This window comes from Lissotriton vulgaris, chromosome 4_1 (genome assembly GCF_964263255.1).
Source record: "Lissotriton vulgaris chromosome 4_1, aLisVul1.2, whole genome shotgun sequence".
Taxonomy (NCBI): Eukaryota; Metazoa; Chordata; class Amphibia; order Caudata; family Salamandridae; genus Lissotriton; species Lissotriton vulgaris.
This window is the reverse complement of record NC_141691.1, coordinates 161,557,698-161,846,055: the sequence shown is the minus strand read 5'-3', so window position 1 is coordinate 161,846,055 and position 288,358 is coordinate 161,557,698.

Sequence of the window (288,358 nt, the reverse complement as noted above, 5' to 3'; positions counted from 1 at the left end):
ACAACGCATACCATTACATTGCATGTATGGTGAGTATTGGATAGTGGAGGGATAAAAATTACTATTCTAACTCCAGGGGGTGCAACAGTAGGGTAAGAGTTGGATAGTTTAGGGGTTACAATTACTATTCTAACTCCAGGGAGTGCAACAGTAGGGTAAGTATTGGATAGTGTAGGGGTACAAATTACTATTCTAACTCCAGGGGGTGCAACAGTAGGGTAAGTGTTGGATAGTGTACGTATGCGTTGTAATGACTGCGTTGTAAAGGTATGCGTTGTAGTGGTATGCATTGTAGTGACATGGGTTGTAATGGTTGCGTTGTAATGGCATGCGTTGTAATGGATGTTGCGGTGTAAATGTTTCGTTGTAAAGGTAGTGCGTTGTAAAAGTTGCGTTGTAAGTGTTGTTTCCCTGATTTGAGCATCAACAGTCAAGCTTTTACCTCTTTAATGTGAATACCTTTTGGGGAAATTTGATTCTGTGCTCTTTGTTATGGCTTCTAATTTTAGTTACATACTGTCTCGGATAATTGTATATTTTGTATCTTTGTAATGAACTTTGTTCACTGTAGAGCGCTCTAGCACTCTTGGGTAATGTTTGCGCTATATAAAAATGCATAGATAAGTAAATAAACAATATGGATGCCACCAGTGGGTATTACAGATTTACAGTTGTTCATCTTTAATTGCACCATGTGGCTGAGTGACCATGCCAACACAGTGAAACGCACAAAAACCAGACTCTCAGAGCAAAATGCACATAAGTTCACACGAGGATAGTTTGCAGGCACTCTGTATATTAAAGGAGTCAACCGAGAGGAAATGCTATTCTGAATTAGGACTACTTTTCCTCACAAGAACTGAAACTTTTCCATATAAGAAGCTCACTCAGGGGCAATCCGCAGAGCGCTCTGCAAAGTAAATAAGTGGCCCTGCAGGAAAACGTTCTCCTGAAGTGCACTATTTTGCCACATAACTCACACTGCCTGCAACTCCACATTCCTGCTTTCTGTTTGTGATGGTTTTGCCACCTTTTTCTTCCTCAAGCCTAAGGATCTGTGTACCATCTCTCGCCCTCATAAAATCTGATAGGGGGAAAATAAATGCCGCTCCCCAAAAACATAAGTGTCGGTGGCCCCTACTGACAACCAACGGCTCAAATTAAGCACTGCCAGTGGGTAGGTATCAAGTGCACATGACAGTAGCAGGAGAGCCAATGACTGAATAAAGCTGACCCATTGCTCCCCTATACATGTTGACTGTGGTCTGATCCAAAATGTGACTGTAACAACGTCATGACGCCACGGGCGCACTTAAAACCACTTTCTGTTTGTACTGTTCTATGTATGTGTACATAGAAATGTTTGCCGTGAATAGTGAATGCTCTATTAGACTCAAACCGAAAAAGAGGCTTTCAGTATTAACATGGCGGATTTTAAGATTACACAAGAGGTAAAATGCATGTACTTTTGGGAAAATAAGACAAAATTGCACATCGCAAGGCAACCCTGACCTGATCTGCCAAATGTTTATGCACTTTAAAAGAGGAGCACCTAGGAAGAATGAAGAGATACTTTGAGGTCTCTAGAACACCCCCAATAAAAAATCCAAGAGGGGACACATATTTTTCTCCTTCCTCCCAACCTATTCCATCTCACCAAAAAACATTAAAGGTCCTCGTCTTCCAATCACATGAAAGAGATGTTGTGCTGTGAACCAGAGACAACATATGCACAAGGAAATCTCTCTCAGGGTAAAAAAGACTGCGAGAAGCAGGATTTTAGCATGGGAAACCTTGCTCTGAGCAGGCCATTGGAGAGCCATCGGGTCTGGATGAATGTTAGTCCTTGCACTGTGGCATGTGCGAGGGAGAAGGAGGGATTCTAAGCAAACCCTAAAGAGGATGAGAAAGGCACGGACCTGAGTCGAGAGTGCTGCTCATCTCTGGTGAACCCTGCACTGGGAGCCCCTAGGCCCTTCTGACAGACCCAAATATAGCGCTGGTGGCGCCTGGTGCCACAATCTTTTGTGGAACCTCCAATGATCTCCTCCTCGGATTCCCTTACTATCACTGGTCAAAAGTGCCCCTCATCTCTCCATAGCCCGCCTCTCACATACATTTAATTTGTTTTAAAGAGCTGGTAAAGGCTGGCTTTACTAATCCACTCAGCTATCCACATAAAATACAGATCTGTTCTTTGCATCAGGCATATTAACTCTCTGTGCTACTTTATGGCGAATCAAAACTGCAAATAGACACATCTCCCATCTCTCTCTCTAGCAGCAACATTAGTCTCAAGAGTTATCTTGGCATTTTTATTGCTGTACGAAAGCTGCACGCACAGAGAACTCTGAAGTAGGCGCTTTTAAATGTAAGTTATTGCTAAACACAGCACTCCCCAACCCCCTGCCCTTCTGCCCCCTAGTAAAGTGTCCCACTTGAGCCAGTGTTTTCTGGTAATGAAGTGTCAACACCGGCGCTTGTGCAGTCTGACACAAGGTGGCGCTGTCTAGCTGATTTAGAGATGAAAGATGACCACAACAGCCAATTATTAATTCAGTATATATTAAAAATGACTGTTACCTGCCACCCAAACCATTCTTATATCTTTGGGGCCTGAAATAGTCCGAGTTGTCACACTTGGAGTGTGATGGTTAGTAGCTGTGTTGTTACTATCATTGGCATCATGACAGGGGCAATGTGTGGTGCAAGCTTCAGTAGTCTTATGAGAGCACTGGCCCTTATTTTTGTACAAATTAAGCACTACAGTGCCCCCTTCCAGGTCAGCACCCAGTGCAGCTGCACTGGCTGCACTGCCCTAAAGCTGGCTCTGCCTTCTGAGAATTGACTCCTCAGAAGGCACCCCTTAGATGCCCACTAACCCCCCTCCCCCACTCTGCTGGTATCCGATTTAACCAGAAATGAATAACAGTAGAAGTGTCTGAGCCATCCATTTGGGAGAAATATCTTAGATAAGCTGGATCATTTTGCTGGTGCCAAATAAATTTCCCTTAAGATTTCATGACGCTCTAGTTAAGGATCTTAACTATTGCTTAATGAATAAAACTGATTGAGATTATTTTAAGACTTTCATCTTTTTTTAGGATTGAATATATGTATGCTTTCCTTTAGAAAAGCTGCTATAAGGAAATTAGAATAGAATGGTAATAACAGGTTGACAACAGTGATTATGATGGTGATAGTAATACTAGCTATGATGCTGAATTATTTTCCAGTGCTTGTAATCCCTCACCACATACTCATGCTGAAAGACAGAACCTCCATTATTTGCCAGAGCACCCCTACATTGGCAATTAAGCCACTACATCCACTGAAATGCCACATTCAAGCTAGTGTGCAAACTACAGGGCAGAAATTGGAGTAAGATCTCCCCTGACAGCCTTGCTGCCCAACTTCAATCTATTGATCCCCTAGACACGACTTCTGACCTAGACACTCGTCTGACCGACTTTAACGGCTGGATTTCGTCTGCGATTGACCTCCTTGCCCCTATTAGGCCCATCAAAACCTACCGCTCTGCTCCATCGGCCCCGTGGTACTCCAACGATCTCCGTAATTTTAAATCAGAATGTAAACGCCTTGAGAGACGCTGGAGAATAACCTATTCACCCGACCGTAAATCCCTCTATAAATCTGCCTTAAAAGAATATAGGAAAAAGATCATTGAACATAAAAGAATTTTTCTTGAAGAAAAAATCAACCGTTCACATGGCTTATCCAGGGAAATATTTGACATAGTTAGATCCTTCACCGATCCCCTGGCTTTAAAACGTCCCCCTTTGGTGTCTCAGACTCTTTGCAATAGCCTCACTGATTTTTTTTAGAACAAAATAGCCACCATATACGATTCCTTTCCCAGTAACACTCACTCAGATAAAAGTACCACTAATATTGTCATCACTGGATCTGACTGTACGTTTTCCAACTTTAAAGAGATCACTCTGGACCAATCTCTCAAAGAACTCCTTAAAAGTAAATCCGGTTCTCCTCTTGATCCTTGGCCTGCCAAGCAATACAAATCCCTAGCACCCATTCTCAACCACACACTGAACGGGATTTGGAATGACTCACTACATACGGGAGTATTTCCAGACTCCTGGAAGCATGCGCGATTAGTCCCCATAATTAAGAAAGCCAATGCCGACCCGAGTGAACCTTCCAACTATAGACCAATCTCTCTTTTACCAGCCCCCGCCAAAGTGCTCGAAAGACTCGCTCAGCAACAACTGGCGGGTTTTTTAGAAACTTCTGGTGCTTACCACGACTCTCAGCACGGCTTTAGACCAGGGTATAGCACTGAGTCAGCACTAATCGAGATGGCAGATGCAGTCCGCTGGAGGATGGACGAGGGATCAAGAGCGGTGTTGGTGCTGCTTGACTTGTCAGCAGCATTCAACACTGTCTCCCACCCCCTCCTCCTAGACCGCTTACAATCCAAAGGTATCCAGGGTACGGCCTTAAAATGGATTGCATCCTTCTTGTCCAAACGAACGCAGGCAGTGTTCACCCCCCATACACCTCAGATAGCTGCCCTCTTCGGTGGGGAGTCCCTCAAGGCTCCTCACTGAGTCCCTTACTATTTAATGTTTATTTTTCACCCCTTTTCGACATCATCGCCCAAACTGGAATAAAGGTCACCTCCTATGCCGATGATATTCAATTATTGTTTTCATTCAACAGCACTACCCAAACAACCTTCGATCCCTTAAAAAACTGCCTTTGCACCATCGCCCAGTGGATGGACAATAATTTTCTAAGGCTAAACGCAGGAAAAACTGAGGTACTTTTTTTCCACCAGCCGTCCCCATTAGACCCTAACATCTGGTGGTCTCTTGATTTGAGTGCTCCACCTCTGCCCAAAGACTCAGTGAAAAACTTAGGGGTTAGATGGGATTCCAACCTCACACTACATCATCAAGTCCACACAGTTTCTGCAGCATGCTTCGCCAAGATCAGAATGGTTAAAAAGTTTATCAATTTCTTGCCCAATTACACCAGGAAGATTGTAGTCCAGGCGTTGTTTACTTCGCACCTGGACTACGCCAACAGCTTGTATACTGGTCTGTCTCGGGTCTCTGTCATCGTCTTCAGACATTCCAGAATGCTGCAGCGCGACTGGTTGGTGGTATTCCTTTACGTGAGCACATCTCGCCCCACCGTCGTATACTTCATTGGCTCCCGATACAGAAAAGGGCAGAATTCAAGGCACTGGTACTGGCTCACCGTGCATTGAGAGGCAAGGGTTCTGCCTATCTTTCCACCTGTCTTACCCCTTATAACAACACCAGGACTCTTCGTTCCTCCTCAAAAAATTCCTCACCATTCCCAGATTTAGGAAAACCCGCTCAGGCGGAAAAACTTTCCAAGTATTTACCTCTGCCCTCTGGAACAAATTTCCAAATTCCATCCGGTTGATCCAGGAAGAACAACCCTTCCGGAAAGCCCTAAAAACTCACCTGTTTTGTTGACTTTATCTTTTCTAAACAACACTTTAGCCAGCATCAGATCACACAGGAGCGCCGGGACACCCCGTTGGGGTATCTGTGCGCTATATCAAAATACAATAAATAAACAAATAAATAAATAAATAAGTGTGCGTAGGGCTTGTTTTAACTTCTATAGGGTTTGTATGTGTTTATGTAAGTGGCATTTGTATAGCGCAAATGTAGCCAAAAGTCAACGATTACTGTAAAGTGTCAGAGGCAAAGGCGCAATCAATGAATGATTGGAGAGGTAACTATATTCTGAAAGTAGACTTTTACTTCATGGTGATGTAGTGTTCTTCACAAAGGTGTGTCTTCAGCTCTTTCCTAAATTGTATCATGGTTGGGGTGGTCCTGACGGACGCAGGGATGTCATTCAAGATTCTAGGTGCGTAAATGGTGATGGTCTGTTCCCTCACACTTAGACTTCGATGTGATATTGCTACAAAGAAATACATAAACTCTGATTAAGTCCTTTCAGAGTCTTTGAAGAATAATAAAGAGAATTGTTTTTGTATTGTATTGTATTGTATCAAGCACTTATATAGCGCAAAACTGTCACCCTACGGGTATCCTGGTGCTTAGAACTTCAGAAGATATTACAGTGAACCCGACCCATCATTACAGTGGGGGAGCTAGAGATCACCCCTCGGGAATAGCCAGGTTTTCACCAGCTTTCTAAAGCCAATCAGCGTGTGGGACTGTCTGATGGACTGGGGAAGATCATTCCAGAGTTGAGCCACCACCACGCCAAAGGCTCTACAGCCCAACCTGGCTCTCTTAAAGCTGATGGTCTTTACCAAGTTTACATTGTCTTGGAGAAGAGTATATTGGGATCGACAAGGGAGTAGCCAGATTTCTTTTTAAAAACCACTTCCAACCAAAGCTTTTATGGCATCAAGTAAACGTAGCAAGTCATCATGACCCTCCTCAGATGAGCTCTCTTGTCTTTTGCATGCAAGCATCTATCCATTCATCCTTCCATCATCCTACTTATATCCACAATTTCACCTTTATATTCTGTCATCCATTAGTTCTTTCATCTATCATTCAGTCTTTCACTAGTCCGTCGGTCCACCCCCCCAGCCATATTCAAACCTATGCATGATTCTCCAAACCTATCCATCCATTTATCCCTCCATCCGCCCTTTAACTCATTTATCTCTACATCCACCCTTTCACTAATCCATCCATCCTTTCCTTCATTCATCCATCCATCCCCTCTTTCACTCCATCCATCCACCCTTTCACTCCTTCCACCCATCTATGCACTCCATCCATCCTCCCTTTCACTCATTTATCCATCCATGCTTTCACTCAGCCATCCAATTATCCATCCTTTCACTCATCCTTCCACCTAACCACTCATCTATCAATTTACCCTTTCACTCACGGATCCACCCACTCACTCATCCGTCCATGCTTTCACTCATCCATCTATCCTCCCTCCTTTTCACTCATTCCATCCATTCGTTCACTCATCCCCCATCTACACTTTCATTCATCCACCCTCCCTTGCACTCATTCCATCCATTCATTCACTCATCCGTCCATCTACACTTTCATTCATCCACCCTCCCTTTCACTCATCCAACCTCCAACCTCCCCTTCCCTCACCAATACATTCTTTCTCTCATTCATGCTTTCACTCCATCCATCTGTTCATCCTCCCTTTCACTCATCTTATCCATCAATTCATCCACCCCCTCTCACTCATCCATCCACTCTTTCACTCATCCATCCTTTCATCCATCAATCCACTCCTTCACTCATCCATCCATTCTTTCACTCATTCATACTTTAAAGTCATTCATCCATCCATCCATCAATTCAATTCAATCATTCATTCACCAATCCATCGACCTTTTCAGTCACACATCCAGCTATCCTTTCAGTTACTATCTTCCCTTTGTTTGCCAAGTTGCAGACAGAAGAGGTCCATCAAGAACTCCGCCCACTGTAGCTTCTAAAGTTGGGGGGATCACGACGTTCCAGCAACCATCCATTCATCCACCTATCCTTTTGTTCATCCAGCTACCCACTCTTTCATTTCAGGCATCTATCCACCCTTTCACTCCACTTATCTATCCCCCTTTCACTAATCCATGCATCCTTTCTAATCATCCATCCACCCTTTCACTCATCCACCCATTCTTTCCCTTATCAATTCAATCTTTCACTCATCCATCCTTACATCCATCTCTGCACTCTCCCATCCACCCACCCACCCTTTCAATCACCTACCTATCCATCAGTCCTTTCACTCACTCAACCAACCAACCACCCTCCTTTTACACTAGAGCCTTTGTCTGCCGAGCTGCAGACAGAAGAGGCCCATGATGAACTTCCACCCTGCTTAGGCTGCAAAAGTTTGGGGTTCCAGGCACGGCCCGTGCAGGGCGTTATACCGGGCGGTGACGTCAGGCAGGGGAGGGTCAGGGTGGGGGTTTGTAAAATGTGGGATATGGACCATTACAGGTAAGTACCGAAAAAAAGAAAAAAAAAGAATTTCGTTGCCCATGCTGCATCGCCAAATGTGATGCAGGGTGGGCAACGAAATTCGTTTTTTTTCCCGGTACTTACCTGTAATGGTCCATATCCCACATTTTACAAACCCCCACCCTGACCCTCGCCTGCCCGGCGTCACCGCCCCGGTATAACGCCCTGCACGGGCCGTGCCTATGGGGTTCACGACGCCCCAGGGGATCGACACCATAGAATTATGTGTTCTTCGTGAGATGAAGAGAAAAAAAGAGAGCAATATCTATAACACAATTGTTGGACTCTTGAGGCACTCTCGTTTGTGTGTTTTTGTCTGTTCAATCGTATTTATGGTTGTTGAGTAGTTTGACCATTAGAGGGTGAGTGCCTACAACTATTACCATGCATGACTAGCATTTATGTGGCTGTTTATAGATATAACTACTCTTACTTTGGGATTACTTTCATAGATGACCCCTTCATCTTTCATCACCCTACAGGTTGAGAGAAGGAACAATATCCATTACTTATTTGGACTGGGCTCACATTGATGTCCTTGGTTAGTCCAAGCATATTATTTGATTTATTTTTGTGCCCACTCTGAGATTGCACAGTATTGGTGCGTAAGAGTGTTAGACATGATACAATAGTATTTCATTATATGCTTGGGATATTCCTAATATGGAAAGTGTGAGGGAGGAATGTTCCATTCCATTTTCAGGATCATAAAAGAATTAAAAGAGGATGTCCTGTGCAGGTCATGTTTTCAAAATCATGCTTAGCATTTCCATATTTTTCCCAATGTCTATAATGGATGTAAAATGGGTGGCATTGCTCTGGAACGAAATAACCTTGGCAGTTTAATCAATCAGGAGTTCATAAAGCATGGCAACACACCAGTGAGGGTCTCAAGGTGCTGGGGGAGGTGGGGGCTGCTGATCTGTCTAGGCATGGAGGTTCAGTCAAAGAGCTAGGTTTTAAGGTCCTTCCTGAATTGGGTCAATGAATGGCATTGCCTGCCGTGGAGGGGCAAGATGTTTCAGGTCTTGGCGGCGAGGTAGAAGAAGGATCTTCCTCCGGTTCTGGTCTTGTGGATCCGTGGGATGGAGGCCATGGCAAGTTGGGCGGAGGAGAGTTGTCTGACAGGTATGTGGAATGCGAGGTGGTGGTTCAGATATTCTGATCCTGCCGCATAGGGAGCTTTGTAGGCATGTGAGGAGCTTGAAGGTAATTTCGCGTTGATTGGGAGCCAGAGGAGTTGTCAGAGGTGTGTGTTATGTGGCTGCAGCAGGGGATGTCGAGGACCAGTCTGACTGTGGCGTTTTGGACATTTTGTAGTTTCCTGAGCAGTTTCTGGGTGGTGGCAGCATACAGCGCGTTGCTGTAGTCAAGTCTGCTGGTGATGAGTGCATGGGTGACAGTCTTTAAGAAAGCACAACCACTGATACTGATACTTTAATAACCTATGTTATTGGAAATAGTTCAAATCTGGTTCAGCTGATTCTGAGTGCCAAGTAGTGACCTATTTACTCTATGGCAGACAGCAACTTGGCCAGGACAAAATGTAAAATGTCAGAAAAGATGGAGAGTATATTTCCCAACCTTATTACTACCAGAGGGGAACTACAATTGGGTAAGCAGATTCTATCACTGTCGCGAAAAGCATAAGTAACTAAGCATAACCATGCCTAAAGCCTCTTGTAAAGCAGTACATCTTTTTGCGTGACCCACTAGTTCCACTAGCTCTCTGGCTAGATCTGGTGGTATCCTAACCACTGAGAGGTGCTCTGAACTCTAAAACATGACAAGTAATTTGCTAACCCCTAATTGGCTCCTTAATGTGTAAGGCAACAGCAAACATTTAAAAACTGCATGAATGACATATAAGCCGAATATTGTAAGGCCAAGGTCTACAATGCATAGAAGTGAGATATGCCAAATATGAGGTGGGCATTGTTAGAAATGGGTGTCTCTAATTGGCAAAGGTAGGTATCTTTGTCCAATTAGGGACCCTTCTTCCTAGTCACTAAAATAACCCCTGTTCAACCCCTTGGTAGCTTGGCACGAGCAGACAGGCTTATCTCAGAGGCAGTGTTTAAAGCCTTTGTGAACACATACAGTAATACAGTGAAAACACTACAAATGGACACCACAATAGTTTGGAAAAATATGTAATCTTTATCTAAACCAAACTAGACCAAAACGACAAAAATCCACAATACAGTAATAGAAATATGACTTTCAAATGGTAGAAATAGTTCAGTTCAAAGCAAATTGCAGATGCAACTCTTTTCACACAAAGTACCACCGATGCGTCACGCACATAAACAAAAAAAAGGGCCGCAGGGAAGGTGATGCGCTGTTTCCTTACACTCAGTGAAGGTGATGTGTTTCTTGCTCCGGGGGAGGTGATGTGTCGGTTTCTTACTGCTGCGCAGGGGAGATGATGTGTCAGTTCCTTACCAGAGAGGGGGTGATGCGTCGGTTTCTTACTGTGTGGGGAGGTGATGCGTCGGTTTCTTACTGCATCCCACAGCGATGCGACAGACTTGGCGTCGCAATGCGACTATCCAGGATGATTCCTGGGTTCTTGCAGCTGCACTGCAGGGCTTACGTCACAATCGGTGCAGTGATCTCGGACTTCGGGGACCAGAGCACTCGATGGGGCATGCAGCAATTCCTCGAGCAGTGGGCAGGCGTTGCAACAGTTTCTTTGGCGATTCGTCAGAAACAGGTGCAGATGCGTCATGTTTCTCGTTGGTGCGTTTCTTTTCCAACTCCCAACAGTCAGCTACATGCACCTCTTGGCAGGTCAGAAATCCCAGAAAGGAAGTTCATGGGAGCTGGGGGTGAAGTCTTTGTGTCCGTGAAACTTCAGAACAGGAAGCAAGCTCTTCTTCAAGCCTTGGAGATCTTCCTCAAGCAGGGGATACAGCTAAAAGCAAAGTCCTTTCCCCTCTCCTTGCCAGAAAGAAGCCACTGCAAGCCAACCCCAAATAGCAAACAGCACAGGGGCAGTATTCCTCCTCAGTTTCTCCAGCTCTTATCCTTGGCAAAGGTTCCTCTTTATTTCCCAAAAGGGATCTAAAAGTCTGGGGTCTGGGCACCTCTTTTTATACAGCAAAATCCTTTGTTCGCTGTCGGCAGAGACGTTCTGTGCTCAGTCAGAACCAGTCTGTCCTCTCTGGTACAGCTTCTTGGCAGATGGTGGAGCCAGCATTGTGAAGGCAGACCAGGCCCATTCAGGTGAAAGGAAATCTCCTCCCCCAACTCTAAATGCACCCCAGGTCTATTCAGCCCAGCCTGACTCATCCAGACTCTCTGGAGCCACTGCACCTCCCCAGCCCGTCACTCCAAAGCCACAGTCAATACACATCCTAGCAGAGGCACGCTGGATGGCTAAGCAAGAAAATACCTACTTTCTAAAAGTGGTATTTTCTAACACAGAATGCAGAAATCACCCTCACTAAAAGATGCATTTTAACATTCTGAGTTCAGGCATACTAAACTTTATTTTTCTACCTTGTTCCCAGGGGAAGTTATATTTATAATATGTTATAAGCAAGCTCCCCATTTTATCTTTAGGGAACAGAATGCCTTACAATACTGAAAAACAAATTTGACAGCATTTCATTATCAGGACACGCCACACACATCAGGGCATGTCCTACCTTTCACATTCACTGCACCCTGCCCACAGGGGTACCTTGGGCCTACCTGAGGGGTGCCTAACATGTAAGAAAAGAAAGGTTAGGGCCTGGCAAGTGGGTGCACTTGCCAAGTCGACATGGCAGTTTCAGACTGCACAAAAGCTCTGCAATGGCAGGTCTAAGTTACATTTACAGGCTGCTTATGTGGGAGGCACAATTAATGCTGCAGGCCCACTAGTAGCATTTGATTTACAGGCCCTGGGAATCACACAGAGCACTGTACTAGGGACTGATTAGTAAATCAAATATGCCAATCATGTAATCACCAATCCATAACAATAATTTACACAGGGAGCACATGCACCTTGGCACTGAACAGCAGTGGCAAAGTGCCCAAACCAACTAGACCATCAAAATGAAGTCCAAGACAGCAAAAACATAGGAGGTCAAGGCAAAAATACAGGGGAAACCCATGCCAATGATGCCAGGTCTGACAGGCATATTTTGGAAGTAACAGGATTGCAAAGTGATTTAATACTGCATAGGCTGAAAAGGACATATCAAAATCCTATTTACCAAACTCAAATCACGAAAAATGTAAAACAGAATCGTTATCTGTGGCATTCTGATAATTATTAGGAATATAATTCATCAACAATTTTTTTAAATAACCATCACAAAGATAATTTCTAGAAAGTATTCATGCAATGGGAGGGGAGAGAATAGAAGATAAATAAACAAAGCATAAGCAAAAACTTTGGACATGGCATTGTTTTTCACAAAACCATTTCGGCTAGTAAATCAGATAAGGAGTTTTTTATATATATAGCGTGAACTTTACACGGTATCAGGTATCAGAGCGCTTTACATAGCACCAGTTGCGTTACATGAGGACACATTAATTTTTTTTTGTTAGGCACGGGGAGACTAAGTGATTTGCCCAGAATTACAGGATGTTCAGCGTCATTGCCGAGACTCAAACCTGGTTCCCCAGATTCGATGTCCACTGCCCTAGCAGGCCAATTCCTCAGATATCCATGTGCGATTGGCAGGATTTACAGCTGCTATCCATTCACAAAATGTGGCCCAACAGCCACATGCACATGTACTCCTGCGTAATTTTACTTGATTGCCAAATACTAATACCAAGGACTAAGTCACACACAAGGGCTGGAAATGCCAAGAGCAATGTTTGGTTTGTCTTGTGAGTCTATGAACTCCCCCCAACGTGTGAGCTTGAGAGTGTATTACACTGGGTTGTCATGATGGGGAAAAGTATATCACTACTGTTGATTACTAGCTCCTGGTTAGGTAAACATGTTTTCTTTGAGATCACTTAGTCTACCTCTTAGTAGGATTGGTACATGACCAAAGGATGCCTTCAGAGGATGTACATTCAGAATCACCAGTACTGAAATAGCACCTAAATCAAGAAACCATAAAAGAAAACTCCCAAACACATTTAGTAAAATGTGAAGAGTTTTCTAATTAAAATATGACCAAAGTGAAAGTTCCTGCACACTAATTACAAGTGGCCACTTAATACTTCCTCCCTCTCAGGAGCACATCCTAACTTGCAGCTCCAGGCTGCCTCTTGTCTTCAGGCAAGCTACAGGGGTGTGTCAGAGTCAAGTATCTGGTGGTGACTGGCACAGCTCAGGGCTCTAATCGTCATTGAATTCCTGTGTAGTTGTCCATGGCTTACATCTCCAAATCCGGCAGTCCTTCTGAATTTCTGAAAGCCAATAGACAGTACCACACCTTTCTTGTGCAAGATCACTTTGTTATTCACATTTGTAGGTGCCGGTTCAGTCTTTGGTGCTGACACCAAAGTCCCCACCATCCACTGGTCTATTCTCGTTTAGGGTACCAGCTTGAAGTGAGTGAACTTGGCTTCCTCACTCAATTACAAGTTCCAACAAAGGTTTTTTAGAAAGACCAGTGCAAAACTGGTTGACCTGGCATCCTTAGGATGATCTCCCCCTGGACTTTTTACCTCCAAGGTTTGCTGATTCTTTTGGTTTGCCTTAGGATGCAGCACTTTACCGCTGCTAACCAGTACTAACTTGCATGTACTTCTCTCCTAAACATGATGACATTGGTGTATACCTGATTGGCATATTTGATGTACTGGTAAGTCCCTTGTAAAGTGGTATACCCAGGGCCTGTACTTCAAATGCTACTAGTGGGCTGCGGCACTGTTTGTACCTCCCACAGTAGTAGACTTTCAAACCTGTCACAGTCATGCCACTGCAATGCCTGTGCGTGCATTTTACTGCTATTTCAACTTGGCATTTAAAACTACTTGACAAGCCTTAAACTCCCATTTTATTACATATAAATCATACCTATGGTAGGCCCTAAGAAAGCATAAGGGCAGAGTGCTTTGTAAGTAAAAGGTAGGACATGTACCTTTATGTTTTGCATGTCCTGGTAGGGACAAACAGCCTATTTTGTGTTTCACTACTGTGAGGCCTACCCCTTTTATAAGCCACCTTTGAGCAATCCTCAATACACATTAAAGACACAATTTCTTATCAGACAAGAGTAGCTTTTTCAAGTTTCATATATTTGGAATGGTAATGATACATCCCCCTTCCTAGTGAAGTTGGATTTAACATTCCTGTTTTGGAAATGCCACTTTTAGAAAGTACTCATTACTCAGAGCTCTTTGTGCCTGACAGCCTGTCTCCAATACACATCTGGGTTGGGTGACAGCAACACTTTGAGCATTCCCTCTTGACAGTCACAAACACAGGCTCATCTGCATTCTGAGCACTCATCTGCATTATGATGGGTCTTCCTAGGCAGGAAGGAATGGGAGGGGCTCGCTCTTACACTTCAATAGGTAGTGTTCTGTACATACACAACACACTGATTTACTCTCCACAGGTAGCCTGACAGATAGGACTGAGTTGAAAGGGATTCTTTTGCACTTTAGAGATGTGCTTTGAAGTCAACCCCTACATCAAAGGCACTTTTGAGTGTAAGATCTGAGTCTCTAACCCCCTGAAATCAGACACTTCTTGTCATAAGCCACCTACCTGAATCCCAGCTGATTCCAATAGGGTGGCGACGCTAGTTCCTGAATCCTCCAGAGACTTGCATGTGGTTTACAGGAAGGGACACTGCTCCGGTGGCAAATCCCAGGGAGAGGGGGGTTGGGATGGAGAGAGCGTGTAGTGCCAAAGATGCTGTGGCTCGTCTACTCAACAAAAACTATGCAGCAGGCATTCTCACCAGTTTGATGAATGGCACCGGCAGATGTGGTACTTATAAACAAATAATAAGGCTTTAGTCTAGTAATAACTCTATCTCTTCAGGTACCACCTCACAAAAGCTTTTCAAATCTCAACCAACCTTTAGTTTTGTTTTCATTTAGATTGTCTGTAGAGACCCCTTCATCAAAGTTCTAGAAATTGTAGAGAATATTATTTCAGCATCATCCCCACAAGCAAATATGGACGTGGTTAGCTTCACCGGAGTCCTCTCTGGCAGAGCCCTGCCAACAGTATATTAAAGTTGAACAAAAACACTGGTTACCTTTGTTTGCTGCACAATGTTGCGACTGAGCTCAGTGCGTAGTAAAATCAAGTCTGTTAATGTCTCACCTTTTCTTCTTGTTCTTTTTTCCATCCAGGTGCGAGACTAATGTGGGAGGTTCTTTGCAGTGAGCTCGAAGCGGGGGATCTAGGGAGCTGGCAGGACAGAGTCCTGGAACCTGGGAAACAGATAAGTGGCAGGCAAAGAGGCTAAGAGAAGGGGAGGAGTGTGGATGGTCTTTAAATAGGACTGCTTTAGAACATTCATAAAGGTCACATTCTAACATTCTAGCAAGGAACAGGTGCATAAAAATTAACTTTATGAGGCTGCCTTCTAGAAGGTGCCTCAGCATGTTCACAAAGGTAGTGTTCTAAATGCTTACAGCAAGGAACAGATGTAGGGAATTAATTTGATGAGGGATGTCTTCTGGAAGGTTCACGTTGAGGTCATCTAGGCCGATTGCTTGATGCGCATTGTGGTGGATTTTATGGCTGGACCTGACCTTGAATATGTATGGTAAAACATCTGTAAAAAGCTATTAAGCCTTTTCAAACAAACCAAGGAACACCAGCTGCAGCAAGCTATTACCAACAGCATGTAATATGGTCAAAAGTCAAGGTACAAGACGTTTGTTCATTCATAAGTGTTGGAGGAATGATATGAGTAATGCCGGTATATTGTGATAGTCAAGAGAGGTGAGCTGTGGCAGGAATCCTGACACTTCTGGATCTTGAATTGAACCTCTGTCAAAATGACTTCTGTGCTGCTTAAAGGATTCAACTGGACTGCTTTTCTGCTTGCTGCTCTGCAGCCTGATACTCTCTGACTCTGCTGAAGGAGAGCTGGACTCTGCCATCCCTCCAAGTGACCTCCAAGGGCTTGCCTTCTATTTCCTAAAATCTCAGGACTTCCTGCAACTCTGCTGCTGCTGCTGGACTCTGCCATCTGTGAGTCCTGTTTGAAGTGTCTGCTCCAAGTTCTGGGGTTCAGAAGTGGGTTCTGCAGCTATCTTCTACAAAACCGACGCATCATCACTACTGCACTAGTCGAAACTGAAGCATCGTCCTTCGATGCTGTTCGACGACAGTGGTTCCTCAGCCTGGGTGGCCCGAGAATGATGATCTGTGCAGCTTGATGAGGATGCGTTGCTGTTACAACTTCCATTACTTTCCATTTTAATTTCTGTCACTTTAAGTGTAGTGCATTTTTCATTACTTATTGAGTTCCACATAGAATTCTGCTTGCTGCTAGGCACCAGGTCAGTTGCACTGTTCCTACCTGCCAAGCTGCTGCAGTTTGTTGCTGTGCCGCATTTTTGGAAATAAACCCTTAAAATTCAACTGTTCCAGCTCAGATTATTACACAAATTGACGACGAGGAGAAAACAAGGAATTCAAGACACCCTACCAATGTTGAAGCGGCACAAAGAGTGGAGTGTTTGTTAATGTTCTTTTTGTAAAAAAGGGAGGTATGTTACAACTTCCATTACTTTCCATTTTAATTTCTCTGTCACTTTAAGTGTAGTGCATGTTTCATTACTTCTTGCGTTAGAATTCTGCTTGCTGCTAGGCCAAGCAGATGCAGTTTTTTGCTGTGCCGCATTTTTTGAAATAAACCCTTAAAATTCAACTGTTCCAGCTCAGATTATTACAGTTTCCTTCACTTCAGTGAAGTTCGTCAACACAGTGACCGGACTGTGTGGCAAAAATAAATGCAAGTTGCCCCCAGCGTCGAAGCTTTGCTCCATCCAAAGCACTTTCTCAGCAGGCCCTGCGTGGGTCCTGTAGCTGGCCTGCCCTCCATTGTGGTCAGCCTGAACTTTGGATTTGCACCGGTCCCTCGTGACTGCAAGTAACCATTTGATTGCTAGTGACTTCTAAGTACTATTTTTGCATTTAATCTTTAGAAAGTTCTTATCTGTACATGCAACCACTGGCAGAGATAGTACAATAATTTGAACTATCTATAGTATCGTATGCTGACGACACGCAGCTGGTACTATCAGTTACAGAAGGCCCACATTCCACACACAACAACTTGGGACCATGCATGACACAGGTAGCAGATTGGATGTGTAAGGGCTATCTTAAATTGAATGGGGACAAAACGGAGCTTTTGTTCCTGGGAAATAAGGCAGTCACAAAAAACAGAACTAGCAGGCCAACCGAATTAGGAGAAACCCCAACCCCTAAGAATGCAATTAAAAACTTGGGAATCTGGCTAGACGAAAGCTTAAATACGGAAACACAAGCTCGGAGACTCTCGGGCAAATGCTTCGGACCATTGCATATGCTTCTTCCCTATCATACCTGAACACTCCTGCAGGACTGTGGTCCAGGCTCTAGTTATGTCACAGTTGAACTACTGCAACTCTCTGTACCTTGGCACACCCAAATACATCATAAACAGGTTGCAAGTGGTTCAGAATGCTGCAGCAGGGATACTGCTCCAAATCCCTTGACAACAGTCTGCCAGGGCGGCCCTGAGGACGTTGCATTGGCTCCCAGTCAGGCCAGGATTGAATTTAAGGGAATCAACAAAGAGATGCCAGTACTGCACTACAATTCAATATTTTAGACAATTGAGTAACAATCCTCAATTCAGAAAGACCAATCTTTTAGTCTGAAATCTTATGAATAAATCTTTTTATTTTATATTTTCATTTGTATTTTTTCTTTTGACGTTATAGCAATATATTTATATGAGCCTTTGTTTTCAAAAGAAGAGACTTGTAAGGTATATACAGAACATCCAATATGTACAAGAACACCAAAATAGACAATATATCATAACTCAAAAACAATATGTATCATTTTGCAAAACGTTTTCTGAACACATGAAACATTCAAAAGACTACACTCAGTACACTTAGGGACATAGACATACAAGACAAGACAGATTGACAAAAATGTGCCCAAAATTCACTATTCTGAAGTGAATGTACACGCCCTGTTTTTATTAAAGTTCTTTTGAAGCAACAGGTGCGGGTAATAGTGCTTAGTACAAGATTTGTTCAAGCATATTTTATGCAATAGACCATCCAGTAGTTAATTTTTGAATTCCAATCATGGGGGGATTGGCCTATTAAGGGAACGGAGGTTCGTGCGAACAGGGGTCGACGCGTTTCGAATCCCTTATGTGAAAGGGATTCTCATCAGGACCATGTGGAATCAATCTACAAAATAAATAAATAAACATTCAGTCAGTCATGCTACGCAACACCCAACTTCGAAACAGTCCCGCACTCACTCAGATCATACCTGTATTTTAATTTTCAGTGGTAGATGTCCCAGAGTCTGGTTTGATGATGTAGCTGTAATATTTAGAATTGAATGGGCGTCATTAAAAGTGGTATGCCTAATAGGCAAATCTAAATTATAGCTTGCATCAATTCAAAAACTTACATGTATCGGCGGTATGGCCGCGTGGTCAGATTATTCACTTTCTTCAGAGTCTATAAGGAAGGGAAAGGGATATGTTATATCCTTTTGCGCTTGTTTGCTCTATGTTGGCTCACATTTAAAACCCGGGCTTGCAGCGGGTGCCTGAATCTCGGGGGACGGGTGGACGGCGTGCGAGTGCAACCATGCTCCTGTGGTGGAGAGGAGGGGTGATAATCGGTGACAAATGGCGCTGCAGCGCTCCGTGAATAGGCATGTGTGTCAGCGGGCATGCGAAACCCCGAGTGCAGCCTGAGATAGTAGGCAGTACCGTGGGATTCGGCGTTTCAGAGCTCCATGAATTCACGTGTACTTTAACGGGCATGCGAGTCCCCGAGTGAATCCTAGAATTCGGCGTTACAATGATCCATGAGTTATCATGTATTTAACGGGCATGCGAGTCCCCGAGTGTGACCTGGGTTTGTAATGCAGTTGCGCGGGGTGGAAATCTTACCGGTATCAATTCTGCAAGTCTCCCTCTTACGCGTCCGCGTCCATTGCTGAGGCGCGTTGGTGTTTGACCTGGGTGACCCGGTTGTAAAAAATGGTTGGAAAACGCTGCTCGGGTTTCTGGGAATTGTAGTTTATTGTGGTAATGGTAGTGTTGTGAACATTGTTGTTTGGTCCTTCCAAGTGGCGCAATTCCGTGAGTCAAATTAATTAAGAGCATGTGGGTTTATTATAGATCGTGTGTTGGAGAAAGTGGTCCAAAGGTCTGTAAATTTATAGTGGTTGTGGGGGACAATACATTTCTGTTTATAAGTTGTAGAGTTCCGACATTTCATTCAAGCCACGAGTGGCTGAGTTGAATTTCAGGATCAACATTGCTTCACGTTGTTTAAGTTTGGCCTCTAGATCTCCGCCCCTCTGGTCATGCTCTAATTTAGAGATGACAGTCCATCGAAAATCCAAGTCTCCATGTGACGCATCAATCCAATGTTGTACAAGAGGTGCTGTAATGATTTTTTTCTTTATCCTTGATTTATGTTGGGATATTCTCTGTCTGATTTCCTGATTTGTTTTTCCTATGTACAATTTGGTACATGGGCATAGGATGGCGTAAATCAAGTTCTTTGATTTGCAATTTGTGAAAGTGTTATGCTTCCATGAGATTCCTTCATGTTGGAATACATTCCCTTCAATTGTGGAGTTGCAGCACAGACATGTGCCGCACTTTTTGTGTCCTGTGACTGGAGGTAAGTTGACAAACTTGCGTATAGTAGGGACCTTTTTGTCGGGAACAGCTGCCCTGATGACTTGGTTCGCAATGCTCTTGTCCTTTTTAAAGGCGAAAAGTGGTTTGGCATTCAACTGAGTGTCCACATCCTTAATCAGATGCCAGTTCTGGTGGATGACCTTTTTGAGAAAATTAGATGAGGCCCCAAATGTGATTACACACACTGTGCGCTCGAGTTTATTCTTTTCCTTCTTTTTCAAGAGTTCTTCTCGTGGTGTCCACCACGCGCGCTTTATTGCTTGTTTTATCAATTTAGAGGGATAGCCCCGATCTACAAGTCTCTCCATGAGTAAATTCGCATGGTACATATACTCGTCTTTGAATGAACAATTCCGACGTATACGGAGAAATTGGCCTATTGGTAAATTTTCTTTAAGACTGCGCGGGTGGTTGCTTGAAAAGTGCAGAGATTTATTGCGGTCAGTCTCTTTTCTAAAGAGGGTAGTCACCAACTGTCCGTCTGTACAATAAACTTCCACGTCTAAAAAAGAAAGTCTTGTGGGGGATGATTGAATGCTGAATTTAATGTCCCTTGTGCGATTGTTTAGCCATCCATGAAATTCAGCTAGCTGTTCCGTTGTTCCAGACCATGTGAAAAAGATGTCGTCTATGTAGCGGACCCATCCCCCTATCCATTGTGAAAAGGGGTTGTTGTTGTGTACGTGTCTGTCTTCATACTCACTCATGAAGAGTATGGCAAGCTCCGGGGCAAAGGGGCAGCCCATGGCTACTCCCTTTATTTGTAGAAAGAAGTCTTCATGGAATTTAAAGTAATTTTTAGTCAAAGCCATTCTAGCCAGTTTCAAAATGAAGTCCGTAGGGACTCTTGCTGGACGATCTCTTTTGTCCAAGAATAATTCCACCACTTCCAAAGCCTGGTCCTGAGGGATTTGGGTATATAGTGAAACTATATCCATGCTGACTAATAAATCCCGGCCTTCGGTGAATGGTAGTTGTTGCAATTTACACAGAAAATCAGAAGTGTCTCTCAAAAAGGATTGTACCGTCAATGTGAATGGCTTAAGGAAGAAGTCGATGAACTTGGAAATGGGTTCAAAAAGAGAATCGCACCCAGATATTATGGGGCGTCCCGGTGGTGATTTGGCATTTTTGTGTACCTTTGGGAGTACATAGAACAAGGGAGTTCTTGGGTGTTTGTTGACCAAATAATTGAATTCCTGTTTGCCCAGAAATCCTTGGTCGAAACCATTCTGTAGTATTTTCTCAAGTTCTCTCTGAAATTCAGTCCTAGGGTCTGATCGTATTTTCCGATAACATTCTATGTCAAGTAGCTGTCGATTGGCTTCCGCTATATATTCCTTGGTGCCCCAAATGACAATCGAACCGCCTTTATCGGCTTGTTTGACTATAATATTCTCATCATTTCTGAGAGAACAAAGTGCTTCTTTTTCTTTTTTAGACAAATTTTGTTTGATGAAAGGTTTTTTCTTTTTTTCTTCTGATGCAATAGCTGACAATACAGTTTTTTCAAAATATATCACTTCTTTAGGTGTTTTAAAAGCTGGTGGACAAAAGGTGGACTTCCTCTTTAGACCCGTGGTTTCTGTTTGCGACATAATGTCTTTGCCTGAAAAAAATGCGATCAGACGGATCTTCCTGCAAAACTCAATAAATTCCAGCTTGAGTCTAACAAAGTCAGGAGGTTTTGTAGGAACAAAAGTGAGACCCTTTTCCAATACACTTATTTCCGAAGAAGACAGGACTCTGTTAGAAAGATTGATGACTGATGATCTCTCTAGTTCTTGTAATTTTGTCGCCTCGTGGACATTTCCCATGGCTGATTGTATCTTGTTTTGCCGCGCGGTTTCGGTTGGCCTTGATCTAAAAAAGGCTGTTGTTGTTGTTTATTTTGTTGAAAGTTTTGTTGGTATTGCTGCTGTTGGTAGCCTCCACGTCTATTGAATTGGGGTCTATATGTCCCTGGATTGAATTTAAGGCACTATGTATTGTCCACAGAGCCATGAAAGATAAAGGTCCTGCCTTAATCAAAAAGTGTGTCTCTCACTATAACCCAAGCAGAAACTAAAGATCCTCATCAGAGTTACTATTCCAGCATCGGCCAAAGACATACAAGTCCTCCTAGGGTTCGCCAACTTTTACAGGCGCTTTATCTCCCATTTCTCCGATATTGTTGCTCCCATGACTAGGTTGTTGAGGAAGGGGGTTCCTTTTGTCTGGTCCTCTGAGGCACAAAACGCCTTTCAGCTGTTACTTGAGAAATTTACAACAGCACCTGTATTGGTGCATCCTGATCCTGCCCTGCCGTATTTTGTTGAAACCGATGCCTCGTTGTGCGCTGTGGGAGGGGTCCTGTCACAAAGGAACAGTGAAAGTCCATCCAGTGTTTCACTAGTCTTTATTGAAACCATATGTACCATCGGCTCAGGTGTTACCACCACCTTCTCCTTTGTTGGTTGATGGCCAGGAGGAGTTTGCAGTCCAGGGTTCATGCACCCCATTGCCTTCTTCTCGAAAACATTATTGCCCGCAGAACGCAATTACACCGTGGCCGAAAGGGAGTTGTTGGCTATTAAACTCTCTTTTGAGGAATGGAGGCATTATTTGTGGGGCGCGAGCCGGTAGAGGAGGCACAGACCATGATCAAGAGCGACCGCATTGTAGGGGTGGCCTCGACTGAGGAGTTTACTTCTACGGTGAAGGATCGCATGAGACAGGTTGATTTGGCCCCTTGGGTGTCATTGTCCCAGATCAAGATCCAGGAAGGGTTTTTATATCTTGATGGTGGATTGTTTGTGCCTCCTGTATTGAGGGAGTCGGTACTGCAGTGGTGTCACTCGTCCGCATTGGTAGCTCATCCAGGAGTGCAGAAAACCAAGGAAATGTGTTTGAGGTGGTTTTGGTGGGAAACACTGGTTCAGGACATTCAGGGTTATGTAGCTGCGTGCCCGATTTGTGCCACCAGTAAGCCTATGCATTGTAAACCATCCGGGCTGTTGCAACCCTTGGCAGTACCTCCGGCTCCATGGCATATTGTTAGTATGGATTTCGTGACTGACCTTCCATCTGTTTCTGGGTTTACGGCCATTTTTGTGGTGGTGGATCTATTTATGAAAATGGCGCATTTCATTCCTCTTCCCAAGATCCCCACTGCCAGGGAAATGGCTTTGGTCTTCATGAATTCTGTGGTAAAGATGCATGGGCTGCCATTGGCGGTAGTCATGGATAGAGGGGCTCAGTTTGTGTCCCACTTTTGGACGGAGCTGTGTTCTGTGCTGAAGGTGGAGATAAGGTTGTCCTCGGCGTATCACCTGTAGTCCGATGGGCAGACAGAGCGAACGAACCAAACAATGGAACAATATCTCCGGTGCCTTATATCCTCCCTTTCCTGTGATTGGGTAACTGCTCTCCCTTTAGCAGAGTTTTCATATAACAACAGCTTGCACTCTGCTTTGGGAATGACTCCCTTCTTTTGTTCTATGGGGTATCATCCTAGGGCATTAGCTATCCAGCCTACGGGACATGTGCCAGCCATAGATGATGTGTGTACGGCTCTGAATAACATCTGGAGTATTGCACGGGTTAATTTGCAGGAGGCTAAGGCTAGTATGAAAGCACAGGCTGACAAACATAGGGCTCCCGCTCCTTTGTATAAAGTGGGTGATCGGGTCTGGTTGGCTACATGCAATCTTCGGTTACAGGGGTCCCGTAAATTACAGCCTAGGTATGTGGGCCCTTTCTCTATAGTGAAGGTGATCAACCCAGTGGCAGTGAAGCTTGAGCTACCAGATGAGTATAAAGTCCATCCAGTGTTTCACTAGTCTTTATTGAAACCATATGTACCATCGGCTCAGGTGTTACCACCACCTTCTCCTTTGTTGGTTGATGGCCAGGAGGAGTTTGCAGTCCATGCTATACTGGACTCGAGACGGAGGAGGGGTCTTTGTTTTATCTGGTGGATTGGAAGAGCTACACCCCTGAGGATCGGACCTGGGAACCGGCAGGGGGGGTGCATGCTCCCAGGTTGGTCAGTTTGTTTCACAGGCGGCATCCCTCTAAACCCCGTCCTGTAGGGAGGGTTGTTGGGGGGAGGCACTGTTAGGATCTGTTTCAGTCCCCTTTCTATGACCATGCATTACCCATCATCTGACATGCCTGACAGGGGGATTTAAGCAATGCACGCCCCTTTCCTCTTGCTTGGTATCTTTCCTAAGTTTAGGTTCCAGGTGTTGGGCGTCTTCCAGTGTGGTTCTGAGACTCTAGTGCTAATGGGCTCATAGCACTCTTGCTTATTCCTTTCCTGCTCCTTATTCCCCCGTGATTTGTGTATCGTACATTCCTCCCCTCCTCCCCTGTCTTCCTCGTGTACCTCATTGGCTACCTGCTCCTTCCCGTGTGAAGAGTTCGGAACTGTGTTTGCTTCTGGGCCGTTGCCTGGTATCGGTTGGGGGTTCTGGGGCTCCAGTACCCTCGTTCTTCATCAGGAATCGACGGAAAGCCTAGCTCCGTCTACTGTCGGATTAACGCACGGCTGTGCGTTGGAACTGAGGGTCCAGCTTCCGCATCTTTTGGAGTCGCTTATCGTCGTTGTGCTGATTTGGGTGCTTTCGGCGTCCGTGGAACAGAACGGAGCTGAGAAGTTGCTTTGGTGTTCCGCTCTTCTTTGTTTGGACTTCCTTTCCTAATTCCCTGTTTCTCGTGGTGATCCACGTTTCCTGTAATTGACACAGGGTTTTTTTTTCTGTCTTCATTTGACTTTTTCCCCCTCGTGAAACCCAAGTGAAGGGCTGGGACCAATATTTAGTTTTCCCTTATTTGGAGCTGATACAGAGAGCAAGCCTTGCCGTTGAAAGGACCACGACCCCCCACAGGACATCACAGGCATTCCACGCTGGTAAGGAAGTCATTGGTGTTGTATTGGGTATGGCATGGTCATGGCCAAAGGCGGGTGGGGTTTAGTGTGTGACAGTGTAGAGTGGTAATGTTGTGCCTTGTTTTGTAGGTGCAGACACGTGGAGCATCCTATAAAAGTAGAAGTGGTTCCCTTGTCTCTCTTCCTTGTTTTTCTTGTTTCCCTTTCCCACCCTCTCCTGGTGTTCATCTGCTTTCTCATTGTGTATTGTCCAGTGAGTGGCATATGGGCAGAGGTAGCGGATTGGGCCATACATCGCTCTTGCAGAGTTGTGGGCTTCTTTGGATTGGAATCTAACACTGGGAAGCCCATAGGCAGCTATGCGCTCTACAAATCCATAAACATAAACATCTTGACTTCTACGGATTTAATTTTTGTCGTTTTGGTATTATTTTGGTTGGATATTCCATATTCTTCTAAATCAGTGTGGAGTCTTTTTGTGGTGTATTTATTGTGTATGTGTTGTACAAATACTTTACACATCGCCTCTTTAAATAAGCCTGACTGCTCTGTGCCAAGCTACCTGAGGTTAAACACAAGTTACCTTTTAGTGTGTATCTAGCTTACCCAGACTAGAGTAGTGGTTCCTACCTGGCCACGGTGCATACCTCATTCAACCAGGAATCCCATTTCTAACAAAAAACACTTGGACAACAGGTCTTTTCCAAAAGAAGGCTTCTTCCTGATCAGGCGCGGTGCGTCCATTGGGGCGTGGGGGCGTAGCCCCCCCGCCTGTGCAGCTCCCTTGGCGTCTTTGAACTTAAGTAAACTGATTCAGTTTACTTAAGTTCAAAGACCCGAGGGAGACCTGACAATCATGTCAGTCAGCATGACGTCAGACCGCCCACCCAAGGGGGTGGGCGGTCTGGCATCATGTTGACTGACATGATTGTCAGACAGTAGGGGCAACAGGCAGCAGCACAACACAAGTGGGCATGAGTGGGGACGGAGGGCGAATTTTCGCACCATGCCTACTCATGCGCACTTGTGTTTTGACCCGTTTCCCATGCCCTTTAGGAGCCCTTCAGGGCAATCTGCGGGCGAAGAATAGCCGTGCCCTGAGACCATTGGCTGAGAGGGGCTGTAGGCGCCAATGGAACAGACTCGGGCGGCGCGGACCTGCTTAGGACCTCAGGTAGGATTTTAAAAATGTATTTTAATTCCCCCCCTCCCCCCGTGCGACACCCCCCCACCCCTGCAACCCCACTCCCACCCCTGCGACCCCACTCCCACCCTGCGACACCACCCCACCCCCGCAACCCCCCACCCGAGAGCCACGACTGAGAGCCCACATACTTAGTCACAGGTGCTGCACCAGCAAGTTTATTATTTTGTACTGTGATTTTGGAGTGATAGGCTGACAGGCAAGTTTATTATTTTGCACCGTGATTTTGGAGTGATAGGCTGACAGGCAAGTTTAATATTTTGCACCTTGATTTTGGAGTGATAGGCTGACAGGCAAGTTTATTATTTTTCATTGATCTTCACTTGGCCATGTCGATCTTCTTCATGAGCCTCTGAGGGTGACTTTGGACGACAGCTTGACTTTGGCATCAGCAGTCTCCAAATAACTTTGTCGATTGGGTAGGCTATCAGTTTTGCAGAGGTGCCAATTCAATATGCAGAATAATATATAAATGATGTTAGCTACTTCCAGGAATTGTTTCTGTACTTTTTCATGTAGCACATTATGCTTGCACAGTGCATACTTTGAACTGAATGGCACCACTTGTTTACACACTTGAGAGCTCTGGGGCAGTGGTTGAAGGCATTGAGAGTTTCCCACAGGGTTTGTCAGTGGGTCAAAAATATGTTCAGAATACATGGACATCCAATCATTGGCCTCTCTGCAGAGAGCACAGGACAGTGGTCACATATTTCATTTGTAATTGTGATTTTATGCCAATAGGTGCGATGGCACCCCCTATCAAGGGAGTGCACAGTTTTTAAAATGATGACAAGGCGAAAGAAAACGAAAATGTAGTGGTTGCTTGCTACTTAAAACGTATTCCTAACTTTTACGCCTCACCAATTCCAAATGTCACCAGCCACCACTGTTCCTGATGCCTTCTGAAATGCATACAGGTCTCCAGGTCTGTAAACTGTGTTGGCATCTTTCTTTGTTTGTAGTACAGTCGTCTTCCTGCTCCACGCCAACTCGGGGTAGCAATTTCATCAATATGTGCACAGCCCAGATGTGTTCCGCTTTTTGAGAAGCATGCACAAGTCTTGGCTTTGATGGCAGCAGGCCACACACAAAGTCCAACTGCTTTGTTCTGTTGGGGATCTGTGTCGAGTCCTTGTTCTGCATCTGCATTCAGGCAAGGTCAGAGTCTACACGGCATGTGAAGATTGCAGACATCTTCTGATGGGCCCTTGCCAAATGCTTTTAGTTATAGTAACTTAAGCAGAGGTGAGAGGTTGTCTTATGATTTGCCACCTTCGCTCCTCTGAAAAGATTCAGAACAGAGCTAGGACTCAACGGGTAACTTTCACTTAAGTTCTAACAGGGGTGATATGTTCCCAATTCCTCTTACCTAACTCCTTCTATCTCAGTATGGTTTGTCATAGAGTTGATTTTTTGGGTTTGTAAATGTAGGAGGCTGGCTCAGTATATGGTGTACATCTATTGGTGACACACCCTGCCCTGAGTTGAGACAACCCTTAGTAATAATAGCCAAAGCTCTCAAGTGGTAGCTGTGGAGAGCACTGAAGGCTTATTCAGGAGGGTTTAAAGCAGGTACATTTACCACACAGTCAGTGAAGGCTACACAAGAAAGATCCACACCAGTTTTTTTTACACACCAACACTAAAACTACTTTGGTATAACTCTTACCCAGAGATATCAATACACAATAAAATATACTTCAAAACAGGTATGTAAAGCACATAAAACACATGGGCCCCTATGAGTGCCCAAACCATATACAAAAAAATGCAATGTGAGGGGAGTACCCAAGGATTCAGAGGCCAGGGAAAGCATGGAACCACCACAGGTAAGTAACTAGGAGTCCCTAGGCGCCCGTGTGCAGAGGTGATAGCCCGGGTCAGAATCCATAGGATAATATAGGGAAGTCGCGGTTGGTGTTTTACGGATTCAGGATCCTTTCCAGAGGACCCAAAGAAAACCTTTTTGAACAAGGAAGGTTTGAGAGCACCCCCACCCTTGGATACCCAGAAAAGCAGGATACCTACACCAAGGAGCCCTGATGCATAGATGTGAAGTAGTGCCGGAACTGCCCATTGAAGTCAGTGGAGAACCTCACCTATCCAACTGTTACAGAGACCCGTGGATCATGTCGGTGGAACCCAGGCATGGGTTATGCATGAGGAGTATCTGTGAAGAGAAGAGACAGAGTCCAGACCACCCAGAGGTATCCAGGAGGAGCAGGAGCACAATGCCAGCCCTTGTTGAGGGTACTTTCCTGTAGGACTCCTTTGCAAACTCCAGACCATCCAGAACGCCGCCGCCAGACTGGTCCTCAGCATCCCACGATAAGACCACATCACCCAGCACCTGTGCAACCTCCCCTGGCTCCCCGTAGAAAAACTAATAACCTTCAAACTGCTCACACATGCCTACAAAGCCCTCCATAACACCAGACTCTAATACCTCAACGTAATTATCTCCTTCCACGCCCCCAAAAGAAACCTCTGCTCCACCGACCTAGCCCTTGCCACGGTCCCCTGCATCCACAGGGCCAGAACGGGTAGCAGTTCCTTCTTCTACATCTCAGCCAAGACCTGGAATGAACTCCCCTCGGCATCAGACAAAGCTCGACACTGCACCTATTCAGAAAGTGTAGTGTAGTTCCTATTTTCCGAATAGGCTCTGCGCATTGGAGTAACATAAACAGCAGTGTAGACGTAGGTCTGAGGTCTTCTAGGTCTCTACTGACTATGTTAGACTTAATTTAGGTTTGCGCCAGCTAGCTCAGAGGTCACTGGAAACTTTCTTGAATGAATAGGGAGAGATCAGGTTCCCTGGCTCAGACAAGAAGGGATTCAGCTTCCGACAACCGCATAAACATGACAACTTTGCTCCCTCAGAATAAGAGTAAATCTCTAGCGTCGTGTGAAAACAATAGACAGCTATTTCACTCAGTCAGATGTGCGTTCTTAGTTTCACCAGATTGCAGAGAATAGAGAGACGGGCGTTTTCAATAAAAGGTATTATTTATTGAGCAGTCTTCCTTCTCATGCAAGAGAAATGAATTGCCACAATTGCAATACTTAATGTAAAGTACAGTACGTACAGTAAAATGAGTATTATGAAATAATACTCTAAAAGCATTGATATGGTTTCTTAGCCATAAGACACTTTAAAATGGATAAAATATATACATACATATATACATTGGCTAATGTGCTCAACTGGTGCTTCTAAAATACACCTACCCCGGTGTACCTGACCTAAGCCTAATACGTGGGAAGGAGTAAGTAAGTAGCAGTTTAAGTTAAGTTGGTTTTGCCAAGAATCTGATTCAAGAATTCTCTCTAAGGGTTTAGTCAGCACTGTACCTTGGGAATAGAATGTAGAAGGTCTGGTATCTCTCTCTCAGGAATCGATATCCCAGTTACCCGCAAGGGTAGGCTGGCAACGCCGGAGCTGGATTTTCTCGGCAGGAGAAAAGACAGCGTCTTTCTCAGCACGTCAAAGAGGAGGGGCAGCGTCCGTGGGCTTTTCGCATCAGCTGGGCTCTCGGAAAGTAGATAGCTGCTCTGCTCCAAAATCACCACCGTGTGTTTGCTTAAGGCAACGTTGGTATATTTATACCTGAAAGGTGCCGAGTTTGACGTAAGGTTTGGACATAAGACGTCAATAAAGATGTCACTAAGAACTGGCCTTTTTTACAATGCTCGCAGGAGTTCTATTACAAATCAAAACAAAGCAAGTGGGGGTTTCCCAGGTTGCTGGAGGTTCTGTGTGTTGAAAGAACTTGTTGTGCTTTCTAGGAATCTAAGAAAGTAGCTTTTGCCGTGCCTTGGACTGCAAGGGCGATTTACTGAAATATGGATCTGATTCTTATGCCATTATAGGGATATTATTGATTATAGCCGTACAAGGGCATACAATGGTAATATTGATTCAGGTTCCTAGATAAAAACACAATACCCACTGCACGATCCAATGTCCATCATTACTAAAAACTAAGCAATAGTAAACATGTAAAGGTGCATGTGTATTCCAACCCACCCCAAAATAAATTTTTGCATTCGAAATGGTGTATGCGAAATGCACGAAAGATTATTGGTACTGTACGTTTTTTAAGCAGTGTAATCATTCAGTAAAAAAAAGGATGCATATATATTTACCTGAACGATTTGCGAAAATTACACATGAAATGTCTCTTAATACAGAAAAGAAGGTCGAGACCTATTCATCACATATAAATGCAATTGCTTGCGCTTGTGCTAGAGGCTGAGGTAATATTTTGTCTCTAGATCTACTAAAAATAGAAGCTCTGTTCTTTATGAATAGTTCTACTTTAAGCAGAGTACATGTGCCAGAAAAAGGTAAATATTTTGGAATTTGGAGAAAAATAATTTCGTTTTCAGGGGACAAAATAGTTCCAAATGTTTTCAGTGGCTTTTGTTTATCAAAGCTGAAGGCCGAATTCAGAGTTCTGGGGAACGCTGTGTGCCGGTTTGCTTAAAAAGTTATTCTTTCTGTTCAGGGGAGAACATTACTTCAGACAGATGTGCAAAAAAACAGTCTACAGCTTCAGGTGAAAGTTCGACCATGGTTGAAAATGCTGTAACCGGGCAGTCGTGAGAATGATTGCTATCATCGATGTCAGGATCAGCAATGCTCACAGAAGGTCGTACCTGGGTGATGTTGCTCTCATCTCTTGCTTCACTGCCACCTAATCGTAGTGGTGAAGTTTCAACGAATGCCGTCATCAGGATTGGTAACCGCTGGGGACAACACAATGCATGAGCCGTTACAGGACTTAGCAAAGTATTGATATCCATTGGTACTGCTGATTGTAGTGTAAGACAGGTGTCCAACACGCATTCTTCTCCGCATAGCATACATCGAAGCACAGGTATGATGCAGGTCTGCCATATAGGTCTGAAGGAAAGAAACCAGGTCATATTCAGATCTCTTAGCCGGGCTAATCCAAGGACTTTAGTTATGTGGTCCCGATAGCGTATAGCTAGGATCGTTTCTTCCATTGTTGCTGAAGTCTTGTCTGCGTTTTGGCTTGCCATATCGGAGCAGAAGGGTCAAAAATAAAATTCCTGCTACGAGTCCCAAAAGTAGTGGTAGGCCGCCAAAGATCGAATGGACAAAATTGGGAAAGATGCCCAGGACTGCTTCGAAGGGTGTTAGCAGTCCCGAAAACATTGTCTTAAATACATGTGCGATACCACTGGCATCAGACATATTTAGGATTTGGCTTAGCATTTCTACGAAATGTACGGGGCAATTAGTTGATAAAAGTGTATGCATCTCTGCTGTTGTCCTTGCAACTTGAAGATCATACGTTTCTTTTGATGACGTTATAGGCACTGTTGTCTGTAAAAGAACAGACTTTATTCTGCTTAAAGTATCAATTTGTATAGAAGAGATATTCAAGGAAGGCCAAATTGTCGCCTCGGTATCAGGAGGGCCGTTTGGATACAATACTTGCATACAGCAAGTGACCATGGAACTAAGGCTTACGAGATATGCTTTCCCTGGCACCATGCCACAACAGCCCTGGTCCGTTATTAGAATGTAACTCCCGTTAGAAAGTTGTCTAAAGAATGGCTCTATCTGTGTTGCAGGTGTGCCGTGCTGGTGGCATAAAAGGTTATTTGAAGTCCCCTCACAGGCCCTATGTAAATTAATACCTTGGCACAGAAGTATACCGCTTAGTGCTCGTTTACAATTATTACCACTAAGAAATACATTCTGGTTTTTGTCACTATAACATGTGTGTGTATAAGGTAATTTCCATGATGACTTAATGTACCCTTTACCCAACCTTTCATACTGGTCTGCTGATATATACTCTTGGCAATTTTTAAATTGCAAAGTTGTTATCAGAATTGTCAGTATTCCGTGTATTATCCATTCAATGACAGGTCTTTCTGACATTGTCAATGGTAATCTCTCAAGTTTTTCAATGCTCAGAATTGTATAGTCTGCTCCTTTTTGTGCCAAACTGATTTGTTTATCAGTAAGGTTAAAGATAGAGAACAATGACGTTGTGTTGATTAAACGCCATGGCACATAGCCTGAACGCAGGTTTTGCAACGTCCAGCCTAGCTGTACAATAGAACGTAATTGGGACTGACCATGTTGTAACATTAGCAAGTCCTGATCTATTATATCGATAGCAGATAATACAATACTGTCCAGTGAATATATTCTGGAGGACAGAGTCATTAACCCATTGTCCACAACAGAAAATGATTTTCCAAATTAATACGATCAATTTCTCGTATTTTCTCTGCTGTCTCAATTTGAGTTAATTTCCAAGCTTCGTTGTACGCAGCGTATATACTGGCCGCTATGAAACATTTTTGACGCTGTTTGCGTGGTCCCATTATGAAATCGCGCAACTCAGCACCGTCTTTAAGTAAAGTCAAATGTTGCTTAATTTCTGCCACTGTGGATGTCTGTAGCCATTCAAGGCATAGTTTCCCTACACTGTATGTAAATGTAAATGTATTTATATAGCGCAATTCACCGACCCGGTATCTAAGCGCTTGCTTAGGGAACCCGTCCTGGTATTCCCCTGTGAGATAACCCCGGCAGGGTATCCACAAGGTGAAAGCCAGGCATCCCACCGCGAGGGGTCGTTGTGGAGATTAAGCAAGCTATTTCCCAGAGTCGCAGAGTGTGAACCCGTGAATCGAGTAGGCACTGGAGCGAGAAGAGTCCGTGGAATTTTTGAGCCCAAGACCCGCCGAGGCGGGGAATTGAACCCTGGTCCCGAGCTGACCTCTGCTTCCAGGTCTGCCTCCTCTATCCAGTGAGCCACACTTCTCCACTGTATGTTGTTACTATCCCTGGATGTTGTCTCTGGGAGTATCTAGGGTCTGGTCTGGTCATTTTTAACCCCTGTATTTTGTTCAGGAATCTATCTTGACAGTTATTTGTGTCTGTTGGCCAGATTAACCACTTTTTCCAATCAGGATGTGTTCTGTTTTGATGTAAAATTTGGGATACGTCTATCTCAAAATCTGTGGTTGTATTATCAGGTATTGGCTTTGGAATAGACGGTCTGTTTAAGTCTTTAATCTTGACTAGGCCAAGACAAGTAGTCTGTTGAATGGTGTCATTCAAGAACATTATTTGTTCTGGGATCATGCAGGCTCGAAATAATGCTTCTAAACCTTGGACCTGCCATTCTTTTGTACCCCAGATGGTTTTTGTTTCAATGTTGTTTTTCCAGAAATCAAAACCAAATGTAATCATTTTTTCATAAAATGTTTCAGAATAAATCAATTTAGTATTTGTCAGCATAGTTTTTCCCTGTTTTATCTAACAGTTTATAATAGAATGTTTCTGCATCACTTGTGTTAAACCCTGAAAAGTATGGGAATTTCTCAAAAAAGGTTTTCGAACTGCTTTTAGGTGGAGTTGCACAATGTTCCCATTGATTATATTTAAAAACATTTCTAGGTTGAGCAGACTTATGCAAATAGTGATGTGCATAGTGTTTATAGTAATACATCTGTTCATAGTTCGATGAACCCTGTAAATAATCATGTTCTGTAAATTTTGCTGACATTACTAAATCTGACATCATATTATTTATGCTTTCAAAGTCCCAATCATCAGAGAATGTACTTGGTTTTACAAAGTCACTTAATGAAACCTTAAACTGGTGAGGATATTTCAAGAGTTCGACCGGGCCATAGATTTCGTAATCCATTTTGTCCCAAACTACCCCGCCAGGTATTGGAATGGCTTTGACATTCACTGATGATAGATCTCTTTTCTCAATGTGAGATGACTTGTGTGGCTTTAGGACCAAGTTGATGTTCTGACTTGCTGTGTCCATTGTACTGTATTTTCCCTCAATGAATTTAGCCACAAAAAGTACCATGATGAGCCAAAGCAGGAGGAAAAGTACACCTAACACAATCCAATCCAAAATTCAATCCATGGAGAAATCAGATAGGTTTCTTTGAGTTGATGAAAGAGTTCTGTTGCTTTGTCTGTAAAAGTTTTTGTTGCTGGCGTTTCTTCAGGTTTGCTTGGATCTTCAGAAAAGTTATCGAAATTGATGAAGTAGCCAGATGCAGTTCTGTCAATTGTTGAATGCTTTTTCAAGTTTTCTTTTATTAGCATAGTCTGAGACTACGTCGTTGTAGACTGGTGTTTCTTGACAAACTGTTTCAATTTTGGTTTCAAGAGGCACAAGTTCCATGGCATTGTTGCATAGTCCTTTTTATTCACCGCAGGTTTATCAAATGTGATTAGTCTCTTAGTTTGAACCTCTTGGATTGTAGCAAATTTTGGTATTCTGCTATTTCTTGGGAGTCCACTGGGCCTACTACTTATTATTGGCCACAGGATTGTGGTTTTACCAGGTCGATGGATACAACTCGGTTCTCCTTTTTACCAGCAAGGGGCGGTAGTACAACTGATCTTGTTCCGCTGACAGCTAAGACAGGTACTGCTTTTCTGTAAGAAGGCCCAAATTCCTTCTTTGCCGCGATCTTCTCTCTGACCAGAACCCCAATCTTTGGAATCCAGACAGGTCTTGCTGGGACAGGTGGTGTATCTTCAGTGGTTGTTGGCTGTTGTTTTAACTTTATGTTGCTCAGGGCTTTTCTTGTTTCATTTAAGTCCTATAAAATAGCCAAACGATCTTTGATGTCAAAGCATTTTTTCTTATCTTCTACCACTGAAGTTTGACTATCTAAATCCTGAATATACATTCTAGTTCCGAACAATAGTTCGTACGGGCTGAAACCTTTTAGAGAATTTCTTGGCAGATTGTTAAGACTACGTTGGACACTTGTTAAATGTTGGACCCACCCATCACCTGAACCTAATACCTTTGCCGTTATAGATTGCTTTATGTCTCGTTTTTTTCTTTCCACAATCCCATTTACCTCAGGATGGAAGGGACAAGAGTACCGCAACGCTGTAGTCAAGAGTACCCTGATCAGAATGTAGCATGCCAATTGCGTATGTGCCGATAAAGTCTCGCAAATCTTTTATAACAGTTCTGGCGTCAGCCGAGCGCCGGGGCCACATTTTTAAGTGAATCTAGTATTAAAAGAAATTAACGGGACGCTGGATTTTACATATAGATAGCCTTATGCTAACTACAGAAATGGCCATGGCAATACTCCGGTTGGCTCGTTACTGCGATCTCTGTTGCAGTTTGGACAGCTCTTTGCAAATTTATAATGTTGCAGGCTCATCCCCGGCCACCAGTATTCTGATTGTAATTCTGTCTGAGATTCCTTGATCTGTTTGTGCCTCGGACCTTCACCCATGTGTGCTTCTGCTATTAATAAGACTCTCCTGTTCGTGTTTGGAATTACTCTATCCCCCACTCCAGGAATTCGAGCAAAAGGAACGGAGTTTGCGTCAATTACATATGTATAATTGAGTGGATAGTTCACGGGTAGAGCTGCACAGTCGCCTTTTGAAGACGTTTTTACCACCAGCATGGTTTCCCCGTCTATGTATTTTTCTGAACGCTTTTTTGTGGCTACGGAAGCCCATTGAGTTGCTTCCGCTGTGGCTGTATTAGCCAATGAATTCTGCAGCAAGAGAATTTTCCCACTGTATACATTTTGGATCTAGTGCCACTGTTTTTAGATTAACTGGACTGAATAACGCCTCAAAGGCTGATTCTGCTGTAAAAACAGTTATTCTTTTGCCTTGGGCTTGGGCTCTTTTGCTACAGCAGTCTGAACCGCCTTTACAGTATTTTCTGTAAGACTGAAAGTTTTTTCAGCTTGTGTGTACAAATGTGATTTGCAAGCTTTTGGTACCGTTTCTCCCTCATTAGAGGTCAGGTACGTGAGTCCGCATCTTCCTAGGATGACTCAGATTACAAGGTTGCGTGTATTGTCACAAGTTTCTAATTTTGTTTTAGCTAACATGTCTGTTTGCAATGATCTCAAAATTTCTGTGTGTTTCTGAGTCCAGTTGATTGGTTTAAAATCAGGTTTTATTAGTTCGTAAAGAGATTTAACCCTCTCTGCATAATTTAGATTGTAAGTTCTTCCGAAATTCAGGAAGCCTAGTATCGATTGTAAATTCTTCTACGTTTTTGGTGCTTGGAGTAAAGCACACTTCTCTAAGAAGTTGTCTGCTAGGCTTTTGCCTTCACTTGATAATTCATATCCTAAAAATAGGACAGTTAGATGGGCAATTCTTGACTTTTTAAAGTTGAATTTGTAACCCTCTGCTGCGAACCCAAGTATTATGGTGTTCACTCTTTTCAAGTGAGTATCCAGGTCATCATCTGTGACATAGATGTCATCGACATAAGATAATGCCTCATCATCATATATTTGTAGTAACTCTGTTACTCTTGCAGAGAATAATCCTGGGCTATTCTTGAATCCCTGTGGGAGTCGACAGAAATTTTTTTGTGACCCCATTATTGAGAAAGCGGTTAAATACCTGCTTTCCGGTGCAATGTTTTGACAAAAGAATCCATGAGAAATGTCTAATGTTGTTTTGCATTTTTCGCGAACTATGTTATTCATTAGTGCCGCACTGTGCGAATTTTGTACCGCAAATGTCTTGCAACATGAGTTAGGGTGTCTATAGTCCAAGACTAGACGATATGAATCGTCTGGTTTGGAGACAGGAAACAAAGGATTGTTCATTTGAGAGGTGCATGTTTCAATCACCCCCTGGTATTCAAGTTGATCTAAGATCTCCCGGACATGTTTTTTAGCTTCTTGCTTAATTGGGTACTGTCTTTGTGCAGTTGGTTGACTTTTTAACTGGTTTTTGTGAGGAGGAGAGTACTCATCCCATCCTACATGATTCTTATATAATGCAGGTGCTTGGGTTACTGCCCATTTTCTTGCATATATGTATTTTCTATGTATTGGAATATGATTTGAGAAGGCAGGCATATGCATTTCTTCGCCATGAGGGCACTCCCTGACAAACTCTGGTGGCCAGTCTTTCTCAGCTAATAGGATGTCATAGCCTTTTGAGAGGTTATCCCAAAACAGACCCCTTACCTTCCTAGTCTTATCTCCCTCTATACGCAATGTTATTTCGTATATTTTATGAGGTTCACTAACTCTGGTATCTGCAGTTTCCACCTGAATGTATTCATTTGTGTCCACTGTCTCCAGATGATTCATCAGGATCTTGCGAGCTATGGTCACTTCTGCTGCGCTGTCTATCTGTAAAAGGTGAGCCCAAATCAGTATCGATGCCCGGGCTGCTGGCGCAAGTCGCCTCTTAGTTCTCAATCTGAATAGTTACCAAATAAAGAGACGGGCGCTGGGAGCAGGAATCACAAGAACATAGTTTTATTTCTCATGAGGAGAGCCTGTCATTTCGGACACGAAACACGGTGTCTTTCGGGAGGTGCTCTAACAAGTGAGCTTGAGACTTCGTCTTTTATACTTTACAAAACACTTGGTATTACAATCAGGACATTGTGACACAAAGAAAGACATCCCTATAATCCTCGTGTCAATCCTACCCCACATATGTTATCAATAGAGACCCTTGAACTGTAGATAAGAGAGGGGGCACTGACGCAGCTGAGTGTTCCGCTGATTGTTAGGAGATGTGCGCCTGATCGTATCCCAAAGGGGTGGGGAAGCCAGGATCAATAATGGGTCCTTTGAAGAGGAGTGACTCCATACAATAAGGGGCAATAAACAGTATCTTCCGGCTTAGGCGATGGCCTCGGACATGTGTGGACAGTCAATCGCGGAGGGAGGGTTTACTAACAGAGGGGTTATTCATGAAAGGAAAGGAGGTGCTGGTCAGGCGCGGCCGTGACTCCCAAGGACAGGGTCTTGCAGGAGAAGAAGGTTTATGACTTGCTCGTGTGAGGGAGAAGGGGAGGGGGGAAGCCAGGGTGTGCACAGGGACAGAGTCGCACAGAGAGAGATCTTATGACCCGTACATGAGAGAACGGGGGCAGTCAGGTGCAGCTGGGGAGGACTATGTCAGCTGAGGCGAAGGATGCCTCTTCAAGAGGAGATGGGGGGTTTGCGCGGGTCAAGCAGAAGGGTTGCCTTTCATAGCAGGGTCGCGCAGAGGGAGAGGGTCTCATGGTCTATGCATGAGAGAGGGGGTTTAAGATACGCGCAGGAGGGAAGCCGGGGATTCCAATGGGTAAAAGGCCATGGTGCCTAGAATGACTGTCATGTACATATAGGTACGGGCTTTTACTGGCGGAGTGATGCGGTCAATATTTTATGGTATTCATGGTGCTTACAGGGAGAGGAGTGGGAAAAGGGAAATGAACGCTGTTGATGTACATCAATTTCTCTAATTTTCCACAGTCGCCCCTTTTTACATTACAGAGTTCATTTTTGTACCTGATAGGGGTACAGATAAACAGGCGTAGTTGAAGAATTAGCAGTTGTCAATACTAACATTTGGCATATAATCATGGACAGTTGATGTGATGGGCAGAATGCAGCACATAGGAAATTGCATTTGTCGAGTTCCTATCATTTCAAAAGCACTACATAGCATAAATGTTTTCTGACTTAAAAATGTGACCAATGAACAGTTTGACCAAGTAGTTGAGGGCGGAATTCAGTTCAATGCACAAGATCTCTTCGTCACAGTGTCTTTTTAGCAGTGAGCCATCACTGGTAGGCTCTAGTCTGTGTCCTTTCGTTGGCGCTGTTGAGCACCGGCGGTGGAGCTATAGGTCCAGCTCGGGTCCATCCTTACGCGTTGCAGGGTGCAGTCAGTCCTCTGCTGTTAGACCACAGTCCTGTTCCTTAACCAATCCGTTTAGTGGCGCCTTATGCTCGGCACCCATATTCCTGCGGCGCACCCCATTTCCACCTGGATGCTGTTCTTCCTTTCGACAAGAAGTCATGTGGAAAAGAGGGTGTGTGGTTTTGATAGTCGATGGGAGTGAGAGGGCGGAGTGGGGGCAGATTTTCCTGGGACACACCAAAGGGACCAAGGGAGCAAATGATAACACGCAAGCAAGCCCATCAACCGGGCTTGAAGAGGGGGACGGACGCTTCAGGCACGTGTGGGTAGGCGGACAAAAGGCTTCAGGACAGCCCTTCATCCTTTCTTTTTACCACATTGGAGAGTGCTGTCTCGTCCCGTAGTCCTGTCGTGCTGGGGCTCCACCTTTGGTCGAGGTTGCATGTGTCCCATGATCTGCGGCCAGGCTGTGTGTCACGTCCGACCCTTCTCCTCCGGTGATCGTATATCTTTGAAATAGGTACAAAACAAGCTTTAGAGAACTGGTCAGGGGAAGACATTTATGCACGTGAATTCCTCCCTCAATCCTACGCACTTGGGAGATACGCTCATCGGTCACAGTCAGAGGTTCATTCACCAAGCAGTGCATATGTCAGCATTCCTACTGAGTTCATGCCAAGTTTTATTCATCGTCTACACATGTCACATATGGAGAAAAGTCTGGCTCTTATCAACTGTGCATTTCATCAAACTCAACATTTCGGAACCTCCAGGGAGACTCGTCTTTCTAACCTGAGCCTTAACAGTCTAACGTTTCCCTTCAAGGCTGGCTAACCTTTTCAAACTGGGCGGGGGCGCTATCATCGAGAGTCAGGGTAAAACAGTTTTTTTCTCGAGGGACGACAGTTACTCATGGTCATCATGTTTATATCCGGGACAGCAGCTGGGGTCAATCAAGTGGGGCGGGGACGCTTCGGGCATTCGCGCTTGGGTGCAAAGGGGTGGGGCAATCTGGTCATTGGAGGTCAACCTAGACGTTGGCGTTCGTCTCTGATGAACAAAAAAATAAGGTGCCATTGACATTCAGTTCCCCTATAAAAGGCCAAATTGGGGGACTTTAGTCGTCTTACCTGTCCTTTCCTTCTCAGCCAATTCGAGTTCATTCATTTTGCAGAAAGGAGAGGTAGTAATATGGCGAGATACAATCATTTTAGTTTCGGTCAATTTCGCTGAACACCTTCGCGTTCAATACGTATCCAATCAGACTGGTGCCAGCGAGGCACTATTTTACCATAAAAAGGAAGAGGAAATAGGGATATTCTCATAGAGAGTGAGAGTCGTCCGCAATCTAAACGAGCCATTTGGTACACGTATGACATGTAGAGAGAGGGAGAGAGAGAGAGAGAGAGAGAGAGAGAGAGAGAGAGAAAGAGAGAGATAAGGGGGTGGAGAGAGAGAGAGAGAGAGAGAGAGAGAGAGAGAGAAAGACGTGTACGGTAATAGGTCATTTAGTGCGCTCACAACACCGAACAACAGGGGTCAGGTAACACGCGAACACAGACAGAGGGAAGACATAAATCCGTACATTACATACACACAAACTCAGACAAGGGAAGACAGTACATGTGTTACATACAAAAGCGTTCACGACAAAACATAAAACAGTTGTTGGCCAAACAAAAAAATCTCCTTGCGCATGTTGCGCCTTTTTAATATCCTATTTATTCATGGGCTGAGTTCTTTTTACCTTTCCTCCTTCTCTTCTCGTTGGCTATTTTTGCGAGCGCTCCCAATTGCCAATACTTACACTTCGGTCAGCCGGTCAGAAATTAACCTGGTCGGGCTATTGCCCATAGGTGGATCTTAAACCACTTTTGATTTTCTTCCTTTGGTTGGATGTTCTCCAGGCTGAGGCAACAGAGGGTATTGATCAGGAGAACAGTCAGGCAGCTTGGTTATATCTATAAGAGGGTGAGAAGGAGGTGGTACACTTCGAACATCAACAATATTTCTAACTTCCCAGACGGGTGGTGCCTGGGTACCCTTACCTCAGGACTTTTCCTAGTCCCTTCCCTATCTAATTAAACGTCATAATCGCGTTATCTAGCGTGCTAATGTCGAGCCAATTTCCGTCATACAGTACCCGTCAAGTTTCTATGTCAGTCCATCCTCCCAGTCGTTACGTTCTAGGGAGGAACAGTCATATCTACGTCTACGTCTGTCAAAGCTTGTTAGCATAAGCACTATGCTCAGATACCCTTTTTTCTCCTTTTTGTCGGTCGCTCGATCGTCGCTTTTCCATACTTCAGCCGACGTTCCGACGGGACCTGCAGAAGGGAGGAGAAGAAGGGGGGTGGGGGCAGCATTCAAAACACATCAGCGCGCATAAATCCGAAAATGTTTTTACCTACCACATACTCGATCTATCTCCCCGGGGTGCATTCTCTACCATCTCGGCGTTTAAGCCCAGAGGGACCAGTAGCGTCAGATAGATGATCATCGATGGTCTGCGGATCTACATGCATCACACGATCGTGGCCTTATAGGTCGTGTGCAAGGGTGGCGGTCAGGTGGTATTTCTGTGGTATCGCTCAAGGGCGTCTAAAAACACCTTTCCGGCTGCCTGCGATACATAGTGTAGCTGCTAAATACCGGGCCTTTTTACCCTTCAACCTTAATCATACTGCATGTATTTTGCCTATGTCGATGACAGTAGCCATACATTTCAACAACATTCATAAATATAAACGCTACGATAATATTTGCGTGTTCAAAGATTTTAATGAAAAAAGGATGGCGCACAAATACGGGCCTACAAACCAGTGGGCCGGCTACGGAGAATAAAGTCGGTGGTCATTCATTTCGTAAAGAGCAGCAGTGAAATAAAATCATATCGAACCTTCCTACACTGCAAGTATGATGCTTGCCAATAATTCAATTTTTCAATAATTTTATCTCACTGTCCAACTATTACTCAAGATCTAATATTTACCAATTCATTGTCCAAATGCTCAATCCGTTCCTATTTCATACCAATTCATTGCTTCCAACACATAATTAGTACCCATTCTAAATCAGCTCATTGTCCCAGCACATAATCAATATCCATCTTATATCGCTTTCTTTTCCAAGCACATACTCAATATCCTTCATATCTTCTTTCATTGTCCAAAAACTGCATACATATCTCGGGGCATCAAAGCTGCGCAATCAGGGTGCAACAGGGTTTATTTAAAAAGTCTCATTTTGTGTCGGCGCCATTTTGGGCGAGGTCAGGCAAGTCCCTGCATAGTCAGATTGCCTCCACTGACCCGTAGTAGGACCAGAACCTTCCGTTGGTGGTTTCAAAAGTTTTTCGCAATGGGTTAACAGTTTAGCAATATGGACCATCAGTCAAAGAGTGGGGAGGGCGGTAACAGTTTTTCCTACCGGGTCATTCTGGTGTTCCTCCGGAACTGAACAAGTCTGTGCCTTGGCCGTATTTTAGCCATTTCCAAACTGAGGCTGGCGCAGGCAGGAGTGCGCCGATGTCGCGGTTCCCAGTGAGGGGGACGGGGGCGCCCATGCGGAGGGATCGGGGTGCCCCCCGGCTCTCATAGAATCTTCAAAGTTGAGGAGAGAAGGCATGGGGCGTGTGCCCGTCCTGGGCAAAAGACCGCTTTTCGATGTTGACCCTCTTTAAGCAAGAGCATTGGGGCGTCGCTGGAAGCCTCCACCTGGAGGGAGGTGGGGGAGGGCCGTTCGCGCCGCCTCCCCCTTCCAGCGACCCCGCGCCGTTCTTCGGCTCCAGCGCTTCGGTATTGGCCGTGCCAGCCATTGAAGATGGGGGGGGGGGGGTCGGTGGCTGAGGCAAGACATCCCCCCCCCTTTTGACATGTGGCGGGACTACCTGCAACTCTCAGGCGTTGACATGTGGCGGGACTACCTGTAATCTTCAGGCGTGGTCATGTGGCGGGACTACCTGCAACTTTCAGGGTTGTCCAACCTCGCCTTGGCTCCGGTCCTCGTCGATGGCCAGATCAGGCAAGAGAGGGGGGTGGGGGGCGGTCGGTGGCCGAGGCAAGACAGCCCCCTCTCCCCCCGTGGCCTGCAGGGCAGCAGAAGAGGAAAAGGGGAGACCTCCATGATTCCTCGGGCCGTCCGCCCTACAGCCTCCCCCTTCGACTGCGGCCAGCCGAGCCCTGCACGCATCGAGGCCTCGCCTTCCGGATGGGCGTAACCGCGGACCTGTTGCACTTCGTAAGCTTCTGGAATGGGGGTAGGTACCTATTGAATTGTTTCTATTTCATGTGACCGTTATTTGGGCGTGGTGGGCAATGAGGCAGACATGTTGGAAGCAGGAATAGGCAGTGGAGCCTAGCTACCTCGTGGCTGTCTTGCTGTCGATTTTTCGCCATTTTATATTTCTTATTACTAACTGTTTCTAATGTTTCTTATTTTTAGTGAAGTCGAAAGCTCATCAGGGGGTTACTGACTTAGCCCGAATTCTTTTTATTTTTCCTTCTTTTCCTTAGCGTGTTTCGAGCTAAAGTTTTCTGTTAGTAGGGTACGGTGATCACTTCATTTTTATATGTCCTTTCACTAGGAGTACTCTTGGACGGACCAGGTGAGTTACCTCCAATAAATGGTCCGGGTGGAACTAGATTATCAATCAAAAGGGGAACATATATTCCTTCATTAGGGTATCATCCTGGACAGACCAAAGGATGTACTTCCACTTACTAGGGTAGCCTCCTGGACGGACCAGATGATCTACTTCCACTAAATGGCCCGTGAGTGGGGAGCATATGTCCTCCATAAGGGTAGCCTCCTGGACGGACCATGCGAGCTACCCCCCAGAGGTAATTTAGATACGTCGGTGGCCCAACATTGTTTGTCCTCTGTCTTTCATTGGTTAGCACATGCCCAGCTGAAATGCAACGAAAGTAAATCTGAGATCTTGTTGTACGGCTCTTTCCCTGAGGACTTTAATGAGCGTCTCTGGCCTGCTGATCTACCCCCCCCAAAAGCCACATCTGGCCCAGTAAAAAACCTAGGAGTCTGGTTCAGTAAGAACCTTAAGTTTGAGGACCACATTAAGAAACTCACGGGGGTTTGTTTTGCCACCCTAAAAACTCTACGTAGGTTCTTCCCTCTCCTGCCGAAAGAAGCTAAAGAGACCGTTATTCGCGCCTTGATTCTCTCTAGGTTGGATTACGCGAATGGACTGTTTGGCGGATTACCAGCATACCTGATTCACCGCCTCCAGGTCATTCAGAACGCTGCTGCCAGACTCTTGTTCAATGTTCCTAGGCGTTCCAGTGCCCACCCCCTGCTATGTGCTCTCCATTGGCTTCCTGTTGCCCTCAGGATTCAGTTCAAAATCCTAGTGATGGCCTACCGAGCTATCCATCTAACTGGCCCTATCTACTTGTGGAAAAGGTTCCGTCTGTATGTCCCTAATCGCCTTTTGCGATCGGCCAATCTGTGCCAAATGTCCGTTCCCAAATTCAAATACTGCAGACTTGGTGGCCAATCTATTTCGGTAAGAGCAGCAAAATCCTGGAACACCCTTCCCCTTCACCTAAAAACTGCATCGACTCTCAATGTTTTTAAGAAAGGACTAAAAACTCACCTTTTTAATACAATAGTTTAAACTTTTTCTTATGTTCAGCTATTAGCCATTAGTCCTCTCCCAAACTGTTCTGCCTTCAGCGCGCCAGGATACTATTTTTTTAGTAATAGAGCGCGATATAAAAGCCTTTAATAATAATAATAATAATAATAAACAATCAGTGGGGAGTGGGTAGGACTGACGAATTCACAAAGGGGCATAACCTACCCTTTACTACTTGCAAAGACTAGATAGAATATTTCTATTCCACGTTGTTTGCAGGTAGAAAATACCTCAAACGAAACAATTCCTGGAACAACAATGTCCAGGCAACCAATCAATCAGTGGGGAGAAAAACAGGCATGACGGATTACAACGGGGACAAATGTCTGCATTACCTGCCCTTCGCTATCTGCAAAGGGAAACAGAATATTCCTATTCGTCTCTGTTTGTGGACAGGGAAGATCTCAAAGAGCAACAATCGATTATTAATCGATTTCAAACAATCAGTGGGGAGAAAAGTAGGCATGACGGATTACAACGGGGACAAAAGTCTGCATTACCTACCCTTCTCTATCTGCAAAGAGAGACAAACGTTCCTATTCGCCGCCGTTTGCAAACAGAGAATGTCTCGTTCTCAAGAAGAGAAATAATATTTCAAGTAGCATCCAAAGCTAAATGAACCAATAACAACAATATCAGTATTCAAATACCGATTCCAATACAATCAATCAAACAATCAGATGGATAAAACCATCCTACCAATCAGGCGTAAAACGCCCTACTTAATCTTACCCGGACCGGACCATATGGATAGTTCTTTATCTCCCTCCTCCAGCGCCCGATCATTCTCTTACTCCATGTAGCATTCCTGTGGGATTCCAGTCAGGACAATAGGTCACTCGAGAGAGGTCCATTCAGAATCGGTGAAGTTCTTTCGATCGGCAGCCGGACGAGGGCCCTCTCAAGGCAGGTATACTCCAATCATTTCGATGTTCACTTCTTCGTCTGGATCTCTCTTACTGGACCTTATGTCACTGATGGACCCCGCGTTGGGACGCCAATTGTAAAATGTGAGCCCATATCAGTATCGATGCCCGGGCTGCTGGCGCAAGTCGCCTCTTAGTTCTCATTCTGAATAGTTACCAAATAAAGAGACGGGCGCTGGGAGCTGGAATCACAAGAACATAGTTTTATTTCTCATGAGGAGAGCCTGTCATTTCGGACACGAAACACGGTGTCTTTCGGGAGGTGCTCTAACAAGTGAGCTTGAGACTTTGTCTTTTATACTTTACAAAACACTTGGTATTACAATCAGGACATTGTGACACAAAGAAAGACATCCCTATAATCCTCGTGTCAATCCTACCCCACATATGTTATCAATAGAGACCCTTGAACTGTAGATAAGAGAGGGGGCACTGACGCAGCTGAGTGTTCCGCTGATTGTTAGGAGATGTGCGCCTGATCGTATCCCAAGGGGGTGGGGAAGCCAGGATCAATAATGGGTCCTTTGAAGAGGAGTGACTCCATACAATAAGGGGCAATAAACAGTATCTTCCGGCTTAGGCGATGGCCTCGGACATGTGTGGACAGTCAATCGCGGAGGGAGGGTTTACTAACAGAGGGGTTATTCATGAAAGGAAAGGAGGTGCTGGTCAGGCGCGGCCGTGACTCCCAAGGACAGGGTCTTGCAGGAGAAGAAGGTTTATGACTTGCTCGTGTGAGGGAGAAGGGGAGGGGGGAAGCCAGGGTGTGCACAGGGACAGAGTCGCACAGAGAGAGATCTTATGACCCGTACATGAGAGAACGGGGGCAGTCAGGTGCAGCTGGGGAGGACTATGTCAGCTGAGGCGAAGGATGCCTCTTCAAGAGGAGATGGGGGGTTTGCGCGGGTCAAGCAGAAGGGTTGCCTTTCATAGCAGGGTCGCGCAGAGGGAGAGGGTCTCATGGTCTATGCATGAGAGAGGGGGTTTAAGATACGCGCAGGAGGGAAGCCGGGGATTCCAATGGGTAAAAGGCCATGGTGCCTAGAATGACTGTCATGTACATATAGGTACGGGCTTTTACTGGCGGAGTGATGCGGTCAATATTTTATGGTATTCATGGTGCTTACAGGGAGAGGAGTGGGAAAAGGGAAATGAACGCTGTTGATGTACATCAATTTCTCTAATTTTCCACATATCATTGTCTGTGCCCACTCTCCGTTTTTCAGCTGTGTCCTCAGTATCCTCGGCATGTTTGATTATTTTAATACTTGCTACCTTCTTTCTTGGAAATTGTAATTTTTTACTTTGAGCAGGTTCCTTGTCTTTGGACTTGACGTGCTCTTCCCTGTGTTCTGACCTTCCTCTTCTTTCCGATTTCTGCAAGGAAGTCTGAAAAGATCGAGAGGGACGTGTATCAATATCGTGATATCTATTAGGCTTTTTCAAATTATCCCTATTTCTAAGGTTGTATCTTTTTTCAGAGGGCTCCGTTTGGGGAGACTTGTGTTCTCGGGTCGGAGATCTTTCTCTCCGCCGAGTAGACCTTCCTCTGGACTGGAATCTTTTTTCTTTGGGAGTGGATTGTTTATTTCCATCCCAGCTCTTTTTTGGTGTGTTTAGATTATTTTTAATAAACATCTTTTCAGGATTTTCTAGTAGTTGGGGTTTTACCGGTTTCCCACCCAAACTATCTCTACCTAGTTCTTCATAGGATTTTTCTATGATTCTGGCAAGTTCAAATGGTTGGTCTGCTATAACTGTTTCTTTCAACTTTTGGCGGATCGCCACAGATGCTGCTTCTCCTTTTATGTTGCCTAATAATATAGCCGAGACCTGCTTGAAGTCTTTCAGTAATTTCATACCAAGAGTTAAAGCAGGTTCTGGACCGTATTCATTTTGAATCTGTCTTAGTACATCTGGTATCACCGCCAGAGACGGAACACCATGTGTTTTTGTGTAAATGGAAGCAAAGACTGTGCCCCAAGTGTCACAGTCCTCCACATGTGGTGTGACCCCCATTGGAAGGCAGATAGTCCGAATTCTGTGTTTCTCACTAGGGGTAGTATTTGGAAATACTGCCTCTATTTGAGTTATTTTTTGTGCTAGCCAGAATGGAATTTGTTCACGTTTTGCGGGTGTTTTACCAAGACATGATTGTATGTTCTGTGGTGTAATTTTATTTGTGTTTCCCTGATGAGGGTTCAGCTGTGGAATGTTAATAGCTGGTTGGACTGTTGCAGTCCGCATTACATATTGGACTAATTGTCTATGAATTTTATTTAGTACTTTTAGCTGGGCTAAAAGTTCCTTGTCTGACATTTTTTCGATGTCTGGATGTGGTGTGTAGCTGGCTAGAACCGGCCACGTTGCTCCTGGTCTACCTAGTGGACCGAGCCTGGTGATGTGATCATTATGTTTTAGGGCGCCTTTAAACCAGAGTAGGTGCTCTTGGTAATTTAGTGGGATTTCAACATCCTTGAAAGGAGTGTATTCTTCCGGAGGTTCCTCTTTTTTGTAATAGTGGAACTCGTGTGTTGTAGCGTTTGCTGCTGGAAAGTTTATCCATGAATAGAATACTTCTGTCTGCCGATATTCGTGTGCCTCTATCACGAAAATGACTGTACCACCTCGTGATGTCATAAGTTTTAGAGTTATAGTTTTTCCTATGTTGACCGGAATGAGGATAGCATTCCGGTCATTCTGTAGGAGACTCGTGTCATCCTCTATTAGTTGAGCTGCTATTCTAGCTGCCTCCCTCTTGTCTTCACTATCTGTCATTTTTACTGGCAGAAAGGTTTTTTTTCTTTTGTTGCAGATCAAGTTTCAAGGAAACAAAAGATTAGGTGCACAATATTTTGGAACACTGTATCCTTCAACGTTGACTAAACCAAAACTCTACATAGGAATCTCTTCCTCCTAAGTTCCGGCGGATTTTAACCTTTCACCCACTCCAGACGTCTATTGGAGTATTTACGGGAAAAAGGGTCTGTGTTAAAAAGCACGACTGAGTTACTCTAACGTCTTGCGTTAGTTTTATCGCCTTACTAAACGTTGGGCGCCATGTAGTGTAGTTCCTATTTTCCCAATAGGCTCTGCGCATTGGAATAACATAAACAGCAGTGTAGACGTAGGACTGAGGTCTTCTAGGTCTCTACTGACTATGTTAGACTTAATTTAGGTTTGCGCCAGCTAGCTCAGAGGTCACTGGAAACTTTCTTGAATGAATAGGGAGAGATCAGGTTCCCTGGCTCTGACAAGAAGGGATTCAGCTTCCGACAACCGCATAAACATGACACCTTTGCTCCCTCAGAATAAGAGTAAATCTCTAGAGTCGTGTGAAAACAATAGACAGCTATTTCACTCAGTCAGATGTGCGTTCTTAGTTTCACCAGATTGCAGAGAATAGAGAGACTGGCGTTTTCAATAAAAGGTATTATTTATTGAGCAGTCTTCCTTCTCATGCAAGAGAAATGAATTGCCACAATTGCAATACTTAATATAAAGTAAAGTACGTACAGTAAAAGGAGTATTATGAAATAATACTCTAAAAGCATTGATATGGTTTCTTAGCCATAAGACACTTTAAAATGTATAAAATATATACATACATATATACATTGGCTAACGTGCTCAACTGGAGCTTCTAAAATACGCCTACCCCGGTGTACCTGACCTAAGCCAAATACGAAGGAAGGAGTAAGTAAGTAGCAGTTTAAGTTAAGTTGGTTTTGCCAAGAATCTGATTCAAGAATTCTCTCTAAGGGTTTAGTCAGCACTGTACCTTGGGAATAGAATGTAGGAGGTCTGGTATCTCTCTCTCAGGACTCGATATCCCAGTCACCCGCAAGGGTAGGCTGGAAACGCTGGAGCTGGATTTTCTCGGCAGGAAAAAAGACAGCGCCTTTCTCAGCGCGTCAAAGAGGAGGGGCAGCGTCCGTGGGCTTTTCGCATCAGCTGGGCTCTCGGAAAGTAGATAGCTGCTCTGCTCCAAAATCACCACCGTGTGTTTGCTTAAGGCAACGTTGGTATATTTATACCTGAAAGGTGCCGAGTTTGACGTAAGGTTTGGACATAAGACGTCAATAAAGATGTCCCTAAGAACTGGCCGTTCTTACAGTGCTCGCAGGGGTTCTATTACAAATCAAAACAAAGCAAGCGGGGATTTCCCAAGTTGCTGGAGGTTTGGTGTGTTGAAAGAACTCGTTGTGCTTTCTAGGAATCTAAGGAAGTAGCTTTTGCCGTGCCTTGGACTGCAAGGGCGATTTACTGAAATATGGATCTGATTCTTATGCCATTATAGGGATTTTATTGATTATAGCCATACAAGGGCATACAATGGTAATATTGATTCAGGTTCCTAGATAAAAACACAATAAAAGGAATTCAAGACCTGGCTCTTCGGATGATCACAGTGCTGCCTATAGCCCTCCCACCCCCTTCAGCACCTTGAGACCATAACAGGTGAGTAGTGCGCTCTACAAATCCCTGATTGATTGATTGATTGATTGATTGATTGATTGATAGGACTGAGGCATTGAAGATGCAGCTGTGGAGTCCAGGCGGTGTTACCACAAGCCTTTTTACACAAGGCTTGGCAAATGGAACAGAAATGTTGCAGGAACAAATACTTTGATGGAGGAAGAAATGCTTACTTGCAGACAAGCAAGGTCTGAGGGACTCACCCACCACAGGTAAGTCAAGACCGGCCCTCAGCAAGCAGGCGAGCCAGCAGGAGGACCCTCTAGCAGCAGGAACAGGGAGTCCCAGGGAGGCCTCAGCAACACATAGAAGATGGAGCCATGTTGCAAGGGATACAGTGAGAATGTCGCTTTAGCAGCTGTGCAGTGCTTGAGGCTGGTGCTTCTTGGAGCCCGAAGATCTCAGGACTGGAGAGTCAACAAGCCTGGGCAACAGCCGACAGTCCTTGTGAATCTGGAGTATGCACGGCCATGAATGTTTTAGGATGGTGCAAAGCACGGAGACAAAGGTGCACTAGGAGTCTTCCCATCAGAAGCAGTCTTTTCTTGAGGCCGGCCAAGCCCAACAGCAGAGCCCAGTGGCCAGCAGCCGAAGAGTCATGTGGAGGATCCTGAAGATGAGTCTTGCAGTGGAATACTTGTCCAGACGAACCCAAGGACCCATCCTTAGGGGAGCCCTTAAGTAGCCCAGGAAGGGAGAGGGGGGGGGGGTCGGGGATGGTACTCTGGTGGACTGACCAGTCAGATACTCCCAGTGGCCTCTGCTTATCTTGCTTCAAGATGGAAGAACCAAGCAGCCAGCTGGTAGAATCTGGTGCTGGACAGGAGGGAGGTAGTCACTCTCCTGTCATTTTGTGTAGTTTCATGACAGAGTGAAAGCCAAGGGCTCCTGCACCGGGGTAAACTGGTTTATTCAAGGAGGGCACCAAATGTGCCCTTGAAAGCAATGTGGTGGTGCTCAGAAGCCCCCACCCTAGCCCAGAGACATCTAATTCTAATCCTCATCCTTCTATATCCTCAGAATGGCAAAGAAACTTTTTCCTTTCATCCCCATTGAAGCCAGGAAGATGATTGTAACGGTCTACTGATTAATGCTTGGCAATCAGTTCTAAACAAGCTGCAGCTAATCCAGAATGCTGCTGCCAGACTGCTGTCCAACACACCAAAGTTTCATACTGTGTCTGACGTGATCAGGCAACTGCTATGGATGCCTATCGGAAACAGAATAAAATTTAAAGTGCTGCGCATGGCCTATAAAGCCACGCATAGTATAGGGCCTGAATTTCTGAAGAAATTGTTAAAGATTTAAATCTCGAGCAGGGCACTGCACTTTCCCGGCGGAAATATACTGGTTGTTCCCAGAACATATAGATCCAACTAGTGTGACAGATGCTTTGTGGTGGCCATTGCTAAGCTCTGGAATTCTCTTCCCTGTCAGATTAGAGACATGCCTTCACTATTAATGTTCAGGAAAAAAATTAAAAACCTGGATTTTTATTAATTAAGTCCCCTCTAACTGTTTCTTCTCCCTCTGTCTTGTCTCAGGAGTAGCTAGTGCAGAGACACCTTTGTTGGTATTTTCCGCTCTATGAATTGTTATAACATAACATAACGTAACATAACATAAGGAAGAGGGGTTAACACCTCTCCTTTACAGGAAATCCTTTAGTTCTGCCGCCCCAGCCCAAGTACGGCTCATCAGCAGATGACCCCAGAGCAGTGTCTGGGGTCGGTGGCAGCGCTGGCTGGCACGCAGACACAGCAAGGTTAGACAGGTAGTCATGGGGGGCTCATCTATGGAGCCCCCAGTACATGGTATCATGCAACTAACACTGGAATCAGTGTGGTTGCATGATTCCAACATTTTGGATACCAAAGATGACTAGGTTCGGTGATGCCATTATGTAGTTGGACATCTTGAGTTTGCCAGTTTCCACTATATAACTGAGAATGGCGTACTCACACTTACAAAGCCCAGAGAATGGAGTCTGGGGTTTGCAGTGGTGCCTCTGCTTGTGCAGGGGTACCCTCAGACTTAGAACCATGCACCCTGCCCTTGGGCTGAAGGTCCTACCTTAGGGGTGACTTATAGGTCTAAAGTGCAGTAAACGGGATGTAAGGTAAACTTTATATCAGGGTGCATGCATCGTTTCACACAAGCTGCGTAGGCAGCCCTTCAGATGCAGTTAGCATGGATGTCCGTTGGTGGCATAATACATGCTGCAGCCCATTGGAGACTCTTGGTGTACCAATGCCCAGGGTATCTTAGTACCATCTACTAGTGACTTACAGAGGTACACCAGTATGCCAATTGTGGGTTGTACAAAGTACTTACCAGGCAACTTAAGGGGAGAAGGCACTGACACTGGGGTCTGGGTTAGCAGTATCCCTGTGTACTAGTCTAAACACACTGACACCCGGCACTAAGTGGGGCAACCATGTCCGAAAGATCCTACTTTCCTACAATAAATCTCCAAACAAGAACGCAAGCAATATTAGTACATAATCGTTTTCACAGCATAATGTTATTCATTTTCATGAGATGGTCAGTTCCAGTGTCTGCAATGACACTTATTTTTTGCACTATATCTGTCGCTTGGAGGTTTCCTAACGATTCGTTACGCAGCCTTGACAAATGCGGTCTGTGATCTCTTTAATGCAAAATGCCAAATAGAACAATGTTTTTATTCTACAAATAGCTCTTCTTTCCTAACTACGGTTTCTACATTTTCTAAGCAAAAATGTGGCTCTTTAAGCAAACTTTTAGTTTTCTCCTCTAGCTCTCTCAATGATATACTTTTCTGTCTTCTTATTTACCTCTAGATTCTCTGTGAAGGTGCAATCCAAAATCCTTGGAACAATTCACCAACCTTGACCTTAACCATCATGGATGCAAGGCTCTAATCTGTGCCCAAATTTCTTCTAAAGATTTTTCTCTGGGTTCTCGCAGCCTTGAATTCGAGGACATCCTTTCTTCTCAAGAGTGGCAGGAGCGCCGTGCCCCGTGGATGAGCATTTATAGACATTCCATGTTATGTGCACTGATCGCGGTTTTAATATCTAACCTCACCCAACATGGCCGCCAAGATGTTGTAACTCTCACAAGATCTTGTGGTGCTGTTTTCCCCTCATAGTACATTAAAAATCAAGGGTTGTGAGGTGAAAGGAAAAAGCCTCACATTTATACTAAAGAATTGGCACACCTTTTCCTAAAGTGGAAAAGGGACATGAGAAACATGTAAGCCGGATCCAATGATGGGCAGGGACGTAAGTGACAAGTCAGCTCCTAGGATGGAAAGGATTCAAGTGCAGGGCAGATGACATTCTCCTTTAGGTTACGACAGTTTACTCAAAAAGACACAACTCTAACAGGAAAGTCTATTTTGCATTTGGTCCCTCTAATAAAATAACACTTGCCTCACCTAAATAGCGCTGTTGAGCGATAATCCCAGATCCCCTAATAAATAAGGACCACACTACATCTACATTTAGAAGGTTACTCAAAAAGTGGCTCTTTGCGCAAGCCTACAACTGACTCCTCCGCAGGTAATGAAACCTTCCGGTGTATGTGCGCTCTATAAATTATTCTTAACATTAACATAACATTTCTTATATCCTCAACCATCTAATTCTGGGCATCCTTCGAAGTCTGCCAAGCGCTTACCTTGACCTGGCCAGTCACATTCCTAACGGCAACTCCTTAATAGCCCTTGGAAAAGAACCCTCAATTTTATGCTACAGTGCCCTGTGAGGTCATGCAAAGGCATATTTGTATTTAAAAGGCTAGCTCTGTCCTCTCAGCTACTAGGCTGTATAACCCGTGACTGCCTTTAAGAAGAAAAAGCAGAAATGTTATTCTCCATATAACAAGTCTACTAAGAGGAACAATGATGCCTGAAGCCATTAGCCATTCCTGACTTTTCAGCCAACATCATGTTACAACGTGGGCTTGTGGTTTATTCTTTTAACACTTTCATTATGGGTCATAACTTAAAGATGCAAAGTGTTGTTGGCTAAAATGCCATAAATGGCAGAAGGTTTTATTCTTGACATGGAGCCATGTCAGTTATGTTTTAGCATTTAGTAATTTAGTCCATATCAAAAACCGCTTGCTTTCACACATAAGCCCAAAAGTAAACTCTACTCATACTTTGTGAGGGGTCACTCAGTGGTAAGCTTTATGCCAAGCTTGAAGTAAGCAAGCCTCAGCTAGGCCTGCCAGTGCAAGAGGTTTTCCCTTCTCTGCACACAGCCCTCAGATCATAGGAAGAAGTTGGAACAGAAACTGGAAAATACAAAAGCAAAGTTTATTAAACCTTTAAAGGTGGCGCTACAGTCCACACAACACCCTTCAGTATTGTATAGAGTAGCACACCGAACTAAAGCACATGGCCCATTTTATACACAATGAGGGGGGCTCAAAAGAAGGCGGTACAAAATACAAGAGCAGTTTTATGTACATATAAGGACATATTGAAAAGCACAATCGATGAGTGGGCGGAGTTAACAGTCTTCAGAAACTAGTTAACACATTCCTATCTGGAACTAAGTAGTAACAGCCGCAGACCCTATTGGGCATGTCTGGGCATGCTGGAATTGGGGGATGCTAAATATATCCTGTTGCTGGGCAGAATTCAAGCACAGTTAACAAGGAGGTAGGACAAAGCACATGATGAGCACATGGCAATGTATGGCATACAAAATGGCCCCTACAAATACAAAATGGAGTCGGTTCATTTGCTACGATAATGGCCAAATACAGCATGTCTTCTGCTAATGCTTAACCTAATCGCCGTTGATTTACAACAAGCTTCACAACACAATAAAGCTATAGCAAGAGCAGCAGCAGTGTTTCCTTAACAACAAAATAAGTAAAGGACAAATGGCTGTGACGTGAGGAACACTGCATGGTCCTTACACACACTTAGAACACCTGCAACACAAGGAGCTAATACACTAATGAGATAGGGAGAAGAGTTAAAGGCCTGTTGTACGTTCTCCATAAAAAGATGTAAGAATACCAGAAATTAAACACTCCTGACAGAACCAGGCAAATCTCGTCTGGAATCCCCATACCTACCTGCACTACTTACATAGGATGATGAACCCTTACCTTCCTAGTGTAGTATGCGTCATCAATGGATTCCAGACCGAGCATTGGAAAGCATCCAAGAGTACTTTTGTTCGCTGGTTGGTTATATAGTCTGCTAGTTATGAATTCTCTAGTTTGTGAACTTTTATGTTCTCCGTTTATTAAACTCTTACATGCCAACATTTTAGAAGAGGAAAGCGGGAGATTTAAAATTAATTATCTGGAGAATTTATTTCTCCAGTTGACCTTTATTAAGGGTGAGGCCTTAATCATCTCTAATGTCATGTATGGGACTTGCAAGTGTGCTGCTACAAGGCCGGGTATCAGAAAAGCCACAATAAAATCATATTCTTACATGTCAGGAGCATGGAGAAGGGGCTGTAGCAGGCAGAAAGAGCATGACTAAAATGTTGTGAACTGGCCTGCGAGAGGTTACTGGCAGTGCATTATAAGAGGCACACAAGACCAGTCCCTGGACCCTGTCGGCAGATGCCGGTTAAAGAATCAGGTTTTTGCATGCAGGAATCAGGAGGTGGGAGACTAGCTTTGAAATTGGTAGTCTCCCACCTGAATCGTTGGGATGGTTGGCATGTATGTAAACTGTCAGACCTATATTAAAATTGTATGAGAGGGAGCTAAAATCACTGTTACATCCCTACCACAAGATTAAAAACTGGTGGGTTAAGCAAAGGTCCCTACTCCTCTTTTCCAATGACATGTTTACTCTCTCGAATTGCCAATTGCCTCTATTGCATCTTACACCAAATACTGTGAAACGGTCCCTGGTTCATAGAATATATTATGCAAGTGCAAAATAGCATTTGTTTTTCAATAGGCTGAGGCAACAGCAGTGGAAACAACCCTTCCTCATAGAACGAGCATACCATAGACAGAAACAGTGCAACCGTCCTTCAGAATTTGAGGAACTAGGACAGAGCAATGCATGGTTCCCCCTCCTCAGGACAGGTTCAAATCAGGCAGCAGCAGTGCAAGCTTTGGTTCCTCACAGAACAGGTACAGTATAATAGTAGCAAAGCACTTTTGCCTCTCTCACAGAAGACAGCAAGTACAAACATCCATTCCTTGTTGAACAGACTCAGCAGGATGATCTAGTACAAGCTTCCATGGCTCACAGAGCATGTAAAGTTAAGCCATGAGTGACATGTAGATTACAGAAATATCCAGGCGCGGGTATTTAAGTCACTGAGAAGAATGTGCAGGTGTATGAATGAGTGAATATCAAAGTTCTGACACCTTTCCCAAATAGGTGACATTTCATGCCGGTATCCTGAAAGTACTGCTGCTGTCACTTGTAGACCTGCTGTTTGTGTTGATTTTTTTTTGGCTTTCTGCCTATTAAGAAGAAGCAGTAAACTAGTGGTCATTGTTTTTTAGCTCAACCCAACCACAGCCTTCATCACTATGCTCTAGACAGGCACAAAGGTGCCAAGCTTTTAGAAAAGGTTTTGAATGCTCGTGCACCAGGCGCTATGGATTCTGACCCTCAGTGCTGCACCTGTTCAAAATGTTGCAGTCTGCCACTGCTCAGCTGAAAAGACAAACCAGGGTGTTATGTGAAGGGGTACTGAGACACAGTATTTTTGGAAGAGATTAGGCATCACACTGTGCAGCTTTGCTTTTTTTGAATCACACATATTTTTATATAGTTGTAGATATCAACAATGTGAAGCTAATGGAGCCAAAGTGATTAGTCCAGAATCAGTCAGGATTTTATTTTAGGCGGTAACTGCTCAGTGCTGGTGAGCCTAATGTGTAACTCATGAATTATTTAAAGCTCGTACATGCACACAGATACACCAACACATATACACACACGTGTCTCAGGTGAAACCCATTGTATAAGGCTCTCGAACACACATACAGACAGAGAAGCCTGAAGACAAACTCATGTGTTCTATGAAGCACAAACACACAGAAGTGTCAAGGCTGAAACTCAATTTGTATGAAGTTCATTTGTGTACACACCAGGGGCGGTGGGTGACATTTGAAAGTGGTGGGGCGCAAAGTGATTTGCATCCAGCACCGTAGCGAGCGAGCGAAGCGAGCGAGCCCGAACCCCAAAAGGGGGGTTTGGCAGCGTTACCCCCCCCAAGAAATTTTTGCAAAAAAAGAAGAAAAATCGTGCATTTTCAAGCAAATTTGAGAAAGCAGGAAGGTTAATAAAGCAATTGTGAAAGTGCAGTTATTACATTAATAGATGGCATAACATAGGTAGCTGCTTATTCAGTATAACCACAGAGCTTCATACATTCCGTCCTATTATGCTCAGGTGCTGAATTCAGACTATAAGACTTTCATGGAAATCTCAGCTCTAAGACCTTGCTGACTGCGATACGGACTCTCAGGTGCAGATGGCACATAGAATACCATTACATCCTTGTCCAATACTCTGCCATAGTGGTTGCTGGAGGCACTGAAAAAGACACTGCTTGAGGGCCTGGAGAGTGACCACATACATAGCCCTAACAGAAAAGACATTCATTGGGTCCATGCTGTCATCTGGGTTTAGCTGTTCAAATACTCGATGTTAAGGTAATATACTCTTGTGGTCCTGCTCCCACTGGAAACTGACAATTCTAGAATTTCAAACACCCTGATCACTCCCAGTAGAGAGCATTTTTAAGTGCTCTCTCCAAGTCGAATTGGCTTCCTTGACAGGAATGGGTGAGCATTTTTAGCTATACATGACAAGAGAACGTAGCTCCTTTTAAAGGCATAGCTACAATGTCACAGACATGCATCGACAAGCTGTGATAATATGCATAGATTACAGGACTGAGCTCATACTGAAATGTTAGGGGCGTGAGTTGTTTAGAGGAACTGCATGGTTTTGACACAGTAGGTCAGTAGACGTCCCTCCCATGATAAGTCAAGGGATTTTGCTCCCTGCAATGACAAGTTGGGAGCACTATGAGTAGAGTTGATGCCCTCCAATCCAGCAGAAGTGTAGGGCTATGCACTAGAGCAGTTAGAGCTGGCACTCGTGTGGCCACTGCGTGTATTAGGACACAGTCAAAAAGGAGACCTTACAGGGAAAGTGATGAAGCTCAACAGTGTACCAAAGTGTTTCTGTCCAGTGAAATTGGCATACTTTCCCATCACATGATTATGGCAGTGTGGACAGTCATCTTGGCGGCTATAAGCAGTTCCCCATTGACCCGCACTTATTGGGCCCATAGAAAATCTGTCTCCATCTGAAAACGGACGTGAGATGTGTGTGTGAGCTCACATACACGAGATTGGATCTTTCTTGTTAGTATGTAAGTAAATCTACAAAAGTATAATGCACCAAAAAACGTTTGATGCAGTCAGACCACATGCATCAAACCAAGTACTTTAAAACACGTTGAAAACCGTACAGCTTGTAAAACGGCACAATAAATAAAACCCCTTTGAGGTGCACAGGTTCGTTTTCCAACTGCACAAAAGCTGAATTTCCATAGAATAAATACGAATGAAAAAGCAATTGTAGCATATGTTTGGAGGACCTCCCTGACCTATGAGTGTCTGCTGCAGCTAACAGATCCTCATGTCACCTTAACCTGCTGAAATTCCGGGAAGAATAATAAAAGGACAAGAACATTCAAAGCCATTAAGAGCAAGTCTTTCCATGAAGTCCCAAACGCCTCAGAAATAAAGAGAAGGAACCGAAGATGCAAACAAATAAAGCCTTGTCGGCCTCTAAACTACACAGTGGAGGGATAATATTTCATGCCTTTAATAAAATCAGGATTATCCTCCACGAAATTGTGGGAAATGTGCATTTTATAAGAAAATTGGAGGCTCTAATTATGCTACAGTGGGAAGGGTAGGGTGCTACCTGGCAGGGGCAGTGATGCTTGCTCCTTTGTAAGGTAGTATGGGTCAGGATCCTTTCCGGTTTTATTACGTTTTCTGTTATAGCTGCCCCCTACACCCCACCCCCTCCCTTCCCTCGGCCCCTCAGTCGTTCTCCTAAATCATGCTGAAAGAACAAGTATTGCTGGGGACCCATCCGGAACGGGCAGTGTGAACGGGTCCACAGGCATATTCTGTTCCGCTCCGTCCAGTTATTGATTGACACCTCATCAAGATGCAAGTAAAACCCCCATGCCTGGTGCACACGGGATGCCACTGAATGTGTGTGGGTGGAGGGGGGGATGAAGCCGGGTGGCTGGTGTTCGTCCCCAGATACCCTCCGTCTCAAGGTTCCTTTGCAATGTCATTTTTTTGTGAGTCTTGGCTCTGAATTACAATGAACTGGGCAACCAAACCATGGCTTGTTGTCTGAATCAAGGTGCATCAGCAGATATGGTCGTGAACCCCAGTGCCTGAACTACAGAGTGCCAGGAAGGAGCAGTGTGCAATTGCAAAGCTGAGTGTTGTATCCTATATTAGAAAGAATGTCGCGGTTGCTGCAGGGCAGAATTGATTTGCATTGGTTCGGCCCGGGTTCAAAGTGCTGGACTGCTGGGGAAGGCCCAGACCAGGACTCGAGGCACTGACCGGTGTCTACAGTTCGCTTTAGTGGAACAGGAGATGGTGAGGACGGGACCTAGAGATTAGAGAATAAGGAAACAGAGGCTCCGCTAAGGTTGCGACAACAGGCAGCAATACAAAAATCCGCCGCAGGCCTGCAGAAATTAATTAAAACATTATATGAATCTAGCACGGCACCACGCGCACCCACCTAGGCTACTGTGTCTCACAGAGTCTCAGACAGTCATGTGTTAAATTAAATGTGTGCTCGACTCACTCGACTCATGTGTGGACCATCGGATGTCTGCTCGGTGGCTGCTGGGCTCAGGCTGCTGGCTCACTCGACTCGACGACGACGACAGAAGTTCTGTGAATAGAAACAGAAAGAACACTGCACGAGCGTGTCCCGAATCAAATGGCCAATCACTGTATGGCTTCATGCTGAAGTCACACAGTCCAGGGAAGGCATGGCTTGGCAGTTCGGGCTGGACTGTTCCCATGAGGCACAGGGTCAGACTGATTTGCATATGGCCATGTCTGAACTGGGGTGGTGTGGAGTGCAAATAAACGATGGATTTAGGCCCAGATCTCTGTACTGGGGTGAATGTATGACATTGTTCTGCATTCTGTCCATCAACAGTGGTTTTTGCATTTGTCACACAGTGATTGGCCATGATAATATGCTGTGCTGAGCACTGTCTGGACTCTGCCCCCACCCACGCGCGGCATCCAATAATGGATGTTGCGCGGTGGACCAGCCAATCCTTGCGCTTCATACAGCACCAGGATTGGCTAGGGGGGCAAACTGAGTCCTCGCCCTGGCGGCCTTCCTAAAACTCGGGCACGGCTGAAGGAGCACCCCCGGCCCCTTTGGACCCTCTCTCTGTCTCTAGGCTGAACTGACGGGCATCGGCGCATGCTCGGGCAAGTCACAGCCCAGAAAACTTCCTGCGCACAGTGGAGAGCTGCTGGCCTGCTGCAGATTGCCTGTCACTCAGCAGACCAGCAGCCCCGCCCCCACCCCCTGCGCACTCCGGACGAATGCTGCACACACATAATACAATATCGGCTGTCACGCTGAATGTTTATAAATATTAGCTGCTGCTGCTTGCAAGTTGCCACAGTGCGTCCACAGGCTTAGTGGGGCTACGCCCCTACGCCCCAATGGACGCACCGCGGCTGGTACACACACACACCACACAAGAACACCTGAGGTTAAACCCATCATATAAGGCTCACTAGCACCAAGCTACACAGGTCTGAAGCAAAACTAATGTGTCCAATGAGGCACAAAAACACAGGACTCTCTGAGATAAAACTCTCGTGATTTTATATGAGGCTCACACGCGCACAAACACACACGTCTGAGGTGAAACCCATCGTATTAAGCTCATGAATACACATACAGAGTCACAATTGTGAACAAAACTCATGTTTTATGAAGCACAAACACACAGGAATGTGTGAGGTAAAACTTATGATTTGTATGAGGATCACATGCAGAAACACACGAGAGTCTGAGGTGACACTTGCTTTTGCGCTTGCACATACACAAGAGTCTGAAGTGAAGTTCATGATTTATGAAAGGCTCGTATACACACAAGAGTCTGAGGTGAAACTCATGATTTGTATGAGGCTCGCGAATGCACATACACAAGAGTCTGAAGTAAAGCTCGTGATTAGTATGAGGCTCTTGAGCAGAGGGCTGAGGAGCGTCGTCCCACTGCTTTCTTGCAGTGCGAGAAGCTGAAACATAAAATGGTATAAATACCATTCTGCGAGAAAGCAGAAGGGTTTGGTTGGGGGCGGGCGGGTCGCGGAGGAGTGGCTAGCCCAATGTTGTAGGCGCTGACTGGTCGCCCCCAGGAGAAAATGACCTCCCCATAGACGCCTGTGCAGTCAACGTCCCAGCCAATCACACCGCTGCCATTGCAGAGTTGTGATTGGCTTAGGGGAGGGAGGCTGCCTGCAGCTGCTTCCTGTGAGGATGACGCGACATGTGACAGGACAGCCGAAGGTAAGTTTTTTATTTTATTTAAAATTACCCAGCCCCCACCCGTGAGTCATGCAAGCCGCTACTGTTCATGAGTACAGACACACGCGCGCACACACACACACACACACACACACACACACACACACACACACACACACACACACACACACACAAGTCTGAGGTAAAACTCCAGATTTGTATGAGGCTCGTACAAGCACATACACAATAGTCTGAGGTAAAGCTCATGATTTGTATGAGGCTCACAAGCACAAAGGAGTCTGAGGTGAAGTTCAAGACTTGTATGAGGCTCATTAGTACACACATGTCCGAAATGAAACTCATGATTTGTATGAGGCTCACACATACACATACACAAGCCTGAGGTGAAGCTCATGATTTGTATGAGGCTCACGCACCCACACACACATACACAGGAGTCAGAGGGAAAGCTTATCATTTGAATGAGGCTCATAAGTACACACACACACATTATTTAAAATTACCCCCAAACCCCTCCCAGTACGACCCCTACCCCTCCACCCTCATATCATGCAGGCCGAGACTGCTCATGAGTAGACACATGCGCACAGACACACACACACAAAAGTCTGAGGTGAAACACCTGATATGTACAAGGCTCGAGCATGCACGTGCACAAGAGTCTGAGGTAAAGGTCATGTTTTGTATGAGGCTCACGCACACACATTCACAGGAGTCTGAGGTGAAACTTATGATTTGTATGAGGCTCATGAGTACACACACAAGTCTGAGGTGAAACTCCTGATTTGTATGAGACTCACGCACACACATACACAAGAGTCTGAGGTGAAGCTTATGATTTGTATGATGCTCGAGTATACACACACACAATTCTGAGGTGAAACTCATGATTTCGCGCATGCACACACACAAGAGTCTGAAGTGAAGCTCATGGTTTCAATGAGGCTCGTGTACACACATACACAGGAGTCTGAGGTGAAGCTTCTGATATGTATGAGGCTCATGAGTACACACACAAACACACAAGAGTCTGATGTGAAACTCCTGATTTGTATGAGGCTCGCACACACACACATATGTAGGAGTCTGAGGCGAAGCTTATGATTTGTATGAGGCTCATGAGTACACACACATACAAGTCTGAGGTGAAACTCCTGATTTGTACGAGTCTCACACCTGCACAAACACAAGAGTCCGAGGTAAAGCTCATGAATTGTATGAGGCTTGCTTACTCACACACATTCACTGGAGTCTGAGGTGAAACTCCTGATTTGTATGAGGCTCACGAGCATACATATACACACACACATTAGGTGAAACCCATAATTTGTATGAGGCTCACGAGCATACATATGCACACACACATTAGGTGAAACCCATGATGTGTATGACTCTGAGATGAAACATTATGTTGTGAGGCTCACACAGATACGTACAAGAGAGTCCAAGGTGAAACTATTGCATTATATGCAGCTCACGCACAGCTTCCTCCTCCATCTCTCTCACATACAAACATTTACAGACCTAGGTCTGAGGTGAAACCCTAGATTGTATGAGACTGAAGTGTTGTTTGAGTGAAACAGGAGCATGATTTGCTGTGCCTCTGCCAGGGAACGCCACTAGCTCCCACTGCCAGCAGATTGCTGTAATAACTGTGCATCTTATCACTGTCTGAAGCACTCACAGTAAACAGCTGGGTTCAGCAGTCCGTGAAAATTACTTTTCGAGTTTTCAATAATTTAGGTTCGGTTTCCTGAGGCTTTTCTGAGGAAAACGTCATGTTGTACACAAACCGTTATTGGATTTCACACCCTACATTTTCAAAAGCAGACCCTTGAAATAAAGCGGAGTGATTTTGCCGAAATAGGCACAAAATCGCCCTGCAAACTTTCCTCAGTATTATAGAAATGTATGTATGTTAACACTTCCTTTGGGATTAATCACGTTTGTGACATTAAAACACCTTAAAACAACACATTCGCCATTCGATGAACGCTGTCACTATACATCTCAAGTTTCCAGAATGCTTCGTCATTCATTAAAGGGTCACTCCATAATAATGGGGTACATTTGAACCCCATATTCATGGTTAGGAACTCTGCATGCATTACCAACATGCTATAGAGTTACACTAAGACCAAAGCCACTAAAATCATTACACTTAAAGCATGAAATTGTTCTATATTGTACTTGGTGGTATTTTACACAATCTATAATGTATTTATTTATATATATATATATATATATATATATATATATATATATATATATATATATATATATATATATATATATATATATATATTTATATTTATTTATATATATATATATATATATATATATATATATATATATATATATATATATATATATATATATATATATATATATATATATATATATATATATATATATATATATATATAGTTATATAAAGCCCAAAACAGCTAATATTCAACTATACTGCAAAATTTCCAACTATCAAGAGCTTGTAGACACAATGCGAACACCATTTTGTAGTAATTGGTGATTAGTCCTTCCTTTGTCTTTATGTATTTGCCATTGATTTAAGGACGTTCTTTGAACATCACTTCCAGGCTGCCTCGAGGGAGGCACTTTGTTGAAACCCATTCATTTGATCCAATAAAGATAATTGTTGAATTAACTCTGAACGAGTGCTGACATTTGTGTTATACCTGCTGTTCGGCCAGTGTGAGTGTGGCGCGGATGTTTGGTCGCGGGGATGGATGGAATGTTGGATGTCTGAGAGGGCCAGGGTTGGAGTGTGGTCAGAGCAGCAGGAAGGCTGCTCCTGGTGGGGCTCGTCATTACAGCTCTTCATCTTAACTACTTAATAAATCATGTTACCTAATCTACACCTGGACTGCTGGACGTCATGGATACTACAGAAGAGAATGAGTACATTTCCCCCACAGTATATCCTTAAAATAAATACCACTAGCACACTACAAATAAAATAGGATTACATATGCCAGCATGAAACAAGGGGTTTTGTAGGTGAAGCGTGGCGTGGTAGAGTGTGTGATTCGTTTTGGTTGATGGAAAAGGAGATGATGAGTGAGGTATGTTTGATTTATTTATTGTTTTCTTTATTATGATTGTCATGCTTGGTCTTTTTATATTTAATATGGTACCTGCATGTTTCTGGCCTTTTACAGTTATCAAGTTACATGCATGTGTCTGACTACATTTAGCATAGTGATGTGTACCATATCTCTATATTTAAAATGGCAATATGTTTGCTTTCTGAGTTCTGCGGCATGTGTGCGACTTTTCCACCTGATATTTCAATGCTCGTTCGTTATGCGTTTCGTATATGCATGGGGTAGTCGCAAATGTTATTCTAGCTTTTGTAAAGAAGGGGGATATGTTCTGCCTGCTGCTCAGCCAGTGTGAGTGTGAAGTGAAATGATTGTGCGTGGTGATGGATGGAATGTTGGATGTCTGAGAGGGTCAGTTGGAGTATGGTCACAGCAGCTGGAAGGCTGCTCCTAGAGAGGCTCTTCATTACAGCTCTTGATCTTAACTACTTAATAAATCATCTTACTTAATCCACACCTGGACAACTGGACATCACTCATACTTCAACAATGTGTTCATGGGATTATGGCATAAAAAAACTGTTTAACATATATGTATATAAAATAACTGCGCCTCTATTTGTAAATGTAAATGTATTTGAGCTTATATAGCGCACAGCTACCCACAAAGGGTTTCCCGGCGCTTGCTTAGGGAACCCGTCCTGGTATTCCCCTGTGAGATAACCCCGGCAGGGTATCCACAAGGTGAAAGCCAGGCATCCCGCCGCGAGGGGCCATTGTGGAGATTAAGCAAGCTATTGCCCAGAGTCGCAGAGTGTGAACCCGTGAGTCGAGAAGGCACCGGAGCGAGAATTATCGAGTCTGTGGAATTTTTGAGCCCAAGACCCGCCGAGGCGGGGAATTGAACCCTGGTCCAGGGCTGATCTCGGCTTCCGGGTCTGCCGCCTCTAACCCCTGAGCCACACTTCTCCATTTGCACCCTCAGGCACGCAGGGTGGAGCCCTATGACAAGAGGAGCGTGCCAGTCTGACAATTCCTTAATTCTCAATTCAACAAGAAGTGCCAAAGCTCTCTCAGGGCAGAATATGGTTTGCAAAAACAAGTTTATTGGGCACAAAACTCCTGACGCATTTCGGCATGATTGGCCTTGTTCAGGAATCAGTACATCACCCACGTAAAGTGCACAAGTTACAAACTAAAGAAAGGACAGATGTGAAAATCAAGCAGCATATTGAATGTCAAAATATCTGATAGACTAATGCTGCAGTCTCCTCAGTAAGCTGTGGGAGTAAATAATAATAAAAGTTAATTCCTTTAAATCTTACCATCAGAAACAATAACCCTGTGCATACAATCAAACTGGTTCAAGTGTCATCATTTATTTTATTTATTTATTTATAAAGTTTTATATAGCGCAAACTTGATCCAGAGGGATATCAGAGCACTTTACAATTTGAGGGAGAGGATGGAAAACAGATCACAATAAGACTCAAATGGGGAATCTAATAGGCATTGAATCATATGGTGCACACATAACAGATCCTATATAAACCTGGGGTAACGAAGGGTGGGCTAGTCGATGATACATAATGACATAAGGGGAGTGCTGATACATAATGACGTAAGGGGGGCAAATACAATAGTAATAAACAGGATTATTAACCAATACTGTAGTTGACTTTAAGTCGCCATATGGTAATTGGTCCAACAATGTACTGGAATTTGAATACTAAATAATCAGGCCCCAATTGGCAGTGGAAAGAAAATTACCACAATCACTTTAGAAGAATTGGGGGTACATCTGGTGTATGAGTATTTTTTAATGTAAGAATATTTTGGCAATTAATTATGCCCTGTATTTGGATAGACAGCTTTAATTTGTAATATTTCCCCATTCACTCAGGAGGAAAGTGCGGAAATCTTAGGTGAGATGTTGCAAAGTCTTTGTCATTAAAACCCTCTACCCTTTTCCTCAGATGCATTTCAGGGAGCTGGGTCACTTTTTCAGATAAGAATTTTGATTTCGATATTTTTCGCAAGCACCTACTTTGATGCACATGCCTGTAACATGTTCTGTCACATATGAACTGTGTTTCACCCTATGATTCAGAATACAGTCCAAGTGGTTGTTAATAATTATTGAGTAACAGGTCATAACAATTCCAAATAGTGTTTGTTAAATGCTTACTTTAATTGGAACGCTAAATCTAAGGATATTCATGTTTGGAGGAAAGCTGGTGTAAGCATTAACAAAAACAAAACAAACTTGCATTTTTCGGGAAACGAGATTTTGGATGCGGCGGTCAACTTGGATTCAGATCGTATATATACAAGGATAGTGAAGTCAGATTCTCATCACTTCTCAAAGCAGTTCCTCTTTGGCAGTCAACGGAGGATCCTGTGGTAAGCCACCCGGCCACTACAATATTTTGTGTGCACGCAACTCCCTGGGCCGGGCGAGTGTTGTAATGTAGTTCCTATATTCCCAATAGGCTCTGCGCACTGGAATAATATACACTATATAATTGACATAGGACTGAGGTCAGTATGTCTCTATCATGTATACTAAACTTAATTGGGAGTGCCAGCTAGCTCAGAGGTCACTAGAAACTTTCTCGAATACACAAGAAGGGATTTGTTTCTGACAACTACATAAACATGACAAGTTTGTTTCCCTAGGGCTGGAACAAGTATCTTCAGAGTCATGGAAACTATAGATAACTATTTTACTCAGTCAATCGTGCATGCTTCGTTTCTACAGAGTTGCAGAGAAAATAGAGAGACGGGCATTTCAATAAAAGGGGTTTATTGAACAGTCTTCTTTCTCATGCAAGAGAGGTGAACTGCTACAATCGTTAGACAGAATGCAAAGTATAATGCGTACAGCGTAAACAGTAATACAAAATAATAATGTAATAGCATTGTCTAGTGCTATGACATAAAAATACATACATAAAAAACACGGGCTAAAATACTCAACTGGTGCTTCTAAAATACGCCTACCCCAATGTACCTAACCTAAGTCCAGTACGAGGGAAGAAGTAAGTATGGTCTTTAGCATAGGTTTAGTTTTTTGCTCAGAATTGCCAAAAGGTTTCTCTAGGTTCTAATTAGCTCTATTCCTTAGAATGAAGGAGGTTGGTATCTCTGTCTCGGACTCGATTTCTCAACAGCCCTCAAGGGGAGTCAGAAACACTGGAGCTGAATTCTCGGCAGAGAAGAACAACTTCTTGTCAGTGCGTCAGCTGGAGAGTTGGCTTCCTTCGGCACTTGCTGTAGCGAGCTGCGTCGTGCAAGTAGGTAGTCGAACTGCACCGAACCACACCGTGCTTTGCCAAAGCAAGTGAAGGTATATTTATACCTTGAAGGTGTTTATGGATGCCACCTTTGACGTAAAGTCGGACATATGAACGTCATGGATGAACCCCTAAGGAATAGTTGTTCATGCATAATAATGAGTTTCTTGGAGAAATCAATATCCAGGCTAGGGGAAGTCCCTTCTGCTTAAAGTCTGGTTTTTCAAGAAATCGTTGTGATGTTTGGTGAGCGGATAGCGGAAGTAGCCATGCCTGTATTTGGGTAACATGGGTTATGCCTAAATAAGGGTTTGATTTCGATGTCTATAAAAGGCAACACAAATTGTACCTATATAAGGGCATGAATCTGAAAAATTCATTTGGAATCTCAAATGCCATACAACAGGGCAACGTTGGGGCACGTTACCGACGGCACGAACGGAGTACAGATGTGGTCGTGCCTCTATTGCTCCTCCGATACTAACAGATATCCCCAGGCCTTCCGACCTACCTAGTAGGGCAGTAGTCACCAGGGGTGCTTCCAATACCCTACTGAACCGTGTGTACGCTTCAGGCAGAGGGGTACCACATTGGCAAGTAGGGCGGGATCGGACCCCGCGAGCGAACTTGTGGCCTGCGCATGGGTGGGTTTGCTCAGAGGTTGGGCGGCTGGAGCTCGCTTGGAGCAGCCTGGCTAGGCTGGAGGGGTGGCGGATCGTGGCCCAGCGGCTGTTTCTGTGGTGTGGCGTGTGTTAAGCGGAGGCCATGCCGGAATCGCCGGGAAGAGCGGCTGTCACTGGGGCAGCCGGAGTGAGGCAGAGTCGTGCAGCCGCGAAGAACCTTTCAGAATTCAGCCAGGGTAACAGATCCCGCGACGGAGGCGCCGCGCTGGAAGAAGTGGTTGGGGCAGCTGGAAAACTACTTTGTCGCCACCCGGGAGATGTAAGCCTGACAACATGGACAACACGGTCAAGAGGTCATTATTGCTGTTGATGGGTGGCGATGAACTCTATGATTTGTTCAAAGATCTGCCTGATACTGGGGACATTGGCGATTATGATAAAGAGGTACAGGCCCTGAATCGCTACTTTGATCAGCAATTTAACCCTGATTATGAACATTTCAAACTGCGACAAGCGAAACAACAGAGGGAGGAGTTGATTGATATGTACTATGCGAGGTTGCCGAAGCTAGCCAGTACCTGTACAGTGCCTGATCTGGCTTATGAGACCAGGGCCCAGCTGATTGCGGACTGTAAGTCCTCTGAGCTACGCAACTTAATACTTCACCAGCCGGGAAACACGTTGGACAAAACATTGATTCTATGGAGGTCGCATTAGCTGGCAGATGCACGTGCTGGTGAAATGGAGATGGTGCTAGCGAAGAAGTCAGAGGAAGGCCAACCAGTGTTTCCAACTCCCATCAAAGAGGAAAGGGTTGAGGCGATCAAGAAGTCATATGGCCGAGAAGCCGGAAACGGCACCAAGCAGGAAGACCGGCACCAGAGGTGGGAATGCCGGAACTGTGGCATGGAAGTGCATGCCCCGAGAGTGTGCCCAGCACAAGGGAGGGAGTGCACGAAATGTAATAAGTACAGACATTTTGCTAAGGTGTGCCAGAGTGGGGAGCAACAAGGCGGAAGCAAGCCCCCAGGACAGAAGCTCATGAAGACGGCCAAGACGGTGCAGGCTGAAGAAGTGGTGGAGGACAGGGGGCAAGAGTCCCCAGACACCACCGACGATGAGGATGACAACGTCTTTGAAATCTCCCACATCCAGGGGGTAAACACTACCCATAGGCCACCGCCGACCTGCCAAGTGTGGATAGAGGAGTCTTGCATAAGGGCCCTGATTGACACGGGGGCCTCCGTCAATATACTGGAAGCTGATAATACGGAAGGCTTAGCCCCAGGTCCCACCTGATGCCCACGGTGGGGAAAATTCCCACATACGGGGGGACAACTCCGATCCCACTACAGGGGGTCATCGATGCGGAAGTGAAGTACAAAGACAGAGTCATCTCAACCAGATTCTACGTTACATATGATCATGCGGGCTTGTTGCTCAGTTGTCACACGGCCGAAGACCTAGGATTGGTGATGTTCACGAAACATATACATCAGTCACAAGCAGACCGGATTCTTAAAGAATTTCCTCAGCTGTTTCATGGATTGGGGTGCTTGAAAGTGGACTTAAACTCCGGATACCATCAACTGAGGTTGGCAGAGGAAAGTAGGTACATTACCACGTTCTCCACCTATGTGGGGTTTCGCCATTTCAAAAGGCTCAGCTTTAGAGTATTCTCGGCGGTAGAGGTGTTTCAAGAGGCAGTGCGGGAGGCATTGCCTGGTGGGAGTCATCAGTGTCAGCGATTATTTTCTCATTTTCTCAAAGTCATTGGTTGAACACCATGTGAGGTTGAGGGCGGCACTCCAGCGGCTTGCGGAACAGGGTCTCACCTTGAATCAAACAAAATGTGAGTTCTATACCACAGAGGTCAGGACCTTCGGATACCGTTTCTCCGCGCAAGGCCTGCAGGTTGATCCAGCCAAGGTGGAGGCCATTAGAACAGCAGCGATCCCTGAAACACCATCTGAAGTGAGGAGATTCTTGGGAATGGCGAACTATTGTGGCTGATTCATCCCGAGGCTAGCCACCAAATCGGAACCCCTACGGTAGTTTACCAAAAAGGAAACCAGGTGGCAGTGGACGGATAAGGAGGCCCAAGCATTTGCGGACATCAAGAAGACGTTGCTGAAAGGGGCCACTGTGGCGTATTTTCAGCCGGGAGCAGCAACAGAACTGATCGTGGATGCTAGCCCGGTGGGGTTGGAAGCGGTACTACTGCAGAGGTCTGACCAGGATGAGTGGGTGCCCATTGCCTATGCCAGCCGGGCGCTCACAGCAGTGAAAACCTGATATGCAAGTGGAAGTGGTTTTTCAGCGGAAATAACCGCAGGTTCGTCGAAGACAAGGAGTACTGGGAAAGTGTATGGAGGTGCCGTGGGGAACTGAGCACGGAGGGGGATGGCATAATCCTGCGGGGATCAAGGACAGTGATACCTTCTACCCTCCATGACCGCACGATAGACTTGGCACACCAGGGACACCAAGGAATAGAGAAGACTAAAGCCCTCCTGCGATTGAAGGTAGGTTCCCGGGTGTGGACAGGCTGATGGGGGAGAAAATTAGAAGGTGCTAGGAGTGCATATTAACTGGAGCTGATCCCTTCAGAAGCACCCATTATCACGGATGGTCCCAGCATGTCACTGTGGGAGCGAGTACGTTTGGATTTTGGAAGTTTCCCTAATGGCAGACAAATGTCGGTGTTGGTAGACAGCCATTCGAAATTCCCATAGTGGAGCTAGTGTCGTCGACGGCGTTTGAACATTTGTAGCCAGCACTGGAAAAAACCTTTGCCCTGCTCGGACTGCCGATGGAACTCCGAACGGACAATGGACCACCGTTCCAAGGGCAAGAGTTTCACGAATTCCTTGAGCAGTATGGTATAAGGCATCGGAAAATAACGCCCTCAGTGGCCGCAGGCTAATGGTGACATGGAACGCTTCATGAGGACACTAAACAAAGCCCTGCAGATTGGAGTGGATTAGAGAGTCAATTTGGAGAATTGCCTGCACCAGTTCCTAAGGGCTTACTGTCAAACACCTCATTGCACAACCAAGTGTGCACCCCACGAACTGTTACTAAAACGAGCTGTGTGAGATGTCATACCCTCCAGTGATTCCTGGATCCCTGCAGTGCTGGACGTGAAGCAGTCGCAAGCCCGCCGACAAAAGAACAATGATCGGGCCAGCAAGAAAAGAGGGGACAGGCCGGCTGATATCCAGGTAGGAGATTATGTAGTGGGAAAGGACAGACCCCCTGGGTCCAAGTTTCGCATGCCGTATGAGCCTGATCCGTGGAAGGTTGTGAAAATCCAAGGGACTCTTGTGGTCGCTGAGGAAGGGAACCAGCGCATAGCTTGCAACATGTCCTGGTTTAAGAAGGGTCCCAGACCTAGGGAGACCACCCTGGAGCCCGAGGGGGGCTTTTGGGGAGAGGAGGAAGCAGATGTAGCTGGGGAAGGAAGTCAGACAGCGGAGGCGACCCCTGAAGACCAAAGACCTAGCGGGGTGGCCGGGCAAGGAGTGTCTGCCCTCAGCCGTACTAGCAACCATCCGGGTGCTGAGAGTGGAGAAGACAGAGGCCGACACCATCGCTATGAGCTCTGCGACAACCCGGCGCCCATAACTTGGCTGAGGGACTTTGTGCGATAAGACCCCCGAGGAGGCATCATCAGGGAAGTGCCGGACAGCAGGTACCCGAGCGGTTCTTGGAGGGGTTGGAGGACGTTTGACTGTGTGATCTTTGTTATTATTGCAAATTCCGAGGTTGGATAGGATGTGGTGACAAACACGGCCACTACAATATTTTGTGTGCACGGACCGGCGAGTATTTAATAAAGGGTGACGTCGGGGCACATGATCGACGGCATGAACGGAGTACAGGTGTGGTTGTGCCTCTATTGCTGCTCCGATACTAACAGATATTCCCAGGCCTTCCGACCTAGCTAGTAGGGTGCCGCCCTGGCAGTAGTCACCAGGGGTGCTTCCAATACCCTACTGAACCGTGTGTACGCCTCAGGCAGTGGGGTACCACAGATCCTTATGGGTGCAGTGTTTTGCGATTGGTGTTTCAGATTGGAACTTTTGACTTCCTACTTTTTGTACTCAGTTTTCACAAATGTAAGCATTATCAAGGCTTTGAATATTTGTGCCTATTCTGTGCATTTACTATTTACTCTCATGCTTATTTGTTTTATGCGCATTTTTAATTTGCACCTGGTATCTCTCTTAATTGTCGACATTGTACATATCTTACTTTTTCAATGGATTTACAAGACTGGCAGCAATTTGGAACTTATGTACACTGAACTGTTTAGTAAGTCCATAAGAGTCTTAAGCAAAGACCACACCGCAAGGATTTTCAAGAGAACATATATTAACCATTCTTTTCTTATATTTTCAGTGAGAAAAAGTAAGTTTTAGAGAAGAAATGGCTGAGTTAAAGGACTTGCTACTTGAGTTATATAGTAACCCTGGGTGGAGAACTACGCTCCGTTCGCGGAGTTTGCGAACTTTCGGCAACTTCGCACTTCGCTGCGAGCGCGAAGGTGTCGACTACTTCGCAATCTACAGCGTAGCGTAGTAGTTTTTCTTCCTCGCGCGCTCAATAGCATTCTCGCGGGCGCGGTAATGACTTACCGTGGTTCTGCGTTCGCTTTCTCGCTTTTCTCTCCCGTTCGAGTTCACTACGATGTTTGGAATCCGGCCGCAGAATCCCACCCGACTGTGAGAACGCGATAACGTCATTCGGGCGCGCGAACACGTCATTAGGACGCGCGATCTTCCTTGCAGCGCCATGTAGGTAAGATCGCGTTTCCGAATGCGCAGAAACTGCAATCTGGCACAGAATATCTCTCAAGCATGTTAAAACCTTCTCAAAAATGATCATTTTGATCAGGAAAACCCCTCAGATTGTGATTTGGCTGTATTTTTTTGGGCAAGGAGTCCTCTTTTTGTTTCTACTTTTTTTTTCAAGAGAAAGGAAGTGCCCCTGAGTCTCCAACTTCCTCTTCCTGTCCACCAGGCTCCTCCCAGTGCTTTGTCCATGTGCTGTTCACTTTCATTTGGATTTGGAGCTGGAAGGATCACTCTTTGTGTATGTCTGCTGCATCATAGCATTTGATTGGATTTATTGAGGAATTTTGGATTTGAACTTTTCTTTTACAAGTAAGCTTGAGAATTGGTGTACTGTAAATGTTTGTTTGGTTTGGGTTTTTTTTAACTACAGTTTTCTGTGCTTCTCAATCTTTCTTAAAAATTATTATTGAGTGTGGCCTGTACTTTCATGAGGGGCCAAGTTGTATGTCTTTGAAATTTCATCCAGTAGGCCTGGAAGTATCCACGGGTCCAACCATGTTTCTGTGGTGTCTGGAAAATTGGATTCAATTGCAAACTCTGTTGTAGTGGAATTTCATTTTTTTTTAGTAAAATTAGGTAACCCTAGTAGTTCATATAGTTAGTGTAGGCCTGCTTGAGTTCATTTACTTTCTGTGGGTGGCTTGTCCAGGTGGTGGCGGCCATTTTGTGTTTTAAGCCACTGTGTTTTTGCCATAGGCCTCCAAGCTTGTGGCCTACTCTGCCAGTAAGCCCAAGGTTACTACTAGAGTCATCATCTTGGGTGCATGAAAGTTGTTCAACTGCTATTGTGGTGTTTAAGTTGTAAGTGTAACATCATGTAGGTCATGGATGGCTTTGGATTGATTAGCAAAATGTGTGTTTGGTGTTGAATTGCAGGTTTTGGGTGTGTGTTGAATATTATGGCTTTTTCTGCTCACTAGGTAACCCCAGAATTCAGCTCGCGCAGTTTTGGTAACTTTGCACAGTGTGACAACGCGACCTTACAGTTTTTGTCTTCTTTGTGCGCTCAATGTGCGTGCTCGGGCACGCGATAACGACGTTTTGTACAATTCGTGCTGCCGAACACGCCGATTTTGCAATTTCACGAGCAATATGTCTCGAGTTGCATAAAACCTTCTCGAAAATGTTGATGCTGTTCATTTTGCTAAAGAAACTCACCAGGTTGTCATTTGGTTGTAGTTTTTGGAGCATGGACCACCTACTCTTTCCGTCCTCTATGTACTTTGTTGTTTGAGGGTGGCCTGACCATGTGGGTGGTGGGGTGGCCATTTTGTGAAGCCAAGCATTGTCCTTTTGCCGTAGGCATGTGTTGTCTGTCTTCTCTTTCTTTTCATGTTGTTGGGGATGGCCAGACCATGTGGGGGCGGCCATTTTGTGTGACCTTCCATCGTGCTTCAGTTTTGTCACAGGCCTACAAACTTGTGATTTCTTCTGCCAGTAGGCCTAGAGACCCAAAGGTAGTCAGCGCAGCGGGGGTGCCAGATGTAGCGCTTTCCATTTTGTCTGTTGAATTTAACATTATCTAGGGAGTGGATGGCAATACATTGAATTCCCAAATGTGGTGTTTGGGGTGTAGTTAACTGTTTGGGTATGTGTAAAAAACTGTAAATGCCTTTGTTGTTTGTGTTGTTGTTGTGTAACTTTCAAACCTTTTAGCCATGGGGATTTTCTTTTTTGTGCATTAAGCTGTGATGTGTAACAGACATCCTCCTTTTTCTGGCCATATAGGTATATAGGCCTGCTTGAGTTTATTGTTTTCTGGCCTTTACCCATGTACCTGTGACATGTGCCCATGTGGCTGGGAGCTGTGGTGGTAGTGTGCTGTTTTGTTTTTGACAAAGTGCCCTGTGTCTTGCCATTGTTCCTGTTGGCTTACTACTGTTCACATCCCCATTGCTATCAGCTGCAGGTCACTGATGCTGCATCCATCCTAAATGATGCACAAATTAAGGATAAACAAGTTCCACTTCCAATACATTTGCTTTTTAGTTATTTGCTATTCTTACTCTTACTGAGTGTACTAATACTTCTAGTAGTAATTAAAATTAAAGCTAAAAAAATCCACATTCAACTGATGTTATTCTGCCTTCTTTGCTTTTAGATACACAAAAGACTGAAGACTGAGAGGAGGTGTCCGTCATCATTCATTGCCTGTTCTACTGCCAGATGGACGTCCTTCTGTACTACGTCACGTGTGGTGTGACTCACCTGAACAGACATCATTCCCAGCAACTTGTGTAACTGAGTGGTGCTGCTGACATCTGAAGAAGATGGGCCCAAAGAAAGCAGGTACAAGGTCCTCCATGACCAAGAAAGTTGCTGAGAAGAAGGAAGAACAGAAGAAGGAAGTCACACTTAAGTCTGGTGTTGACCCGAAAACCTTTTTCGGAAAAAAAAGTACGCCTGCAGCAGCAGTGACCGGGGTCCAAGCTGGGGCCAGCACCTCCGCATTAGTGGGCCCAAGCCACCAACCCAGGCCCAAGCAGATGAGTGGGGAAGAGGTAGCCAGCCTAATGGTGGAAAGCAGTGATACTGAGCCTGACCTAAACTTAGCGCTATCTCAAAGTAGTACACAATCCATGCAAGAGGGAACACAGCAGAAAAGTGGTGAACAACAACCACCGCCCGCAATAGTAGATGTTCCAAAACAGCATCCACAACCACCGCCCGCAATAGTAGATGTTCACCCTGAGACACCACCTGCAATAGAGGTTGTTCAACAACCACCACCCGCAATAGTAGATGCTCAACGAAAAGAACAACCACAACCACCGCCTGCAATAGTAGCTGTTCCACAACCACCACCCTCAATAGTAGATGTTCCTCAAAAACAACAACCACAACCACCGCCTGCAATAGTTGTTGTTCAACAGCCACCATCCGCAATAGTAGTTGTTGTTTCTCCCGAAGTCGGGGCAGTTCAGGAAATTGAGCCTGATGCAGAGCAAGAAGAAGAGGAAGCACCTGATGCAGGCCATCTATTGTTTTCCAAATCCCCACTAAGGAAAAGGAGGGTTAGTCCATCGAGTTCTTTGCCAAGCAACCCTTCTGATGATCTTGATCTCAATTGGGAGCCACAACAATCTGAGCATGAGAGGGAGAGACATCCCAAGAAGACAAGGCTAGGGAAAAGGAAGGTTCCAGGAAGCCTTACACTTATGGAGTGCGATGATGAACAGCCGGATAATGATGGTGATGACGAATCAGACCCAGTCATCACAAGCATTACTCCTGGGCCTGAGAACATGGAGATTAACATTTTAACCCTAGCGAGAATGGCTGCCACTAGTAGGGATGTAGCACGGATACCTCCAACACAGGCCACAACAAAAGCAAAATTAACTCCAGCTTCCATTTTTACATTTGCACAGGGCCGGCAGCGTCCTACATCCAGCACAAGTTCCACCTCAGCAGAAGTAGGTCGTGGTACTACTGCGCAGCCACATAGTGAATTTCAACACACAACCTCCAGTTCATCCGGCATTGGAAGTGGCACCTCTATCAGGAGACAAAAGTTAAGCTCCCCAGTGTGGGACTTCTTTACAGTTAGCGCAAATGAGGAGAACATTGCTATATGCTCCATTTGTCATTCCTCTGTTAGTCGTGGTAAGCTTGGTACAAACTATGGTACCGGAGGCCAAATGACCCATTTGAAGAAACACCACGGAATCTAGTGGGAGGAACACCTACGTAGCATGAAAGCAGGAACCATTAATGTTGGTGGGGAAGTAGTGAAAGGTCCACTCACGGTCGAACAGGAAGAACAGGAAGAAGAGGGAGACATTCTATCTGGTAGTGGTACCAAAGTACCCCTGTCCCCAGCACAGCACTGCAGTGGTAGAGCCCACATCCTCCGCACCAGCAACATCTCAGTGGCACCAGAGTAAGAGTAACCCGGAGACACCAAGGATTACGGGTGCGAAGTCTGCGACGCGAAGTACTGCATTGAGCATAATTGAAGGAAATATCAAGCATGTTTAGGCAGGAGGGAAAGTACGAGCGCAACCACCCAATAGCACGTTTGTACAAAGCTAGCACTGGACCTTCTCCCTTTTTCTTTTGTTGAAGGGGTGGGTTTCCTGGAATTTGTGACAACCCTCTGCCCGAAATAGAATGTTCCCAGCCGCTACTATTTTGCCAGAGTTTCTGTTCCAGCACTACACCACAACGTGCTGGAATTGCTTGGAAAAGCCTTGCAGCAGAGTGCAGTTCATAGTATCCACCTGACAACAGACATGTGGACCAGTTGCCAAGCCACTGATTACATGAGCATCACTGCACACTGGATCTATTTTTTAGTTGTTAGAGACAAGCTTTCTGCACGCATTGACACTGCTGAGATTTTTAAAGATACTCGCAGACATGCAACTGTGGCCATGTTTGCTATGGAGAAATTGTATACTGCTGCAAACATTTTGGCTGAGTTTAACAGCAAGGTCTTTGAATGGCTGCGACCAAGAGGCCTTAACATTGGTTTTGTTGCCACCGACAATGGCTGTAATGTAGTTAAGGCCATGGAAGATGGTCGCTATTTCAGGGTCCCGTGTTTGGCACACTGCATTAACATTGTTGTTCAGGACTTTCTGAAAAATGAAAGCAAAGTCAGCAACTTACTGACCATTTGCAGAAGAATCTGCACGCATTTCAACCATTCTTTTAAAGCCCGGAAGCAGCTACGGGTCAATCAACGTGACCATAAAATGCCAGTCAAAGCACTCATCCAGGAGGTCCGAATACGTTGGAACTCTACTTATTACATGCTTGATCGGCTGTTTGAGCAGTACATACCAATTAATGCTTATGTCATGACAAGAAGGTCAGGGGATCCTACTGTTAAAGCCATGACCGTTGAGATGTGGCAATGGGACCACATTAAATGCCTGACAGAGATGCTACTTCCTTTTGAGGTCTTCACACGTGCAGTCAGCAGGGAGGACTGTACTATGGGCCAAGTTATCCCATTGTTGTGCATGCTAGAGCAAGAGCTGAAGGAGGTGTCTGAAACATACGAAGGTGTTGAAGGAAAACTTGAAGCATGTTATTTGGCGAAGGCCTTAGCCGGCCGCTTATCTGAGAATACAAGGATTCAAAATAAGATTGTGTCACATCAACATTACATTACTGCCACAATTTTGGATCCACGGTACAAATTATTTGTGAACAGTAATGCAGTAATTCCTTTTTCAGAAGGGGATGTTGTCAAGTACAAAACTGTTGGCTGAGGAAGCCACTGATTTAGAAAATGAACGGCTCTCAATTAGAGGCCTGCCAGTGCCAGCCCAGGACAGTGCAAGTACTACTGAGCATCCTACAGAGTCAAGTTCCTCTTCACAGCATGAGAGCAGTGCGTTTGCTTCCCAGCAGTCACCAACACTACCAATAACAACAACAGCACCAACAGGATCTGATTCATCAGACACAACCAAAAGAATAGCTGCTTGGTTTCTACAGAAAGGGATGGGTAAGTCCGTTGCTGTCACAAAGCAAAAAGAGGACAAGCAAACTGGAGCACCACTGAACATTGAGCGGATGGTCCAGGCCTATCTGGATGACACAACAGAGATGTTCATGGAGCAAAGCCCATTGGTGTATTGGTATAGGAAAAAAAGTGACTGGCCAGTGCTCAGCAGGCTGGCGATAAAGTATCTGGCTTGCCCTGTTGCAAGTGTCTCTTCTGAGAGTGTTTTCAGTGCTGCTGGTGCCATTGTAACTGTGAATAGGACCAGTCTCTTGCCCAAAAGCGTGGAGAGGTTAACCATGATCAAAATGAATCAGCACTTCATACCACCAGACTACAAAATACGTGAATCACAGCTGGAAGAAGAGAGCGAGTCGGAAGACATAACTATTGGGTTACATGACCTACTTCTGTCAGAAGAACCACCAGGGTTTCAGGGCGAGCTCCTCTTCCCTGACAACTAGGCTTTTAAATTGTTACATTCTCCCTTCCTTTATTTGTGTGTATCTGTCTTTCTGGTTCAAACTTCAAAACCAACACCATCCTTTCTTTTACTTTTTTAATTATCTATTGGAATTGCACATCTGTGCATTTAACTGTGCACTCCACTCTTCACAGTCCTGCTCAATCTTCCTGACTCACCCTAAATACATTTCCATCTTGCCATACATTGGATGGAGATGGAGAATAGTACAATAATGTAGCGTCTAACAGTCCCTCCATAACAAGTGAAACGTACGTGGCTATAGCCATCTTCTATTTTGTTTCCAATCTGAAACGTATCACTGTCTTAAGGCTACCACCTCTGTCTGCACTGGCATACACAACTGTTCAATGTCAGAACTTGAGCAGGGCTCCAAAATTAAAGTAAACTCGTCATCACTTTCAGAAGGCTCTGCTGCATCTGTGATCTGAAAGTCACAAAGAAGAGAAAGACAGGTATATGGAATGAATGATGCCATACATTGCATTGGATGCTTGCTGACTCAGAGCAAATGTGCATGAAGTAGAAGTATACTAGTAGTTTAATATAATATAACAAAGTACTTGTGTCTCAAGTGATGGTCAATGTTTCCATGTTGTTTAATAATATGTATGCAATTGTACTCCTACTACTGCAGGTGCAGTCTGGACTTAATCGTAGTCACTCACTACAGACTGAATTGCTGTTGGTGGTCTGTTGGAGAACACGTACATGTGCCACACCGGATGATGATGACCACCATACCATCTTTACACGCTGTCAGTCAGTTTGATCTGTGATGATTGATGGAATACGTTCAGGAAGTGGAATACAAGGTAAACACTTCCAATCACCAAGAACCACAGCAGACCTAGGCTATAGTGGTGGAATTGAATAGTGGTATGATTGACTGACAATGACGCATTGATTTATTCACTTGATTTGGCAAATGCTAGGTTGCTGTAAATGCCTTTTGTCTGGAACTGTGAAAATTTTAGGTAAATGGATTGTGGTCCACAGACTCACGGCCCGGTCTTGTGGTGTGGTCCTGTAACTGTTCTGTGCTGGCTCCTATCTTGTTGTTCTTTTCGATGACTGCTGTGCAACTACAAGAGTAGAGTTAATCAATGTATCCAAGCCGCCTCAGTCTGAAAATCTTCTTGCTCACGAGTCTTGTGACTGTCTTTTCTTTTTTGCACTACACCGTAATTGAATTTTTTTAATGTTTTCATCCAGTTAACTTATTTTGGAATACCCCATTTCTTTTTTCATCAACACTTAAATGTAAATGTAAATGTATGTGTCTTGTAAAGCGCACTGCTGCCCTGAGGTGTCGTGGTGCTGTAGACCACTTGGGAACCCGTCCTGGCTATCCCTGTGAGATGGTCCCTACTGGGTATCTCCAAGGTGAAACCAGGCATCCCCGGCGAATGTGGGGGTCCGTTGTAGAGATTAGGCAAGCTAATGCCCAGAGTTGCAGAGTGTGATACCTGGTTAGAGTAGGCACCGAGGCGAGAATTATCGAGTCCGCTGACCCTGGTCCACGACCCTGCTGCGTCGGGAATTGAACCCTGGTCCCGGGCCGTTCTCTCCTTCTGGGTCTGCCACCTCTAACCAGTGAGCCACACCACTCCACTCCACACCATATACAGGCCTGCTTTTTACCCAGTGCTATTATACTTGGAGCAACAACTCACACTTACCTTACCAATCCTCCTCATCATCCAGCAAGAGGCGCCCAAGAATGATATTCAGTCACAGTGTCCATGGAATGGAGGACAAAGATGAATGACGAGATACAACTTACTTTTCTTTGCTGGCTTTCAGCCCGCTACAGCAGGTATTATGGTTTCTCAGAGGGCATACAGCCTAGACAAAAGTCATATTCATATCATATATAAGAAATACTTCCTTTGAATTGTGTAGTAGTAGTTAAGTACCACTTTTTAGTAACCATCAAGTTATAACTTATCTTCATCATGCATGCATTTCGTTTTTTCGGAACTTTAGATTTATTGGGTAGTAGTGGATCGTCAATCATCGTCTTCATTGTTTTGCTTTTGTTGTCTCCATATGTACTGTTTTTCTTTGTCAAACCTTTCCCCAAACCCCCGTTCCCATCCATTCATCAAACCCTAACCCTCTTCCCCCGGGCTGTGTGGTTTTATATTGAGGTGTGATGTTACTATAAATCTATACCAACAATTGATCACACGGTTGCTGGGGCAGATGTGGTGAAAGCAACACTAATGAAATCAAATGTCAACGAGGCAGGGCGAGGATCTTCTTCTGCTTGCTCACCCAAGCTCACTTTATGTACTAGTGTACAAGGCAATTAATTTCCCAAAGTGACCCAACAAATAAATCTAAATAATTGCTGGCATTGTTTGAATTTAATTTTAGAGCATTTAAGTTTACGAATTGGATTATGTTTTACTGACTCCAACACAACTACAGTTATCTTCTTGTACTTGGCAGTCCCCGACACCATTGATTTCTTTGAGTTCGTTTAGCAGTTGCAATTTTGTTTGTATTTTTTTGTCAGTCTTATGTACTGTATTTTTCTACCTCTCCCACATTCTCTCTCAGGCAAAACACTGTCTCTTTGTTTTTGTTTGCCAATGTTAGTGCCAGTGTCTAGTCTACTACTACCATCACACAACCACAGCATATTCTCCGTTGTCTTGGGAAACCATGCAGCCCTTGCGGTGCCAAACTTAATCATCAATCACAGGCAAGAAGAGAAGTTTGCTGGGAGTTATAATGGAGGACTGGCTGGTAGTACAAATATAACTGAGTGAGGGGTACCGCATCTATCTGTTTGCATGTTACACATGTGGTCAATTAATAAAGTATTTCAATGAAACACTGGCCGCTGCCCTGCATCCAGAGTAAACCTTGTGATGTACAACAGTAACCCCACCACAAAACAACATCATATGTGTACGTTGAAAATAAATAACATTTACTCATGTAAAAAAATATCCTCGTCCTATCCCACCCCTATCCCCACCCTAACCCCAACCAATGTCCAAGTCCAAAGAATGTCCCACAAAAATAACCCCAATACCCAATTCCCACCCACCAACAAAAGTATTTTAAAAGGGGCAAATCAACAGGGTCCATTACAATTGGCGGGCTTTGAGTTGTTTGTCCACTAAAATCTTTACGCGCTCCTCTAATTGGTCCTCCAGTTTGGCCAATCGGAGGAGAAGTTGTTGCCGAAATGCACGACACCTACATTTGCATCCATGCTGTGAGGGGGTGGCAGATGTTAAATGCCGGCGGTGAGCGGCTGCCTGGCCGCGGCGCCGTGCTCCTGCAGGTGGGGCCTTGCTGGGGCCGGACGCATTGGAAGAGGCAGCAGCTGCTGCCGCCGCCTCTTCCTCCTCCTCCTCTGCCTCAGCCACCAGCCGGCGGTACTCCTCCACAATGGCCTGCCGTTTCCTTTGACGGGCCCTGGCTTCCAACACCTTCCTTGATGGTTTTTGGGAAGGAGTATCTTTAAAAAAAGAAACAGAATTATAACTGAAACTCTTCAAAATTAATTATAAAAGTACATTGTGGCATAGTAGCACTACCAAGCGCAGTACATACAATTGGTGTCAACTTTTAGTATCTATCTATCTAATCTATCCTCCTGCTTCCCCTACCTGTAGCATTTGTTGAAGTTTTTTCCGGCATTATACTTGCCCTAGTACTATGGGTGGACCTTAGTACACAGAAGATCACCAGTCTTTTTGGTATCTCCTTTAATATTTTCAAAGTAAGACTCCAGTGACAGTCTTCACCTATGATGAATACAATACATTTAGGGGGCATCCACCCATTAAAAGTAAATGTCTATCATTCTTTATTATCGCCTTAGCTGGTTTCACTTTCACCAGCAACCACCCACGCACCCACTCCTTCCTTGCCTTGGGTTTCATTGATACTAACTCCGCTCATGATTCTTGCTATCCACTATATCCATGCACCCATTTTGTTTTGCCCAACCAGGCCTGCATTTTCTTTCACCTTCCAGTTCTACCCATCCTTCAACAACCCATGCATCGGATTCATATCAGCCACGTGCATGAACCTTCCAAAGTATCCTACTATGGGATTCCTATTATTACATCTCTTTAGTCCTTCCTCCTTCCACCCTAGTTCACTTCTTTCCCTTTTTGTTCAACACATCCCTCAAGGTCATCCGATCTGACTTTTAGTCTTCTCCATAACTTTCACAGCTGAGTTGGAGTCTGATAGAAGAGGCCTTGTTTACTCAACTCACACTGGTAATGCTGCAAAGGGTGTCTTCTTCAACCATTGTATATTGTCGAGTACAACTTCAAATTCATACTTTCTAAATAAAACTCATAGCACAGTGAGGGAAATGTTCTCCTTCCACCTAGTAATGCAAATAAGTAATGAATATAACTTACCAGCGCCCACCGGTGAAGTTTCCTTCCCCACTGATGCTCCTGCAGGTGCCGCAGCCACTGTCCCCTCCTGGATGGCAATCGCATCGCCGCTGAGCCCGTCAGCACTGGTGGTTGGTAGTGATTGTGCACCTATAAAAGCAAGTACACCTTTTTAGATGCCTGCACACCTCCCCCTATTTTACAAGTTGTACTTTTTTCACCAGGAAGGAAGATTGAAAAAGCAGCATAAATCGTTGTAACTAGTCCAAATTGCGTCCTACTGTACAGCAGTCACATTAGACAGAGTTTAGTTTTAATTTATTAGATGGTCCCTAGGGTCATCTAATCTCTACTCCTACTCTAGTCTTTGGAAAGTTTGCCTGAGCCATATAACCATTTTAGATCCGGGTCTACTGCTTTGCCCATGTTACCTCGCAGCTTGTTGCACAGTAAGAAAGACACCTGTAAAAAGTGAGCCCATATTACTATCGATGCCCGGGCTGCTGGCGCAAGTCGCCTCTTAGTTCCCATTCTGAATAGTTACCAAATAAAGAGACGGGCGCTGGAGGCAGGAATCACAAGAACAGAGTTTTATTTCTCATGAGGAGAGCCTGTCATTTCGGACACGAAACACAGGGTCTTTCGGGAGGTGCTCTAACAAGTTCTCTGAGACATCGCCTTTTATACTTTACAAAACATTCCTTATTACAATAACGACATTGTGAAACAAGGGAAAGACATCCCCATAATCTTCGCGTCAATCCCACCCCACATACATCCACAATAGAGGCCCTTAGCCTGCCGATAAGAGGAGGGGGCAATCACGCAGCTGAGTGTTCCGCCGATTCTTTGGATGTGTGCGCCTGATCGTACCCCAGGGGGTGGGGAGGCCAGGATCAATAGTGGGTCCTTTGAAGAGGAGTGACTCCATACAATAAGGGGCAGTAAACAGTATCTCCCGGCTTAGGCGATGGCCTCGGACCTGTGTGGACAGTCAATTGCGGAGGGAGGGTTTACCAACAGAAGGGTTATTCATGAAAGGAAAGGAGGTGTTGGTCAGGCGCGGCCGTGACTCCCAAGGACAGGGTCATGCGGACTTGTGCATGTGAGAGAGGGGGGCAGCCGGGGTGCGCGGAGGAAGAGGGTCATTTGAGAGTGGGGGGGGGTGTTCAAAATGCGCGCAGGAGGGAAGCCGGGGATTTCAATGAGCGGGCAAAGAGGCCATGGTGCCTAAAATGGCTGTCAGGTACATGCGGGCATGGGCCTTTGCTGGTGGTGTGATGCGGTCAACGTCTCAAGACATTCATGGTGCGCACAGGGAGGGGAATGGGAAAAGACAAATGAACGCCGCTTATGTACATCAATTTCGTGAATTTCCACAGTCGCCGCTTTTTACATAACAAAGTTCATTTCCTAATTGATGGGTGTACATATAAACATGTGTGGTTGATGAAATAGCATTTGTCAATACTAACATATTGCATATAATCATGAACTGTTGATGTGATTGGCAGAATGCAGCACATAGGAAATTGCATTTGCAAACGTACTACATAGCATAAATGCTTCTGACTTTCTCAAAAAATGTGACCAATGAACATTTTGACCAAGTAGTTGAGGGAGGAATTCAGTCCAATAAGATCTCTTCGTCACAGTGTCTTTTTAGCAGTGAGCCATCACTGGTAGGCTCTAGTCCGTGTCCTTTTGTTGGCGCTGTTGAGCACCGGCGGTGGAGCTATAGGTCCAGCTCGGATTTTAACCTTTCGCGTTGCAAGGTGCGGTCTGTCCTCTGCTGTTAGACCACAGTCCTGTTCCCTAACCAATCCTTTTAGTGGCGCCTTATGCTCGGCACCTATATTTCCGTGGCATAACCCCATTTCCACCTAAATGCTGTTCTTCCTTTCGGCAAAAAGTCACGTGGAAAAGAGGGTGTGTGGTTCAATAGTCGATGGGAGAGAGAGCGGAGTGGGGTCAGATTTCCTGGGACACACCAAGGGGACCAAGGGAGCAAAGGATAACAAGCAAGCAGGCCCATCAATCGGGCTCGAAAAGGGGGCCGGAGGCTTCAGGCACACGTGGGTTAGCGGACAGAGAGCTTCAGGACAGCCCTTCATCCTTTCGTCTACCGCGTTTGAGTGTGCTGCCTCGTCCCGTATCTTGTTGCGCTGCGGCTCCACCTTTGGTCGAGGTCGCATGTGTCTCATGATCTGCAGCCAGGCTGTGCGCCACGTCCGACCCTTCTCCTCCGATGATCGTATATCTTTGAATGGGTAAAAACAAGTTTTAGAGAACTGGCAGGAGAAGAGATTTTTACATTTGAATTCCACTCGCAATCCTAGCACCTGAGGATTATGCTCATTGGTCATAGTCAGAAGTCTATTACCATGAAGTAAGTATGTGGGTATTTCTACTGTGTTCGCACCAAGTCTAATCGGCGTTCATTCATGACACATATGGACAGAGGTCAGACTCCTATCACTTGCGTATTTCATCAAAAACTCCAAAATTGGCAACATTCAGGGGAGACTCGTCCTTCCAACCCGAGCCTTAACAGTCTTACATTTCCCTTTAGAGCTGGCTAACTCTTTCAAGCAGAGCAGGGGTGCAATCATCGAAGGACAGTGTTAACAGGTTTTTCTCGAGAGGCAACAGTTGGTCATGGTCATTAGTTATACATCGGGGACAGCAGCTGGGGTCAATCAGGTGGGGCGGGGATGCTTCGGGCATTCGTGCTTGAGTGCAAAGGGGTGGGGCAATCTGGGCATTGGGGGTCAATCTGGACATTGGCGCTTGTCTCTAACGAACTGAAAATAGGGTGCCGTTGACATATAGTCCCCCTATAAAAGGCCATATTAGGGGACCTTAGTCGTCTTACCTGTCCTTTCTTTCTTAGCCAATTCGAGTTCATTCATTTTGCAGAAAGGAGAGGTAGCAATATGGCAAGTTACAATTGTTTTGGTTTCTGTCAATTTCGCTGAACACCTTCGCGTTCAATAAGTATCCAATCAGACTGGTGCCAGCGGGGCACAATTTTACCACAAAAAGGAAGATGGAACAGGGGGACTCTCATAGAGAGTGAGAGTCGTCCGCAACCTAAACGAGCCATTCGGTACACGTATGACATGTAGGGAGAGAGAGAGAAAGAGAGAGATAGATAGAGAAGGAGAGAGAGAGAGAGCAAGAGAGACGTGTACAGGAATAGGTCATTTAGTGCGCTCACAACACAGAACAGCAGGGGTCAGGTAACAAAGAGACGCGAACAGAGGGGAGACATAAACCCATACAGTATATGCACACAAACTCAGACGAAGGAAGACAGGACACGTATCACATACAAAAAAAATATTCCCAACAAAACATAAAACAGTTATTGGCCAAAAAAAAGATCTTTCTGCATGCTGCGCATCTCTAGTATCCTATTTGTCTACGTGCTGAGCTCTTTTTACCTCTTCCTCCTTTTCCTTTCGTTTGCTATCTTTGCGAGCGTTCTCGATCGCTAATACTTACACCTCGGTCGGCCGGTCAGAAATTAACCTGGTCGGGCTATTGCCCACGGTTGGATCTTAAACCACTTTGGAGTTTCTCCTTTTGGTGAGAAGATCTTCAGGCTGAGGCAACGGAGGGTATTGATCGGGAGAACAGTCGGACAGCTTGGCTATATCTATAAGAGTGCGAGAAGGAGGTGGTACATTTGGAACATCAACAACATTCCTACTTTCCCAGACGGGTGGTGCCTAGGTAACCCTTACCCCGGAATTATTCCTTGTCCTTTCCCTATCTAGTTAAACGTCATAGGTGCACTATCTGGCGTGCTGGTTCGAGTCAAATTCCGTCATACAGTACTAACCCGTCAAGTTTCTATGTCAGTCCATCCTCCCAGTCGCTATATTCTAAGGAGGAACAGTCATATCTAAGTCTATGTCTTTCAAAACTCATTAGCATAAGTACTATGCTCAGATCCCCTTTTTCTCCTTTTGTCGGTCGTTCGATCATCGCTCTTCCATGCTTCAGCCGATGTTCCGGCGCGACCTGCAGAAGGGAGGAGAAAGAAGGGGGTGGGGGCAGCATTCAAAACACATCAACGCGCATAAATCCGAAAATGTTTTTACCTACCACATACTCGACCTATCTCCACGGGGTGCATTCTCTACCATCTCGGCGTTTAAGCCCAGAGGGACCTGTAGTGTTTAGATAGATAATCGTTGATGGTCTGTGTATCTACATGAATCACTTGATCGTGGCCTTTTAGGTCATGTGCAAGGGTGGTGGTCAAGTGGCATTTCTTTGGTATCGCTTAAGGGCGTCTAAAACATTTTTCCGGCTGCCTGTGACACATAATGTAGCTGCTAAGTATCGGGCCCTTTTAACCTTCAACCTTAATCATGCTGCATGTATTTTACTTATATTGGTGATAGTAGCCATACATTTCGAAACTCATCAATCCAAACGCTACAATTATACTTTCTTTTTCAAAAAACCTTTAATTAAAAAAAATGTTGGCGCACAAATACGGGCCTTCAACCCAATGGGCCGGCTACGGAGCAGACTGGAACTGTGCATAAGAGGAACGAAGTCGGTGGCCATTCATTTCATAAAGTGCAGCGGTGCAATAAAATCGTATCGAACTTTCTTAAGGGGCGAGCATAATGCGTGTCAAGAATTCAAGCTTTCAATAATATCATATCATTGTCCAACTATTTACTCAATACCTAAAGTATATCAATTCATTGTCCAAATGCTCAATCAGTGCCTATTTCATACCAATTCATTGCTTCCAACACATAATTAGTACCCACCCTAGATCAGTTCACTGTCCCAACACATAATCAATATCCATCTTATATCGCTTTCTTTTCCAAGCACATAATCAATATCCATCTTATCTACTTTCATTGTCCAAAAACTGCATACATATCTTGGAGCATCAAGGCTGAGCAATCAGGGTGCAACAAGGAGTTTGAAAGTCTCATTTTGTATCAGCGCCATTTTGGGCGAGATCAGGCAGGTCCCAGTAGAGTCGGAATGCTTCCACTGACTCGTGGTTGGACCAGAACCTCTTTTGGTAGTTCAAAAAGTTTTTCGCAATGGGGTAACAGACTAGTAATATGGACCATCAGTCAAAAAGTGGGGAGGGCGGCAACAATCTTTCCTACCGGGTCATTCTGGTGTTCCACCGGAACTGAACAAATCTGTATCTTTGCAGGATTTTAGTCATTTCCACACTGAGGCTGGCGCCGGCAGGAGTGCGCCGACGTCTCGTGGCTCCATCGGAGGACGGGGCGGGGGGCGCCTCGTGGAGAGGTCGGCCCCCCCGGCTCTTTTAGAATCTTCAAGGTTGAGGAGCACAGGGCGTGTGCCCGTCCCGGGCAAGAAAACCCGCTTTTTGATATGGACCCTCTTCAAGCAGGAGCGTTGGGGTGTCGCTGGAAGCCTCCACCTGGAGGGAGGTGGGGGAGGCTCGTTCGCGCCGCCTCCCCCTTCCAGCGACCCCGCGCCGTTCCTCGGCTCCAGCGCTTTGGTATGGCCGTGCCAGGCAATGAAGATGGGGGGGGTCGGAGGCAGCAAGACATCCCCACCCCTTTTGTGGCGGGACTACCTGCAACTCTCAAGGGTTGCCGCTGTGGCGGGACTACCTGCAACTTTCCAGAGTTGTCCAAGACATAATTGAAAGGAAAGAAGTGTTGTTGCAGCCATTATAGCTGAAAGAAGCGCTGCCGACCTCGCCTTGGCTTCGGTCTTCGATGATGGCCGGATCAGGCAAGAGAGGGGGGGGGGGTCGGAGGCAGAGGCAAGACATCCCCCCCCGTGGCCTGCAGGGCAGCAGAAGAGGGGAAAAGGGGAGACCATTACGATTTTCGGGCCGTCCGCCCTACCGCCTCCCCTTCCGATGGCGGCCAGCCAGGCCCTGCTCTGCACGCGCTGAGGCCTCGCCTTCCGGATGGGCGTAACCGCGGACCTGTTGCACTTCGGGAGCTTCCGGAATGGGGGTAGGTGTTTATTGATTTGTATCTATTTCATGTTACCGTTATTTGGGCGTGGTGGGCAGTGAGGCAGACATGTTTGGAGCAGGAATAGGCAGTGGAGCCTAGCTACCTCGTGGCTGTCTTGCCGTCGAACTTTCGCCATTTTATATTTCTTATTACGAACTATTCCTAATGTTTCTTATTTTTAGTGAAGTCGAAAGCTCATCAGGGGGTTACTGACTTAGCCCGATTTCTTTTATTTTTCCTTCCTTTCCTTAGCGTGTTTCAAGCTAAAGTTTCTGTTAATAGGGTACGGTGATCACTTCATATTTTTATATGTCCTTTCATTAGGGGTACTCCTGGACGGACCAGATGAGTTACCTCCAATAAATGGTCCGGGTGGAACTAGATTATCAATCAGTGGGGAACACATGTCCCTTCATTAGGGTATCATCCTGGACGGACCAAATGATGTACCTCCAATTACTAGGGTAGCCTCCTGGACGGACCAGATGGCCTACCTCCAATAAATGGTCAATGAGTGGGGAGCATATGTCCCTTCATTAGGGTAGCCTCCTGGGCGGACCAGGTGAGCTACCCCCAATAAATAGTCAATCAGTGGGGAGTGGGTAGGCCTGACGAATCATAAAGGGGCATAACCTACCCTTTACTACTTGCAAAGACTAGACAGAATATTTCTATTCCACATTATTTGCAAACAGAAAATACCTCAAACGAACAATTCCTTGGACAACAATGTCCAGTCAATCAATCAATCAGTGGGGAGAAAAACAGGCATGACGGATTACAACGGGGACAAATGTCTGCATTACCTGCCCTTCGCTATCTGCAAAGGGAAACAGAATGTTCCTATTCGTCTCTGTTTGTGGACAGGGAAGATCTCAAAGAGCAACAATCGATATTTAATCGATATCAAACAATCAGTGGGGAGAAAGGTAGGCATGATGAATCATAAAGGGGCATTACCTACCCTTCTCTATCTGCAAAGAGAGACGAACGTTCCTATTCGCCGCTGTTTGCAAACAGAGAATGTCTCGTTCTCAAGAAGAGAACCAATATTTCAAGTAGCAACCAAAGCTAAATGAACCAATAAACAAACAATATCAGTATTTAAATACCGATTCCAATACAATCAATCAAACAATCAGATGGATAAAACCATCCTACCAATCAGGCGTAAAAACGCCCTACTTAATCTTACCTGGACCGGACCATGCGGACAGTTCTTCGTCTTCCCCCTCCAGCGCCCGATCGTTCTCTTACTCTATGCAGCATTCCTGTGGGATTCCAGTCAGGACAATAGGTCACTCGAGAGAGGTCCGTTCAGAATCGGTGAAGTTCATTCAATCGGCAGCCGGACGAGGGCCCTCTCAAGGCAGGTATACTCCAATCATTTAGATGTTCACCTCTTCGTCTGGATCTCTCTTACCGGACCTTATGTCACTGATGGACCCCGCGTTGGGACGCCAATTGTAAAAAGTGAGCCCATATTACTATCGATGCCCGGGCTGCTGGCGCAAGTCGCCTCTTAGTTCCCATTCTGAATAGTTACCAAATAAAGAGACGGGCGCTGGAAGCAGGAATCACAAGAACAGAGTTTTATTTCTCATGAGGAGAGCCTGTCATTTCGGACACGAAACACAGGGTCTTTCGGGAGGTGCTCTAACAAGTTCTCTGAGACATCGCCTTTTATACTTTACAAAACATTCCTTATTACAATAACGACATTGTGAAACAAGGGAAAGACATCCCCATAATCTTCGTGTCAATCCCACCCCACATACATCCACAATAGAGGCCCTTAGCCTGCCGATAAGAGGAGGGGGCAATCACGCAGCTGAGTGTTCCGCCGATTCTTTGGATGTGTGCGCCTGATCGTACCCCAGGGGGTGGGGAGGCCAGGATCAATAGTGAGTCCTTTGAAGAGGAGTGACTCCATACAATAAGGGGCAGTAAACAGTATCTCCCGGCTTAGGCGATGGCCTCGGACCTGTGTGGACAGTCAATTGCGGAGGGAGGGTTTACCAACAGAAGGGTTATTCATGAAAGGAAAGGAGGTGTTGGTCAGGCGCGGCCGTGACTCCCAAGGACAGGGTCATGCGGACTTGTGCATGTGAGAGAGGGGGGCAGCCGGGGTGCGCGGAGGAAGAGGGTCATTTGAGAGTGGGGAGGTGTTCAAAATGCGCGCAGGAGGGAAGCCGGGGATTTCAATGAGCGGGCAAAGAGGCCATGGTGCCTAAAATGGCTGTCAGGTACATGCGGGCATGGGCCTTTGCTGGTGGTGTGATGCGGTCAACGTCTCAAGACATTCATGGTGCGCACAGGGAGGGGAATGGGAAAAGACAAATGAACGCCGCTTATGTACATCAATTTTGTGAATTTCCACACACCTTTGAGGCCACATGAATGTTGCATACAACTAAAGAGGTTGACAAACCAGTATTGTTAGTCCCTTTTGCTTATCCATAATGTTGCACTTTTTTCCATGACTGCTAAAAACTGGCATAGTTGTATTCACTGTCTAGCGTGCAACATTTTTCTCATAGGCAGATGAGAAGATTGCCTTCTACAAACCAGAGATTTGCAGAGCTTTCGAAAGATGCATGTGTAACCAGTATACGTTCAACGGTGAGGGGTCTCCCATAATTCACACATTTCTCTATCGTGCACTAGATGTACAAAATGTATAGTATTTAATCTTCTTCATTTTGCATGGTGGAGCAGGATGTTTTTCATGGAAATACTTACAAGTTACAACAATACAAAGCTTGTTATCAAAAAAATAATGTTTTTGAACTTGCACATAGACTCTGTGGTATATTTTGAGTGTCTGGGGTGTTGTGGACTGAAACGAGTGAGTGAGCGAACGGGTGTTCTTCTGTTCTGGGTTGTGTAATAAAATCATTGGGTATATATCTAACTATCTTCGTGTGGGGGTCAGGAGTGGGACAAATGACTATGATTGAGACACTTAGGTAGGTAGACGGTCATTGGATTGTGGGTTCTTCTGACTGAGTTCTGTGACTAGGGTGTAAGGTGTAAGTAAGGTCCAACCTCCCTATCACCAACATCAATATCCTATTTTCTTGTGCATAGTTCTGTATATGCATGTGCAGAGAATAATAACCACAACAGTATTAGTAGTATACTAACCGAACAAAAATTAGTAGGCAAACATTTGGTTGCGCATTTTGTTGGTGGGAATTGACAAAGACTAGAGATTACAGAGGACAAAGCAAAAGACAGGAGTGGACCCAGGGGCTACAGCTATTCTATCACAGCTTTATTCAAAAGAATACCTCAACTAAAGAGTTGTCAACAGGGCAAGCTAAGCTACACACAGTCTAATAGTAGTAGCACAGAGAGTCATAGGGCAGAGGCAGTTTGAAGGAACTGAAAGTCAGGGATGGCATTGGATACCCAACATTTGGAAAACAAATTGAAGACCAAAGACACATGGAAATTTACTGCCTTGAAGGTGACAGTGTACCCTTTCTGAATTGTTGCTGGCTTGGGCCAAAAGAGCGGCTGCAGTGAGGTGCTCTGAAGTGTGCTCTCCAATGGCCCATCAGCTGGGCTCCTTTTCTCCCAGAGATCTCAGGGACATCAAAGATCTCCCACAAGTGATCTACACCATCTACCTGTGACATCTGGAGAGCTGTACCCTCTCAAGTGCCCACATCGGCTACTTAATTGCAGTGGTGAGATCGGTGTGAGCGTGGAACTAAGACTTGTGTCTGGAGACTGGATTGTCTAGTGCGGAGCCCCAGAAATCGTCCCCACATCTAAGGCGTGTGGCTTCTGTACCACAAGAAACCTGACACTCATAAGCATCTAATTGTTGGTGAGCAGATTCACCAGTTACGGGACCGCGCCTGGCCCATTTCATTGATTGTGCCGCATCTCTCTCATGGGTCATGCCGACTGTATGCTCATTCCTTGTGGTGTTCAATTCACAGGGTGTGACCCTCAGAGGTAGGGATGTATACGTAGTAGTGCCTCATTCCATCTCATGTGACTCTGCTAAATGTGCGCCTGCGTGTGTGTGACCGGATTTGCCTGGTGCAACCCATCTCAACATGCACCGGTCATTGTGCCTCATTTCCAGGGAGGTACGGATTTACAACTCGTCATGTGCGATAACTGAAGAGTTTAGTGGGATGGATTTACAACTCGTCGTGTGCGATAACTGAAGAGTTTGGTGGGAGTCTTACCAACGCGCAACAGACGCTAGGCTCAAGTTGCCTGTGCACAACCCTGATCATTGTGTACGGACTGTGGTGCCTCCTCCTACTGTCAGGCTCCCCTGTGTTACTCCCCATTTATTGGTTTTTCCCTATTAACCTTCATCGCAGCAGACCAACTGCCCTCTCCACACATGTCCCCTCTTGAAGATATCTAGGCACCAGGTAGTAGTGAGAGAGATTGACTGAGATGAAAGAATGCTCTTGAGACAGTTCAGAAGCAGGTCAAGAGACTGCGTGACTCCATTGTGTTTTGAGACCTGTGGGTGAACTTCCAGAGTGCCTGCTAAACTCCCCTTGTTTATGTCCACCCCCAATTAAAATTTGCTACATATCTCCACCATCTTCCCGAGGACCCAGACTAAGTGTAACTTTGGCCTCGTGCGGCCTGGTATCGGGGAGGTGGGGCTGGTTATCTTCCATCCAGGGGATATAAGACGGGGTGAACTAGAGAGTGGAGGGAGACGGGGTCAGAGTCTGTAGGGTGTTATCCATCGATCTATTGGATACCAGAAGCACCGCATTAGGGTGCTGTGTGCGTATGTGTACAAAAGCCATTCGTATGGACTAGGCTGATACCTGTCGCACCTTGTAGTGGTGTGTGAGTGATAGTCTGCAGACCGCCTGTGATTCATGACACTGGCCGGTGGTGCCACTTTATACATTGATTTCATACTAAACGCACAATCATTTTGACATTGGGTTTTCCTGCCGGGCTTCGGGCCGCGGTGTTGCTAAAATGTACATATTTTTTATATTGTTGTGACCCGGGGTGTACCCTATAACTGTGCAGAATTGTATTGTCAGAATTGCTAAGGTGGGCATGGAATGGACAGCGTTTCGCACCAAATAAGGGTGCTCTCTGTGGGGGGAAAGGGGACTTACAGTAGGAATTGTCCTCTGTGTGCCTACTATTGATATCATAACAAAATGAGTGGGGCTAGTACTGCTAGTAATATTTCCCAATGTGTTTTATTCCTATAAGTATATGCTGTTTACGTTATAATTGAATATGTGTGTTGAATATAAATGTTATTTGCATACATCCTGTGTGAAGTCGCTTTTGTGATGCTCACTGCATTTATTGCGAGTGACTGCTTTGCCTTTGCTTTACACATTGCCTCTGAGGAAAGCCTGATTACTCAGTGCCAAGCTAACCAAGGGTGAGCACAGGTTAATCACCCACTCTTGACAGGAGAGGTAGGTTCTGCCTGGCTAGGGTTATCCGTTCACCAAAACAAAAAGTGCTGGATCCAACATTTGGCGGTCAATCAGTTGGATAGAACTTGCACTTGCACAGCAGCACGTGGTGAACAATTGAGCGACACACCTTCACGAAGACAAAAATATTCCTCTATTTTCTAAGGTGTCCCTAGGTAGGACAGAGGAATTGTCGGGGACAATGAATACTTGTGTCCTCGTTGATCTCTCTGCTTCTACTAGTTCGCCAACATGTCTGAGCCTGAGGGACAACCTGAGGTAGAGACTGAGCTGGAAACCTATACAGTGGCACAGCTCAAGGAGGCCTGCAGGGTGAAAGGGAAAACTTGCAATGGTAAAGCCGTGAATGGCAGAGCTGCAGGAAGCCTTGAGGGCCTGGACATTGGCCCATTCTGAGGGGGAGGGGACTAGGGGAGGAGAAGTTGAGCTTGGGGAAAAGTTAGAGCCGGTCGATGATGTAAACCTTGTAAAGAGGGAGGACCTTCTTCCCCCAGAACCAGGGGACCACTCTAGAACTGGCAGCAGTATGTCTTCAAGTAGCTTGTCCTCCGAGGAACTGGAGGACAGGAAGGAAGAAACAAAACATTGAAGTTAGAACTTGCCAGGCAGGACAAGGAGCAGGTCCTGGTCCGGGCCAAATTAGACAAAGAGCAAACTCTGGCTGGGAAGAGGCTGGCCTTGGAAGAGAAAAAGATAGCCCATGAACTTAATTTAAAGGAGCTTGTAGAGCGCCTGGTGACGCCTCCCGGCGTGTCCCCGCGCTGTGGAGAGAGTGTAAGAAGGAGTAGAGGAAAAACCCATCACCAAGTAAAGAGGCAGGTTTTTAGTTTCTTCCTAAACAGGATTTCATTATTCTCCATCCTGATATCCGCAGGAAGAAGGTTCCATTTCCTGGCCGCCAAAGTCCGGAAGGATTTGCCTCCCATTCTGGCCTTTTTGGGACGTGTGGTTCTGAGCAGACCCATACCTTTAGATCTAAGCGACCTGCTCGGTTCATAGACAGTCGCCAAATCCGACATGTAGGCCGGAGCTCTGTGATGAATTATTTTATGGCACCACAGCATAGCTTTAAAATCAATCCTCTTCCTGATGGGCAGCCAATGGAGGGCTCCAAGAGAGGGGCGAGAAGGAGCTCGCCGAGGGAGCCTTAAGACCAGGCGAGCTGCCGAATTTTGTAACACCTGAAGCTTTTTAATATTTTTCTCAGATGTACCCATGAGCAGCACGTTTCCGTAATCAATACGGGACGTTATCAGTGCTTGCGTCATGGTACGCCTGGAATTAATAGGTAACAAGTCAAGGGTACGGTTCAGAGTTTTCATTACCCCAAAGCATTTGCCCACCGTTTTTCTTATGTGGCTGTCAAAGGACAGTTTATTGTCCACCCACACACCCAAGTTCTTCGCCTCTCGGGATGGGGAGGGCAGAGGACCAAGGCAGCTGGGCCACCACTCATTCGTCCATTTAGCCTCGTTGCCTCCCATGATGAGGACCTCCGTCTTAGTCCCGTTCAGTTTCAGACAGTGGTCGTTCATCCAAGTGGCAAGTTTAGTCATGCAGACATTGAAATTATCAGCTTCCTTGGAAGGGGCTTGAGTCAGAGAAATAAGGAGCTGCGTGTCGTCGGCGTAGGAGACAAGCTCCACGCCGAACGATTGCACTACCTCTGCCAATGGGGCCATATATAGATTAAACAGGGTAGGGCTCAGGGCAGAGCCCTGAGGCACCCCCTGCTCCAGCCTCACCCTATCGGAGAGAAAGCTCCCCCTTTGGACTTGAAAGCTTCTGTCAAGCAAAAAAGCCTTCAGCCATCCCAGTGCCTTATTGGTGACTCCAGCTTTATTTAGACACTGTAGCAGGATGGAGTGTGCTACAGTGTCAAAAGCGGCACTGAGATCAAGCATGATGAGGGCCATTGTCTTTCCCTCATCTGCTCCCTCACGTAGGGTTTCTGTGGCCCTCAGGAGGGCTGTCTCCGTTGAAAACCCTGATCTAAAACCCGACTGGGATTTATGGAAAACATTATGGGTCTCCAGATGTTCCATCAGTTGGGTGTTAGCGATTTTTTCTGCCAACTTGGCGACATACGGTAGAAGGGATATGGGACGTAGATTATCCATTACGTCCACACTGATGTTGGGCTTTTTCTTGATAGGTAGCACTATAGCCTGTTTCCATTCCTCCGGGAGACAAGCGGTTGAGAAGGAAGTTAGTAACAAGTGCCTCAAGTGAGGTTCCAGAACTGAGAAAGCTTCAGCTAATATTTTAGGAGGAGCCGGATCTCTGGGCGATCCCGACTTGATCTTGTTACACATCTTAGATAGCATTTCATAGGAAGGGACTTCAAAAGATTTGAGACAGGCCGGTGTGTTTACACTTTTCTCATTTTCAACGAAATCTGCGGCCGGGGCTCCCTGTTTAGAGAAACTGGTATAGATCTTACTTATTTTACCAGCAAAGTACTGAGCTATATTGTTACATGATTCCACTGAGTCATTTTGGATAGAGGAGGACGTCTCCACTATGGATATCTCCTTATATATTTGGAATAATTCCCTAGAGGAGTTGCCAGCTTCCGTAATACGGATGTGATAGTGCTCAGCTTTTGCCAGGCGGACGGCTTTGTTATATTCTTTCTGTGCAGTTTTATACTGTGTTTTTATGTCTGCACAGAATTTATAACGCCAGGCTCTCTCAAGTTTCTTGCAGGCCGTTTTCATGGTCTGTAGATCTTGTCCGAACCAAGGAGCACTTTTCTGAGACCTTCTAGCATTGGGCATGGTGCGACTAGGGGCTGTAATGTCCAGAGCCTTTGTGACAATATTGTTCAAGCTTTCATTGGCAGCCTCACAGTCAGCTCCTTTCGGAGGACCTTCATCCTTGACAATTTGAGTGAAGGAATCTAAGGAAAAACTTTTCCATTTCCTGCGTTTATACCGCAGAGACAGCTGCCGAAAGAGCTCAGTTTTTTCAAGTTGGACTGAGATGGGAATGATATAATGATCCGACCAGGGTATGGGTATGGGATCGGTAGTATACACTCCCAGCCAGTTACCAAAGACGGGGTCTAATAGATGCCCTAGTTGGTGTGAGGGTTCTTTATTTTTGAGGTCAACTTGAACCGATTGCAGTTCCATACATATGTCAGCTGCATCTTTATCTAGAGGGTCATCAAAGTGAGCATTAAGGTCACCCAGAACTAACAGTTTAGATTTCCTTAGAGCAAGATGGGTGACCACCTCCATGAGGGTGGAAGTGAAATCATATAATCTACCCGGTGGGCGATATATCAGAATGCCTGATATCGAGTGATTAGGACCAGTGTTGATACTAAAGATGCCAGCTTCACTATGATCAACCTGTGTGTGTGCAAGGGAGCAGACGAGAGGTGCTTTAGTGATAATGGCGATGCCACCACCTCTACCGTCCTTTCTATCTAACCTGGATATAGAGTATCCGTTAGGTAACGCCTGAATGATGTCCGGATCCGAATATTCATCCAGCCAGGTTTCCGTTAAGAAAAGGATGTCAAGATTCAGGTCGTCAATCAAGTGGTAGATTTCCAGCGCATGCTTACGCAGCGATCTGCAATTCAGTAGAGCTGCCTTAATGATAGGCCCAGAGCTAGTATCTGGGACTTGGGGGCGGGGATCGAAGCTACACCTCCCGCATTTTGTGAGTGACTGGGCCATCATGGTGTGCTTGCAGGTAGCATACGTGTCGGGTTGTAGTGCTAGTAAAGCATGTCTATCATACCTTATAGAGGTTAGTGTCAGACTGCCAGGGTCCGTGGCCCCGCGCCCCGTCCGGCCGCGGACGGGCGCAGACGGGCTGGACTTTGGCTCGACTTCGGCGCGCTTCCGGCGCGCCCGCTGCACGCGTCCGCTGCGCGGACGCTGTCCTAAGCACATTTATCCTAAAGGGGGGAGGGGTCGCTAGAGCGCTGAGCTCAACTCCCAGATCCCGGATGTACAAGGCTCCTCCTCGCCCTCCGCATCAATCGTCCATGATTGGACGCGGCGGACCGGGGCGGGAGAGGGAGAGTTAGTATGCAGGAAAGTGAATACACAAACAATTCACCGGACTGAGCGTTTTAAAAGTAAAGCCTAAGAGCTATTTTAAAAACATTCGCCGTTAGAACAGCGCGCACAGTGTGTCCCACAGAAACTGAAATTAATTGCGCAAAGTGAAGGGGGCTGCCTCTGCCACCGGCAACACACTCTCCACAGCGAGCGCGGTATCCCAGCTGATTTAAATACCCTCGTAAGTTACAGCGTCGCTAGAGCGCTGAGCTCAACTCCCAGATCCCGGATGTACAAGGCTCCTCCTCGCCCTCCGCATCAATCGTCCATGATTGGACGCGGCGGACCGGGGCGGGAGAGGGAGAGTTAGTATGCAGGAAAGTGAATACACAAACAATTCAGAAGACTGAGCGTTTTAAAAGTAAAGCCTAAGAGCTATTTTAAAAACATTCGCCGTTAGAACAGCGCGCACAGTGTGTCCCACAGAAACTGAAATTAATTGCGCAAAGTGAAGGGGGCTGCCTCTGCCACCGGCAACACACTCTCCACAGCGAGCGCGGTATCCCAGCTGATTTAAATACCCTCGTAAGTTACAGCGTCGCTAGAGCGCTGAGCTCAACTCCCAGATCCCGGATGTACAAGGCTCCTCCTCGCCCTCCGCATCAATCGTCCATGATTGGACGCGGCGGACCGGGGCGGGAGAGGGAGAGTTAGTATGCAGGAAAGTGAATACACAAACAATTCACCGGACTGAGCGTTTTAAAAGTAAAGCCTAAGAGCTATTTTAAAAACATTCGCCGTTAGAACAGCGCGCACAGTGTGTCCCACAGAAACTGAAATTAATTGCGCAAAGTGAAGGGGGCTGCCTCTGCCACCGGCAACACACTCTCCACTTAGCCTCAGAAAGTTGGAACTTAGAGCCCTACAACTGTAGTGTAGTTCCTATATTCCCAATAGGCTCTGCGCATTGGAATAATATATACTATGGATGTGACGTAGGACTTATGTTGACTAGGTCTCTATCGAATATATTAAACTTAATTGTGAGTGCCAGCTAGCTCAGAGGTCATTAGAAACTTTCTCGAATAAACAAGAAGGGATTTGTTTCGGACAACTGCATAAACATGACAACTTTGTTTCCCAAGAATAAGAAATGTATCTCTAGAGTTGTGGAAACAATAGATAAATATTTTACGTAGTCATTCGTGCATGCTTCGTTTCATCAGAGTTGCAGAGAAATAGATAGATGGGTGTTTTTAATAAAAGGATTTATTGAACAGTCTTCTTTCTCAAGCATAAGAAATGAACTGCTACAATCAGAAAACTGGTTGCAAAGTATAATGCGTACAGTAAAAAGAGTAGAATAAAATAATACTGTAAGAGCATGGTATGGTTCTTAAACCATAAATAAATACATATATAAATAACAGAGGCTAAAAAGTACTCAACTGGTGCTTCTAAAATACGCCTACCCCTTCTAACTAACCTAAGCTTAGTACGAGGGAAGAAGTAAGTGAGGTGTAGAATAAATATAATATTCTGTTGCCAAGAATCTGTCCAAGATTTCTCTTAGGGTCTAATCAGTTCCGTACCTTAATTTGGAATGAAGAAGGTCAGGTTCAGAACTCGATTTCCCAACAACCCGCAAGGGTAGCTTGGAAACACTAGAGATGGATTTCTCGGCAGGAGAAAAGACAGCGTCTCTCTCAGTGGTCTGCTGGAGGGCCGACTTCCTGCGGCACTTGCTGCAGCAGGATGTGTCGGGCAAGTAGATAGTCGAACTGCTCCAAATCACTGTGTGTTTGCTTGGGCAAGTTTGGGCATATTTATACTTTGAAGGTGCCGAGTTTGACGTACTGTTGGACATAATAACGTCATCAAAGAGTCTCAGCTCTTTGAAAACTCCATGAGTTCTTGGATAAATCAATATTCAAGCAAGGGGAAGTCCCTAGCTGCTGAAGCTGAGTTTTTCCATGAAATCTTTGTAGATTTTCGGAACTAGTGGAAGTAGCCCTGCCGTATTTGGACTGTATGAGCTATGTCTAAATATGGTTATGATTCCTATGCCTATAGAAGGATATGGTGATTTATGAATCGGGAAATTACAATAGGGTCCTAAAATGCTACACAACACCCACTCCACGTTATCATGTTCATCTAAGTTCAAGCACTAAAAACATATAATCTAGCGCATGTGTATGCAACCCCCAATAATTCATATAAAATACATTTGAAATGGTTGTACATGGAAACAAATGAGCATTTGTACAATACGCATTTAAAAGCAAATGAATTCATTGTAAGCATATGATATATTAGCAATGCTAACCGAATGAATCATGAAAATTACATTTATGAAATGGCTCTTAATTACAGAAGAAAAGGTCGAGTCCATCCCATAGCAGAATATATAAACTATTTCAGTGTCTAGATAAGGTCAATATTGTTCCTAGGAAGTACTAAAAGAATTCTTGTTCTCTAAGAATAGTTCTACTTTAAGCAGATTACTTTGTGCCAAAGTTCATTTTTGGAGAAAAAAAGTCAAATCAAATCGTAGAAAAATAGAGTTCAAAAGTTAGAACTTTTTGTTTTGAAAAAGCGAGGGTCGAATTCAAAGTTGATAAAATGCTGTGTGCCAAATTCAAAAGTTTATCTCGATGTCGGGAGAAAACATTAAATCATCAAGGCTGGCAAATAAATCGTCTACCACAGTAGATGAGAGTTCAACCACTTCATTAAGAAGGTCAATTGTACACAGATGTGAAGCATCGCCGTCAGCGTCAGCCGCATTAGCAATGTTCATAGCAGATGATACCTGTGTGACTGTAGGTCCGCGTATCTCACCTCCAGTTGGATTTGCCGGTGAGATCTCAATGAATGCCGTCATCAGAATTGGTAGCCGTTGGGGGCAACACAACACATGAGCCGTTACCAGACCCAGTAATGCGTCAGCATCCGTTGGCATAGCCGATGGTAGTGTTAGACAGACATGTAACACGCATTCCTCTCCACAAAGTAGGCATCGTAGAACAGGTAAGATGCAATCTTGCCAGATTGGTCTGAATGACAGGAACCATGTGGTATTCAGATCTCTCAAACGAGCCAAGCCAAGGATCTGTGTTATTCTGTCACGATACCTCATGGCCTGGAGCGCATTCTCCATGCTGACTTGGGTATCGCTGGTGGCCAGACGTGCCATAATGGAGCAGGAGAAATAAAAATAAGATCCCTGCTACGAGTCCCAAAATGAGAGGCAGGCCGCCGAACACAGAGTATACAAAATAAGGAAAAATGCCATGGACTGCTTCAAAGGGTGCTAACAGTCCCAAAAAAATTGTCTTAAATACATGTGCCATACCACTGGTATCAGACATGTTTACGATCCGACCTAACATTTCTGCGAAATGTATTGGGCAGTTAGTTGATAATAATGCATGTATCTCCGCAGAAGTCCTTGCAACTTGCAAATCATACATCTCTCTGGACGAGGTCAGTGGCACAGTTTTTTGTAAAAGAATGGCTTTCATTCTGCTTAAAGTATCAATTCGTATAGAAGAGATATTCAGTGAAAGCCATAGTTGCGACTCCCCGTCTTCCTTAGTTTTTGGAAACAATACTTGCATACAACAAGTGACCCTGGCTGACACACTTGCTAGATATGCAGTCCCTGGCATCATGCCACAACAGCTGTGATCGTTTAACATAATGTAGCTACCATTGGAAAGCTGCCTAAAAATTGGATCTATCACTGCTGCGGGCGAGCCCTGCAGGTGGCAAGAAAGGTTATTAGAAGAACCCTCGCAGGCTCTGTGTAAATTAATACTTTGACACAATTGTGTACCGTTTAGTGAGTTATTAAAATTTTTACCACTAAGAAATACTTCCTTTCCCCCACTTCAACATTTGTGTGTGTATGGTAAATCCCAGGTCGACTTAATGTATTCTTTACCCAACCTTTCATACAGGCCTGCTGGTATATGTTTTAAGCAATACTGAAACTGGAAAGTCGTCACTGGTATTGTGATGGTGCCATGTATTATCCATTCGACTGATGGTTTCTCAGTAACGGTCAAGGGTAATCTCTCCAGTTTTTCTATGCTCAGTACCGTATAGTCTGCTCCCCTTTGTGCCAAAGAGATTTATTTATCTGTAATGTTAAATACAGTAAATAATGACGTACTGTTGATTAGACGCCAAGGCACATAGCCAGAACGAAGGTTTTGTAAAGTCCAGCCTAACAGCATTATAGAACGTAATTGAGATTGGGTTGTTGTTACATTAACAAGTCCTGTTCCATTATGTCTATGGCAGAGGATACAATGCTGTCCAAAGAATAAATTCTGGACGACAGAGTTGTTAACCCATTGTCTACTACAGAGAGTGCTTTCTCTAAATTAATACGATCAACTTCTCGTATTCTATCAGCAATTTCCATTTGCGTGACTTTCCATGTTTCATTGTAAGCAGCGTATATACCGGCGTATATGAAACATTTATGACGTGGATTACGAGGTCCAAATAAAAAGTCTCGTAAATCAACATCATCTTTAAGTAAAGGTAAGTGTTGTTTTATATCCGGGAGTGTGGATCTTTGTAGCCATTCAAGGCACAGTTTTCCTGCACTGTAAGTTGTTATTAACCCTGGATGTTGTCTCTGGACATATCTTGGATCTTGCCTAGTTACAGTAAATCCTTGTGTTGTGTTCAGGAATCTATCTTGACAGTTATTTGTGTCTGTGGGCCAGATTAACTATTTTTTCCATTCAGGATTTGTTCTGTTTTGTTGTAAAATATAATTAACGTTTACCTCCTCATCTGAAGTTAAATTACTATCAGGTGTCGGTTTAGGTATGGACGGTTTGTTTAAATCTTTTATCTTAGCAATGCAAAGACAAGATGTCTGTTAAACAGTTTCATTTAAGAACAGTATTTGTTCTGGGATTATGCAGGCTTTGAATAATGCTTCTAAACCTTGTACCTGCCAATCTTTTGTGCCACAAACAGTTTTTGTTTTTCCAAAAGTTAAAGCGTAATGTGGACAATTTAGCATAAAAGGCCGCAGAATAAATTTGTTTAGTATTTGTCAACATGTTTTTCATACCTGTCTTATTCATATTTTTAAAGAAAAACATTTCTGGGTTTGTAACATTAAAACCTGTAAAATATGGGAATTTTTTAATAAATGTTTTAGAACTACCTTTTTGAGGTGTTGGACAATGTCCCCATTGATTTTAAGTAAAAACATTTCTAGGGTTTGCAGATTTGTGCAGATAATGATGACCAAAATGATTAAAACAATACATTTCTTCATATTTTGATGAACCTTCTAAGTATTCATGTTTTGCAAATTTTGCTGAAATTTTTAAGTCTGTCATCATGTTATTAACAGTCTCAAAGTCCCAATCATCAGAAAATGTGCTCTGTGAAACAAAGTCTCTTAAAGAAACCTTAAATTGGTGTGGAATCTTCAACAGCTCTACAGGGCTATAGATGTCATAATCAGTTCTGTCCCAAGCTATACCACCTGGTATAGGAACGGCTGTGATGTTCACTGATGACAGCTCTCTTTTTTCATGATGAGATGATTTGTGCGGTTTCAGGAGCAAGTTGATGTTCTTACTTGCTGTGTTCATTTGACTATATTTTCCATCTATCAGCTTTCCCAAACTTTAAACAAGAATGAGCCAAAGTAGGAGAAAAAGTACACCTAACACAATCCAAAATTCTACCCATGGTGAAACCAGATATGTTTTTTCAAGTTGATGAAAGAGTTCTGTTATTTTTTCTTTGAAAGTTTTATTAGCTGGCGTCGTTTCTAAGGGTGGGCGTAGTTCGCGAAGTAGCGCTACGCGAAGCTACGCGAAGTGCACTTCGCACTATGCGAACTTCACGTAGCACTACGTGAGCTGCGTAGTAGCATGTTCGCACTGTGCAAGATGTGTTTTCAATGATTGCACAGTGCGGACAAGCATCCGGCACTGTGCAATCATTGAAAATGGCATCTTGCACAGTGCGAGCTGTAGTTTTCTGCTCCTTGAGTAGATTATTACTCGAGCTGCAGCTTTCTCAACGCGAACTGGTAGTTTCTCATTGAGAGCAGTCGCGAGCATGCGCAACCACTCACAATGAGAAACCTTACCTCCCCGCGTTGAGAATCTCGCCGGGATGTCATTTTGCTTGCTTGCGGTCGCGAACATGACGTTCAGGACTGCGAACAAGCAAAAAATGAGCGCTGCACTACGCTACGCTGCACTACGCGTGTTTGCACTGTGCTACGTGCAGCTCACGTAGTGCGAAGTTGCGCAAACTTTGCAAACTCCACGAGCGTAGCGAAGTGCTTCGCCCAGGGTTAGTCGTTTCGGGTTCACTTGGATCCTCAGAAAACATATCAAAGTTGATGAAATAGCCAGAGACAGTTCTGTCAATTGTTGGTATTGCATCCGAATTAATTGAAATCTCTGGAGCTGCTTGTTCCATTGTCATATTAGTATAGTCCGATGCTATATCATTGTAGACAAGTGTTTCTTGACACACTGTTATATGGGTTTCAAGAGGCACAAGTTCCATGGCTTTGTTGCAAAGTCCTTCTTTTCGCACTGCAGATTCTTCAAATGTGATGAGTCTCTCAGTTTGAACCTCTTGGTTTGTAGCCAGATTTGGTTGTCGGCTACATCTTTGGAGTCCACTGGGCCTACTACTTATTATCAGCCACATGATGTGGTTTTACCAGGTCAATTGACACAGACCGGTTCTACTTTCTTCCAGCAAGGGGTGGCAGTAACACTGTTCTTGATCCGTGGACTGCTAGTACAGGTACTGGTTTTCTGTAAGAAGGCCCAAATTCCTTCTTAGCCGCTATTTTTTCTTCTGACCAGATCCCCAATCTTTGAAATCCTGACAGGTCTTGCTGGGACAGGTGGTTTTTCTTCAGTGGTCGCTGGCTTTTCGCTGGTGTTGCTCAGACTTCTTCTTGTCTCATTTAAGTCCTGTAAAACAGCCAAACGATCTTTGATATCAAAGGGTTTTGCTCCACCACTGAAGTGTAACGATCGAGGTCTTCAACCAAAATTCTAGTACCAAAAGGGATTTCATATGGAGTGATTCCCCCCAGAGAATTTCTTGGCAGATTATTAGGACTACGTTGGACACTTATTAGATGTTTGACCCACCCATCACCCGAACCTAATACCCAAGATGTTATAGATTGCTTTATGTCACAGTTTTTTCTCTCCTCAACAGAATTTCCCTCAGGAAGGAATGGACTCAAAAACCGCAACGCAACGCCCAAGCTGGCCATGGCCTCATTGTAAGTTCGAGAGCTAAAGGCAGGACCCTGGTCAGAATGTAGTGTGCCGATTGCGTATGTGCCGATAAAGACTCCCAAATCTTTTATAACAGTTCGGGCGTCAGCCGAGCACTGAGGCCACATCCAAATGAATCTTGAGCATGAATCTACTGCGACCATGATGTATGTATAGTTGCCATCCCTTTGTAAGGGACCACAGTGGTCCAGGTAAACACACGCTAGTGGTTTATCTGAAATCAGAAGAAGCGTCTGAGCTGGGTGTTTCACTGTTGAAACTTTCATTTTCTGGCAGATTTCATATTCCAAAACATAGTTTCTGGTTTGTTTCCTCAGCGGCGGCCACCAGTATTGCTGTTTTAATAATGAAACTGTGGCAGAAACACCTGCATGTGCAGAGGCAAGTCCTTCATGTGCTGCTGAGATTATTCCTAACCTGTGTTCCACGTTTGGGATTACTCTATCCCCCACTCCAGGGATTCGAGCAAAAGGAACATTATTTGCATAAGTTATATATGAGTATTTGAGTGGAAAGCCTTTTGGTAATGTTTTACCACTGTCTTTTATTGAAGCAGTGACAGTTTGCATTGTTTCACCGTCTATTTTCGTTTTCGAAGAGTGATTGCAGCTACGGAAGCCGTTTGCACAGCTGCCTTCGTGGCTTTATCTGACAATTAATTCCCTTCAACGTGAACGCCATCACGCTGATGACTTAGTTAATGGATCACGTGAGTCTTTTGTAGTTCTTTCTGTAAAAGAACTACTTGTTCCCAAAGCAACTTATGCTTGATTGTGCCACCTTTTGCATCTTTAAATCCATTTTGAACCCAGTTCTGCAGATATTCATTGTAGGATTGGACGCAGTAATACGAATCGCATACTATGAGTATGGGGAATTCGAGATCGGTATTTTCAAGCGCCATCTTGAAAGCCTGGAGTTCAGCTCGCTGAGCTGTACCGTCTCCTAGGGATTGACTTTTTGTGACCATAGGTCGGAATTTACCTTCGCGCCAGCGACCTTTAACAATTGCACGCGCTGCACTATAAGCTTGTTTACGACCAATCATGGGCTTTGCTGATCCGTCTATATATATTATACATCCATAATGTTCTAGAGGCAGAATTTCAGTGAGAAGAGAACATTCTTGTTCGTATTGGAGAAATTCTTGTGTCTTCAAGTAGGGGTCAAAAACGCATTCAACGTCTGTTGCAGCAAGAGAATTAACCCATTGTATCCATCTTAGATGTAGAGCTTTTGCATTCGGAATGCTTGCCTTCGTGACTGCCTCTAAGTCAGGTACAGGAGTAACAACTTTTATGCGTTTACACTGTGCGAGGGCTCTCTCCTTTGCTACCGCAGTTTAAACCCTGTCATAATTTTTTCTGTTGAAGTGAATTTCATTTCAGCTTGTGTGTACAAGTGTGATTTGTAAGCTATTGATACCTTTTCACCTTCATTAAAGGTTAGGTATGTGAATCCGCATCTCCCTGGGATGATTCGGATTACAAGGTTGCGTACATTGTCGCGTGTTTGTAAATGTGTTGTTGCTATTATGTCTGTTTGCACTGAACGCAAAGTTTCTGTGTTTTTTAGTCCAATTAGTTGATTTGAAATCAGGTTTGATTAGTTCGTAGAGAGGTTTTACCCTTTTTGCGTAATTCAGAATGTAAGTTCTTTCGAAGTTTAGGAATCCTAGAATTGACTGTAAGTTTTTCAGCGTTTTTGGAGGTTGGAGCAGCGCACATATTTCTAAAAAGTTTGCTGCCAGGCTTTTGCCTTCACTTGATAACTTGTATCCTAAGAATAGGACATTGAGGTGGGCAATTCGTGATTTCTTAAAATTGAATTTGTACCCTTCAGAAGCGAACCCAAGTATTATGGTGTTCACTCTTTTCAAGTGCACGTCCAAATTATCATCTGTAAGATAGATGTCATCGATATAAGATAATGCCTCATCATCATACGTTTGTAGTAACTCTGTTACTCTGGCTGAAAATAACCCTGGACTATTCTTGAATTCCTGGCGGAGACAGCAAAAGTGACGCTGGGTCCCCTTTATTGAGAAAGAGGTCAAGTACCTGCTTTCAGGTGTGAATGTTTTGACAGAAGAAACCTTTTGAAATATCTAATGTAGTTTTATATTGCTTGCACACAATGTTATTCATCAGTGCTGCACTCTGTGCAGTTTGTACTGCAAAAGTTTTGCAACAAGAGTTTAAATGTCTGTAGTCCAAAACTAGACGATATGTATTGTCTAGTTTGGAGCCAGGAAACAAAGGATTATGTAATATCTTAATAAGTATGTTCACATCTCTTCCTTGACTCCACCAGTGGAATTCTCTAAATGTGATGTCATTTAGAATGTTATGATTGGATTCATCACAGTTGGTCTTGGGCTGAGCACCTAGCCAGGCGCTCCTGGTGGGGCTTTCATCTTCTTTGTATCAGCTTGTAACTTGTGGTAATAAATCTACCTGAAATCTACCTTCAGTCTGGACCCAAGTTACTACAGATTGTTCATGGATGAGGTGCATGTTTCAATCACCCCTTGGTATTCAAGTTGATCTAAGATCTCCCTGACTTGTTTTTTGGTGCACAGACAAAATATCGAGATTTAAATTTCGATATATAATTATATCGCAGTTTAAATATCGAAGGGACATTATATCGAAGGTAAGTAATATCGACACTCTTAATATCGATATTAGTAATATTGAAGTTTTAAATATCGATGTCAGTAATATCGATGTAAATAATTTCGATGTTACTAATATCGATTTTTTAATAATTTTTGTGTATATTTTATTGTATTTATTATGTTTTTTATTTTTTTCATGTAATTTAATGAAATTTTGTATTTTAGTACTGTAGCGGGTTGTGGGTTTATAGGGGAATAGGGTGGGAAGTAATTTAATTATGTTAAAATAATTATTAATTAGTAGGAATAAATAATTAATTTTAATTAATTGGTAACTATTTATAATTACTTTTAATTAATTGATTAATTGATAAATATGTTCTGTAGCGGGTTATGGGTTTATAGGGGAATAGGGTGGGAAGTTATTTAATTATGTAAAATTAAGTATTGATTAGTAGTTATTATTAATTAATTTTAAATAATTGGTAATTAAATTAAATTAATTGGAAAATCATTTTAATTAATTGATTAATTGATAAATATGTTCTGTAGCGGGTTGTGGGTTTATAGGGGAATAGGGTGGGAAGTAATTTATTATGTTGAATTAATTATTAATTAGTAGGAATTATAAATTAATTTTAATTAATTGGTAATTAATTTTAATTAAATCATTAATTGATAAATGTGTTCTGTTGCGGGTTGTGGGTTTATAGGGGAATATGGTGGGAAGTAATTTAAATGTAATTAAGTAATAATGTTTTTAAATTAATTGATTTGTTAATTATATAATTGCTAATTAATTATTAATTGGTAATTAAATATTGTAAAATGGTATTTTTTAATAATTTTTTTTGGTTCAATATATTTTGCTAATCATGTTTTCAATAATTATGTATAGGTATTGTAAGTGGTTTATATTTATTTAATAGTTCATATTTTTATTATTAAAAAAAGCATTTATTTATAAGTATATCATTTTAACCCCTAGGCTATCCAACACTATCCCTACTGTTGCACTCTCTGGAGTTGGAATAGTAATTGTTAACCCTACGCTATCCAATACTTTCCCTACTGTTGCACTCTCTGGAGTTGGAATAGTAATTGTAACCCCTACGCTATCCAACACTTTCTCGGCTGTTGCACTCTCTGGAGTAGGAATAGTAATTTTTACCCCTACGCTATCCAACACTTTCCCTACTGTTGCACTCTCTGGAGTGGGAATAGTAATTGTTACCCCTACGCTATCCAACACTTTCCCTACTGTTGCACTCTCTGGAGTGGGAATAGTAATTTTTACCCCTACGCTATCCAACACTTTCCCTACTGTTGCACTCTCTTGAGTGGGAATAGTAATTTTTACCCCTACGCTATCCAACACTTTCCCTACTGTTGCACTCTCTGGAGTGGGAATAGTATTTGTTACCCCTACACTATCCAACACTTTCCCTACTGTTGCACTCTCTGAAGTGGGAATAGTAATTTTTACTCATCCGCTATCTAAAATGTATTTATTTATTTTTATTATTTTTATGTTGTTATTAATTGTTATTTATATTATTATTTTATGTATATACATTTATTTGTAATTTATTATATTTTTATTTATTTATAAGTTATTAAAATAATTAATTTAGAGTTATTGTTAATGAAAAATATACTATGTAATATATCTTTATTATTATTAATTTGTAATACATTATGTATTAATTTTAAATATTATAATATATTTTTAAATATATTTATTACATTTATAAGTATTATTTTGTTAATATTACATTTTTATTTTAATAAAATAAAACAATATTTTACAAAAAACAATATTTTTGACATTCTATATATTTTTTTCGATATTTTTGTACTTACCTTGTTAGGTATAGAATCCCAATATTTTTGCCATCGATATTTTTGTTGCGATAATTTTGTATGTCGATATTTGTGTATTCGAGATTTTGTCATAGATTCTGTTTTTTAGCTTCTTGCTTAACTGGATACTGCCTCTGAGCAGTAGGTTGTTTTTTTTACTCGATTTTATGGTGAGGAGAGTCCTCATCCCATCCCACATGATTTTAATATAATGCTGGAGCCTGGGCCACAGCCCATTTTCTGGCATAGGTGTATTTTTTATGAATAGGAATATGATTAGAGAAGGCTGGCATGATGATTTCTTCGCCATTTGGGCACTCCCTGACAAATTCAGGTGGCCAGTCTTTTTCAGCAAGAAGGATGTCATGACCCTTAGATAATTATTTCCGAAAGAGTGCTTTTATTTTTCTAGTTATGTCCCCCTCTATCCGAAGTGTAACTTCATATAACTTATGGGGTACACTAACCCTGGTGTCGGCAGTTTCAACCTGAATGTATTCATTCAGATCCACTGTCTCCAGATGATCTTTTAGGATCTTGCCAGCTATGGTAACCTCTGCTGTGCTGTCCAGCATTGTCTAGGCCCACTCCCCGTTCCTGAGTTGTGTCCTCAAGATCCTCGGCATGTCTGATTTTTAGACTTGCTACCTTCTTTTTTGAGAATTGGGTTTTCTTATTTTTCTGAACGTCCTGATCGTCTTTGGACTTCACACGTTCTTCCTTGTGTTCTGATCGTCCTCTTCTTTCTGATTTCTGCAAGGAAGTCTGAAAGGTACGAGAGGAACGTATATCAGTATCTTGATATCTATCAGGTTTTCTCAAATTATCCCTATTTCTGAGGTTTTACCTTTTTTCAGAGTGCTCCTTTTGAGGAGATCTACCGCTGGACTGAGAGCGCTTCTTTTTAGGAAGTGACTGTCTAGTATTTTCACATTTCTTTTCAGGAGTAGTGAGGTTATTTTTAATAAAGACCTTTTCAGGATTTTCTGTGAGTTCAGGTTTGACTGGTTTCCCACCCAAACTATCTCTTCCTAGTTCTTCATCTGATTTTTCAATAATTCTAGCAAGTTCATATGGTTGCTCAGTGATATCTAGTTCTTTTAAATTTTGGCGGATTGCCACCAATGCTGCTTCACCTTTAATGTTAGCTAATAAGATAACTGAGACCTGTTTGAAATCTTTCAGTAATTTCATACCAAGATTCAAGGCCGGTTCTGGACCGTATTCATTTTGAACATCTGGTATTACCGCCATAGACGGGACACCATGTGTTTTTGTGTAGATTGAAGCAAAGACTGTACCCCAAGTGTCACAGTCCTCCATGTGAGGTGCTATCCCCATTGGTAAACAGATTGTTAGAATCCTGTGTTTCTCATGAGGTGTACTATCTGGAAATACTGCCTCTATTTGAGCAATTTTTTTAGCTAACCAGAACGGAATTTGTTCCCTTTTTGCGGACAATTTACCAATGACTGATTGTATAATCTGTGGTGTAATTTTGTTTGTGTTCCCCTGTTGAGGGGTGTGCTGTGGATTTCTCATAGCAGATTGGACTGTTAAAGTCAGCATGAGATATTGAACCAATTGTCTATGGTTTTTTATTAATTGCTTTAGCTGACCTAACAGTTCTGGTCCTGTCATTCTTTCAATGTCATGATGTGGTGTATAGCTGGCTAGTACCGGCCATGTAGCTCCTGGTCTACCTAGTGGACCGAGCCTGGCAAGATGATTTTGATGGTGTAGGGCGCCTTTAAACCAGAGCTGGTGCTATTGGTAAGTTAGTGGAATTTCAATGTCCTCGCTGGAGGTTCCTCTATTTTGTAATAGTGGAACTCATATGTCACCGCATTTGCTTGCGGGAAGACAATCCATGAATAGAATACCTCTGTCTGCCGATATTCATGTGCCTCTATAACAAAGATTACTTTACCACCTCTCGATGATACTCCATTATTTATAAGTTTGTAAGTTATAATTTTTCCTACATTTTCCGGAATGTGTATAGCACCCGGTTCATTTTCATTAAAACCTATAGTGTCTAGGTTTTGTTCAATTGCTGCTGCTGCAGCAGCTCTTTCCTCGTCACTATCCGTTATTTTGTTTTTTGAAAGTTTGCAGAGCAAGTTTCAAGGAAACAAAGATAAGGTGCACAATATTTTTGGAACACTGTATCCTTCAACGTTGAACAAAACCAAAAACTAATACATAGGATTTTTCCGTCCTACTTAGTTATGGTGGATATTTTATCCTTTAACCCACTCCAGAAGTCTATTGGAGTATTTTACGGGAAAAAGGGGTCTCTGTGAAAAGCACGACTGAGTTACTCTAGTATCTAGCGCTAAATTAGTGCCTTACAAAATGTTGGGCGCCATGTAGTGTAGTTCCTATATTAGGCTCTGCGCATTGGAATAATATATCCTATAGATGTGACATAGGACTTATGTCGACTAGGTCACTATCGAATATATTAAAATTGATTGTGAGTGACAGCTAGCTCAGAGGTCACTAGAAACTTTCTCGAATAAACAAGAAGGGATTAGTTTCTGACAACCGCATAAACATGACAACTTTGTTTCCCAAGAATAAGAAATGTATCTCTAGGGTCGCGGAAACAATAGATAGATATTTTACTCAGTCATGCGTGCATGCTTCGTTTCATCAGAGTTGCAGAGAAATAGATAGATGGGCATCTTCAATAAAAGGATTTATTGAACAGTCTTCTTTCTCAAGCATAAGAAATTAACTGCTACAATCGGAAAACTGGTTGTAAAGTATAATGCATACATTAAAAGGAGTAGAAAAAAAGAATACTGTAAGAGCATGGTATGGTTCTTAAACCATAAAAAAAACATACATAAATAACAGAGGCTAAAAAGTACTCAACTGGTGTTTCTAAAATACGCCTACCCCGATGTACCTAACCTAAGCTTAGTACGAGGGAAGAAGTAAGTGAGGTGTAGAATAAATACAATATTCTGTGGCCAAGAATCTGTCCAAGATTTCTCTTAGGGTCTAATCAGCTCTGTACCTTGATTTGGAATGAAGAAGGTCAAGTTCAGGAATCGATTTCCCAACAACCCGCAAGGGTAGCTTGGAAACACTGGAGCTGGAGTTCTCAGTAGGAATAAAGACAGCGTCTCTCTCAGTGCGTTTGCTGGAGGGTCGGCTTCCTTCGGCACTTGCTGTAGCAGGATGCGTCGGGCAAGTAGATAGTCGAACTGCTCCAAACCACCCTGTGTTTGCTTGGGCAAGTGTGGGCATATTTATACCTTGAAGGTGTCGAGTTTGACGTACAGTTGTTCATAATAACTTCATCAAAGAGTCTCAGTTCTTTGAAAACTCCATGAGTTCTTGGATAAATCAATATTCACGCAAGGGGAAGTCCCTTGCTGCTAAAGCTGAGTTTTTCCAAGAAATCGTTGTAGATTTTCGGAACTAGTGGAAGTAGCCCTACCGTATTTGGACTGTATGTGCAATGTCTAAATATGGTTATGATTCCTATGCCTATATAAGGATCTGGTGATTTATACCTATATAAGGGCATGAACCGGGAAATTACTATAGGGTCTTAAAATGCTACACAACACAACTAGGGTCCAGCTGCAGCAATGGTGGCAGCGCCCCTGCAGTGTCTAACAGTGAATCTAGAGGTCGAATCACAAATGATATGGTCCACAATTACCATGCGGGGATGACATCGATAAGTGGTTGGCAGCCTATGAGATGGCTGTACAGGTGCACCAGGTTCCCAAAGAGAGCTTGAGAGGTATTTTATGAAGGTACATGCCCCCAGTGGGGAGTGACACCCTCCTAACACTGGATGTGGGGGACCAGTCTAGCTGCCATGCCTAGACGATGGTGTTGGTCAACAAGTTTTTCCTGACCCCAGAAAAATACTGCAGACGGTGTAGGGCCAGCCACAAACCAACCACTCAAAATTAAGTAGACTTCTTAGACTATGAGTAAGGTACTGAAGAGCTGGGTAAAGACAGTAAGGTGAAGGACTATGAGATATTATACAACGAAGTCCCAAGTGGAGTGGTGTGGCTCACTGGTTAGAGGCGGCGGACCCGGAAGCAGAGAACGGCCCGGGACCAGGGTTCAATTCCCGACGCGGCAGGGTCGTGGACCAGGGTCAGCGGAATCGATAATTCTCGCCTCGGTGCCTACTCCAACCAGGGATCACACTCGGCAACTCTGGGCATTAGCTTGCCTCATCTCTACAACGGCCCCCCACATTCGCCGGGGATGCCTGGTTTCACCTTGGAGATACCCAGTAGGGACCATGTCACAGGGATAGCCAGGACGGGTTCCCCAGTGGTCTACAGCGCCACGACGCCTCAGGGCAGCAGTGCGCTTTACAAGACCACATACATTACAAGGGATTTCGTTGTTTGAGAGTTGTTTCAACGACCTGCACCAACACCTGGTCGACAGCAAGCCGGTTAATTGCTGGAAGCTTTCTAAGGAAACGGACTTCTGGTCCAGCACCAGAATGTCTAAGAAGATAGCTGGAGGGGACACCTAAAAGGGGGGCCAGTGCCCCACCAAATGGAGGAGGGGGGCAACAAAAAGAAGGAGTCTTCTGCTCGTCCTCAGAAACCCTGCCTGGAAAAAGGGTCAAGCATGAGTTCTTAGTCCGGTCCCCCGAAGAAAACTTTCCCAGACCAAAGTTCTTTTCTTAAGACTCCCTAGTTGCTATGAGTGTTATGGGTACGAGCACTACAAAGGAGATCTCAAAAATCAAAAATGGGCAGCTTCATCCGCTGGCGTAAAGGCTCCGGAGGTAACAAGCGTAGCCATGGTTGAGGAGGTGGCTCTGGGAAATGGAGAGGAGTTTATTGGTGTTACCATTGTGTCCCTGGGTGACAGTGAGAAGGTTCCCTGGATCCAAGTGCCTCAGAATAAAACAAAGTATAGGCAGCGGATCACCGTCTATGTGAATGGAGTAGAGGCTCTGAGAGATACAGGGGCAAGTAAGACTATGGTAAGTAGTCAACTGGTCTTCCTGGAGTAGGTAATCCCCCAGGCCACCCACTAGGGGGTGGTGGCTGACAACAGAGAGGGTCATTTTCTGGTGGCCTAGGTGCCCTTTAGATGGGCGAGTGTGTCAGGTCTGTTGAAGGTTGCTGTAAGCCATACCAGTGGCTTATCTGTTGGGTGATGACCTGGAGCACACTATCTGGAAAGAAGTGGAGCTCCAGGCTCCAGGCTCTCGTGTAGATGCTACGATTTCCCGACTGGATCTGTGCTACCGCACTGTCAATGACTACCCGAGATAGGAGCCAGAAGGGGCTGGAGTCTCGAACAATGGCTCAGTCCCTGCTGCTAAGGAGAGAGGAGGACAGGGCGGCCTACCTCAGAATGTACCTCCAGTGAGATGAATGTGGACCTGGGAAAGGCCACCCCAGAGTTCACCAAATAGGGCATTACTTTCCCTGGTATCCTACCCGAGCTTGCCGTCAGCAACTCGAAGAAGGTCCCACTGGGGAGCAGTCCTGTCGGGCACAGAGAAAGTGCCCCACTCTCGAAGGCCTATGGCGACAAGCTGAGGCGCCAAGCAGACGGTTATGAATCCGGGACTCATCTCCTATATTGGGAGGCCAACCATCTGGATAGTGAGTCTAAGGTTTCTGGCCAGGGGGCTCACCGGGCCCTGGTGGTCCCCCAGTGTTATTCGCCCTTCCCATTGGAATTGGCCCATGACATCTCTGAAGCAAGACATTTGGGCCAGGACAAGACCTTTGCCTGGCTTGCTCCTCACTTTTATTGGCCCAGACCAAGGATGCCCTCCGATGCATTCTGCAGGACCTGCATGGCCTGCCAGGCCAATGGCAAGACAGGGCAGAGGCTTAAGGCACCCCTGAACCCCTTGTCCATTGTTGACACCCAATGTGAGCGGATGGGCATCGACATAGTAGGGCCTATGGTCCCACCAACAGCTGCAGGGCACAGGTACATCCTGGTGTTGATGGCTCATACCACACTGTACCCAGAGGCTATCCCTCTGAGGGCCACGACCACACCGGCAAAGGCCCAGATGGGGATTTTTACCCAAGTGGGTTTCCCCAAGAAGTGGTGTCTGACACAGGCACGAACTTCATGCCTGCGTACATTAAGGCTATGTGGAGGGAGTGTGGAGTGACATAAGTTCTCCACCCCATACCACCTCCAAAACTAACAAACTTGTGGGAAGATTCAACAAGACCCTAAATGGCATGATCTGAGGTCCACCAGAGGCTCTAAGGGAACAGTGGGGTGTCCTTTTGCCATTCCTGTTGTTAGCCTACCAAGAGGTCTCTCAGAAGGGTTTAGCTCCCTTGAACTCCTGTTTGGGCACCTGGTCAGGGGACCTCCAAGTTTGGTCAAGGAGGGCTGGGATCAGTCTCTCAAGAGAACTCCCCAGGTTGTACTAAGCTACATGTTAGCCTACAGGAGCCAAATGGCCCGGGCAAGCCTCCCACAACTTTGAAACCAGCCAGGATGACATGAAGGAGGGTTACGACAAGAAAGCCACTCCCGATGAATTGACAATGGGATAGAAAGTGCCCGTGATGGAGGCTGTAGAGCTTGGGGCCCTGCAGGACCCTACAAGGTGATTTAGCGGAAGCGGGAGATCACCTCACTGGTGGATTACAAGCCCCCAAGGCAGCCCCTTTGGATACTGCACGCCAATCACCTCAAGCCACACTTTGGGAAGTCTGAGGTTACCATGCTAATGGTGATGGATGGGAAGGAGCCTCTCCCCGACCTCCTGGACTATAAGGAGATGAATGGGTCAATGGAAGAAGTAATCCTATGCCCAACTTTAACTCCCGACCAGCAGAGGGACAGTCACCGAGTTTTAGGACAGTTTCCCTCTCTGTTCTCTCTTATACCATGACATGGACACAGGTGACCGCCCTGTCAAGAGCAAATTGTACCAGTTGCTAGATAAGTTGAGGGATAGCATCAAGGCGGAGGTGTCTAAGATGCTAGAATTGGGGGTCATAGAGCCCTCTGGGAGTCCTTGGTCCAGTCTGGTCCAAAAAGCCAGTCTGGCGGGCACCACAGCAGAACTAAGGGTCTGTGTGGACTATAGGGGCTGGACTCGAACTGGACAGATGGCCCATCCTATTTAGCAGGCCGATGAGTTGATCAATAGGTTGGGTGCAGCCCAGCATTTAAATACCTTCGACCTCACCTTCGGGTACTGGCAGATTACCTTCACCGAGGGAGCTAAGGTAAAAACATCCTTCTTCACTCTGGAAGGGCATTAACAACTCAGGGTCATGCCCTTTAGGCTCAAGAATGCACTATCACTTTCCGGATGCTGGAGAACCAGGTTCTTGCTGAGATGGCGGCGTTCTCAGCTGCGTATCTGGATGACATTGCTTTCTTCAGTAACAGTTGAGAGGAAAGAAGGCCTTGCAGCAAGCAGGCCTGACTATCAACGCCAGTAAGTGCAGAAGGGGCAAGGATTAGTGCGTACTTGGAACACCGGGTGGGCCGGGCTAAGATGGAAGCCCTCCTGGCCTGGGTACCCCCAAAAACCCAAATGGGCGTCAGAGCCTTCTTGGGCCTTGCCGTGTACTACTGGAAGTTGATCAAGGGTTATGACACTATTGTGGCGCCTTCCATAGTCCCTTTTTTTGTTTAAAATGCTTTCTCACATCACCTTTATAGAACTGTTAGGTTTAAACTTGGTGAAGGCTTGTGAGGAGTTGCACAACTGTTTATCGACACATTTTCTGTCCTTTCTCGAAATTGCTTTCCTGGCTTACCCTTACTTTTATCATTTCCTTCTATTATTTGTTCTTTCTTCTCCCACTGTGTTTTTTGACGAGCACATTGTGCCTCTGGCCCTCTCCTTACGGTTGGTATTTTAAGCCAAAGATGTTTTAATTACTTTCCTATAGGGCTCTTGCACCACTAGGGTTGACCAATTTACAATAAAGAGTTCAGATATAACTCATTCAAAAAATTATAGAGATACAAATACAACTTACCTCTACCCTCCTGAAAAAAATGTAAAGATACTGCCGCCTCCACCCTAGTTGCACCTCATATAGTTTCATTCTTCGTACTCCGAAAAAGGCTTTCTCTGTCTTTGTTACCAAATTGACATAATCTGTGGTCTGCGGATGCAGTACTAATACGACAGCAAGCTTTTTAATGTCGAGGGCCTGAGGGCCTAAATGTTCTGCCACTTCAGCGCAATCCCCCTGCTGCATGCCCACCCTCCTAAGTACGGGGGAGGGGCAGTGGAGACAGGCTTAGTGGCACTAGCTGAAGTGCACCTCTAAACTAAATTAATCATGTTCACCAAACGTGGGCTCTGCAACTCCAAAATACTTGTATCATCCCTGTTTCAATCATGAAGGTTTACCACACAGCTGTGCGCTACATACAGGCCGACATTGAAACTAGAGAACCAGGTTCGAGTCTGTTGGGAGGCTAAAACACCCTCCCCCAGATGCATCAAGGATCCATTTTGCAATTCCTTATTAGCGAAAAATAAGGAATCGCTAATAAGGAATAGCAAAATGCTATGCCAGAAGAAATCACTTTAAAAATAGCGATTTCTTAAAAATACCTTAATTGCGACTCGCAAATTGCGAGTCGCAATAAAGGAATACCTCCCCATTCATTCCTATGGGCCTAGGGATGAATGGGAAGACATTCTCAATTTGCGAATCGCAATTCGCGAATCGCAAAATGAGAATGCGATTTCTAGGGTGCAGGGGTGTCCAAAGGACACCCTGTTGCACCCCTGAATTTGATCTGTGCACATATGTTGCGCACACACATGCCCTTGGGGCATGTGTGCGCGCAACATGAAACTTTGTAAAATGCACTTTAGTGCATTTTTTAAAGTTTTTGCAAATTACCATGAAGTTGAACTTCATGGTAATTTGCGAGCCCTATTAGCGAAATCGCTATTTTTTAAACTTTACTGCATTGCAATTAAGGAATCTCAATTTGAGATTCCTTAAATGCAAGTAATCACAATTTTGCGATTTCTTAATTTGCGATTTTTGCATTTGAGATGATGCATCCCAAATGCAAAAATACCGGTGGCAAAGGGGCAGATTCTGAGACTCTGCCCATTTGCAAGCGGATTTTTGCTTGATGAATCTACCTGCCTGCCTGTGATTTTGGGCAACAGAAGAACATACCACAGCCGCTGCTTACACCACCCCCAACACATCCCGTAACCAACTGAGCGGCCGCTGATCTAGAACACTCTTGAAGTTGAGTGGCAACAAGAAATTCACAAAGCTCCAATGAGCGCTGCACTGCGCAGCCCCAGGGCGGGCGGATGGTGGGCGGGCGCGAGCACGGCAGAGAGACGCAGTACGCCGTGCATCAATTTGGGGATAAGCTATTGTACTAGAATATTGTAGTGTTGCTGCCTGTGGGGTGTACCACTGCAGCACACGCCCCCTCACACTGTCTCTGTATGTTTCGCCCCTCAGGCGTGAAAGGGTCTTGGTAGAGCCCTTACGTAAACGTAATACGTGCCCCCTGTTAATAAAGAGCCCAGGGCCCTGGGCGTGGTCAGTTAGCTACTAGCCACAAACGTAGCACGTGTGTCCTGCCTCCGTTATTTCAAGGCCCTAGGCCAGCTCTAGGCCAGGACACCAAATTGGCGACGAGCGGTGGTCTTTTCAGCCCCCACCGCGTGCCTTACACCTGCGCGCCCTGTCATCGGCGCCCCGCTGCCCTGCAGCCCAACAAGCGGCCCCGCTCGCGACACTACACCCGGTGCCCGGGTTCACCTACCCCAGCCACGCTGCTCGGACTCACCCTGTCCGCCTCGCGGTGGAAGCTGCCCGCCTGCGTGTCTGCAGCAGCCTGCGAGGCCTTCCGGCATTCCTGCCTAGCTCCCGCCTGCCTCCGGAGCCTTCCTGCAGCCACCTTCCTCAACGTGACCGGCGTGTCACTCACAGATACGGACAACGGTGTGCCCGTCGGCTCCAGCGGCCCCCGCACCTCGGCCTTCGCCCCCTGAATCAGCCGGCCCAGCGCGACCTCCCCAGCGGTCCCGCGCATGCGCGGAAGGCGCCCGGCTTCACGTTCCCGACGGCGCTGTGTCTCCTCATGCATCTCGCGTGTCATCGGCCCCGAGGACCCTGCCAACTCGCATGCTTCTAGCGGATCAGCGCCAGGGTGCGTCTCTGAAGTGCCAACCTCGTCCTGCAGTGGTGGGAAAGCCACACAAACCCCCCCCTGCCTACAAGAAGCGCCCAGACGCCCCACAGACTCCTGCACTACTTCCCACCATATTGTGGAAGCCACGCAGTTTTCCCCTACCTAAGAGGAGTGCCCGGACTTCCTGCAGACTCCTGGTTCAGCCGCCATGGCCAATGTACCGCCCCTGGAGCCCTTCTCCATCACTGGAACGCCCCCCTCGCAAGCGACACGGTGGCGCAAGTGGGTTGAACGCCTGGATAACTACTTTATCGCAGCTGACATCGCGGTGGCGCGACGTCGCGCCATGCTGTTACACCTTGGAGGAGAGGCTATTCACGACATCTCCAAGGACATCACAGAGGGAGACCCGCCACACACCTACGCCACCCTGCGAGACGCCATTACAAGGTACTTCGAACCCTTCACTAGCGCGGATTATGAACGCTTCCTGCTCCGTCAAGCGCGCCAACTCCCTGAAGAGTCAGTCGACGTATACTATGCGCGTCTAAAGAAACTAGCCAGCACGTGCAGGCTCCCGGACGCGCATGACGAAATTCGCGCCCAGTTCATACAGGGGTGTTCCTCTCTGAAGCTGAGAGAGAGAGTGCTGGAAACGGACGCCATGCCCATGCGCGACATCCTCGCTTTAGGACGCTCCAAAGAACTCTCCAAGGCTCGAGCAGCCCACATGGAGCCAGGTCCAGCGGTCAAGGTCAAGACAGAACCAGTGTGCGTGGTCAAGTCACAACGTCCAGACAACCGGACGAGGCCTCAGAAGAAAGACCAGCCTCATCAGCACCAACCCACCCGCGACCGACCGTGCATGTGGTGCGGAGGTGCCGCCCCACATAAAGGCGCCTGCCCCGCCCAAGGTAAAGTCTGCAGCGCGTGTGGAAAGGCCAACCATTTTGCAAGCGTCTGTTTGTCATCGCAGCGGAAGAAGCAAAGCGGCCCGCCCAGGAAGGCGCGACAAGTAGCGCCACTACCAGACATGGCCAGCAGCAGTGACATGGACGACGACGAGGAAGACGCCGCGTCGGTCCACGTAGTACGCATGCTCAACACCCTGGCGGCCTCGTCATCCAACGAACCAATGTGCACCGTCCATGTCCACAGCCAAGCACTCAGAGCCCTCATCGACACCGGCGCGACGATAAACCTCATGGCTGCCAGTGTGTACCAGTGCCTGGAGGATGTCCCCACGCTTCACCCCACCAGAGTGCAAGTGTTCGCCTACGGGACCCGGCGCCCGTTGCGCCTGTGCGGGGTATTCCGAACAACCGTGTCTCACAACTCCACACAGCTGCAGACAAAAATCTACGTATCCCAAGAAGGATCTGGATTCCTCCTCGGCTGTAAGACCGCACGTGAACTCGGACTCATTCATTTTGCCCTAACTGTGCAAGCTCAAGGCCTAGATCACCTGGTCGCAGAACACTCTTCATTGTTCGAAGGCATTGGATGCCTACGAGGCTCTCCCGTCCGACTCCATATCGACCAGTCGGTGGCCCCTGTAGCCCTGCGACACAGGCGGATCGCATTCCACCTCCGGCCCAAAGTGGAAGCCGAACTTAGGATGTTAGAGCAAGCCGGAATCATCGAACGGGTGACAGGTCCCACCCCGTGGGTATCCCCCATTGTCGTGGCCAAGAAGCCGAAGCAACCTGACGCAGTGAGAATATGTGTGGATATGCGCCTCCCCAACCTGGCCATCAAAAGAGAGCGTCATCTAACGCCTACCATCGACGACATCATCGGGGAGCTCGCTGGATCCAAGTGGTTCTCCAAGATGGACCTGAGATCGGGGTACCATCAAATCCCGCTGCACCCGGACTCGCGCCCAATCACGACCTTCTCCACACACGCCGGCCTGTGGAGGTACACGAGGCTCAACTTCGGCATCTCAAGCGCCGCCGAGGTGTTTCAAAACATCATCCACAACGTCCTCCAAGGCCTCGACGGAGTACTGAATTTGAGCGACGATATCCTAGTGCATGCCCCAACTCTGGAAGAACACATCAGGCGCCTCCAAGCTGTATTCAACCGTCTAAAAGAGAGAGGGCTGACGCTCCACAAGGACAAATGCGAGTTCTTGCGCAAAGACATAAGTTTCTTTGGATACAGGTTCTCCGACCAAGGTGTGGGACCTGACCCAGAGAAAGTAAGAGACATCCACAACGCGCCGGCGCCTACCTCTATAACAGCAGTCCGCAGCTTCTTGGGCATGGTGACGTACTGTGGGCGTTTCATAAAGGACCTGTCCGACCTGACGGGACCGCTCCGCGACCTCACAAAGTCAAACGCCACCTGGACATGGGGCCCGGAGCAACAAGAATCATTCACGAACACGAAAGCAGCCCTGTCAGCTGACACGACACTGGCGTATTTCAACCTGCAGAACGAGTCACAACTACTGGTGGATGCCAGCCCCACCGGCCTGGGAGCCGTCCTCTCACAACGGCAGTCATGCGGAGAATGGGCCCCCGTGGCGTACGCCAGCCGTACTCTCACACCTACCGAACAACGCTACTCCCAAATTGAGCGTGAGGCCATTGCCATTCTGTGGGGGTGCCGCCACTTCCACATCTACCTCTATGGCCACCCTTTCTCAGTAATCACCGACCACAAGCCCCTCATACCACTTTTCCAAGGCTCTTCCTCCCGCCCACCCCCGAGGATAGAAAAGTGGGTGCTGCAGCTGCAAGAATTCCAATTCTCTGTGGAATACCGGCCCGGCACACGCAATCCCGCCGACTACCTGTCCAGACACGCCCGACCTGTCACCGACGCGGAAGCCGCCGAAGCTGCAGCCACAGAGGAGTACGTCCGGCTAATCATCGAGAGGTCAAGGCCACGTCCCATGTCCCTAGAAGAAGTTTCAAGAGCCACGAAGGACGATGACTGCCTCCAGATTGCGATCCATGCCGTGGAATGCGGAGACTGGAAGGCCCTCCAGAGCCCTGCGTCCTTTCGCACCCCCGAAGCCCAAGCCATCCTGAAGGCCCTGTACCAGATCCGACACGAACTGTCAGTCTCCACTGAAGGATGTCTTCTAAGAGGCCCCCGCCTGGTACTGCCCAGCAGCCTGACCCAGCAAGCCGCCTTGCTGGCACACGGATCACACCAAGGGATTGTCAAATCCAAAAACAGGCTCCGGAGCAAAGTGTGGTTTCCCGGGCTCGACAGAGCAGTTGAAGAAGTAGTCCATAGGTGTCCAGTGTGCCTTGCGACAAGCCTTCCTAACCCTCCGGCACCAGTAATAACCGAAGAAGGCCCCACGTCCCCGTGGGTACGGGTGAGCGCGGACTTCGGCAGCCTCCCCGGGGGCAAATACATGCTCGTGGTGGTGGACGACTTCTCCCGTTACCCGGAAGTAGAAATTGTCTCGTCAACAGCAGCCTCAGAAGTGATACCAAAGTTCGAAAAGATAATTGCCACCCATGGGCTCATGAAAGAAGTCCGAACTGACAACGGTCCCCCATTCAACGGCAACGAGTTCACAGAATACCTACAGAGCCAGAGCGTCAAACACAGACGGATCACGCCAAGGTGGCCTCAGGCCAACGGAGAGGTCGAGAGACTAATGAGAACATTGAACAAAACCATACAAATTGCAGTTGCTGACGGCCAGTGCCTGGAGCTAGCCATTTACCAGTTCCTCCGAGAATACCGCCTGACCCCACATTGCACTACAGGAGTCTCCCCAAGCCGACTCTCGTTCAACCGAGTCATGGCCGACACCATCCCGCACCACCCAGCGTGGGAGCTTGCCCCAATCCCGAGGAATCGGTCCATGGAGCAGCGCACCAGAACCAACCAGGAAGCATCCCGGCGGAGAAGAGCTTTGGACAGCCCGCTACAGGTTGGAGACAGAGTTCTAGTGAAAGACCGCCACCCCGGAGGAAAGTTCCGTCTACCCTTCGAACTAAGCCCATGGACTGTGACAGACATCGACGGAACCATGGTTACCGCTGCCAGAAATGGGGAATCTGTTACACGAAACGTCTCGTTTTTCAAGCAAGTACCAGACCCTGACCCTTACCAGGACGAGTGGCAACCGGCTCCCCCGATGCAACAACCAGGACCGGAAGGAACAGGCGCCGCAACGGGTCGAGCTGAAGACACCACCCCGAGTGTCCACACCACGGAGAGAACTGAGGAAGAGTCCAACGTCAACGACACCAGGAACACTGAAGAATCAACCCCAGCTACAGGAGAAGGCCGAAGCCAAGCAAGATACAGCCTGCGTCCGTGCCCGAAGCCATCACAGAGGTATCGCGACTTTGTGGCACAGTGTTGGCGGTGAACTGATCAAGATGGCTGACCCCGCCGAGACCAAAGTAAGACTGTTCTGTTTTTTCTTGATATTTGAAATGTTATACTTGCCACCAGTTGAGCAGAGACTGAGCCAGAGACAGTTGGTGAACTTTGTTTGCTGTCCGCAACCAACCCTCACAGCATGGTCGCTGACCTAATAGACTCTTGAGTATTTGTGTGTTTGTTTCCAGGTTCTTTTTCATCCCTAGGTAAAGGAGGAATGTAGTGTTGCTGCCAGTGGGGTGTACCACTGCAGCACACGCCCCCTCACACTGTCTCTGTATGTTTCGCCCCTCAGGCGTGAAAGGGTCTTGGTAGAGCCCTTACGTAAACGTAATACGTGCCCCCTGTTAATAAAGAGCCCAGGGCCCTGGGCGTGGTCAGTTAGCTACTAGCCACAAACGTAGCACGTGTGTCCTGCCTCCGTTATTTCAAGGCCCTAGGCCAGCTCTAGGCCAGGACACCACAAATATCATGACCCAAAAGGTCATATAATAAAAAAAAAGTCTGTCCTGAATATTAGTGTTTACAAAAATTGCCACAATGAAGTTAAAAGAGAAAAAAACTAAACCTAATGAAGCGATATGTTTGTAAAGGATATTTACGTCATACTATCTATGACAATTTTGTTGTTATCGATATTTAGACATACAGCCTCATCACGATTGTAGTACGATGCTGTGTGTAAATTATATTTTAGAATATGTCACTGTGTGTTCTTGCCCACACATGTGGTGCCTTCATGCAAGGCGACATTTCCTTCCCCAGTGACCATGTGATGTCACATCCTGGATGTCAGTGGCGTGAAGGGACATTTCCATTGTGTGGCGTGCGTGCTGCGCGTGCCCTACTACAACGCCGCGAGGAGCACGTTTCTGCAGCTCGAGATTCCAGTATGATTACTCCAGACGTCTGTTTATATCTGGGTGACTCAGCATCCTCTGGCTGACGCCCTTGCTTGTGTGTCTCTTGGCTGGTTGGCACTGCCTTTCCTCGGGCTCGCTTGAAATTCTCTTTTGCATCAATATTTTTGGTTATTTGTTGTCCGAAAGGATAATATGAAAGCCTGAGATTCTAATATGACAAAAATGTGTTGGAATAAGTTCAAAACGTTTGAGAGGAGGACGCCATTTTAGTAATTTTAAAATAATTCACCAGACCAATACTCGACCGAGAAATATTTTGGATGCTATCCATGAATTGATTGGCATCCAGCCAAGTCTGCTAAAAGTTTGGAATGAACAACATATCCTCAAGCTCCGATGGGCTTTCCTGCTCCCAAAAATGAACTACACCGCCAGTAAATAACACTGATTTTATTTTAGGACGAATTCCAGCAAAACCAAGACATTTTTCATGAGGTTATTTGGCTTCATATTTTTCTTATGCTCTGGTAAAAGTATCTGATGATGCTTTAAAGGGCTTCTTTATGATTTCATTGCCTGTATATACTTTAAGTCACGTTCCGTTCTGTCACTGTAATTATAAGCTGTTTTATCTGAAGGTAAACTTGACGTTAAAGGGCCTCTTTCATAGTGTATATTTTTTCTAATTCATTCTTTTAAAAAGCTTCATCTGAAATTCCATATCTCATCTTTCATACGTTTTAAAATTCACACACAACTCTTGGCAAACACAGTGACCTAAATTTAATATGCATGGAAGTTGGCAATCTGTAAAATCATGTTTCAAATGTTCTTATTACAAGTGCCTTCTGACGTCTGTAGATGTGTGTAATAAGGAAATGAGCTATCCGCTCAACTGTAATAAGTTAATACAGTTGAGCTATGAAGTACAAATGCCTGCTTATATTCTTCACAAGCAAGAGCAGCACTAATGTCCTTGTGATCCTCGTTAATGAAGAAAAACCAAAGGAAATGATGGACGGAGCGTTGACAATACAAGCACTCACCCCAAGTCAACTGATCTGGGTTTAATCCATCACCGTTCTTTAGCCCACTCTGCCACCCCAGTTCAGACATGGCCATATGCAAATCAGTCTGACCCTGTGCCTCATGGGAACAGTCCAGCCCGATCCTCGTTAATGTACATAAATTAAGTGCAATGTTTCTCACAGAACTCATTTACAACAAGATACTTGATAAAGACAGCAACATTACTGTAGTTAATATGATTTATAAAATTTAGAAAAAATATAAAAAACATATGAACAGCAGGTTCCAGTTATGAGAACCACATCTTCAACTGGGTGTTTAGAAGGTATTGCTTCGGCTCTGTTTTTCTATATGAACAGTGATACGCAGAAAGGAGATATTTATGGCAACCTTTGTTTTTACAGACTTTAGTTAATTATAGGAAAACTAGACTCTCTCTGCATGTTTCTATGCATTCTGAGCTACAGTTTAAACAAAAAATCTGGCTTGTGCTGAACTGATTCTAATATCTTTTTTTGCAATAAATATGTAAAAAATGTTGGTGTGTGTCAGAACCCCTTTCAGAGGGCAATGCGGTAAGCAGCAGCTATTGGGCCTCACTGAGCCCAACCGTGGGGGCTGAGGTCTTTTATTTCTGATGTTCCTGGGCCTAACTTAATCTGGAGTCAGGTCAACTGGGCCAAGAACCCCAGCAGCACTTGACTCTCAGTTGTAGCGTGGGTGAAGCAATCTAAGGCTTCTCGGGAGGGAGGTAGATGCAAGGTAAACACAGGCTCAAGACTCAAAATACATCCAGCAACTCCAATAAATAATTGTCTAATCAGATACTTGCTTTTAAGGATACAAATATGTATATATAAACACAAAGTGAAATACAGCACACCGTAAATAATAGACATGGTCTTCAAGGTCAGTACACTAGTGTTAAATGGGTATTGTCCTAAGTCCCATTTCCAAGTCTAAGAACTGTGTTTATTCCCTATTTACGCAAGGCAGCATTCAGGCTAAACCTTGCTAGTGAGTAAAAGTCTTAAACGTTCCACAATGGCTTTTAAAAAGTCAAAGTATCTCAGCTCTGTAGAGCTACAGTCAGAGCAAGTAGGAAGTTACCCCAGAGTCTTGTATACAGTGTTACACACTTTCACTAGAGTGGACATTCAGAAAGCAGCCATCAGTGGGCAGAATCCTGACGCTGTGGGTGAGGTGGTAGGCATCTATGGCGTTCCCCCGGTCCTGAGGTAAGCGTTCCTGAGTCCCTCTGCACGTCTCCGTTGTTTGAATGGATGATCTGCTTCCAAGTGTGACTATCCCTACTCTTCACTGCCACACGCTGCTCCAGGCGATGGCTCTTTATCTTCACTGCTGACCCAACCTCTCATATGGAGGTCGCTACAAAACGGCACACATGGTGTCAAGCACTCTGGGCCACAGAACCGCACAGGGGGATGGCCCTCTATATGTAATATAGGTGCCCCAGGGCGACAGCCTTAATCTTCATAGTGGCTCCTGTATGCCAGCATACGTAAGCTTCCTTCAGGTCACAACACTGCATAAGGCGACAGCCTACTTCTCATCACAGTGCTCCACCATTGGGACATCCCTTAATCTTCAGTGTGGCCCACACCTTGCATATGGGATGGCTAACTGAGCACCGAAAGCGACATCCCTCTTCGGGTCACAACACTGCACATGGCGATGGCCCGCTTCTTGCCACAGTGCTGTACAAGGGAGACAGCCTTATAACCTCACCTCAGTCCCTACCTGGCATATGGGGATTACGAAATGAGCACAAGGGAAGCAGTTCTGTTGTGGACTGGAATCTCACACTCTGCTTCAGAGATCCACTCAAAAGGATCCCAACAGGACCTCACTCCCTCCAGGCACTTTCTCACTTCTCCCTGGTTCCTCTGGTCATGAAAGGTAGGTAGATACTGGTGCTGCAGGCTCCAGGGCAAGTGGTCTTGATTCTTCTGGGTGATGTCCCTTCGCCCATCAGGAAGGGGGAACATCATTTACAACGCAACTTTTACCATGCAGTGCCTTTACGACGCAACTTTTACAACGCAAACCACTACAACGCATTGCGCTGGGGGCGCTCTAGGATAGGGAATAGGTTTAATGTACTATCCAACACCTTCCCTACTATCCACGGGGACTGGAGTTGGAATAGTAAATTAAACTATTCACTCTCCAGCGCCCCAAAGCACTATGTGTTGTAAAGGCATGCGTTGTAAAAACCGCGTTGTAAAGGCATGCGTGGTAAAAGCATGCGTTGTAATGTCGTACTTCCATCAGGAAGACCAATCCCCAGTTCTTGACACAACAGGCAGAAGTCGTGCAGAGCATCTCCACACTGACGTACAGTGTCAGTTTGACAATTTTAGGAGGCTCATGCTCCCCTTTGTATAATCCTTTTCCAGACACATAGGTGATTTAGTGTCTGAATCTTTGAACTTTGTGTTCTCTCTCCTGTCCAGGAAACAGTCTGTTACAGCAGGAGCCACTCCAAACTTGATAGCCCCACAACACAGATCATGAGAGTGACTAGTGGATCACACCTGGATGTCAGTCTCACGGATATATACCTATCAAAGGGTTACAAAGTGTCCCCGGTCCTACTCTTTATGATTCTCTTATCAGTCCCATCTCCTACCGGAGATATTCCAAGCCCCCACTGAACTGTGATCTTTTCAGAATCAAAACATCCTTTAGAACTTCCCAAGGGATACTGGTTCTCCCTTCCTCCAGTGTGTGGGTGCCATCCAGCTCTCTGGAATGCAGGAGATCCACAAATCTGACTGGGATGACTACTTCACCTCCAAATGCCTCTCCAAGGCCCTGGGCTTACAATATGGAACCCACAGTCTTCTATGAACTGTACCACACACAGGCACACATACATTACAGCACGCACAAGCAATCACATGCAGTTTGCACAATAACATGATATAGGCGAAGGGCGAGTTGGGTACAGAGCAGTGGAACTTTAAATCAGTGGGCTGATAGAACTAACTCCAGTGATACAGGTAAAAAGGCTTGTTCACTTCTACTGACGACGATTGCAAAACAGTATGCTGCCCCAACCTTGCTCATGGTACTGAACACCTGGTAAGGGCAGTGTTGTTATCCTTAACCCTTTCCAGGGTAACGCTTTGCGCACCACACGTGGTCTAATAAGACTGCAGTCGGTGAGACAAGCCTTGAACATGACACACAGTGTTCTCCCATGATGAAAAATCAGTACCAACGATCCACATATCTCTGCAGCTGGGACTCGCAGGGCAGGGTTGAACATCCATCAGCACGCGGGGGACTTTTGTGTCCTAATGGTGTGTTTCACCTTGGACTTCCATGATCTCATAAAGCAATTGTGCCTTCCGCTTTGTTCGTCTATGTGGTCGTGAAACTCCTCAGTAACTTGCAATATCCTTTGCGGTAGCAGATACTTTATCCCATGTATAGTTGACCCCTTTAAAGGCTGTAATCTGTTTACCATTCTGATGTTCCATTATTCATGTGTCTGTATATCACCTTCCATTACAAGTCCATAAATGTCTAAGCACCCAGACTACTGGGTGATTAGCTGTGGTTTATAAATCTTGATTTATTGAATAATACTTCTCCAAAATTGTGCAAATTCAAACATTTCTCAAAAATACTTCTTTCTATATGGGGCAGATCGTTTTAGTGGTCTTATATTACTCACTTGAAAGTTATGTGTTTCTGCTACACAGTGCAGTGCAGTTGAAATCAATAGTGTTTTAGTTTTAAATATCTCTAACTTTTACAAAACTCTGCTTCCCAAGAAATGGCTCTCCCTATCCTGGATTTACGTAAAGGATTGATCTGCGACAGTTACACACTGTTTCTCCCCTCCAAAGCCCCTTCCTCATTTGTGCCATACTGTGCAATTATTGTTTAAGAAAATGTTTTCATTCTGTAAATATGTTTTAGATGCTGTTAGGTTTAGATACATTTGCAACCATGAATATTAGTATTTTTTTCACTAGATGTACTTTTTCATTGCATTTCAATAGACCTATAGACCAGTATATTGCTCCTTTAGGGAATAGGATAAATCTCGTCTCACTTGGAGGAGCATGACCCCTCGCCTGCATCTGAGTGCACGTGGTTCTCAGTTGCTGAGTCAGTCGATTGCTCACTGCCGTATCCTGCTCACAGCCTGGGCGCAGCATCTGCTCGAACAGCCTTCTTCTCATTAGCGAACACATCCGTCACAATCGCTGTTTGCTCAGCCTGCCGCAGTCCTTGCCTCTAATAAACCTTTCCCCGGACGAGTTAGCTGTCGGATGACAATCATGTCCATTACGTTTCATGCTCCTCATGGTGGCTAGATCGTTTCAGTACTGTCTGTGCCCCACACACTGCTTTTATCCCTTCCTTCCTTTTCTCACTGTGCTCATGCCAGTTTCTGAGGTCAGCATCCTCCTGCTGTGCTTTATTCAGTGCTGATAGCTACTTTTCCTGGCCCTGCCACCGAATACTGAGGACTTTGTGAAAGATTTGATGTTTTGCAATAAAAAAACATATATCAGCTGATATCTTACCACTGAAATCCTCGTCCTGTAGATATTTGGGTTCCCTACGCACCTACTTAGGAAATAGGGGTGAAGTGGATGAGGACACATGATGTGTAGGTGATGTGGTACCTCTGAGATATGATATCAAATGTGTTTTCAGAAAGTACATATCACTAAAGCCGCTAGAGTGAGTAGGTAAGCACTGTTCAAGACATGTCTATATGCCTCGGACCCGGCCTCAATTATTAGGAAATGTGAATTGAATTTGTGATGTAAACTTTACATAATGATCATATGCAAATGATATCACCTACTGTACGGTTGCATTTTTAATGTCCAATCATTTTTTTCCAATTGAAAAATAAAATTAAAGAAAATAATAAAGTTAGATGCTATGACCCAAACCCTGAAAAAAATATTCCTTGGCCATTGTGTAATTATTCCTCGCCATTACCAGAGGGCTCCATAATGGATTGGATTGTAGTCTTTATATAGCACTTACTGGCGCTTGGTGGGGAACTAAAGGACTTTCCTACATTAATCAATCAATCAATCAATAAATCAATCAATCAAAGACATTTGCACAGCGCACGTCTGCATCATGAGAAGTATCCCAGCGCTTAAGGCTAGGTGAGACTAATCAAACGATGGCAGTGCACAGGGGAATAACCTTTATCAAAAAGAAAGGTCTTTAATTAATGTTTGAAAGTAAAGACAGAGGCGGCGCTACGAAGGCTAATCGCGAGTGCATTCCACAGTTTGATGCCAGGAACATAAAGGATCTCCCTCCCTGTCTAGCCTTAGTGAAATTTGGGACCTGCAGCAGTCCAAGGTTATTCCACCTAAGCGGTCTGCATTGCTTTTATGATGATGAACAAAGTCTTTTTCTCAGATAGGAAGGGCCCTCGCTAGCAAAGGCTCTTGAAGCAAAAGTAAGGACTTTAAATTTGATACAATTAGTGTCTGGCAGCCAATGTAGTTGATTCAGATGAGGCAATATAGACTACCTATAGAGATCCCTCCGGATCAGTCTTGCTGCTGCATTTTGCACCATCTAGAGTTTTCTAATTAGGAAGGCCCAAATAGAGACTACTAGCATAGTTTGATGGAAGATTACCAAGGTGTGCACCACCGTTTTTTGCGTATCCTTCAGGACCGAATGCAGCAGCTTCTTCAAAGATTTGAGTTTAGTGATACAGACTGACACATCTTTGTTTCATTTCAGTAGAAAAAGAGAGGTTAGAATGAAATACCATACCCAGTTTCCTTCCAGCGGTGGTGGGAGCTGGAGGTGCCTCAGGCCATCAGAGGCTAGATGGGGAGGACCACTTGGACCAGAAAAAAGGACTCTGTTTTGTCTGAGTTTAATTTAAGGAAGTTGGCCTTTATCCAACCAGTGACTACCTTAAGACGAAACTTAAACTTAGTAAGGGCATAATCCGAATGTTCCTGAGAGGACAATTCGATCTGGGTATCGTATGCATAAGACACCACCTGTACACCCCAAGATTCAATCAGCTGGGCCAGTGACGCTAAATATCGATTGAAGAAGGTAGGACTCAAAGCTGAGCCCTGAGGGACTCCAAATACAAGGGGCTTTGGAGGGACGAAAACGGAAGGAGGTAAACCTGCTGTGATCCATCCTCCAAAAAAGACTTCAGCCGAGAGAAGGCCCTGCCTGAGATGCCTGTCAATCTGAATCTTTCTAAAAGTATGGCATTCAAAACCGTATCAAACGTTGCAGATAGGTCCAACAAAACCACTATAGCTGAGCGTCTGCCATGCAGGTGCTCTTTGATGTAATATGTCACCTCCAATAAGGCAGTTTCAGTGCTGAAAGCCAGATTGTGAGATATGAAGCAGGCAATTAGATTTTACAGAGACGAAAGTGGGCCGTTTACCAGGTTCTCCAGAATTTTGGCCACTGCCAGAAGAAGGGAGATGAGTCTAAAATCTTCACTATAGCAGGGGTCTGCATTAAGTTTTTTAAGTAAGGGCAGAAGAAAAACTTGTTTCCCAATCAGAGAGAAAATACCTACTTCTTAACAGCTTTATTTTTAAGTTTTCAGCAAAGAAAACAAACATATTGCATAAACAAAAACAAAATATGTTTTCACCAGGGGCGACCAGCACATAGCCTAAAGAAATCATAAAAATAGTGGTAAAACAATGGACACATGAGGGAAACCACGGGCAAGTCGCTTCACAGGAAAAAAGAGCAAGGAACACGAACAAGACAATCTCCATCAAGGATCACACACACCCAACATATTCACACGTCGTCCACCACCCTCTGAATTCTATGCAGCTCCACACAGTCACAGCCCACCAAACCCGCCATGGATACCAAAGCCAGGGGACACAAATGCATCTGGCCTGCAGAACTATCCTTCACTAAAGTCAGAATGGGGGTCCATATTATGTCAATCTGCAGCCGAGTATCCCTCACAGTTTCGGTCAGGCTCTCCATGGCGTAGATGGTCCATATCTTTGTCCACCATAATTATGTTGTAGGGGTTTCTGGGACTTTCCAGCGAAAGGAGATCACCAAGCGTGCCCCCACCAAACAATGAGTAATCAGTTTACCTGGGGGGGGGGGGGGGGGGGGGGGGGGGGGTTGCTGAGTGGACAAAGAACCTCCTCATCCGGGACCCTCAAGAGCTCTTGAACGTGATGGGGGATGAGCCTGATCTGTAGGATTTCAGAAATTTGGCAGAACACCTGTTTTCAGAATTTGGTAACTACCTGACAGTCCTACCACTTGCGCAAATATGTGTCTTGAGACTCGTACACTTGCCAACATCTATCGCTCATTCCCATAATGTGGGACAGTCGGGCCGGGGTGAGGTACCAGCGCAGAAGCAATTTGTAAGCACTCTCCCTATATTGGATACACATGGGGTATTTTGCCGCCCTCTGCCAAAATGCGACCCAGTCTCCCTCATTGATCTGAATGCCCTGGTCTGTTTCTCATTGTTAAATATAGCCTGCCTTGGCCACATCAGCAGGGCATTCCAAAGCTCTGTAGAAGCATGATATCTCTTTCTTTTTGTCCCCGCTACTCATAATATCCTCCAACAAGTGTGTCTCCTGTGTACCTCCCTGGAGGGTGGCAGGTTGGTGAGCGCAATGAAGCATCTATGTAATGCTATACAGGTCGGTATTGGGTAGTGAAAAATCAGTCGTACACTTATCTCTAGTCTTAGGTACTATTAAAGGTGTTCAAAGTTTATTGAGCACTGGGTTGATGGTGAAGGAGATTATCTTTAGGATTCGGGGTGGGCTAGGGTCTGCTAGGAATCCAGATTTGTATTTCTCCAGTTCCCTCAAAGAAACTACCCCTGGAATCGTGAGAAAATTAGAGAGTTGATGACTTTGAGTTGGCGCGGTGTCTAACCGTGCCTCGAGTACAGTTCGTATAGGAAAGATTGCCAAAAATGTCGGAATTTCCTCATGAAAAACTGATGATAAGTCATTGCAGGGTTCACAGGCAGGACTAAAATAATTTTTTGTGGCCTAAGGTGAAAGAAAAGAGTGAACAATTTTGGATAGTTCATGTGAAGTGTTTGAAGCCGCAGAGTTTCGAGAGGAGAAATACTCTCTCCGAGCACTACGAGGGGATTTGCGAACATTTTTTAGTGCTTCCTTATTTTGAGCCTTGGCCTCCAGGTAATAGGACTTTCTCCATGTTCGCTCCAGATTTCTACATCTGCTTGTCTCTTCCCTTAACGAGGAAGAGAACCAAGTGGCCAAGGACTTAGCCCTTTTTCGCCATCTGAGGTTTTAAGCGACGTCATAGAATCAAGGGCATTGATAATCCATTGATTAAAATTGGCCCAATCCGTGTCGAGGATACCCATTTGAGAAGGAGTGGTAAATTGTAACTTTTGGGAAAGGGGTGCCTCTGTACTTTTATGCCATGCTCTCTCTCTCTCAAGAATGAGGTTTAGCTAGCTTCTTCGGATGGAAAAGGGGACTAGAAAAGGATATGATCAGATGAATCACTCTACCAGAAAAACTTGCAGGTCAGAAATGTCAGATGATCAGATTGATCATATATCCTACTTTGTGTCTGGGAGACAGGACCTGTTGCTTAAGGTTCATGCATGCCAGGGTAAGCCTGAGATGGTTAACCGGAAATAATTTAGGATTGTCTACATGCACATTGAAATCCTCAAAGATAGTAAAATTGGAATATTACAAGGAAAGGTGAGCAATTATATCAAACAATTGGAGAAAATAATTGTTTGGCCAGTGGGGGGTGAGTATATCAAAATTCCTGGGAAGAAAAAATAGGGTGTCAATTTGAAGCTAACAATAAGCCCATCAGTGCTCTTTATTTGTATCAATAGGGTGAAGGTTCCATCAAACGAATCCCTAAATATAACAGCCACACCGCCTCCCTTTTTTTCCCTTCAAATATGATGTGATATCGTGGGGGAATGGCGCTTGCTAAGTCTGGAGCTGATGTTTCCTTCAGCCACGTTTCAGTCAGGAATATGAAATCGGATTGGTGTCACTACAACGCATGCTTTTACATCGCATGCCTTTACAACGCGGTTTTTACCACGCAGTCCATTACAACGCATAATGCTTTTAGGCGCTGGATAGTGAATTATTTAATTTACTATTCCAACTCCAGTCCCCGTGGATAGCAGGGAAGGTGTTGGATAGTAAATTAAATATATTCCCTATCCTAGAGCCCCCCCCAGCGCAATGCGTTGTAATGGTATGCGTTGTAATGGTTGCGATGTAATGGTAGTGCGTTGTAAAAAATGCGTTGTAAGTGATGTTCCCCATGAAATCCCAGCTATTATCAGAAAGTAAATTAAACATGCCAAAGGAGTGTTTAGGGAGAGATCTGCAGTTAATGAGAGAGGCTCTATATACAGGCAGTAGATTGTGAAGGAATGTTGCAAGTAAACTTAGAGATTCACTCTGTTTACAATAAGTATCTGGTCCCAATGATAATTCCCTAAAGGGACAGTTCAAAACCAACCCACGATCATCGCAAATGCAATGCTTTTCCAAGGAATATTCAAGGATAAAAGACCCCAGCAGAAGGCAGGCTTAAAGTTAAAAGCAACTATAAGGAATAGCTCCTCAACTTGGGGGAAAACGTAGTCAAATGGAAAGCATGGCTGGCGCTGTGTTCAACACAAATGCGGACAGTAGCAGATGGGCTTGTCATTGGTGCACCTTATGGCGCCCAAGTGAGCGCTCAAAAAGACAACGTGACCTAGTCCGCAAGGCAATCGTTTTGTGTATATCTGTGGGTATACGTGGATATGTCTAAAGATCATTCCAACACACCTTTAAGTTTAACAATAGGTGTATTACTCCAGATACTTGCCAGTAAGTCATAAAAGTAGCCAATCTCTGATACATCTAACTTTAGACAACACAGGACATACATTCACAAGAGAGACGACACATGAAAAAATGTGTGAGTAGCTAGAAGACACCTCACGGGCGCACCACCATTGGGGCCCCTGGTTGGTACTCACCAGGGTGGCCCTGTTCTCATCATTGGTATCAACTAGCTTAACGGAAACGTGACCGACTCCCAAAAGGAAAAGACAGTGAATGGTGCAGTGAACACAAACTTATATGTGACAAGGACTAACAACGTTCAACATATAACAAAACAAATACTGAGCGCACAAGAATAAGGACCTCTTTATTTGTATTCTCCTGTCCGCTAACAGTAAACACATATATAAAACAAAGAGAGAAGCGAATACTCCCTATCGATTCGCTTACAACTCGCTGCCGACATGTTTCATTGCCATGGTCAATATTCAGGCAATTTCTTCAGGGCAAAGATGTTTTTTTAAAAAGCCACTGCCAGCAAAGTACTGCGGTTTGGGTGCTGTAAATCAAAGAAAGAAAGCACGTGTAAGGAGCTAACTGTGTTTGCACTGTGTGCTGTATATCATTGCCAACCAGCCACACTGCGGAAATGTAAATTACCTGGCTTACAGCTTCGACTTTCATACCATTACATTCATCAATTTTGAAAAGTCGGGGACCCACTCCCACTCGGTAAGTGCGGTCTATCCTCCCGTGAAAATGTATCTATTCAAGACAAAAGGAAACAGCCCCGCGCAGGCGGACATTAGGAAAAGCTAATCTAGTCTCACCGGGAGCTCCGTTTCCAAACACTTCGTGTGCTGCAAAGTAAAGTAAATACCACTGGCAAAGGATTCATCGGCGTCTCCTCAGCACCAGATCGCCGAGTGTTTGGGGCGTGTGATATTTATTTTCAGTTACAAGTTTCTCATTGGCTCTCAGTGTCACGTGATTAGACTCAGACCCAGCTAAATCTAGAGCGAGCACCTGATTGGTTATGGCGCTCGCTTGCCGTGGTATCTCGATTCCGATTGGCCAAGGCCGTTAAAGGGTTCGGTAGGCGGTGCTGCGTGTGGATTTATTTGTAAAAGTAAACACGAACATGATATTGTTTTTAAATAGTATGATTTAAAGGGGGCGCGCCGGTGTTGTGGGGCAGGTGCTCTGTGGAGCTGCTCAATTCAAATTGTTATATCCCATATTTATACAAAGACATCTATGCAATTGATGAAATTTAATAAAGGTCAGTGGTCATCGCCCTTGTAGGGCAAGTGCTCAGTGGAGCTGCTCCATTCAAATTATTATATCTCATGTAATCAATTAATGAAAATTAATAAAGACCAGTGGTCATGGCCCTTAGTAAGATGATATGTATATTTCTCTTATTCATATTTTCGTGGTGGGTGACAGATACTATCAACAGAGAAGAGGTTTTGTTTACAACAGCTCAACCCCCATGCGATGGAATTAGTGTATCTAACTTACAAGGTAATTTTCATTCTATCCAAATGTTTGACCATAGAGTACTGTGCCAAGGAACAACTATAACTGTGTATCAGGAGTCCTGCTCAACGCAGTTTGTTCCATTCCAACAATTCATTTAACCCCTGCTGTTCACTCCGCTCTTGATATATCCAACGTGCCTCTTTTGTCAACAGGCGTCTTTCCATGGTTTGCGCTTCACCTACCACTCTTTCCAAAACCACCCAGGAGAATGCATGTTTGTTACGATGGCAATGCTGCACTAGTTTGGTGGTCAATTTTCCTTGTCGTATGGTGCTTAGGTGTTCCTGAATACGGAGCTTAATCTTGCGTGTTGTAAGTCCAATGTATTCCAGGCCGCATTCACAGCTCAATCTGTACACAACATTTACAGTGTTACAGTTACTGAAATGGTTTAATGACCATATCTTCCCAGATTTTAGTGTGACAGTGGTGCATTTTTCGGTAAGATGGCAGACTGAGCAACCCCCACAAGGGTAGTGGCCATTCGGTACAGTGGTTCTTTCAGTTGGTGTTCTCTCTACCATTCTTGTATGGACTAGTTTGTCCTTGAGATTCTGTGCTCTACGGAACGCAAACCAAGGTGGTGGCATTTTATGCTCTTGTGTGGACAGAATATGCCAGTGTTTTCTAATGGCTTGCCGAATTTTGGAGGCCAACGGGTCAAAGGTCATGACCACGGGTAGACATTCTGATTTTTCTTTTTTTTGTGATTCCAAAAGGGCTGTACGTGGTGTATTCAGGGCCCTCTTATTTGCTTGTTGGATAACTTTGTTTGGATAATTTCGTGCTTTTAGTCTACTGCTTAGGTCTTTGGCTTGTTCTTTGTATACGTCCGTGGATGAACAATTTCTTCTGTATCGCATAAACTGGCCCACTGGAAGGTTATCCCTCAAAGCCCTTGGATGGTATGAATGGTAGGCTAGTAGCGAATTCCTGTCGGTTGGTTTTTGATGTACGCTGGTGGTAAATTTTCCATCTTTGGCTTCAATGTCTAGATCGAGATAGACTGCACTTGTATGATGGTACTTCCATGTAAACCTGAGGCTCCTATCCTGAGTGTTCAGCCAATCAAGAAATTCGACAAGTAAGTCTTCTTCACCAGACCAGATGAGGAGCACGTCATCAATATAACGTTTCCATAAACGTAGATGGTCTTTGAAAGGGTTGTTATCTGATTCAATGACGTGCTCCTCAAACTGACCCACGTAGATACATGCTACACTGGGTGCCATCGTCGCTCCCATAGATGTTCCCGTCACTTGCAGAAAGAGATCGTTTTTATAACAGAAGTAGTTCCGTGTAAGCGCCAGCTCGACGCATTGCAAAATGAAGCTCTGTGGCGCATCATAGAACCATTCTTGTTTGCTCAATGCTTTCGCTACTGCCACCAGGGCTGCTTCTTGAGGGATACATGAGTATAAAGACTCAATGTCTATGGTCACGATGTATTCAGTGGTTGGGTTGAATGACATGAGGTCCAGGGTATTCAAGATGTCGGTCGTGTCCTTTACATATGAATTTTGAGTTATGACTGATTCGCGGAGGTAATAGTCTGCAAATTGGGACAAAGGTTCCAATATGGATTGGATACCTGATACTGGAACCTTTGACATCTTGAATACCCTGGACCTCATGTCATTCAACCCAACCACTGAATACATCGTGACCATAGACATTGAGTCTTTATACTCATGTATCCCTCAAGAAGCAGCCCTGGTGGCAGTAGCGAAAGCATTGAGCAAACAAGAATGGTTCTACGATGCGCCACAGAGCTTCATTTTGCAATGCGTCGAGCTGGCGCTTACACGGAACTACTTCTGTTATAAAAACGATCTCTTTCTGCAAGTGACGGGAACATCTATGGGAGCGACGATGGCACCCAGTGTAGCATGTATCTACGTGGGTCAGTTTGAGGAGCACGTCATTGAATCAGATAACAACCCTTTCAAAGACCATCTACGTTTATGGAAACGTTATATTGATGACGTGCTCCTCATCTGGTCTGGTGAAGAAGACTTACTTGTCGAATTTCTTGATTGGCTGAACACTCAGGATAGGAGCCTCAGGTTTACATGGAAGTACCATCATACAAGTGCAGTCTATCTCGATCTAGACATTGAAGCCAAAGATGGAAAATTTACCACCAGCGTACATCAAAAACCAACCGACAGGAATTCGCTACTAGCCTACCATTCATACCATCCAAGGGCTTTGAGGGATAACCTTCCAGTGGGCCAGTTTATGCGATACAGAAGAAATTGTTCATCCACGGACGTATACAAAGAACAAGCCAAAGACCTAAGCAGTAGACTAAAAGCACGAAATTATCCAAACAAAGTTATCCAACAAGCAAATAAGAGGGCCCTGAATACACCACGTACAGCCCTTTTGGAATCACAAAAAAAAGAAAAATCAGAATGTCTACCCGTGGTCATGACCTTTGACCCGTTGGCCTCCAAAATTCGGCAAGCCATTAGAAAACACTGGCATATTCTGTCCACACAAGAGCATAAAATGCCACCACCTCGGTTTGCGTTCCGTAGAGCACAGAATCTCAAGGACAAATTAGTCCATACAAGAATGGTAGAGAGAACACCAACTGAAAGAACCACTGTACCGAATGGCCACTACCCTTGTGGGGGTTGCTCAGTCTGCCATCTTACCGAAAAATGCACCACTGTCACACTAAAATCTGGGAAGATATGGTCATTAAACCATTTCAGTAACTGTAACACTGTAAATGTTGTGTACAGATTGAGCTGTGAATGCGGCCTGGAATACATTGGACTTACAACACGCAAGATTAAGCTCCGTATTCAGGAACACCTAAGCACCATACGACAAGGAAAATTGACCACCAAACTAGTGCAGCATTGCCATCGTAACAAACATGCATTCTCCTGGGTGGTTTTGGAAAGAGTGGTAGGTGAAGCGCAAACCATGGAAAGACGCCTGTTGACAAAAGAGGCACGTTGGATATATCAAGAGCGAAGTGAACAGCAGGGGTTAAATGAATTGTTGGAATGGAACAAACTGCGTTGAGCAGGACTCCTGATACACAGTTATAGTTGTTCCTTGGCACAGTACTCTATGGTCAAACATTTGGATAGAATGAAAATTACCTTGTAAGTTAGATACACTAATTCCATCGCATGGGGGTTGAGCTGTTGTAAACAAAACCTCTTCTCTGTTGATAGTATCTGTCACCCACCACGAAAATATGAATAAGAGAAATATACATATCATCTTACTAAGGGCCATGACCACTGGTCTTTATTAATTTTCATTAATTGATTACATGAGATATAATAATTTGAATGGAGCAGCTCCACTGAGCACTTGCCCTACAAGGGCGATGACCACTGACCTTTATTAAATTTCATCAATTGCATAGATGTCTTTGTATAAATATGGGATATAACAATTTGAATTGAGCAGCTCCACAGAGCACCTGCCCCACAACACCGGCGCGCCCCCTTTAAATCATACTATTTAAAAACAATATCATGTTCGTGTTTACTTTTACAAATAAATCCACACGCAGCACCGCCTACTGAACCCTTTAACGGCCTTGGCCAATCGGAATCGAGATACCACGGCAAGCGAGCGCCATAACCAATCAGGTGCTCGCTCTAGATTTAGCCGGGTCTGAGTCTAATCACGTGACACTGAGAGCCAATGAGAAACTTGTAACTGAAAATAAATATCACACGCCCCAAACACTCGGCGATCCGGTGCTGAGGAGACGCCGATGAATCCTTTGCCAGTGGTATTTACTTTACTTTGCAGCACACGAAGTGTTTGGAAACGGAGCTCCCGGTGAGACTAGATTAGCTTTTCCTAATGTCCGCCTGCGCGGGGCTGTTTCCTTTTGTCTTGAATAGATACATTTTCACGGGAGGATAGACCGCACTTACCGAGTGGGAGTGGGTCCCCGACTTTTCAAAATTGATGAATGTAATGGTATGAAAGTCGAAGCTGTAAGCCAGGTAATTTACATTTCCGCAGTGTGGCTGGTTGGCAATGATATACAGCACACAGTGCAAACACAGTTATCTCCTTACACGTGCTTTCTTTCTTTGATTTACAGCACCCAAACCGCAGTACTTTGCTGGCAGTGGCTTTTTAAAAAAACATCTTTGCCCTGAAGAAATTGCCTGAATATTGACCATGGCAATGAAACATGTCGGCAGCGAGTTGTAAGCGAATCGATAGGGAGTATTCGCTTCTCTCTTTGTTTTATATATGTGTTTACTGTTAGCGGACAGGAGAATACAAATAAAGAGGTCCTTATTCTTGTGCGCTCAGTATTTGTTTTGTTATATGTTGAACGTTGTTAGTCCTTGTCACATATAAGTTTGTGTTCACTGCACCATTCACTGTCTTTTCCTTTTGGGAGTCGGTCACGTTTCCGTTAAGCTAGTTGATACCAATGATGAGAACAGGGCCACCCTGGTGAGTACCAACCAGGGGCCCCAATGGTGGTGCGCCCGTGAGGTGTCTTCTAGCTACTCACACATTTTTTCATGTGTCGTCTCTCTTGTGAATGTATGTCCTGTGTTGTCTAAAGTTAGATGTATCAGAGATTGGCTACTTTTATGACTTACTGGCAAGTATCTGGAGTAATACACCTATTGTTAAACTTAAAGGTGTGTTGGAATGATCTTTAGACATATCCACGTATACCCACAGATATACACAAAACGATTGCCTTGCGGACTAGGTCACGTTGTCTTTTTGATTGCTTGAGTGGAGGGCGACCTGGTCCTGTAAATCCCTCTGTACTCCTAGTATATGAATGCCCAAGTGAGCGCGCCTGCTGCGCGTCTGTGGTATAGGCTAGATTAAGTAGCATGAAAGAGCGACAGAAAGGAGGAGGGTCGCCAGTCAGCCCAATCGCTAGAGTGCTAACCAGAGAAAATGGCGTCTTTGCAGTGGCGCAAACAGAGAAAAACTTACACTCCTCTCCACCGAGTGCTGATAATGCTGTCCCCAAAAAACAAATAAAGTGCAAATGAGTACAGTAAAACACGTATTCCCCCCATGACCTATGATCAATTAAAATGTTAAAACAGAATTTCCCACTTAGAGCAAATAAAAAGGAATTCCCCTTTCAGATAGAAAGGAGCCCCACAGCCACAGTCTCCGCTGCATATGTAGCAAGATACTCAATGCAGTGTGTGTGGTTGGAAGGTAGTTGTCTTGTTTCCACGTTGTGACTGAGGACCACAGAGATGCGGTTATTGTGTCATGGGATGCAGCGTGTAGCAGTGCGCTGGATGATGAGGTGTGAGAAACAAATGCACAGTTTTATGGTTTTCAGTAGGTTGGTAACTTTGACCAGTTCTCTGCAGGTCCCTTTATGGTAGTTCTTATGATTGTCTGCCTAGCTGTTTACTGCAATGGGCTGCCCAGTCTCCGATTTTTTTGTATAGTTGTGGTCTTGAGCTGATATGGGTGGATGGAGATATAATTGGAGCGATCTGCTGGGATGGGTATGTTTGAATATTATCCGATATCGGAGTGTTATTCTGAAAAGTGGTCAGAGTGCATAGATATTAGGACCTGCATCGTTGAACTAGATTACAGTCCTCTGAATTGTCCATCAGTGTGTGGCATATCTCTTCAGTTATTATATGCCTGGTCATCTGGTGATGTTTTGTTTTGGCTGTACAGGGCTGATGATGGCCAACCCTTGTAGCAGATATGTCTTATGTGAATGTAAGAGTTATAAGTTACAATTGCCAGCTGATCTCTGAGTATTATGGTTTTCGTATTATTGTGGGCCATAAATGGTATATATGAAATTTCATAACTATATCATGAGCCAATGAACCATAGGGTAGCCCTTTTTACTGTACCTGCATATCAAAAGCAGTTTGCTCGGAATAGTATCTGTTACCATACATGCTAAAACAATATTTGGTTAACAATGCAGTCAATACCATTACTGTGTTGTAAGCACGAGTTCCATTACAATGCAAGTAATTACAACGACTTGCTTTAGGAAAGCGCTGGTCTTTGGAATAGTTCAAATTATTATTCCAACTCCAGTCGGTGTATCAGAAGGGAAGGCGTTGGACTTAAAATCCAACAGTGCATTCCCTAAAGCAAGTCGTTGTAATGACTTGCGTTGTAATGGAACTCATGGTAATGCTGCAGTGGTGGTACTGACTGTGTTGTAAAGGCACTATGTTGTAATGCCTGCATTGTAATAGATGTTACCTGTTTGCTGGTTGTTTCTAATTCCTGGGTTGTAAGCTGAAGATTGCCCTTGAGGGTGCAACTGTCCTTCTGGGTTTTGTTGCCTTGAAGTGAGGTGGTGTAGTTTTCTTAGAAATAGACATGTTTTAACTGTCTTCTGGTGTGTAAATGCTCCTTGAGGCTTCTAATGCTGGCTGGTAGTGTGTTCCAGAGCTTGATGACTTGTAATGAGAAAGCACTGGCTCCGATAGATTTCTTATGGTAAGGTATTATGATGATAAATGATACAAACCTGGAATTCAATGTTCTGTATTGCTTGAATTTAACTTGTTCTTAGGAGGCCCTGTGGACAATGCAAAATGCCTTGAACATTACCTATCTACTTATGTTTAGGCAGTGGAACAATTGAATTACTAGAGCCATGCATTCTCATGGGTGAAGGTGTAGAAGAAGCCCTGTGGCAGCATTTTGGAAGATTTGTAATTTGCGTATGAGGAATGTGGGTGCACCACCTAGTCAATCAATCAATCAATCAATCAGGGAATTGTAAGCACGCTTCTCACCCGTGAGGGACTCAAGACGCTGAGGGTGGTCCACAGATCTGTTTAACCTAGTCTATTGGTACAGTTAAGCTTGGAGATGTGAGGATGGCTTACAGTTTCTGTTGGTATGCAAGCTATGGGAAGATGAGATGTAGAGTTTTTATTGTGTAGATTAACCCCGGGTGGAGACCTCCGCTCCGCCCGTGGAGAATGCGGAGATTTTCCTTCTCCGCGTTCCGCGGAGAACTCGGAGAAGGCAAATCTCTGTACACTCCACAGCGGAGCAAAGTTGGCCAGCCCCCGCCTCCACCCCCCTATTAAGAAGTGACTTCATTATAAATAAACTTAAAACACTTACATCTGTACTGCGGCGTCCCCAGACTGCCCTGCTCCTCTTCCTCGCCATACCGGTAATGCTTGAGAACACTGTGCATGTGCATTGCTTGCGAGAAATGCGTATGCGCGGGTGCGGGCGCGCGTGTGCACAGTTTTCTCAGGCATTATCGGTATGGTGAGGAAGAGGGGTAGGGCAGCCCGGAGACGCCGTACTACAGAGGTAAGTGGTTTTCAGTTTATTTTTAATTCATGTTAACTTACTTCTTAATAGGGGGGTGGAGGCGGGCGGAGGAGCGGAGATCCACGGAGTTTGTTTGCAACTCCATGGACCTCCTCGTAGCCCCGCTACACCCACTACGCCCAGGGTTAGTGTAGATGGTGCTTTTTGTGATGTTGTTAACATGTGGTATCAATGATAGGTCTGAATCCATGGTTACTCCTAGGTGCCTGACTTCACTTGATGTTGTTGCAGGGGTCACAAGTTCCTCAGGCCACATGGCAGTAGGCTGGTATTTTTGCCATTGTCCTCCTGTCTTAATCTATGTCTTTGGGGTATGGAGCTTTTTATCTTTATTCATCATCCACGTGTTTAGGGTATGAAGGTAGTCATCATGCTTTGAACTGTAGAGCTCTTCTGGGCTATCCATTTTTAAAACGATTTGAGTGTCATTTGCATAGTTGTAACAGGTGAGGCTGAATGCTTTAATCCGATTTGTTAAGGGGGTTAGGTTGATGTTGAATGACAGAGGAGACATGGTGGACCCCCGAGGGATGCCACAGTGTTGTGCATGAGGAGCTGAAGTGAAAGGTGGAAGGTAAACCGTACTTTTGTCTGCCTCTGAGATAAGAAGCAATCCATTTTACAGCATTTTCATTGATTCACAGATAGTGTAGTCTTTGTAGTAGTGTGTGGTGTTGGGCAGTGCTAAATGCGGGTAATGTACCCAGAAGCAACAAGGGAGCTACTTCGTTCTTGTCCACTCTTGAGTTTTTGATCATCCCAGATAGATATGATGGCTTACTCTGTGGCTCTGCCTGGTTTGAAGCCAGACTGTTGGCTTGACATTAAGTCAAAAGGTTCTCTAAAGTTTGAGAGTTGAGTAAACCTTGCTCTCTCAAAAATGTTTCCTAAGAATGGTCAATTTGAATTGGGCCTGTAGTTTGCTGGGTCAGATTGGTTCAGATTTTACTTTTCGAAGAGAGGTCTAATGTACGAGGTTTTCGACTTCAGTGGTGATGAACCTAGTTTCAGACACTTTTTGAGTAGATATCTGACTACCTACCCTGCATAGGTTATGCAAAGGGTATCTTTAAAGATTTTTGACGGAGCAAGGTCTAAAGGTGATTCTGATGGTCTGGCTGCAATGGTAATAGTGAGGAAATATTTTTGTGACAGAGTATTGAAAGTATGCATTGATGGATGATTATTGTTCTTTTTTTATGGTGGCTAGGTCATGTGTTGTGTCATTGTCCATGTTCTTCTTAAGGTAATTTTCAATATTTTAAATTTGTTAGGTCAATTAATTTGCAATTTTCCCGCAGAAGTCTTTTAATTGTGAAGTTTCTTTGTTTTGGCCCTCTGGATTCCAGAATGCTGTTAGAATTTTATAGAGTTCTTTAGGGGCCAGCCAGTTTCAGTTAAGCATGTGAAGTAGTGGTGTCTTTTTGTGGTTCTCATGGACTCTTCTGTATATTTTCTATAGAGTTGTAGTGTGCTTTTGCCTGTTTCATCTCTCGATTTTCTCCACTTGCGTTGCAGTATGTTGAGTTGTGTTTTAATTTTTATGATGTTGTCTTGAACCCATGGGATATTCTTCTTGTGCTCAACAATGGATGTGGTTTTTGTTGGTATCTGTTCGACGAATGCAGTAGAGATCCACCTTTAGAAGGTATGCAAGTTTTTGGCTGTATGTTTATTAGAGTTCTTTCAAGAATGGTCTTGAGTTGATTGCTGTCTAGTTTACTCCATTGCCTGTACAAACGTTTGTTGTTGTTGGCTTCTGGTGTCTTTGAAAAGTTTTCTATGATAAGTGTGTTGATCTTGAAAGTGATATTGTTGCGGTCACTCCAGCCTATAAGGGAGTTACCTGTTATTGTAGTGGAGTGGTGTGGCTCACTGGTTAGAGGCGGCAGACCCGTAAGCAGAGGACGACCCGGGACCAGGGTTTGATTCCCGACGCGGCAGGGTCGTGGACCAGGGTCAGCGGGCTCGATAATTCTCGCCTCGGTGCCTACTCCAGTCAGGGACCACACTCTGCAACTCTGGGCATTAGCTTGCCTCATCTTCACAACGGCCCCCCAGACCGCCGGGGATGCTTGGTCGCACCTTAGAGATACCCATTAGGGACCATCTCTCAGGGTGAGCCAGGACGGGTTCCCCAGCGGTCGAAGCGCGGAGATACTCCTCCGGGAGTCGATTACTAGCGCTATATAAACCCGCAATTAAATTAAATTAAAATTAAATTGTGGCTTATTCTGAGGGTGCAAACATGACAACTAGAGGGTATCACATAATTTCCCCAAAAAATGGTGAAGTCATTTTGAATCAATCAATCAATCATAACATTTGTAAAGCGCGATACTCACCCGGAGGGGTCCCAAGGCGCTGGAGGAGCGGGGTCCGTTACTGCTCAAAAAGCCAAGTCTTGAGTTGCTTTCTGAAGGAGAGATGGTCCTGGGTTAGCCGGAGGTGGATGGGGAGGGAGTTCCATGTCTTGGCTGCCAGGTAGGAGAAGGATCTTCCTCCCGTGGTGGCTCTGTGGTTGCGTGGAACTGCGGCGAGGGCGAGGCTGGTTGATCATAGCTGGCGGGTGGGAGTGTAGAAGGTCAGGCGGTTGTTGAGGTACTTGGGGCCCAGGTCGTGGAGAGCCTTGTGTGCGTGGGTGAGGAGTCTGAACGTGATCCTCTTGCTGACGGGGAGCCAGTGCAGGTCTCTCAGGTGGCCGGAGATGTGGCTGTGTCGGGGGATGTCCAGGATGAGTCATGCGGAGGCGTTCTCGATGCGTTGGAGTCTTTTCTGAAGTTTGGCGGTGGTTCCGGCGTAAAGGGTGTTTCCGTAGTCCAGTCGGCTGGTGACGAGTGCCTGGGTGACCGTTTACCTGGTTTCGATGGGGATCCACCGGAAGATCTTTCGGAGCATGCGCAGGATGTTGAAGCACGATGATGAGACGGCGTTGACTTGTCTGGTCATTGAGAGGGAGGAGTCCAGTATGAAGCCCAGGTTACGTGCATGGTCCGTTGGCTTCGGAGTGGTGCCCAGGGCAGGGGGCCACCAGGAGTCGTCCCAGGAGGAGGGCGATGATACCAGGATGAGGACTTCTGTCTTGTCTGAGTTCAGTTTCAGGCGGCTGTTCTTCATCCACTTGGCGACGTCTTTCATCCCTTCGTGTAGGCTGGTTCTGGCGGTGGCGGGGTCGTTGGTGAGGGAGAGGATCAGCTGGGTGTCGTCGGCGTAGGAGATGATGTTGAGGTTGTGTTGGCGTGCGATGGCTGCGAGGAGGCTCATGTAGACGTTGAAGAGGGTGGGGCTGAGTGAAGATCCTTGTGGTACGCCGCAGATGACTTCGGTGGCCTCGGATCTGAACGGGGGGAGGCGGACTCTCTGTGTTCTTCCGGTGAGGAACGAGATGATCCACTCCAGTCCTTTGTCTTGGATTCCGATGTTGCTGAGGCGCTGCACTAGGGTGCGGTGGCAGACAGTGTTGAACGCTGCGGAGAGGTCCAGGAGGATGAGGGCCGCTGTTTTCCCGTTGTCGAGCAGGGATCTGATGTCGTCAGTGGCTGCGATGAGGGCGGTCTCAGTGCTCTGGTTGGCTCGGAAGCCTGACTGCGAGTGGTCGAGGGATACGTTCGTCTCAAGGAAGGCAGCAAGCTGTCTGTTGACGGTCTTCTCGATGACTTTGGCAGGAAAAGGGAGGAGCGAGATGGGGCAGAAGTTCTTGAGGTCGGTGTTGGTTTCTTCAGGAAGGCGCTGAGCTCGGCGTGCTTCCAGCTCTCCGGGAAGGTGTTGGTGTTGAAGGAGGTGTTGATGATGTCCCGGAGTTGGGGGTTCGATGATGGAGTCAGCCTTGTTGAAGACGTGATGGGGGCAGGGGTCGGTTGGTGATCCGGAGTGGATGTTTTTCATCGTGCGGGTGGTGTCTTCGGTGCTGACCGGGGTCCAGGCGCAGAGGGTGGTGGTGGGGGCGTTGATTCGGAGGTTGGGTGCGTGGTCTGTGCGCCGAAGCTGTTGTGTATGTCGGCGAGCTTGCTGTGAAAGAATGAGGCGAGTGAGTCGCAGAGGTCTTGCGAGGGAGTGATGTTGTTGTTTCCGGCGCTGGGGCTGGAGAGCTCTTTGACGATGCAGAAGAGCTCCTTGCTGTTGTGGGCGTTGTTGTTCAGTCGTTCTTTGAATGATGTCTTCTTGGTGGTGCGGATCAGCTGGTGGTGTTTGCGGGTGGTGTGCTCGAGGGCAGTCATGTTGTCTGTGGTCTGGTCGTTGCGCCAGGCTTTCTCGAGGGTGCGGCAGTTCTTCTTGGAGTTCTTAAGTTCGTCGGTAAACCAAGAGGCTTTCTTGCTGCCGGGTCTGCTGGGAGGGGTCTTCAGTGGTGCGAGGTTGTCTGCGCAGTTGGTGATCCACTGTGTGAGGTTGTGGGCTGCTTCGTTGGGGTCCGTTGTGTTGGCGTGAGGGTTCTGGCTGAGGGAGGTGGTGAGCTGGTCGGCGGTGATCTTGCTCCAGCTCCTGCGAGGAACCTGTTGCGGGTGGTGGTGGGTCGTGGTTCTTCTGAAGCTGAAGTGGACACAGCTGTGGTCAGTCCAATTAGTCCGGTGGAGTGGCTGAAGGAGATGTATTTGCTGGAGGAGAAGACTAGGTCAAGCGTGTGGCCGGCGTAGTGGGTGGGGGTGTTCACCAGTTGCTTGAGTCCGAGGTTGGCGAGGTTGTCCAGCAGGGTGGTGGTGTTGCTGTCCTTGTTGTTCTCCAGGTGGAAGTTGAGGTCCCCTAGGAGGATGTAGTCAGCGGAGGGGAGGGCGTGCGGGCTGATGAAGTCTGCGATGTCTTCGCTGAATTGTGTGCGTGGTCCCGGGGGTCTGTAGATGAGGGTGCCTCTGAGTGTGGTCTTGGGGTCGGTGTGTATCTGAAAGTGGAGGTGTTCGGGGGCGGTAAGGGTGTTGTCGGAGTTGGTCGTGATGCGGATGGTGTTCTTGTGTACGATGGCGATGCCTCCTCCAGTCTGGTTGACGCGGTCCTTCCGGGTGATGTTGTATCCGTCCGGGATGGCGTTGGCGATGTCGGGCGCTGAGGAGGCGTTCATCCAGGTTTCCGTGAGGAAGGCAACGTCTGGTGATGTTGTGTCGAGCAGGTTCCAGAGTTCCACGGCATGTCTGTGGACGGAGCGGGTGTTGAGCAGGATGCACTTGAGGTGGTTGCTGCTGGTGATCGGCTTTGCGGGTGCGGTGCAGGTCCGGAGGCAGGTGAATCGGCAGGCTTGGCAGGTGAAGGGTCCGTGGGTGCATTTCGGGGTGGCTCGATAGCAGGCAGGGTTTCGGCCGGCGTTGAGTGCATTGAGGGTGGCGGCGTCGTAGGTCCATCGTGTGGTCTGGCATCGGCGGGGGCCAGGGGTCCTGCGCTGGGCGCGGTCCAGGCGCGGATGGGCGCAGACGGGCTTGCCTTTGGCGCGCCTTCGGGGCACAATCGGCGCTCCCGCTGCGCGTCCGCTCGGTCTCCATTTAAGGCGAAGTGGGAGGGAGGAGCAGCTGGGAGGCGGGAGCGGGGAGGACACAGAAAGAAAAGGGGGCGGGCCGTGATGTCACGGCGGCGGGAAGCGGGGAGCGGAGGGGGGTCACACCAGGGGAGCAACGAATCTATAGAAAACAGAGGTACAATAAAACAAAAAGACACCAGAGCTATACTGCTAAAGTAACAAAGTAGTAATTAGAGGCACAGGAGGGCAAACGGGTGTCAGCGTTGGACGTTGAGCCTAAAGAGTGAAAGATGAGTTCAAGCATTAGATTGTTCATGAAGAAATCTTTGAAGGATCCAAAGGCTTGATCAACCTCTTTTGGGATGACTCGGTTTGTTGATGAGACACTAAGCAGGGACATAGGCATGGCGAGGTGATCATTCCAGTCAAGGGGTATGTTTAATCTGCATTGGTGTTTTGGTGATGCTGAGTAAACGAGGTTGAGGGTATGGCCTTGAGAGTGTGTTGGTTGGGTGAATATCCTGTAACACAGAGTGTGTTGATAATGGTGAGGAGTGCGTTCAATGTTTTTTTACTTGTCTGGGATGTTGTAGTCACCCAAGAGCATGGTGTGAGCATGTCGTATGGATGAGATATGCAAGGAGTTTCATGTGGAGGTGCAAGAATTAATCAATGAAATCCTTGTTCTGCTAAGGAGGCTTGTTGATTGCATAGAAGGTGGTGGTCTGAACTGCTGAGAGCTGGAAGCAGCACATCTGGAGATCCATGGATTTGAGTGTCACTTGCTTGCCTAGGGTGCAACACCAAGAGGACTTTGGATGAAAGCAAGGTCTCCCCCCTTTTTATGTACGCTGTACACAAGACAGATGCTGTAGCCTGTGGACATCTTGGATGTGCGAAGTTGTAGGAGGAGCCATGTTTTGGAGATGAAGAGGGCTTCAAATTTGCTATAGGTTATGACGTCTGCGATGTCCGGTGCATGGAGCACTGCAGAGAGAGCATTAATGAGTATGAGTTGGAATGTGTGTTGTGTAGTTTGACAGTGTAGTAGTAAATGGTATGTGTATGAGATTGAGTCTATGTGTTGTCAGTAAGCAATTGGAGCGTTCGTCCTCTCTAGGTCTCAGTGTGATTGTGGGGATTGACAGTATGAGCTGCTTGGTGAGGCACATGATTATATCTAACCTTGTAGATTTCAAAGGAACCGCTACCTGGAACCAAAGCGCTTCTTGGCCTTAACAGGCAATTTCATTATCTTTGTCAGCTCTTTGCTGGGGATGCCCAGGTGGTAGGACTCCCTAAGGAATTGACTGAAGTAGGGAGAAGGTAGGAAGTGAAGTTAGTTCTTGTACAGATTCATACTGGGAAATATAATGATGTTATTTCCTGTGGAAATGGATGACGGGGAAATGACATCCTCTTTCGTCGTTTCTTCTTTTAAAGATGGTTTTGGCGTGAAGCCACTAATGTCACATCCACTACAGATGAATGCTGGGTTATGCAGTGATGTCACTTCTTGTACTGATGGGTGGAAGAGATGTGGCGCCGCGGCTAGGGCGACTGACTCCGGAATCTGGGGATCACGGTTCGATTCCCGGCACTGGCGGCAGATTAGCCCAGCACCATGTGACTCTGGGCAATAGCTTGCTTAATCTTCCCGATGGCCCCCAGCGCCTAGAGACCCTTAAGGGTGGTTGTGCTCTTTACAAATGTGGATTATTATTATTATTATTAATATTATTATGTGGATGGATGATGGGGCATAGATGTCCTATGTAAGACAGGACTTTGATGCTCTATGTAAGAAATAGTACATGAAAAAGCGTACAATGCACAGAGTACCCTACAAGTTGAGTGCAGTGGTGTATGTTGCACTGAACGCTGTATGACAGGGATGACTTCAGCGAATGTGGTCCGGCTGGATGTGTGGGAGTTGGAATACACCGAATGCCCTATCACAGTGACACGTGCAGTGTATGTTTTTCGGGCTGTGCGTGAGAGTTGGCCTGCACACTAGGCCTGTAGAAGGGATGACTGCAGCCGGCACTCACTTCACATATTGACATTGGTTGGGGACAAGCTACTGCTGTAGTATGCATGAATTCATTTAAAAGACAACCATTTTCCTGGGAAGATTTTGCTGGGAAGATTTTGCTGGGTGAGTTGTAGTGTTTCATTACCTCTGGATTATATCTTTGTTCTGTGTGTATGGGAGTGATGAAAGCGCTATGTTAGATCTTAGCTCCCTATCTGTTCTGTCTGCGTGGTTGTGCTGAAGAGAAATGCGTTGAGCCTGAGCTCCCTATGGTTCCTGTGTGTCTTTGTACTACTTCTCAGCCTGGTAGGTGAGTCAGATGATTGGGAATGTCAGTGCAAGCTTATAGTGAAGAATCATCTGTATCTCTTTATTTACTGCAGAGTCCATTCTTCTGCATACACCTTTAAAAACAGAAAATGTTAAAGAATTCAGATCTCAGGGACTTATTTAGAGTTTAGTGGACGGTACATCCGTTGCATTTTGGCTGAGTTTACCGTCCACTAAACTCTAAATAAGTCCCTGAGATCTGAATTCTTTAACATTTTCTGATTTTTGATCTTATGAACAGATCCTGTTCACACTCTTGGGGGAACTATTCACTAGCTCCCTATGATGCTAGAACAAAGTTTAAACCAACATCTGGCCGTGCTTTTGAGTCTCACTAGCAAACTCACGTTCTATTGTCCTGCAAGATCTTTGGGATCATCTGAGGTGACACTTCTGGTGGATTCCTGGTCAAAGTGCGAGTCAGGTGCATGTTTGTCAGGAACATTCTCCTCTAGAGTTTAGAAAGGGAGTAACTCAGTGGCTGTTTTGGACAAGGTTCCTTGATGCTGGTTGTCGTTCCTTCATTGCCTACTATTATGTTTGTTATTCCTCGCTTTCAGCACTACATAATTGAAATAAATTCCTTATTAGCCAATGATGATAAGTAGAGATGTATTGTGAGCAAATATTTGTTTCCGAATACAAATCTTTCTCTTGTTAATCTTCTACTAACAGCTTCCATCTCACATGCATCTTCATGACTCATTAAACAAAAGACGAACTGTGCCTTGAACAGAGCCTCACTAAATTAAACATTTTAAAAATATGCAGACTTCTGGGATCGCTACGGTGAAGACATTGTCACAGAAGGATAACTTGCTGCTAATTTAAAAGCTGCTAACATGACATTAACTGTGTGGTTGTGTTGTTGGCTTAGCACGTAATACACTTCGTACAACATATTGTACATGATGCTTGCAGGCATTGTACACGAGAAACATCAGCAATAGGTGTTGGTAGATAATGGAAAACAGCTATGTCAAACAATTGATCACTTATAATAGCACCATTAGGAAATATGCAAGCAAAAACATGCCTACTTTCATGCATGTCAATTTCAGCAACAGATCAAGGATGCATTGAAATGTGCTACTGAACGGTTATGATTATTTTCATTTGTAGGATCAATAAATCACTTCATATGAAGTTAAGATGGCTTGAAAATGCAATCAATCAACCAAGGATTTATAGAGATCTTGGTGTCTCGGTGCTGAAGAACTCTACAACCATATCAATCATTCAATCAATCAGGTGTTTGTTAAGCGTGACTGCTCACCCGTAAGGGTCTCAAGGTGCTTGGGGGGGAGGGGGGGGGGGCGGAGAGGGGCGCAGGTTCCAGTCCATCAAAGAGGGGTTCAGTCGAAGAGCCAGGTTTTGAGGTTCCTTGCAAAGATGGGGAGCAATGTTTTCTGTCTGAGGTTGAGTGGAAAGAAGTTCCAGCCTCTGGCCGCGAGGATGGAGAAGGAGTGGCCTCCCGATCTGGTCTTTCTAGCACAGGGGACGATGGCGTAGGAGTTGGCTGTTCAGGTATGCTGGTCCGTGTCGTGGAGGGCAGGACCGGATTGGCTACCGGGCGTTTGGGTGTGCTGCCAAGCTGGGGGCTAATTTCACTGCAGTGGGGGCTGATTTCGTTGATGGGGACCTGCGTGTGCTTCTAAATAAACAAAGCAAAACGAATGGTTTTAAGCACACGTAGGTCCCCATCAACGAAATCAGACCCCAGTTTGGCAGCACACCAAAATGCCTGGTAGCCAGTCCGGCCCTGGTGGAGGGCCTTGTGAACGTGGGTTAGCATCTTGAAGCTGACTCTAGCTTCGATGGGGAACGAGTGGAGTGTGCACAGGTGCTGGGAGATGTGGGAGTGCCTTGGCAGGTTGAGGACCAGTCTTGCGGCCGTGTTTTGGATGTTCTGTAGCTTGCAGGTGAGGTTTTTGTTTATTCCGGCATAGAGTGCATTGCCGTAGTCGGGTCTGCTGGTGACCAGAGCATGGGTGACGGTCTTTCTGTGTTCAAGGGGGATCCATTTGAAGGTCTTACATAGGAGGCGGAGGGAGTGCAAGCAGGAAGATGAGAAAGAGTTGATCTGGCGGTCCATTTTGAGCTCTGAGTCCAGGATGATTCCCAGGTTGCTTGCGTGGTTCGTGGGGGTGGACAGGCTTTCGAGGGCGGGGGTCCAGCAGGTGTTGTTCCAGGCATCGGGGTTTGGGCCCATGATGAGTACTTCCGTTTTGTTGGTGTTTAGTTGTAGGCGGCTGTGTTTCATCCATTTGGCGACGGCTTCCATGACTTCTCGAAAGTTGTGTCTGTCATACTCTCACACAATAAGTTATCACTGAAAGACTGTCTTGAATAACCAGGTTTTAAGAGCTCGCCTAAAACAGTTCTCCTCCCTAAATGCTTGCAGTTGTATAGTAAGGCCATTCCACACCAATGCAGGACGATAGGAAAAGGATGAACCACCCTACATTTTTAGCTTAATTCTCGGTACAAGGACTAGATTGGCTGCAGAGGAGTGGAGGGTTCTAATTGGATGACAGTCAATAATCCTGGTGGAAAGGTAACTAGGGTCCATCTAATAGAAAGCTCTGTGGGCCAGAGCTAATATTTTAACCCCTTCACTGTGGGGCGTATTCACCTGCTGTGCAGGGGGGAGTGGGGCCTCAGATAGGCTGGGATGCCCAGGTATATCGCATTAGCAAAGTCCAATTGTGGGGTTATGAGAGGATGTAGCACGTTTTTTTGCACCTGAAAAGAGAGCAGATACAAAAAATATTTTGCAGACTTTAAGAGCCCAAAGCGGAAACTGACCACAGCCACCACCTGACAACCTAAATATAGCTGGCAGTCGATCTTTACACCCAGATTTCAAGCTACCATGGCCAGGGGGAAGTGTGGGGTTAGAGTGGTACATCCTGGTCAGCACTTTGAGGCGATCTGAATAACAAGATCCAAGTTTTGCCGGTATTACATTATAAATTACTAGCCCACATCCACTGAAAAAGAGCCACCTGGCAGTTTTTAACATCCTAGATTCTTTAGGAGAGTTTATTTTCATAGAAAGAAAAAGCTGCATGTCGTTTGCACATGGCACTATCTTGACCCCAAAGGACGCCGCTAAAGACGCCAAAGGAGCCATATAAATATTAAAAAGAGTTGAGCTCAAGGAGGAACCTTATGGTTTGGAACTTTAAAGTTGGTCACTTTAGGGTCTGATGCAAATGTTGCCATCCAAACAGATTGGCCTCTGTAAGTGAGAAAGGAACTGATGCATACAGGAGCAGAACCTCTGTCTCCAATATCTTTCAATCTCTGTAGGAAAATAAAATGGGACACCGTGTCAAACTCCGCAGATAGGTCAAGTAATATCAACATGGCCAGTTTCCCCTGATCCAGTGCCAACTAACAGACCTGATTTCGACACTTGATACAATCGAAATCGTAAAGAGAGTTCTGCATTAACACAAAACAGTCCAGTGCTCTTGACAGTGGGCCTGATGGTTAATGCTTTAGCCCACCTTAAGTCAATTCATGTCAAATTTAGGCCTGACTACGAGTCGGGCAGGAAGGTATTCCTGTGGGAGGATGGGTCTGGTAGATGATGAGAGGCTCAGTGTTCCCACACCTAAGATTACCGGGTGTCTGAATCGGGTTCTGCTGGCACTTTCCACTTGTTGAACTACCTAGTGGAAAAGGGCTAGTCTTGCGTTTAATTTTTCACTCCAGAGCCTTCAACTGATAATGCCAGATTCAGGGATGGAGATGCTAGACAGAATAGTTAACTCTGGCAGTGGTATCTTCTCCCATGAATAGCGGGTAACTAGTAATGAGACCCTATATCTATGGAAATTGGGAATGGTGGACATCTCCATGCATGGAGTGTATGTGGAATGCTGAAATTCTGCCAGTATGGTTACATTTATTTATTTGAAAATGTTGGGTTAATTTGCAAGTAGATACTGACTGTAGCAACACAGGCACATTTACTTCATTCAAGGGCACGGATGGCTGTGTTTCCACAGTGGAGTGATAGAGATAAGATCACTTTTTTAACTGGGTGTTTAATAGGCTTTCCCAAGTGTGTACTTTTCTTTGGCAAAACAAAGTAAACCTCACATTTTACTCATGCACAATCGTACAGTTGTTTCCAATGCTGCATGGAGAAACTTTACACATGCTAGAACTGCTTGAAATCTACAACATGAAAGTTACGTTTTGATTTTATCTTTGTGGTGTAATTAAGAAAACACTGACATTTTACTTTTAAAGTTAGGAAAATAATTTAAAACTAGTTTAACATCTAGAGCTATAATCCAAGGGAACTCATAATGGAATTAAGACTATAGCAGTAAGGGTCTGACTTTTCCCTTTTACTTTTGTAAATTTGGTCAAAGGTATCATCAATTTATGCCAAGTGCTCTTCGACTTATTTTGTATACAGTCGAATAATTGTAGGTTTGCAATAATTTGCTCAAGGGCAAAACAATACCCGGGTTTCAACAAAACATGTTTATTTAGTCCTAAATACTTTCTAGACAGCATGACGCTTTTAATTGAAACCACTTTTTACCTCAGCACTCAGCTTCAGCTAACTCTTCAGAAATGCATGGATATTCCGGAGGACTGAGTTGCACAAAATCTCCACATTTCACGAACAAACAAGACCATGAATACTCTGAAGACTGGACGAGAAATCGTCATAAGAATGTGGAAGTCAAGGTAAACATCTTTGGACAAATGAGTTTCTGAAATATCCAGCCCTCAGGCATCTTCTGATTAGGAACAGTGTTAGACCTAGTACCATTGGCATGAGTCTGCCTCCCATTTTTCTGCTGTTGTCTCCTCTATTTTTTATATGTTTTTGCTGGTTAGATGCTTTGGGCACTGTGCCACTGCTATTCAGTGCCACAGTGCAAGTGCTCCCTATTGTAAATTATTGTAATGGATTAGTGACTGAGTGATTGGCTTATTTGATTTACTTGTCAGACCCTAGTACAGTGCACCATGTGTGCCCAGGGCCTGTAGATCAAATGCTGCCAGTGGGCTTGCAGCACTGATTGTGCCACCCACGAAGCAGCTTGTAAAGTGTGTCTCAGGCTAACCATTGCAGAGCCTGTGTGCAGTCTAGTACTGCCATGCTGACTTGGTAAGTGCACCCACTTACCAGTCCCTAAACCTTCCCTTTTCTGCATGTTAGCCACCCCTAAGGTAGGCCCTAGGGCAGGGTGCATTGTATGTGAAAGGTAGGACATGCCCTGATGTCTGTAGCATGTCCTGATAGTGAATTACAGCCAATTTCGTTTTTCACTATTGCAAAGCTACCTGTCCCCATAGGCCAGAATGGGCAGTTTGATTATAATCCTAACTGACCTAGGGAACATGGTAAAAACAAATTTAGTATGTTTGAACTCAGAATGATAAAATACATCTTATAGTAAAGTTGGTTTTAACATTCTGTGTTTGAAAATATCACTTTTAGAAAGTAGGTATTTCCTTGCCTAACCATTTAAGCCTGCCTCTGCTAGGTTGAGTAATACATGTCTGGTTTGTGAGTGACATGGGGCTTGGGTGGCTCCAGGAGACTGAGTGAGTCAGCACAAGGCTGAATAGACCTATCTGCATTCGGATTGGTGGGAGGAGTAGCACCAGGGCCTGAATAGGGCTGTGCCTTCCTTCCACAATGCTGGTTCCACCTCCTGTGGTGCTAGGTACAGACACTCTCTGCCTTCAGAGACAAAGGATTTGTGTGTATAAAAAGGGGGACCCAGACCCCAGAACTTTTGGACATCAAGACAGACCTTTTGCCAAGGAGAAGAACCAGAGAATCTGCAGGAGTTTTTGACTTCCCCTGTGCCAGTGTGTTGCTTTCTGGGGTTGGCCTGCAGTGGTTTCTTTATTGCCAAGGAAAGGAGAAAGACTTTGATTTGCAACTTTCATCATCTTGAGGAAGAATGTCCAAGGGCTTGAACTATAATTGCCTCCTTCCGAAGTCTCAGATATCCAAGACTTCACCACCAGCTCCCCCCTAAATTTCCTTGCAGGGAATTCTGTCTGCAGAAGCCTGTGTGTTATTGGGAGCTGGAAGCGTGACTCATCTAGAAGAAGCGTGTCGCATCCGCAGCTGTCAGCATTGCATTACCGGAGAAGTGTGAGAAGTGTGTCTCTGTCGCAGCTGTGTGTCGTCGCATCACCGGCGTAGCGCGTCGCTACCGCAAGGGTGGCTGTCACATCACCAGAGAAGAGTGTCGCAGGGCTTGTTGTGGTTCCAAAGTTACAGAGTTGCCACACGGCCGTCGGAAGTGCGCGCATCATCTTCACGTTGTCGCATCGCATCAAGTGCGCCATCTTCTCGCATCGCACCGGATCGTCGAATCGTAATCGGGATGCACCATCAGATCATCGCATCACCTCCTCTCCGGTAAGGAACAGACGCATCGCCTCCTCCAAAGCAAGGAACCAACGCATCATTCTCCCTGCGAACCTTTTGTTTACCTTGCGTGATTCATCAAAAGGTATTTTGGGAGAAACGTGATGCATTTACCATCTAAAGTGAACTGAGTTATTTCTACCATCTTAAAGTCATTTTCTCACTACTGAATTGTGGATGTTTGTCGTTTGGGTCTTGTGTTATGTCTATATAATGAATACTTATTTTTATAAAATCTGTGGGGTGTCCATCTGTAGTGTTTTCACTATATTACTGTATGTGTACACAAATGCTTTGCACACTGCCTCTGAGATAAGCCTTCCTGCTCGTTCCAAGCTACCACAGGGTGGAGCAGTGGTTATTTTAGAAGTGTAGCCCCCTTACTCTGACTAGAAGCAAGGGTCCCTATTTGGAAAGAGGTGCAAACCCTTGCCAACTAGAGACTCCCAGTTCTAACAAGCAGTATCTCTACATTTGTGAATGTGTGGGACTTTTTCTCGAAATGTATATCTCAGTAGTGGCTGGCTTCTACGGGGAGGAAGACAGCAAACGCTCAAAAAGAAAATATTAAATTTAAAAAACTTACTTGGCGAACGTGACATCCTATACTCCGGACCTCTACAGGAACTGGAAGCTGGTGCCTGGCACTCCTTTGACCAATCAGGGCGCTGCTCTCATGCTGTGACAGCAGTGCACTGGTTGGAGGGAGTGGCCTCATTCAGCGCACCGCAGTGCCCTGGAACCTACACTGAATCTGACCCAGCTGTTTTTGGACAGATGGGTTTGAGTGGTTTAAAGTGCCCATGTACGGCTGGCTGTCTCAAGACGGCCGGCAAAAGAGACGTGCGCACTTCAAACATAAGTGCATAGACAGCCCACCGTCTTCCCTGCTGCTGTCACTCAGCAGCGACCCCGCCCTGAGGCTTGCCTCATTCGTGGATGAAAAACAAAATGGTAATAAATCACCATTTTGTTTTTCATGTGGTTTTGGGGAGATTTTAAGTGGGTCGACGCTCCTCCGCTCCAACGGAGGAGCTGCCCCTGGTATATCTTATATACATGAGTAAACTTTCATGAATTACTTTTTTCCCTCCTGTAGATCTTTTTTATTTCCAGTTTTTTAACAGCATAACACCATTCTAGTATAATAATTGATAAATACTGTACACTTTATTTTATGTGTGTGTGTGCAACCAAACACAAAGAGAACCGAATTCATTGTGGTGTCATTATTGAAAATATGCACGTTTACACCAATGTCTTTACCTGCAACAAAATGTGACGATCAAAGTAATTGTATGTAGAATGTACGTCCATCTGTAATACCATCATTCTCAAGCGACCTGAAGTAATACGGGCCAATTCACATAAAAACTGGTATGTAATACTCATACTTGGTGTTACTTTATGAGCTTTAGGAATATACACATCCACTCAAATACATTGGTGATTTAAGATTGCTTTCCCAATCCTATGCGTAATCTACACACGGCATAGAGTAAACTTGCATCTGAACGTAGATTCTTGTTTTTATACAATGCACTTTCCCCCTTTCATAACACTTTGTTTCTTTAAAAAAAATCTCCCACACATACCTTAGCAAAGTGTAACATGTTGGTGCACTTTCCCACACTTTCTGCTCTACTCACATCTGGACCACACAGACACAAGTCAGACATACAGATAAGAGTGAGCCATCCATTAAAAATGTTTACGAAGATTGAAGGCAACCTGGTTGTTACACTATGGGGAAAGAGGCCACATTCTTGAGTTGAGCTCTGTCTTAACTCTCACACAGTCAAAACAACTAGCACCTAGAAGTGAAAGCAGGTTTCTGCTAGGAATATATAGCTTACTCTGGGTAAGCTTCCTTAGAGAAAAGTGTGTGAGGCAAATAGACATCAACACCTCAACCAAATTAGAGTTAACACAATAACATTAAGACAATTTACTAAAAATTAAAATGTTTAATTGATTATTATGCAAGATAAATGGAGCACATCTGTTGTAGGGATAGTTTTTTTAATGAAAGCCATCCTGCAGAGGTGCAGTTTTCTAGACACCAATGATATGGCCGTGATCTTCTAAACTGGGGACTGAAACGAATGCTCCCAGGAAATGATTTTGCAACAGAGCCGTTTTTAGGAAAAATACTGTCCTAAAAAAACTGCTCACAAGGAGCAGCAAATGTACTGGTTCTAATAGTCCATTTAAAATAAAATGTTCAGATCTTTACAACTTGAAGCTTTATGGTCTTACATAATTTCTATAGCTTCCTTTCTGTTGCTCTGAAAGTACACACACATTTGTAGGGGTTGCTCCCTGGACACCACAACATGCCTCCAAGTTAGGAATAGTGGGGCAGATTTACAAGCGCCTTGAGCCTCTTTTGCGCCGCTGTTGCGTCACTTTTTCTTTGTACAATTTAAGCCTCCTCCTCCCATGTTTACATTGAAATTGATGGTGGTGATACATAGGAGTGATTATTCGACAGTTTTGAATGTACCTATTGTATTTAACAAGTTTCATGTTTTACACTTTTTTGTCTGTCTTTTCAATTGTGCAGGCCACAATAGATTGTGTTATTAATTGCATGTTTCATTTTTTAACTATTTCGTTTAGATAACCACATTATGTATAGGTATGAAATGAATTGTTTTTATTCTTAACTTCACAATACATTTTTTTTGTATTTTATACTTTTGTGATTGCACTAGTTTTGACTGTATAGTTTACCTTGAGGCTATGTTTTAGCTTTTTCTGTATTCTTCTCAAGGGAATTATTTCTATCTTGGGCCGCAAAAGATGCGCCATGGTGCGGGCTATTTACAACGTGTCGCATCTGGGAGATGCGTCACGTTGTAAAGCCCTGCGCCTTAGGGAGGCGTTCTGGTCCTGGGGGGGGGGGCGGGGGGGGGGGGGAGCGTTCCGGCGCAGGAACGCCTCCTAAAAGTGGCTGAGTGAAATCTACAAGATTTCACTCAGTCACTTTTAGGCCAATGCTACGTCAAAACCCTGCGCCTGCTTGAAGCAGGCGTAAGGCTTGGCGCAGCATTAGTAGAATAGGCCCCCCAGAGCATTGCTGGAGCTGCGTCGCAACTCCAGCGCCATGATGCTCCTTCCGGAGCGACCGCTTGCGCTTTATAAATACTACTCCCAAATTCCCAAATTCCCATTCCTTTACGGCACAGATGCGTGACGCATCTGTGCCGTTTTTGCCCCATGGTGCGCCGCATTGTAAATGCAGCGCATCATGGGTGGCGGAGGCAAATTAGCATCCCTGCTAATTTGCAGGGATACGCCAGTAATTGCAAATATGCCACATAGTTATCTCCAGCATCAAAGAGGACCACAGCCAGTCAAGTCAAAAGATCTATATTCGACCATCAACTGGTCATAAAAGCCACAGAATAAATACAAGGGGACCACAGTCAAAAAGTCTAATCAGCACTAGTTTAGATTTTTTCTTCCAGGCAAACGCCTCTCTTCTTCACAGTCTCAGGAAATGCACTCCACAGAATACGAGGAAGGCTCTCCTAGTGAGATCTTGGACTGTCCTGTGTCTTCTTTTGAGGTCAGCACAAGACCAGATTACAGTTCAAAGATTCAGCAGGAACCTGAAATCAATCATTCGCAGTCTTCGCTCAGGTAGTCAGGAATTCGCCACGGAGTTTGCCTACTGTTCTTCTCTGCCTCCCTCTCCAGGCAGCTTTCTGAGCTCTGAGTGAGGGGAGCAGCAATTTTTAGGGCTGACTCTAAAGTGACTAGTTTTCCGAACAAATCATGTGAAAATTCTATCCCAAACTCCAGCTCCTTTTCTCTTTAGCGTATCTCAGTTCTTGTGACCTATGTTGTGGATCTAGCCCATAAGGGTAAACAACCTTTACAGCGAAACTTTTACAACGCACTACCATTACGACGCAACTTTTACAACGCAAACAATTACAACGCATTGCGCTGGGGGGCGCTCTAGGATAGGGAATAGGTTTAATGTACTATCCAACATCTTCCCTATTATCCACTGAGACTAGAGTTGAAATAGTAAATTAAACTATTCACTATCCAGCGCCCCAAAGCACTATGCGTTGTAAAGGCATGCGTTGTAAAAACCAAGTTGTAAAGGCATGCGTTGTAAAAGCATGCGTTGTAAGGTCATACATCCGCCCACAAGGCCTGCTTTCCTCCTTTGCCAAAACAATGAAGGAGACCCTTCACTGCAATTCCCTTATCAGTATCACTTTGATTTTCCTAGTCCCTTTGTGGTCCAGGAGGGGGCTAAGCTGAGGGTGTCTATTTTGCTCTTACAGCTTCAGATCTTGTACCCATTCACAACTTTTCACCTCTCACTTAGCAGAAGGGAAAGTGTGAATAAACTCATTAAAGCTCAGCTGCAGGACGTCAGCCAGGCATCGGTTTCCAACCAAGAGGCTTTAGAAGTGAGAAACAATAAGACTGTAGGATGTATCAAGGTGTAAAGCTGCTGCAGCCTCACATGGCATTCAGGCCACGTGTCACTGCTTCAACACACATGCCCCTGTTTCAAGTTGTAAACCTCATCAGCATGCATCCAGACCTTGCTTTCATATGGCATAGTCAGGGGGGCAGCTTAATCGGTGAGATTCAGCGGGTGTGAATATCACATTTCCCAACTTACCAAGTGGAAAAAAATAGCGCAGGCGTGTAAGACCCGATTCTGGGCCCCTTGACCCAACTACAAAACCAAGAATACTTTTATTCGGGGGGGGGGGGGGGGGGACACCCCAAACGGATGTATGACGGTACAACGCGTACCGTCACAACGCATCCCTTTAGCACGCATCCCTTACAACGCAAGTCGTTACCACCACTTGCGTTGGGGGTGCGGATTTCGAATAGTATAATTTACTATTCTAACACCAGTCCCCGTGGACCCTAGGGAAGGTGTTGGGATAGTAAATTAACTATTTTTAAACCTTTAGCGCCCTCCAGCGCAAGTCGTGGTAACTACTTGCGTTGTAAGGGATGCGTGCTAAAGGTACTGCGTTGTGAAAACTTCGTGGTAAACGATGTTTACCCACCCCAAACACCCCCACTAAAGCTAAGCCCCTGGGCACAGTGACTTCTGATTCATCTAATAGCAACTTTAGCATTTAAATGCAAAATCAGTTTCATTTATCATTTCAACCCTGATGCTTTGCCTACTGGGGCACATGGCTGCTTCTCAGACTAAGTGCTATGCTCTTGCCCCACATGTGTGGCAAAGGCTTTTCAGTGGCATTATGCAGTATTTAACTTTCACTACCATCGCAGTTTGCGCACACTTATTATAAGCTTCCAGAAACGTGAAATATTCCAATTAATTTACATAAAAAGGTTACCCTGTTTTGGGAAAGACAACTGCAGTAAGCTTCTGGTCAGCATGTTTAACAGCCCTGGACTGATGCAGGATCAAACCAACTGACTGTATCCCATAAAAAGCAAACATATCCACATCCAAGCTCAAAAAGAGGCCTTGCTACAAATACCCACCAACTTAAGACTACGTGGATTGTCACCTCATTTACCTTTCACTTTCCTGGCCATGTGTTAGTTCTGGCTCGCTAACCTCGTACTCGGGCTAATGATTTTACGGAAGCGATGCGGAATCCTCACTCCCTAGCCTACCTATTCCCATCCACACGAGTTAAGGAAAAGGGGAATGGAAAGAAAGGGAGAGACAAGTTGTCATCTTTATATGGTGTCTATTGTCGCTCTCTGGCTGATGGTGGCAGTGCAACTTGACTAAGGGCCTTATTACGACTACTGTCCGTGGGACCGCCGTAGTCGTGATGGACCACTGCTACTGGCATGAATCAAGGATCCTGCGGTGGTCTAGCAGCGGTTAGATGCCAAAATATGCTGGCAGTGCTGCAGCGGCACCGCAGAGCATATTTTCAGTTGCCTCACTTCCACCCTTTTCATGGTGGTCACACTGCCATTAAAAGGGTGGCAGTGAGGTAACTGCCCCTGTGCATGGTGATGCCCCCCAGTAATGTTGCACTCCAGTTCTTGCACGGGAAGGAATGCACGACATGATGCATTTCTTTCCGTGCAGGAATGTGCACTGGCGGTCCTGCGGTGGTGCTGCTTAAGGCTCACAACGAGCCTTTAAACAGCACCGCCACGGGACCGCCACGCCACTCGCCCGCCAGAGCGCAAAAATACTTATAATCTGGCAGGAGTTTTGGCGGTACTGGTGTGGAGCGGTGTCGTGCCACCCGCTCCAGGACCGCCAAAACTCATACTCAGGCCCTAATTGTTTGCTGTGCAGAAGATGGTACAGAAACAAGGCAAGGTACTACATGGACACCCTAGCAGTCACAAAGCATCATCACTTGTACATTGTTAATGTCACTTTGAACCTTAGAGTGTAAGTACCTTGTTTTCAGATTGTGGTTAGTACCACACATCTGTTACTGTTATGTAGCTAGCATCAATTATCTAAACAGACCAAATGCACTAGTGCATATGGATGGCATCATAAACCATACCTGCTCTCTATCAGTAGGCCACAAAGTCCTTTAACATATAGTGTTCCCCATTCAATAGTCTCATATATTTCATATGGTTACTCAGCACAGTTCATTTCTTGAGTTCTGTTAGAGGTACTCTTTGTACTTTTAAGACTTGTGGTTGTGAGAAGTGTTTCCACTGAACCAGAATTCTGTGAAAGTCTACAATAGCTCAGTCTGTTATCTGCAGAGTTGTACAGGACATACATGTACCATACTTTACTGCAGATAATATTCTCCTTTATTCTTATAGGTATCTCTAGGTTATGTGGTTGATGCTGCCAAGGAGAATGATGGCGGGCGCGGGGCACATTCAGAGGCATGCCCGCTAATGCAGGATGGGCCAGATGCAGAATCTGGGGGAAACCAGGACAGATCTTGTATACCAGAGGACTTTAAGGCAGGCAGTATATAAGGAATTGGCACAATTTACAAACAAAGACATACCCAATATTTCTAACAGTCTCACAAGTACATGTCTTCTTCCAAGACGTCCACAAGATCTGCGGAAAGCAATGTTAGCAATACTGTGAGGCCCTGCACATCCCCCACATTGGCATCATTGGGTACATGTTGTATATATAACAAAAGCGAAAACCAAAACTTTACGCAGTCATTTCCACCCCACCCACACTGTCGAGCATTTTTACAAACAGATACATGTCCAGAGAAAGAAAACACCATGGCCTCTAACATCCTGTGGAAGCTAATGTTTAGAGGGTTTGCGAAAGAAAAGGGGGAAGATCTATGCCCCTGTAAGTAGCCCATCGAGGCCAAATTTTTCTGTGCTTTTGAGGGCAAACCCGCGCTTGGAAGACTGCTATTTCCGCACCCATGCAGTTGTCTAGACCCTTTCTCCATTTCCCTATTGTCAGTGGGGAAGTTCCTTTCCATAACTGAGCGATATCGCGTTTGGCAATTGTGAGAGCAAGGAAGAGTAGGTATTGCTTGTAGCGATTCCCTCCTATCTCATCCGTACTGTGGAGGAGGTACAGTCTAGGGTTGAGTGGAATGTCCCAAGATAAAATCTCCTTGAGGCGGGTTGGAACTCTGCCCCAGAAGGGTTGTATTGCAGTGCAGCTCCATACAGTGTGAAAGAACGACCCCTCTCCCCTGTCACAGAGTAAGCATTGAGGGGATGCGATGACTCCCATCTTCCAGAGGCGAAGGCGTGTATAATAGACGCGCTGGACATATTTAAATTGAGTGAGACAGTATCTGGAGGACACCGCGGCACCCCTGGGACTAGTTATAGCCTCCGCCCAATTGTCATTGGTTACTTCTGGGATATCATCTTGCCATACCCTCCTAGTCTTATGAAGAGTTGTGGTGGAGTGTGTTGTCAGTGTCTATAGTATATATGCAGAATCTTGTGCGCTCCCAAATCACCCATAAGGAGGCGGCCCTCCAATAGATGAAATTCAGGGATGTCCTCCAATCTTTGAAGCAATGGGGTAAGAGCGAGGTGCAGTTGGAGATACTTGTAGAACTGGGTTTTATGGAGCTGAAAATCTTCCTGTAGGTGTAGGAAGGATTTTAGAGTGGTACCCCTCCTGACGTCCCCCAGTGTGGAGATGCCAATCTGATCCCATTGACGGAACCCCTTCAATGTCGTCACCTGGCATAAGTAGGTACCATGCCACAAGAACTTCCATTACTTGCTGACTTCTAATCTGAGGGGTGTGGAAGCTCTGTCCATAGTGGGAGACTGCTCGTCTGTGAAAAGTGCTTTCAATAGGGTGTGACTGCTGCTCTATGACACAGAGGATTGCTGACAGTAGTGTAAGACAGCTTCAATGTGAGGTCTCTAAAAGTGCCGTCAGTCAAATGAGAGTGCCAGTCGGTGAAAGCTATGAGAGTGCTGTCAGTACCATATGACATCTAGTCTGTGAGAAGCGAGAGGGCTGTCGGCAGTGTGCGACTGCTAGTTTGTGATGAGTGTGAGAGGGCTCTAGGTAGTGTGTGACTGCTAGCCTGCCAGTAGTGTGAGTTTTCTGTCAGTAATGTGAAACTGCTATTTTGAGGAATGTGAGGATGTTTCGGGTAGTAGGACACTGCTAGTCTGTGTGGTAGGGAGTGTGTATGGCTGTGTGTAACTGGTACTATGTGAAGGGAGCGATGAGAGTGCCATTGGTAATGTGACATTTGTAGTCTGTGAGAGCTGTTGGTAGTTGTTCATCTTTGAAACATGTTATCTGCCTGTAGCATGTGACAGCTACTAAGAGTGGTGTCAGAGTGCTGTCTGTAGAGGACGTTCTAGTCTCTGAGGGACATGAGCAAGAGTGCTAGTCTGCGAGGGGTGAGAGTGCAGGTGGTAGTATGGTCCTTCTTGTCTCCAAGGGATTTGAGAGTACTGTGTTTTGTGCGGAAGTGCTAGTCTGTGATGGGTGAGAGTGCAGTTGGTAGTGTGGCACTTCTAGTCTCTGGGCATTTGAGAGTACTGTTTTTAGTGCATGAGTGCTAGTCTGTGAGGGGTGCGGAGTGCAGTTGGTAGTGTGAGCCTTCTAGTCTCTGAGGGATTTGAGAGTACTATTTTTAGGTCTCGCCTAAGCCGTCCCGTTAGGGATACTTTGCCGAGATATAAAGTAAGGGCTTTCAAAAGTGCACCCAAAGTGCGGATCGGGTACAGTGCATGTGAGCACAACCACGCGCATTGTGCACAGATTCCATTTGCCACCAGACACTTTGTGCGCACGTCCTCCGCCTCTGCTGCCACACGCATTCAGCTCAACAGACTGCACACTCCCTCCCCCCCATATGCTCGCTCGCCAATGTCCCTCCCACCCTTCCTTTGATCTCTGCTTTTCTTTGAACTTTCAGCGCGAGTTCTCACAGGCTCCTCTCTACCCCCTTCCTTTAAGGGCCCTCCACCTCCCCCAGCACAGCCCCTGTTATTGCCTTTTGTTCGCTCAGGTGGTCACCCCTCACCGCTTTTCTCTAATACATGTTCCTTTCGGTGAGTGTCCAGCGCTCAGATTCTATAATACTCTGCTTGAACCTGGACCCCTGCTCAGTCCACGGTGTGCTTAAATGCTTGAAGTTTTCCCCGGTTTCTAAATTTCTGTGCTGCTACTTATATCAATAACTTTCCTGTGCTGAACTTCACTAATTGCTTGGTTTTTTTTTTTGCACGTTATTTAAGCCACTCCCTTTATTCAATTACCTACACTGCTGGCGTTATCCTTTCAATCCACTTTTTTCTGCTGTACTGTCCCTCACATTTTAGGAAATTAAGGCGTTATGTGGGGCTGTTAGGGCAGGACGATGGTAGGTGGTATTGCAAGTTATTTCACCCTTCACCCCCTCTCAACCCATTGTAACCTCCTTCAGCACTGTGCACCCCTTCACACACTCGCACATAGCTGACCATCGTTGCTTGCTATCATCAGAGAGGCCAGGTATTGGATGGGCGTACATCAGCCATGGTATGTGACTATAGGCCAGGTAATGTCCCCCAAGTGACTTGTGTTCCCACTATCTTTCCGCAGTTTGCTCCTGTTTAGTCCCCCCAAGCACCCAAATGTGCTGCATTATACTGCATATTTGGTCTCTTTTTTTTTTTTATACCCAACCCTGCCGCATACTATAGCCCAAGCCATCGTTGCTGCTTATTTATCTTATGCAACTAACAACTATTGACAAAGCCAATAGACCCGACTTATTATCAGTATGCTGCTACTCGTTGTATCATATATCTGGATGCAATGACAGAATCAGCCAAAATACAAGTGCGGCAGTACACTAAGCTAAGCACAATTATTTTTTTTGCATGTTATTTAAGCCACTCCCTTTATTCCATTACCTACACTGCTGGCGTTATCCTTTCAATCCACTTTTTGCTGCTGTGCTGTCCCACACATTTTAGCAAATTAAGGCGTTATGTGGGGCTGTTAGGGCACGACTATGGTAGGTGGTATTGCAAGTTATTTTACCCTTCACCCCCTCCCAACCCATTGTAACCTCCTTCAGCGCTGTGCACCCCTTCAAACACTCGCACATAGCTGACCGTCGTTGCTTGCTATCATCAGAGAGGCCAGGTATTGGATGGGCGTACATCAGCCGTGGAATGTGACTACAGGCCAGGTAATGTCCCCCAAGTGACTTGTGTTCCCACTATCTTTCCGCAGTTTGCGCCTGTTTAGTCCCCCCAAGCACCCAAATGTGCTGCATTATACTGCATATTTGGTCTCTTTTTTTTTTTTTATACCCAGCCCTGCCGCATACTATAGCCCAAGCCATCGTTGCTGCTTATTTATCTTATGCAACTAACAACTATTGACAAAGCCAATAGACCCGACTTATTATCAGTATGCTGCTACTCGTTGTATCATATATCTGGATGCAATGACAGAATCAGCCAAAATACAAGTGGGGCAGCACACTAAGCTAAGCACGAATTTTATTTTTATTTTTGCACATTATTTAAGCCACTCCCTTTATTACATTACCCACGCTGCTGGCGTTATCCTTTCAATCCACTTTTTGCTGCTGTACTGTCCCTCACATTTTAGCAAATTAAGGCGTTATGCAGGGCTGTTAGGGCACGACTATGGTAGGTGGTATTGCAAGTTATTTCACCCTTCACCCCCTCTCAACCCATTGTAACCTCCTTCAGCGCTGTGCACCCCTTCACACATTCGCACATAGCTGACCATCGCTGCGTGCTCTCTTCAGAGAGGCCAGGTATTGGATGGGCGTACATCAGCCGTGTGATGTGACTACAGGCCAGGTAATGTCCCCCACGTGACTTGTGTTCCCAATATCTTTCCGCAGCTTGCCCCTGTTTAGTCCCCTCATGCACCCAAATGTGCTGCATCAAACCGCATAATTTGACCTCTTTTTTTCATTTTATTTTTTATACCCAACCCTGCCGCATACTATAGCCCAAGCCATCGTTGCTGCTTATTTAGCTTATGCAACTAACAACCATTGACAAAGCCAATAGACCCGACTTATTGTCAGTATGCTGCTACTCTTTGTTTCATATATCTGGATGCAATGACAGAAACAGCCAAAATACAAGTGGGGCAGCACACTAAGCTAAGCACAATTTTTTTTTTGCACGTTATTTAAGCCACTTCCTTTATTACATTACCCACGATGCTGGCGTTATCCTTTCAATCCACTTTTTTGCTGCTGTACTGTCCCTCACATTTTAACAAATTAAGGCGTTATGTGGGGCTGTTAGGGCAGGACGATGGTAGGTGGTATTGCAAGTTATTTCACCCTTCACCCACTCTCAACTCATTGTAACCTCCTTCAGCGCTGTGCACCCCTTCACACACTCGCACATAGCTGACCATCGCTGCGTGCTCTCTTCAGAGAGGGCAGGTATTGGATAGGCGTGTCTCCAGTTAAGGGGCGTCATTCATTCCAATTACCTTATACAAGGTCACATTCATTTTTATTGTCCCGGGAATATTAGCTTATTCGTCCAGAACTATAGGATGTCGAGCTACTCCGTGACTCGAACCCGATTCCCAGTTCTAAAGTCAGTATGTTTGGCCAATTCACCGCATCCTGGGGTAAGGGGAGAGGGGCAGGCAATGCCACATGGAAGCTCAGCTCGTCATGGGCTCGAGGTGCCAACAGGACCTCGGGCTGAGCCAGGCCTCTCTCCCCCCCTCCAGTATTCAGGTAGCTGAGTCGAGCCTGCCAGGACCTCTCTACAGGCCTCTGCTCTGCTGATGTGGATGGCATTAAGTGAAGAGTGTACTGTAAGGGGATGCCACGAGTCCTCGCTTCCTTCCTGATGGCTCTGTGCACAAGACTTCTCTTCTCCTTCTCTGTTATCTCCCGTAACGCCTCGCTCTGCACACAGCTGTTTTCTCCTAGCGCTGCATGTTTCTAGCTCACTAAAGCCTCACTAAAGCTTGACGATGAGTTCAAGCGCAGTGGAAGACCGTTTACAATATTTGACTAGTTATCTTCCATTTGTTTATTGGTGCATTTGGATGTTAAACAGGTACTGCTAATAAGGTGAAATCTTTGCCCAGCTGGTGTTACCGTGAGTAAAAAAGACAAAATAGTTAAGTAATATAACAAAATGTGTTGCATTATGCCGCATAATTTGCCTTTTCTTGCCATATAATTTAGCGGCGTACTTTGGTCCATCATTGCCACATAATCCCAAAGGTCCTAGATTCAATGTTCTAGTTAGACCACTATTTCTATGTCAGGAGAGTTTAAAAGCTCAGAAATAGACATGTTCAAACTTTTGTAATCGTCTAGCGTAGGGGTGGTGTGTCGGGGTCTCGCACATGACCTATTTTGCATCTATTTTCTCACATTTCGGTCATTTTTGTAAATACAGTTGGGTAATTTAGGTGGCTCCTGGACATGTCACAGCAGCTTCATTTGGCGTCTCAGGTATAATCACCCTTGGATCTAAAGAGGCTAACTCTCGGGTCTCACCGGAGAGCCACTTTATTATCTCATGTGAAGGTCATTTTAAGATATAATGTGAGGGTAACTTTAAGAGCTAACATGAGGGTTATTTTATTAAATGCTTTAGATTTCACAGGAGGGTCTCCATCAGCCGGCCAATTAATCAATGTACTGGTACACTGCTTTTTCCCAGTGGCCATAGATGCAAAGCGGAAGTGTGCCTGGGATTTATTGATGCGTAACAGCAGTGCAAGGTATAACTCGGACCGACCATCAAGGGGGAGCAGGGAGTCTGGAAGCACATGCTTCAGAATATGAGCATAATTGTGTGCTCCTCAGAGCTGACAACATTACGCTTATCTGCCCCCTCACCCGCCCCACACACACACAACCATACATACAACCACACATACAACCAAACATACAACAACACATACAACTACACACAACCACACACACACAACCACACACAGAACCAACCGTCAGTGCACACTTTCACCAAGCACAGACACCTTCAGTCATCAGTGCACGCTTTCACCGGACACAAACACCACCAGCCGTTAGTGCACGCTCCCATCAGGCACACACCACCAGACGTCAGTGCGCGTTTTCACCAGGCACACACACCACCAGCCTTCAGTGCACGCTTTTACCAGGCACACACACACCACCAGCTGTCAGTGCATGCTTTCACGAGGCACACACACACCACCAGCTGTCAGTGCACGCTGTCACCAGGCACACACACATACCACCATCCGTCAGTGCACCCTTTCACCAGGAACACACACACCACCAGCCGTCAGTGCACGCTTTCACCAAGCACACACACACACCACCAGCCGTCAGTGCACGCATTCATCAGACACACACCACCAGCCATCAGTGCACGCTTTCACCAGGCACACACACCATCAGCTGTCAGTGCACGCTTCCACCAGGCACACACACCACCAGCCGGCAGTGCACACTTCCACCAGGCACACACACTACCAGCCATCAGTGCACAATTTCTACAGACACACACACCACCAGCCATCAGTGCACATATCAATTGTTAACGCATCCACAATTAACTATTGTAACAATAGCAGTATGGCGCACATTACTTTTAAACATATTCATCTAAAGCGCAGCATGCCACCATTGCTACAAAAATAAATACACATTTTTTTGGCCAACAATTTATAGACTTTTGTTGCAATTGGTGTTGCAATATTTAGCAATGCCAATAGCTCAAACTTAATTAATGCGAGACCTATTGCATTGTAAATGATTGTTAGTGCATGAGTGCTAGTCTGTGAGGGGTGAGAGTGCAGTTGGTAGTGTGGCTCTTTTAGTCTCTGAGGCATTTGAGAGTACTGTTTTTAGTGCATGAGTGCTAGTTTGTGAGGGGATAAGAGTGCAGTTGGTAGTGTGTCCCTTCTAGTCTCTGAGGAATTCAAGAGTACTGTTTTTAGTGCATGCCTGCTAGTCTGTGAGGGGATAAGAGTGCAGTTGGTAGTGCGTGCCTTCTAGTCTCTGAGGCATTTCAGAGTACTGTTTTTAGTGCATGAGCGCTAGTCTGTGAGGAGTGAGAGTGCAGTTGGTAGTGTGGGCCTTCTTGTCTCTGAGGCATTTGAGAGTACTGTTTTAGTGCATGAGTGCTAGTCTGTGAGGGGTGAGAGTGCAGTTGTTAGTGTGAGCCTTCTAGTCTCCGAGGGATTTGAGAGTACTGTTTTTAGTGCATGCGTGCTAGTCTGTGAGGGGTGGGAGTGCAGTTGGTAGTGTAAAGCATCTAGTCTCTGGGGAATTTGAGAGTACTGTTTTTAGTGCATGAGTGCTAGTCTGTGAGGGGTGAGAGTGCAGTTGGTAGTGTGGGCTTTCTTGTCTCTGAGGCATTTGAGAGTACTGTTTTTAGTGCATGAGTGCTAGTCTGTGAGTGCTGAGAGTGCAGTTGGTAGTGTGAGCCTTCTTGTCTCTGAGGCATTTGAGAGTACTGTTTTTAGTGCATGAGTGCTAGTCTGTGAGGGGTGAGAGTGCAGTTGGTAGTGTGGGCTTTCTTGTCTCTGAGGCATTTGAGAGTACTGTTTTTAGTGCATGAGTGCTAGTCTGTGAGGGGTGAGAGTGCAGTTGTTAGTGTGAGCCTTCTAGTCTCCGAGGGATTTGAGAGTACTGTTTTTAGTGCATGCGTGCTAGTCTGTGAGGGGTGGGAGTGCAGTTGGTAGTGTAAAGCATCTAGTCTCTGGGGAATTTGAGAGTACTGTTTTTAGTGCATGAGTGCTAGTCTGTGAGGGGTGAGAGTGCAGTTGGTAGTGTGGGCTTTCTTGTCTCTGAGGCATTTGAGAGTACTGTTTTTAGTGCATGAGTGCTAGTCTGTGAGTGCTGAGAGTGCAGTTGGTAGTGTGAGCCTTCTTGTCTCTGAGGCATTTGAGAGTACTGTTTTTAGTGCATGAGTGCTAGTCTGTGAGGGGTGAGAGTGCAGTTATTAGTGTGAGCCTTCTAGTCTCCGAGGGATTTGAGAGTACTGTTTTTAGTGCATGCGTGCTAGTCTGTGAGGGGTGAGAGTGCAGTTGGTAGTGTGGGCTTTCTTGTCTCTGAGGCATTTGAGAGTACTGTTTTTAGTGCATGAGTGCTAGTCTGTGAGTGCTGAGAGTGCAGTTGGTAGTGTGAGCCTTCTTGTCTCTGAGGCATTTGAGAGTACTGTTTTTAGTGCATGAGTGCTAGTCTGTGAGGGGTGAGAGTGCAGTTGGTAGTGTGGGCTTTCTTGTCTCTGAGGCATTTGAGAGTACTGTTTTTAGTGCATGAGTGCTAGTCTGTGAGGGGTGAGAGTGCAGTTGTTAGTGTGAGCCTTCTAGTCTCCGAGGGATTTGAGAGTACTGTTTTTAGTGCATGCGTGCTAGTCTGTGAGGGGTGGGAGTGCAGTTGGTAGTGTAAAGCATCTAGTCTCTGGGGAATTTGAGAGTACTGTTTTTAGTGCATGAGTGCTAGTCTGTGAGGGGTGAGAGTGCAGTTGGTAGTGTGGGCTTTCTTGTCTCTGAGGCATTTGAGAGTACTGTTTTTAGTGCATGAGTGCTAGTCTGTGAGTGCTGAGAGTGCAGTTGGTAGTGTGAGCCTTCTTGTCTCTGAGGCATTTGAGAGTACTGTTTTTAGTGCATGAGTGCTAGTCTGTGAGGGGTGAGAGTGCAGTTATTAGTGTGAGCCTTCTAGTCTCCGAGGGATTTGAGAGTACTGTTTTTAGTGCATGCGTGCTAGTGTGTGAGGGGTGGGAGTGCAGTTGGTAGTGTAAAGCATCTAGTCTCTGGGGAATTTGAGAGTACTGTTTTTAGTGCATGAGTGCTAGTCTGTGAGGGGTGAGAGTGCAGTTGGTAGTGTGGGCTTTCTTGTCTCTGAGGCATTTGAGAGTACTGTTTTTAGTGCATGAGTGCTAGTCTGTGAGTGCTGAGAGTGCAGTTGGTAGTGTGAGCCTTCTTGTCTCTGAGGCATTTGAGAGTACTGTTTTTAGTGCATGAGTGCTAGTCTGTGAGGGGTGAGAGTGCAGTTGGTAGTGTGGGATTTCTTGTCTCTGAGGCATTTGAGAGTACTGTTTTTAGTGCATGAGTGCTAGTCTGTGAGTGCTGAGAGTGCAGTTGGTAGTGTGAGCCTTCTTGTCTCTGAGGCATTTGAGAGTACTGTTTTTAGTGCATGAATGCTAGTCTGTGAGGGGTGGGAGTGCAGTTGGTAGTGTGAGCCTTCTAGTCTCTGAGGGATTTGAGAGTACTGTTTTTAGTGCATGAGTGCTAGTCTGTGAGGGGGTGAGAGTACAGATGGTAGTGTGGCCCTTCTTGTCTCTGAGGGATTTGAGAGTACTGTTTTTAGTGCATGCGTGCTAGTCTGTGAGGGGTGAGAGTGCAGTTGGTAGTGTGAGCCTTCTAGTCTCCGAGGGATTTGAGAGTACTGTGTTTAGTGCATGGGTGCTAGTCTGTGAGGGGTGAGAGTGCAGTTGGTAGTGTGGCCCTTCTAGCATCTGAGGGATTTGAGAGTATTGTGTTTAGTGCATGAGCGCTAGTCTGTGAGGGGTGAGAGTGCAGTTGGTAGTGTGGCCCTTCTAGCATCTGAGGGATTTGAGAGTACTGTGTTTAGTGCATGGGTGCTAGTCTGTGAGGGGTGAGAGTAAGCATGGGCGGAAAATCCGTTTCGCTCGCGGATTTTGCGGATTTTCGGGAAATTCGCAATCCGCGAGATTCGCGAATCTCCCGCAAAATCCGCAAATCCGCGAGCAGCGGATTTTGCTCGCACTGCTCGCACTGTTCGCGTGAGTTCGCGGCTTCCCAGTACAACTTCGCGCCCCGCGAATAAGTGCAAAATTGCAGAAATACGATCTAATCAAAACTGAAACTACTTACCAGGTTCAAAAGTTCAGGCTCATCATTAGTAGCCATTTCCTGTAGTGCTTGCTGAGGGGCCCCTCCAGAGTTCAGTTGCCAGTTGCAACTATTATGTGACCCTGCTCTGAACCTCAGAATAGTTACACATATGCCACAAAGGTCCTGAATTACAGCTAAGGGAGACAAGCAGGAGCCAGGCTGGCAGTTCAAATCCATTAATCAGCCCCTAATTCATTATTGTCAGTTGGGGCAGGGCAGGTGTTGTAACTAATTTTGCAACAATGAAAGCACTTAGCAAGTGCAAAAGTTCACTAATCAGGAAGCACTAAGGAAGCAGGTGCCAGCTAAAAAAATATTCTGTGACACATTAATCAGCCCCAAATTAATTCAGGTCACTTGAGGCAGGGAAGGTGTGCTTGCGTTGCCACAATAATGTACACTGACTGGACAACCAGAGGGTGCTGTGATGAAACAGAGGGTGGCATGGGTGGGCCAGAGGGTGGCATGAGTAGTCAGAGAGTGGCAGTGGTGACAGAGAGTGGCAGTGATGAAGAAGAGTGTCCCAAACAGGCTGGACACGTAGAAACAACAAGTTCGCGAAACTTGCGACCCGACAGGTAAGTTCGCAAATTGCGAAATTGTAAAAACCCTCGCGAACTGGCAGAAACACGGGCGAACACAAAAAAAAAAAAAATCCGCAAATTCGCGGGAATTCGCGGATTTTGCGGATTGCGAGTTCGCAAATCCGCAAAATTCGCCCATGCTTAGGTGAGAGTGCAGTTGGTAGTGTGGCCCTTCTAGCATCTGAGGGATTTGAGAGTACTGTTTTTAGTGCATGAGTGCTAGTCTGTGAGGGGTGAGAGTGCAGTTGGTAGTGTGGGCTTTCTTGTCTCTGAGGCATTTGAGAGTACTGTTTTTAGTGCATGAGTGCTAGTCTGTGAGTGCTGAGAGTGCAGTTGGTAGTGTGAGCCTTCTTGTCTCTGAGGCATTTGAGAGTACTGTTTTTAGTGCATGAGTGCTAGTCTGTGAGGGGTGAGAGTGCAGTTATTAGTGTGAGCCTTCTAGTCTCCGAGGGATTTGAGAGTACTGTTTTTAGTGCATGCGTGCTAGTCTGTGAGGGGTGGGAGTGCAGTTGGTAGTGTAAAGCATCTAGTCTCTGGGGAATTTGAGAGTACTGTTTTTAGTGCATGAGTGCTAGTCTGTGAGGGGTGAGACTGCAGTTGGTAGTGTGGGCTTTCTTGTCTCTGAGGCATTTGAGAGTACTGTTTTTAGTGCATGAGTGCTAGTCTGTGAGTGCTGAGAGTGCAGTTGGTAGTGTGAGCCTTCTTGTCTCTGAGGCATTTGAGAGTACTGTTTTTAGTGCATGAGTGCTAGTCTGTGAGGGGTGAAAGTGCAGTTGGTAGTGTGGGCTTTCTTGTCTCTGAGGCATTTGAGAGTACTGTTTTTAGTGCATGAGTGCTAGTCTGTGAGGGGTGAGAGTGCAGTTGTTAGTGTGAGCCTTCTAGTCTCCGAGGGATTTGAGAGTACTGTTTTTAGTGCATGCGTGCTAGTCTGTGAGGGGTGGGAGTGCAGTTGGTAGTGTAAAGCATCTAGTCTCTGGGGAATTTGAGAGTCCTGTTTTTAGTGCATGAGTGCTAGTCTGTGAGGGGTGAGAGTGCAGTTGGTAGTGTGGGCTTTCTTGTCTCTGAGGCATTTGAGAGTACTGTTTTTAGTGCATGAGTGCTAGTCTGTGAGTGCTGAGAGTGCAGTTGGTAGTGTGCGCCTTCTTGTCTCTGAGGCATTTGAGAGTACTGTTTTTAGTGCATGAGTGCTAGTCTCTGAGGGGCGAGAGTGCAGTTGGTAGTGTGGGCTTTCTTGTCTCTGAGGCATTTGAGAGTACTGTTTTTAGTGCATGAGTGCTAGTCTGTGAGTGCTGAGAGTGCAGTTGGTAGTGTGAGCCTTCTTGTCTCTGAAGCATTTGAGAGTACTGTTTTTAGTGCATGAATGCTAGTCTGTGAGGGGTGGGAGTGCAGTTGGTAGTGTGAGCCTTCTAGTCTCTGAGGGATTTGAGAGTACTGTTTTTAGTGCATGAGTGCTAGTCTGTGAGGGGGTGAGAGTACAGATGGTAGTGTGGCCCTTCTTGTCTCTGAGGGATTTGAGAGTACTGTTTTTAGTGCATGCGTGCTAGTCTGTGAGGGGTGAGAGTGCAGTTGGTAGTGTGAGCCTTCTAGTCTCCGAGGGATTTGAGAGTACTGTGTTTAGTGCATGGGTGCTAGTCTGTGAGGGGTGAGAGTGCAGTTGGTAGTGTGGCCCTTCTAGCATCTGAGGGATTTGAGAGTATTGTGTTTAGTGCATGAGCGCTAGTCTGTGAGGGGTGAGAGTGCAGTTGGTAGTGTGGCCCTTCTAGCATCTGAGGGATTTGAGAGTACTGTGTTTAGTGCATGGGTGCTAGTCTGTGAGGGGTGAGAGTGCAGTTGGTAGTGTGGCCCTTCTAGCATCTGAGGGATTTGAGAGTACTGTTTTTAGTGCATGCGTGCTAGTCTGTGAGGGGTGGGAGTGCAGTTGGTAGTGTGAGCCTTCTAGTCTCTGAGGGATTTGAGAGTACTGTTTTTAGTGCATGCGTGCTAGTCTGTGAGGGGTGAGAGTGCAGTTGGTAGTGTGAGCCTTCTAGTCTCCGAGGGATTTGAGAGTACTGTGTTTAGTGCATGGGTGCTAGTCTGTGAGGGGTGAGAGTGCAGTTGGTAGTGTGGCCCTTCTAGCATCTGAGGGATTTGAGAGTATTGTGTTTAGTGCATGAGCGCTAGTCTGTGAGGGGTGAGAGTGCAGTTGGTAGTGTGGCCCTTCTAGCATCTGAGGGATTTGAGAGTATTGTGTTTAGTGCATGAGCGCTAGTCTGTGAGGGGTGAGAGTGCAGTTGGTAGTGTGTGCCTTCTAGTCTCTGAGGGATTTGAGAGTACTGTTTTTAGTGCATGAGTGCTAGTCTGTGAGGGGGTGAGAGTGCAGTTGGTAGTGTGGCCCTTCTAGCATCTGAGGGATTTGAGAGTACTGTTTTTAGTGCATGCGTGCTAGTCTGTGAGGGGTGAGAGTGCAGTTGGTAGTGTGAGCCTTCTAGTCTCTGAGGGATTTGAGAGTATTGTGTTTAGTGCATGAGCGCTAGTCTGTGAGGGGTGAGAGTGCAGTTGGTAGTGTGGCCCTTCTAGCATCTGAGGGATTTGAGAGTATTGTGTTTAGTGCATGAGCGCTAGTCTGTGAGGGGTGAGAGTGCAGTTGGTAGTGTGGCCCTTCTAGCATCTGAGGGATTTGAGAGTATTGTGTTTAGTGCATGAGCGCTAGTCTGTGAGGGGTGAGAGTGCAGTTGGTAGTGTGTGCCTTCTAGTCTCTGAGGGATTTGACAGTACTGTTTTTGGTGCATGAGTGCTAGTCTGTGAGGGGTGAGAGTGCAGCTGGTAGTGTGTGCCTTCTAGTCTCTGAGGGATTTGACAGTACTGTTTTTGGTGCATGAGTGCTAGTCTGTGAGGGGTGAGAGTGCAGTTGGTAGTGTGAGCCTGTCAGTCTCCGTTTAGAACGATACTGTCTGCTATAAGTATACTTTCAGGCCAGCAACACAAGAGCAGAAGTGACATCATACTCTGACCTCTGCCTGCAGCTCAAGAACTCTCACTCACAAAGACATGCAAATAATAAACCCAAGTCAACACACATTCTTCCTTTTAAGGACATATTTTGAAATGTTTGTTTTTACAAAGCCTTTAATTGAGCTGAATCTTTCTCCTATTTGTGTGTTGTTGTGTAGCCCATACAGGAGAGTCACACCTGTGGTGTAGCAAGGGTGCTGGGGGTCCTAATACAAGCAAGGAAAAATGGCTCCCATTATGTGGGTTGATAGTAGAAGTAGCTATAATTGGGCTACCGTAGGTCCCTCAGACCCCTGGGCCGGTGTGTTACTGCACCTGCTGCACCATTGATGCTTGGGGATCTAGCCTAAACTCCCATTATTGTTATATTAAAGGGCTTTGTGATATGGCGCATTGCAGATTTGCACTTTAAGCGAACATAGGACCCAACTTTTTATGTGGTATGCACACTCTGTCCGTGATTGGAACGTAGAATAACCGAGGGGCTGCTTACTATGAAACTACCCATCAAGTTAGGGGGTCCAGCTCAGTGTGGCAGTGAGGGTGGTCACCCACTGAAGGGGCTGAGCTGGCCTGGTTATCCAGTGCCGAGAGGAAGCACTGTGATTTCAAGGCACTGTTGCACTGCTTCAAATGCAATCCCAACTCTTGCCACAGGCAAAGCAAAAACTACAAAAGCTACTCTGAAGATGGATGTTAGCTGCTCCATGGCATTCCCCTGCCTGGCATAATGCCCATAATCAACCCCCTCTGCCCGCTCAGCCTGAGAAGGGCAGACTGTGAGAGCTATTGTCACCCCTCACCTTACATTTCATCTTGACATATTTGCTGCTCCCAAAGGCTTGACCGAGCGTTTTTTGGCAGGAAAAAATGTTCACGTGGCTTAAAACGTGACCAAGGTAAAACAAGGATGTCTGGGTGGGTGAGTCAGTTCCCTTGGCCTGTGTCCCACTGTTTACACAGGTGCTACCCTAATGATAACCTTCATAGGAGCCAACCAATGGAAAACAGCGTATTATCCTGTGTGTCCCCATTCGCTCTGTGTCTCAGCTGCTGTTTGGAATACTGGGACTGAATGATGTAATAGAACGATGGTGTGTGGTGAGGAGTGGAAGCGCGAGATAAGGACAGCTGGAGGGAGGAGGAAGCCCTAGCAGCATGTCACAGCTGCAGGCTCTTGTAGGAGGAACCTGCCCTCGGACTTCAGCATCTTGACATTTTGGCAACAAGTTGTTAAAGACCTGCGATGAAAATGCAGCGAGACTCTGGTGGCAGTTGTGAGAAAGAAGCTTTGGGTCGCCCATCCTCAAACCCACCAGCAAGTGGTGTAAGCTCAGACTGCTTGGCAGAAGGTGCCTGGTGAGGAGGATGGGCAAGGTCTGGCATGGGCAGGAAGCCAGGTCAGGGGAGTTATAAATTGAGGACGTGAGTCCCAGAGTATAGTCCTATGTTTGCCACAACGATATGGAAACAGTTTAATAAGGTCAGCTCTGTGGAGACAGGACTTGGGAGGGAGTTGGAAGAGCCAGAAAGTCTTTACAGTAAACATAACTCTGAAATGACGCAGGGGCCTTCAGGCAGTTGTACTTTCAACGGTGACAATGACAAGGGTTTGTGAGTGTGCAGTATGATTTTTCAATTGAGTTGACTGTGGCACAAGCTTGTCAATGTCTTTGGAGGGTCCTGCATGCCTGGTTGGTATTAGTGTATTGCAGCTGTTGCACATCAGTCCATATGATTTCAAGTATCATGGGAGCTAGATTCATATGACACTCAGTAGCCTGTTCAATGCTCTGTCGAGAGGCACTTGCCAAGCACATGACAAGCAAGAACCCTTGTGAGTACATGAAGCAGAATTGAGTTTGCAGAGAACAGCGTGTGGTGTCTAGGAGCACTGGTTAAAGGATTTTTGCATATATTTTAGCACTCAGTACAAAGTGAGGAAAAGAGATGTTGCAGATCTTTCTAGGTCTGTAGTCAAATTCATAAATAGCATTCTTGAGCAGCACCATGTAAATGGGAACTTTTCTCTCTGGCACAAGTTATTCAATCAATCAATCATATAATTTGTAAAGCGTACTACTCACCCGTGAGGGTCTCAAGGCGCTGGGGTGGGGAATGCTGCTACTACTCAAAAAGCCAGGGCTTGAGGAGTTTTCTGACGGTCACCAGGTCTTGGGTCTGCCGTAGGTGGATGGTTAGGGTGTTCCAGGTCTTGGCAGTGAGGTGGGAGAATGATCTGCCGCCGGAGGTCACTCTTCGGAAGCGGGGGACTGTGGCGAGGGCGAGGTCGGCGGATTGGAGCTGGTGGGTGGGGGTGTAGAAGCTGAGTCATCTTTTGAGGTACGTTGGTCGGGTGTTGTGGAGTGCCTTGTGTGCGTGGGTGAGGAGCTTGTAGGTTAACCTCCTGTTGACCGGGAGCCACTGCAGGTCTCTCAGGTGGGGTGTGATGTGGCTGCGGTGAGGGATGTTGAGGATCAGGCATGCAGAAGCATTCTGGATGCACTGGAGCCGTCTCAGCAGTTTGGCCGAGGCTCCTGCGTAGAGGCCGTTTCCGTAGTCCAACCTGCTGCTGACGAGGGCCTGGGTGACCGTTTTTCTTGTTTCAGTGGGTATCCACTTGTAGATCCTGTGGAGCATGCGGAAGGTGTTGAAGAAGGAGGAGGAGACGGTGTTGACCTGTTTAGTCATGGAGAGGGTGGAGTTGAGGATGGCCCCTAGGTTGCGTGCGTGGTCGGTGGGTGTTGGAGCGCTTCCGAGTGCTGTCGGCCACCAGGAGTCGTCCCAGGCCAAAGAGGTGTATCCGAGGATGAGGAGCTCCATCTTATCCGAGTTCAGCTTCAGTCAGCTGTTCCTCATCCATTCAGCGACGGCCTTCATTCCTTCGTGAAGGTTGGTTTTGGCGATGTGGGGGTCCTTGGTGAGGGAGAGGATCAGCTGGGTGTTATCGGCATAGGAGATGATGTTGAGGTCGTGCCGACGGGTGATGTGGGCGAGCGGTGCCATGTAGATGTTAAACAGAGTTTGGCTGAGGGATGAGCCCTGGGGTATGCCACAGATGATCTCGGTGGCTTCGGAGCGAAAGGGGGGAAGGTGGATGCTCTGTGTTCTGCCGGAGAGGAAGGAGGTGGTCCAGTACAGGGCCTTCTCTTGGATCCCGGCGTTGTGGAGACGTGTTCGTAGTGTGTGGTGGCAACCCGTGTCGAAGGCGGCTGACATGTTCGGGAGGATGAGGGCCGCTGTTTCTCCGTTGTCCAGCAGGGACTTGATGTCATCGGTGGCGGTGATGAGGGCAGTCTCCGTGCTATGGTTGCTGCGGAACCCGGACTGGGAAGGGTCCAGGATGTTGTTTTTCTCAAGGTAGCGGGTCAGTTGTTCGTTGACGGTCTGCTCGATGACCTTTGCCGCCAAAGGGAGTAGGGAGATGGGACGGAAGTTCTTGAGGTTCTTGGGGTCCGCCTTGGGTTTCTTGAGTAAGGTGTTGATCTCGGCGTGCTTCCAGAACTCCGGGAAGGTTGCTGTCTCGAAGGAGGTGTTGACATTCCGGAGATGGGGTGCGATGGATGTGCTTGCTTTGTTGAAGATGTGGTGTGGGCATGGGTCTGACGGAGATCCGGAGTGGATGGTGTTCATGATCTTGATGATGTAGTCGTCGTTGATGTTGGTCCAGTGGAGCAGGCGGTTGGTGCGGATGGTGGTCGTGGTGGCGGAGGTCTCCGTGGTTGTCAGGGCGGTCGTGGCATTGAAGCTGTCGTGGATGATTGCGATCTTACGGTGGAAGAAGGTGGCCAGCGAGTCGCACAGGTCTTGCGAGGGTGGGCGTCGTTGGTGTTCGAGCTGGGGTTGGAGAGTTCCTTCACGATGTTGAAGAGCTCTTTGCTGTTGTGCGCGTTGTTGTCTAGGCGGTCTTTGTAGAGGCCCTTTTGGCGGATCTGATGAGGTGATGGTGTCTGCAAGTGGCGTTCTTGTGGGCTGCGTGGCTGTCCAGTGCTCGTTCACGGAGCCAGATCTTCTCCAGCTTTCGGCAGGTTTGCTTGGAGGCCCGGAGGTCTTCAGTGAACCAGCTGGCTTTCTTGTTGGTGTGACTGTTGGAGGGTTTCTTGATTGAGGGTGTTGGCGCAGTCGTTGATCCACTGTCTCAGGTTGCGGGCGGCAGTGTCGGTGGGGTCGGCGGGTGGGCTCTGGGCGAGGGTGGTGGTTAGCTCGTCTTCGGTGACTTTGCTCCAGCAGCGGCGAGGCATCTGTTGGGTGCGATGGTGAGTGGTGGGTTTCTTGAAGGTGAAGTGGATGCACCGATGCTCGGTCCAGTGGAGTTTGGTGGTGTGGTTATAGGAGACGTGGGGACTTGCAGAGAAGATGGGGTCAAGCGTGTGACCGGCGGAGTGGGTGGGTGTTGTGACGAGTTACCCGAGTCTGAGGTTGGCTAGGTTGTCGATCAGGGTGGTGGAGTTGGTGTTGTTGTTATTCTCGAGGTGGAAGATCAGGTCCCCGAGGAGGATGTAGTCCGTGGAGGCGAGGGCGTATGTGCTGACAAAGTCAGCGATGGAGTCGCTGAACTGTGGTCGGTGTCCAGGGGGTCTGTAGATGAGGGTTCCCCTGAGGGTGGTGTTGGGGTCGGTGTGGATCTGGAAGTGCAGGTGTTCGTCAGTGTTGGTCGAGACTCTGAGAGTGTTCCTGTGGACGATGGAGATTTCTCCTCCTGCTTCGTTGGTGCGGTCCCTGTGGGTGAACTTGTAGCTTTCCACGACGGCTATGGCTATGTCGGGTGCCGAGGCGGGGTTCATCCAGGTCTCCGTCAGGAAGGCGACGTCTGGGGAGGTTGAGTCGAGTAGATCCCAGAGATCAACGGCGTCTTTGCCGGCGGAGAGGGTGTTAAGAAGGATGCATCTGAGGTGGTTGGGTTCTTTCCTGGTCGGCCGCATGGTGGGGCCGATGCTTGTGTAGCCGCAGTTCCGGCAGGTGAAAGCTCCGTGGTGGCCAGGAAGCAGATGTGTGATTGTCCGGTGATGAGTGCGTGGAGGGTTCTGGCATCGTAGCGGTGTCGGGCATCGTGGCATTCGGGGGGTACAGGGGTCCTGGCGCTGGGCATGGTCCAGGTGCGGGTGGGCGCAGACGGGCTTGCCTTAGGCGCCCCAGCGGTGCGGCCGCTGCACACGGCCTCCATATGAGGGGATGTGGGAGGGAGGAGCAGCTGGGAGGCGGGCGGCGAATGGGATTGAAGGGGGGCGGGCCGCAGCGGCGGGAAAAATGGGTGGGGTCGCGGGAGAACTGAGCACAGGAAGGAAAAGTAAGTTTAGGCAAGAAAACAAGTACAGACACGGAGGAATAAAAACAAGTCTGGGCAAGAAAGCAAGTATAGGAAGAGGGGAAAAAAACAAGTCTGGGCAAGTAAGCAAGTTAGGCACAGGGGAATAAAAACAAGTCTGGGCAAGAAAGCAAGTACGGGCACAGGGGATTAAAAACAAGTCTGGCAAGAAAGCAAGTACAGGCACAGGGGAATAAAAACAAGTCTGGGCAAGAAAGCAAGTACAGGCACAGGGGAACAAAAACAAGTCTGGCAAGAAAGCAAGTACAGGCACAGGGGAATAAAAACAAGTCTGGGCAAGAAAGCAAGTACAGGCTCAGGGGAATAAAATCAAGTCTGGGCAAGAAAGCAAGTTAGGCACAGGGGAAAAATACAAGATTAGGCAAAAACAATGCAGGCAGAGCCGTGCAGCAGCGTGGGGAGCGACCTGCCTGCGAGCAGGGTCAGAGGTTGATTGATTGATGTACATCATACACCTTATTGGTAATGCATGTGTTGGATTAGTACGTTTCCATGTAAGTTGACGTCTGTTGCTTGGGAACTGCAGTTTATGCTAAAGGTTGTGGTGTGCTAAATGCTTAGTACTTCACGAAAATTATGCACCAATGAGTGTTTTGCGTGTAGAGTGTGAGCATTTCCTTTCGTCTCCATGTGTTTTCGTATGATGTAGCCTAGTTAGCCGTTTTGCGAAGAGGGTGCAATTCACATCTGTTGCTGGGCAAGTATGCTCAAGTGTTGCAGATGTGGGGAAGAGTAGCCCACAGTTACAAGAGACACAGTTGTAGTAACTTATGTGTGCGTGTTGGTGAAGGTAGGGAAAAGAGCAATATCAAATTACAAGAAGTAGTATGTGAGGAGTATTCTGTGATATGTAAAGTTGGGGATGAGTAGTACCCTGTTGGGAGAAGTTGCATAGGAGAATACCCCATTGTTTTTTAAGTTGAGGAAAAGTAGTACCCTGTTGTGAGAGGTTGCATGGGGAAGTATTCAGTGAAGTGAAAATGTGATGAAGTGAAGTATCCTCTCTTGAAAAGTTGCATGGGCGAGTACCCCGTGGTGCGTAAGTTGAAGAACAATAGTACCCTTTTGTATGAAGTGGAAGTTGCATGGGAGAAATCCTTGTTGTGTGCTGAGTAGGAGATTGCAGTACTGTGTGCAAGAGGTTGCAAGGGGAAGTACCCCTCAAAGTGAACATGTGGGAAGTGTATTACCCCCTGGTGTTGTGGGTGAGAGTCTGAAGTTTCAGCTGAGTATGCTTTGGGACCAGTCATCACTCCGTGCAAATGGAAGTTTTAAAAGTGGTGGTACAGTAGGCAGAGCACTTTTGTATTAGGTCTTGTGTGCGGTAGGTGAGTACTTCTTTATATGTTTGAGTGGTCTGGTTTGAATGGTTGTATTGCTGGACTGCTCTAGCTCTAGTGTTTGATTATTGTGTTGTGTTTTTTTCAGCATGCATCTTCTGGAGACTGACTTAAATGTTTTCAAAGGACATCTGTAGGAAGCTGGCTCTGTATATACTATACCAAAGTAAGGAATAGTGTGCACAGAGTCCAGCGGATACTTAAAGGTAGGCAGAGGTAAAAGTAGATAAATACTCTCTATTTGTGGTAGTGTGGGTGAGCAGTGAGGCCTTATCAGAGGGTAGTGTTAAGCCTTTATTGTACACACTCAGGCAAGAAATTATTTCACATACTCAAATATTGAACTCTGACCAATTTGTTTTGTATAAAAATATTATTTAGTTGTATTTTATTTCTAGAACCAAGCCAGGCCTCGTACAGGTAAGTGTAATAGTACTTTGCAAGAATAATGCAGTTAAATACAGTTAGAAATACAGTTGAATGCAACTGGATTGGTTACAGGTAAGTCACTTGTTTATAAACAGTTGGAATTACTTTTCAGTTACTATTGAGATTACTTTGTAAGTTACTTTTCCAATTACTTTTTAGTTACTTTTTCTACTCAGTGTGATATGCCTAGATATCACACAGGGACATTTCCGAGATAAAAGGTGAGTAAATCAGTTTTTGTATGTATACAGTTTCTTAAGGTTTCCTATAATTTTCCAACTCCGCAACATTTTTCACAGAAAAGCAGTCAATGCAATCCTATGGGAGGAAATTAAGTTATCGGTTTGCAGGTAAGTACTTGGTTTTGTGGGGTTAGAACAAGGGTTCCCCCAGGGTCAAGAATCGACTCTCAAAGCACCCTCAGCGACACTAGGACGGCCAGGGGCAGAGTGCTGAGGCCCAATGTTGGACGCTCGACCAAGGGTCAAGGGCGGTGTTGGTGCTGCTGGATCTTTCAGCAGCATTTGACACCGTCACCCACAGGATCCTGCTGAGGAGGCTAGCGGACCTAGGCGTAGGTGGCACTGCGCTTAATTGGATCACGTCGTATCTCTCTGATCGCACTCAGCAGGTTTTCACTCCCCCCTACACTTCCACAGCCAGACCACTCAAATGGGGAGTCCCGCAGGGCTCCTCGCTCAGCCCGCTTCTATTTAATGTTTATTTCACCCCCCTGGCAAAACTGATCGCTCAGACTGGGATCAAGTCCACCTCCTACGCTGACGACATTCAGCTTCTTTTCACTTTCGACTCCCCTTCTCCCTCAGCTTTTGATCCGTTAAAAACCTGCCTCAGAGACATCTCTAAGTGGATGGATGCCAACTCCCTTCGACTCAATGCTGGAAAAACGGAGGTTCTGTTTTTTAATTCACCATCCCCTCTGGACTCCAGTCTATGGTGGCCAGAAGATCTGAGCCAAGCCCCCATACCTAAAGACTCAGTAAAAAATCTTGGAGTCCGCTGGGATAATCATCTCAGCTTCAATACCCAGGTTCAAACAGTGACTGCCTCCTGTTTTGGCAAGATCAGAACCATCAAGCGTCTCATCAACTACCTACCAGCGGACTGCCGTAAGACTGTGATCCAGGCACTGATCATTTCCCATCTTGATTATGCCAATGCCCTCTACCTAGGCATCACAGCAGGCCAATGTCAAAAACTCCAGACGGTCCAAAATGCCGCCGCCCGGTTAGTGGAAAGAATACCTTTCAGACACCATATCTCTCCCCACCTCCGCAAATTGCATTGGTTGCCAATGGCCAAAAGGTGTATTTTCAAAGCTATGACGCTGGCCCACCGAGCTTCGAGGGGTATGGGATCTGCCCACTTGAAAAACACCTTGCGACCGTATACCAACTACAGGACTTTACGGTCCAACTCTCTCCTTCTCTTGGAAACTCCACGCTTCAAACGCTCACGGGCAGGCGGAAAAACCTTTGAGGTTTGTGCCTCCCAGCATTGGAACAAGCTCCCTCTGGCTCTACGCTCTTCCCAATCAGAAATCTTATTCCGTAAGTCACTGAAGACCCACCTGTTTTCCCTATAACATCCCCCTGTGCCCTCCACCCTCAAAGTTCTCAGCGCCGGGACGCCCCGTCGGGGTAGCTGTGCGCTCTATAAAATACACAAATAAATAAATAATAAATGTTATCCATCGAGGAATAGAGGCCACCGGTTGGTGGCTGCTCACAAGCAGGGCACAAGGTTGTGGGAGAAAAGCTCCTGGACTTAAGCTCAGGGCAACGGGGGATCCGAATTAGCACACAAAATGCACCCATAGCGGCACAGGGCCAGACGGATGCAGGGTTCTGTTTTGGCATTGGGCGCCCCGTTACTTTCAATGGGGATTCTCTAGTTTGAACAAACACTGCAGGCTCGGGCACGAAGATCTGCTGAAAGTGACCACCGGTTGGAGAGGTAAGTTTGGATGTTGTGGGATGCTGGGACACTGTCGGTTTGGCCACCCAGGGCCATGGGGTGTCGGGTGCAGGGGTGTCTTTTGGCACCAGGTTTTCCTTACCGGCTCTGGTCATGGTCGGGGGATCCTTCAGAAGAGGGCTGCAGGTTTCATCTGGAGACTTGAGGCAGGTCAGGGATCACCAAATCCCAGGTCAGGATCGCTGGGGAGACCGCCTCGTGGTGTTTGGCCCCTCGAACTCAGGCAGTGGTGCCGAGTGCATAGTGGTGCAGACATGCATATTTGGACAGAGCCAGAGTCTGTTGGTGAGCAAATCCGGTGCTCATGGGAGACAAAGTTTGGTTGGGGAAGGCAGGGCAGGTCCTCCCGGTTCTGGGGGCTGCTGGCTGCAGGACACATCGGGAATCCGCTGAAGCAGGTTGAGGTTGGGACAGGCCGTTAGGGCTGGGGCCAAGTCGGTTGGTGTCCGCCTCTTCTTCATTCAGCACGGCTCTACAGGCCTTCTTCTTGTATCTTCTTGTTTGAGGAGGCAAGGTGCAGGGTTGCCCCTTATTACTACATTTAGGGGCGTTTCAGGTAGGTAAAGTTTGGGACCAGTGGTTCCCTTTCTTAAGGTGGGTACACCCTCTATTATGCCACCCTCCAGTGGGAGTGGGCATAAGACTCACTCTGGTTGGCTGGGTCTCCCTATCTTCAAGATGGCGGGGACTAAGAGTTATGCTTCGCCGCGCCTCCCCCACCTGAGGGGTGCAGTTGGCAAAGGTGGGCACACCTCCCCTTCTATCTTTTTTTTCCACGGTTTCTCCCACCCAAAGTGGGGTCAGAAACGGTGGGGGACAGTTGCTGGGAGCAGTAAAGGGCTGAGTTAACGTACAAAGGAAGCAAGCCTTCGTGGACCTGGCCCATCCTGGGGAGGAGGCTTGGTACCTCGACCCAGGATGTGCTTTGTTTCAGGACCCCAAGAGCGTCAGGCTCTTGACCCAGGGGTCCAGAAACATTTCTGGTGGAGGCAGCTGGCAAGCAGCTACTCAGCCGAGACACTAGAGTCAGGTCGTTTTTCAGGGGGGGCCTCTAAGATGCCCTCTGAGTGCATTTTTCATTAAATCCCACACTGGCATCAGTGTGGGTTTATTGTGCTGAGAAGTTTGATATCAAACTTCTCAGTTTTCAGTAAAGCCATTATGGTGCTGGGGGTTCCTAATGACAAACTCCCATACCATGTATTATTTATGGCATTACTGCACTTACAATATGTAAGAATGGACTTAGACAATGGCGGGGTACAGGGCTCATGCACCTGTTCCTTCACCAGTGGCATAGTGCAACCAGCTAGAGGGGTGGCTGACCTATGCCATAGGCAGTGGGTTGTAGGCATGGCACACAGGCATGTGTGCCATGTTGACTTTTTACTTTGTTCTGCACCAAAACACTCAGCCTGCAATGGCAGTGTGTGTGTGTAAAGGTACAGGGCCTCTAATGATGGCACAATAAGTGCTGCAGCCCTTAGAGGCATTCCCTGGTCACAGTGCCCTTGGTATCTATGTAACCTTTTACAAGGAACTTACATGTGAGCAGAGAGTTGCCAATTTGGGTGTGCAACAGTACAGATTTAGGGAAAGAACATAGGCCCTGTGTACCTGGTTGGCAGGAACCCAGGGCACATCAAGTCAAAGTGCATCAACATCAGGCAAAAAGACGGGGCAACCATGCCCCCCTCTGACAGCCCGGTGGACAGTGGCACGGATTCTGGCAGGAAAAAGCTACACAAAGGGGTGCTGTATGCGAGTTTCGGGCTCAGACAAAACATCCACAGTCGTCCTGTTGTGTGCCCCTGCTGTCAAAAACAACTTGTTCAACTGCCTCCCTCCTAAACTGTCTTTTCGTTTTCTTACTTCATGCACCTTATTTTGTCTACTGAATCCCACCTTTTAGTATCGCGACTTGGCGCTCCTTTTACATTATTTCAACTTGCGAGATTGGGTATGTGTGAGAGAGGGGGTGCATGTGTGAGTGGGATGTGTGAGAGCGAGAGGGGCCAGACTGTGCATGAGACTGCGTGTTTACGAGAGAGGGGGCTTGCGTCTGGGAGAGGCTGTGTGTTTGAGAGAAAGTGTGTGTGTGAGGGTATGAGCGCGAGAAATTGGTTTTGGGTGTGTGTGAGAAACTATGCCCAGGTGATGTTAGTATAGCTGCAAATATGAACCCATTTCATTTTTGCGTATATGTATATAAATACTGTATTTCCAAGAATACCATTTTAGAAATACCAGCTTTAAAATATTTATTATGATTTCAAAAAGATCATGATATGCACAAACATTATCCAAGATACAAAATAATCTTCACACTCAGAGAATTAGGTTTTGTGTGTACTGCACTTTTCCTTTTCTTCAAACTGGCTAATCCTACTTGGTCAAATCTGGCTCTCAATGACAACCGTTATCACACATGACCACACCGTTTGTCTCGTGGGCATGTGTCTGCATTCTGTAACTATACTTAACAGGACTTTTATTATGGCCACTCTAGTATTAATCTCTCACCACATGCTACTGCCGGTTGTAAATATAATTCCACTTCTTATAGAACGTTCCCTTACATTGCCTGAGGGACTAGCTTACTTTCAACACATGCATTTATTTATGTTATATATTCATTAAATACATAAACCAGTACTTTTTTTCTTCAACTGTACCAGTTTTTTTTAAAGCCTTTTTCCAAGTCCAAGCTTCCCCTTAATGATGGCCACCCTATTACTTGCAGGTCAGGACACCTGGCCCCAAAATATAACCCCATAGTCTTGCAGGCCTTTAGGCTGCAACATTCCTTCAGGCGTCCCAATCAGCAAACACCACGTCCTTCCCCCTCCCCTCTTGTCCATTGCATGGCTCATTGGTATTCATACCTTTCTGCACCCCACCCCTGCATCATATCATTCAGCCGAGAGAAGCTCCCCCCTGGCTGCTTCACTGTCCCCCGCCCCCCCTCATCCCCCCACCACTCAGTGGCAATTGTGTGATCGCTCTCCTCTTGCTGCTCACGTCTCCCCTCCCCAAAGGAAGCCACTGCCCTCCTTGCAGCTGTTCCCTCCTCACTCCTTCCACCCCTCACCATATGGGGTCACTATCCCCCCCACCCCACACCACTTGTGACTCTTCTCTCCTCGCCTTGGGCCTACTCTCCCATCACACTTGCTCAAGTTTACCCTCCTATTAATAATTCCAACCTTTTCTCCATCACTGGAGGTCACAACCCTCCTCCCCACACATGCACCCACTCCCCTTGCACCCAGACCCACCTTCTCTAGGCTTACTTCTTCCTTCGCCACCAGGCGTGACTGTACACACGCTCCCACCTCCCTCCCCTTTGCCAGCAGCCTCCTCACCCGTTGAACACACTCCTAGATTTTTCCTTTGCCCCCTCCGTCCATCACCACAAGGAGTGCCTGCTCTTCCTGGCATCAACTCTCCTCTCCCACCTGCTCTGGCTGCTCTCCCCACTCTCCTCCCTGTGCCACCAGGAGTGACTGCCTTTTGAGTTGTTTAAGTATTTTAATCACGCTTCTAGTCAATTATTACACCTCTCTGTATGCATGGTTGTTGCTCCAGCGTATTTATGTGGATTCGTGGAGAATGGCGTTTATTTTTGATGTAGTGCATTGGAACTGTCACGTGGTCGGTACATCTGGCCGCCTGTGCATGTGTATATATAGATCCTTTCACTTGGCATTTTGCGTTCTTCACTTGGTATTTGTATTTGTATTTTTTTTTTCACTGGGTGTTTGGCATTCTGCATGGATTTGATCATGCTTGTATCACCTGTTTAGTGTCACTTTATTGACTCTTTGTGTTGAGCTGCATATTGGTCTCCTTGTACCCTAGGGTTTCATGTACATTTATGTTATTATGTTTGTATTAGATACTTCTGTGCAACTTTTCTGTCCTAAAGATGGTCCTACGGATCTGTCTGACCAGCAAGGACCGAAATGTCAACGCCTAACACCTTTTATGCAATTATACTGTACAATTCACTTCAAATATAATTTGTGAATTTGACTGCGTATAAATTGACTTGCATGTGGTTCCTTTATTGTATCCACATTATATGCTGAAGGTGTTTGTGTACTACCATATTATTCGTTACATATGCTTTGGTAGTTTTTCGTTGCCAGATCTTTATTGTCAAGAAAACAAGCTATTCATGCATTGAAAATCAAAAAATAAATATAACATATTTTTGATACAAATTTCGATTGTTCCTTCTGAAGCCCTCTGGTCGCTATGTCTAATTGAGTGATCATAGATGTGACACAGATAATTGTGAAGTATATACCGTTAATGATTCCTGCCTGGACGTTTAGCTTATATTGTTGATAATTACCCAGTCCCGGTGGGATTATTGGGTGGCTCTGTTCTAAAATTGCCTTTCCAACCAACACCAGCTGGTGCCAGTGGGCGCTGAGATAGGAGTGGCATTGCAGCAGTCCCTCTACTGGCAAAGGCAATAGGTGTGCCTTTAATGTTCAATGCACACAAGCTTTATTTATGCAAACCTGCCTTCTCAGCATTAGCACATTAAAGTGGATCTCTTCCAAAGCCTGCTTCTAGTTACTCTTGTGGAAACCCCCTAGAGAATAATAACTTAGCACTACCTTACCATACTTCTGAATAATGTTGATAGCTACTAAATTAGGCAGTCACAAGAACGAAAGCTATGGCTTCCCTCTGACATATAAGCACCAATTTCTATGAAGAATGAGACTCAAAATGCCCAGGAAAACACAGAGCAGTAAAAGAAAAAGAAAATGCCTTCCATTAGGGATTCAATAGGCTCTGCCTCTAAACGTGCTGCCTCCAAATAGAATCATTAAAGACATGGACATATAGACAGGCTCTTAATAAAGTAAACACAACACAGTGGAGGACAAGAGGAGTGTTGGGATACATAAAAGCAATGTAAATGACAATGCCATTTATTGATGATTTAAAAAAAAGAAAGAAATGTCATGAGCAATGCCAATAGCTCTTCCTCTAATGATGCCGAGACCATTGCATTGTAAATGCTTGTTTTTTTACTTTAGCTGAGTTTAGCATTTGAGTGTTTGAATGTTCTGTCGTGTTTCTCCTCTATTAATCTGCAGAAGTGAACGCCTGTTTGGAGTGAGGGGCTCCTCCTATGGGCTCTTTAACTTTCATGTGTGTTTCATTTTACATAAGATGCGTGAATGCAGCTGTGGGGTATCACGGACAGATCACCTTTTCAGAATTTTCGTGCCACATTCTGGAAAATATTGTTTTACTTAACTACATCTTCTTCCTGCTCCTGGCACCTACCTACATAAGATGTAGCTCTTGCTCTGTCTCCTTTGCTTTTTACCGCTGGTCGCCAGGGTCCTGAGAGTTGTTAACGCTGCAAGTCAGGGTCCTGAGGGTTGTTACCGCTGGACGCCAGGGTCCTGAGAGGTGTTACTGCTGGACACCAGGGTCCTGAGAGGTGTTACCGGTGGACGTCAGGATCCCAAGAGGTGTTACCGCTGGGTGCCAGGGGCCTGAGAGGTGCTACCGCTAGATGCCAGGGTCCTGAGAGGTGTTACCGCTGGATGCCAGGGTCCTGAGAGGTGAGGCCGCTGGACGTCAGTATCCTGAGAGGTGTTACCGCTGGAAGCCAAGGTCCTGAGAGGTGTTACCGCTGGATACCAGGGTCCTGAGAGGTGTTACGGCTGGACGCCAGGGTCCTGGGAGGTGTTACCGCTGGACACCAGGGTCCTGAGAGGTGTTACCGCTGGATGCCAGGGTCCTGAGAGGTGTTACCACTGGACACCAAGGTCCTGAGAGGTGTTACTGCTTGATGCCAAGGTCATGCGAAGTGTTACTGCTGGACGTCAGGATCCTGAGAGGTGTTACCGCTGGACGCCAGGGTCCTGAGAGGTGTTACCGCTTGACTCCAGGGTCCTGAGAGGTGTTGCCGCTGGACGCCAGGGTCCTGAGAGGTGTTATGGCTGGATGCCAGGGTCCTGAGAGGTGTTACAGCTGGATGCCAGGGTCCAGAGAGGTTTTACCGCTGGACGACAGGGTCCTGAGAGGTGTTACCGCAGGACACCAGGGTCCTGAGAGGTGTTATGGCTGGATGCCAGGGTCCTGAGAGGTGTTACCTCTGGACGCCAGGGTCCAGAGAGGTGTTACCGCTCGATGCCAGGGTCCTGAGAGGTGTTACCACTGGACACCAGGATCCTGAGAGGTGTTATGGCTGGATACCAAGGTCCTGAGAGGTCTTACCGCTGGACACCAGGGTCCTGCGAGGTCTTACCGCTGGACGCCAGGGTCCTGAGAGGTGTTACCGCTGGACGCCAGGGTCCTGAGAGGTGTTACCGGTGGACGCCCGGGTCCTGAGAGGTGTTACCGCTGGATGCCAGGGTCCTGAGAGGTGTGACCGCTGGACGTCAGTATCCTGAGAGGTGTTACCGCTGGAAGCCAGGATCCTGAGAGGTGTTACCGCTGGACACCAGGGTCCTGAGAGGTGTTACCGCTGGACGCCAGGGTCTTTAGAGGTGTTACCGCTGGACACCAGGGTCCTGAGAGGTGTTACCGCTGGACGCCAGGGTCCTGAGAGGTGTTACCGCTGGACACCAGGGTCCTGAGAGTTGTTACTGCTTGATGCCAAGGTCATGCGAGATGTTACCGCTGGACACCAGGGTCCAGAGAGTTGTTACTGCTGGACGTCAGGATCCTGAGAGGTGTTGCCGCTGGACATCAGGGTCCTGAGAGGTGTTACCGCTGGACACTAGGGTCCTGAGAGGTGTTGCCGCTGGATGTCAGGGTCCTGAGAGGTGTTACCGTTGGACACTAGGGTCCTGAGAGGTGTTACAGCTGGACACCAGGGTCCAGAGAGGTGTTACCGCTGGACGCCAGGGTCCTGAGAGGTGTTACCGCTGGACACCAGGGTCCTGAGAGGTGTTATGGCTGGATGCCAGGGTCCTGAGAGGTGTTACCGCTGGACGCCAGGGTCCAGAGAGGTGTTACCGCTCGACACCAGGGTTACCGCTGGACACCAGGGTCCTGAGAGGTGTTATGGCTGGATGCCAGGGTCCTGAGAGGTGTTACTGCTGGATGCCAAGGTCATGCGAGGTGTTACCGCTGGAGGCCAGGGTCCAGAGAGGTGTTACCGCTCGACGCCAGGGTCCTGAGAGGTGTTACCGCTGGACATCAGGGTCCTGAGAGGTGTTATGGCTGGATGCCAGGGTCCTGAGAGGTGTTACCGCTGGACGCCAGGGTCCAGAGAGGTGTTACCGCTCGACACCAGGGTTACCGCTGGACACCAGGGTCCTGAGAGGTGTTATGGCTGGATGCCAGGGTCCTGAGAGGTGTTACTGCTGGATGCCAAGGTCATGCGAGGTGTTACCGCTGGACGCCAGGGTCCAGAGAGGTGTTACCGCTGGACACCAGGGTCCTGACAGGTGTTGCCGTTGGACACCAGGGTCCTGAGAGGTGTTACTGCTGGATGCCTAGGTCATGCGAGGTATTACCGCTGGATGCCAGGGTCCTGAGAGGTGTTACCGTTGGACACTAGGGTCCTGAGAGGTGTTACCGTTGGACACTAGGGTCCTGAGAGGTGTTACAGCTGGACACCAGGGTCCAGAGAGGTGTTACCGCTGGACGCCAGGGTCCTGAGAGGTGTTACCGCTGGACACCAGGGTCCTGAGAGGTGTTATGGCTGGATGCCAGGGTCCTGAGAGGTGTTACCGCTGGACGCCAGGGTCCAGAGAGGTGTTACCGCTCGACACCAGGGTTACCGCTGGACACCAGGGTCCTGAGAGGTGTTATGGCTGGATGCCAGGGTCCTGAGAGGTGTTACTGCTGGATGCCAAGGTCATGCGAGGTGTTACCGCTGGACGCCAGGGTCCAGAGAGGTGTTACCGCTCAACGCCAGGGTCCTGAGAGGTGTTACCGCTGGACGCCAGGGTCCTGAGAGGTGTTACCGCTGGACACCAGGGTCCTGAGAGGTGTTATGGCTGGATGCCAGGGTCCTGAGAGGTGTTACCACTGGACGCCAGGGTCCAGAGAGGTGTTACCGCTCGACACCAGGGTTACCGCTGGACACCAGGGTCCTGAGAGGTGTTATGCCTGTATGCCAGGGTCCTGAGAGGTGTTACTGCTGGATGCCAAGGTCATGCGAGGTGTTACCGCTGGACGCCAGGGTCCAGAGAGGTGTTACCGCTGGACGCCAGGGTCCTGACAGGTGTTGCTGTTGGACACCAGGGTCCTGAGAGGTGTTACTGCTGGATGCCAAGGTCATGCGAGGTGTTACCGCTGGACGCCAGGGTCCAGAGAGGTGTTACCGCTGGACACCAGGGTCCAGAGAGGTGTTACCGCTGGACGCCAGGGTCCTGACAGGTGTTGCCGTTGGACACCAGGGTCCTGAGAGGTGATACTGCTGGATGCCTAGGTCATGCGAGGTATTACCGCTGGACGCCAGGGTCCTGAGAGGACCCCAGCTTTCGTCACTGCTAGAAACACATTCACAAAACTCAGGTTACTTTGAAATACCTCGTGGAAGACATAACAACATTTTGGATATGAAACAAGCACATTTAGTTTCCATAAGCTAGAAAGTGGGGCCATTCCACCCTATTTAATAGGTTCTTTCCCTCTGAAGATAAAAACATTTGAGAATGTGTTTTGCCTTGTGTGATCTGGGTGAATGTAAACAAAATTGGCAAATCGATAAACATTCGCTTGATTCGTCAGAGGCTATATTTATTGTGATTCCAGAAAGGAATTCCTAACACGCACATTTTTCTGCTGTTATTCTTTCCATCAAGCTAGAAATGTATTCTTGCTTCAGTCCTTTTGAAGGCTAGAAATCCGATTTTGTTGCGGTGACCGGGGCTTTTAACACTGAGGATCTGCAGCTTGTAAACCGGTTTACAAAGCTCTTAAAAGGGTGATTTTCACTTAGGCATCAACTTTATTGGACCTGGGGCTCATGATGGCACATTATTTCAATGGTTGTTTCAATGTCAATTTGTGCAGTCTGCAACTCATAGCCGTGACCTAACAACATCCTCTTTACCAGAGTGAGATATGTAATTATTTTAATGATTTCTGTTTTGAGGTAGTTGTTATACATATTTCAATTAAGTATTCATTAATTAATTCACTCATCAACCCTTTTGTGCATTGACCCCATAGTACTAGCCTATCTATGGGAGCGCCCAGATTATTAAAATGTATATTTAAATAGACTATTCTTCTTAAAAGTGAGCGATTCTATGGGATGATGAGAGGTACCACTGAAATGAGGTGATGTATGGTTAAACTAGGCAATAATATTCAACTCATGCCAAGCACATATATCAGCTGCAGTTCTGTAGGCACCTTGCAGAGGCCTGGTGTTCCTTCGTTTGTAGCCAGGACGCACACCGCACCCACACACACACACACACACAGAGGGTGTGTGCCACAGAAGTGCACTTTCTGTGTAGGCGCGTATAATAGGGAGTAGGAGCTGTGCCTCTACTGGCCTTGGACCCTCAACTTCCCTTCAACAGTTAGCCGAGAGTTTTCTTGAGAATAAATATAGATCAGTGAGTGTGTGTATCCGGTGATGTGAGTGAGTTTTCCAAGTAATCGCCAAATCTAACTTTGGATGGGTCTATAAAACATGTCACATCTTCCCTAAAATAAAGATTGCCCCCTCAGATACTACTCTCCTTGGTTTAACTGTTCTTGACTCCCCTGTTCTTTTGCCTAATATTCGTTTTTTCAGGGGGCTCCTGTGTTCAATTGATCCCCTCAGATACTACTCTCTACAGAGCTCCACATGGAGTTGCAACAAACACATTCCTCAGCGTCCCTGTAGTAGGGCTTTCTTCATCTGCCTGATGAATTCCCTAAACCAATGGGAACACACCGCAATGAAAGCATCCATGGCTGTGTCCGCCATTTTATATTTCGGACGAGGATGCATGTGATGCAACGCACGTTCATTTTCAATATATACACATCCAAAAAGTAAATCTCAGTTAAATCTCATTGGCCGTGATATTGTTACTGAACACATACTTAACATCACTCATAGTTTTGTGGCTCTTTGAGGAAGGTGGCACAATTTCCCCTGCATCTCACTCTCAAAATAAATGCTGACTGTAGTCACTTGCATAAAGAAGAGTTTGTGGAATCAGAGAGCTGACCGGCTAGAGAACACAGTCTTGATGTGAGCTGTGACTGAGCTCCCACAAGGGCCAAATAATCTGACCCCAAAAAGGATAAGAGAACTCTGTGAGGAATCATTAGACACAGCCAATAAGAAATCATTGTGAAAGGTGTTCAGTGGAAAGTGTGGAAAGTATAAGATTCCTCACCAGAACCAAGCATGACCTTGAAGTAAATTTATTGACAGGCGCTCCATCCACCGCTTAGAATCGATATGACTCTAAGTGACTCCATATGACCACTCTGTCACGCATCGCCCCTTTTATACACCAAACACGATTCCAAAAATAAAAATGTATACTTAACCAAAGTATGTATAGATAACAGCTATGAGTGGGATACTCATAATAATTTACAATCAGCAATGTAAAAATGACTTTAATACATAATCAACATTCTCTCTCCTACCCACTTTGGCCACAGTACTACCTCCACATCCACCTTTCTGATCCACAACTTTCTCCTTCTACACCCTGCATGAGTACAGCTCCTTAAGCTTTATTGCTCGAATCATTTACAACATAACTCTTTGCTTTGGTGTCAAATGATGGTTAACAAGGAGCCATGTTTACACTTTCTTTCTCACCCTCAATCACTTTCCACCTCCCAAATAAATTCCGGATCTGAAATAGTTTCAAACCCTATTTGATGCGGCCAAACTATTTTACTAACACTTTGTACTGATACATACACTTGCCCAATGCTATGTCTTACACTAAATCCAGTACATGTCTCAAAGTACCTCTAGATCTTGATGGGTTCTCCGTCATAACCTCCTGGTCTTATGTCAAGTTTTTCTTAGGTTACTTTGTTCCTCACACACTTTACTAAACAGTATTGCAAGTCTCAAGTAAGAATAACACATTATAGAAACGTCTTCTCCATCTAATCTTACTCTATCCTTTTGATTTCCATTGTCACTTTTCACTACTTGTAAAACAATATCAATTGAAGCACCCTGAATCTCTCCATCATCCATTGTTTTCTGTGTGCTCACACAATATTAAAGGGCCACTTTTGAGACAAATTCTGTCAGATATTCTTTTCTAATGACTACGTGGCCAAAAGCCTTAAAACTAAAGTATGGACTTGGCTACTTTTCTGAAGATTCTCATTTATTCCTTCGCACTTCTTCTACTTGCACAATTACGGGGTTCTCACTATTTTCTTATTGACTCCACACCTACCAACATGTGTTTCGCTCTCTTCACCAAGGTTAATGCTTCATGTTATGGTGAATGATCCATTAACCGTAACTCTTCTTTCATTCATCATGTTTGCATTTAACATACATTGATCTCTTATTTTCTCATCCACTTATTCACTAAACTTTTAAGATGATGGCAAATATCTCAGTCGAGTTACAAACAATTTCACAGACTCGCCCTTTATTTGTGCTCTCTTTCCAAAGAGACAATTTATATTTATTGTGCTCATTTAATAAGGTATGAAAGAAAGAAAGAAGAATAAGGAACAAAAGGAATATAGGTGCTGTACGTAGTAGTGGGCGGAAGCAGAATGTGACTGACACAACAACAGACCAATAGATGAAGAGAGGTGTCTGAAAGCTACTTTAAGAAAATATATCATTCACATAATGTTAGTAAAATCTTACGGTCTTGGTTAACACCAGACCTAAAAACTTGCAGTTAGTCATGTGGAAAGTTGTTACTTTTATACTTAAGGCCTGATTCATGTATTGACGGCGAGGGTTCTCCGTCACAACGGCGATGAAGGTCCCTCACTTCCAATATGGTGGTCCGCCCACCGTGTTTACATATAGGCGGACATTAGGGTTAATCAGGGACTACTCTCTGTCTCTGCCATGTTAATCCCCTCCGACGGCCCTGGAGAGTAAGAGCCATCGGAGAAATGGCTACAGAGCCACCCACCCAATTTAGATGGGGTGGAGATGTAGTCATTTTTTTACTGTTCTTTACCACCAGGTAAAACCTGGTGTTAAAAACAGTAAAATCATTCTAATTCTTCCCTTGTCATGGGAGAAGCCTCCCATGGAGACCGGTGTATCACTTTTTTCTTTTCAAAAAGAAAATGTCATCCTTCTGACGCAGCTCTGCAGCAATCAATAAAATGCACTGATAGGAAGTATTATCCCTGCGGGTCCTGCCAGTGCCTTTATAAAGGACCGCCTGCCAGGTGAACATTTATATATCTGGCAGACCGAGTATTCTCGGCCTGGCGGGTGTAAAGTCCTCCAGCAGGCCAATGGAGAGCGTTCCATCCACCAGAATATAAGTCAGGCCCTTATAAACTTTTCTGGAGGTTGAAAATGTGTGCAAATGTTCGACGTGGCAAACCTGTCAGGCAGCTGGAAGCAGTTGACAGACCGGGTTCCATATTTAAAAGCAGAGTGGTGGAGACGTTCTGTAGCCTCGAACCGCCTGCCAAAACGAAAAAACCTAAGAAGATAAAATTGTTGACCGCACGTCCTTTTGGGTAAGATTTGCACTTTATCCATGAGAGATCAAAATATTTCTAAGTCTCAACTTTGTTGTACGTATACTGGCAGCACTGCTACCTTGTTTATTTATTTGCAGTTTTTAATGAAGTCTCATATTACATTACTTTTCAGTATCACATGCAGAATGAGGAAGCTAGACCTTATTTATTTATCTGCAATTTTTAAGGTAATGCTGTATTACATTACGTTTGAATGTCACATGCAGATTGAGGAAGCTAGTGCATAATCAGAGTGTGATGGTATAATATTCTTCTGACTCCGCCCCTGGAGATGTGGGGTTGAGTTTAATCTTTTCAGACATTTTCTACAAAAGATATCATTTGGTTATGTCCCGAGGTTTGGGTTCAAAGTGCTCCACTCTCTATGCGCTTGGACTCATAGGGACTGATTACGAGTTTAGGTGTTATATATCGCCCTGGATGAGTAACAATGCCGCATGGTATGTTATGTACCCGGTGCGATTAATTACACCTATTACAAATTATTGTGAAATCACATGCATATTTTCATCTATAACACACCAAAATCAACATGATATGGTATTTGCCATATGTTTTTCCTGTTACATTTTGGCAGGTTTGACCTGCTGTAATCTAACAAAAGTGGAGTTATTTAACGCATCTGATAATTAGGGAATGCATTAAATACCTTCAAACTCATAATTCCAACCTATGCGTAAACAGGCGTTTATGCATTGGTTGGAATTAACCAACACACTCATAATCATGCCCTTTTAGTTATGCCTTCATGTTTGTTCCCACAAAAGGTGTGTTGCGTGATATGGTTTGCAGTTGAGATTTGCCGTTACTTTTTTATTTTTAATAAACTTTATTCACATAACAATTGTCAGCACAAATACAGTGAATATATATTGTATACAATAAAGAGCAGTTCAGATGCAATTAATTACCCTGCAGAAGAGTGCAAGTAGGAAAATGAATCAAAGATCACAGAATATGAAGCAACACCTGGTAAAGTGATGGTACCAAACAACATGCCAGGTCCTTCCATCTAGGCATGGTCGTCTAGAACAGCCGTGTGTCTAGTCTCCAGCTGCCAGAAAAAGCATTTCCCATGTCCTGCGCAGTTTACTCTTGTAACAGTAGGGGACATAGGGGTCCATTGTGTCCCTAGGATGTTAAATGGACAGAAGTTACTTAACATAGGTTGTGGCTAAGTTGGTACAGTAAACCAAGTCCCTCTCCCAGGAAGAAATTGTTTGGTTTGTACGTCTGCAACACTGATCACTACAACTGTCCTCTTGGCCATGAGCAATACCAACCTGTGGATCTCTGGACTGAGGTAGCAACATCTTGGACATAACTCAAAAAGGCCAGCAGAGGTGAGGGATGTAACTACATGACCAATCATTAGTGTGATTTCCACAAGAAACCCCAGCCGATAGGCAAGCAGAACAGGATCAGAGCAGGCTTAATGCAGAAATTCCAGATAGAAGCAGCAGCATCGTCTGCAACTGGTCTCAACGGGAAACATCCTTTACGACGCAACTTTTACCACGCAGTACCTTTACAACGCAGGTTTTTCAACGCAAGTCATTACAACGACTTGCGCTGGGGGGCGCTCTAGGATAGGTAATAGTTTAAGTTACTCTCCAACACCTTCCCTACTATCCACGGGGACTGGAGTTGGAATAGTAAATTAAACTATTCACTATCCAGCAGCCCCCAACACAAGTTGTTGTAACGACTTGTGTTGGAAAACCTGTGTTGTAAACGCATGCGTGGTAAAAGCATGCGTTGTAACAACGTGCATTTGTCTCAACATTCACCTTAAATGCTTTGAGATCATCTGTTTAGAAATGTCTACTGCAGCAGTCGATGTTTGCTACTGAGCTATATTTATATTGGCTGCATGTGGGAGTAGACTCATTGTTGGTCAATCTGAGGAGAGTCCTGATAAAAATCATCCTGAGCTACTAATATTATGGTATTGTAATAGTGACCTCAGACAAGATTGCATTAGTGGCCACCATTTGCAAGACTATCAGCAGTGACCACATCAGTCAATCAGGTATGTAAAAAAAGGCTTTGCTAATGTGAAATACATCTTTGTCGATATTATATAGCAGCCATAGCTGCAGTGCCGCTGGCGCAAAGATTATAATGTCTCATGATCCATCATTGAAATATCCCCTTTTCAGCCATTTTTCTTCAAACATCAGCTAATGAGTTCTGAAACTACACTCTTTTTGTCTTGAATTTTGATAAACATATACTAATTCAACCAAGCAATAGCTTCTAATGTAGTAGTCTGGGATGCACACAGGAGAGCTATAACTAGCTGGAGAGCTACCAGCATCTCATGAGCTACTTTTTGGAGAAGACTGTCCAAGACCTTAGGAACCTGTTCTCTCCGGAAAGAAGTGACATGTTGTATAAATGAAAAAGCAGCTGATTGCATTCTGGGTAGGCAGCTAATTGTGGCCAGGTCAGATTAAAAGCACAGGGATGTGCTGTATTGCTGTAAATACGACTCATCCCTGCACTTTGCTAATGACGCAGCTCGGCGCAGCAAGATGGCTTGCAGCACCGCACTGCATAGTTTTCTAGTAAATATGCCCCTGAGTCCAGAGAAGTGACCAGTGAGAAATTCAGACACATGTGACGAAAGTTCCAATAACATGTTTCCAACATGTAAGGAAAGTGCATTTCTGCACCCCCGGAAGCACAGACCATGTAGGGGTGCAGTGTTCCCAAAGAACGTTGGTAAGAGGTAGGTGATAGTGCAAAAGGTTGTAGGGGTGCGGGTTGGCCCTGACGTGTAGCCCTAAATACTGTGATCTGGTGAGAGACAGAGATATTGATCTTAATGCAGAATCCTGGATCATCGTAAAGAAGTGGGATCCAGTTCACTAGTTCATTCCACCGCCCACCCCTCCACAAAGTTCAGAGCATATTGTGTTACTCCAAGCACCTGAAGGTTTTTTTTGTCCAAGAAAACTGCTAGCGCTGCCAATTCAGATTCAGGTGGTGTTGGAGAACAAATATTGTACAAAGGTTGTACAATGTGGGGTGTTCTGGGAAGAAACCCACTTGTTTAGGGTGAAGTATGTGACATTGGAGTGGGAGGAGTCAACTCAAAATGATTTTAGTCAGGAATTTATTGTACAGATTGATTAGGAAAAGTGGTCCATATGAATCAAAACAAGATGATATGTTGCCAGGCTTCAATGATGTAACTGTCACTGATTTTCTCTTAGGTAAGAAGAAATTCATTATTCACTCCTCATACAAAACGAGTAGATGAGAGGCAACAATGTCAATACATGCCTTAAAAAAGTCGGCCATCTTGACATCACTTACTGTCGCTCCCCAAGCCCCCCAGTGTTCCATTGACAGCCTCCCTGATTTCCATTATAGTGACGTGTTGCATAAGTGGTAATCTTTCTCCCTCAACCAACTACGCCAACATTGACCTGTCTATGTCAGCCCCTGCATCTCTGGCAATCCCTGTATGTTTAGATGAGTACAATTTAGTAAAGAAACACAAAAACCAGAGAGCCTTCTGTGTCACAAGACGCGGTACCATCTATATAGCAACGAAAGCTAATTGGGATTGCATTATTCTAACAAGGCCTTCCTCATTCCCATGAATCTTTAGACACTACATATTTTCCTACATATTTAAATTTAACATCTACAGTATCGCTAACATTTATTGGGGCTGCCTTAAGATCCTTAAGCACCAGCCGAGTCCCTGTGGGTGCTTTTTAGCACTCTAGATCTCTAAAAAAGGATTCAAGCCAGATAGATATAAGAACTCCAATATGTTTGGGAATAGAGTTTACTCTAAAGTACATTTGAAGGTTGCTCTAAATAAAGACCAACCCCACAGTTGGTTGAAAGTACTCAAGAATTCCAGTATTTCCTCAGCTAAAAAGACCATGTCTTGCTAGGCCTCCAAAGATTATCTCCAGCCCATGAAATTGGTGACTGGCATTGTCAGTACTAGAACAACTGTAGACTGATCAGAAAGAGTCCTGGACAAGAGGATTGCCTCCTCCACCTATGTCATGACATCCAGGAGGAACAAACAGAAGTCTACCCAATCAGGTCACCGGCCACACTGCTGGAGTCCTATGGATGTGGCTGTTACTTAGGGTCACCAGGTTATAAACACCTGCCTTATTGTGCAGTACACCTATCGTGCACACCAGCCGGATCCCTGGCAAACCCGCTGCTCTGGCCCATACTCCCAGACCCCCATCAGATAGCTCCATTCACATGCTTCAATATACTCACCAATCTAGATCACATGGAGATACTAGATCAATGCCCCTCTGAAGGCCACCAGCACCTGAAACTGCTGGGACTCTGCAGTCAAGCCACAGTGCTGTGGAAGCACCCTTTCACTCTCCCAATGGATGAGGCCAAATATTAAAATATGATGCAGCTCTTTCTCCAATGTGCATGAACAGCAGCAAAAAGGGATGTTCTTCACAGTTTATGCCAGATTGTAGTATTCCTGCAGGGACCACTATAGTGTGCATGAAGCCTTATGCACAGCGCAATTTTATTTTTATTCTTTAGTATGCTGAGAGGCTGTAGAGTGCTTTCTGGATTTAGTCACATCTGTGCTGCTTGGTCATGGAGCCCCTGAAATTGAACTCCTTTTAGAGCCAAGTGTAATGATGCTAGAGTAGACTAGGCCGGACAACACAAATGCCATCACCAGCACAACTGGTGGGCAGCTTGGAGGAATAATAAGATTCTTTTGAGCATGATGAGCTCTTGAATGAAGCAGAGAGCCCAATAGAATACAACTTCCAGTGTCCTAAGGTTCAGTGCTGCAGCAGGGCTTGCTACTTGATTAGCAGGCCACTCAAACAACAGCAAGGTGGATCCTTGTCCTTCATTGGTCGTGATTCCTGTCTCCAATCCAAACAGGCTGCAGAAACTTTCATCCAGAAATAGATTGTCAAAGAAGGTAAAGGGGTGGGCCTGTTACACTGGAGGTTGGGAGATTTACTTAGCACTCCTCTAGGAGCTGCACCAGTGGGCACATGTTGATGTGCATGGATGAAAGAGATGACTTCCACCTTGCACCTTCTGAGTTAAGGCTGATATTGATCCAGTTTGGCCCTGTTGGAGTAGAAGAACCAGGTTAATTCAGGTGCAGATCCAGTAGCTTCGGCCCACTCATTTAATCTGCTCAGGACAATGTTGTGGTCCGAACATCATAGGCTGCTAAGAGATCAAGGAGAATAAGAGCTGTGCTCTTGTTTTCATCCACTGACAACAGCACATCTTCTCTGATGTTAGACAGAGAAATTTTCGCATGACCTATATCCAAATTGGTAGTCACAAGGGATGAGTTTCTGTTGAATGTACTCTTAAAGGTTTCTTGTAATCACCCCTCCCATGATTTCCTTTCCAAAGTGCTTACCTGTTAAAGGTGGGCTCCCTGGCCCTCCGTTTTAATGACCAACACTTATTTTTCCCCATCAGTCTTTGACTCAAAGAAATAGAGCTGAAAACACACAAGCAGGAAAGAAGGATGAAGAGAAGTGCAGAAAAAAACATGACAACCAGAGAAAGCAGGAACGTGCAAGAGTGAGATAAAGGGGCAGAGAGTGTCTTATGGTGAATTAAAGAGGAATGAGATGTAACCAAGACTACGCAGTCCTGGTATTTGACATGCTGATTTACACTAGCTCTGGCCATGGACTTCTAAGCAAAACCTTGGGCTCCAGAGCGTAACCTTTTACAAATTAAGCACCACTTTCCCATGATAGTGCTGGGGATGGGTAGGTTACTGATTTGACAGTGGTTGGTCAAAACATTTGGGTGAGCACATGGTTTCTTTAGAAGAGGCATGCTGCAGCCTCCTGGAGAAAGGTATGTCGTTTCAAAGCCTGTGATTTGCAAAAAACGCAGGGTTTGTGACTGCAAAACTCTCTTTAAAAATGTGTTAAATCCCTTTTGTGAGTCAGAAATGGATGCCTGTGTAATAAAAGGATTTTTGTGACCCATTATGTAATACAAATAGGAGGGGACATGGTTTCCAACCATTGATTAGTTACTGACCCCTGAGTTGCGGTCATACTCAATTGCCAAAAGGTAGGCTGAGGGGACACAAGCAGTGCCTCCCCTCACTGAAGTTTTTCCAACCAGTAAATATTTTTTTTAAGACAACCTGTCGATTTCATGGACAAAAAATCCCCTTTGGGAATGGAAATGGAGGGATGGCAGTCGGTGATGGATTAAACCCAGATCAGTTGACTGGGGGGTGAGTGTTTGTATTGTCAACGCTTCGTCCATCACCACCTTTGGTTTTTCTTTGTTCGCCCTAAGTTGGCAGGGTATGCTCAGACATGAGTCCCTTGCTCACTTTGCCACTGGAGCCAAGCAAGCCCGGCTGAAGACGGCTGTAATGCCAGAAACCGGTCCTGGGAAGCTTGATTCCGGTCCAGGGAAGACATGGCTTGGCAGTTCGGGCTGGACTTTTCCCATGAGGCACAGGGTCAGACTAATTTGCATATGGCCATGTCTGAGCTGGGGTGGCGGAGTGAGCCAAAGAATGGTGATGGATTAAACCCAGATCAGTTGACTGGGGGTGAGTGTTTGTATTGTCAACGCTCCGTCCATCACCACCTTTGGTTTTTCTTTGTTCGCCCTAAGTTGGCAGGGTATGCTCAGACGTGAGTCCCTTGCTCACTTTGCCACTGGAGTCAAGCAAGCCCGGCTGAAGACGGCTGTAATGCCAGAAACCGGTCCTGGGAAGCTTGATTCCGGTCCAGGGAAGACATGGCTTGGCAGTTCGGGCTGGACTGTTACCATGAGGCGCAGGGTCAGACTGATTTGCATATAGCCATGTCTGAGCTGGGGTGGCGGAGTGAGCCAAAGAATGGTGATGGATTAAACCCAGATCAGTTGACTGGGGGTGAGTGTTTGTATTGTCAACGCTCCGTCCATCACCACCTTTGGTTTTTCTTATTCTGCTGACCCTTGCATGCCTCTTTTCCTCCATTTGTATCCAGTCACAAGGGGTCAAAAATAGCAATAATCGAGTTGGAAGAGGTGAAAGAGTTGCACTGTCATCTGGCATCATAGATGTGGAATCAGATGCTTGACTTGGGTACTCAGGTGGACTGCTCACATTCGTAAGGTCTGGAGCCGATGGAAATCGAGGCAGATGCTTGAAATGTGACGAGTCTCTTGTAATGGACTTTCCGGAATGTTGAGCGGTCACCATATGTCCTTTACTTGGCGCTGGTCTCAATGGATCAACATTGAACAAAGCGTTAGTCTTGTGTTTTTTTTTTTACGAGGACCTAGTCTTCTTCAAAAACCGTGTCCCGAGCACATCTGCGCTTATCTGCATAGGCCTTTATCTTGCTTTTGCATGTCCGTGACAGGAATCTCTTCAGTGTCTATTTCTCAGCTTGTGGTCCATTGTGGTAGCTTTGTCCCAATGGCTCTCCCAAACAGCAAGGTGGCAGGGCTTTCACCTGTTGTAGGATGGGGAGTTGGCCAATAGGCATGAAGGGCTGGACATGATGGCGACTTGAGATCGATTCCTTCAAATGCAGCGTGCTGAACCACTTTCTTCAGGGTGGCCATAACTCGTTCAACAATGCCATTTGCCTATGGCCAGAGAGGTGTGCTTTACTGATGCTTAATGTTCAGGCAACTAAGAAAGTCCTTAAGCGCTCTGCTATTGAAGGGTGGACCAATGTCAGATTTAAGAATAGAGGGAACACCCCATGCTGTGACAATATCTCCCAGTATCTCAATGATTTGGTCATAAATTGTTGATGAATCTTTCTCTAAGGGAAAACGTGAGCCCTCATCAATGACTACCATGAGATGATGGGCATTGTTTAAGGGTCTAAAGAAATCAACTTGCAATTTTCTCCCTTGCTTGTTTAGGAAGGTCAGCCATGTTTACTGGATGCGGTGTTGTCTTGGGTGATATGCAGTTGCACTGGTGACATGCTTTCAGTTCCTTCACCAACACGTTCATTGTGACGAGGAAATCACACTCGGTCACTGTGGGCTCTAGTTTTGGCTACAACGCCACAATGTCCTTCGTGTGCCAATTCAATGACTTGTTGCCTCAAGCTCTCAGGTATGACAATTCTTGAACCTCTTAATGCAATAACTTCTTGAGTGGCGGAATGTTCTTCCTGTGCATTTTTGAGTTTTTGAAATTCTACGCCATCTGTGAGAGCTCCTGTGTGTTTTCTCCATGATTGTAGTGCAATGATATCCTTAATTCTGAGCACGTCTCTGTCTGTGTTGGTAGTTGCAAGTATTTGCTCAATGGATAGAGCTGCAGGGGTGCTAGAAATACTATGAGATTGATATATGCTCCAGCCACTTTAGACGTTGCACCGTGATACTGTAACAGCACTTGTGAGAAGTAATCTGCTGGGTTTTTGGGAATATGTATCAAAATGTGAAGTTGAGGCATTTAACTTCAAGCCCATTGACCCCAACAACAGTTGGCACAGGGCTTCAATTATCCGACTAAAGTCCCAGAAGTTTAATTTGGCCAATATCTCAGCATAGCTATTCATGGAAGCCAGTCAGGTTGATACAGTAAAATTCTCATAAATCCAGCCATGGTAAATCTTGTTGCTTTTAAGTACTACAGATGGCCTATCCATTCCAAAAATCCATATAAACAAATTCACCTTTATGTAATCGTTATTAAATGGCCTCTGTTTTGAGTTATCTGCTTCATGCACATTTATATTTTGTTTATGCCACATTTAAGCCATCACTGGACGCAGCACAGCTCCCAAAATCACTTTCTCTTCCTGAACAGATATATATCCTCTTAGAAGAAACAATGTGCATATTCATAGTGAACAAAGGTAATCTTGGCATCCTCCATTTTGTGAATGCTGCTCGCTGCCTGCATTCACGGCGCGACCTCTTCTTTCACCACCGTGTTGCTGTGTTCTTTACTGTGCTCCACATTATGCATCTCAAATGAGTTCGTGTCGACCATCAATCAACATTATGTGCCATTTGCAGCTTTTAGTAGCACAAACGCTTGCAAAACTGCAGGGCAGAGCTGCAGCCAGCTTTGGAACGAACCAGGCGCAGAACAAAGGGGGTGGACTTGAAAAGAACACGCGCTGCAGGATACATCACTCACATATTTACGCTGCCCGCCAATGAAATATCATTACGGAATAATAGCCCATATTACACGTTCAAAGAAGTGTGGAACATAAGGGGTGCTTTTGGAAAGATGTTGCTGGCAGCAGGATTATAAGACGCTGAGTGCACTCTGCTGTCTTATTCGAAGCTGTCCTACGCCTATGAATTGTGAAGAGCGGAGAGCGACAGTGCTTTAAAATGCAAATGATGTTCACACGTAGGTTAGTGATTAAAAAGTAAAGATCAGGAGCAGTAAATAGAAATCGTAAATCTCCTATTTAACTCCAAATTGTTTTGTAAAAGGTGCTCAAATGAACCTGGAGTGACCTGCTGCGACCTGCTGCTGCCGGTGGCACGTCATGTATATTGAAGGTCACATAAACAAGCATTTGCAAAGCCGATAGGTCTCGCCTATGGGCAGAGGCGCAACTAGAGCCAAATTTCGGTGGGTGGGGGGGCTAGAAAAAATTTCGGGGGGGGCTGAACCTTTAATCAGTAGGCAGAGTGGAGCTGCAGGGGCTCTCAGAAGGGGTGAAACAACTGCAAGGCCTAATGAACATTCAAATGGTCTTTAAAAGACCTGTGAAACGTTCTGGTGCGGCTCTGTGTGTGCCCGGGATCTGTCTCATCCCAGGCTGACACACTCGACAGGGGGGGGGGGGGGGGGCGGTCGAAGCCCGGTGAGTCCATTGGGTGTTGCGCCTGCCTATGGGCAAGCTTTTGACTTTGCCAATCTGGCGTGTGGTGGGGCGGGGGGGGGGGGGGGGGCGAGTGGACATGCGGGGCAGAATGAGATGGGACAACAGGAGGGTGGATGGGGTATAGAACGGGATGGCAGGTATTGATTAACCAGATGGTTAAAAAAGCAAAATGGAGCGGCCAGAGATGGCCGTGTCGAAGCGCTATTTAGGTCACAGTCTACCAGACAGCACAGCTGTCTGGTTTGCTAAAGACATGTTGGGGACATTCCGAAAGGTGACCTAAGAATGCATTTGGTCCATTACTTGCCAATGGTTTTGGGGGTTGTAGCTCACAATCTCTAGTTTTCTATTTGCTAGCTTTATTTGCTTAAGACTGTCGCGCTTGAGTTCATCCCTCTCGTTGCCCAAACATTGTGACTGCATTCTTCCACAAACTTGCTTTCCGTAAAAAGGCCTCTAATCTTCTTCTTATCCTGTCACATTTGCTGTGATTCCAAAGACAGAGGTCAACTGCCAAGCACTCTCTTCCGAGGGAGCTTGGTGTTTACTTTTCTTTATCTGACTTCAAAGTGAGTGGATTTATGTGACAATCCTGCTGAGTATCCATGTAAGAGGAGAGGGTGCAGGATTTTTTTTTCTAGAACACAACAAAATAAACTAGCATTGGCAAATTCAATAGGTCTTGCATATGCATGAGCTATTGGCTTTGGCAAAGTATTTTAGCCATTAGGTACGCCAGTGTGGCTGCTTTTTAAAATGGCTCAAATTTGTGGAGTCCACTGGAGTGGAATAGATTGAGATAGAGTGGAATGGGATAAATAGGAGTGGAGTAGAATGGCGTAGTGTCGAGTGGGTTTACAGTGGCGTAGAATAGAGTGGGGAGGATTGAGATAGGTTTGAGTAGATTGGACTAGGGTGACTAGGGGCAGATTAGGGTAGATGGGAGTGGTATCAATTAGAGTGGGCTAGATTTTAGTGGGGGAGTTGAATAGATTAGCATGGTAGACTGGAGTGGGGTACATTGAATTGGGGTAGAATGAAGTGGAGTACATTGAGGTAGATTAAAGTGGGGTATATTCGAGTGGGGTGGATTGCAGTGGGGTATATTGATTTGGAGTAGATTGGAGTGGGGTACATTAGATGTTGGAGTGCGGTAGACTGGGGTGGGGTATATCAGACTAAGGTCTCTTGGGCTAGATTGGGCTAGAGTGGAGAGGAAAATATTAGGGTAGATTGGAGTGGAGTGGGATCGACCGGAGTGGTTTTTGGCCAGATTGGAGTGGAGAGGGATAGATTGGAGAGGGGTAGAGTGGGTGGATCATACTAGGGTAAAATGGAATGGAGTGGAAGTTGAGTGGGGTCGTTTGGAGTGGGGTACATTGTGGTAGAGTGAAGTGGAGTGGGGTGGATTGGGTGGAGTGGGGTGGATTGGAGTGGGGTGCAGTGGGGTAGATTGGGATAGAGTAGGGTAGATTGGGTTAGAGTGGGGCAGATTGGAGTGGAATAGATTGGAGTGGAGTATATTAGGGTAGATTAGAATGGGGCAGTGGGGTATATTGCATTGGGGTAGATTGGGGTGCGCTGGGGTAGATTGGAGTAGAATGCAGTAGATTCGGGTGAAGTTGGTAGATTGGAGTGAAATAGGGTAGATTTGAGTGGGGTAGAATGCAGTGGGTTAGATTGGAGTGGGGTAAATTGGGGTAGGATGGAGTGGGATACATTGGATAGATTGGGGTGAAGTGAGGTAAATTGGGGAAGAAAGGAGTGTCGTGGATTGGAGTAGATTGGAGTGGACTGGATTGGGGTAGCTTAGAGTGGGGTAGATTGGAGTGGAGGGGAGTGCATTAGAGAGGAGTGGGGTAGATTAGGGTGGAGTGGGGTAGATTGGAGTGGAAAAGGTTGGGTGGATTATGGTAGGACAGATTGGAGTGAAGTGGGGTAGATTGAAGTGGAGTGGGGTAGATTGATGTAAGATGGATAGGAGTGGGGTGGATTGGAGTTGGGTAGATTGTAGTGGAGTAGATTGTAGTGGCGTTGGATAGATTGGATTGGGTTATATTGGGATAGGCTGGGGTAGATTGAAATGGGGTAGATTGGGTTAGGGTGGAGTAGATTAGAGTGGGGTAGATTGGTGTGAGGTAGATTGGAGTTGAGGAGGATTGAATAGGGTAGATTGAAGTAGGGTAGTTTGAGGATGGAATGGGATATATTGGACTGGAGTGGGGTGCATTTGGATGGCATATGGTAGATTTGAGTGAAGTGGAGTGGATTGGGTACAGTGGAATGGAGTGTGGTAGATTGGGTTAGACTGGAGTGGTGTAGATTGGGTGGATTGGAGTGGGTAGATTGGGGTAGAGTGGAGTGGGGTGGAGTGACGTTGGATGGAGTGGAATGAGTAGATTGGGTGGATTCGAGTAGGGTAGATTGGTATGGTTTTGGGTAGATTGCAGGGTGGTAGATTGGAGCAGTGGTTATTTGTAAAAAACATAAGTGCTAGGGCTCTCGTCAGGAGGCATCTTGCACCAACCATTTTCTCCTGTTAGCGCAGCCTAAAAAAGAAGCAATGCTTAATGCTCCTTAGCACACGTTTTGTATTGTAGTTTCAGCAATATACATGTGTTTCCACCATACAACAGTCATACATTCATAAGAAATTTCAGTTCCTTTTTAATCAGGGTTGTCGTTGGTGCTGTTTTATTTCTGGAGACGTCACAGCCGACACCTGTTTCGTCGTTAAGGGAACTGCACCATAGAAATGGCAGCGGGACGGAACTTTAAACTCGAGACCTACAGCGAAAAGCTGCCTAATTGATAACCGACACTCCGGTTACAACTTCGATGAATTTGTCAACTACGAACAAAGTCCCCAAACGGAACCCCTTTGAGGGTTGGAATTATCACCTCAACTAATAAAGAACAAAATTTCGGAGAATAGCCTTGAGAAAGTTGTGGGTATACATGTATATTGCTGAAACTACAATACAACACGTGTGCTAAGGAGCATTAAGCATTTTGTGGCTCTTGCCGAACTAGAAGAGGGAAAGTGGTTCTCTTCTCCTTGTAGCACCGTATTTATTTCATAACTACAGTGACCTAGAATTAGGAAAGGTGAACATTCCCTTGTGGCGCCAGAACCTGGCCAAGTACCACTAGCCGAGCTCCAGATGTTATCCAAAACAGAAGCAACTAGTAACCATGAAAGTGTGGAGAGGATGTAGTGTAATGGCCGGAGCTGCTTACTTCGGAGCTGGAGTACCAGGTTGGAGTCTTGGCGTTGGCTCAGTATCCTGTTATTCTGGGCAAATCACCTAATATCCCCGTACCCACCATAAATGAATGTATCCTTAACTGGTGCTCATGAAAAGCACAGGTGTTGATTTAGTGGAGGAACTGAGCACCGGAACCTACTGGCTCAAATTAAGCACTGGATTAAAGTAGGGCTAGATTGAAGAGAAATAACTGGAGTGGGGTCGTTTTGAGTGGGCTGGATTGGAGTTGGGTTGGGTATATGGCCGTGGAGTGGAATTGAAGGGGGTAGATAGGGTAGAGTTGGGGTAGAGTGGAGTTGAGTGGCTTAGATTGAAGTGGAGTAGAAAGGGGTAGATTGGGATGGTGTAGATTGCGGAGGGATGAATTGGAGTAGGGTAGATTGGGGTAAAGTAGGGAGGTAGATTGGAGTGTGATGGATTGGGGTGTAGTGTGTTAGATTGAATGATGTGGAGTGGGGTAGATTGGAGTGGGGTGCAGTGGGGTAGATTGGGTGAATTGAAGTGTGGTAGATTGGAGTGGAGTGGGGTAGATTGTGGTGGATTATAGTGGAGTATATTGTGGTAGATTGGAGTGTGGTAGATTGTGGTAGATTGGAGTGGGTGGATTGTGGTGGAGTGGGGTAGAGTGGAGTAGAGTGGGGTAGATTAGAGTGGAGAGAAGTTGGGTAGAATACAGTGGAGTTTGGAGTGGAGTGGGGTACATTAGAATGGAGTGGGGGTAAATTAGACTGGGGTAGATTGTAGTGGAATGGAGTGGAGTAGAGTGGAGTGGGATAGATTGAAGTCAGGTAGATTGTAGTGGAGTGGGTTAGATTGGGGTATATTGGAGTGGGGTGGATTGGAATAGATTGGAGTGGGGTAGATTGGAGTGGGGTTGACTTATGTAGATTGGAGCAGAGTGGGGTAGATTTTGAGTGGAGTGCAGTTGATTGGGGTGGAGTGGGGTTGATTAGGTTAGAGTGGAGTGGAGAATGATTGCAGTGTAGTGAAGCAGATTGGAGTGGAAAGAAGAGGGGTAGATTGGAGTGGGGTAGTTTGAAGTGGAATGGGGACGATTGGCTCATAGTGGAGTAGATTGGGTTAGACTGGAGTGGATGGGGTAGCTTGGGTTAGAGTAGGGTGGATTGAAGTGGGGTAGGTTTGAATGGGGCGGTGCAGATTGGGAAGGGGAGGGTAAATTGGAGTGGGATTAGAGTGGTTTGAATGGATTGGGGTGGAGTGGGGTAGATTGGAGTGGAATAGATTGGGGTAGATTGTAGCAAAATTGAGTCCGTGGGGTAGAGCGGTTTGGGGTGGATACATTTGAGTGGGGTGTATTAGAGTGAATGAGGTAGATTAGAATAGGTTAGAGCAGGTTGGGTGGAGTGGGGTAGATTGGAGTGTGGTAAATTGTGTGGAATGGAGGGGAGTAGAGTGTTGGGTCATGGAGTGGGTGGCATAGATTAGAGTGGCATGTCGTAGAGTGATTTAGAATGGAGGGGCATAGAGTAGAGTGGCATGGCATAGAGTGAAGTGGATAGTGATAGAATGTAGTATGCATGGTGTGGTAGCACACTGCCATTATTTTGAATTGAATTGACCATTACATTAGCACCGAATACAATTTTACTGCAAACAAACTGTTGTGCTTTGATCGTATTCAATTATTTGTTTCCAGCACACTTCCGAATTCCCAATAGAATGTGCTTCATTTGTTCTAATTCTGATACATTCTGAAACATCAGCATAGTTCAGTTTTCTCTGTGCTAGAAAAAAACAACAACCTACACCCTCTCCTCTTACATGGATACTCAGCAGGATTGTCATATCAATTCTCTCATTTTGAAGTCACTCTGAAGAGTGAGCTTGACGTTTGACCTCTGTCTTTGAATGCGCAGCAAATGTGACAAGATAAGAACAAGATTTAGAGGCTTGTTTACAGAAAGCGAGTTTGTGGAAGAATACAATATACACGCTTTGGGCAACTGGAAGGACGAACTCAAGCCGGACAGTCTAAAGCAAATAAAGCCATCAAATAGAAAGCCAGAAAATGTGAGTTATGAACTACAAAACCTATGGTAAGCAACACAAGGAATGTATTCCTAGGTCAGTTTTCTAAATGTCCCCAAGATGTCGTTAGCAAACCAAACAGCTGCGCTGCCTGTTGGGCTTTCTCTACAAAATTAACTGTGCTGTTGTTTCAGAATATATCAGAATTAGCAAAAAAGAAGCATATTTTTTGTAATTTTGAAATGTGATAGAAACAAATATTTGAATACTATCAAAATACATCAATACACTAGATGATGACATTTGTACATATTTCTTTGTGTGCAGTTAAACCGAATTTTGGTCCAAATGCAATGGTCATTTCAATTGAAAATGTGTTGTCTATAATGGCAGTGTACTCCCACACCATGCATACTACACACTACGCCACTGCACTCCACTCTACGCCCCTCCACTCTAAGACACTCTACTAGATGCCACGCCACTCACTACACTCCACTACAATCTATGCCACTCACTCCATGGCAAGACACGCCACTCCACTGTGCGCCACTCCACTTCACACCACATACCCCATTCCACTCTACCTCACTCCAATTTACCCCACTCCAATCTACCTCACTCCACTCCACTCTATCCAACTCCAATCAATGCATTCCAATGTACCCACCCCACTTCAATCTATTCCACTCTATCCCAATCTACCCCACTCCACTCCATCTACTGCCGTCCACTCCACTACGATCCAATCTACCCCCTCCATTACAATCTAACCCAATCAAATCCATCCCAGCCAATCTATCCTACCAAATACAAATCTACTCCATTCCACTCATTTCTACCCCACACTGCTCTAATCTACCCCAGTTAACCCCACTCCTCTCCAGTCCACTCCAATTACCCCAACTCACTCTAATGTACCCAACGCCAGTCCAATCCACTCCAATCTATCCGTCTCCACGCTAATCTACTCCACTCCATACCACTCCACTTCAATTCAATCTACCCCTGTCCAATTTACTCCACTCCATCCCAATTAACCCCACTCTACTCCAAACTCATCTGCAATCTAACACCTCTCCACTCTAATCTTCCCCACTCAACTCCAATCTACCCCACTCCACTTCAATATACCCCACTCCAATCTATCACAATTTACCCCACTCCAATCTACCCCATTCCGCTCCAATCTACCACACTCCACTCTACTCTAATCTACCCCACTTAACTCTACCACACTCCAATCCACACTATCCAAATCCATCCCACTCAACTTAACTGCAATCTACCCCACTCCACTCAAATCTACCCCACACCAATCTTTCCAACTCCAACCCCACACCACTCTATCCAACTACACTCCATTATACTACACTCCAATGTACCTTACTCCAAACTACCCAGCTCCTATCAATCTCACTCCTGTCTACCCCACTCCACTCCATTCCAATGTACCCCACTTCACTCTAATCTACTTTACCATAATGTACTCAATCTATCCCACTCCAATCTACCCCACTGCACCCTATTCTACCCCACTCCACTAAATCTACTTCTCTCCACTCTTAACTACCCCACTCCATTCCAATCTACCCCCTCCACTCCATTCCACTCCAAACTACCCTAATCCACTGCACTCCACTCTTCCCCATCTATCTCACTCTACTTCAATCTACCCCAATATATCCCACTACACTCTACCCTGATCTATGCCACTCCAATCTACCCCAATACACTATAATCTACCCCACTCCAACCAACCCCGCTCCACCCCAATCTACTACAATTCACCTCAATCCAACCAAATCAAACTACCCCACTCCGATCTACCCCAATCTACTCCAATCCACTCCAATTTACCCCACTCCACTCTACCTTACTCCACCCAAAGCTACCCCACTCTACCCCAATCTACCCCACTCCACCCCTATCTACCCCACTCCACACTACCCCAATTTACCCCACTCCAGTCCTACCTACTCTACTATAATCAACCCAGCCTACCCCTCTCAAATCTACCCCACTGCACTCCACTCCAATCTGCCTGACTCTACTGCAGTCTACCCCACTCCACCCAACTCCAATCTACCTAAATCCACCCTACTCCACTCTTCCGTAATCTACCCCAATCACATTTAACACAATATATGCTGCTCCACTCTACTGCTCCACTCTACCCCAATCTACCCCATCTACCCTACTTCTATCTACGCCAGTCCAATCTACACCAGTCCACCCCAATTCAATCTACTCCACTCCAATCTGCCACCTTATCTACCCAACAGAGGTTGGGACTGTACATATGTTACACACTATATAAGTGATTAATTACCCCATGCCATACTTTATAAGGCTATTGCAAGTCACCGAGGAGTTCCATAAACATATAGAGAAACAAGGCTGTAGTCTGAAGGGACACCTCCCTGTACATAAACAATCTTCTGAGGCTTTTTCACCTTTCTATGTGTGTTGCAGAATGCAGCACATGTAGAAAGAGGAAACAACTAGGAGAAATAAACATATTTCTCCTCATTATTCCTCTACTTGGAAAGCGTAGCATTTTGGCGCATTCCCAGGTCTACCACTCATGGTAAATCTGAAAATGCACCTACATGCATGGGTGGATGCGAAAGATATGAAAGAGCGAGCATGTTCGCAAATATAACAAATAAAAATAAAACCCCTGTTGCAAAATTAAACACATCAAAAATCTGTTATTTACTTGTTTTAAACAGATATTAGAAAGCAGTGCAATACAAGTCAGTTAAAAAAAATGCACTAGCTTGGAATGCGTAGAAACAGGCAAAAAGATTCTAGCTTTTCTCTAACCATCTAAGGAGTGCAAAATATCAACATTTTCTCCCTGCTTGTCACTGTAAGCTAAAATGTAGAGCAAAAGAAAGAAAAGCAACATCCATTTTCGTTGCTTTAAGCTGTTACTTCAATTATGCTCTGTGACCTGACCTGCCTTTCACCTCAGTTGCTGGGTTTGGCAGCAGGCATTGTGATGTCACAACGCGACAGTAATAACTTATAATAGTTGAGTTATGACGTCTTTTCTTTATAATCGAGGACTGGGTGCGTCAATAGTCTCCGATTATAAAGAAATTGGAGACTGGTGTTTATACAGAGATTACAGAATCCCATTTATTACATTTATTATATTGAGATATGTGTTACTGGTTATGTTCACACAATTCACACAACAATCAAAGTTAAAGTATTTAACTCAACTATCCTGGCAGTTCGGGCTGGACTGTTCCCATGAGGAGCAGGGTCAAGACTGATTTGCATATGGCTGGGTCCAAACTGGGGTGGCATAGAAAGCAAAAGAACAATGGATTAAACCCAGATCTCTTGACTGGAGGTGAGTGTTTGAAAAGTTTCAGCACTCTGTCCATCATCTTGTTGTGTTTACTATATTCGCCCTATGTGGCCAAGGGTATGCCCAGACGTGGTCCCTTGCTCGCTGTGAATTAGATTCCAGTTAGATTGGCTGATGAGGGGTGACATCCCAAAACTGATCCCAGGATGCTTGTTTCCAGTCCAGGGATGACTTGGCGTGGCAGTTTGGGCTGGACTGTTCCCATGAGTAGCAGGGTCAAGACTGATTTGCATATGGTTGGGTCCAAACTGGGAAGGCATAGTGAGCAAAAGAACAATGGATTAAACCCAAAACTCTTGACTGGGGGTGAGTGAAAAGTTTCAGCACTCCGTCCATCATCTTGTTGTGTTTGCTTTGTTGGCCCTAAGTGGCCAAGGGTATAGCCGGACGAGGGCCCCTTGCTCGCTGTGCCACTGGATCAAAGCTAGTTTAGCTGATGAGGGGCGATAACCCAAAACTGTTCCCAGGATGCTTGTGTTCGGTCCAGGGAGGACCTGGCCTGGTAGTTTGGGCTGGACTGTTTCTTAGAGGAACAGGATCAAGACTGATTTGCATATGGCTGGGTCATAACTAGGGTAACATAGTGAGCAAAAGAACAATGGATTAAACCCAGATCTCTTGAATGGGGGTGAGTGTTTAAAATGTTTCAGCATTCTGGCCATCATCTTGTTGCGTTTGCTATGTCTGCCCTAAGTGGCCAAGGTTATGTCCAGACATGGGTCCCTTGATCGCTGTGCCGCTTGGTTCAAGCTAGTTTGGCTGATAAGGGGTGATACCCTGAAACCGGTCCGAGGATGCTTGTTTCTGATTCAGGGAGGACCTGGCCTGGCAGTTCGGGCTGGACTGTTCCCTAGAGGAGCAGGGTCAAGACTGATTTGCACATGGCTGGGTTCAAACTCGGGTAGCATAAGCAAAAGAACGATGGATTAAACTCAGATCTCTCGACTGGGGGTGAGCGTTTGAAAAGTTTCAGCACTTTTTCCATCATCATGTTGTGTTTGCTATGTTTGCCATAAGTGGCAAAGGGTATGCCCAGACGTGGGTTCATTGCTCGCTTTGCCACTGTATTCAAACTAGTTTGGCTGATATCTATACTAATATAATAAAGAGAGAGCCCAAACCTTTGAGGCGAGTAATCTCAGGAACCACAGCACCAATCACAACACCCAATACAGCGTTGGAAAGGGCAGTTGCAGCAGAAGGACATAGGCTATGCAGACGCCCACCATATACATCTAAAAGGTAAAAGAACCGTGCCAGCAAAGTAGTCCCTTGTGGGCGTGTCTGCGTTGTGCTGTGGGCGTGTGCTGGGAGCGTGACAAATGCTGGGGGCGTGTGGTACGTTCCGCCCTTCATGACATGTCTAATCCCACCCTGCTCCCTTTAAATACCCCTGCACCCCATAATCATAACTCACCCTTACTCCTTAAAATACCTCAACACCCTTAAACACTAACCCATATTAACCCTATAAATTTACCCTGTACCCCAAAACCCAAACCTATTCCTAAACCCTAAAAATACCCCTGTACCCCAAAACCCAAACCTAGCCCTGAACCCTATAAATACCCCTGTACCTCAAAACCCAAACCTACCCCTGAACCCTAAAAATACCCCTGTACTCCAAAACCCAAACCTAGCCCTGAACCCGAAAAATACCACTGTACCCCAAAACCCAAACCTAGCACTGAACCCTAAAACACCCCTGTACCCCAAAACCCACACCTAGCCCTGAACCCTTAAAATACCCCTGTACCCCAACACCCAAACCTACCCCTGAACCCTAAAAATACCCCTGTACCCCAAAACCCAAACCTAGCCCTGAACCCTAAAAATAACCCTGTACCCAAAAACCCAAATCTACCCCTGAACCCTAAAACACCCCTGTACCCCAAAACCCAAACCTAGCCCTGAACCCTTAAAATACACCTGTACCCCAAAACCAAACCTACCCCTGAACCCTAAAAATACCCCTATACCCCAAAACCCAAACCTAGCCCTGAACCCTAAAAATACCCATGTACCCCAAAACCCATACCTATCCCTAAACCCTAAAATTACCCCTGTACAACATAACCTAAAACTTTATCTGAACCCTTAAAATACCCAAACACCCCAAAACATATACCTCAGTACCCCAAAACATATACCCCTATACCCATACTTACCTTATCCAAACATAAAAAACATGCTTTTACCATTCATGCATTTACAACGAATTTCGTTGTAAATGTATGCATGGTAAAAGCATATAAAATGTAATACCATGCGTTATAATGGCATTGCGGAGTCATGGTACTTTCGTAATGAAAGTATGCGGAGTGATGGTATGCAGAAAGAAAGTTGCGGAATAATGGGTGTTTACCCTCCCCCGGTAAGTACATTGGTGGCACGGCGGCCCACATCTCCAGCAACATCTCATATTTTTTCACCACGCATTTTAAAAATGCACAGGTCTCTCTCATTGATGGCCAGCACCGCCATACACTTTTAGACACACCTCCCGCCACACGTTCTAGAATTGCGAACTTTAGAGCAAGGGAGCTACGTTCGAATCTCGGCATCAGCTCAACATCCTGTGATTCCAGGCAAATCGCTTTGGCTCCCCGTGCCTACCACAAATGAATGTGTTCTTCTGTAATGTAAATTGTGCTCATGCCATGTTGTCGAGTTTGCGCTATATGATATTGCAAGGAAAAATAAAATAGGGAAACTCGAATTCACACACTACTGAACGCGCACTCTTAAGTGCATCAGCAGTGCACTGTGAATCGGAGCATTTCACAGGCCTGTCACAGATAAGAAATGCTATCAAAACGAAATCCTACAAAACAATATACTACTGGCCGGCAGCAATTCATACCCGGACAACGTCGGGACGGGCTGCTAGTGGGTGACACCCCGAAATTGGTCCCAGGATGTTGTTTTGATCCAGGTATGATCTGGCCTGGCAGTTCGGGCTGGACTGTTCCCATGACTGAGACTGATTTGCATATAGTTGGGTCCAAGCTGGGGTGGCATAGTGAGCAAAAGAAAACTGGATTAAAACCAGATCTCTTCTCTGTGGGTGAGTGTTTGAAATATTTTAGCACTCCATACACTATCTTCTTGTGTTTGCTGCAGGTTACGCTAACACAATTCACACAACAATCAAAATTGGAGTATTTAACTGACTCTAAAAGAACAAGAAAAGATGGATTATCTACTTGAATTAGGCCTCTAGGGTGTTTACAGTATTATAAAGTACAGAGGAAGGGCAATGGTGTAACAATAGCCCCACAGCACCTGTGGTGCGGGGGCCCGAGCTCCAGTGGGGCCCCATCCAGCACTGTGCACAGGTGGCAGGACCATTGCCTGAGAGCTCCTGACTGAGCCCAGAGCATGGGAGGGCTCCATGTACTTGACAGGGGGGGTCCTTCAAGTATTGTTACGCCACTGACAAAGGGTAATAAGGAGATGCCGCAGGTGGCTTGCATCATGCCAATGATGTACAGTGCTGTGAAATGCCTTTCCAAATCTTTGACTTAACGTTTGTAGTAATGAGGGTCCACACAGGTAGGATGTAGTTCATGGAGTTTTCTTGAAGTAAGCTACATGTAGAGGAGTTGTAGTGAAGCTGCCCTACCAGGAGCAGCCTGCCTGCTGCTCAGCCCATTCTCAACTGTCACACTTCACCTCACAAGCACCCAACATTCCAATACGCATCATCACTCCAACATTCCACGCAGCACACAGCACATTCATACTAGCTTAGCAGGAGGTGAAATTTGCAGAACAATAACATGAGCAGGACACTACCAAGTTGAAGTTGAAGAAGGAGCCTTCATGCTCTCATGAAAATTTCTTTTGTAGAAACACCACCATTTGTTAATAACTAGCAGTGGGTGAGCCAATAAATGAACACGTACAGGCAGAGTGGAGCCATGGGTCTGGCTCTGCTCTTATAGCCTGTTCTGGAGTTCAGCACTGAAAAGGTTTGCAATGTAAATCGTACAACCAATATCATGTAAAATATGAGAACATCTCTTCAAAATTCAAAAAAGTATATTTCTTTAACATGTGGAAGCTTTGACATTTGTATTTTATGGTATGTTAATATGTATTGTATACGCACAGCTGCCCCAGCGCTGAAGCAGAAAACATAGAGGCTGGGAGTCAGAGTAAGCACTAGACTATGGGAAAAAGATGGGTTTTGATTGCTCTGCGAAAGACCAAGTAATTTTCTATGGCACGAATGAAGTATCATAGAGCATTCCAAAGCTTGGCAGCCAGAAGACGGAAAGAGTGTCCGCCCAATCGTACCATCCTTGTTCGAGGCACAGTAGCCAGGTGTTGTCCAGTAGAGCGAAGCTGGCGTGTGGGTGGTAAGGTAACAGCAGATTGATTAAGATGGCTGGAGAGGAGAGTTTCAGGATTTTAATAGCAGTAGAGAGGACATTGAATTCCACTCGGTTGGGAACAGGGAGCCAGTGCAACCGAAGGATAGCCATAGAGGTGGGTCAGTTTCTGGGATGGCCCAACAGGGTTCTAGCCGCCGCGTTTTGGACTCGCTGAAGTCTTAGGGTTTCGATCTTATTCACCCCCAGGTACAGTGCATTGGCATAGTCCAGTCTAGATAGAATGAAGGCTTGAATAATCATTTGCCTGACTGGTGGGTCAAAGAACCCAAGCAACGGTTTAAGCCCTCTAAGTATGCCAAAGCAGGTCACAGTGACTTTGTTTGGTTTGGAGCTGAAAACTAAGACCCAAATCTCCCCAGATGTCACATTATAGCACTGCACTTTAAATATACCATTACACAAGGTCACATGCATTGTTTATAGGCATGGGGGGATGTTATGTTATGTTACTTTATTTTTGTATAGCGCAAATCACCACTGGTCTCTAAGCGCTTTTAAAGAAAGGAACAAAACAGATAGCCACCGGTGATCCACCAGCAAACAAGCTGGCAGTTTAGATTGAGGCTGTTGTCTTTTTAAACAAGAGGGTCTTCAGAGACTTCCTGAAGGATAATAGCACCGATTCCCCTTGTAAGGTTTCTGGTAGCTCGTTCCAGATTTGAGGAAGGAGGACCGACAGAGCTCTACTACACTTGGATTTGAGTTTAAATCTCGATGGGGCAAGCTTACAGGCCTTGGAGGAGTGCAAGGCTCTGCCTGGGGTGTACTTTACCAGTCGATCTTTAATGTATTTAGGAGCCTCTCCATAAATGCCTTTGTTGGCTATACAAAGGCACTTAAATTGCACTCGGTGTTCAATGGGCAACCAGTGCAATTTATGTAGAAGGGGGTAGCTCGTGTTCTCCTCGGTAGGGAGAAGATGAGCCTGGCTGCATCATTTTGAACTACCTGCAATTTCCTGAGGAGCTTCCGAGGGAGGCCTAGATAAAGAGCATTGCCATAGTCCAGCCGAGAAATAACTGTGGCGGACACAATGGATTGTAATGCCGGAACAGAGAGGATGGGAACAAGTTTCCGCAGTTGCCTAAGTAGGCCTATACAGGTGCCTACTACTGCAGATACTTGGGGGGCCATGGACAGGTCTGAATCAATTTTCAGTCCTAGGCTTTTTACTACTCTCCCTGGGGTTGGAACCTCCCCCAATTCGGGGGCCAGAATAGCTCACGGGGCTGTTTTGTGTTGCGATGGTAAGCACCTCGGTTTTATCTGGTTTAACCTTCAAGAGGTTATTTGCCATCCAGTAAACAGTAAATCTGAGAAGATTTTTTACTGAGTCTTGAGCCTGCCTGGTGTTATCGAGTTGGACCAGCAGTTGAGTGTCGTCCGCGTAATTAAAGACTTGGCAGTCTTTAAGTGATATGCCCAAAATCACAGGATGTTGAACAGAGACTGAGACTTGAACCTGATTCCCCCTTCCAAAGTGTGCAGCTCTGGCCATTAGCCTACATCCTGGATAGAGGGAAGTTGGCAAGCAGAAAGCAAGAGGACCTCAAGCTGAGCCACAGCCAGGTTTCAGGCTCGAGGTTTCGGTGTCTCGCCCACTTCTAATAATAACATAACCAAGGCCAGCGACTTGCATTGGAGACAGAGACAGTTATGGAGGAGATTGTAAGGAAAGTTAGGAATTATGAAGATCTATTGTAGAAATAGGAATCCTCCCTTTTAAATATGGGAGTGCAGGATTGTCATTTGTCTGCCGCCTCCTGCACTGACCGCAAAGTCCGGACAGGCACAAAAGTACTGGTCAGGAAATGTGCTTAAAGCTAAAAAAAAAATACAGTTTGGCTTTCCTCTCATCAATCAAAATGTAAAATTGTCATCACAGTTTTGGAACCTCAGTAGATACCCCACGCCCAGGTAAAGGTCAGCTAATGAGATACAGAGTTCATATGGCTCTGATTTGCCCACTAATTAGAGGCAAAAGAGAATCCTTTCCCATTTGTCATGCCCACCACGGCTAACAGGCAGGCAAGATTCTTGTGAGTATGCTCATCAGTTCGCCAAGATAAAAACTCCCTCTCACTACACACTTAAGATAAGATATATGTATATATATATATATGTATATATATATATATATATATATATATATATATATATATATATATATATATATATATATATATATATATAATGCAACTAGTGCTACGTAAAGTGCTCTGATACCCGATTCAGGTCAAGTTTGAGCTATATAAAACCTTGTAAAAAAAAAATATATATATATGTATTTTTTTTTTAACAGGGTTTTATATAGCTCAAACTTGACCTGAATCGGGTATCAGAGTACTTTACGTAGCACTAGTTGCATTACATGAGGACACACTTATTTTTTGTTAGGCACGGGGAGATTAAGTGATTTGCCCAGAATCACATGATGTTCCGCTTCATTGCCAAGACTCAAACCCAGTTTCCCAGATTCAAGGTCGACCACCCTAGCCATTAGGCCAACTCCTCTTCCCAAGATTGATCCTCATTGACAGGTCGAGCACTCAAATGAGCGGTTAAAAGCATGAATTCAGTTAATATGTCCCCAAATGCACAACAACACATTATTGAGAAGCCTCATTGCCTAAATAGTTGGGTTCTTATTTCATGCCGAAAGGTAAGGGCTTGTCTGGCATGCCCCCAGTGCAGATCAACAGATAAGCGAGTTCCCTGAGTCAGTGAAAGTTGACAAACAGCCGGAGCCCACCAGTGTACATCAACATGCATGTGCCACATCAATTGCAGAGACAAAAGTGTTGACAAGTAGTTTATTAGTGATGCATGAATGATGAGGGAAGAAGAGTAGCCCTTTAGGGTTTAAGCTTCTTGTCAGTCTATGGGACAACGGGAGGGTGTGTGGGGGTAGAGAATGGGGAGGTAAAAAAGTGTTATGAAGCAACCAGTGCTGGCTGCATGATAGCGCTTTTAAGGAAGAAGTAACTATGATGGGATGTGGTAAGAGAAGAACCAACGCGGATGGAGTGTAAGGGAACAATGCAACATGGAGGAAGTCAGAGAAAACAAAGCAAGGAAATATATTTTATAAAATGGTACCTCAATTTCAGCACCAGCGGCGAAAGGACCTTAATCGATATGAAGCTATCAGTACTTGGCCCATGCTCCTGCTGAGAGAACAGGAACTGAAGATGGCTCACACTGCCCATTAGAAGGCAGCAAATGAGAGTGTCAATGAAGTCCACAAACTATAAGCAAGGGGAAAACTCCAAGCCCCCTTTAACACAATGTCTCGCAAGTGAGATCGCACGCACTAGCACACATGCGCTCGCACAAGGATCCCTAAAAACAACAACCCAAGTGTTACCTGTTTATAGAGCTAGTTTTTAGTTCTGGCTTTCCACTGTCTTGCCAGAGTTTGTTTCATACACAATATACATACAATGAGGGGCTTTGATGAGTGGGCTTCATCCACTGGTCTGTTATTTTGACATTCACATATTTCTCCTGCCCACCACAGCAAGCCGCCAGGGATTTGGGTCAGCCCACTTTGCCCATTTACTCGCTTCACTGTGAGTTACTGCAAAGATCCCATACACATTGTTCACATGCACCTAAAAAAAGTTCCTTTCTTTTCAGTGATAGAGCCGATTAAAGGTGTGCCTTTGGATGTTAAATATTTTTTAAATTAACTTTAAAACTGGCAATTTTGCCTGCGCTTCGTGTGACTAGTTAGAATGCAATTGATTTTCTGTTTCCTTTTTAAAATTGTTGTTATACAGTTTTTTAGTGGTATTGAAACATTGGAGCTGGCTACAATTTGAATGTTTGGTTGGGTGGCAATTATTTCTCTTGCTCTTCTGAAATAATAATAATAAAATTAATTATGCAAATGAAAAGCTTGTGATTTAATAAACATCACTGGTAAAATTGTCACATAAGTAAAAAAAAAATGTAATTGAACATTTGTATGGCAAATGTAGGAAAAGACTGTGACCCCCTCAATGACAGCCCCACAAGCATATAACGTACAAAATAAACAATTTACAAGAAAATCAGCACAAGTGAGAAAAAAGGCACTTAACTAGCTGTGCAGCAGCGAAGAAAGAGGAGGTCTTCACAAGATGGTGGAGCTTTCTAGGAGTTATGGACTGTGTGGAAGGACTCTGTTATGGTGTTATCCCTAGGACTTATGGGAATTGATGTTTACGGACTGGATTCATTAGTTTATGAAAGCAAATGACGTTTTTTCTATCTGTTTGTAAGAAAAAGTCATTTTGTTGCTTCTCTGGCTGGTGTGTTTTTTGGTATTGGAATAAAGCGAAGGACAAAAAGCATAATCGGAGCCTCCGGTCCTGACATAGAATTGAAACAAAGATTACTACAGCGTGGATATCCCAAACGTCTGGTCAGAACAGCATACAAAAGGGCACGGAATTACAACCGCAATGCCCTTCTAGCAGGCTGTATACGTCTAAAAAATGACAGAATGGTTTGTGTTATAAACCATTCATAGCAATTTCAAAGTCAAAAGATCTTAGACAAAAATTGCCATATTTTAAATACCAATGATACCTTCCCGAAACCTATTATTGCGTACCGCAGAAATAGAAATCTTAAAGATAGCCTAGTTCATACTACAGTATGACAGAATACATTCAGTAAACAAACTACTATTGTTGGCCCCCCCATTTTGGGGAACCACAGATGTGGAACATGTATTGCATGTGTTAGTGCAATTGTCACCCAGAACATGGAATATCACAGTAAGAAAGGGAAACTAAGGGATTTCACAAATTGTAGAAGCCACAATTTTGTCTATCTCATTCTCTGCCCTTGTTCCCAAGGATACATAGGAGAAACAGGCCGGGAGTTTAGAACCCGGTATAGCGAACACAGATCAGCAAACAAGACACGAAAAACATCATGCCCAATGGTTCAACGTTGATTTTAAGCATAATGAAAAGGAACTTAAGTGGCTGATCTTGGAGAAGGTAAGAGATATACCAGGGAAAAACATAAATGATGTGTGCGCAACTGCAGAGCAACCTTTTGGATCTACACTCTAGACACAGTGAAAATGGTTCTTCTAGTGACTAGTTCCCAGAAGCTATTTTCACTTGAAGAGCTGTAATTAGGCCCTAGTGAGTGGCAATGTACGGGTTATAAACTTTATTCTGTGACATTTGATAGGAACCAGCTACATATTTTTAAAAAGTCCAATTCATGGTGAGGTCAGGTTCTTAATGAATTCTTAGGAAATGTAACTTTTAGAGCTTTACATTTTCCCTGAATGAAAGTCCAGGAGGCTAATTTGCATTAGCTCTTCAGCAGCTACCCAGTCAGTGTTTGTCCTTCAAGAGGTCTGAAACTGCCTGTAACCTGCCACAACCTGCCTGGGGGTGCCGAGCTACCAGCTTACAGAGTCCTCAACGCTTACCTGCTTTGGCGCACTTCGGTTTCCTCCCTGCCGCCGCTCGAGTCTCCCTCGCGGCCGCTGGGTGAAGGGAACTACACTTCCCAGACTGCACTCTGACCCGGAACACCTTCCCTGGGGTCACCGCGCACGGAGGCGCTTGAAATTCCCGCCGTCCTCGGTGGAGCGGGTGTCTTGCCTGTAACCTGCCACAACCTGCCTGGGGGTGCCGAGCTACCAGCTTACAGAGTCCTCAACGCTTACCTGCTTTGGCGCACTTCGGTTTCCTCCCTGCCGCCGCTCGAGTCTCCCTCGCGGCCGCTGGGTGAAGGGAACTACACTTCCCAGACTGCACTCTGACCCGGAACACCTTCCCTGGGGTCACCGCGCCCGGAGGCGCTTGAAATTCCCGCCGTCCTCGGTGGAGCGGGTGTCTTGCCTGTAACCTGCCACAACCTGCCTGGGGGTGCCGAGCTACCAGCTTACAGAGTCCTCAACGCTTACCTGCTTTGGCGCACTTCGGTTTCCTCCCTGCCGCCGCTCGAGTCTCCCTCGCGGCCGCTGGGTGAAGGGAACTACACTTCCCAGACTGCACTCTGACCCGGAACACCTTCCCTGGGGTCACCGCGCCCGGAGGCGCTTGAAATTCCCGCCGTCCTCGGTGGAGCGGGTGTCTTGCCTGTAACCTGCCACAACCTGCCTGGGGGTGCCGAGCTACCAGCTTACAGAGTCCTCAACGCTTACCTGCTTTGGCGCACTTCGGTTTCCTCCCTGCCGCCGCTCGAGTCTCCCTCGCGGCCGCTGGGTGAAGGGAACTACACTTCCCAGACTGCACTCTGACCCGGAACACCTTCCCTGGGGTCACCGCGCCCGGAGGCGCTTGAAATTCCCGCCGTCCTCGGTGGAGCGGGTGTCTTGCCTGTAACCTGCCACAACCTGCCTGGGGGTGCCGAGCTACCAGCTTACAGAGTCCTCAACGCTTACCTGCTTTGGCGCACTTCGGTTTCCTCCCTGCCGCCGCTCGAGTCTCCCTCGCGGCCGCTGGGTGAAGGGAACTACACTTCCCAGACTGCACTCTGACCCGGAACACCTTCCCTGGGGTCACCGCGCCCGGAGGCGCTTGAAATTCCCGCCGTCCTCGGTGGAGCGGGTGTCTTGCCTGTAACCTGCCACAACCTGCCTGGGGGTGCCGAGCTACCAGCTTACAGAGTCCTCAACGCTTACCTGCTTTGGCGCACTTCGGTTTCCTCCCTGCCGCCGCTCGAGTCTCCCTCGCGGCCGCTGGGTGAAGGGAACTACACTTCCCAGACTGCACTCTGACCCGGAACACCTTCCCTGGGGTCACCGCGCCCGGAGGCGCTTGAAATTCCCGCCGTCCTCGGTGGAGCGGGTGTCTTGCCTGTAACCTGCCACAACCTGCCTGGGGGTGCCGAGCTACCAGCTTACAGAGTCCTCAACGCTTACCTGCTTTGGCGCACTTCGGTTTCCTCCCTGCCGCCGCTCGAGTCTCCCTCGCGGCCGCTGGGTGAAGGGAACTACACTTCCCAGACTGCACTCTGACCTGGAACACCTTCCCTGGGGTCACCGCGCCCGGAGGCGCTTGAAATTCCCGCCGTCCTCCGCGTCGCGGGACGCGAGCGGGACGCCCGGACGAAGCCCGGACAAAGGGCGGACAGTCTAAGACAGTCCAAGACTGGCCACGACTGGACTGGACCAGGAGAATAACGTCTTCAGCACCGTGAGTCTTTAGTCGCAGTGCTCACTTACAATTGACGGTTTACACACGCAGGGGTTATTTTGTGACTCTCACTTTGCCTTCTTGACTAAGTATGTCAAAACAGAAAACACCTATTACCCCTGCCAATACCATGGAGAACTATCTAGTTCACAGGGTGACAAAAATAATTAACGATCGGAGGTCCTCTTTAGGGCTTAATGACTCCCCTCCCTGTGCTCAAACAGAAGCTATTCGTTTAATCGATCTGGACACAGAAGCAATGAATCCCAGTGATGCTGAAAGTGTGGAAAATGTTGTTTGTTCAGCATTAAATGCTTCTATAAATGTTCCACAATCTGCTATAAATATTGAATTGCTAACGGGAGATGAAACACACTCGCTCTGTAATGATTTAGTGTTAGTTGATGGCAGCATTACCCCGCCAACGCCAGTCCCTGCTCCAAGAGCAGCTAAGAGGTCTACTAAAGTTCCCTCTAAAAGACCAGGACTACGATCTAATAGTAAAAAACCATCAACTCCACCTAATACTAAACACAAGAATGTAATTGATGACATAAGGGAGGAAGGGAGTAGCACTATAGATTGGGATGATTTGTTATCGAACAAATTTATGGGCATGTTAGAATCTAGGATTGTACGAATAATTAAACCGCTTATATCCAAAATTGATCACTTGTCCGACAAAGTACATAAACTGGAGTCCCTTATAAAAACAACAAATGATAATATGGGGGATATTCCGAACCCGATCATAAACAAAATAGATGAGCTTCAGGTGAATATGATCGAGAACATAAGAGCTACATCTGTACTAACGCAGACTGGTGCAATTAGTGCTAAAACCGATCCTAACAACCCCACAGTTGTAGTTCCCCCTCCAACACAAGAGAATGTTTTTACATCTGATTCCCTCCCAGAATTAAATCCTGTAGAGCTGATAGTGGAAGCGTCACCTCTAGTTTTAGTACTTGCAAACGTCCCACTATTGAAAAAAGATCAGATTGAGACTCCAGATTCCCTCCTAAATAAATCATTGCAGTGGTTAGGCAATAATATTCAAGCAACTCCTTGGGGTAAAGAAAAGTTGTCTGATGATCTGTTAACTGCAAGAAGAGTAAAGTGGATAGGGTCCAAACCCAAGAAATTTGCCGGGGATTGTGTGGTACTAAACCTAAAGGGTCCAGATGTATTACCAGACATCCTACAAAATATTCTACCACCCCAACGCAGAACGGCAGAAATAGTGCCGCTAACGCTGGACTTCTTCTACAGTAGAAGAGGCCTACTGGCAAAACCCAGTATCCTTAGAACTAAGTGGTCAGTGGTTGGATCTAGAAGGGCTAGGGGTGGTCCTAGTGGTGACTGGGGGTTAAATTTGGAAAACTGCTTCTCGGCTTTATCTGATGTAAACGAATGTGATTGACTCAAGAGCCCCGATCCAGTCTCTCATATTAGGCCGATGCAGCAACAACATGTAGGATTAGGAAATATAACATGCACCAATCTGGCCAATCAGAATATAGAGAATCAGAAATTATCACACTTGGTATGTAATAACCCCGCTTCAAATGAGCCAAAGAAAGCAACCGATGTTATTGTATGTGCTACTAAGGCGAAAGAGACCAGGATTATCCCAAGGGAGGGAAAATCATCATTATTAGAACTGACAGCCAATGTAAGCGGTCAGAAAGAAGACCAGTTATTAGACCAGCGTAAACCTAACACACTATCCCTTGTATCATGGAATATTGCAGGCATAGTAAGTAAGATAAACACACTGGAATGGGCTGAATATATCAACCAGCACGATATTATTATGCTGCAAGAAACCTGGACTCTTACCCCAACATTTAGAGTGGGATATTTAAATTATCATCTTCCGGCAATTAGAAACCGCCTCGGACGTCCTTCCGGAGGCTTGTTAATATGGATACGACAATCCTTGAATGTCATCATAACACAACTATCAATACCATCTAACGACATTATGGCCCTTACTGTTAGATGGGATAACGGCCAAGAGCTTAGCATCTTTAACGTTTACGCCAGGGGAGTGGCTAGGGGTCAATCTTCTAATACTTTAGTAGTTTTAGAACAGAACATCGAATTGTTACCACCACAAAATCAAATAGTAGTAGGTGGTGACTTCAATGTAACTTATGAGCCCCTGGGTGAGGAGGACAGGATTTTGTCTGAGGAAGAGGATGCCAAGTGGGGAATTCCCCAGTTGGATCTGCCTGCCATTAAAAAATGGAGTAATGTGGCAATCCAGTTAAAAAGTCTCTGCCTAGCCAGAGGGTTGAGAGCGGCAAATGGGCGCTCGCCATCCGACCTAATAGGTAATAATACGTTTGATAATGGGCGATCATCTAGTAGAATTGATTACATACTAATAGATGTAAGATTTTGGAGTAAAATGCTAGACATGGTTGTAGAACCTAGACTAGAAAGCGACCATAATCCCTTGCGACTAACCTTTCTTTCCTATTACAAGTCCTCACCGCATTCTAATGATAATGGAATGGTGACGCAGGATGTAGAATGTTCAAATAACCTGCGCCACCTTAAATGGAGAATGATGATAGAAGATAATGTAAAATTAGAGGCACTTAAAGTGTTAGTAGTAAATGAAGTAAACAATATCAAGTCCAAACAAGGGATGCCTAGCTTCCAAGACTACATGATGGAGGCTCATGACAAACTCTTCTCTAAACTGCAAAGTTTTTTTATCAAAAGAGTAGATCCTAGCAAAGAGGGTAAAACCCAACAGAGGCAAGGTTGGTATGACAAAAGTTGCAGATTGGCACGACTTAATCTGAGTTTAGAGCTAAAAACAGACAATGCAATAGCAATTAGGAGAGCAAGAGATGCATACAGACAAACCCAAAAAAGGGCCAAGAAACGATGGGATGAAGAAGGGTGGCAGGAATTGAAGGAAGCTTGCGCTGCCAAGGATTCCAAGCGCTTTTGGGCTATAGTAAAATGGGAGAGGGGAGGAATAGCTGCCCAGCCACAAAATAATGTTCCAATAAATAAATGGACTGAGTTTTTCAAACCACAGTATGCCCGCAACCCGGTCCATGCTTCTGTTCAACCTCCGCCATCTATTTTCTTCAAAAATCAAATATTTGATGAGAACGAAGTAACTAAAGCATTGGATGGCATAGCAGGAGGAAAAGCGCCAGGCATGGATGGCATCCCGGCCGACGTATTCTTGTCGGACCGGAATGCCTGGTGTTCATATTTTAAAATGCTGGCTAATGCTGTGGCAATGGGGGGGGAAGTGCCCCACTCATGGAAGGGAGCAGAAATAATCCCCATATTTAAAAAAGGAGACAAAACACTAGCCCAAAACTATAGACCAATTAGTCTCATAGACACAGCGCAAAAACTGATGGGTCGTCTAGTCCAGAACAAGTTACAACAATGGATTGACGACAAAAATATACTATCCCCATACCAGGCAGGGTTTCGTCCTCTGACTAGTAGTGTTGACCAAGTTCTCTATTTTTTAACCATCTACTGGAGAAATGTCACACTCAAAAAGGGGTCGTTGTACGCTGTCTTTGTAGACCTAAAAGCAGCCTTCGACCTAGTCCCCAGAGAAAAATTGTGGCAGACCCTGGCTGATGTAGGTCTAAGCCAGGAATTCATCACCCTCCTTGTCCGCCTCCACGACAATAACTTTGCCAAAATTAGATGGGGCAAGCAAGGAGAAGCCACAGATCCCTTCCCAGTAGAACGAGGAGTTAGACAAGGCTGTGTGCTAGCTCCAACACTATTTTCAATTTACATTAACGGAATTGTTGACCATCTAATGAAATCCCCAAGTGACGCCCCAATCATAGCAGGTCGCCACGTCCCAGTTCTAATGTTCGCGGACGATACGCTCCTACTTTCACGCACTCCGAGCGGTCTCCAGAAAGTGGTTGATGCCTTTGGGGAATTTTGTGATAGTAGAGGACTTGAATTGAATACCACTAAAACTAAATTCATGTGCCTAAACTATCAGTCCTCTTTCAAAGGAGTAATCAAATATAAAGGTACCCCCCTAGAGAAAGTGGACGCTTTTACCTATTTAGGCATCACCCTGCAAGGAAACATGAAGTGGAAATCGCATATTGATAATACTCTATTAAAGTTTAACCAGCTTGCTGGTGCAGTAGCACTGAAACATCGTAAATCACTAACAAAACCGGTTAAATCTGCACTTGAAATATACAATATGAAAGTATTAGGCGCCTGCTTATATGGGTCTGAACTGTGGGGGTTTTCAAATCTGAGAGAGCTGGGACGTGCAGAAAACAGGTTTTTGCGAGGGCTTGTTATGGTTCCACAAAGCACACCCATGCTTCCTCTGAAATTGGACCTTGGCAAGAAAAATATCGAGGATATAGCTAGACTACGGCCACTCCTATACTGGAGGCGCTTGATGGTGACCCCAGAGCTGAGTCATTATGCTGAAGCTCTGAAGGATGTCGTTGAGTTTGACCGTTTCCATTGTATCGAATGGCTAAAGGAACTCCAGGGGCTTCTTGTATCGTTAAAATTGGATCATCTATGGGGAAACTATGATGTGGCTAGCTTTCCTTCGAAAGCAAAATTGAAAGAACTGTACTGGGAAATGGTGTACGTAGTAACGTTTTGTAAAGGTTCCCAATCAGCATTGACAACTCGCTTTTGGGACATTAAAATGTATCCGTCCTGTGAAACATACTGGGATATTATAGAACGTCCATACGATAGGAAATTGTATTTCCAATTCCGCATTGGAACCTTACCAGTAAATGCATTTAAAAAACATTGGTCTCCCATGTGGGATGATCATTGCTATTTTTGTAAGGACCAAATTGAACATATTTCCCATCTGCTGTTTTGCTGTCCACTATATGTTACCCCTAGACGTAAATGGCTGAAGCCAGTGTGCCAAAATATCGGCACACGTAGTCAATCAATAGCCTTGAGAATACTTGAAACGGATTGTTCCACACCTTTTGTAGTTGCCGTAGCTAAATTTCTTGCCTGGGCATGGTCAATACGTACACGCACTTTAAAGTCAAATGTGAATATGTTATGAAATAGTGTTGTTCCATCAAATTATCCTATTGCATTGTATGAATTGTTCTTTTTATATAGAATTTAATTGAAATTTTAACTTTATAGTACTTACTATGTATAATATTCGGCTGTCAAAATGTTTAATATGTGTTTTAAAATTATTTTTAAATGTAGTATTTATTGTATTAGGGTTAGTAAGGATGCTTTTATGACAATTGTCGAATAAAGCTTTAAAATTGAATTGCTTCCAAAGCATGAACCATGGTCTAGGTGTTAGAAGATGTTTTCCTTCCCCTTGCAGAACGACAAATAGGGTGTATCCACAAACAATTAACTTGAAAAGGGGCCTGCCCTTTCAAATTTATTTGCTTTCTCTTTATTAAGCTTCTTCTTACACAGATTTTCATGATAATCGAATATCAATGTCCAGAGATATGTACCCATCAGTGCATCACGTTTCTTTTGCAACAACTTGCATTGTATAATCAAAACACATTACAGAAAGATAAAACAAGTCTAACTTCGTCCCAACATTGAGTACAGTGCAGTCACACCCCCCGCCTCAACTAGCTTCCTTTCGGTCCTTTCGGGAGCTGCATATTTTTCGAATTGACCCTATTGTCTGGCCCATTACGATTGATTCTCAACCCACTTTGGTTCTGAACCTATTCTAAGATCAACGCATCATCCGTAACATACACATGTCAGGGCATACCGGGCTATACCTCCTGAGTGTCCCCACCTTGTGAGCTATCAACCCCCTCAGTCTTTGTTTTAATCTCTACTGCATCCTGAGACATACTGCCCATGAGAGCCGCCCACTCTGTTAAATCTTCCTCCAGCCTATCGTCTCTGCAGGTCCTCTTCATATACACTTCCCTTGCTCTAGCCCATTCCATTATGTCTTTGTGCCATAGTTTTATGGAGGATTTTCTCAGGCTTGTCCATCCAATGGCTACTCTCCTCTGCTAACCAGGATAGGTAAGGCAACCCCCTAGAATATAAATAACTTGAAGGTCAGGGAAAAGTGGGAAAGACAACAAAAACTACGAATAGGTTTAATCCCCTCTAGACCTATATTTCTTTACAGAAGGTTTTTACAAGCTTATACCTGGGGCATAAGAAACGCTCTTCTGCACACAAAGTTGATATTTCTTTTTTTCACATTTAATTTCATTTTTATCATTTTTTTCATCATTCATCTGTTATATTATTGCATACAAAGCCATATAATGTTAAAAACTGACCAATTTTACAAAAATATAACAATTTTTTGGGACAAACAGCATTTGGATATTGACAACTAGCTGGAAAGTCCAGACTAACATTTCCCCATACTCATTCACACCTCTTCTCACTCCGCAACCACATCACTTGCACTCTATACATACATACTATACACCCCAAAACCAGACTACATACACAGATGAAACCATTGGGCTCAGAAACTCAACCCTCAAATGCTGTGCTGAGAGCTGGGGTGTTTCACTCAAACTGGTCAACGCACGTTTCGATGGCTTATTCTAATTTTCTTGCCATCTTCTTCAGGACCTGTTACTTTAAAGACTTGTAATGGGCAGGATGAAGTGGGTGAGCAGATTTTCTGTAATGATGATGCAGAGAGTTACTTTACTGCTTGCAATGAGCCCCACACGAGATATCTTGCATTTCTCCTAAGTCAATACATATATTATACAAATGTGCCGCTATAAGGCATTCTCTTAGGCTAAATTGGCAAACACCAGTGATAAGCAAGACAAAGAGGTGAAGAAAAGAAAACAAAGGTGATACATATACTCACCCTGTGTCAAGTGCCTGGAAGCGCCTTCAAGTAAAATCCATGCTTGAAAGACTACATGTCCCAGAATCCATGGCGCTGTGGGAGGAGTATAAAAGGGGGAATCTGCTGATGCTAAGCGTCGGATATTCTGGTTCCGGACCCGGTGTGGAGTGTTGATCGTCGTTGGAGTTCCTGTTTTTGCTATACCTTGTGCCCTTTCGCTGTTCCCTCAGTCGTTTTCGTTGTTCCCCGTTGGGTGAGCCTTTCTTGCACCGGCTCGTGCGGGGAACGCCAAGATTTGTGTTTCCGTGTTCTGAACTTACCTTCACGGCTTGTGTGGAAGACACACGGTGTTCGGCTTTTCGTTGTTTACCATTCAGCGTCCCCGTTGGCTGAGCCTTCTTGCACCGGCTCGTGCGGGGAAAGCCAAGATTTGTGTTCCATCATTCGGCGTCCCCGTTGGCTGAGCCTTCTTGCACCGGCTCGTGCGGGGAACGCCAGAAGTTTGCTTCCTCATTCGGCGTCCCTGTTGGCTGAGCCTTCTTGCACCGGCTCGTGCGGGGAACGCCACGTTATTCTTTCCTACCTTATCCAGACCTGAGGTTCTTATATCAGGTACTGTAATTACTAATATAAAGGGGTGACGTAACCCAATATATTTCTTTTATTCTTGTATTCATTTGCAAAAAAAACCTTGGTCCTTGCAATGGGATGTTGAACCACGTTCTCAGCCACCATCAGAGTATGCATGGTATGTACTTAGTAATAGTATTATTTAAGTGACAGGAAAAGGTCATATCCTCGTTAAGGTCTCGACTGTTTGTGTATTACAGGTGGAGTTTATATACGCTTCCTACCCATACCTCGGACCAGATAGTAGGGGAAGAGAAGTATCTTCAGGGCCTACTCTTAGTTTTGTTACAGGTATAGGGTACAGTGGTTCTTTGAGTATTTTGTTTGTGTCTAACAATACTTCAAGAAAACATACGATTATTATTTTATCTTTTGTCGTTACAGATCTCCCTCCCTGCTGTCCCCTTCCTTTCCTTCCTGTTTACTTTCCCTTCTGCCCTCACTTGATCCTTCCTGGACCCAGGCTGTAATAGCTTTCTGGGTTCGGTTAGATCAGGAGGTGGCCTTTATCACATCAACCTGCTGATTCCGAGGACTTGGAGGATAACAGAATATCCGACCCAAGGTTATACGTCCTCCCGATCAGGGTTTTTTTTGGGAAATGTCCACGCTGGATGACGTTTTAGCAGCCCTGGTGTTAGTACAGTAAGAACTACATTCTTCTAAACAAGAGACAGCAGAGTTACGTACTAGGTTGGATAACATCCAAAGAAATCCTTTTAGTGCAGGTGCATCGGGAACACCTCCTCCTAGTTCAGTGGTGGTAGAAATGCCGGCGACCATACCGTTGGCTAACCCCGAGCGATTCAAGGGCGATGCTGGTTCCATACAAGTATTCCTTACCCAAGTTACTTTACACTTTTCATGCAAACCAAGATCCTTTCCCACTAACCAGGCCAAGGTGGCCTTTCTAGTTTCTTATTTGGCAGGTGATGCTGCTCAGTGGGCAGTTCCTTTAATTCAAAGAAATGACCCCGTCATTCACGATTGGGAGGCGTTCAGGGATGAATTTGTAAAGGTTTTTGACAGACGGGCAGACACGTATACAGCTGATAGAGAGTTGTTGATACTTAGACAGGGTAATTAAGACCTGTTAACGTATTTAAACTCGTTCAGGAGGCTAGTCACAGAAACCAAGTGGCCAGAAGCCAAACAGGCTTCCTTGTTTCATCAAGGATTGAGCGAAGAAATGAAGGATGTCATTACCCAAATAGACCCTCAACCTGCGACTTGTGAGGATTTGATAAATCTGGCAATGCGTTTAGATCACCGGATGAGGGTACGCAAGGGAGACCATAAGGATAAGAGTAGAACGGTACCTTCTTTTGTTTCTTCCAAGGCCGCTGATAACACTACTGCTTCAGGGGCTGAACCAATGGATATAGGAGCGGTGAGAGCAGCGTTAACAACGTCTGAAAAAGAACAGAGAAGAAAGAACGGGCTCTGTCTGTACTGTGACAAAAAAGGGCATTTTGTCCGAGAATGCCCTGTTAAGCCCAAGGTGTCTAGATTCCGCTTTAATAAAGGGGCATCTGCGGTGGTGGATAAACCGACGGAAAACTAGAGGGCTCTGAGGGTAACGAAGGGGTTCCTTGGAGTCAGTCAGTCATCCCTTCACTATTGAATGAGTTTGTGGGAAAGAACCATTTGTTTATACAGATCATGTTATATGTACAAACTGATTGGGTTACGTTGCAGGCCATGGTTGACTCAGGGGCCACAGGACTGTTTATGGATTCGACAGAGGCTAGAAGACTTGGTATGCCACTCATTTCTAGGGCCATCCCTGAAGAGGTCTATGCGGTTGATGGGAGGAAATTAGACATAGGCCCCATCAGTTATCAGACAGAGGAGACAGACATGGCATACGGAAGCCATAAAGAAAGGGTCACGTTTAGTATCATCAAGGCACCTCATTATGGCATTATTATAGGGATACCTTGGTTGAAATTGCTCAACCCTGACATTAACTGGGAAACAGGCATTGTTACTATGAACTCCCCATATTGCAAGGACCATTGTTATGAAGACAATGCTAGTCCATCATTCTCTTTGGCCAGCAGTGTTCATGTGGCCACAGCAGCAGAAAAGGAAGTGTTTTTGCCAGAAGCGTATAAGGAATTTTCCAGTGTTTTCGATGAAGTTCAAGCCGAGGTACTCCCTCCTCATCGGCAAACCGATTGCCAAATTGATCTAGTCCCTGGTGCAGTCGTGCCTAGTGGGCGCTTGTATGCTTTGACCGAACCTGAAAACACTCATTTAAGGTCTTATCTGGACAAACTGGTTAAGTTGGGGTTCATCCGGCCTTCCAAGTCGCCTGCTGCGTCCCCTCTTTTCTTCATACCTAAGGCGAATGGAAAACTGAGGGTGTGTGTTGACTTTAGGGCCCTGAATGCAGTCACCGTAAAAAATCGCTATCCCCTTCCTCTCATCCATGTGTTATTGGAACAGGTAAAGACAGCCACCATTTACACCAAGCTGGATTTAAAGGGAGCCTATCATCTCGTAAGAATGAGGAAGGGGGATGAGTGGAAGACAGCCTTTAAAACTAGATATGGCCTTTACGAATATTTGGTTATGCCTTTTGGGCTATGCAACGCTCCGGCGGCGTTCCAGTATTTCTTGAACGATGTGCTACGAGAGATACTGGACCGATACGTTGTCGTCTATATAGATGACATTCTGATATACTCAGAGTCAGTGGATTCACATATTCAGCATGTCAAGGAGGTATTACGAAGGTTACAACAGCATAGTCTCTTTTACAAGTCGAGCAAATGCGACTTCCATGTAACCACGGTCGAATTTCTGGGGGTAATGCTCAGTCCTCAGGGGCAAGAGATGGCAGAGCGAAAGATCAGAGCCGTCAAGGAGTGGCCTGTTCCTCAAAACATCAGGGACATTCAGTGCTTTCTAGGCTTCACCAATTTTTACAGGCGCTTTATCAAGCAGTTTTCCCAGGTGGTGGCTCCCATTACACATCTGTTGAGGAAGACGCAGCCTTTTCTATGGACGCAAGAGGCAGATGAGGCTTTCAAGACCTTGAAGGCAGCTTTTGTGTCAGCTCCGGTGTTGGCACATCCGGACCCGGAGAAACCCTTCATCGTAGAGGCAGATGCCTCCGATGTTGCTGTTGGGGCCATTCTCTCACAAAGACATGAGTCAACAGGGCAGATGCATCCTGTCGCGTACATGTCTAAGAAGCTGAATGGAGCAGAAACCAATTATTGCATCGCTGAAAAAGAACTATTAGCGATAAAGACGGCATTCACCGAATGGAGACATTTTTTGATGGGAGCCAGACACATGGTGACTGTGTATACTGACCACAGGAATTTGCAGTACATGACATCGGCTAGACACCTTACACCGAGGCAACTCCGGTGGATGTTGTTCTTTTCTGGGTTCCATTTCACCATCACCTTCCGCCCTGGGGTGGAGAATAGGAAGGCTGATGCCTTGACACGACAATCATCTCTGAAAGTACCAGAGAAGGTGGGGTAAATGGCCATCATCGATCCAGCGACTATGACATGTGCCATTCAACCAGACGCATTCCTGCAGGGAATCCGCATGGGAATCAAGACCCTTTACTGGAGGGATTGGATACGCATGCATCCAGATTGGCTAATTAAGGATGGTTATCCAGTAAATAATGGACGGTTGTTGATACCCATGTAACAAGTTTATAAATGGTGCCATGAGTCTCTTAGTGCGGGTCACATGGGGGTTGACAAGACTATCGATCAGCTCCTGAGATGGATTTCCCAGTGTGAGGTGTGTGCAACAGCAAAGACAGATCATAGACGCCCGGCTGGGCTTCTACAACCGCTTCCCACTCCATCAGTTCCCTGGGAACGCATTTCTTTGGATTTTGTGGTGGGTCTGCCTAAGGATCAGGGATGCACGGCAGTGTTAGTGGTTATTGACTATCTGACCAAGATGGGCCATTTTATTGCGTGCCCGCAAGTACCTTCAGATGGTCAATTGGCAGGATTACTGATGGAAAATGTAGTACGTCTGCATGGACTACCGACTGTAATAGTCTCTGATAGGGGTTCCCAATTCACAGCACGTTTTTGGAAGGCATGGTGTTCATATTTGCATATTGAGACAGCTTTATCAACCAGCTTTCACCCCCAAACTGATGGGCAAACAGAGCGTCTCAATCAAACGTTGAAACAGTTCTTGAGATGCTATGTCGGCCAGGGAAAAGACAACTGGGTGAGCTATTTGTGGCTTGCAGAGGTGGCCTATAACAACACCACTCATAGCGCCACTCGGGTCTCCCCCTTTTATTGTACTTATGGGCGCCATCCACGCTTCGTTCCTTTTCTCCATCCTCTTGGGGAACAGACAGTGCCTGAGGCGGCCAGGAGGGTATTGCACATCAAAGACACGTTGGTAAAGGCCCAAGCACATCTAAGGGCATCTAAGGTGGCTTACAAGGGAGCAGCGGATAAACGCAGAAGACCGGGACCGCTGTATCAAGTGGGGGATCTGGTATGGTTGTCTACACGGAATATCAGATTCCGAAAGTACAGTGTGTTCAATCCGAAATACATCGGCGCCTTTTCCGTTCTGAAGCGTGTCAACCCAGTGGCCATGAAACTCAAATTGCCACGCCATTTGCGGTTGCATCCGGTGTTTCATGTGTCGCTTTTGAAACCCTCCTTGTCTCCGAAGCGTCAGCCGCCTCCTCCTGTTGTCTCCCAGGACGGTCCGGAATACGAGGTGGATGGTATTCTTGATTCCAAGCGACGGGGTAGAAGCCTGAGTTATTTGGTTTCCTGGAAGGGGCATGGACCTGAGGAGAACTCTTGGGAACCGGCGTCGGATGTGCATGCTCCACGCCTGGTGGCGGCCTACCATAGGCGGTTCCCTTTGCGTCCTGGCCCTTGGAGGCGCTCTTGTGAAGGGGGATGTACTGTCAAGTGCCTGGAAGCGCCTTCAAGTAAAATCCATGCTTGCAAGACTACATGTCCCAGAATCCTTGGCGCTGTGGGAGGAGTATAAAAGGGGGAATCTGCTGATGCTAAGCGTCGGATATTCTGGTTCCGGACCCGGTGTGGAGTGTTGATCGTCGTTGGAGTTCCTGTTTTTGCTATACCTTGTGCCCTTTTGCTGTTCCCTCAGTCGTTTTCGTTGTTCCCCGTTGGGTGAGCCTTTCTTGCACCGGCTCGTGCGGGGAACGCCAAGATTTGTGTTTCCGTGTTCTGAACTTACCTTCACGGCTTGTGCGGAAGACACACGGTGTTCGCCTTTTCGTTGTTTACCATTCGGCGTCCCCGTTGGCTGAGCCTTCTTGCACCAGCTCGTTTATATACGCTTCCTACCCATACCTCGGACCAGATAGTAGGGGAAGAGAAGTATCTTCTGGGCCTACTCTTAGTTTTGTTACAGGTAAAGGGTACAGTGGTTCTTTGAGTATTTTGTTTGTGTCTAACAATACTTCAAGAAAACATACGATTATTATTTTATCTTTTGTCGTTACAGATTTCCCTCCCTACTGTTCCCTTCCTTTCCTTCCTGTTTATTTTCCCTTCTGCCCTCACTTGATCCTTCCTGGACCCAGGCTGTAATAGCTTTCTTGGTTCGGTTAGATCAGGAGGTGGCCTTTATCACATCAACCTGCTGATTCCGAGGACTTGGAGGATAACACCCTGTTAGTAGTTGTATAAAATTCATGTGCCTCCTAATCATATTTCAAATATGCCAGTCAGAGATGTTGTCTCACAGTATCAGAGGAGAAATAAATTCACCCAAGAAAGACAAGTCCTGAAAGATTTACCAAAAGAAAAGCATGCTTCTTACAGGTAAGTGTCTAAACTGCGGCTAATTACCTTGCAATTTCTAAATGTCAATTAATGTTTCTACACCGCCTATTTTTGTATTTACAACATCATTTTTCTGATGCGGTTTTTCAGCTCAATGGAGTGATATACAAAGAAAAAACATATCTATCAGTTGACATCCCACAAACATGCTTTTGAACTAACAATATGATGTTGTTACCCTATATTATAATACATTTACCTATTATTTTGCTTTTGCTCCGTAACCTTACTAGGATCCCTTTTCAGAATGAGCTTCACTTCAATCATGTTCTTAAAAAGGCGTACTGGATACTATATGGTTAGTATTGCCGCTCCGTCTCTATATCAAGGGGGCAATAAACAAAACATGATTATGACTGTCCCCGCTCGTTTAATTTGCAAATAGTATAGATGTTATGCTATAAAAATTAGGTATACACAGAAAGGTTATGGGTCCTAACCACTGGCCAGCCTGGACCTCAACAATTGAAGAAACAGAACAAAAGTGGCTTGCCAGGAAACTTTTGAATCCTAATTATAACCCACACAGCCCAAAAGTACTGCGTGGCCAGGTTATTTATTTAGCAAAACATTTATTTGGTTTTATAATCACATTTCAAAATTCATGAAAACATGTCATCCAAAAAGGAAACACTGTCGCAAAACACCCAAGTCAAATACAAAAACAAACAAATGTGTGCACAATAGGTCCAAAAAATACACAGACATGAATATTAAATCATCAAACAATTACATGACACCAAAATGTAACTTAGAATACATTACATACATTTCAAATAAATTGAGATCAAAGGAAACATTCAACATATAAGCAAAAGGCCATTCCTATAAACTGAACTACCAGTGGACAGGCGGAATTAAGGATGGAACACAACTTCCTGCCTGTCTCACATGACCTGTGACTAAGTATTCAGTCTGGTTGCACGCAAGGGCCCACCCAAGTGGAATTCATTTAATCCCTAGCTGCACCCCTCTCTCTTATCACAGGCTGGGGGTCAACGCGTTTCGAACCAGGATAATTGATGGTTCTCCGCAGGACGGGGACTGGATACAATCTTCACTAGAAAAAATTTAAAAAAAGGGGTGCCAAACTGGTAGTGTCACAAGTGAAGGGACCTCTCTGTCTTACCACAAGTGCGTAAAGCAAAAAATTACCTGCACCACTGCAGGAGTGGAAGGAAACTGTAGAACAGGCAAGTAATTCTGTGAAAAAAATGAATGAATGAATGAAATAGGTGGCAGAGGGGGCGATGGAATTGATAATTTAAACACCCTCAACGAGTTCCTGTGTTTACGTTAAGAAATTAGGTACCTGGATCACGTTGTGTAGGTGTCCAACAGAAGAGCGCCCGCGAAGCGGTGCGCCGTGGGGACGTGACCAAGTTCACATTCCTTATGTCATCTGGGAAGGGAAAATATTTAAAGCCCACATCAGTCAGCGATTCAGCAATTAAATGGATGTACATCCGACAGGTCGTGTGCTGCGCTTCTCCTACCTGCACGTTGTACATTGGTGGAGACGGCTGGAGAGGCAGTAAATCACGGAGTCTTGTGCAAGTTTAGTTTGCGGCGGGAAAGTTTCTACAGCACGGAGCCGCTGTGAAAAGCAAAGGTGGTACGAGTCACATTGCCTGGTACCGCGTTTAGTATGTCAGCTGCATTTGGCAGACAAGCTCGAGAACGGCACTTACTTGTGCGCAAGGGATTTAATCCTAGAAGCGGCCAGACGCGTTCAGTGCTTCCTGGACGTGAGTTTGAAAGGGACTGAATCCTACACTGATAGGAACTCGGAAAGCGACAAAGGACCAAGGGGGATGCTATGAATGCTGGTACTTGGAGTCCTACCGGTTAGGCTGGTGATTCTAAATATGCTGGTTGGGATGGTAAATCGACATAATCATTATTCGGCAAATTCAGAGAACGCTGCCAGAATGTCTGCAAAAGGCACCATTAGTTTTAACAGCATGCTTGCACACAAGGAGAATTAGCGCAGTCAGCCAAGCCAGAAGGACTTACGTGCTCCCTCTACCAAAAGAAGACTGATAAGAACAATGCACTCCACTATAGGAGTTACCATCCCAGGAGTCTGCGGGATAACCTCCCATACGGACAATTTCTCCGTGTGAGACGGAATTGTTCGTCAACACAGCAGTTCGACTACCATGGACAGGCACTTATGGCCAAATTGCAGGAAAGAGGTTATCCCCATAAGCTCTTGAAGCACTCCATGAAAAGAGCGAGATGGACGCCCAGGGAACATCTCTTAGAAAAAAGATCTAGACCTGCAACCCAAAGGATAGTTTGTGTCTCCACGTTTGGCCCCCACACCAGCAAACTCCAAAAAACCATCAGGAAGTGTTGGCACCTGGTCGAAGAAGTATTACCAGATGTCGGAGTACCACTCTTTGCCCTTAAAAAAAACCGCAGTATTGGCCAGATGATTACTTCGACACGGCCCCCTGCCAAAAGAGACACTCAAGGTACCATTTTTGGGTCCAATCCCGTCAAGGGACACCGGAAATGTGGGACATGCACAGTCTGTGATCTTACAATGGAGGGTACCCTGTTTACGGACGGCAACAAATTTTGGAGACACGACGAACACACCAACTGTAAGACCAAAAATACAGTGTATGCAATCCAATGTCCCTGTAAAAAGGTATACATTGGGAAGACCACCCAAGAGGTTCGTCAACGAATTATTCAACATCGCTCCAGAATAAATAACAAGACTCTGACAGCCCCATTGGTCTCCCATTTCATACAACACAAACACTCAGCCAATGACATCAAATGGACCGTGCTTGCGGTCATCAGAGGCGGCAGTGGGGACCCGGATGTACGCCTCTCTCAAAAAGAGGCCTACCTCATTCTGAAATTCGACACTTCAAACTCTGACCTCAATGAAATGTCTGAACTGGGCAACCTCTAAATCTGCATTTGAGCCCTAGCCATGCTGCTGAACTTTGGTTAAAAACTCACAATGCACATCACGTATTCTACTTTCCTTCATTCTTCCCCCTCATATAAAATCTATTAAATTCATCATGTGATCATGATTTGTGGCAATTTTTCATACAGTGGCGATGCCCCATGTGGTTGAAATTACAAATGCGCTTTGGGGTGGAGCTTGTGTTGGTACATATATGCCATGTTTTGGTTGTTGTATTATAAACTATAGTGTCTGTACTAATCTTTTTTATGAAAGCGCCAGCATGTAAAGAATACTGCTTGTCTCTGTATATACTGAGGCAGTGCTCGAAGAATTAGTCTAAAAATCCCGGATGCTTGTCGCATACAGAACTTGAGCACGCCCCTTTTGGATTAGCCTTGTGGTAAATTTGCGGTAAATTTGTGCTAATTCTCCTTGTGTGCAAGCATGCTGTTAAAACTAATGGTGCCTTTTGCAGACATTCTGGCAGCGTTCTCTGAATTTGCCGAATAATGATTATGTCGATTTACCATCCCAACCAGCATATTTAGAATCACCAGCCCAACCGGTAGGACTCCAAGTACCAGCATTCATAGCATCCCCCTTGGTCCTTTGTCGCTTTCCGAGTTCCTATCAGTGTAGGATTCAGTCCCTTTCAAACTCACGTCCAGGAAACACTGAACGCGTCTGGCCGCTTCTAGGATTAAATCCCTTGCGCACAAGTAAGTGCCGTTCTCGAGCTTGTCTGCCAAATGCAGCTGACATACTAAACGCGGTACCAGGCAATGTGACTCGTACCACCTTTGCTTTTCACAGCGGCTCCGTGCTGTAGAAACTTTCCCGCCGCAAACTAAACTTGCACAAGACTCCGTGATTTACTGCCTTTCCAGCCGTCTCCACCAATGTACAGCGTGCAGGTAGGAGAAGCGCAGCACACGACCTGTCGGATGTACATCCATTTAATTGCTGAATCGCTGACTGATGTGGGCTTTCAATATTTTCCCTTCCCAGATGACATAAGGAATGTGAACTTGGTCACGTCCCCACGGCGCACCGCTTCGCGGGCGCTCTTCTGTTGGACACCTACACAACGTGATCCAGGTACCTAATTTCTTAACGTAAACACAGGAACTCGTTGAGGGTGTTTAAATTATCAATTCCATCGCCCCCTCTGCCACCTATTTCATTCATTCATTCATTTTTTTCACAGAATGACTTGCCTGTTCTACAGTTTCCTTCCACTCCTGCAGTGGTGCAGGTAATTTTTTGCTTTACGCACTTGTGGTAAGACAGAGAGGTCCCTTCACTTGTGACACTACCAGTTTGACACCCCTTTTTTTAAATTGTTTCTAGTGAAGATTGTATCCAGTCCCCGTCCTGAGGAGAACCATCAATTATCCTGGTTCGAAACGCGTTGACCCCCAGCCTGTGATAAGAGAGAGGGGTGCAGCTAGGGATCAAATGAATTCCACTTGGGTGGGCCCTTGCGTGCAACCAGACTGAATACTTAGTCACAGGTCATGTGAGACAGGCAGGCAGTTGTGTTCCATCCTTAATTCCGCCTGTCCACTGGTAGTTCAGTTTATAGGACTGGCCTTTTGCTTATATGTTGAATGTTTCCTTTGATCGCAATTTATTTGAAATGTATGTAATGTATTCTAAGTTACATTTTGGTGTCATGTAATTGTTTGATGATTTAATATTCATGTCTGTGTATTTTTTGGACCTATTGTGCACACATTTGTTTGTTTTTGTATTTGACTTGGCTGTTTTGCGACAGTGTTTCCTTTTTGAATGGCATGTTTTCATGAATTTTGAAATGTGATTATAAAACCAAATAAATGTTTTGCTAAATAAATAGCCTGGCCACGCAGTACTTTTGGGCTGTGTGGGTTATAATTAGGATTCAAAAGTTTCCTGGCAAGCCACTATTGTTCTGTTTCTCCAATAAAAATTAGGTAGACATACCTCGCAATACTAATATTATTAAGATTGCTTTTCTTTTCCTGCAACAACTATAAGTGATGGCTGCCGTTGAGGTATTCGATTTGTTCCTCTTTTGCTGACTCTGCTATTAATAGAGAGAGAGAAATTTCCGTGAGTACCGTGGCACTGCGAAAATCTACTACGACAGTGCTAGGTATGCCGTAGTATCAAATATTCTGCCCAGTTTTGCAATAAATACACCGAAATTTGCCCTTAAATACTTTGTCTCTACTCTTTGAGGCAAGTTCCTTATATCTACTGTGCCTTGATAAGTACCCTTATTCTAAGACGCTACATCGCCCATTGACGAATTCCTACTGAGGCACTGTTTCATCGATTGTGAGGCTCAGCTCGAACTATCCCTCTCCAGAGTTAGTGGGTATTTCTAAAAACTATGCCTCATGGAGGAACAGTATGCTGTTTCCGTAACTGCTCGTCATCTATGTATTATCCCGGTGCCTCAACGATCACACATGTCAAAACGCGGGCTCGAGGTTTATTGCCTTTTATCCAAAAAGTTGTCATTAATATAAGACGCTATCTAGTCAGTTATCGGGTTCCTCTTAGGGCGCCACCTCATACGTTATACAGCTCAACTAGTACTTCCCCACTTAATGAAAATTGGTTGTTTTACAAAGAGTATCCCTCATCGGACAAACGCTGTTCCCTTTCCGTAACTGCCCCTTAACACTACATTTCTTCAAAGTGAAAGCAGTCTTCCACAGCAAGCTAGGGGTATGGACTTTCTTACCTTTCGTTTTAGAAAATCAGCTTATCAGGCATAGCCCCATGTCGTCGAATCTCTATGTATGTTTGATAACGGTTTCTCCTCTTTCATCTCCCTTAGAGCAGAGACTAATGGGCCCTCAATAATTGGCAACAGCCGAGGGTTGCCGTTACGTCATACCCGGTGCAACGACGCTAGTGATGTTTGTCAAAGCGAGTTTAGAAATCCAAGCACCATCTTAAAGCGGTGTTTATAATGATTGGATGCAATCTCAGGTTACCATTGTGTTGTGTTATACGACAACGCTTACAATATATGTCAGATATGAAGAAGGTAAACCTAGGCGCCGTCTAACAGCTATATTTATACTAATGCGACCTCAAGTTGCCATTGGGTCATATGCGATACAACAACGCTTACAATGTATGTGAGATATCGAATTGACAAGTCTAAGCACCATCTTGGAACTGTGTTTATACTGACTAATCGTAATCCAATGCATTATTTGGTTACCTATTGTATGGTTAATATCACAACCATTAAAATGCGGCGATTTTATCTATCAATGATATCTACAGTATTATATTAGTAGACATGTGCCGAATGTATACGATATAGATTAAGATAACAATTAGTAGGATTGAAGTTCCTATCATTGGATCCTACGGGAGTTATCTCTACTCCTACTTGAGAGTGTTCAGGATGGGCAACACGAGAGAATTTAAGCAGTAGTTGTCCAACAACGGGGAAAAGGAGAATAATACTCTCTCTCTTAAACTTGGCCATATGATGCAGGATGCCCATCTCTTAAAGTTTGTAATGTTGTCATTGATTTATAAGTGGACAGTAACTACACAAAATAAATACTGTCAGGGCATTTCAGCATAGTGTAATTTTAATCTTTAATGTGGTACTTAGATCCTGGAAAGTTTATCTATACACGGCATTTGTAATATGTGATGGTCAATATTCCTTAACCACAGTATTCTGAAATCCTGGCTTCCAACGGATCTTATACATCACCTTGTATGCCAAATTATATACTCATTTAGCCCATTTTCCCCATGTCTAGAGTGTAGATCCAAAACTTTTCTCTGCAGTTGCGCACATCATTTATGGAGAAGTGTGGCTCAGGGGTTAGAGGCGGCAGACCCGGAAGCTGAGATCGGCCCTGGACCAGGGTTCAATTTCCCGCCTCGGCGGGTCTTGGGCTCAAATATTCTCGCTCCGGTGCCTTCTCGACTCACGGGTTCACACTCTGCGACTCTGGGCAATAGCTTGCTTAATCTCCACAATGGCCCCTCGCGGCGGGATGCCTGGCTTTCACCTTGTGGATACCCTGCCAGGGTTATCTCACAGGGGAATACCAGGACGGGTTCCCTAAGCAAGCGCTTAGATACCGACCTCGGTCAGTGATTTGCGCTATATAAATACATGTACATTTACATTTACATGTTTTTCCCTGGTATATTTCTTACCTTCTCCAAGATCAGACACTTAAGTTCCTTTTCATTATGCTTAAAATCAATGCAATGTTGAATCATTGGGCATGATGTTTTTCTTGTCTTGTTTGCTGATCTGTGTTCACTATACCGGGTTCTAAACTCCCTGTTTCTCCTATGTATCCTTGGGAACAAGGGCAGAGAATGAGATAGACAAGATTGTGGCTTCTATAATTTCTGAACTCCCTTAGTTTCCCTTTCTTGCTATACATTTTCCACATCTGTGGTTCCCCAAAATGGGGGGCCAACGATAGTAGTTTGTTTACTGCATGTATTCTGTCTTACTCTACTATGAACTAGGCTATCTTTAGGATTTCTATTTCTGCGGTTACGCAATATTAGGTTTCTGGATGATATCATGTTCCTCATTGGTATTTAAAATATGCCAATTTTTGTCTAAGATCTTTTTGACTTTGAAATTCAGCGATGAATAGTTTATAATACAAACCATTCTGTTATTTTTGGGACGTGTACTGCCTGCTAGCAGGGCATCGCGGTTGTAATACTTTTGTATGCTGTTCTGATCAGACGTTTGGGATATCCACGCTGTAGTAACCTTTGCTTCAATTCTTTGTCAGGACCGGAGGCTCCGATTATGCTTTTTTTCCTTCGCTTTATTCCAATCCCAAAAAACGCAGCAGCCAGAAAAGCAACAAAATTAATTTTTCTTACAAGCAGATAGAAAAAAACGTCATTTGCTTCCATAAACTAATGAATCCAGTCCATGCGCATCAATTCCTATAAGTCCTATGGATAGCACCATAGCGGAGTCCTTCCACACTGTCCATAACTCCTAGAAAGCTTCACCATCTTGTGAAGACCTCCTCTTTCTTAGCTGCTGCGCAGGCGCAGCTAGTTAAGTGCCTTTTTTCTCACTTGTGCTGATTTTCCTGTAAATTGTTTATTTTGTACTTTATATTCTTGTGGGGCTGTTATTGAGGGGCTCACAGTGTTCTGCGTGCTGTGCTTAATTTCTTTCACAGATTTCCCCTCTTTCTTGTGACAGCGGGAGCATTTTCGCTCCTTACGCGGCAGGCCAAATTGCGGTGAACATTGTAACCGCCAGGAGGCGCTCGCACGTCTCGTTGCTCCCGCAGCACGGCGTCTTCAAAGCAGAGCCGCACTGAGGGAGAAACGAGTCTGCCGGAGCCTGTCCCCGAGCCGCCAAACCTGAACGCCCTCCGGGGTCCGTATCGCCCTATTGTTGTCTCATTTACGCTGCCTTAATACTGGGGTCAGTATTAAGGGAGTTTCACCGATTTACTCGCTGACGGCGATATTGTGCACAGTTGATTCAGAGCGAGCTTGGTGGCGGCTAGGCCGTGTCAGTTCTGCCTGACGGCCTGCGCGCCTAAGGCATTTTGTGCAGCCCATTTCTGAGGTTTTCCTCTGCACAGAAAGCTGTTGCAGTTTTTCCATCTACCCATAGCCCCCTGGACAGTGGGGGGTCCCCTTCATGTCCGCTTGCCCACCACCCCTCCAGGCTAGGTAGTTGGGGAATTTTTAGGCCTGCGCTGGGCAGCTAACTCTTGTTAATCAAGGGCCTTGGGGATATTACTGCTAGCCGGTTTTTTAGGTCTCGCCTGTCGATGCGCATGCGCATCGAGCAAGCGAGACTATGGGGGCTCATCGACTCTTTATCCAACTTGCAAGGAATCGTGGCGATTCCTTGCAGTGCCCGTGACTTTTAAGCTCAATGCGCATGCGCATTGAGCTTAAAAGCGCGTGCACATGGCCCCAGCCGCCTGCCTTGCCTACTCTCCCGCCCCCTCACTTCTTGATTGCACGGCCGCTAGGCCGTGCCTCCCCTACTCCTCCTCCTACTCTCCTCCCCTCCCGTCTGTTCCCGCACTCCTCCCACACCCCCGCTCCTCCCCCTCACTCTCTCTGCCCGCCCGCTCTCCACTCTATCAGGCAGCCAGCCTCACTCCTCCCACACCCCCGCTCCGCCCCCTCACTCTCTCTGCCCGCCCGCTCGCCCCTACTGTGAAACCTAACCAATCGCTAGTTGTATGGAAATAAAGAGGTGGGCTCTTTAAATAGGACTTGAAACCACTCCGTAATTTTACTTATAATTGTTTAGAATTATTTCCGTGAAAAGATAGCCTGAATGGGTGTAGGCAGTTAATACGTTTTGAATTCTGCTATAACCATTCTCGGTCTGTAGTGCGTAATGTTTGGTTGCAAAATCAATGTTAGTCCTGCTTTTATTTTTATCATGAGACCAGTGTTGGTCCTACATTTGTGTCTGCTCGGGATGAGCTAACGCGAGAGCGGCTAAATAAAGTTAGGACTGCTGGGCGAGTTGGGAGTCCTGTGAAAGGAAGGGGAAATCCTCTGTCGTCCGCACTACGAATTGGGTAAGCACCGGTTTGGTCTCCCGCTGTCTCGCTGTTTATCATATGGCGAGCAACAGAATCGGGAACGCGTAAATTTAGACAGTGTCCCGGGATACTAGGTCTAAGTCGGCATTATCAGCCGTATAAAGGGAACGTGTATGTGTCAACGCGTCCCTGACTTTCACTCTCGAGCTACTAATCTCTTCTAATCTGCACTGCAAGTTGTACACATGGGGACGCATAACTAATACCACGTATAGTGGCCTTATGGACATATAATGAACACCATGTCCCGAGGTTTCTTCTTTTCTTTCTCTTTTTATTTATTGGCAATGTGAGTAGAGCACTTGGGGACTTTACATTCAATACCGCGTTCTCTTTGTAGATACGTGGTAGCTGTCTGAAATGGCTTGAGTCTCCCGAAATAACACGGTTGACATTTATTTAGGTAATTGATGAGTCTTTTTCTTTCTTTCTCACCCTCACCCCCTCACCCTCCACCCTCACTCACCCTCAACCCCTCACCCTCACACCCTCAACCCTTCACCCTCAACCTCTCACTCACCCTCACTCACCCTCAACACCTCAGCCTCACCCTCACTCACCCTCACCCTCACTCACCCTCACTCACCCTCACCCTCACTCACCCTCAACTCCTCACCCTCACTCACCCTCACCCACCCTCACTCACCCTCACCCACACTCACCCTCCCTCAACCCCTCACCCTCACTCACCCTCACCCTCACTCACCCTCACTCACCCTCACCCTCACTCACCCTCACTCACCCTCACTCTCACTCACCCTCAACCCCTCACCCTCACTCACCCTCAACCCCTCACTCACCCTCACTCACCCTCACCCACCCTCACCCTCACTCACCCTCATTCACCCTCAACCCCTCACCCTCACACAGTGCAATAGGTCTCGGAGCATTTGAGTTAGAGCTTTTAGAAATGTTTATGGCTTTTTTTTAATTCTTTAGCATTGGCTACAGGAAACAAAAATGCTAAAGATTTACAAAAAAACCCATAAACAATTCTAAAAGCACTAACTCTAATGCTGCGAGACCTTTTGCATTTCCAATGCTTGTTTCCTGAGTGCTGCCTGCAGGTTCTTGAGTGGTTGATCCCGGGTTAGGTAACTTTAAACCTGGTCAGTTGTGTCTAGGGGGCCATGTAGCAAGACAGTTACTATGAAGAGGAGGAGGCTACACAGTACCTACCTCTTGACAATGTTTTTTTCGAGGCGGTAGATACTTTCATCCTCAGGTGTGTGAATGAGGTTCTGACTTCTATGGAGGAGCGCCTGACTAACCGCATTATTGCTGAATGCGCTAGGTTGGCTCAAGCTCACCCCCGCACCAATCCCCGCCTCAGGTGAGAATCCCCCACCAACCAAGAAGGTATGTGGGGAAGGTGGCGCGGAGGGGGCACAATGGGTGGACAAGGATGCCTTTGAATGCTTGAAAAGTGCTTTCCTAGCTAAGTCCGTGCCACCCCCTTCTGCGCCTCCCCCACCACCTGAGCCCACAGTATCCACAGTACCCCCTTCCCCTTCCCAGGATGGGGGTTCCCCAACTGACACTGACGACAACAAGGGGTCTTGGCGGTCTTGGCGTCTCGCTAGTTCCATGGGCGCTTTGCCCCAAGATGCCTCCGGCATGCTGGATCCGGATTAAATTATTTATCCACGATTTGCAGCCTGGGCACCTGGGGACAAGGTGGCCAAGTTGGAGGGGACAGTGTCCCATACTCCCAAGTTGGATGAAAAAATGGGACCTTCCTCGCAAAGTACATAAAGAACCCTCGCAAGGGGATAGACCATTCCTGGTGATCATGCCAGGGTAAGCTCCTGGACGCCATTGGTCCAATGACCAAGATCTTGGACATGGCAGAGGAGGTGAAGGGGACGGGGTCTGTCATCTCCTCCGACGTTCTGTCCAACTGGGTGCAGAGAGCCATAGCCTTTATGGGAATGCGAACTGTGCCCTGTCGACAGAACGCCAACGCTCTTTACTCACAAAGCTCGATCCAAAGCTATGAGATTTAGCGTCCTCCGAGGCAGGAGCCGTGGCTCAAGTGGGCCAGTTTGGGAACCCTTTTGTAAAAGAGTTGGAGAAGTTCGTTACCACCTTCACCTCACTAGATAAGGCCCAATTGAATATCAAGAGGGTTTTCCAGACCCGTTTTCCCCAAAAGGCCGGTCGGGAGGGGCCGCGCGACCGGCTGCGGCGGTCAGCAGACCAATAATAGGGGACAAGGCTCCGGGCGAGGACAGTACCAGACCTCAGCCAACTTTAACAACTTCTACCCCACCAAGGGGCAACGTTTCAGAGGCCACGGCGGCTTCAAGAGCAACTCCGGCGGTGGTCAGTCAGGAGGTAAGTGTCATCCCTGCAGAGCACGTGCGCATTGGGGGGCCCTTGGCGGATTTTCAGGACGCTTGGTCAGCGCTCATGGTGTATGCCTGGGTTCTGCAGACCGTGAAAGGGTTTCATATAGAGTTTTACGACCAGCCGCGGCAGGCCCAGGATCCGCATCCCATTTCTTTCTTCGTTCGCGATGCCCAGCTGATCGACGAGGAGGTGTCCGCTCATCTCAAGAAGGGAGCCATCTCTCGATCAGCGCTGCACCCCAACGGTTTCCTCAGCAACGTCTTTCTGGTGGAAAAGATGGACGGGGGACAGCAGCTGGTGATAAAGCTCAAGGAGTTCAATGGGTGGCTGGTTTACCGACACTTCAAAATGGAGGGTATCCATCTTCTACGGGATGTCCTCTTACAATAGGATTGGATGTTCAGGTTGGACCTAAAGGATGCGCACCTGGTAGTCCTGGTCCATCCTCCTCATCGACGTTTCCTCCAATTTCTATGGTGGGGTCAGGTGTATGAGTTCACCTCCCTTCCATTCGGGCTTTCCTTGGCACCTTGGTGTTTTACAAAGGTTCTACACCTGGTGGTGGAATCTCTGAGTAGTCAAGGAGTAAGAATGATCGTGTATCTTGACGACATCCTTCTTATGGCACAGTGTCCGACGACGTTGCTACCCCAATTGTAACAGACAATATCCCTTTTGGAGAGTTTGGTGTTCGTCATCAACAAGGACAAGTCTATCCTCTCTCCGACCCAGAGTCTAGTTTTCCTAGGATTCGTTGTGGATTCCAGGAATTCTTCACTGAGTCTGCCGGTACGCAAGATGGCCAAGATCCGTCACACCTTGAGGCAGACCATCTCCAAGCCGAGGACGTCGCTCGGGTGGTAGGTCTCCTTTCCTCTTCCATCCAGGCGATCTTCCCGGGCCCGCTTCATTACCGGGCTTTGCAGCACCTAAAAGCGCACCATCACAGGAAGGGGCTGTCGTACGATCAGTCAGTTCCCCTGTTGGAGGACGCCAGAGAAGAGATGGCATGGTGGTTGCAACACATGGAAGCCTGGAATGGCCAAGAAATCTTCGGGTCGTCCCCAGATCTGGTAATAGAGTCGGACAACAGCAGGTCAGGTTGGGGTGCCCGTTGCAGAGAGTTCTCCATCGGCGGCGTTTGATCATTAGACGAACGGAAGTTGCTTATCAATTGCTTGGAGCTTCTCGCGGGATCTTTCGCTGTCCGCTGATGGACCAGGCACCAAGCGACCTCGTGCGTGTTGCTGAAAATGGAAAACGTATCAGCGGTCCGTTACGTCAATCGCTTAGGGGGTCCCGTTTCCCGTGCCTTGGCAGACCTAGCAAAAGAGTTTTGGGAATATTGCTTGGCACACCAAGTCTCGGTGACGGCGGAGTATCTCCCTGGTCAGGCCAATCAGGTGGCAGATTGGCACTCCAGACATCTGAAAGCCTCCAGCCTGTGGAAGCTGGATGTTCGGGTCTTCAAATGGTTGGACAACCTCTGGGGCCCGTTCTCGTGGATCTCTTTGCGTCCTGCCTGGACCGCCAGCTCCCGCGCTTCTTCAGCTGGAGGCCAGACCCTCTTGCGGAGGCCATAGACGCTTTTCTCCAAGACTGAAGTCTGGAGAAGGGTTACACCTTTCCCCCGTTGGTGGTACGAACGGTGGCCCGAATCCGCCTCTTGAAGGCGGAGGTGGTGGTGGTGACGCCATATTGGAAGTCTCAAGTCTGGTTTCTAGGTCTTCTGGTACTTTTTGGGGATTTTCCAATCCTACTCCCCCCGCTCCCTCATCTTCTTCTGAATCCGGACGGGGAGCATCACCACCTCATTCTCCAGGGATCTCTCCGCCTCATGGCATGAAGGCTTTCAGGAGATGCTGGTCGCTCCCGGGCCTTCCGGGACTGGCTCATGGTCTCTTGGCAAAGGCCTAGGCAGACAGCACATCTAAACGCTACAGGTCCGCGTGGACTAAGTGGATGCATTGGTGTCTTCGACGGGATTTGGATCCCGTGGTCACGGACATTGTTCCTCTGTTGAATTTTCTGGCCGACTTGGCTACGGATGGCCTGGCTTACAGATCTATCAACGCGATAAGATCGGCAATATCGGCAGCTCACTGCCCGGTGGACAGTTCCCCGATTGGTGAACACTCGTTTGTCTGTAGGCTCTTGAGGGGGATTTATTTGTCTTTGCTCCCGGAGCATCGTTACTCAGTCCTTTGGGACATCAATTTGGTTCTGAACTTTTTTGTCCTGGCAACCTAATAAATACCTTTCTTTGAAAGAGCTTTTGGCTAAATTGGCCATGATTTTGTGCTTGGTGTCCTGTCGTAGGGTCTCGTACGTCCGAGCTTTGGATATTACGGCAAGAGTCTCTCCCCAGAAGGGGTTACGTTTACACTAGGTCGCTGCACCAAGCCAGATTCCAGGACGACCCCCTACCCAGCCTTTGCGGATGTGCCCAAGCTCTGTGTGGTAAACTGTCTGAAATCCTATGAGGAAATGACAATTTAATTTCGCCCTCCGAGCGAACGGCAGCTCCTTATTACCTTGCGAAAACTGCACCATTCTGTCTCTTCCCCCACGATAGCAAGGTGGATGAGATGGGTCATGCAAGAGGAGGGTATTGATACAAAGCTGTTTGGTGCACATTGAGCTAGAGGTGCGATGGCCTCGCAGGCTTTTTGTTTCGGAGCTCGGTTAGAAGACCTTATGCGCGCAGCAGATTGGGCTTCCGATTCCAACTTCAAGAGGTTTTATTTCAAACCGGTGGTGGAGGTTGCTCAAATGGTGGTAAGTAAGCTTTGAACAAGCATAATCGGAGCCTCCGGTCCTGACATAGAATCGAAATTTGCCTAGCTTAGTAACGGTAAGTTTCAATTCTATTAAGGACACAGAGGCGAGGATTATCCCTCCTGTTGCACACTTGGTGCGAACCCACCCATACTTACGTAAGTAAACTGTTTTAATGTTTCTGATACAGTACTTGTTACCTGCATACTACTGTTCTTAGGAGATATGGTGTTGACTTTAGAAAGGTGACTTGAAATAAGCTCACGGGCTGTTCTTACATTGCAGGACATGATGGAGCCAATCAGGACCAATGAAGTGAAGGCGTGACTTGCGCGAAGAAAGAGGAGGCCTTCACAAGATGGTGGAGCTTTCTAGGAGTTATGGACAGTGTGGAAGGAATATTAGTATTGCGAGGTATGTCTACCTAATTTTTAAAACATAACATCTATACTATTTGCAAATTAAACGAGCGGGACAGTCATAATCATGTTTTGTTTGCTGCCCCTTGATATAGAAACAGAGCAGCAATACTAACCATATGGTATCCAGTACACCTTTTTAAGAACATCATTGAAGTGAAGCTCATTCTGAAAAGGGATCCTAGTAAGGTTACGGAGCAAAAGCAAAATAATAGGTAAATTTGTTGTAATATACGGTAACAACATCATATTGTTAGTTCAAAAGCATGTTTGTGGGATGTCAACTGATAGATATGTTTTTTCTTTGTATATCACTCCATAGAGCTTAAAAACCGCATCGGAAAAATGACGTAGTAAACACAAGAATAGGTGGTGTAGAAACACTCATTGACATTTAGAAATTGCAAGGTAATTAGCTGCAGGTTAGACACTTACCTGTAAGAAGCATGCTTTTATTTTGGTAAATCTGTCAGGACTTTTCTTTCTTGGGTGAATTCATTACTCCTCTGATACTGTGTTGTCGCACATGTCCCCCCTTGTAAGACTACAACTCTGACCGGCACATTTGAAATATGATTTTAGCAAGGTAGGAGGCACATGATATTTATACAACTACTAACAGGGTGAGTATATGTATCACCTTTGTTTTCTTTTCTTCACCTCTTTTTCTCACTTATCACTGGTGTTTCCAATTTATCCAAAGAGAACGCCTTATAGCGGCACATTTGTATAATATATGTATTGACTTAGGAGAAATGCAAGATAGCTCCTGTGGGGCTCATTGCAAGCAGTAAAGTAACTCTCTGCATTATCATTACAGAAAATCTGCTCTCCCCCTTCATCCTGCCCATTACAAGTCTTTAAAGTAACAGGTCCTAAAGAAGATGGCAAGAAAATTAGAATAAGCTATCGAACGTGCATTGACCAGTTTGAGTGAAATCCCCCAGCTCTCAGCACAGCATTTGAGGGTTGAGTTTCTCACCCCAATGGTTTTATAAGTGTATGTAGTCTGGTTTGGGGGTGTATAGTATGTATGTATAGAGTGCAAGTGACGTGGATGCGGAGTGAGAAGAGGTGTGAATGAGTATGGGGGAATGTTAGTCTCGACTTTCCAGCTAGTTGTCAATATCCAAATGGTGTTATCAACTGATATGCATACTCTGTTTAATTTTTGCACAAGTTTTGTCCAAAAAAAAGATTGTTATATTTTTGTAAAGTTGGTCAATTATATGGCTTTGTATGTAATAATATAACAGACGAATGATCAAAAAATGATAAAAATGAAATAAAATGTGAAAAAAAGAAATATCAACTTAGTGTGCAGAAGAGTGTTTCTTATGCCCCAGGTATGAGCTTGTAAAAGCCTTATGTAAAGAAATATAGGTCTAGAGGGATTATACCTAATCATACTCTCCTCTGCGCCAACACCAATGCAACTGCAGGAATTCCCAACATATCCTACCCTCCCTTGGTTTCTTATCTATACCCAATAGGCAGACCTGCAGGGTAGCTGCTTGGATCAACCCAGCCACCTCCCCCATTCATTCTACCACCTCCTGCCAGTATTGTAGGACCACCCAGCATTCCCATGCCATATGGAGAAAGAATGCACCATCTTCCCCGCACCTGGGACAGGTTGCTCCTCTCCCCACATACATCCTGTTAAGTTTGATCGGTGTTGGGTATGTTCAGTGCCGGTAGTTTAAGTGTGTCTGTCTGTCTGTGTGCGTGCATTACAAGACACCTTTCGAACTAATTCACAAGTCGCATTGCAAACCGCATCTTCTAAGGGGGCTTCTAAATCTTCCCCCATGCACTTCTGGCAGGGATTTCTCTCACTCCCTATCTTCCAGTAATGTTCCGTATAGGAAGGTAACCAAACGCCTGATGGCAGCCCGATGGTAACAAGAGTTGTAAAGTGCCAGTCTCCCTCATGGTGTGTGGGAAGTCAGTCCATATTTCCCTCGCCATATGTGTTATTTTAGCATATAGAAGTAACTGACCCCTTCCCACCCCAAATGTCTCCTGTGCTTCCTCGAATGTCAGGCATGTATCTCCCGGGTATAAGTCTCCCAGGCTGACACAGCTCCCTTCCCTCCATTGGGCCATCATCATATCTTGATCAATGTGGCGAAACTGTGGCAGCGTCCACATTTCTAGATCTCTGGTGAAGGGTGGTTTCTTAAACACTCTTATTATTACTCGTTCCCATATCTTTGCCATTTGACATATGAGGAAAGGGGTTCCCGGAGGGACCCTTCTTCCGAGCATGAGTAGTTCCATCAAGGAGAGCATGCCATGCATACTCCTCAGCAGTCTCTGCTCACTATTCCATCACCCATTGTGCCATGTATTGCAGCTTGGAGGCATAATAATGCAGTTCTAAGTATGAAAGTAGTATGAAAGAACCATTCCCCCCTCCCGTGGGTCATGCTTAACCTGTCGTAGTGCAACCCTACTCCTCTTCCCAGCCCACACCAACAGTGTCAAGAGGCTGTACATTTTCCAAAATATGCTGCAGGGAAGAGTGTACAATACACTCTGAATGATATACAAGCAGCACAGGAGGACCACCATCTTAGCAACCACCACCTTCCCTGTAGTGGAGAGTGGCAGTGTATACCAGAATTGAATGAACCTAGTCAGACTCAACAGCAGTGGGCTCACACCGAGATGCTCGTTATCCTCCAGGCTATGACCTACTATAATACCCATATATCTGAAGGACTACACCTCCCAGCGTAGGCCCATCTGTGGCAGTTGCATCACCCTCTAGCCCTCCCAAAGGTAACAGCAATGATTTCTGCTGGTTCATATATAATTCAGGAATTCTCCCATACACTCCAGGTGTTGAAGGAGCTGTGAAACCGTTTCCACCGGCCTCTGCAAGGAAAACATCACATCATTTGCTGATAGAGAGATCAGGTGTGTCATCTCTCCCACCCTCACCCCCATCGTTGGGCACGCCTTCCTGAGCGAGGCCGCCAGGGGCTCCATTGTAAAAGCAAATAGTAGTGGCGAAAGCAGAAAGACCTGCCTTGTGCACCTCTGCACCGCTCAGTCCTCCGACAAGATGCCTCCGATTTGTACCCGTGCTCTAGGTGAGGTTTACAGTGCCCCTGACCCAGCTGCAAAATTTTGGACTGAGGCCCATGTGGTACAGGACCTGCTGCAGGTAGGTCCATTGGACTGTGTCAAAAGCTTTTGTGATATCCATTAACAAAAAAAGTCAGCTGCTCGTGGCTGTCTATCTCTGCAAGCATGACTTGCACCAGTCTGCGCAAGTTAAGGGCTGTGCTTCATCCTGGAATAAATCTGCACTGGTCCTCATGTATTAGTGCCCCCACCACTGCTGGCAGTCTCCCTGCCAGTATCTTGCATAATACCTTTACGTCTACGTTAGCATGGTAAGAGGTCGGTATGCTGCTGGGCTCATCACATCGCCCCCAGGTGTAGGCACCACACAGATAACACCGTCCCTGAATGTCTAAGGCATCATTCCTCTCTGCCCAGCTTTGGTATACACCTCTAGCAGCGGTCTTGCCAATTGCTCCATGTATGTCTGATAAAACTCTGCGGGGAATCCGTCTTTCCCTGGTGTCTTTGCCCTGTTGAATCCTTTATTTGCCTCTTTTACTTCCTCCAAGGTAAAGTCTGCTTCAATTTCCTTTCTAACCTGTGCAGCCAATCGGGGATGTCCCGCCCCTCCAAATATTCTGTGATTTCTCTCCCTATCGGCTACGTGGCTCCCCATGTATACCTCTTGGATATGGTCTCTAAGTGTGTCATTAATCAGTCTCTGTGTAGTAGCTATTGTTCCATCCCGCCTTTGTGGCATTACTATGGGGTCTCTGACCACCTCTCACTGAAGCAGCCATGCCAGCATTCTGCTAGGTTTATCCCCTTCTCTATGCAGCCTCTGCCAATATTCCCTGCATGTACATTTTTCTAATCTGTCCCATGTGTGGTCCAACTGTCTCCTGACTCGTAGCTCAGTCCTCTCATGCGCTCCCCTCTTCTGAACCTCAACAAGTTCCGATTCCAAATCTTTCAATTCAGCCTGCAACTGCCGTCGCACACCACAGGTCTTACCCATGCATTACCCCCCTGACAACTGCTTTAATGCCTTCCATTTCATGCCCTGACTAGTGGCGGTGCCACAGTTTCCTTCCATGTATTCAGTAAGTTTGTCAGCCAACTCCTGTTTAAAGACTGCATCTGTCAGCATATCCGCTTGTAACCCGTCAATGTCTTTTCCTCTGTTCCGTCCTCAGTCTGCCCCATTCCAGCAACAGTGGAGAATAATCCGATAAATACCTGCCGAAAATATCCCACTTTATGCTTCTCCGACTGTATATGTGCAGTACCCAGTACTCTGTCCAGCTCACTATATGTCAATCAATCAATAAATCATGGGAATTGTAATCGCACTACTCACCTGTGAGGATCGCAAGGTGCTGGGGGTGTCCGCAGATCTGTTAGCCGAAAAGCCAGGTCTTGAGGGCCTTCCTGAAGGGGTTCAGGGAGGGGACGCGTCTGATGTCTGCTGGCAGTTCGTTCCAGGTCTTGGCTGCAATGTGAGAGAAGGATCTTCCGCCTGCTCTGGCTCTGTGGATGTGTGGGGTTTTTGCCAGTGAGAGGTTGGAAGATCGAAGGTTCCTTGGGTACTTGGAAGTTGATTTTGTCATTGAGGTATTTGGGTCCGTTGTTGTGTTGCCATTTGTAGGCGTGAGTGAGGATTTTGAAGGTGACTCTTTTCTCCACGGAGAGCCAATGGAGTCTTCGTAGGTGTTGGCTGATATTCTCGTGACGGAGGATGCAGAGGACAAGTCTGGCGGCGGTGTTCTGTATTGTCTGGCGTTTGCGGAGTAGGGACTTGTTGATGCCTACGTAGAGTGCGTTCCCATAGTCCAGTCTGCTGGTGATGAGTGCGTGGGTGACTATCTTCCTTGACTCAGGGGGGATCCATTTGATGGTCTTGCGAAGGATGCTGAAGCAGCTGGATGTGACGGCGTTGACCTGTCGGTTCATGGTGAGGGATGAGTTGAGTACAATGCCGAGGTTTTTGGTGTGGTCTGATGGGGTAGGTGGGCTTCCAAGGGTGGTTGGCCATCAGGTGCTGTCCCATGCTGAGGGGGTGGTTCCAAGGATGAGGGCTTCTGTCTTCGCAGCACTGAGCTTCAGGCAGCTGTTGGTCATCCAGGCTGCGGCGTCTTGCATTCCTTTCTGGATGTTGAGTTTGCCGGTGGTAGAGTCTTCGGTGAGGGGGAGGATGAGCTGGGTGTCGTCGGCCTAGGATACGATGTTGAGGCCGTGTTGTCGTACAATGGCTGCGAGAGGGCCATGTAGATGTTGAAGAGGGTCGGGCTCAGCAATAACCCCTATGGGACTCTGCAGGTGAGTTTCGTGGGATCGAAGAGGAAAGGTGGTAATCTCTTTGATGAATCGAGTCAGTTCTCTGTTGACTGTTTTCTCTGCAACTTTTGCTGCGAAGCGGAGGAGCGAGATGGGTTGGTAGTTCTTAAGGTCTGTGGGGTCAGCTGTGGGTTTCTTGAGCAAGGGCCTGACTTCTGCGTGCTTCCAGTTGTCTGGGAAGGTGTCTGTTTGGTGGGTGGTGTAGATGGTGCGTTGTAGTTCGGGTGCGATGGCAGCTGCAGCTCTGTGGTAGATGTGAGGAGGGCAGAGGTCGGTGGGGGCCCCCGTGATAGGAGTCCAGTTGGAGATGGTGGGCTGGCTGGTGTCTCTGGAGGGAGGGGGCCGGCTGTGGCTTTTGGAGGGTGGCTGAGAAGTTGTTGTACGTGTTTTTGATATTGAGGTGGAAGTAGGTTCCGAACTTGTAGCAGAGGTCTTGGGATGGGGTGATGTCCGTGCCTTTGCTGAGTGAGTTGGTGAATTCCTGAATGACGGTGAAGAGTTCCTTGGAGTTGGTGGAGTTGGCGAGGATTTTGTTGTGGATGAAGTTCCTCTTGGTAGTTCTGATTTGCTTGTGCTAGTCCGTCATGGCATACTTATAGGTGGAGTAGTTTTCAGTTGTCTTGGTGTTTCTCCAGTTCTTCTTCAGGCGTCTGCAGGTGCGCCTGGCTTCTTGGAGACTGGTGGTGAACCAGGCGTCTTTCCTGGGGCACTATTTATCGGGGCTGCGTAGCGGGGCAAGCTTGTCTGCGCAGTTGTAGATCCAAGTGTAGAGTTCTCTGGCTACCATGTTTGCGTCAGATGCCCAGGTGTGGTTGTCTCGGGTGAGGGTGTAGTTGAGTTGTTCGTGGTGAGTGTGGGGCTGGATTGGGTGCCTTGTGTGTTGCTAAATAACATGAGTATTCCCTTTGTGTTGGGTAGCATTCCCTCAAATTGATGCCCCCTAGCTGCAGAAAGACCGTCACCCACGCGCTCATAACCAGCAGACTGGACTACGGCAACGCCCTATATGCTGGAATCAACAGATCTCTCCTACACAGACTCTAGACCATCCAAAATGCTGCCGCCAGACTCGTCCTCGGGACCCCATGCCACAAACACATGACCCAACACCTTTGAGTCCTCCACTGGCTCCCGGTTGACAAGTGATCCAGAGGTGCTGCTCTAGAAACCCTAAAAAGTGGTGACTTAAAAAATGTTTAAACTTTTAAGGTTGTCACAGGGATCAGAGTGCTTGATTTTGATGCACCTTCCTTGGATACAGCTTCAGGCTTGGCCCAATGGAGGATTTTGAAATCCATAAAAGAGACTAAGTTAGAAGGTAACATTTTTGACCAGGATGAACCCGCTTGGTGTATCTGGCCAGCGCTCCAGTGTGTTCAGCCTAAAATCCTAAAATCGTGCCTAAGTCTGGTTTACTGCTTCTTTGGACTATTATTGACTTTTGTGCTTTTTGGAATTATTTTTAGTTAAACTTTTAAAATGTCATATCTCCGGTTTCCCTAATTGGATTACTGTTAATTTGGTATCATTTTGTTAAACAAAATTTACTTTGTTGTTTTACGTTAGTTAGGGATTTTTATTGTTTGGTGTTTTGAAATTATTATTGTTTTGGTACTGCATAAATACTTTACATATTTCCCTAAGTTAAGCCTGCATGCTCTGTTTCTTAGCTACCGGGGGTTCAAGTTAGATTAATCTAGTAACTTTAAATTTCACCCTGACAAGTTAGTGTTATTACTTTTGAGGTGTTTAAAATGTAATAGGAAGATGGCGGCAATGATAGCCTATGGTTACTGTAGACCGGGACTTAGGTGTACTTTGAGGTCAACTGCAATGATGAATACTGAGGTCAGATACACCAAGCAGGTTGGCCCAATCAAGGGCTTTACCTTCTGACTTAGTTAGCAAAATGAAAATAAAAATCTCTTAGTGGGACAAGGCCGCAGGCTTAATCCGGGAAGGGCTCAGTGAAGTTGGATAGGCATTAAGCAAGGTCGATCGGTTTTGGCATGAAAAGCTCAGAGTGGGAAAAGTTGTAATTTGCACTCAGAGAAGTCGTGGCATCAGCCAGATACTTCACCCGGCTTTGCCCAGTCCAAGTTCCTATGTTGGTAGGTAAAACTCTTGTTTTTAGTTTTGATTACTAGAGTGGGCCAAGGCAGCATTGTGTGCCCAAATTGGGGCCCATGAGGCTTAGTTCTTGCTGAGATCCAGTAGAAATGGCTGTGCTGGCTGTAACAGAGTAGCTGCAAGTGAGACAAATCTGTATCTTCAGCCCAGTGAAATCATGCATTCCTTTGCCAGATTGATTCGGTAAATACCGAATTTCATGCAAATTTGGTACTTAGGAGGTTACCTACATCTCAATAGTCATTTTTACCATTTCTTAATTTCCGAATCGGTAAATTTACTGATTCGGTAAATTTACAGAATTGGAAACGTTACTGATTCGGTGAATTTACCGATTCGGTAAATTTACCGATTCGGTGAGGTTACCGATTCGGTAAATTTACCGAATCAGTAAATTACCGATTCAGATGCTTTTGTATCCCCTACATCTCAAAAGCCAAATACAGGTCGGTAAAGGCCGAAATTCCGTATTTTCGACCTTTACCGAATGGTATTTGGTTACCTACATCTGGCCCCTAGTCTTCTAAGTCTGTAAAGAATTTGTCTACCATTGTAGGTGAGAGTTGGATTACCTCGTTAAGAAGATCAACCGCACATAGATCTGAAGCATCGTTCTCAGCGTTGGTCGCTTTAGCAGTGTTCAAATTGGAAGGTACCTGTGTGCCTCTTTCCTCTCGTATCTCAGCAGTAGCATGTTGCGTCTGTGAGATCACAATGAATACCATCCTCAGAATTGGTAGCTGCTGGGGACAACACTGTGCATGGGCCTTTACCGGGTTCTGCAAAGTATCAACAGCCATTGGCATGACTGATGGGAGTGTGAGACAGTTGTCTAACACGCATTCTTCTCCGCATAGCAGGCATTGTAGAACAGGTAAGATGCAATCTTGCCAGATTGGTCTGAATTACATACGCCATGTGGTATTCAATTCTCTTAAACAAGTTAATCCCAAAATTTGGACTATGTGCTCACGACACTTCATCGCCATTAGAGTGTTCTCCACGGTGAACTGGGTATCGCTGGTTATTTGCCGTGCCATATCGGAGCAGTAGGAGCAAAAATAGTATCCCTGCTGCGACTCCCAAAACAAGAGGCAATCTGCCAAACACAGAGTGCACGAAGTTTGGAAATATGCCTAGGACTGCATCAAAAGGTACTAACAGTCCCGAAAAAAATGTCTTAAATACATGTACAATACCGCTCGTATCAGACATGTTTAAGATACGACTTAACATTTCCAAGAAATGTATAGGGAAATTTGTAGTTAAGAGGGCATGTATCTCTGCAGAAGTCCTTGCAACTTGCAGATCATAGGTCTCTTTGGCCGACGTCAGTGGCACAGTTTTCTGTAAAAGAATGGCTTTCATTCTGCTTAAAGTATCAATTCGTATAGAAGAGATGTTCAGTGAAGGCCTTAAAGGTGACTCCCAGTCTGTCTTGGTTTTTGGAAATAATACTTGCATACAGCAAGTTGAGGTAATTGAAATTTTTATGGTCAATTGTGTCCCCTAACGTGTACCCCAACGGCTCCATGTACGAGTTTCAAGTACATGTAATTTCCCTCCACGACCGAATTTGAAGACGCAAATACATTTGCGTCCAACGTTAACATGTCCTCTATCAGATCCACCATGAATGGATTGATAATTCAGTTCCTAAATATGCCGTGCCACCGTCTTTACATGGTGCACTTTCACGTTTTTCCTGGCTCTACCGAGCTAGGCCCTGATTTCTGTCTTCAAGCCACGTCTGTCTCTGCCTATGAAAGCTGCAGCATGGAGATGCATCCCTGACCTCTTCCTTACTTCCTGCCAAGCGAGCGGTGCCCGGCTCGGCCTGGCCTGCCTGCCAAAAACAGTATTTTTCCTTCAAGTTATCAGCGTAGCCAGCTCAGCTCCTCGAAAACACATTCCTGTCTAGTGATTTAGGTAAACATATCCCCGGCTGCAGAGCAAAGAGCAAGTCTTCCTGTCTCCGTGCAAGTAATTTACAGTTCCCGTTGCCAGAGTAGGCCCATGGCCCGCACGTAGACACGCAGACACCTATACACGCACTAACATTCAGTATGGAGTAGCCTCTGCCCAAGAGACCTTTTACTCTAGATTAAACATCCTCCAAATATTAGATATCAGATATGTTATAGGGACAGGTCGATCTGACATGCCAGACTTCTGTCTCCTCTACTAGTGCTAAAAGTCAGACCCTTAGCTTCCTCTAGATGTACGTCAATCACACGTCATATTAGCTGCGCGCGCATTCAGGCCACAGGTTTCAGCTGACTCTGCAAGAATTCTCTAAGCATCCACCCACTTGTGACACTTTTCTGTGACGTTTCTAGTACACGCCTATGTGCACACCCTTGTTCACGCCTTTTTGTTACGCACATGTGTTCTTATCATATACATTTCACTTGTCACGCCTACTGTATTCAATGCTACTGTTTCATTTTACTATATATGTCATGCACTGTTAATAAATCGTTGACATCTTTCCTGCCATCATTGCATACCCGAACCCTTGTATTGATGGAATAGATTTCCATGGCTCGAGTCATCATTTATGATTAAAGCCCTTATGACTCAGACACCACGGACTCTGCCTCTCATTTGATTGAGCTATTTCTTTAATTGTCCGAAATTATCTGGCAAACTTGTATACGGTAAAATATTTACCACATAATTTGGCGCCCGAATAGGGACCCCTCCCCCACCCCACGCGCCGTTGATGCGTCGCAGGCTTTGCCCCCGACTACAGCTGTGATGGACCCCATGCGCATCTGCAGGTTTTCCTGTATCTCCCTCAGTCCTACGGAGGTGACGGAGACTTCGGTCGACATCCAGACGAGGCGGTGAGGAGTGCGGAGGATCCCGACCAGAGCCCAGCCGAGAGAGCAGTGTCCGAGGTATCGAGAGGCCCACCAGTAGTGTCGAGGCGCATGCGTAGTGCGCAGCAGCAGCAGTGACGTCATAGCGGTCCAGTCCAGTCGAGTTTCCGAGGCCTTCCGTTCCGTGCTTCCCGGTGAGTACCGTTGCTGGGGACGCATCAAGACGGGTGCATTAATTTGTGTCCGGTCAAGACGGGTTTGGGTACACAGATCCGGTCTGCACTGTTTTAGCAGTGTATCTGTACTGTTTAGCAGTGCATCTAGTATTCAGTTATCCAGTTATTGGTGTTCGTTTCGAAATGCTTCAATGTGTTTTAATGTCGTGGTATGAGTGATTGTTTGCATTTTCTTACTGTGTTTGTTGTGTCTAGACCGAGGTAGCTATGCCTTTATTTTCGAAGTTACGACAGATAGGAACTAGGAAAGGGATACTCGAAGAAGCAGTTCCCATCCCACCCAGGGACACTCCTGGACATTTTATGTACCACAAGCACGGCTTAGATGCCATATTATACCTAGACCTGTGGGTGGATTATACGAAAGACTTAGCAGAGAATCAGAGATGGCCCGTTACAGGGACATGGGATGCCGAGTGCATCGTGAGAGTAGAGGAAGCGTTATGGAAAAAGAAAGCCAGACAATCACAGAAAGATGCCATTGAACTATGGCGTAAAGAATCACATAGACGGACAGAGAAGGCGCTCAGAAAAGTAGAGAAAAGTAGAGAGGATTCCGAAAAAGCTAAAGAGAAAGAACTACTAGAAGAAGGACAGCGAGTCAGAATAGAACAACACGAAAGACAGAGCAACGCAATTATAACAGGACTGTATCCAGTCCTGGCCGAGGGCCTGCCTAAGGCGACCCCGGAAATACCGAAAGACCTGCCCCCTCCATTGTTTCCGACTAAATTACGTCATAAGACTGCAGCGGACATTTTCCTTTCTTCCTATTTAGACGACGTAGCTCCCGCATACACCAATGTACCCATCAATGTACCCGTACCACCTGCACCTGTACCACCTGCTGATCATCTGCCCCCAGGTCCGCAACAGCAGATCCCTCCCGCACCGCTTCCCGCACCTGTTGTCACTTCCCCTATTGTTCTCCCTGGTATTCATCCGCTTAATCCCTTTGGATCTGGCGCTGCTCAGGTTCCAACTCCGTTACAGATACCGACCCTACAGTCAGGTTATGCTCACGCCTCCGCCTCGGGAGGTGCTACAGGTGGTTATCGCACCCCGCCACATTTACAACGAATGACAATGAGAGAATTAGCAATGCAGCGTACACCTAAAGCAGCCCCAGCCGAAAAACTTAAAGAACAGCTTACAGATTGCAGATATGACACAGTGCCTGGAAAAACAGGAACCATGATGTTAGCATCCCTACGTTTAAGACGTGTTACAGATTACTTGATGTTATTACCAGAAATGCCAGACCATCTAGACAATATATATCATTTTATTAGAACAGGAGAAAGACCGGAGTGTATTAATGAAGCCATGGCACATCAGAAAGTTGAGACACAAGGTTTAATAATGCGATTTTTGATTAATTGTTTGATAAGGGAACAAGATCAGCCCAGCTTTCCACAAGAAGAGATGGAGAGATTATCAAAATGGAGTCAGAATATTGCTGAGGGTAAACATGATAAAGAGAAATGTATACATGCTATGATTAGAAAGATCCGTAAAGAAATAGTAGCAATACGTGCCCGTCGAGAATCTGAAAGGCATTCTGGGTCAGACGATAAAGGAACCTCAGATGAGGAAGAACCAGAGAATCCAGCAGAAACCTCGCAACAGACGAGGGGAGACATGGTGGCATATGTAGGTAGAGAGAAACTACCTAGACAGTACCCTCTTGATAGGCCCTTTGACAGACCCATTCGTTTAGAAAACAAGAAACGTTACCTTTGTCCGATACCAGAACGATGTTCCCTTGAGCATATATTCCAAATTACTGATAAAGTACTGAAAGAAAGAGTAGGTTATCACGAACTCAATACCTTACGTGATCAGGAACTAGCCCGGTCCGCAGTACAGTGGGCCGAGGATGACAGCATATATAAAGATGATTCAGTAGTGCAAACATTTTTGAGTCTTACTCCAGAAGAACAGCGACTAGCTGGTATATACATGACCCAACACCTTATTATACAGTATGAAAACCAAGCATCTGATCCAGGTCCGTTATATAATTTATTGCAAGACTTACTCCTGAGAAGATGGAGAGGCCTAGGTACCGATTTAATTGAAATAATCTTAGAACAACGTCATAAATATAGAACTTTCTTGACTCCACATCTCGTTTCCGTTCCAGCCCCAGTCAGGCAACCATATCACCTAGAAAAACAGAATCCTTTACAAGAAGTACATCCAATCCGGAAACCCGATGATACCCTTGAACGTGTGTTTGTATACACGCCCATAACTAAAATGGAATTATTAGAAATGAAGAAAATAGTGCCCAGTCATGATAAAGACCCTGCAGGTTTTCACCGTGAAATAAAAGACATGTTACTCATGGGAGATTACACCTATCCCGACATTATGAAAATACTGAAAGTGTTATTGCCTGTCGGTATTTACGAGAAACTCAAGGAAAAAGAATGGGAGGTGGGAGACAAAAAGATTGTTTGGGCTGAATTAGAAACCGAAGAAACTGGTCGAACCCCAGGTTTAGGTCTTGGGGAGAAAACTAAAGCATTACCAGGATTGTTAGTACAGGTTCTGCCAAGGTTGTTGGCAACTAAAAAGGAGGATTGGGATGCAATCTCAGCCTGCAAACAGAAACACGACGAAGACACTAGTGATTTTTATTCCCGATTCGAGAAATGTTTTATTATTAATAGTGGCCTGAAAACAAGTAGCAAGTCATACCCACACCTTTTTGTGTCAAAGTTAGTCGAGAATTCCCTACCTCAGGTTAAGAACCGTGTACTGAAAGTCGAGAGCACATGGCAAGCCAATACGCCTTCCCAAATGTTACAAATGTTACAGTACCACCAGAATAGAATTAGGGAAGAACATGATCACGAACAGAGACGTATGAAAGACACGAAAATGAAAGTACTAGTTGCTCAGTCAGTTCCAGCTGATGGTCATAAAAGGGGTACGACACAATCCAATAATTCAAATTCAGCAGCTCCTGTTAAAGGGATATGCAACTATTGTAAACAGCCAGGTCACTATGTAAACGATTGTGCAGTTTTGAAACACAACATAGCCACAGGTAAAACTAAAGAGAGACCGCGTCCTCCTAGACAGGACCAGGTCCAACACGTTCCACAGAATGTTCAGCCTATGCAGGTTCCACAACAGACCGTAGCAGTACCACAGCCTCAACCCATTGCCGCAACACAACATGTTACACAGCAGATGTGCCAGTATGCACAATCTGACTATCCCGATTACCAGCAATACACATGAAACAGCCTAGAGAGGGAGGTTGGCTTGCCCCTTATCGAGGTTCCTGTAGATCAAGAAGGTCCTTATGTACACAGTCAGGTATTAGGGAAGGATAGAAAATTTTTGATTGACACAGGGGCAAGCAGAACGACCATCAGTCATGACGAGGTTCCAGGGGCACCCCTCTCAGGCTCACAGAATGTTTCCCTTGGATTTTCAGGAAAGCCTATAGTCAATGAAGTATCGAAACCTGTTCCCCTAGCAGTTGGTCCATTATCTCGTACTACAGACTTATTGCTCACGAAATCATGTCCAGAAAACTTGCTCGGTATTAAGACCCTGAAAGCTCTAGGAGCTGTAATTTGTTGTTCTCCGGAAGGAGTCAGGTTGTTTCTTCGTGATTTCAAAGGACATTATGTATTAAGAGATTTTTACCCAAGGTTACAGAATGTTCCTGCACATTTATGGGCACAAGGCCCCACTGATGTAGGCTGCATGCACATTACTCCATATCGTGTCACACTCAAGCCAGGAGTAGTACTACCACGTATCCGACAATACAAGTTACCACCAGATGCTGTAGTGGCTTTACTGAAAATCATTGACGAGCTCATTGCACAAGGAGTGGTTGTAGAAACTGACTCAAATGTTTGTAATTCCCCTATCATTCCAATTCTTAAACGTACAGATCCAAATGCCCCTCCTGTTTATCGATTAGTCATCGATTTGCGAGAATTGAATAAATGCATTGTACCACAGTATCCCGTGGTCCCAGACATTTCATCCCTATTGACAGCTATTGATTCTGAAGCGACGTTCTTCACTGTAATCGACCTCAAGAACGCCTTCTTTAGTGTCCCCATTGATCCAGAAAGCCAATACCTTTTCGGATTCTGTTTAAATGGCCGAAGCTTCAAATTTGCACGCGCACCTCAAGGATTCCCAGAAAGCCCCAGCATCTACAGCCAAGCATTAAAACGACAACTTGACAGTATTCACATGCCTGCCAACACTGCCCTACTCCAATATGTCGATGATCTATTGATCACCGCCCGTAGTGAACCAGAATGTGAACAAGCATCACTGACAGTTTTGCTTTTCTTGGCGGACAAGGGACACAAGGTGTCTCCTTCGAAGCTACAATTCTGTGCCCAGCAAGTGGTGTACCTTGGGCACTTGCTGTCCAAGTGGGGTAGGCAGCTGACACCTGAACGAATTCAGTTAATTGCACATCTTCCGCAACCCAAGACACAGAAAGAAGTACGAGCCTTTATTGGACTCACTTCCTATTGCAGACAATGGATTCCACAATATGCATTTCTAGCTAAACCACTCATACAGTTGACAACACAGGAGGCAGCGTCTTCGACTGTCCTCCCTTGGACTCAGGAACATACACAAGCTTTTGATGAATTAAAGACAGCTTTATGTCAAGCACCATGTTACAGCAAACCTTTTACACTTTTTGTCACAGAACGCGATGGCACAGCGTTGTCAGTTCTCACTCAGCTACAAGCAGACAACCACAAAACCGTGTGCTTATTTTTCGAGTACATTAGATCCAGTAGCCCAGGCCTTGTCTGCGTGCTTAAAATCAGTTGTAGCAACAGCTCTAGCAATCAGACAAAGTGATTCCATTGTATTAGGACATCAATTAACAGTACAGGTTCCACATTCAGTGGAGGTTCTCCTAAACAGAACACAGACTCAACACTTGACTGTAGCACGACTGACAGGTTATGAATTGACATTATTCCAACCACACATAGAAATCAGACGTTGAAGTACACTGAATCCTGCTACACTTTTACCATCGAGCACAGCAGATCCTACTCCACATGATTGCGTGGATGTCGTTGACACAGTTACGAAACCCAGACAAGACTTCACAGATGTTGCATTACCTAGTCCAGACCTGACACTCTATGTGGATGGTTCATGTTTAAGAACAAGTACAGGAGAGTTAGTGGCCGCATATGCAGTGACCACTGACACTGAAGTCATAGAAACACATCGCATTGACACCCTGTCAGCCCAAGCAGCAGAGCTCATTGCTCTGACTCAAGCCTGTATACGAGCCAAGGACTTGAAAGTAAATATATACACAGATTCACGTTATGCATTCGGAGTCGTTCACGATTTTGGTGTTCTCTGGCAAGAAAGAGGTTTCTTGACCTCTCACGGAGCCAAGATTCAGCATGGTCCCCTCATTCAAGCCCTGTTAGAAGCCATACATTTGCCTACAGCTATAGCTATCATGAAGTGCAAAGCACATACGAAAGTCACAGACAAGATTTCTCAGGGCAACGATTTTGCAGATCGAATAGCGAAAAATACAGCACTGACTCATACTCAAACGACTGACATGACAAAGACTGATGTAACCTCACTGACACATTGCATGACAGTCAAGGACCCCACACAAGATGTCATCGACATACAGACACATGCCACTCCAGATGAAATAAAGAAATGGGCTGAACAAGGAGGGGTCCAGACACACCAAGGATGGATGACGAAGGGAAAGACCACATGGTTTCTCCCCGACTCTATGGTTCAGGTTATCATCAACACAGCACATAGTCCAGCACATTTAGGAGAAAAAGCCATGTTAGACAGTATACAGAACCTCTGGTTCAACAAGCATTTACGAGCAGCAGCAAAACAGAAAGTGCGTACCTGCATGATCTGTTGTCAGTTCAATCCAGGAAAAGGTGTTCCCGTAGAGCAAGGTGGATTTCATCCTCCCGACTACCCTTTTGAAGTCCTCCAGATGGATTATATCCAGATGGAAAGATGCCGAGGATTCAAGTATGTCCTCGTAGTTGTATGTGCCCTATCCCGATGGACAGAAGCATATCCCGTCCCAGATTACACTGCCCCGACCACTGCCAAGCAGTTGGTTCGTGAGTTTTTCCCTCGATACGGTTTGCCCCGTGTCGTGTATTCAGATAACGGACAGCCATTCTCATCCGAACTTATGAAGCAGGTCTCGCTTCTATTGGGGTACCAGTGGAAGTTTCACTGTGTCCGGCATCCTGAGGCAGCAGGTCTCGTGGAGTGGCACAATCAGACTCTGAAAACTCGCCTTGCCAAAGTGTGTAAAGAGAAGGGTGTAGATTGGATAGTAGCTTTGCCAGTTTCTCTTTTTTATATGAGAATGGTAGCCCACTCTAGGACAGGGCTATCCCCGTATGAGGTGGTCTTCGGTAGACCTCCTAATATGTGGGGGACGCCTCTGCCGCGAAAGATCACTGATGTTGATAGTACTATGCTGACAGATTACCTTGCTTCCTTGATGTCTGCACTACAATCATGTCGTTCACAGGTCGCGGCAGCCTTCCCAGACAACACCGAGGTGAAGCCACATGAACTGGTCCCGGGAGATGTTGTAGTCGTCCAGAATTTCGACAGATCGAGCCCTTTGGAGCCCCGCTGGAAGGAGCCGAAGATCGTTTTGTTAACAACCAGGACTGCTGTAAAATTGGAGGGGCGGAAGGGTTGGGTGCACTCCAGTCACGTTAAAAGATTCCATGGACTTCCGCCAAAAACTGAATCCCAGAACTCCCACATACCAGTGACTGATACCAAACTCCCCCTTCTAGAGAAAACTCCCCAAGAGGAGTACCGACAGAAATTGAGGTCTAGTAAGTCAGACAGTTTAATTGTTTAAGTCCCCTCCTGGGTGAAGCGGTTAGGCAGTTTCTGACAATGTACAAGTTAGACCCAAATAGAGAGAGAGATAGACAGGAGACCAAGAAACGAAAATATTGTAAAAGTCTCCGGAGCAGATGCGTCTGCACATTACTTATTATGTTTTTTCTGAGTCTTACGATTATTGCTATGAGTTGGATGTTATACATGTATTTTCCTATTGCACATTCTTTTTCTAATGACACTGTCGAGCACACGTTTAGTGCTCTTCCTCCACACGAATTGTCTTATCGACTTGCGCTGCGCAACAATACATTTATTCGTATTTTACACCATTCTCACCAGATCAATAATGCTACTAATTGTTGGATATGTGGCCGACTCCCTCCTTATCAGAACTACAAGGGAGCTCTGCCCCTCTTTCCTTACCCGTTTACACATAATGGTTCCTGTGGTGCATGGTTTAGTTTAATATCTTCTATAGACACCGAATCTAGAGTTTCCCAAGGCAATTGGATATGGGGAAATCTGAACACAGTCATGAACAAAGCATGTTTCCCAGACAAGGAGGGTCTTCCGCAAAGGACAGGGACAGATCTAGAAAATGAAGTGTATGGATTAGGCAATTTTACACTCAACCTCATGATTCTAAATGTTCAGTCAGAAACCAGTCCAGACTTGCCATCCATATCAGTTTTACCAGCGAAAGGTGTATTGTGTGTCAGAAAGAATGGTTCAGTACATCTAGGTCACAATGACTGTACTACTGTGGTCGAATTCAGTGATAAAGGCAAGTCTACATTCAAAGCTTCCCGACATTCCTATTTCATTTGTGGTCAGACAGCTTATGTCCGTTTACCTCCAGACTGGGATGGTACCTGTTTCATTGCATTCTTATTGCCACCAGTATTCCTAGCCCCATCTGACTATCACAGGAATTCCCGCCTTAATATTGTTAGACACAAGAGAGACCTCCCAATAGTTGATCAGACTGAAACTACATGGGAACAATATACAGATTTCAATAAAGGATTCTTTCCCTATCTAGGCACTGTCTCCAATAGTAAACTGATACGCAAATTAACCAGAATACTTGAAGCCGTAGTGAATGAGACTACTTCTGCCTTGGGCAACTTAACAGAGGAACAGTCTGCTATGAGACTTGTTGTTCTTCAGAACCGCCTTGTCCTTGACGTCATCCTGGCCGATAGGGGCGGGGCTTGTAGAGTCATCGGATCCAGTTGCTGCGTGTTTATTCCAAATAACGCGTAACACAAACAGCGAACTGCCTGAAAACGACGCACTTTTCACATGCCCCCGTGGGGTGCTCTGTACACCACTGTAATCTGTAGAATCAACAATAATACCAAAATGTTGAACCAAATTATAAACACATTTTTGTGATTTTTCAAAAAGCAATAGAAATCATTCAACTGAAGAACATTTTGAAGTTTTCCTTGTCTTGTGTTTAATTCTTCAATCTTAGTACATTACTTCATGTACATCCATTCATCTTGTTCAGTAGGTCCCAATGCATTTCGGTATGGCAATACCTTCATCAGGGGAATACTACAAACGGAATTGATACAATAACAATAATCAGAATTGGAAACACGGGAGCCCCATGCTCCACCTCAAAAGTATAATACTCTCATGCAAGTTTGTCAAAACGAGTACCAGCTTAGCTCAATCTCCACCAGTGTCTCTGAAAATGTCACTGAAAAACACCACTAGTGCTCAAACCCAAAAAGAACCAATGGTAAAGGGGTACCTGATTGAATACTATAAACAACTGCACTGTGCCACGATGACAAAACCTGAGTAATGAAACAGAGTTGTAACCGGTTATGCTACCCATATCTCAAGACTGAGTGTCAACAAGTGCGGAAACAAACCTCCGCCTACCTATTTAGATGATTGCTCTCTCCCGAAGAGTGGTGTCCCAGGGTCTTGATTCTACAAAAGAGATACGCGGCGTTATTGGAATCCCGCTAAACGTGTTAACCTTGCCTCCCAACCCTAAACCTGCGCGCAGAGCTGCTCTTACCTCGCTATCAGTAATGCGTGGCTTATCTCGTCGTCTTGCGTTAATGCGCGTTGACTCTAACCCCTCCTAAATGTGTAGTATGCCGGTTCCGCATAAACATAAAAAACGGACTACCCACCGGCTGCTCAAACTGGAAACGGGCGCCATATTTGCCTAGTCAAATAACTCGGGAATTTCTAAAAATGTAATTTAAACAGCCTAAACTAAACGAAAACGAAGTGTGTGAAAGACATCTCAGTGTGTGAGTAGAGACAGTGTCTGATTGTTATGTGTCCCACTAAATGAGTGCTTGTTATGACAAAGTTGCAAGACGACGAGATAAGCCACGCATTACTGATAGCGAGGTAAGAGCAGCTCTTACCTTAAGAGCAGCAAGAATTCTCTAAGCATCCACCCACTTGTGACACTTTTCTGTGACGTTTCTAGTACACGCCTATGTGCACACCCTTGTTCACGCCTTTTTGTTACGCACATGTGTTCTTATCATATACATTTCACTTGTCACGCCTACTGTATTCAATGCTACTGTGTCATTTTACTATATATGTCATGCACTGTTAATAAATCGTTGACATCTTTCCTGCCATCATTGCATACCCGAACCCTTGTATTGATGGAATAGATTTCCATGGCTCGAGTCATCATTTATGATTAAAGCCCTTATGACTCAGACACCACGGACTCTGCCTCTCATTTGATTGAGCTATTTCTTTAATTGTCCGAAATTATCTGGCAAACTTGTATACGGTAAAATATTTACCACAAAGTGACCCTGGCTGACACAGTTACAATATAGGGTAAACCTGGCAGCATGCCACAGCAGCTGTGATCATTCAACATGAGGTAACTTTCATTAGAAAGTTGTCCAAAAATGTAATCAATCCCTGCAGCTGGTGAACCTTGCAGGTGGCAGGATAAGTTGTTTGAGGAACCATCGCAGGCCCTGTGTAAATTAATACCCTGACAAAGTAGAGAAGCGCTTAGTGCGCTTTCACAATTTTTACCACTAAGAAACACTTCTTTCCCACACTCCAACATTTGCTTGTGTATGGTAATTCCCAGGATATCTTGATGTATTCTTTACCCAACCTTTCATATGTGCTTGCTGGTATATGTTTTAAGCAATACTGAAAATGGAAAATTGTAACAGGCAGAGTGATTGTACCGCGTATTATCCATTCAATGGCTGGTTTTTAAGCTACTGTAAATGGCAATCTTTCCAGTTTTTCAATGCTCAGCACCATATAGTCTGCTCCCCTCTGTGCCAGTTTGAGCTGTTTATCAGTGAGATTGAATTCTGAAAACAGTGACGTGGTGTTGATTAAACGCCAAGGCACATAGCCTGAATGTAGGTTTTGCAACGTCCAGCCTAATAGCATTATAGAATGTAGTTGTGACTGATCATGTTGCAACATGACCAAGTCCTGTTCCATTATGTCTATGACAGAGGATACTATGCTGTTCAAAGAATATATCCTGGACGACAGAGTCGTTAACCCATTGTCAACTACCGAGAGAGATTTCTCTAAATTAATACGATCAATTTCTCGTATTCATTCTGCAGTCTCTGCTTGTGTAATCTTCCATGCTTCATTATACATAGCATAGATACCGGCATATATAAAACGTTTATGACGCGGTATAGTAGGTCCTTGTAAGAAGTCCCTCAGATCAGCTCCATCTTTAAATAAAGATAAGTGTTGTTTTACTTCCTTTAGTGTAGATGTGTGTAGCCACTTAAGGCACAGTTTCCCTACACTGTATGTTGTTACTATTCCTGGATGCTGAACATATCTTGGATCTGGCCTAGTGAATGCGAACCCTTGTGTCTTATTCAGGAATCTATCTTGACCGTTGTTTGTGTATGTGGGCCAGATTAACAATTTGTTCCAATCAGGATCTGTTCTGTTTTTAAGCAAAATAGTATGTACGTCGACCACCCCCTCTGAAGTGTTGTTACTATCAGGTGTAGGTGTAGGTTGGACGGTTTGTTCAAGACTTTTATCTTTGCTAACCCAAGAAAAGACGTCTGTTGGACAGTGTGATTCAAAAACATTATTTGCTCTGGGATGATGCAGGCTCTAAATAAGACTTCTCATCCCTGCACTTGCCAGTCTTTTGTGCCCCAGACAGTTTTTGTCTCAATGTTGTCTTTCCAAAAGTCAAAACCTAGCGAAGACAGCTGAGCATAAAAGGCCGCAGAATAAATTTGCTTGGTATTTGTTAACATACTTTTCATTCCTGTCTAATTAACATTTTTAAAGTAAAATGATTCTGGAATTGAAACATTAAAACCTGAAAAGTATGGAAATTTGACATAAAATGTTTTCGAGCTACCCTTTGGTGGCGTAAGACAATGTTCCCATTGGTTATAATTTAGTACATTTCTAGGATTTGCAGATTTGTTCAAGAAAGGATGACCATAGTGGTTATAACAATATGTTTGCTCATAATCTGATGAACCATTTAAATATTCATGATTTGTGAATTTTGTTGACATTTCTAAATCTGACTTCATATTATTAACAGTCTCAAAGTCTTAATCATCAGAAAAGGTGCTAGATGAAACAAAGTCCTTCAAGGAAATCTTGAACTGGTGTAGAATCTTCAACAGCTCTGCCGGACCAAAAATGTCATAGTTAGTTCTGTCCCAAGCTATACCCCCTGGTATAGGAACGGCTGTGATGTTCAATGATGACAAGTCTCTTTGTTCACAATGAGATGATTTGTGTGGTTTGAGGAGTAAGTTGATGTTCTTACTTGCTGTGTCATTTTTAACATTTCTTCCATTTATCAGCATTCACAAAGTTATTACAAAAGTCAACCAAAGTAGAAGAAAAGGTACACCCAACACAATCCAAAGTTCAATCCATGGTGAAACCAGATAAGTCTTTTCCAGGTGATGAAAAAGTTCTGTTGCTTGTTCTTTAAAAGTTTTTTAGCTGGCGTTGTTTCAGGATCGCTGGGATCCTCGGAAAACCTATCAAAGTTAATGACATAGCCAGAGGCAGTTCTGTCAATTGTAGGGATTGCATCAGGATTTGTTGAAATTGCTTGAGCCACTTGATCACTTGTTACATTTGTATAGTCAGATGCTATTTCATTGTAGACAGGCGTTTCTTGACAAACTGTTATTTGGGTTTCAAGAGGTACAAGTTCCATGGCTTTGTTGCATAGTTCTTCTCTTCGCACTGCAAATTCTTCAAAGTTGATGAGTTTTTCAGTTTGAACCTCTTGGATAGTAGCTAGATTAGGGCGTCTGCTACATCTTTGGAGTCCACTTGGCTTACTGCTTATGATCGGCCACACAATGTGGTTTGACCAAGTCGATGGACACAAACCTGTTCTCCTTTTTACCAGCAAAGGGTGGCAGTGTCACTGTTCTCGATCTGTGGATGGCTAGGACAGGTACTGGTTGTCAGTAAGAAGGCCCAAATTCCTTCTTGTCCGCAAACTTTTCTCTGACTAGATCCCCAATCTTTGGAATCCAGACAGGCCTTGCTGGGACGTTCGGTTTTTCTTCAGTGGTTGTTGGCTTCAGGAGTACGTTACTTTGTTTTTTCCTTATTTCATTTAAGTCCTGCAAAACAGCCAAACAATCTTTGATATCAAAGGGTTTTTGTTCTACCACTGAAGTCTGACAATCGAGATCCAAAAATATCATTCTGGTCCCAAATAGGATTTCATATGGAGTGATACCCCCTTTCTTGGCAGATTGGTAAGACTACATTGGACACGTGTTAGATGTTTCACCCACCCATCACCCGAGCTTAATAGCCTAGCTGTTATAAATTGCTTTATGTCCCGGTTTTTCTCTCCACTACCGAATTTCCCTCAGGAAGGAATGAACTAGAGTACCGCAATGCAATGCCCAAATCGGCCATGGCCTCCTTGTAAGCTCGAGAGCAAAAATGTGGACCCTGGTCAGAATGTAGCATGCCGACATCGTATGTGCCGATAAAGACTCGGAAATCTGTTATAACAGTTCGAGCATCAGCCGAGCGCTGAGGCCACATCCAAATAAATCTTGAACACGAATCCACTGCGACCATGATATATTTATAGTTACCTTCCCTCTGTAAGGGACTACAGTGATCTAGGTAAACACAAGCTAATGGTTTGTCTGAAATTAACCGGGGCGTCTGCGCCGGACGTTTCACTATAGATACTTTCATCTTTTGGCAGATTTCACATTCCAAAACATAGTTTCTGGTCTGTTTCCTTATGCGCAGCCACCAGTATCTTTGTTTGAATAATTACACTGTGGCGGAAACACCTGCGTATGCAGAAGCGAGCCCTTCATGTGCTGCTAAGATTAGTCCTAATCTATGTTCCATTTTTGGAATTACTCTATCCCCCACTTCAGGGATTCGAGCAAACTGAACATTATTTGCATCAGTTATGTATGAGTACTTGAGTGGATAGGCTTTTGGTAATGTTTCACCACTCCACACACACTAACCCCATCAATGTTGCTGAGAGTGGAAACCAGAGGCGCGGGGCCGAAGGGAGAGCCAGCCTCCACTATCTCAAGAATACACAAAAGTGGGCTGCCCCTTGAATCAATTCCTATGTATATCTACAGAGTTCTGTAGAGATCGACTACCAGTGGGGGCATCTCATAAAAAGTTACGGACTGGCCTCACACACCGCCCAGTGTCATGCTTCATCATCGGCTGTCCTCACCCATCTAAAAACTTGGTTTGATAGAGGGCGGACATACACCTGGGGACAGGGATGCACTTCGAAATCTAAGTGATGGCCGTGGGGGGGTGATAAGTGATTTAAAAACCATTACATTAGTCCATGTGCTATGTTTATTCAAATGGTAAATGTATAGTGGTCAAAAACTAATGGTGGTATGGGATATTATTCTCCCTTCACCGTATTAAATGCGGTCAACATGTTTTTGCTGAGGTGTCCCCGAAGGGTACGTAGCATCTTTCAGGACCTAAAAAATGGGGAGGGGGTGGAAGGGGGTGTATACCCCCTGTGTCCACTTCCTTTTAACTAGTGAAAATAGACGGAAAAACCTGTCGCTAGTTCAGGGGGGGGGGGGTTTGTGGTTAAAAATACTATGTAAATGGATATTTCCCTCTTGGTGTAGTACCACTAAGAGTAACTCTGTAGAGAAAGGAAAACAAAAACAAAGCATGCAAACCGAACGTGTACTCTTACCATTAAAAAAGGGTTGTAAGCCAACTCTTACCCTGTATTTCTACCCTAAACGCTCCATGGGAGGGCTGAGGTGGAAGGACCTACTTAGACTTTCTGTAGGGAAAAAAATACAAAAAATCACTACTCGCAGCTAAGGGTGAGTCACCAGTATGCAGAAAGCAGCAGGACTAGGTCCCTAGTTAAAGCAAACAAAACAAGGTGAAATCCAGAACTAATGGACCACCTATTTATTCAAGTTCACACCAGCATTCCTTCAGGCATACTCTTACTGTCTAGCTTCAGTGCTTCCAGATGTTCTTCCCGGAGGTGTCCTCTTTGTCTCCCTGCTGATGGTGAATGGTGAGAAATAGAGGGTTTTTATACTAAAGAGCAGTGACTAATTAGTGAACTAATCAGTGTTAATTGGTCCCGTTAGGTGTGTTTCCTGTGTCCCTCTACAGGGCTGCTTGACCGCCTGGTGGAAGGCATGACTGTAAATCGCCCCACCTGATTGGTCAAAACCTGCCTCCAACACTACCTTAGTGTTAAATGAGCCCGTTAAGTGAGTTTTCTGTGTCCCTCTACGGGGGTGCCTGACCGCCTGGTGGGAGGCATGACTGTAATCTCCCCACCTGATTGGTCAAAACATGCCTTAAACACTACCTTGGGGAGGAGCCAAGATGGCGACCGGAGCGGACGTGTAGGCTCCCGGCTCCACCGGCCCGTGTGCCCCGCATTGCTATCCTGTCTGAATCCTGCTCTATTTTCCCGGCTATCCGACCGGGGAATATTTGCTGACTTCGCCGATGTCCCTCCGGAGTCTCTGCTCGTCCGGAGTGCGGAGATAGCCTACTAATCGCTCCGATGCCTTGGACCCTGATGTATACCGCCGCTGGATGCCAGGCCTCGCTGGAGCGGTGATGGCCGGCCTGCCTGCATGATGCCCGGAGCCTGTGAGGAGCTGCTCACTACTGTCTCGCAGACCGCTGCGCACGGATTGCCTTGGATTGCCGTCTGCTACACCTATCTCACGCCTGGAGGGTATAACGCACAGAAAGTACGGTCCCTTTGTTCAGCGCTGGGTTAATACTGCCCCAACATCGCTACGGGGCTTGCCCGGAATCGGTGGTTTGCCCTTTCGCCCTGACTATTTGTCCTTCTGGTGGCGCTTGGCTGCAGCTGATGGTGACCGGGGAGGAGGCAGCTGCTGTTTCTCTGATGCATCCCCCATGTTCCTGCGACCGGATTAATGGCATGGCGGACATATTTGCTGAATTGCGGGGAGGAGGGGATCGCCCACCCTCGCCCTGGGACTGCGGCGCCATGGTTGGGCTGGGAATCGCATCGACTATCCCCTCATGTGCTCCAGATGCTGGAGGACCGCAGCTTGCCCCTTCCTATGGCGTTATCCTGACTGCCCTTGCTGATCTGCGATCGGCGCTGTCTCATGGCTCCCACAGGCTCAGCCAAAAACTGGAGGATATAATTTTCGATTCAGGACAGACGCAGAGGGACTGTTCCCAGCAGCAATTGCAAACTACCTTGTTGGTGCCTAAGTTCGCTACTGTGTTACCAACTCCCATCGACGGTGATGAGACCCGGGACGATTTGGACGCATTTGTATGGCCGTCTACCTACGCTGCCTGTGATACTTTGTTTCCCCCTCCGGGACCTGCTACTTTGTCTTCACTGCCGCTACCAGCGACGAGACTGCCGGCTACGCGACTCCTGACCCTCTCAACGGCTCTTCCATTGAAGCCTCCGCTTTCCCAGCTGTTGTACATGTATCGCCAGGATGACTCGAAGGCCCTTTTTGCTGACACCGACGTACTTTTGGATGTTTGGTACCGTTTCCTTTGGTTCTGTGAGTCTCCCCCTCCCTCTTGGCGCCCATTTTGTCTCTTTGTTACGGAGGGGGCTGGCGGTCATCGAGGGGTGTGCTCGGAGATCTATCCGAGATCGGGCCAGGGTTAGGCAGTCTCTTTATGGTACTGCTTCTTGACTTGCGGGGTTTGGGTGGTGATCTGCAAGGCAACGATTTACTATATTGAAAAAGCGGTTCCTGATATGTGTTGACCCTGATCTGGACTAGCAACGGCCATTTTGTCCCTGGGCATTTCTTCATCATTGAGAGCGGCCATTTTGCCTCTTTGTTCTCACTGGAGCTGACTATCTTCCTTTCTCTGACGCTATCGGCTCCTCATGGGGGGCGGGTACGTGGGGCCGCCCAGGATCGGGTCCGGGCTGGGCGATTTCTTTACTGAGATGTACACATTGACGGGCGGGGACCGGGGTGGGACTGCTTTTAGTCCGATTTATTTGCGCATTTTGAAATGACTCTCCCTACCTACAGACTTGCTTGCTTCCTTTGTAGTGCTGGTGATACCTGGGGTGGGGGATGTTTACGGGGCTGGTGGAGACCGGGAGTATGCTGAACTTACCTCCTCCCGACTTTTCCGAGGGTTGGAGACTGGGATGGTCTTTTCTCACTCTCTCAACTCTCTTTCCCACTTGGGGGTTCTCTAGGGGCGACAGGCATGCCTATTGGGGGGGGGGTGGGCCGTGGCCTTCCGCTGGTATGCAGGGTGGGGGGATGGG